Source organism: Anabrus simplex, chromosome X (genome assembly GCF_040414725.1).
Source record: "Anabrus simplex isolate iqAnaSimp1 chromosome X, ASM4041472v1, whole genome shotgun sequence".
NCBI lineage: Eukaryota > Metazoa > Arthropoda > Insecta > Orthoptera > Tettigoniidae > Anabrus > Anabrus simplex.
The window spans coordinates 221,126,359-221,335,603 of NC_090279.1; the positions used below are offsets into that span (position 1 = coordinate 221,126,359).

The 209,245-nt window shown below is 39.0% G+C and overlaps 1 protein-coding gene across 4 annotated transcripts; it reads right to left on the reverse strand.

The window, feature by feature from the left end:
- Positions 1 to 24,036: 24,036 nt before the first annotated feature.
- Osbp (oxysterol binding protein) lies at positions 24,037 to 209,007 on the reverse strand. 4 transcript variants are annotated; one of them, XM_067159124.2, is made up of 13 exons: positions 208,801 to 209,007; positions 208,359 to 208,421; positions 161,630 to 161,835; positions 149,910 to 150,163; positions 148,066 to 148,237; positions 137,307 to 137,455; positions 133,565 to 133,699; positions 124,262 to 124,510; positions 118,189 to 118,582; positions 64,618 to 64,787; positions 56,599 to 56,765; positions 44,011 to 44,231; positions 24,037 to 24,421 (listed from the first exon to the last, which is right to left on the reverse strand). In XM_067159124.2, exons 1-13 carry the CDS (start codon positions 208,926 to 208,928, stop codon positions 24,279 to 24,281), a joined length of 2,451 nt encoding a protein of 816 aa, XP_067015225.1. In that variant the 5' UTR covers positions 208,929 to 209,007; the 3' UTR covers positions 24,037 to 24,278. The 4 variants fall into 4 exon arrangements, with proteins under 4 accessions (XP_067015225.1, XP_067015224.1, XP_067015223.1 ...); XM_067159123.2 differs by having other exon boundaries at positions 124,262 to 124,504; positions 137,307 to 137,473; XM_067159122.2 differs by having other exon boundaries at positions 137,307 to 137,473.
- Positions 209,008 to 209,245: the final 238 nt, after the last annotated feature.

Sequence of the window (209,245 nt, forward strand, 5' to 3'; positions counted from 1 at the left end):
TGGTATATGAGGGTGAAGACAAAGTTCATTCTGAGAAAATAAAATTAAAGGAATACTGTTCTGTGTTTCAAGCCGAGCTCCTTGCAATATTGAAAGCAGTCGAGTGGTGCTTAAACAAAAATACGTGTGCAATTATACTCGGTGACTCACAAGCGGCTCTGAACTCCATAAAAGATAAATATAATTTACAGAATTTGGCAATACATGTGAGAGAGAATATTTCAAAGTACAATAATCATATATGTTTTGGGTAGGTGCGAGGTCATTCCTCCATAAAAGGGAACGAAAGAGCTAACCAATTGGCCAAAGAAGCTTGTAATTCTAACTTGTCAGAGAGTTGTACTAAATGCCCAATTTCTTTTGTCAAAAGAATCGTAATGGATGAAAAGCTCCCTCGTTGGAATGAACTGTGGTTAGCAAGCAAAAATGGCTCAGTAACCAAAAACTTGATTTTTACAAATGTATATAGTAGACTGGGATGTAAATATGTAGTGTGCAACTTTCATTCAACTCAAGTGCTATCAGGTCATGGTAAATTCAATGCTTACTTCGAGCGATTCAAAATTCCAACACAACATGGCTCACTGTGCTTCTGCACTGAAGATATTCAAACTGTACAACACATTCTGTTCAAATGTCCTGCTTTTGAGAGAGCACGTTTTGAACTTAAGATTCAGTTGCTATTTCAAAAAACCACTAAATTTCATATTTCACAAAAAATGCTGCTCTTTTCAATTTTCAGAATTTATTGATTATTTATTTAAACATATATAATTTGGTAGTGTGTGCTTATTAGCTGTTTAACATATGTATTGTATATATTACGATCTGGTATTTTAAATATTAGTACTCTTAGTATTAAGGATCGTACGTATCACACTTTTATCTTTCCATTTCAATTCATGTCTATTTTACTGTTTATGTATTGAATTTATCAGAGACATTGTATATATTGTATAAACTACAACCCTAACATACATTATGGTAAAATAGGGCTCACAGCACTTTGGAGATTAAATAATAATATGTAGTTTAATGTTATAATTATTCCTACAACTTTGTCTTTGTCTGGTATACAGATGTTTTAGTTATCACATAATTTCTCAGTCTAGAAAGCCAGGAATAATGGCTGAGAGGATTTGTTGTGCTGACCATACGAAACCTCACAATCTGCAGGCCTTCGGGCTGAGCAGTGGTCGCCGTTCAAGGGCTGTAATGCCATGGGGTTAGTTAGTTAATCAGATAACTAAGATGGCTGAAGATGGCCACTAAATGGTTGAAGACTTGTGTAGTATAATTTACTTGATATATTGTATTGAAAAGGTGGACCCTCTTGTCAATTTATTCTTATACTTTGTCTGGTATACTGATCAATGAGATACCTTGATAGTTGTTGCAATTGTTTATACACTGCTGTTTGTAGAAAGTGAAACACCAAGGCCGAGAGCTGTGATCAGAATGCAATTTATTCCACATATTAGGGACATGACAAGACACAAATGATTACAATTACAGAACTGTACATGCACGGTGACCGTGGAAAGTCAGTACGGCGTAGCGCCACCACGCGCTACAATCAGAGCCGTTAGACGTAGTGGCATGGAATCAAAAAGCCCTGAATATGCTCTACCACGCGGTTTGTAGGCGCGTCCATAAATCATTAACAGTGGCTGCAGGAGGACCTGAACGAACAAGGTGCCGACTGACCATATCCCAGACATGTTCTATGGATGACATATCCGGCGAACAGGCAGGCCAGTGAAGCAGTGGTATCCGTCGTTCTTCGAAGAAGGCTTGCACATTCCTCACCACATGCAGCCAGGCATTGTCCTGCTGGAATATGGCATCTGGAACGGCCTGCAGATGGGGCAGTGCCTAGGGTTCTAAAACCTCCCTGATGTAGCGATAGCTGTTCAGATTGCGCTCAAGACGTAGGAGGCGAGATCGCATGTTATAGGCAATTGCGCGCCAAACCATCATGCTTGGTGTTTGTCCGCTATGCTGCTCAACAATGCGGTCTGCCCGATTATGTTCACCACGGCGGCATCTAACGCTTATGTGGCTATCACTGTAGGACAAGTTGAAGCGGGACTCGTCCAAAAACACTACATTTTGCCACTCAGGACGCCAGAGTCGGTGTTCACGTACCCAATGCAGTCTACAGCGTTGGTGGTTGCTGGTCAATGCAAGCCGGTGCAATGACATGAGTTTCACCAGTCCGGCCGTCAGAAGACGGTGTCGAACCGTCGATGCAGACATTCCCACACCCATTACAGTGCTCCAACGTCGAGCCAACACAGTGGACAAAGCTGTTCTGTCCGTTATGGCCAAGCGGACATGGTGGCTGTCATCTCGCTCTGTGGTCACGTGTCATCCAGTGCGCTGTCGGTGCTGTGTACGGCTCTCTTCTCTCCACTGGTTCCACATATGCCTCACTGTTGAAGCAGCGTACCCTGTACAAGCCACACTGTCACGGAACGACAGACCCGTCTCCCGGAGCCCTATTATTCTGCCCCGTTCGAACGCACTCACATGCTGATATTCCCTCCTGTGATGTCAGCGAGGCATAGTGGCACTTAGGTACACATTTCCACTTCGTATGACGGCTCCGCATTCACTGCGCGTTGCGTAACACTGCCCTGGCCGGTCACACACAGAAGAGCACTGCTGAGCCTACGTGCATGCCATCTCTCTGCAATTTAAAACACTTATTATGATTCCAGTGTTCTACACGTCCTCTGATTTTGGCGTGTTTCAAACCATTGCTTCCGAGTGTTTCACTTTCTATAAACAGCAGTGTAGATAGGTGCAATTACTGCTTTTGTCCAATCAGAAGGTATCTTACTATCACTCCGTGCTAATCTTACTACTCTATGAAGCCATTTCATCCCTGCCTTCCCACTATACTTCACCATTTCAGGTCTAATTTCATCTATTCCTGCTGCTTTATGACAATGGGGTTTATTTACCATCCTTTCCACTTCCTCAAGCGTAATTTCACCAACATCATTTCCCTCCTCCCCATGAGCTCTGTTGTTCGCGACACCACCATGAATATTTCCTTTTACGTTGAGAAGATTTTCAAAATATTCCTTCTGGCTATCCGGTGATTCATCTATTATGAGTTCACCTGAATTACCCAAAACACTCTCCAGAAAGGTTTCCCTGCTGCTTGACCTAGCCTTTCCAGGTTATTACCAAAATCTGCCCACAATTTCTTCAACAACTGTTTCTTTGATCTACATACAATTCCCTGTTTGCACATCGGCCGTTGTTTACGTTTACAAGCTCTTCTCATTTACAGACAGTTGTTCCTAGGCATCCCCTTTAGTATTTCTACTACAGCATTCCTGTATGGCACCCATTCTCCTGCTTATTGTTTGGGACTTCTCACTAATAATATCCATCAACTTCTGTCTAATTTCCTCGTCTTGGAGATAATGTTCTTGAATTTCTGTCCTTAACAGCAGAAGTTCTCATCTCAAGTTCATTTTGAATCTCGGCTGAAATCTTTTTGAATAGTCAATTTGACTTCAATACTCTCGTGTAACAGATTCATTCTGAGCAAGGAAGTTTAAAAATTCTGAATAGTTGCCCGTGTTATTGGATTTGTCATCTTCTCAGTGACCCAAGAACCTGTCTATTTGATGCTACCTGTTTATTATGGTTTATTGCCTCAATATGTGCAGATTCTGAAAAAACATGCTCAATCTGATGTCTTCCGAAAGTTAAAATTTCTCCTTGTTTAACAAATGTACGATTACTGATATTTGATTACGTTTTAAAATAAAGTTACTTGAATCAGATGTACCTAACATGCAGCACTATAAAAATCATTTTTTTTCCCAAACTTACTGAAAACGTAGCAATACGTTTTGTTCCACTTCTACTCAATAGCGAGAAGAATCTCTCATAACATGAAGATTGAAATTGGGGAGTTTGCATTTTTTGTTTACCTCATTGATATTTAATTTTGAGTGCGTCATTTACTTTCAGCTCAGATCGTTTCTCATAAATATAATTGCATAGAGGGTTTGATTGTAAGATGTTCAACAAATTTAACGCTTCTTGTAAGTCGCTCATTGTTATGAAATAAATAACACACCCTTTGCTACATTTCACGAAGAAAATTCAAACTCGCGGAAACGCTAACATAATATCTCAACAGCTTGCCGGAGTGAGAACTCAGACTGCTCATAAATCACGCGAGTGGTTTACAGAAGCAAGGGGAGGCAGTAGGTGAGGGGTTTGAGGAAGTGATCAGGGAAGTCATCCTAGCATTATCATTCATTAATCAAATACGAACACTGGCTGACAAGACAGAAGAGATAAATAAGGAGCTAAAGCACAGGTTACAGTAAGGCAAGCATTCAGACATTTGACATGACGTGTGTTGTACTGTCAATTTGTATGTCTTAAAAATGCCATCAAACTTGTCCCAACACTATCCTGTCTCAGGCAGTCCCTCTGCTGCTCCTCCATCAAGAGCTCAAGACTAGAGATGAAAATCATAGGCACTAAAAACAGTTAAAATAGGCTCTTAAATTAGCCAAAATAGGCATGAAAAAATGACTTATAATTAAATAACACACTCAATTACTATAAAAGGAATTTACAACAATCAACTTTTCAATGTTTCCCGGCAACAGTCTCGTTCTCCCGTCATGCAGAATGTTTTTTTACTGAGAGAAAGATCTCTGAACATTACTTGAAGTGATCGGACTAAACTTCAATGTAGTTCTATTGTTTCATCTACCTCCTAGGACCCTGGCTACGTTTACCATTGCTTTCCACCCTGGATTCTGCTGCAGGACGCTATCGAATGTTTTGCTGACAGCGGCTACCTTCCCAGAGGTTCGGTCAAAACTTCCCCCGACTTCTTCCACAATCCACCAGTAGCATGCCACTCTTGCAGCTTGTTGAAGTTTGCCAAATCGGATGGAACAGATGGGTAGGACGTAGCCTCCATGGCCTGAATGGGCAACTGTCAGGGCAGTGAAATAAAATTGTCAAAATTTGAACAGTAGTGCAGCCACTTCTCACAGAATAGAACTTGATGTTTACTGCTATAAAATAACTTTAATCTTACTGATAAGTACGATGACTGCAGAATTGGGGGACATGGTATTACTTTGCTTGTGTATTTTCTATAAAGTTCTTTGGATGTTGGATGCTCCAATTTATGCAGGGGAATATTAGCTCCCACCATTGCAGTGCATAGGTCTGAAGAAAATTGTTGGTTTCTGTTCACAGTGGACTAGTAGAAAGGCTGCATTGTTACAGCTTTCTGAACTCGTATCAGATGCATCGCAGTATTTCTATGTTCACCTATATGGTACTTTTTTAACATTTAATCTGAAAAATAATAAAATTCACTTATCTTAAATTTCTACACTTGGGCTAATTGGCAATAATGCTGCTGGGTCAGCTATCACGAAGACTCTTTTCTGTTGCCTGGAACAGATCCTGCATCATTTGTGCCCATAAGGCTGCCACCCTTGTTAAAAATTAGAAAACCGCGTAATCTGAAATTGCTGTGGCATGCACCCATAACCTTACTTTTCGTCAAAATTTAGCAAGATTCTAGGGGATGCTAGAGGCTTGTTGGCCACTTCACGGCCCTAACCTGGGAGTTTACGCTCCCCAGCACAACCGTTACTAACCGGACCCCACCAATCTCTTCACTGGCCTGGTCTTGTAAAACATGCGGTGACATCATCTAAGCCGTACCATGTTGTATGTCTAGCATCTATGACATTGTCCTAGCCACACCACATTGGATCTGCAACCTATGTTTTGTGAAGGGGTTGAAGCGTAATAGAGTTCACTAGAACCTACACATAGCGCTGGCGAAAGTTACTATTTTTTAAAAATTGCATTTCAGTTGTAAATCTCTATTTTCACAGGAAATGAATCACAGTTCAAAATAACAATTTTAAATTTTCATCCACTCTGTGACAAGAGACCACCGGCGTTATAACTCCTCGTCCGGTAATTAAATGATTGTTTTTTTTTTTTTTTTTTTTTTTTTTTGCTAGTTGCTTTACATCGCGCCGACACAGATAGGTCTTATGGCGACGATGGGACAGGAAAAGGGCTAGGAGTGGGAGGGAAGCGGCCGTGGCCTTAATTAAGGTACAGCCCCAGCATTTGCCTGGTGTGAAAATGGAAAACCACGGAAAACCATTTTCAGGGCTGCCGACAGTGGGGTTCAAACCTACTATCTCCCGAATACTGGATACTGGCCGCATTTAAGCGACTGCAGCTATCGAGCTCGGTAATTAAATGATTATTTACAATTTAGCAATATAAATTATTGAAAGTTCAAAACTAATACAGCATTGCAACAAAACAACGTGCCACAATACATAAATTAATAGACCTATAAATGCTACAATGTGAAATGTGATCGTAGATAAAAGGAACAAACGAACTTACCTCCTTACAGCAAGCTTCCATCCATAGTGAAATTGGGATCCCCTGTGATCCACTGCTTCAGCCAGTAGGTCTTCTTTGGGCATTGCCGCGGACACACTTCTTCTTCACAATAAATCACAACACGCTCGGAAGAGGAAGTGTACGTGTACAACAGTTTGTATCGAGAGGGAAGTAGGGGGTATAAGTTGTGCAGCATAGTTCGACGTTTATTGGTTCTCGAATATGTCTTAGGAGGTTGGAGGGATTGAAGGCTTCAAGGTCAAATTGTTCCTTGTTTCTTCTGATGGAATTTTTCCAAGCACTGTTTCTGGTGACTTCCAAGAATTCCTGTTTTTGATCGTGAGGTAAACAGATATTAAGAATCGAGAAGATAATTCTGTGAAGCACATCAGCTACAATATAAAGCATTGGAAGAAAACTGGCTCCTTTAAAATACAGTCATCGAAGAGGCAATTATACTCCAGATAGGCAAAAACCTCTGAAATAGGCACTTATAGGCACAGTAAAACGAATTTATATCTCCAAAGCCTTTGTTTCCGCACACAGGAATAAAATAGGCAAATTCCCATCTCTACTCATGACATACATAGTTAAATCCCTACATATCTACTAGAGTAGAAAATTAAAGTTTGAATTCAAAGAAACTACAAATAACGGAAAGGAGCAAACAAGTATCAGGAGAGATGTTACAGGCAAGAAGACACGGATGTGCTCTCTCCTAGTTCCTGTACAAAGGAAGTCATGTTATGCAAGCAGCTGAGCCATGTTTAAGAAATGGGAACCTCTAGGATAAGTAGCCCAGAAGAACAATTGTGGGCCCTTGCTTGTACAGGCTAGGCAAAAGACTGGTCCATTACGGATATTCCTTCTCATCCTTCCCTCTCTGCCAAAAATCATCACAACTTCTACCAGAAATTTTCTAGAAAAAGATTTCCACACTTATACAGATGAGCTGTAATAATCTTTAATATGTACAGGTGTTTTCTAGAATTTAAGATGTTCATAGAACTTCACTGCAAATATTGAAAAACTAATCAGACAGACGTCTTGAAGCCACCCTTAACAAATGACAATTACAGAACAGATGTAAGGCTTTTCAGGCATTTGCTCTATTAACCAGCATTTCGTCTTCGGTCTGACACTACACTCATCAGAGTGGGATGTGTCAGACACTACCCACTGACGCTGGGGTGTATGCAGGTGAACTTATCAGAAGCCCATTATAAGAGGCAAAGTCTGATAACTGCACACAGGAGATAAATCTCCATAATGGAATTATTGCCCGCCTAGCAATTCCGAATGGAAAATTCTGCAAACGCCTGAAAAGGCTTTCCCATGGGAACTTAGAATTTTCCATTCAGAAATGATAATTACTCGGTATCTAAACTGGGCACCATTTTGCGTTCTTTTTATTCTTTTGGATAGTAACAGATCCAACCAACTTATTTAAAGCAATGTTTGTTATCCTCACCAAGTAAACTGTCATGATTTATAAACAGATTCTCTAGTGTTCTTTTTAAAATTATATTGCAGCTTGTGTTCACTGTAAGGTGCGAAGGCCCCACGCCACTCGCACACCAGCACAGTCACATAGCTCTTAGCTGAAGCTTGAGTAGCTCATTAACCTGCACAGGGTGGTGCTGTTCCAGGAACAGAAGGGAGAGGTTGTCCAACTCTCCTGCGTGCCCCACAGACTTGGTGTCGCATCTGAAATGCCCAGGTATGAACTGCGGCGGGCAGTACACCAGCGCTCTAACTGGTGGCACGTTCTTCGAAAAAGACCACCTACAGAACTCGGATAAAAAACTAGATTCTACATCCATGAACAGTTTTTGTACACCTAGAACACAGTGTGTACTTTGTTGACAAACAAACACCTTAGCACATCAAAGGAAGAAAAACAGTAATTCACTGTGGCTGGAACAGGAAGTGCATCCTCTGTCACAGGTAGAAATATTGTGTCTAAGCAAGGAACAAAATGAGATATACCAAAGTGCGTGGCATAAATCACCACATGGTGGAAATTTGTCAGTGTCTCTTCTGGTAAACACGAACAGTTCCTTGTGCTGCTGTTAGGTGGGAACACTAACGCTTGCTTTCAAGAGTAGCAAGCACGATTTCTGTGCATTTTGCTTCCACGCTCCTTTCAACAATAGCGTCACGGTGTCTTTATCGTGAGGTAACTTTTTTTTTCAGGTTGTTTTACGTTGCACAGATAGGTCTTATGGTGACGACAGGATAGGAAATGGCTATGAGTGGGAAGGAAGCGGCTGTGGCCTTACAGCCCCAGCATTTGTCTGGTATGAAAATGGGAAACCACGGAAAACCAACTTCAGTGGAGTTCGAACCCACAATCTCCCAAATGCAAGCTCACAGCTGCACGCCCGTAACTGCATGGCCAAAATTTTCTTAATGGGCACTGTAGAGAAAGGATTATCTTTACCATTCACATTTTTCTTTTAGATAACATGTTAATATTGCTGTAACAATGTTAGATGTGGATATATTGAATTCTTCAACAGATAAAAATAAACAGATCAAAAGCTGATAATTATATTTTACTACAAATATATAGTACAAAAACTGAATTTTCTTTTAACATGTCATTCTTTTTAATTATAATTACTAAGGTGTACACCTTATAAAAAACGACCACTGTTATATTAATGACTATCAGCTTATATATGTAAATATTATTTTAGTTTTAATATGTATATTTCCTAAATTACTATTATATTACTATAAGAGTCACAATTAATGTATTTTATTGTCTTTGTATAATTTGTCTTAGGCTGATGATGACAGTTTTGTCGAAACCGGTACCAAAAGTTCATAAACGTGATGATTTAACAGAAATGTAGAAATTTTCACGTAATATATAGTACTGAAAAGGTGGATCTCATCATTTTCTTTGTTTATTGTGAATCTTGATTCAATACGGAACCAGATACGAAGAACAATGACAGCAATAGGAGAGCTCTACCAGACAGTCACAATGAGCTTGAGAAATAAAACGATAACTGGAGAAACTAGAATGAAGAATAGAGAAACAGATCTCAGGAACCATTAAAAAGAAACATGGGAGCTGAGAGAAAATGACGAAGGTGGGCAAAGCAACGGACGTTATCAGGAAAACTTCAGTCATGTGTTCCGTACGTCTGACAGCACTCTGACGAAACAGATCCAAACACAAGATGGCACAAAGGAGTGGCCGATGGCTGAGCGGGATAATGGAACAAGATGTCCTCAATAGACGCATCTTTAAACAAAAAATCCAGGATTGGAGGGTACCTGAAGATAACTTCCCTGGTTGGAGGACGGAAGGATGTGGGCAAGGATATGTAAACAACATAGTCCAACGATGTTAAAAGATAAAATAACCAAACAAGTTCAATGCTGAGAGAAATAATTATAGTTTTGGATATAAAAAGAATAATTCATTTAGCTCAAAAGGAGTTGAAGTTATAAAGCCCTCAAAATATGACTGAAATACTTAGTACAGTAGTGTTGCGATAGGTCAGGGCTAGGATTGGGACGGAAGTGACCGTGAAAAACCATCTTCAAGGTTGCTGACACACCTATGTGAGCAACTTGCTTGGTCATCTGCTTCTCTGCAAGAAACAGGAATTACGTTGTGTATCGACAGCCTCATGCAGGTAGATTTACTCGCCTATAAAAGAAGTCCTGCACAACAAAATTCTGGCACCTTGGTACCTCCTACCTCCTAACATTGTTATTCAAAATGTTGTTAAACATTGATTGTTTCACGGATTAACTGATAAGAGGAATACCCAGCATCAGAGCCATTTTTGAATTATGTTTGGTTAAAGGACTGAAAATTATAGTCCGTTATTTACAATACGGTACCCAGAGTTGTGTAGTGATTGCGGATTGTTTCATGTACCAGGGTGGTGCAAGACAGTTTATACAAAAACATTGCAGAAACAAGATATCAAACTTCTAAAGCTGGGATGGTCTTGTAAAGCACATTCGGAAATGTGCATGTGGGGATCTATCTCAGCTGCTGATGCCTTCTTATGCTAAGCAAGGCGGCCTAAGATAATTTCAATACAGAGTACAGTTTCACTTAACCGGGACAGCCATTTAATAATAATATATGATACGTGATTGCAATTACAGAAAGCTCTGAAAAAGATGAATATGACCAGGATGAAGCCAACACCAAAACTTAATGAAATTAAAGACCATGTAACATAGTCATTAAATACACTGAAGATAAAAAACAAGAATGTTATTGGCTTTACTCTCACTAACTACTCTTATGGTTTTCGGAGACACAGAGGTGCAGGAATTTAGTCCCGCAGGAGTTCTTTTAATTGCCAGTAAATCTATCGATACGACGCTGTCATATTTGAGCACTTTCAAATACCATCAGACTGAGCCAGGATCGAACGTGCCAAGTTGAGGTGGTCAGAAGGCCAGCGCCTCAACCGCCTGAGCCATTCAGCCCAGCACGTTGAAGATAATGATGAAAACATATCTGACGTCTGCCTTCATTGCCATGTTCTAATTCTGTACTGCACTGGTCATTCTGTATTTTGTACGGCCTAATACTGTATTCCATTATATCTTGTATATTAAATAACCTTTGTACTTCTTAAATTTAAAAAAATGTACTGTACACATTCTTTTTACTGTACCTTGGCTGATTTTGTAAGTTATTTTGTTTAATTCGGACAACCTAGAGTCTCAATTTGTCCAGATTAATGAGGTTCTACTGTAGTAATAATAGTACTCATAATCATGAGAATGCTGAAGATACAGAAAAAATGAAAGGAAAATTCTAGGGAAAAGTAAGTTGCTGGAGATGGTTTCGCATTCTACTTGAGGTTAAATAAAGAACTTTAGGAAAAGTTTGAAGGGATATCAGTGAACATAAGAATAAGAATGGGAACTAACAGGCTAGCAAACTTAATTTAAATCTAAGAATTTCATTTTTGTCCGTATTGAACTGAGAATGGAAGATAGGAAACTTAAAAGGGTCCACCTTTTCAATACAAAATTGTTATAGTTTATTACAACATATATTTACATTTGGAACTAGTTTCAACGCTGTTTGGCGTCATCTTCAGCCAAAATGTGGGAAATAGGCTAGCATGTAGATACACACATACAATACGCCTTGTGTAATATAAATGTCTATACACACATACAATACGCCTTGTGTAATATAAATGTCTACATGCTAGCCTATTTCCCACATTTTGGCTGAAGATGACGCCAAACAGCGTCGAAACTAGTTCCAAATGTAAATATATGTTGTAATAAACTATAACAATTTTGTATTGAAAAGGTGGACCCTTTTAAGTTTCCTATCTTCCATTCTAGCAAACTTAACTCGCAGCCTGCAAGAGAAGTCACAAACAGTCTGGCTTGAAGGACAAGCAGAGGACAAAAGTTGTTCCCTGCCGAGAAAGGCCTACGATTTCTGCAGAGGAGCAGCTGCAAAGAAGTCTGAAGGAACAGAGGTTTGTGTGTTTGAGTTTCAGAGATAGTGGATCAGCAGCCCTGAATATCTACATTTCCATGGTTTCCCGTTTCCTTCCCACTGTCTGAGTTGCTGCGACGTTCAACGAGGAGGAAAAACAGCTGTTGTGCTTTTGTCAGCCATAGATGGCTCTATCGAACATGTTCTCTCGACACATCTCTATGGGATAGCAGACGTCATTATCCGTGTTGTTGGCCAGTTTGTGAGATCTTGGCTCAGAAGCATGGTGGGGGGAAGGAGGAAGAACATAGGGATTAACTACTAGTGTTTATTTCAGGCAGCATTTCGTGGGGGGTTATAAATTACCCCTCCCCCAGAATACGTTAATTTAAGATTTTTTTTTTTTAAATTGTTGTTATAACGAGAATGATAAGTGTTATTCCAATCAGCTGAGAAGTTTATGAGAAACTGACGTTTTCTTAAGAAAGGCCAGATGAGGCACGATTTGTCCTAATTTATTCCTTTATTAGTGGAACCTTCCTCTGTCAGGGCTAAGTTTTGACTGAACCTATTTGTCGGTTTGTACACTGCTTAAGTGAATATTGTCCTATTGGCTACCTATCAGAAACACACCCTCTCCAAGAAGTACAGGAGAAGTGTAAGCTCGAGCTACTTAGAGCAATGATAAAGGAGGGCTTCAAGTAATTTATATTTTTGCCCGGATTTCAGATGGATTTGTCAGCAGCCATTTGAATTATTGCTGATGTTTTTATGAAAATATGTACAGTAAAAATCATGAATTTCAGTAATAAATTGTATGTGTTATACACTTCCTCATTTTTTTATAATGAAAGAATCCCCCCGGGCAATTTTAGTGTGGGGGGGGGAACCTTTGAGATAAAATCGTCGGTTGGACCCTGCGATTTCGCACCCTGCTCAGAGGGAAATGTGCCCAACGGCACTGCGCTTGCCTTTTTATATCCTCAGAAAGACTGTCTCAGTGGTTTTTCCAACTGAATCAACATACGTCATTACAATGACGTCAGTAGGAATGTCACGATTAAAAGCAATGCCATCATATGAAATACTCGATCAAATGAAAAAACACGCATTTTCTCACTTTTAACGAACAGTACTGTGCTGCAGAGCTGTAATGACCAGGCTGCAGACAGACATCACATGACATAAGAGTGTCCACATTAACTTAACCATTGTGCTTTGATTTCATAATGCTCTGTATTGACTACTATCTCTACTCCAAGAAATATACGTTTAAATCAGCCTTGTCATTACTTAGAGTTGTTTAACTGACAGAGTTTCAGATTTGGGTGTCAAACAGAGGAGAGAGTGATCCTTACATCAGTGCTCTGCTGACAGGCATGTTACCCAATGCTTAGGTCAAAGTCAATTATGCTTGTGATTGATAACAGCATATACAATTTACGTTGGAGTGTAGAGTTACAACTCTAGGGAGTGTCCGAGGTCAGATGGAAATATCAGCAACATTTAACTGACATGATTTCTGAACTGGAAGATTTTAGTAAAAATGTTATGAGCCGCTAATTTTAATAAACTGGTTGTACTTTTAGGTTCAGACAAGGATGATGATTTAAGAAAATTGTAACTAGAATAGTGTAGTTTTAGTGTTCTTATATGACGTTTAGGATATACTAGGTGATGTGCCCGTGCTTCGCTACGGAATGCATACAGAATTCTAGGTGAGGTAGTGTACACGTAGCGAGTAAGACTGCATAACTCTTAGCGTTACCCCAGAAATGCAATGGGGAAGTCACCATACGTCTTTTCTCATGCGAAGACTGGGTTATGGAATTTTCATTGTAATGGTAGGCCCTCTTGCCTACCATCGGTCACAAGTTTGAGAGTTTTCATTATAACTGCAGACACTCACTCTCCGCTTGCATTTTTATATCCTCAGAAAGACTATCTCAGTGGTTTTCCCAACTGAAATCAACATACGTCATTACAATGACGTCAGTAGTAATGTCACGATTAAAAGCAATGCCATCATATGAAATACTCAAGCAAATGAAAAAAACGCACATTTATTCACTTTTAACGAACAGTATTATGCTGCAGAGCTGTAATGACCAGGCTGCAGACAGCCATTAAGTGTGCATACTGCTCATTTCAATCAGCATCTCAGAATAGGGATCAAATAGCCAGAATACTATGATGAACCAGTGTGTTATGTACCAACAGTATCACAAAATATAGGAACCAGAGGAATGGAATGCCGAAAAAGAAAGTCATCTAGTTCCCCAGCTATGTCCCGTCAATATTCAGGCAGGCTTTTATCCTCGGTACACAGCAGTAATACCATCTATTGGAGATGAGTGGCACCATAAGGGACAAAGAATGTCACAACAAACAATTGTCAATGTAATTGTTGATCAATTTTATGAACTTTCAATATTGCCGGCCTTCACATTTAGTTTCCTTCCGACTCTGAAATACCACTCTTATAATAATAATTTGTAATAATAATAATAATAATAATAATAATAATAATAATAATAATAATAATAATAATAAAAATAGTCGGTAGGCCTAAGGAAAAACTGAATAAAACATAAATGATCGGAAACTGTATTTTCTATAACTTTTGTTATGTAGTACAATTCAATAGAACCAGTAATATAGGTATTTAAAAATTAAATTTTAGGCGCCTTCCCCTAAACTACGATTTCATTCAGGGAAATTTTTTTTAAAGTTTAGACTGTAGTTTCTTATTCCCCAACATTATAAACCGATTTTCATTATATTCTGTTAATCCATTTTCTTGTGGCTCGGCACTAACATGGACTTGGCAACAAAAATATAAATTCATTAATATCTGTGTTATCATAGCCGATATGGTAAAAGTGTATAAGACATAAATGATCGGAAATTTAATTCTATATAACTTTAGTTATGCAGTATTTATCGATAGGACCACTAATAACATAAAATTTTGAGATTTAAAATTTAAGCCTTCCCCTAAACTACCAGTTCACAAGCGTGAATAAAATGATTTATAGACTAGATTGTAGTGGCTCATCCCCCGACTTTACATACCAATTTTCATTAAATTCTCTCCAGCCGTTTTCTCGTGATGCATGTACATACATACATACGGACAGACAGAAATTATGGAAAAGTAAAAAGTGCATTTCCTTGTTACTGTGAACGTGAGCAATACAGAAATACCATTCTTTTAAAATTCTGAGCAATGTACAGACACAACTCTTATTTTATATATTATATAGATTTTATTTTAATTAGGACACGCATTAGATTTCTATTAAGAGATGTCTAGAACTTGGGTGTTTGATGTGTAATATTAAGTAAAGCGGTCCAAGAGATAATTCGTAGTGAGAGAGAAAACCGCTGAGGTAGAGGACAGTAAGGTCCTTGAAACATGTACGGTGTATGAGGAGATAAACACATAATTGGTTAAACGTATTGACAAGGTTGATTGTTAATTATCTAAAGTATATTTATTGGATTACGGAGTGTTGAATGAAATTTTGTCCATACTTGCAACTACTTTTACTGGGTTTGATCTTTGAGACTCTACCGCTGGTCAACACAGGGAGCAGACGTCACATATTTCTTTGATAAGCCCCAAAAATAAGTGCCACTTGAGAGAAAAGAATATCCTTTATTTCAATGTACAGTTGTCTGGATATGTTTTAAACAATGAATAATAGCAACACAATAGGCCTCAGCTCAACAAGAGCAGTCATTCTGCAGCCATTCGCCAATAAACTTGAACTCCTTCACTTATCCGAGGACAGATTTTAAATGGTATCCTTACAAGGTCAGATTCCTTTCCCGTATCAAATCTTATTTACATTAAATCAACGAAAGTAAACTTCCACCTGTTTGATAAAGCAACTTAATTATTTTAGAGCATGTTTCATTCCTTAAGAACATCTTCAACTAGATAACGTTGCTTAGGTGAAATTACAGAGAATTTCCTTCTTCTCAAAAAAACCATCTTAAAATAGTACCTTGTTATGCTTAAAACAACACTCAAGATAAAAATAATTAAAATACGTGGGAAAGGAAGATGGACGTACTTATGTTCTAACCTCATTTAAAACAATTTCCAATTCACTTAAATAGATGTTGAAAATTGGTATACAGCACTTTTGTTCATATGTGATGTGTGTGTTTTTCCTGGTTATTCACTTTTTAAAACGTTTTCGAAGAGAAATTTTTCATGTCAATGTTTTATCTTAATTAAAAAACTGTTCTCTTCAGATGCTCTTCTTTTCTGAGGTGAAAAATGTCGTTTGATTTAATTTGGTGAAAATAGGTCTCTTGAATTTGTGTTCATTAATGGGTCCTCTGAAGTTGATTGGTGTCTTATTGTTGTTATGTCCAGCTCATTGGCTGAACGGTCAGCGTACTGGCCTTCGGTTCAGAGGGTCCCGGGTTCGATTCCCGGCCGGGTCGGGGATTTTAACCTTCATTGGTTAATTCCAATGGCCCGAGTGCTGGGTGTTTGTGCTGTCCCCAACTCACACCACACATAACACTATCCTCCACCACAATAACACGCAGTTACCTACACACGGCAGATGCCGCCCACCCTCATCGGAGGGTCTGCCTTACAAGGGCTGCACTCAGCTAGAAATAGCCACACGGAATTATTATTTATTACTGTTGTTAAGAGAAAACTTCCCCAAAGTCTTGTTATGTCAGCTGGCTACCGTGTCGTTGGAGAGGTCTAGCAGCAACTGATGTGGCTTCCAAGAAAAGTTGTTTTTAATTAAGATGGAAAATCACACACATCACATATGAACAAAAGTGCTGTATACAAATTTTTAACATCTAATTAAGTGAATAGGAAATTGTTTTAAATGAGGTTAGAACATAAGTAGATCCATCTTCCCTTCCCACTCAACTCTGTCCACATATTTTTATCTCTAGTGTTGTTTTAAGCACAACAAGGTACTATTTTAAGATTTTTTTGAGAATAAAATTCTCTGTAATTTCATCTAGGCAATGTTATGTAGCTGAAGATGTTCCTAAGGAATGAAGCATGTTAATTACTGTAATTTGCTTTATCAAACAGGTGGAAGTTTACTTTTATTGTAACACCAACTTATCTCAGAACAGGTTTTAAATAGTTTTCATCTGCAACCATATGCTCGTGGACTTCCTACCTAACAGAAACAGATCTTGTAAATGGTACATGCATAATCTAACTCTTCCTTATGTCATACAAGCTGTCAGTCGTCTACAATTTATCATTTTACCTACTACTTGAATTAATTAACTAGATATACAATAATTAAGAAGCTGTAGTTTGTAGCATCGGAGCAGAATAAATGATGAAATGAAAATGAGCCCTAGAGGAGCCCCTTCTACTGACTGCACACTAGTGGATCACTGTTTGTGGTAATGGATGAAAGGAGACAGGAAGTTGTGGGTAGTATCGATTATGCTTGTCAACTACATGGAGGGCAAACTGTTGACTGAGGCAGCCACTTCTGCACTTCATTTGGATCAAGCCTAGTTTTACGGTTGGAGGGATGTCGCAAAGTTAAAACCCTTGCCATTTCTTGACGATGCAGTCTAGTGTAATGCCATCTAAAACCAACCAGCCTCCTAACGGACAGACTAGTATGCTTCCATTTACAGTTCATATGATATTTCTACTTTGTACCATTTTGGAGCCAATAAAAATGACATCTCTTTCATTGCAACTTGTAACTTTTGTATCGGGTGCATTCATCTTTAAGTCCTCCTATACAGACAAGAAATGTCTCCCGTCCCTGCACTCTAGCACGTTCCGATCACTGAAGGACGGTGCGAGCTGACCTCACTCAACTGATGTGGAGCTGGAGGCTCGGTTTATCGACGAATAACTGCAGAAGTCGCTCACAATTGGTGTTATTCACACAGTCTCGAGTATTTACAGCAACAGACGTGAACAAAGCATCTCAACTATGTACAGCAAACACAGACTTTATACAACTCCATATATTACACTCTTCACAAAAACATCACATTACCTCCTTTTAACAACATAAAAAACACATGAGGAATTGCAAATTAATAAAAGTGAAAACCAGAACATTTTGCGTCAACTGTTTCAAAACACAGCATGAACTTACTCCAGTTTCCAAGCAGTGTGTGTGTCTGCTTTCAGGTGCTTGCCCCTACCTATACACCTGTCATGAAACAAAGGTGCTGCAATCTGAGACAAATCAAGTCGATGTACAAAACAGACTAATGGCAAATGTACACAAACTTGTGATCTGTGGTACAATGTAAACAGAACATGCCACAAAACATACACCAGCTAGGTATCTTTGTTACACCCTTGTTTATATTATGCAAGAGTTTCTGAACACAATTACTTGTTCCTATACAAAACCATTTACTGTTAAATTCCAAGTCATTTTCCAATCTTGAAACAAGATGTAATTTCCAAAATAAGAAAAACAGACCTCAGTACGACAGTTTAAAGAAAAACTAAGCTGATAGGCCTCCGCTTTTTAGCTTCTTAAAATTCAAGTTTGGACATGTAACCAACACATTCTGCTCCACGTCATTGAGCATGTTTCAACAATTTCATCTCATGTCAACTGGCCGTTGTAACGTGACATTAAACAATTTATTTACACACTACGACGACACACATGGACTCTTCTGACTAAGTTTCACTATTCGTCAGGTTAATTTCGCAAACATATGTTTTGTTGCATCTAGGTAACTCTGATAACGACTGTGCACCTGAAATCTGCACGGACCCTCACGCTGATATCTAAATTAACAAAATTTATCAATACCTTCTACAGCCTAACATGATGACATCCAAACAGACAACACCACGTTGCGAGTGGTTTTTAAATGTTATTAAGTCAAAATTCTCCCATGTCCCTGATCTCACCACATAGTCCAATTGTCGTCATACTCAAGAAAAACAAAAAATTATGTCAATAATGATTTAACAGCTCCAGCAAACTGCCGACACAACTTGAGCAGTTAAAATTGATTGACAGTGAAAGAAAACATCAAAATGAGAGATCAGACGTGTTTTGTCTTTATTATGCCGACTGATACGATAAAACAATGTACAATTTAACAAAGCACCATATATTTATACAGAACTAAACACTTATTGTCTTGGAGCAAGGAAATTTGAGTGCATGGCAATAAGAGATGAAACAACTTTTCTCGTGCTTGGTGGAAATCTAGTCAGGGTTGTATATACTACTCTCTCAAAGATCACAGCTCTCATCATTTATAAACAGAGTAAAGCTTGTTTAATTTGAACCACAATTGTACAATGTCACCCACTGTACTTACCTGCATCCCACTACAACAACAACAACAATAATAGAATATGGTGAAACAATAACAGATCATAAAACTGTACATGACCTACGTCAATCATTATTCATCCTTGCCACCTCATTTAAAAAGCTGTTAATTTTGGATTTATATGCATGATAAGTGCAAACTCCTCAACTGAAACAGACAACCACTTCCATTACGTTGTTACGGATACCCCCAAGTTTCAAGAGCCAGTGGAAACTGCTGTACTCGTGAGCAGACAGGCAGCCAAGCGCTCCAAAGCTACCCAGGCAATGGTCCACATAACTTTACGACTTTATCTTTACTCAAAATAAAAAATATATGTTGAGAGACCGCAAAAGAAGTTCCATTCATTTTTATAAATTCAAATTTAAAATGTTCCAATTAACCAAGTTCTAATGTGATACCAAATTTCTTCAGTTTTCAGAAGGGAGAAACCTACCACCATGCTTCACAACACGAAATTTCTCCCCCACCCAACAGCCTACGACCACGAGGTTCAGCTCTGTATTGGTTGGATGCGGGGCCACTTATGTCTTACCCTTTCTCCAACTTTTATTCATATGTTTTGTGATATTGTTTGTTTCTATTTCGATTAGAATCAGTTTGTGGTTAAATGAAGTTTGCAAGCAGTTGTCAAAACAGAAAGGACGCAAGAATGAGGTGAGTTTGCTACTGATCATCTTAGCAAATTTTGGACAATAATTTCTTCCGAGTCATATTTCCAAGTTTTTATGTCATTTTTTGGTACTTTTTAGAGTACAGGTGCAGCTGCACATTTCCAGAAGTATTAGATCATAGAAATACGTGACCTAATAACAACTTCATTGTTTTACACCTCATAGATCACTTTTTAAATTTTTTAGAGAAGCTAACATGCCAGACTTTTGTCCCGCAGCCAAGAATGAACCCACCAACTTAAGCGCACCTACTCGTCCCAAAGAAATTAGAACTCATCCCAAAAATTGTTCTCTTGCCAAACAAGTTGGAAACTTCAAGAGTTGATAAATTTAATATAAATATATCTCTAAAACTAAATTTTGGCTACAAATGACTCAAAAATAAGATTTAAATAGTTCATTAACACTTTTGCAGAGATGCCAACCTACAAAGTGGTTGTCAGTAGTTGCACTGTCTGCTTCAGATAAGGGAAGGTTATGTTCAACCAAGAAACACAAGAAATAATACTCAGCCTGTGTAACATTATTAATGTCACTTTTTGAAGCAGCTGCATCGCCCTTCGATGTATCCACATGCTTCACGATTTTTAGATTTCACATGGCACGGACAGTTCTCCATGTTTAACTGAGAAATGGTCTGTGTTAACATTAGTAGACAAATGTCGCTATCTAGTAATTTTTTCATTAACTGTTTCCAAACACCGAGTCTTCTCTTTACGGAAAGTTTTCTTTTTAAATATTCTGGGCGAAATGAAGAATTTATAGCAGCATTTTGATTTTGTGAAATCGTAACGATCAGCACTGCTTTCACACTGTCATAGTACAAGTGAGAAACTACAGAAAATCCATAGTAGTTGGCCCCTCTGCTCTTGCACCAGCACACGGCCAAAGAACTAGTTACAACACATCAGTCGTACAAAATATTTTAATTTTTTATAAGAAATCTACTGAACGTGAGTTTTAATGTTGTGAAGTTTCCATTGGGTGGATCTGTTTTATGGATATGTTAATTTGATCTTGTTACCAGTTTAGTTTAGAGATTAATTTGTTTTGTTGATATTTCGTGTGTTCATTTGTGTCAGTTTAAATTCAATTGTTAAAATTGTTGTCAAATTCTGAAAAAGTCTTCTAATGAATACATTAATGCCACCAGAGATCTACATGCTGACAAATTAGAACACTCATGGCACAGATGATGGAGACTCCACAACATCTAAAAAAAAATCTGTTCACATACATGGATATTTATGAAAATAGGAATTTAAAACTTGTCACCTATGAACTCTCAGTAAAGGCATCATTCTCTGTCCCTTAGGTAACAAGAACAGGCATCAGCAGTTCTCAGTGGAGAGATGCAAGAGTTATCCCGGTGGAAGCCTGCAGACACTACTTTAGCACAAGTTGTCCACAGTCAAATTAGGAGCATGATAGAAGCTTCTATTTAGGAAAAGAATCAAGTATTTGAGGAAGTCCACTGCACTGATGAAGTAGAGTGGTACTCACTGTATACCAACAAGAAAAACAATTGATCCAACCATATGATTTGAAACAGACTCTGAACAGCCCCAAGAAATTGACCATGAGAAGAACAAACAGCAGAAGACTTTAAAAACAAATATGCATTAAAGAATGTGTCCGTATGTAACCATGGAACCATTCCAAATACAATCTTAAATTTATGCAAAGTATTTTTGATTTCTATGCAATTAAGCCAAAATATGGCCGTTCTCGCACTAAAAAGTTTGGTACAAATTCTGCAGTGCCATTTATATTGTTTACGAAGAATAGCTGTAAGGGGATTCAGACTACTTCAATTTATCTAACAATTTAACGTGCATTATAGTACTACCTTATGGGAAACTAGTGACAAAGAAATTTAAAGAATAAGATATGCTGCATGCACTTGCACCACCTGAATGTTCCTGACCTACTTAGACTTTGCTGCCAAGTGCTTCCAGATGATCAAAGTGATGTATACAGTGGACAAGAACTTCATGCACAGATCACAAATCATACTGATATCACTTTATTCAGAATTACATGTTCTTATCAGGTTTAACAGTGAAAAAGGTCAGAAATAATGATGTGTGATATTTTTGTCACCGAAAAAATTTTTTTTTTGCTAGTGGCTTTACATCGCACCGACACAGATAGGTCTTAAGGCGAAAAACCTATTTTTATTTTTCAAAACTTACTTATAATAATACATCAAAGGGGTATTTATTTCTGAAATGCTATTGGTTTTACGTATTATTGAGATTTCTTACATTTTAATGTGAGTTACTCTCTACGTATTGATTTTGGTTGCAAAATCTCAAAAATTAATCCAAGCTCCTTCGAGGACACCTCCTGTAGATAGGCCCAGTGCAAGAAGTGTGTGAACAAGGCCAGATGTGACCATTTTACTTTAGACTACCATATCAGTGGCACATAAAAGAACACTTGTAACCTGCATATAGTCTGACTGTTTATCCTGTTGAAACGTGCCTTCACAGCTACCATCAACTTTACAGAGAAAATAATGTCTTACAATACAGAAAAATATTGCTGCTGGTAACAATGCCATTAAATTACAAAAAAACATACAAAATACACCTCTGCTTAACATTTCCAAGTGCATCAGTCTTTCACAAGTTCTTCTACATCAAATATACCATGGCTTTCTAGAGCCTAGTGGTGGATTTTGTCCCAAAAACATTTGTGTGATCCAGGGCTGAATAGGTGTTATAATTAAAAGAACAATGCAACAATCGTGCCGGCGCTCCTACTACCTCCAACCACTGGGATATTCAGAAAAAGTGCGAGAGATATACGCTTCCAATTGCAGCAGGCAATGGTAAATGTAAAGTATGTTTCTGGTGAAATTAAACAGCCTTCATAATCAAACATGCAGTGTATATCACCACGTGTTCGCAGCAAAACAGAGAACACTGTGACCTGACAAGTGTGAACAAGACTTATGTCCCATCGGCAGGGAAGAACACACGTAACACAGGTGGCCCGCTGTACTTGGAACAAGGGTTTGCAATACAGACAACCAAAGACCCTTAAACACGGATGCACTCATGCACGGAACTGAAGACTGTGCAACTGAAGAAGTACTTTATATAAACATATTGCAAATTTTGGGGTTGCAGAAATATGTCTTCGGGTTGGGTGCTGCAACAAGCAAGAAAGATCTGATGATAAAATCAAAGTCAAGCTGGTTAACCTTTCCCTCCTCCTCCTCTGCCCTGACTGTATGACCAACTACAGAAAAACTAGAAATGATCACTAAACACACTCATTTGCAAATTGCAATGACAGACATTCTCGGGTGGGGACAATGATGATAATCTATGAAGACAAACCACCTCCAATTTATCCTTACAGATTATTTGATGCAACAGGTGAATACATTCTACCAGAATGTAAGGAACCTAGTTTGGAAGGAGGAGGTATCAACGACATGACAGCTGGCAGTCACATGAAGAGAGCAGAGTAATATTCAACCCAGCAAAATTAAATTCTTAAGAAATGCGATAAGAACTAAGAACAACACTGGACATCTACAAGAATGGAGGATGTAGGCGAAGGCTATGGCCACACGAGCAACATTTACTGGTTGAAATCTGTGACAGTTGAAGCTCAAGAAATATGTACAATGGGGTCCACATGGACCAGTAAACAATGCTGGTTTCCTAGTGGAAAGAGCATTCTCAAGGTTGGGTCGAACAGTATGTTTTCACAAATTTGTTTGAGCACACGAGCTTCATTTAATACTCCAGTCTACTTTACATTCGGTAGTGAATCTCTAAGGAATTTACAGACAGCAAACTTCTAATTCTGCAGGATCAAATGCGACCTGGGTTGTTATTTCTAAGTCGCTCAATGTAGAAGACATACTGGTTCACTGTTCAGAAGCCTACTCACACATTGTGTGAACAGTGGAACAGGTTTTCGAAGCTCAATAAAGCGGACGAGGCAACGTTTGACGCTTCAAAGAGTAAGACTGACGACTTTCATTTGAGACAGTTTCAGCCGCTCCATTTATTGCAGATTTCCAGCAGTAAATGTTCTCCAGAACAAGATGGATGGACTAAAAGGAGAGGTTCCTGGCCACACCCGAGAGCAGATTAACAAAAGTCAATCAAGTTAACTCATTAAAACATTTAATTATACAAAAACAAAAATCTCTTTACAACATGTAATTATATATCTGTACAACATTCAGTGTCCATGTCACAATGTTGAAATGTTTCGCTCCTGAACCTGAACATCCCAGATCGCCATGCACCCCAATTCGTAAATTGGACAAATATATATGTAGTTATATATATTTCTTTATTTAGCAGCAGTGGGATAAAGAGGATCTATGTACACACTTTCTACTGTAACTAAAAGATATCAGGACATCGGGACCAGTCTTGCTTCTCCTTGCAAGGCCAATAGTCGCCCTGGTACATGTGGAATACATTGCCAGTGTACTGCTCCTTCTCCTTGCGGAACCACACGGGCTCGTACGGTGGGTAGGGTCGGCCTGCAACATCAAAAATTAAAAAAATAAACATTCAAGTCTTTTTTCCAAAAAAAAAAAAAAAAAGTAAGTAAGTTATCTTCTTTCTTATTCTAACGGATTGCCAGCACTTAAAGCAGGCGGCTCAGTGGCAAAAACAAATTCTGTTAAAGTGAAAGGCGAGCAGGTCCGTGACAATTGAAGTTGTATAAAGACAGGAACACACAATACTGCCGCCCTCAACTCCTCGGAAGTATGGGAACACGACTGCTATGATCAACTGCAACAGGTTCTGGGCGAAGTTAGTAAATGCTTCAAAGTTCACAAAGTAGCAACTAAAAATTCTACAAAGTACTAGTTTTTCCAGATAGTTGTTGCTACCCAGCATTAACATTTGTTTATTCAACGACTTCTGAGAAAGTGCTAAAAGTAGACAGTTGCTTGTTTTTAATCACTAGGCCAATATAGTAGAGGTGTTTTCACTTACTGCAGTGCATATTTCATGAAAAATATAGAAATGAAGGCAATACACTCAGAAGAGTGGTAAAATAGAAAACTGTCACAGATCCAGAATATAAGCATCCAAGAGGCAAATGGAGACAGCTCACATGTCTGGATCCACTACAGTAAACGCTGTATATTTTAAAATACAAATTAGAAATTAAGTTAAAGTTTTTTTTTTTCCTGATACTGAATCAACAACTTTCCTGCCTACACCACAATAGGCAGTGACTGATGATGTTTGCAAGTAATTATCTTATTAAAGTTTTGCTATACAGTATAATAGAGGTTTGTAATTGTTACATTAGTATATGAGATCAGAAGGAAATATTTGGATGACCCCTGTATTTTTGTAAGTAAGATAACTGACATTACATCCATGATCTTTGTGTGCAAAACTATACAGATAACCTAAAACCCTTCGTTGACCCACTCAAAATGGCCACCTCTGTTGACAGAGGTCAGCATCTATTGAATTAAATAAATGAAGAAATCACTAATACATTATCTCAACAGACACTAAGTAATTACAACACCGTAAATAACCTTCTACCATCAGATGACAACTAGTAACAAACGTAATTAAAGCTTAAGCTATTCTGCTGCAATACAGTCATACTCCTCCAAAGAATCAAATCGCACGATGGGATCAGTATCACGGAATATGTGCTAGCTATGGGGAAACTTACAACCCCTAGCAACATTTGGTTTGTTTCACGTATACTGAACGGAAAAATATGCATCTTCCTTTCTAGTAACAAAGCTATTGAAGATATGATATTGAAAAACCCTAAGATCTTAACAAACAATGTATCACTGCAAACACGACCCCTTCTAACCAAAACCAAGCGCATTATATTATCAAGCGTCTGTCCTGTGATCCCAAACTATGTTATCGAAGAGGAACTGTAAAACTCTGTGTGAAAATCATGTCCAGGATTACCCCAATTAGAGCAGGCTTGTCAATTCCAGGACTCTCCCACAATTTAAGCTTCCAAAGACAAACGTACATTCAAAATGAAGACTTTGATAAACTCCCCGAATCCCTCCATATCGAATACGATGGTACTAACTACTGGATTTACCTATCATCCGACTCATCCACTTGTTTTCTTTGCCATACTGAAGGACTTCTGGCCTCAGATTGTCCTAATAACGTTTCACTTCCAAAAGATGCAATCATTTTCCTCAGCTCCAAAAGAATTCACAGAAGTCAGAGATCGAAAACCTCAAAACTGTCATCAGTACTTCTAGCTCCCTCCCAAAAGATATTCAAGAAGCCACTTTACTGACCAACCCTGACTTAGCACTTAGCCAAGTCTGTATAGCTTCTGCCTTCTCTGGAATTCAAACAGAGAGAAATTGCTGCAACTATGGAAAAATACACCACCACTACAACAGTGAACTTTCCTGGATGTCAAAGGCCAACTTCACTACCTAGTAGTGAAACAACTAATCCAAATTCTCTTGATAGCAACAAATCCATACCAGCCTCTCCTGAACAAATCGAAAACTGTAAGATAAATCACACTTGCAAGAAACCCAAGACAGACATGCAAAAATCAACAATAAGTGATATGCTCCTGCCAGTAAAACAAGTTCTGGAAGCCGACCCATCACTATTCGCCCTCAGCCACCTACAGCTACGATCCTTCTTCGAAAATACAGTTGGTGCCAAGGAAGTATCAGCAATTGCTTCAATCAATCAATCAATCAATCAATCAATCAATCAATCAATCAATCAATCAATCAATCACTACTGATCTGCATTTAGAGCAGTCACCCAGGTTGCAGATTCCCTATCTGTTGTTTTCCTAGCCTTTTCTTAGATAATTGCAAAAAAATTGGAAATTTATTGAACATCTCCCTTGGTAAGTTATTCCAATCCCTAACTCCCCTTCCTATAAACGAATATTTACCCCAATATGTCCTCTTGAATTCCAACTTTATCTTCATATTTTGATCTTTCCTACTTTTAAAGACACCATCCAAACTTATTCATCTACTGATGTCCTCCCACGCCATCTCTCCACTGACAGCTCGGAACATACCACTTATTACAAGTTAATACCCTCATTATTGTTATTTGTTTTACGTCCCACTAACTACTTTTTAAGGTCTTCGGAGAACCTCATTATTGATCCGCATTGAAAATTGTTATAGTTAAAAAACAATGAAGGTATTTATTAAGCCTCCTGTTCAATACTTTACATCCACATGTAAGTGGTTACATAAATATATTAATACTTAATATTTTCAGGACATGTTTTGCCCCTAATTTAGGGCATCTTCAGCCTAAAATACAACCTTAAAAAGTTACACATAATATTAAAAGGAAAGCTAGAAATCACATTAGTCATTTTTTAGTAAATAATGAAAAGGAAAGAAAAAATAATAACACATTCCGTGCAAAATAAAAATGAAAGGAAAGAAATATTGTCTAGGAAAGTTCACAAAGATCACACAAGAATAAGGCATTTAACATAGGCCACTACTACACTACAATACTACTTAACTGTATGGTTTTTTTATTCCTAGCCTTGTAGCCTAATTACTAAAAATTGGTACACTTAATGTGAATAATACACTGATACATTAATAAAACATGTTTTGGAGCATTGTCTATGGTAATTCTAAAATTAACGAGTTCGAGACTAAAACTTCTTATAAAATTATGTTGTTCTAATAAAAACTGGCTGTTATTTCATCTAATGTGATATTGCATATATTGCCAACAAAATAAAGGCACCAGGCGAGTTGGCCGTGACACATACCGATTTCTCACAGACACTTGTCCTGAATTCTGATCCTGAATGGAGCCCTTAGCCTGGAAAACTCCTTCCCCTTAAAACCTTAGACCACCTGTCTTCTAGAATTCCCCCTTTCCTTCCCATCCCTCCTTTACACCTATGGTATCCTGTAAATTGTTTGAGGGAGGCCTACTTTCCTTCTTGTCCTCTGAGAGAATCCTAATTATCTCCCTCAAACTCTCCAACTCCTCCCTCATACTCCTTAATGCTAGGCTACACCCACAGTTCCTACACTCGCACTCCTTAGTCATTTTTTAGTAAATAATGAAAAGGAAAGAAAAAATAATAACACATTCCGTGCAAAATAAAAATGAAAGGAAAGAAATATTGTCTAGGAAAGTTCACAAAGATCACACAAGAATAAGGCATTTAACATAGGCCACTACTACACTACAATACTACTTAACTGTATGATTTTTTTATTCCTACAACACCCTAACATGATGAAAATTGCAGTTAATTACTGGAAACAGAGAATAATACACAAGAATTACACAATTCAAAACTGCAGTTAAGTCTACCCTAATTACTACAACAGAATTCTAGTAAGAAAGTTACTACAGATACCAAAGATACTATACTACACAACTATTTCACAGTAATAGAATAAACACACTATTTTCTAATAATATGCTACTGGGTATAATACACCACAATAATTTTAAACGTTCAGACTGGGTTCAGGTACTACAATAAACTACAATAATTTTGAACTACATTCAGTTGCTATAATACACTACAATAATTTTTAAACTACATTGAGACGTATCCTAATTGCAATAGGTTATTACTAAGCACACATAGAAATCAAAATTCCAATTAGGCCTAGAGTTAGATATTCGCAAGAACTACTGGTACCCAGGGATTACCAACAAAGTTAAAAACGTAGACAGATTAATTTTAGTACTACTTTATCCTACTATGCTGTAAGAGAAATGAAACCTGCCATTTGCACAAAAATACACACGAATATAACAGGCAAGATACTATCTAATATACCGTATCTACAATACAATTCTCAACTGAAATGTGGTTATGTGATTATTACAGATGGTGGATTACTATTATTTTCTCTACTCCGTGGGACGGAGAATAAAAGTGTACTTAAATGCTGAAAAATATGAGGTTGTTTACAATAATTTCTCAAAAGTATTTCTGTCTGAATTACGCCAGGGACTTGAATGGCAATTATTGGGATGTAGGAACTTGATTATTAACTAACCGCTCATAAATACTGAAAAATAGAGGGTGTGAAATAGAAATTACGGATGCTTTAAATGCCTACTCAGAACTAGAAATGATCAGAATACAAGAATCAGCTGATTTTTATTTATATTTTTTTTGATACACTACACCCTTTGTTCACAACTGTAACCAACAATGCCAATATTTGAATACGAAGAGCGACAATAATCAATAACAATACGACTGTTAAATATATCGCCAGTGAAATACTGTATATTCTGTTGAAATACTTTCTTTAAACAAAATTTACAACAGTATCGCGTTATTCGAAGAATTTGTTACCATTGTGATAGGTGGAACCGTTGAACTGCTATTTGAAATAACCGTACCCTGTCAAATGCCTGCACTAATAGACTATAATCACAGCCGAAGTTACAACTCTTTTTAATATCCCGTCTTTGTATGTACTGTATTTTATCAACAAACCTACTGATATTTTAATAATAATATTAAAAAGAAACAGATATTTCTTCTTTCACACAGTCCTAAATTAGAAGTTGTAATCTAGCAAACACCTACGGCACTACTCAGTGTGAAAATTGCAAATAAATACCACACCAATATTTGTAGAACTAAATGAATCACACACACAGACAATATTTGCTAAATTTGTACAACTATTAACCACTTTATCACTGAGATAATACAGAGCTCTTGGAACAGCCAACCACTCACTAAGGCATCCAACAATGGAAACTACACAAAAGACATAGAGGGTCTTGCTAAAGCCGTACAAAAACTCTATCCTTACTACACCGATAAAAGCACCAAAAACAAAACACTTGAATAGAAGAAAAAAAAAAAAAAAACACCCGCTACTGAAATCCACCAGTCAAAATGAAGACCCAACGCGCACATCAATGTAACGCCAGACTATTCCAGTGACAACATTTCCTTCCCAATATAATAATGGAGATAAATCTCATTCTGCTTTTGATCATTATTATGACAACATTACTCCAATGGAATCTTAACAATTATCGATCACAGAATATCTACAACTCCTAATAAATAAACACCAAGCATCCGTCATCTGTCTCCACGAAACAAACTTTCAGAACGATTTTGCTGCCTATCTAAGACCTACAGTGTCCACCACACAAATAGAACTAATGTGAATCATGCAGGTGGATGAGAAACTAGTTATATCAAAAACAATATCTATGCCAAAGAAATTACTGTTAACACTAATTTGCAAGCTGTAGCAATTTCAGTCCATCTACCACCTTATCTATGTATCTGCAATGTTTATATTCCAAACAGTTCTTTGTTTCAAGGTGATGATCTACAAAACCTTATCCGCCAACTACCTAAACCATTCATCCTAGTGGGTGACTTCAACAGCCAAGTCATAGTTCTGATGCAAGAGGAAAAGAGAAAGAAGAGATAGCTGATGAATTTGATATAATTACCTCTAGTGCTCCAACCCGCTCTGACATAGCCCGCGGCACCTGTAGTAGTATAGACCCAACCATCTGCACACCGGACATAGCAACCCTTTTCAACTGGTCTGTTTACTCAATACTCCAAGGAAATTGTGACCATTTTCCGATACTAACCAATAATGAAAATTCTTCCATCAACTTCTCATTTATCAAAAACCCTAAATGGAATTTAAATAAAGAATATTGGACAAAATTTAGGCAGTCAGTCTATAATCACTTAAATGACTTAACCCCTCCAAACGATTTCCCTTGTAAGCACATAAATACCATCGTTCAAGATTTCACAGAAGTTCTCGTTAAATCTGCGGACACGAGTGTTCCAAAAGTAACCTCAAATTCCTTTAAGAAAACAGTAGCTTGGTGGAATGACACTTTGAAGGAGGCTATTAAGAATAAGAATCTTGCTTTCTTCCTCTACAAAAGAAAACCCACACCTGAAAATAAAGCCCAATTTCAGAAATGTAGAGCAATCACTCGAAAAACTAAACCTCAGCAAAAATAATTCATGGAACAGAACCGCACGGGTTAGCTACAGAGCTGAAACTGAGCACAGTTGTTCCCGAGGCATGCCAGTACACGACGCACACGCTCGTTGCGATATGCACGCGAACTACTCGTGTCTACAACAAAACGGACCTTACTTAAAAAACACGCTTCGTAATATTGGAGACAAAACACTACCTTGGAGTAGGCCATTCCTGAGGTCCTTCCAGCAACTACGTTGCCCTTGGAAATCTACAAAGAATCTTCGATTTTCAAGAAGACATCGAAGAAATTTAGTCAGCTTGTTGTCCTTCGTGATCTTATAAAGTTTACTCAACAGAATTTGGTGACTGTGTCATAGGCCGGAGTCAGGTTGATGAAGACTGCACCAGTTATTTTCAGATTTTCAAAACCATCTTCAATATATTAGGTCAAATGGAGGATTTGTGATGTACAGTTCTTCCCTCTTCTAATACCAGCTTGTTCTGGGATCAAAAGTGGTTCAACTATTTTTGTAAGCCTTACCAGAATCATTCGTACTAAGATCTTAATGACAGAGCAAGGAAATTGGTCTGTAATTTTTAGGATCATGTGGATCTTTTCCTGGTTTATGGATTGCTATAATTCTAGGTTTCTTCCAAATTTTGGGTATTCTGCATGTTCAAATGCAATTGTTAAGAAGATTTAGTACCCATTCTCTAGTAACAGGTCCAAAATTCTTGATTTGTTGAATACAGATTTCATCTACACCAGGAGCCTTTCCATTTTTACTGATATTTACAGCCTCATTCAGTTCTGCCATGGTAAAGGGATTAGAAAGCATACTGGTCTCAAATGGAGGATTTGTGATGTACACTTCTTCCCTCTTCTAATACCAGCTTGTTCTGGGATCAAAAGTGGTTCAACTATTTTTGTACGCCTTACCAGAATAGTGAAAGCATAGTGACAATAGTGACCAGCATAGTGAAAGAATTATTGTTGTCAAGATACACACCAAACCAATGCCCACCACAATAGTGCAAGTCTATATGCCTACCAGTTCAGCGGATGATAAAGAAATCAGAATATATGAGGAGATAGAAGATTTAATACAATATGTAAAAGGTGACGAGAATTTAATTGTGATGGGAGACTGGAATGCAGTGGTAGGCCAAGGAAGAGAAGGTAGTACAATAGGAGAATTTGGATTGGGACAAAGGAACGAAAGAGGAAGTCGGTTGGTTGAATTCTGCACTGATCATAATTTAGTCCTTGCCAATACTTGGTTCAAACACCACAAATGACGGCTGTATATGTGAACGAGACCTGGAGACACTGGAAAGTATCAAATAGACTTCATTATGATTAGGCAGAGATTCAGAAACCAGGTGGTGGATTGCAAAACTTTCCCAGGAGCAGACATGGACTCTGACCACAACTTGTTGGTCATGAAATGCCATGTGAAGTTGAAGAAATTGAATAAAGGAAAGAATGCAAAAAGATGGGATCTAGACAAGCTGAAAGAAAAGAGTGTGAGGGATTGTTTCAAGGAACATGTTGCACAAGGACTAAATGAAAAGGCTGAAGGAAACATTATAGAGGAGGAGTGGAGAGTCAAGAGAAATGAAGTCAGTAGGGCTGCTGAAGAAATGTTAGGAAGGAAGAAAAGATCAATTAAGAATCAGTGGATAACTCAGGAGATACTAGACCTGATTGATGAACGACGAAAATACAAGAATGCTAGCAATGAAGAGGGCAGAAAAGAATACAGGTGATTAAAGAATCAAGTGGATAGAAAGTGCAAGGTAGCTAAGCAAGAATGGCTGAAGGAGAATTGCAAAGATGTCGAAGACTGTATGGTCCTGGAAAAGGTAGATGCTGCATACAGGAAAATCAAGGAAACCTTTGGAGAAAGGAAATCTAGGTGTATGAATATTAAGAGCTCAGATGGAAAGCCACTTCTAGGGAAAGAAGACAAAGCAGAAAGATGGCAGGAGCATATCCAACAGTTGTATCAAGGTAAAGATGTAGATAATTTGGTTCTGGAACATGAAGAGGCTGTTGATGCTGATGAAATGGGAGACCCAGTTTTGAAGTCAGAGTTTGACAGAGATGTGGGTGACCTCAGTAGGAACAAGGCACCTGGAATTGATGACATTCCCTCTGAATTACTGACTGCCTAGGAGAAACCAGCATGGCAAGGTTATTTCATTTAGTGTGCAAGATGTATGAGACAGGAGAAGTCCCATCCGATTTTCGGAAGAATGTTGTTATTACAATAGAGTAAAATAATATATTATTATTGGTCCACCTTTTCAATACAAAATGAAAATTACATAGGGACTAGTTTCGACCTAGTAATAGGTCATCATCAGCCTGAAGTAAATTAAGGCGTAAATATCGAAGAAAACATAAACAATGTAAACACAAGTACAGTCTTTTTAAAGGTACATACCATGTGGGAAGTTGAGTAGAGATATATTAAAAATAATAACTCTTCCAATTGACGAAGCACTGAGCGGAAGTTATGTAAAGTTCGGTGCGCCGTATATTATAAAAGACCACTGTGCACTAAATGATGTAATAAAGAAGAATAGTAGGTTGAATGCTGGCTTCTTCTTAGCTGTTGTATATTCGAAGAAGATTACGTCGTATTTTATAAGGTATTGATAGACGTCAAAATACATGGATGTTGGAAAGGCTCTTCAGTTTTTTGGAACAAGGCAATTGTTGCGCGAGGAGGCTTAGGAAACCAGAGAAGCGCTATATTATGTTAAAAAATAGAGATCCTTAAAAAAGTTCCGTGCGTCGTATAAATTGTGGAAATGGAAATCGAAAAAACTTGGTTCTTAAGCGATAATGTTGTTCATTCAGAGATCAATTGAAAATAAAGAATCGTAACATTGTCTTCTCAAGATGTTTATAAACTAGAATTAATAGACGATGCGAAGTATGATACTAGGAGAAAGCTCTTCTGCTTCTGGAATCTTGAAGGACGATGGATGTTTCACGAGGTGGAACAACATATATGGAGTTAAATAAAGGTGGATATAAATTCGCAGTTCAATGCGGACCATAAATTTGATTCTGAATAAAAGACAGTAAGTTGTTTTTTTTTTTAATGTGTCAAAAGGAAAAATTTAAGCGTGATGTGATGAGCTGAGGAGAGAAACGGAGGTAGGAAAAGATCAAAGGAAATTTTGAGGAGGTGAGGGAAGAAAAATGAAGGTAGGAGAAGAATATATATAATTTTTTTTTTTTTAGCTGAAGAGAGAAACGGAATGTTGTTATACCTATTCCCAAGAAAGCCGGTGCTGACAAGTGTGAAAACTATCACACCATTAGTTTAGTACCTCATGCCTGCAAAATTTTAACACGTATTATTTACAGAAGAATGGAAAAACAAGTTGAAGCTGAGTTGGGAGAAGATCAATTTGGCTTCAGAAGAAATGTAGGCACACGTGAAGCAATCCTAGCTTTACATCTGATCTTAGAGGATCGAATCAAGAAGGACAAGCCCACGTACATGGCATTCGTAGATCTAGAAAAGGCATTCGATAATGTTGACTGCACCAAGCTATTTATGATTCTGAAGATGATAGGGAACAGATACCGAGAACGAAGAATTATCTACAATCTGTATAAAAATCAGTCTGCAATGATAAGAATCGAGGGCTTTGAAAAAGAAGCAGCAATCCAGAAAAGAGTGAGGCAAGGCTGCAGTTTGTCCCCTCTCCTTTTCAATGTTTACATAGAACAGGCAGTAAAGGAAATCAAAGAGAAATTTGGAAAGGGAATCACAATCCAAGGAGAGGAAATCAAAACCTTGAGATTTGCCGATGATATTGTTATTTTATCTGAGACTGCAGAAGATCTCGAGAAGTTGCTGAATGGTATGGATGAAGTCTTGTGTAAGGAGTAGAAGATGAAAATAAATAAGTCCAAAACAAAAGTAATGGAGTGCAGTCGAACGAAGGCAGGTGATGTAGAAAATATTAGATTAGGAAATAAAGTCTTAAAGGAAGTAGATGAATATTGTTACTTGGGTACTAAAATAACTAACGATGGCAGAAGTAAAGAGGACATAAAATGCAGACTAGCACAATCAAGGAAGAGCTTTCTTAAGAAAAGAAATTTGCTCACTTCAAACATTGATATTGGAATTAGAAAGATGTTTTTGAAGACTTTTGTGTGGAGCGTGGCATTGTATGGAAGTGAAACATGGACGATAACTAGCTCAGAAAGAAAGAGAATAGAAGCTTTTGAAATGTGGTGTTACAGAAGAATGCTGAAGGTGAGATGGATAGATCGAATCACGAATGAAGAGATACTGAATCGAATTGGTGAGAGGAGATCGATTTGGCTAAATTTGACGAGAAGAAGAGATAGAATGATAGGACACATCTTAAGACACCCAGGACTTGTTCAGTTGGTTTTTGAAGGAAGTGTAGGTGGTAAGAACGGTAGGGGTAGACCAAGGTATGAATATGACAAGCAGATTAGAGCAGATGTAGGATGCAATAGTTACGTAGAAATGAAAAGGTTAGCACAGGATAGGGTGGCATGGAGAGCTGCATCAAACAAGTCTATGGACTGATGACTCAAACAACACAACTGGTCTCTGGTATGAATTTTGTCTTAGTAACATCCACTTTTGTTTTAGAACTGGAGTTTACATACTTGCCATTTGGGACAGTTGGTGTGATTCTGCCCAATACATAACAGCTTCTCCATTCTCATCATCATGTGGATAAACCCATATAATGCTCTGGCTGCTGAAATCACCCACGAAGATGGACACTTTCTGCAAATTCAGATTATCAGGTTGTCTGAATGAAAAGCTTACCTTTGGGGGTTTATAAATTGAAAAATGCATCAGTTCGCTTGCCAGCTGCCCTCTAGTCCACACCATTAACAATGATAGAGTTACTCAATTCTATCGCAATATTTTCGACGTCATTTTCATCCGTGATGGAGGTTGCAATAATCCTGATATCTGATTTAGTGAAGATGGCACTTCCATACTGGCCATGAGGACGTTTGACTGCCAATCTCATTCCAGGGATTTTAGGACATCACTGATTAACGTCCCTATGAGTTCTTGTATACATAAAACATCACAACTATGTTTTAGGCATATTTCATGTAAAAGATCTTCTTTACAAGAAGACAGTCCTTCACTGTTAAAAGAAATAATCGTTAAATTGGGCTCTGATAAGAGCCTTTCCCTACTAGAATGAATCACTTCAGATAGTACTTTAATGATGCTTCTGGAATGCTGACGTTCAGTTCAGTAACGGAAGTTCAATTCCGACTACCTATGCAGGGGCACCACGAGCAGGAATCAGCTTCACCCCCTTTTGCAGATGATCACAGTACAACACTCTGACAATTACTTCAGAGGCAAACGGTACACCAAGTGCTGTGTTTGAAGTTGTACTGTGTAATGTGCACAGAAGAGCACTGGCCTGGCATTCATAATGGGAGAAGTTGCGTCACCAGCAGGAGTTGTGTTCTTGCAGCAACTTTCATGCCTGTTATTCACAAATGAAGCAAAGTTCACAAGGGACGGTACCAATTTTCATAATCAGCATGTATGGGTAGAGGAGAAGACATATCTCATCACCAATGGGTCACTGGACCCCATGAACTTCCAAATAGAAACTTTCTGGAAAACACCAAACCAGATATATTTGAAGACACTCCACTAATCATCAACAGGTTCACTTAATGCATGATAGGTACCTCACACTTCAGTCATACTGCTTGCCGAACTTGCATTGAAGGTTTCGTGATCGATGGATAGGTAGATGTAGGCCTGGCCTCCATGCCCACCTGATCTGAACCCTATTGATTTCTACCTGTGTGGCTGTTGGAAATCAACAGTGTACTGTATTTGTCTTCAGTGCCTGATATGGAAACACTCCGGAAACAAACTTTATTAGGTTGCCAGGAAATACATAATACTCCTGGAATATGGGCCATAAGTTCTTTCCAACACAGTCTCTGTACCAGTACGTGGTCTCCTTGCGCATGCGCAATACGAAAAATCCTTTCCAACACAGTCAAAATTGCGTTCATGTACTCATCCGTGTACTACAGTCAGGCGTTCCAACTAACTCTTCGTATCAATCCCTGGCGGTCGGAACTAGTCCGCAGTCTAAAGCATGTAGTGAGCCGTACATTTCTGTGACATGCGCAGAAACACCCGTTGCTTCCTGCTGTATGCTGATTTCTTTGGAGTTCCTTAATCAGCTGTTTTTCATGCACATTGCGCGCTCTTCTCTCATTAATAAATTAATCAGCTGTTTGGTTACTGAGGTTAGGATGGATAGTGACGATGAATTTTTACAATCTTCATCCAGTGACGAAGAGGAGGTTCTATTTTTCGCAAAAAGGAAAAGAAATGAAAATTACTTAGGTAACGGCAATTAAATATATTTCTTTAGTTATTTATGTATAGTGTTACGTTAGGCCTATAGTTTATAAAGGCACAAAAGCTACCAGGTGAAACAAAATATAATTGAAATACGATGTATTTTTCAGAAGAAACTGTTCCTCAGTATAATGAAAATGAGTTTTTCAAGCATTTCCGCATTAGCCGAGGAGTTGCTCAAGATATTACAAATCGAAATGAAAGAAGTGAGCATCATAAAAGACATTATGGAAAGTATGAGAAAATTTCGGCATTCCACCAGGTTAGTACAGTAATCAGGTTTAATTCGCTAAAATTTGTAGAGACTTGTTTTAAAAGTTTCATGAATATGATATTTTCAAATTGTTTCAGATACTCATTTTCTTATGGTATATAAGCCATCAAACGTCAGGTTTCAATGATGTTGCTGACAGATTTAACATTGCTCTAAGTTCGCTACATAGAATTGTTAGGAGAGTGGCTATATTTCTGAGTAATTTATCACCCCAAATTATTACATGGCCCACTGAAAATGAAAAGGCAGTTAGTGCCCAATACTTCGGAGCTAATGGATTTCCTGGTGTCATTGGCGCCATAGATGGATGTCATATTAAAACTGACAAACCAGAAAACGATCCGGACTCGTATATAAATAGGAAAGGATATTATTCAATTCAGGTAAATTACTAATTTTTAAATTTGTAATTTATTATACCCTTGCAACCATTAATATTGTTATATGGAAGTGGGTATGAACAATATTTCTCTTTTCAGATGCAAGCTGTTGTGGATTGCACAAGAAAATTTATAGACGTATTAATTGGCTATCCAGGCTCGGTCTACGACAGCAGGCTTTTTAGAACTTCGCCTCTGGGGAATAACCTTGTGGAAAAGTGTGGCGGTTATCATGTACTTGGCGACAGCGGTTACCCACTTCAACAGAATTTGCTGACTCCTTACAAAGATAGAGGAAACCTGACTCCACAACTACAATGTGAAACTATCAAAAGATCGCTCTGTAGTGGAGCATGCTTTCGGACTTTTGAAACAGAAATTTAGACAGATGTACCATATCAAATTAAGAAGCATTTTTCTCATTACTAATGTCATAAGGGCAGCTTGTGTTTTGCACAACATTGCAATAAATGATGAATTCCTTGTACGCTTAGAAGAAAATGTTTTAGAAAATCCATTGCTTCCCTTATTGCAAGGTGAAGAGGAAGACGAGGATGATGCCAAACGGAACAGAGACAATGTAACAAATAATCTGTATTAAGCACAACTCTTTCCTTTTTCAAAATTGTTTCCAAATATTATATTAAGAGAAAATTTAAACTAATACATGTAATATTAAAGGTAATGGAAAAAAGGTACTAAAACAAAAATTTTCAAAGATTTAAAATGAAATGAAATTGAAATGAAATATAATGCAAAAAAAATAATTAACACAGCAACACAACTTTATGACAGTCACTGGTTACGTTCATATTGTTTTTCTAAAATGATAACTTTCCTCTCCAACAAAGCAATCTTTCTTTCTTCTTGTTCTAAACGTTTCTTTTGGTATTCCAGTCTATCCTGCCTTATCTGTTCCAAAACACTAACTTTTCTTCTCTTTTGCCTAATTGATTTTTTAGCACTGTCTTCTTTCGTGTTAACATTGGTCTCTGCTTCACTTGCAGTTGCCTGTACTTCGAAGCTTTCATGCATCGGAACTATAGTCTCTGACGCCAATAAAACTTCTGGATTCATATTTTTTTTGCACCATAGAGTTCCACCAACTCATTCGCATACTCGAACTACCTCCTGCCGCTCCCTGTTGAATCTTATAATTCCTATCGAGAACACGCCATCTGTTCTCACAATTGCTCTCCGTGACTTTCTTTTTCAGCATCACAGTAAGCTCTTCTGCTACTACCTTCCATATTTGTCTTATCGACCTACTTGATGTCGATATTTTTTGTACAAGTCAATCAAGGCCTTTGTACCATTTACATCCCACAACAAAACTTCGGGATTTGAATTGGATGTCCCTGCGCCTTCTTCATGGAATATGATGAATTTAGAGAAGTGTTCCCGTTCTCTTACTTTATTTCATATTTTGTGTTTACAGAAATAAAATGTAGGTTACCCGGTATGTCAACAGAAATCAAAACTTGTTTATGGGTCCAACATCAAAATTTCTCGCAATACAGTCAAAATTACAAACCTATAAATTGCATAATTGTAGAAATATTACGTCAGTTAATATTTAAATAAAATACTTACCTTCCATGTTTCTGATACATTTTTAACAGTTTTAAAACTTGTGGTAAGCTATTTGTTATTGCTAAGGTAATATCAAGGAAACTTTATGTGTGACAAATTTCAGCATTCATTGGATTGCGTTACTCCTATTCCTTGGAGTTCATGAACGAGAATCCATTCCAACACAACCCAATCGTGTATCAATCCCGGAACCGATACGAAGTCAGCGCATGCGTATAGAGCGGTACATGTACTGACAGCAAACTGTGTGTTGCAAAGAACCTCATGTAACACTGATGTAAGGCCTGTATTTATGCAGGAGGTGGACATTTTGAACATCATCTGTACTTGGTACGTGTCATATATACTCCTTCATAACATGGAAACCAAGCATTTGCAGATCACAGTTATATTGGACTTTTTTATTGCCTATATATGGGAAATGCATCCCTGAAGTAGCTGCCTCTGTAGATCAGTGGTAGGGTGTCTGTCTCTGGATCCCAAAATAGCAGGTTCAAACCCGCCAGAGGTAGACCATTCGACACTCCATGTTGTATGATGTCGGCATGTAAAAGATCTCAGGTGACACATTTGTTGTTTACCCGCCAAAATTCATTACATCTCAGGCATAGATGCCCAAGAGAGATCCGGTTTACTCTGTTGTCTAGTGGGCCTAGCGTAAAACGGAACATTGATGCCAGATGGCACCAAATTAATAATAATGTTATTTGCTTTACGTCCCACTAACTACTTTAACGGTCTTCGGAGACGCCGACGTGCCGGAATTTAGTCCCGCAGGAGTTCTTTTACGTGCCAGTAAATCTACCGACACGAGGCTGTCATATTTGAGCACCTTCAAATACCACCGGACTGAGCCTGGATCGAACCTGCCAAGTTGGGGTTAGAAGGCCAGCGCCTTAACCGTCTGAGCCACTCAGCCCGGCGGCACCAAATTAAAATGTCGGCACAAGGTAGCTGATTATTATTATTACTATCCCTGAAATAATGCTGCTCAGGTACAACTTCACCGAGACAGCTTTTTAACTCACACTGGTGTGGATGAGGAAAACACCATTGACAGCAAGAGAAGGACAATGACAGAGATATGCTCTTTCCTCAGTTCTTCTTCGTTTCTTCTCAGCTCTCAATGACTTTGTTTCTACTTCCCAGCTTCCACAACCTTCATGTAAAAGCATCCACAATAATACAATCAAAGAAATTAAATCTTGGCAGTTAAGGGATCTATTGCAATTTTACGACATCGCTTAGATACGACGTAACAATGTCTTCATCATCACCCATTCCCTCGTCCAGCTCCCACCAGGTTGGGATGTTTATAGCACCTTTCCACCTTCCTGTATCGAACTATCATTGTTCCTCCTTAACTGTGTTCCAATTCAGGCTAACTGTACTATTCTTACTTGCACTCTCTCTCTCTCTTGCCCTCCCTCCTAGTGTCTGGGTTTCTACCAACAGTCTTTCCTCTTCCATCCTCTTAATGTATCCAGACCATCTCCATTCCGTCGTAAGCTTTTCCACTTCTATTTCCTGCGCCGTCTTGTGTTTCCTCTTAAACATTTAATTTCACTGACCTGGATTTTATTCGGTTGTCTCCAGGTGTCTGCTCTTTACACCTAACACCACGTTTCTCACACTCTAGTAGAATGCATAAGTTCGCTTCCCAGCTGCCCTCTAGTCCACACCATTAACAATCTCACTCAACATGTCGAGTTACCCTTGTACTTCCTCTCTGTGTGCTTCCTTCAGCTGCTTGTCTCCTTCACAATTTTGTCCATAACTGTTATGAATAACACTTCCAGTCCAGTTTCATTCCTAAACCACTCTGTCCTCCCCTCATGTGTCTGGACACTGCTTGCACATTTTCTATCATTTGTTTCCCAAACCCTTTCCGTTGGATTACTTTGATACCTTTGCTCTGGGTAAGCCTGTTCTAAATCAAGAAATATGATCACCATGCCTAGAAAAGGCATATATTCCCAATATTTTTCCATCAACTGCTTCGTACTGAAGAAGGGGTCTAGTGTTGATCTTCCGTTTTGAAAGCTGTATTGTTTTTCTTGTAACTGTTCTTCCATCTTTTCTGGTACCCTTTCAAATGTTTTTTCCTACCAGAGAAATGAAAACATATCTTCTTAAATATAGGTATTCCTATTTCTTGCACCTTTACTCCAGTCACTTGGAACAAGCAGCCAACAGATCCTATTGCAGCTGCTGCTGCTTTCCCCACATTCTTTTGTTTGACAGCAGTTTCCACATCTTCTTCTGTCTTCTCACCCTCTACCTCTATCATCTCACATTCATGAATTCATCAAAGTAATCCTTCCATCTTTTCCACATCTCCTCAGGTTGTGTTGTTATCTCCCCTTTTCCTTTCACGTGCTTTGTGTAGACTTTCTTTTCTCTTCTTTCTTACAAGTCCATTTAGTTTCCTTTTACTGCTATACACATTTTCCAAATTATGTGTAAATTCATTCCAGCTTTTCTTCACCTGCTACTTTCTTCCACCATGGGGTCTCATTATCTTCTGTCACAAGTACTCTGCACAGCTTACAGATGTCTTACCCATTCCACTTCCACTTCAGTTCTGGGTATGTCTTCCTTCTGTTCAGTTGGAATTTTTCTTTTACTTCCATATCTTTAATTTCCATACTTTTATTTTCTTCTTCTTAATTTTCACTATTTTTCCTACTTTCGTAAATGCTAAGACTACTCTATGCTCTCTGTGAAGGCTGTTACCTCTAAAAGCTACCTATGATTTACTCTTTCCACCAAGCAATCAATTATTACCTTTGTCCTTCTGTTTCCTCACCCATATCTTTATTATTCTTCTGCCTGAAGCACATATTGCCAATACAATCCATTTCTCACACAAAAACCCATTAGTTTTCTTCCCCTTCATTCCACTTTCCATATCCAGAAGGTCCAATTACCTCCTCAACCCCCTTTTTAGTCACATCCCACTCTTGCATTAAAGTGATAACACTCTCCATTTCTTCTTTGTATCCAGTCTGGGGTGCACACACTCCTTAACTGTATCTTGAGTATTCTATCACTTATATAATCACTGATCTAAGATCTAGTTCTTTATTACCCCCACTCCAGCAGAGAGTGTATCTCTTCTTTCCTTTTCGTCTCCACTTAAACTCAACTCACAGCTATATTTCCCTTCTCCATGAAACGAATCACCTCTTCTGACTTTTCAGCCAGTGATACGAGGTTGATGATGCTCCCTGCTGGTTCCCGCAGCCTTTTTTGAGGCCAATTTAAAAATGGCTGTTATTACGATGGTGCCAACAGGTGATCAAGACTACTCCACAGGTGCACTGAGGAAACTCATTCACCTGAAGCCGCTGGTTGCCTTAGGGGATCACTGCCACCCGACACTCAGAGCTGGTCTACTCGTTACCGTGGTGAGATAACCGGCCAGACAATATCTTATTCTTCTTAATCTCATACAATTTCTCGTCTTTTGTCTGCAATTGTCTACACTCATTATTTATCGGTTATGCTTTCTCCTTGCGGCAGCCTTGATCATTTTCAGGAGCCTAATACAATAAAATAAGACACTCCAGTCTGATAGACAAAAAGGAAAAGAGAAGAGATAGGGTTGATGTCAACTCTCCTGACGACGCTGGCAAGTGGAAAAAAGCTGCGCTGATGAGGAGACAGCACATCTATTTAACGTTTTAATGTATGTCCTCTTTTTACACTGACGTATCATTGTGTTCATCTTCGCATCTCTCTATATTTGTCAAGATCCTCTCATTATGTTAAGATATGAACAGCCATGCACCAGAGGTGACAACTGTTGAAGTGGATTACAAGTAATCACCCTCCGCACCCCAGAGAATTTTCGAGACAAGTCCAAAGCATGCTCTTCCCTTCTCAATAATGACACCTCCTTTACCCTTCCCGACAGCAATCTGTTTTAAAGTATATCATATTACACAATAACAACTGCATACAACTTCTTAATTCAGGGATAAAACATTCCTTGTAATTCCTTGTAACTCGTTTCGCACCTAGCAGCTGCTTTTCAAGGTAGGTTTTCTTCAAGCATCCTTCACCCTCTGATCACATTTTCGTCTCCTGAACCATAAGCGATTCCAGTGTAGATGTCCTTAATGTAGGTCTCAATTCCTTCTATCAACTGTCCGGTACACTTAATATAGAAATACATATTTAAGGATTTATAGCAGAGGAGAGCGTATGGGTAGCAAAAGGAAGTGACGATCGAATAAGTATCGTTATCGTCTCACAAGCACTGAAACGACGAGAATTGAGCAGAAATGCTCAAAAGGATTGAACATTTTTTCCTTCTTTTCTTTTTTCCGTAGAAAATGATTTCGTGCAAATGTGAGCTTTTCCGTAATAATTTCCCCATTGACCGTAATGCTATAATCGTGAGGTGAAATTCGTAATAATTACGGACAATCCGTAATAGTTGGTACGTCTGCATGCACTCACCTTCCGCAGCTGCCTTCTCGGCGGCCGCTTCCCGCTCTCGGCGAGCAGCACGCTGCTTCTCTTCTAACCGCACCTTCTCCACATTCGCCTCGTCCCAGAGACCATCCTCCATGAGCCGCTGGTCGGGCCGATTGCGAGAGTCCGTGGGAGCAACTCCGTCCTCCTGTTCGTTCAGCTGACAAGCCAATTCCGTGAAGTTGTAGTACCTCTCTGACTCCTCCCTGCCGACAACAAAGAGACTTCTGGTCTTCACAAAGCAGAGAGCTGACTGCAAATAGGCGGAAAAATGAGCAAAACTAAAAGAAAGAGCCTTGCTCCATCAACATCAACAACACTAGCAAACTTCTTGTTCAAGAACAGTGCATATGTCAAGTCTTGAGTGGAAGAAGGGCAGCATAGTGACAGAGGAATACCAATAACATTTCATTAAATACCAAATATTTTTATTAGATATAAGTAGAGGCCAGACTTCTTGCCAAACAAAATGTTTGGAATGTTGTTCTTGTGGTGGCTGGTAATCCCACCCCAGCCTGTCTTCTCACGGCATTGTGCTTACCTGGAATCCCTAATGACGTCTACAAGCAGCACAATTGAATGGTGTATTTCGGCTTCGTGATCAGGTAAAATTAAGAAAGTGATCACAGACAGTAGCGAAGATGGGTCGCTCGATGAGTGTTACGGTGCACAGCGGAGCTAAACAGTTTACGTGTGAAGGTTTATACGTTTCGGAAAGCAATATTTTAATGTGCAGATTTTGTAATGTTCGTATCCAGTGGGAGAAAAAAGATACTGTCTCAAAACATTTTTTAAAAAAATAAGGAACGTTCAGAACCTGAATTTAGCACTCCAACAGTGTAACGGCAGGCAACAAGATAACTCTCATTAGATATCCAAAAGAAAGCTAAGAGAGAAAAAAATAGAATTTATTCACGAAACAATAGCGATGCTACTCAAAGCTAACATCCCGCTGGAGAAAGTAGCCGACCCTGCAGTCCGGAAATGTACCTGGTATGTACAGTCTATAAATTAAACCTCCACAATCAACGATCAGTGATAATAATGAAACCTTTAATGATTAATTTTAGAATTTTATTAAAGCGATACGGCAAAATCTACTTTGCGAAATAACGCAAAAATCTTTATCCTTCTCGCAAAATCGTTCAAAAATTAATGCGAAAAAATCATGCCTCTAGATATAAGGGACTAGTTTTGATCTTGTTTAGCGGGTCATCTTCAGCTGTATACAACACAATCACCAATATTCCACTGAAATACATATAAAACTTATTGACAAATATTGTTCATTTCTGTCCATGGTATTGTGGAGCTGGTCTCTGTCTCTCGTCTCAGGAGAGGAATTCATTATTTTCCTTGTTTTATCCACACCATCCTCCCTTGCAGTATATATAGGGTTATTCTAAATGATTGTCGGGGTTACAAAAATTCATAACTCACAGTGCAATTGACGTAGGAATATGAATCTTGTTTTATTGTATACTGTAACTCATAAAGTTATTTTGACATACATTACAAATCCTCGATATGTGTCACTCTACACACATCTACTTGATAGTCCGTCTCTTCCCACACACGAGTCAACATGGCAGCAGTGATGCTTTCGAAGGCGGCTTGGATGCGTTGCTTCACTTCCTGAATATCCACCGGTAGAGGAGGAACAAATACCTGATCTTTAACATATCCCCACAGGAAGAAATCTGGTGAACGTGGTGGAAAGGGTAAGAGCATCAGATCACCTTCCGTTCCGCGGCCCATCTGTCGTTGTGGTAGTTCTTGGTTTAAAAATGCTCTAACCTCCCTGTGGAAATGAGGTGGTGCACCATCCTGTTGCAGCACATAATCATCCCTCTCACTCAACTGCGGTAACAGCCATTCTGTGAGCATGTCCAGGTAAGTCAGTCCTGTTACTGTCTGTTCATTGAAGAAGAACGGGCCATAGACCTTCGTGTTTGAAACTGCACAGAACACATTCACTTTAGGAGAGTCTCGCACATGTTCCACATAACAATGGGGGTTCGCTGCACCCCAAATGGGAACGTTTTGTTTTGTTTACCTTTCCACTTACATGAAAAGTAGCTTCGTCACTGAAAAGTACTCTGTCAAGAAAACCATCATCTTCTTCAATCCATTCCTGCAGTGCCATGCAAAAGTTGAAACGTAGGGCTTTGTCATTACCTGTTAGGGCTTGACGCAACTGTAGGCGATATGGCTTCACCTTCAGGCGCCTTCGTAACACACGCCATACTGTGGTTTGAGGAACTTGCAGTTCCCTGCTACATCTCGTAGTTGATTTCTTAGGATTACGGAGATAAACGCCCCTAATCCGATTCACATCCGCTTCTGACACAGCGGGATGCCCACTGCTTTTCCCTTTGCACAAACAACCTGTATCCGCAAACTGTGCGTACCATCTGCGAATAGAGTTGTCGGAAGGAGGCTCCTTCCCGTATTTTGTCCGAAAATGGCGCTGGACTCTGGTAACGGATCGGTGTTGATGAAGTTCAAGAGTACAAAAAGCTCTCTCCGTATTGCTAACTGCCATTTTGTTAAACACTGCTATTACTGCCATCTGGTGGTAACTTATTTACTAGAGTTGATGCAAAACAAAACTTTGAGAGTTTGTCTAACCGTTACTGCAACAATAAAAATGGTACACTTTCCACGTTTTCAAAAAAAAAAAATTCACGAAACCCCGACAATCATTTACAATAACCCTGTACTTCATTTAATCTACGTATGGTCTGGAGAGAGCACTGCGATAATCGAGAAAGACAGAGTGGTGGTAGTGGTGGTGGTGATTTTTGTTTTATGAGGAAGTACAACGAGGTAATCATTCTCTGAACAAATTAGTGGATAAGAAATTTAAAATATAAAACAAAATTATTCATTCAACAAAGGAATTTGGAAACGCAGTACAAAATTTAAAAAAACTATTATAGAATTAGGCTGAAAACATTACTAACGAATCAAAAGGGAAGATACGTTCCCTGAGTAACAGTGCACTTGTAATTGTAATTACGAACTTTGGACTGGCTCTCAGTCTGTGTCACGACTGGACAACTATGCATGCCAGCTGTGCAGGAGGAGATATTGGTTACATCATTTGTGTTTGAATAGGCAGAGTGTCGACACAAAACTTCCTCACTGTTGCTGAAAGTATTTCAATGTGCAACTTTTCTGGCACGTTGTGGTAGCGGCAGGGCTGTGCATTGACTAATGAAAAGCAAGATACTGAGAGCATAAATGACATTTCACAGCATGAATCGGAGGGTGAGCCATTCGACGTTATGTCTGACCAAGAAATACATCAACTTTCAGATATTGCAACAGATACTCAAATTTTATATTCAGATGGTACGATGTCGTACAAGCATTACAATTCAACTTTAGCTGGCTGAAAATAGGTTTTTTTAAAGGAATTATTATTAAAAAAACAATTTGTATAAGCCTGCTGCCTTATCAGCTAATTCTTTCCTTTATATTCTTTAACTGTTAACAAAACCGTGGCTAATGGATACCTATAGTGCCACAGGAAGTGACACGCGCATTCGTCATTCTGGCAGTCTTTCTAGTGTCTTAGTTTCTTAGTGTGTAGTCAAATACTAAACGATTTTTAATTGTACATTCGCGCCGTTCTTCTACTTAATTGTAATGCATGTGTGTTTTAAAATTAAGAATTTCATGTGAGGTGCTACTGACTTTTTAATTTTCATTTTCATTTTCTGTTATACATGTGTAATATTGTTCTTCTGGTGAAAGTTTTATTGTATAGTATTGAATCAATATCTCAAAAAACTATTATTACCACACTTAAACTGTCAGCTTTTACCTGTCGGTGGAAATTCGCTCAGAGAGCATAAAAAACTGACAATATTTTAGTTTTTTTCAGTTTTGATGTACATTACGACAAACCCGGGTACTTTTTGTTGTCTGTAGTGAATGAGACTGGCATCAGTGCTTGTCGACTGCAACATATTGTGGCGTGCACTGTGCCACAGGAACGTATTGGCTATGGCCTTTTGTAAAGGCAACAATATCATTCAAGATCCAAAAGGATAAAGTAAGTTTTATTTGGTATAATTTCATTGCAAACTCACAATGTAGCTACATAACACTTTCCTGCAGATGTACACAGTTCATGGCCTCAAATACTTTCCCTTATCTTGGAAGAGATGACACTAGACTCAACGGTGACCGACTGATGCGAGCTTGCGTCTACAAACGAAGAAATGCCATATGCAACAGTTTCTTTACCTCCACATCCCTAGCTGAAACCTTGAAAACCAATACAGCTTGGTCAAAAAGAGGCAAACGAAGAGTTGTACAGTACAGCATTGCTTTGACCAATGATCTGAGTAGGTACTATGCATCCAGATGTTTAAATTGAGGGTGAGGTTAGTTCCACTTTTTATAATGGATCTAAATGTGCAGTTGATGTGGTTGATCAAATGTTGCGTATGTACTCAGCGAAACCACCATCATGGCAATGGCCAATTCACAGTTTGGACAAATCTGTAGGTGATGTACAAAGCACTGGCGTAGCCCAGGTGGAGGTCAAGGCGGGCCGGCCCCCCCAAAATGTTTCCTGAAACTAGAGCGAGGATCAGCTGTCGTTTTACGTACACTACGAACAACTTAAAAACTTACGCCGAAATGATTAATTAACGTAGCGACAGAGAATCTACTAGCAGCGGTCAATACGGCCATACATAATTCTCCATATTTGTACTGCTTGAATGAAACAAAAACACTTAGGATTGTGATGCGTGGGGATATTTCACTGTAGAGGCCTCAAAAGATGAGGAAAAGGGTAATTAGCCAGGGATTACTCAGTAGGGGGCCGGAACACAACCACCGAGATAACGGGCACCACGGCCAGAAACAGTTGCAAGCTTACATCATCATGCCAGCTTTTGCACATCGGTACCAGGAAACTGCGGTTGTACCATGGATGAATAATTTTTTTTGCTGTGTTTCAGGGGCAGTGTTGGGAAGACTGTGACAGGATTGTGAGCTGCACGTTAGTTCCTCATTTTGTGCCATATAAGTAACATTTTTTGAAGATGGACCGTTTTGTCATTAAGGGCAAAACTATGTGCATCCTCGGTAAGTTATGAAAAAGTTTTTTAATTCTAACAGTAGCAAGACAGATCACAGATGCGTGCCTTAGTTCTATAGGTAGGCCTACAGTAGAACCTCGATAATTCAAAATCGCGCCTAATTCGAAGCAGCTCTCGTACCCAGCAAACATGAGGTACGGTTTTGCATGTTATTTAAATAGTTTAATTCGAAACACGCATAATTCGTAATTCAAAGAACAATGTCCCGTTACCAAAATTCAGACTTTTAATTCAAAACTACAAATCTCTTTTACTGTAAAGCGGGGATAGAGAGTGCTCCCCTTCATTTGAAATTGAGGCGACTACGTTTTCATAACCGTTTCTTCTCTTCCTTAATGTATTAAAGTTTTCTCATACGAGTCACCTCCCTAGCTTGGGATTAGCCCCTGATGGCCAAGCAGGTAACAATTTTTGATAATGAGACAATGTCTCTCATAGTGCATTGGCACTGCCGGTGGCTACAATTAGCCTACGCAGTGGCCTCCACGGTATGCACTGTCCAACGTCTTAGTAGGTGTGCTAGGTACCAACTGATGAGCCTAGCCTAGCACACGGGGGCGAAACGCTGGCAACCAGGAATGAGTTAGCTGGAAAATTTATAATGTCCAATAATGGACCATTTATATTGGTATTATAAATTTACTCATTCGGAACAATTATTTCTGATTCCCTATGGGAATCAACATCTACATCATCTGATGGCCAAGCAGGCAACAATTTTTGATAATGAGACAATGTCTCTCATAGTGCATTGGCACTGCCGGTGGCTACAATTAGCCTACGCAGTGGCCTCCACGGTATGCACTAGCCAGCGTCGTGGTAGGTGTGCTAGGTACCAAGTGATGAGCCCAGCCTAGCACACGGGGGCGAAACGCTGGCAACCAGGAATGAGTTAGCTGGAAAATTTATAATGTCCAATAACGGACCATTTATATTGGTATTATAAATTTACTCATTCGGAACAATTATTTCTGATTCCCTATGGGAATCAACATCTACATCAGGAGTTAGATACGCCGACATCTTACGTGTCGCGAAAGAACCCCCTCCATCCTCTAGTAATTTTCGGCCTCCACCTCGCCGACCTGTCACACCCAGTAAATGTTACGCTTGCGGGTCGCCTGACCATCTTTGGAACAAGTGTCCATTAATTAAATCTAGCGGGACAAGGAATGGAGCAGGGTCATCCCAAGGCTGTTTTAGATGCGGCGCTTTCTCCCATATTGCCAAAAATTGCCCGAATTCGAATAGCACTCACTCTTGCTCAACTTCGTGTGCAAATTCCACCAACAATCAAAAATGACTAGTGGCTTCGGCTGAGTCCACTAACTTTTCTTTCCGAGGCTCAGCCCCAAGTAAACCTACCGAAATCTCAGGGAAAACTCAGTCTTCAAATTTATCTTTTGAAGGTCCCAAAGAATGTCTAAAGATTGCGGCGGATTCCCCCGCACCCGTTCCATTTCTCAAAATTGAATTGAATAATGAACCTGTAACTGCTCTATTAGATTCTGGCAGTGTGTGTTCCATTATTTCGGCCAAATGATATTCCAAATTAAAATCTGTGTGTAAACTTCCGGATTATTGTTCGTCTTTGGTTCAATGCGTTTCGGCAAACTCATCTCCATTAGAAATTTTAGGTTCTCTGTATGCCAAAATCCGCATTTCGAAATTCACTTGGAAAATAAAACTATTGGTGGCTAAGCACTTGTCTTGCCCCATTATATTGGGAGCGGACTTCATGTCTCACACTGGCCTAGTGCTCGACCTTCAGAGCAAGTCGTGCACTTTCAAACTTGTCAGCAATTTCAAAATCCCTTTATTAAAATGTAGTTCTGTATCATGTTCATCTATTTCGCCTACCCAGGATGACATGTTGTTAGATCTTGGACATCTACCTGAGGACCAGGCTGAGAGTATTCGCAAGTTGTGTCAGTCGTTTCCAGAGGTTTTTTCTGATACTCTTGGTGTCACTGACCTTATCGAATACAAGATTGAGGTTATGGATTCAATTCCAGTCCGTTTTCCACCTTATAGGCTATCTCCACCTAAAATGAAGGCGTTGAAGGAAATCATAGATCAGATGCTAAAAGATGGTATTATTCGTCCCTCTAAGTCGGCATGCTCTTCGCCTATCTTTCTAGTTCCGAAACCCCAAGGTGGCTTCAGGCCTGTGATTGATTATAGGGCTCTCAATCGGAAGGTGGTGTTACAATCTGTGCCCCTTCCCGACCTTCATTCTTGTTTTTCATGGTTTCGTAAAGCTAAGTTCTTCACCATCTTAGACCTCAATCAGGCTTATAACCAGATTCCTCTGGCTGAAGAATCTAAACATCTGACAGCATTTGCCACTGATTGGAACCTGTACGAATACAACCGCGTGCCTTTCGGGCTCCCCACGGGAGCAGCCGTGCTTACGAGACAGCTAGATAGGGTCTTCTCCGACATCAAATTTGAGTATTTATACCATTATCTTGATAATGTCGTCGTATTTTCTGAGACCCTTGAAGTACATCTAGATCATCTGAAAGAGGTCCTGAGTCGCCTTCGTAAGGCAGGGTTAACGGTGAAGTTGTCCAAGGTTGCCTTCGCTAAGCCTTCCATGCCATTTCTAGGGCATATTGTGTCGCCCGATGGTGTCGCTGTAGATCATTCTAGAACACAGGCCATCCGTGATTTCAAACCTCCCAAGGACATCAAGGGTATTGGCCAGGTTCATAGGCATGGTGAACTTCTTCAGGAAATTTATTCCCAACTTTGCTAATAGAGCGGCGCCATTGAACTTACTTCGTAGGAAAGGCGTCAAATTTGAGTGGGGGCCCTCTCAACAAGCCGCTTTCGAAGACCTCGAATTAGCCCTTTGTAATGCCTCTGTCCTCGCTATGCCCGATTTCTCTAAGAAATTCATCGTCCAAACCGACGCGTCGGTGGCGGCGGTAGCTGCAGTCCTTCTTCAAGAGACTGAACAAGGGAGGCGACCCATCGCCTATGCATCTAGGACATTATCGGCCCAAGAATCCAAGTATTCCATCTATGAACTTGAGGGTTTGGCTGTCTTGTTTGCTCTAGAAAAGTTCCGCCTCTCTCTGGAACATGTCAAGTTCAACTTGGAGACTTATAACCAAGCCTTAAGTTGGGTCTTAGGTACGCCGCGTCGTACAGGTCGCATAGCCCGCTGGGCTATCAGAATTTCTGCATTCCAATTTGATGTTAGGCATATAAGAGGAACGGAAAATGTTGTGGCAGATGGACTAAGCCGTATGTTTGCCAATGATGTAGAGACCCCTGAACAGGTTGATAGTTCTTCACCTCCCGAGTCCATACTATCTGAGGTTAATGCTCCCATGTTATTTAGGGATATCGAAAAATATCAACATGAAGATCCAGTGCTGGCTCCTATTATGGAAACCCTTTCTTCTGGGGAACATGTCGTCCCTTATGGATTGAGGAATGGTGTTTTATGTTGCCCGTCGGGGTATGATAAGAAGATGAAAGTTGTGGTTCCAGCTGTTCTTGTGTCTATGATCTTCAAGTACTATCATGAGACCCCATTAGGGGGGCATTTAGGCATCTTCAAAACTCGAGAAAAGATCCGAGAAATGTTCATCTGGAAAGGTATGGACGGCGAAATTCGTGAATTAGTAAAAGCTCGTAAATCTTGTTGGCTTAGTAAACCCACCATGTCCACTAAGCAAGGGCTCTTTGTCTTCTCATCAAGCGTCGCGCCCCATGGAACGTCTTTACATCGACTACGTAGGACCCTTCCCCCAGTCAAAGGGGAATGCCAACAAGTTCATCCTTGTGTGCGTAGATGGCTTCACTAGATTCTCATGGTTATTTCCGACTATGCTGGCTACCGCTCAGTCCACCATTTCTTGTTTAAATTCCATCTTCGCTTCTTTTGGTCCGTGTCAATATATTGTTTCTGATAATGCTAAAGCCTTCACCTCCAATCTCTTCCATAAATTCTGTTTTGATTTATCTATCTCACATATAACAACTTCTGCATACTATCCTCAACCATCTCTGGCTGAACGGGTCTATCGTAATCTGAGGTCGGCTCTGATTGCCTATCATCACGACGATCACTCCAGATGGGATACATCCCTGCATTGGTTAGCTTTCGCTTTGAATTCGGCAGTTCATGAATCCCGTAAGTTCACTCCAGCTTCTTTGATGTTTAAGTTTGTACCCAACACGCCGCTCTCTAACCTTTGGTCTCTTAGTGATATTCTACCTGAGACAATAGACCCAGATAATATTAAAGATCTGTGGAAGAAGACTAAGGCCAATCTTAAAATTTCTCATGAAAAGGTTAGGGAAAGATATGATCGTGGACGGAGGCGATCCAATTTAAAAGTAGGAGACCAAGTTATGGTCAAGAATTTTGTTCCCGCGGGCAAGCTTGCCCCCAGATTTCATGGGCCGTGCACCGTCTTGGATTTTCTTACGCCGGTCACATTGTTAGTGAGCAATCCAGCTACCGAGAGAATCTTTAGGGTTCACCTGTCTCAGGTGAAACCTGCGTAAATTACTTGCTCTGCTGTCCTCTCCGAACGGCCATTACCAAGCTCCCGTCTCCTGCTAAACCACACCAGTGGCAAATAAAATTAAGTTTCCACGCTGCTGGCCCCTCAGCCTCACCACAAAGACAGTACCCTAAAAACATTAATGTACAACACAAATTCTGCCGCCGAGATATTACTGTTTCAGTGCCCTCGCAGCCGTGCGGCGCCGTACCGCCACTGAGGTGGGGTACGGGCCCACTCCACTCCAGTGAGGTCAAGCAGTGTACAGCGAGCCGGAGCCCTCCTTCCGGCCAAGGCTGATGTGCAGCGCACCACCCGCAAGCAACTCATGGACTGTAAACAAACTTCGCATCTGCGGCGTGCTTCACCACGACTACCCCTCTCATAGTAGCGGGAGAAAGGTATCTCAGGGTACTTCAGGGGCCCGAGCGACCTCGACTGAACTTTGGCAGCAGCGACAGTTCTTGCCGTCAAAATTAATCGGCAGCTAATGTAATTCTTAAGCTACATGGACATTCCATATCCGCAATTACTACATTTTTGCTCCAATCAACCTTTGGTGGACTTAGAAAAATTTTACTTCCATGAAATCATGTTTTGTTTTGCAATTCTACAACAACAAAGAAATTCTAAAACTGGATTTAAACTAGTCCCACCCATCAATATCAAACAAATTAAGAGACCTCTGACTACTGAAAAATTGTATTTTCTCTGCTAAATTTTTCTTCAACCAATCAGCAACAAACTTGGACATTGTATTGAAAAAAAAATTTTTTTTTCTTTCTCTTCTGTGTCACCCCTTGCAAGGACTTTGGCGGGGGAGGTCTGTACCGGGCGGTACACCTCCACGCCGCTAGTTCAAATATTGCGCCAATTGAAACTCCTCTACAGGAGAAAGCCTGAACTTAAAAAAATTGTATTAACTCAACAGTTTCTCCGAAGATGGCTCTGTGAATTTTGATGTGTTTTTGTTTGTCATTGATCAAGAAGTGTGGACGTTCTCTACCAGATGTCTCTACAAAAAAAACTATGATCATGCACTCTGGTGCAAAGGAATGAACCTTCTTGAAGAAATTTTGTATTCAAAAGTTGTCTTTACTAAATTTTGTTCTTTTATTTTTGGGTTGACAATATTAATCCTTCCTTCCGCCAGGTTTGAACTTAGCCAATCCCAAATTTCTTTAATTCTCAGCCAATCATGTATGTCTTCTTCGATATGGATATGTAGCTCTAAGCTATTCAATAAAGTTAAGAGGGCGGGTCTTAATTACCCCTGAAAGGTCTCAAATTTTCCGCAAGGGTATAAAAACTGCTGATTTTCTTGTCTCCGCGCCACTCGTATAACATCTTACTCAGTGTGTGAATATGTAGCAGGGGGCGGGCAGCACCTCGTTCTTCAACAAGGTAATGGCCTTTTAACATCTTTATTTCTTGCTAGCTCAGCAGTCTAACTCTCGCGGAGGGTTCGAAACCTTTAATATGTAACCCATCTCTTTAAAATGTAAATTCCGTTTCAGTCTATGTAATAAACAACAAATCTCTTTTACTGTAAAGCGGGGATAGAGAGTGCTTTCCCCTCTCGAGCTCCCCTTCATTTGAAATTGAGGCGACTACGTTTTCATAACCGTTTCTTCTCTTCCTTAATGTATTAAAGTTTTCTCATATGAGTCACCTTCCTAGCTTGGGATTAGCCCCTGTGTATCGGCCTAGAGCCACTTAGGTTTTAAAATGTAGATTTAGGAGTGCAAATTCATGCCTCCATCCTTTTGTTTTGGGCCATTTATATTAACCTAGTTTTGCACACTAAGGCCCAGTAGGTTGGGTACATGATACCCCTGTTTCTTTGTAAGTGTGCCTTGAGGGCAGTTAGTGTAAAGTCCGTTTATGGCCTCTTAAATAGGCTTGAAAAACTGGGAGCGGGTCAGCTCTTTCTGGTGTGTGAAAGGTGCCTCTGGGAGGCTTCAGGTTAAATGTTGGGAGCAAGTGCTCCATGCAATTAGGGGTTTTCTGCCCTTTGATAATTTATGGTTGTGAGCTGAGAGCTCAGAAATGATACTTGGGGCTCGAAGCCCAAATCTTGTAACAAACTGTAATTTGTAATTTCTTAATTTGTTGATCTGCTACTTGGTACCTGTTATACTCTGTTATTTGTTGATTTTGAAAAGAAAATATAACCTTTGTTAAAGTTTTAAATTAACTTTAATTTTGTAGTTGAGACCTATTCCAGCCCACACCTTCTTTCACCTCCGCCTACCACGGATATCTCCGTTACAGTTACCGATATTGGTACACAGTGAGACAAATAATACAACCCTTACAATCTGATAAAAGCCATTAGATCGTTGTAATGCTTTTCCAATATTCTCATTTTATATAATTAGAAGACCTGCCAAGTATTTGAAACTACTCTTAACTTGTTCTTGTACTTCCCATATGACTGTGTACTGGTGCACGTCCACTGACAACGGAACACAAGTTATGATGTGATGCGGCACAGGGAACCAAGCCACTCATCACCAAAATCATTTTTCTTTTTATTTAGAATCTGCTTTACATCCTAGCGACACAGATACGTCTTATGGCGACGATGGGATAGAAAAGCCCTAGGAGTGGGAAGGAATCGACCGTAGTCTTAATTACGGTACAGCCCCAGCATTTGCCTGGTTTGAAAATGGGAAATTACAGAAAATCATTTTCAGGGCTGCTGACAGTGGGGTTTGAATCCACTATCTCCCAGATGCAAGCTCACATCTGTGTGCCCCTAACTGCACGGCCAACTCACAATTTTATTCATTTCACTAGGAAACTCAAAAAAATGTTTACCCCTCTAGCCGTAATTCAAGAGAAGAGAAAAATCTATACAAGTATATCTTCTGAAGGTGTTTAACAGGCTCTATATCGACTATATTGTAAGGCTCACTTACGGCGGGAATCTCCTCTTCCAAACAAGAGTGTATGGGCCTGTTGTGAAGATGGGGTTCTCGGGACTGCCTTGTGAGCTGATGACCGGTGCGATCTCAATCCTGTTGTCCCACGTGCCAGACACTACCCACTTCACGTTGCCGTCTGCATCCATGACGCACCCTTTTACCTGCAAACACACCTTCACAGGTCAAAAATTACATATAAATTATACTTTAGACTAAAACAAATCTGTTTTATTTAACAACCATTGGTCAGAAATTTTCATATCGTTAAACGTCATTCCACTTGACTCCTGGAACAGATGGCGGCAGGACCTATTTTCTCCTCCCCATTCTCCCTCTAATGGCCCCTCTCCTGTGCAACACTTGCCTCTTCTACCAGCAGTGACTCACTGATACTTCGCCTCCTGACTAGACCCCTTGGCCCTCAATTTCCTTTCCTTTAAAACATTAGCAAAACTTCTGCCCTTCCTTCTCGTCCTGCCCGTCCTGTATACTTCATTCCTGTTCTTGGTTAGAAGGAAACACTCCATCTTTTCCCTCATACTCCTTAATGCCTACTTACACCTATAATCTCTGCACCTGCATTCCTGAGCAATTATGTTATCTTCACAGAAATATGAAATATCATGAAAATATTTACATAAATAAACCAATATATTCTGTGAATTAAAGAAATACCAGGTACTGCACATGGATTACACAACAACAAAGCAAGCAATATCATCATCATCATCATCATCATCATCATCATCATCATCATTTCCAGCTTCCTGGGTCGGGTTGTGAATCGCCGCCTGTCTCTCCACCACTCTTTTCTTTTTTTAAGTACACCTCCCCTCTTCTCTATGCACTCCCACACTGAATCTGTCCACCTCTTTCAGGGTCTACCTCGTAGTCTCTTTCCTGTTAACTTCTCTGAAAAGACTTTTTTTGGTACTCTCTCTTCTCCTATTCTCATCATATGCCCATACCACTTTAGCTTTGTTTTTCTATTCTGTGTTGAAGTTTCAAGATTCCTGCCTTTTTCCTGATCTCTTCATTTCTAATTCTATCCTTTCTGGTCTTGCCCTCGATACCTCTTAGGAATTTCAACTCCGATACCTGTATTCTACTCTCCTTTCGTTTTGTTGTAGTCCACGATCCAGCTCCATAGGTGAGTACAGGTTCATATTAGGTTGAATATAATACTTTCTTACATTTCTTTGGAACATCTTGGTTCCACAAAACACCCCTTACACTCTGGTAGAAGCTGTTTACTTGTTGCATTCTTTTCCCAATTTCCTCGGTAATCTTTCCATCTTCTGTGATCACACTTCCTAAGTTATTGAAACTTTTAACCACTTCCAGAATTTTACCATTCAGTTTTATCTTTCCTCTTCCTTCCTTCCTCTTGTCATCACTATTGTTTTACTGTGTGCTTACTTTCATCCCAAATTTTTCTATCTCTTGATTCCATACATCTACTTGTTTTTGCACTTCCGTTTCATCTTCGCCCATTATCACTATATCAACTGCAAACAACATGGCTTTTGTTGTCGGTCTTCCCAATCTCTGTTTAATGTTCTAACGAATTTCATCCATGACTATGAAGAATAGTATGGGGGATAGTACAGACCAGTTTCAACCTTAAACCATTTTGTTTTTCCTATACTAGTCTTCACACTACTAACACAATTTTTGTACATAGCTTTTATCATTAATAATAATAATAATAATAATAATAATAATAATAATAATAATAATAATAATAATAATAATAATGTTACTTGCTTTACGTCCCATTAACTACTCTTTTACGGTTTTCGGAGATGCTGGAATTTAGTCCCGCAGAAGTTCTTTTACGTGCCATTAAATCTACCGACACGAGGCTGACGTATTTGAGTACCTTCAAATACCACCGGATTGAGCCAGGATCTAACCTGCCAAGTTGGGTCAGAAAGCCAGCGCCTCAACCGTCTGAGCCACTCAACCCGGCGCTTTCATCATATACACTTCCACTCTGTTAACTTGTTTTTTCCTTAATGTGTCCCATGCCAACTGTCTGGGCACACTGTCATAAGCCTTCTCAATGTCAATAAATGTCATCACTATGTCTTTTCCAAACTCCCATCTTTTCTCCATCATATATCTTAAAGTAAAGATCAGGTCAAACGTCGATCTGTCTTTCCTAAAACCATACTGTTCTTCTCCCATTTCTCCTTCTAGCTTCCTCATCAGTCTTCCTTCCAATACTCTATCTTAGCTACATGGGCAATAAGGGTGATCCCTCTGTAGTTATTACATTCCTTTTTATCACCTTTTTTTAAATATCGAGATAATTAAATCCTTTCCCCACTCTTCTGGGATATCTTTCTTCCTCCAGATTATTCTAAGTAATCTATACAGTCACTGTAGCCCTACTGGTCCTGCTTGTTTTATCATTTCTGTAGTTACCTCATCCACTCCTGCTGCTTTACCGCTTTTCATCTTTGGTATGGCTTCCTCTATTTCTAACATCGATATCCCCTTTTCTTGTTCTTCTCCTTTCCCCACTGTTTCTTCTTGCTCCTTCTCATATACCAGTTCACTGTATTTAATACTTAGCAATTCTGAGAATTATTCTTCCCATGTTTTTAGTATGTCATCTCTTTGTGTCAATATCTACAGGTTACAGCAGAGCTTTGATCTCAAGGGTTCTGAAATCAACACATAATCGGACGTTTGTTCAGGAAAAAGATGCAAAAGGAACTGCTTACCTACCTTACATACATAACACGACGGATCGTATTGCTAAAATCTTATGTAGGTACCACGTACAAACTGTTTTTGGAACATCAATTAAGATTAGGCAACTCCTGCGACCAACTAAGGATAATTTCCCTAAATTGCAACAACCTGGTATCTACAGAGTTCCCCGTACTTGTGGCAAGGTTTATATTGAGCAGACTTCGAGAACGGTGTGTATTCGCATCAAAGAACATACCAGATGTATCAGACTCAACCAAACTGCTGTTGTTGATCATGCCTTAACACCTGATCATGATGTCTTGTTCCAAGAAGTGGATGTTCTTGCCCGTATAAAGCAATATCGCCCAAGAATTATCAGGGAGGCGGTTAAAATACGTAAACACCCAAATAATTTCAACCGCAATACAGGTTACAACCTTAGTGAATCTCGGCTACCTATATCAGAACCATTAGAGAGTAATGCTTTTGCTGTTGCCATTCGTTGTCTCTAGCATGGAGCTAAAATGGCGTCCCTTTTACATCTCAGGGCACCATTTCAAGTTCCTTGTTGCTTTCTCCTAGCAACCATTAATTTGTCGTTTCATCTATTTCTCTGTTGTCTCCTGATGAAGAAAGGCAAGGTTCCTTTGCAAACGCGTTGAGTGTGTTTACAATTCATTACACGGCATAAACCCAAAATATACCTGAATGAATAATGTACAGATTATTCGAACTTTCAAATGAAATAACGTCAGAAATACTTATAAATTGAATTGTATGTCACGGGCGTGTTGTTATCTCTTTTAAAGAAGAGATTGAGTAAATACACCATCGTATAATCCAAATTCGCCATTATAGCCATCTTATCTTTCAACAATGTAACGTTGCCCCTCCACAACAATACAACATGAAATGTAAATAAACCAGCCATCCTACATTTAACTCTTTAACCGCCAACGTCCGATTGATCGGAGGTTCCGGAAAGAAATCTTTTCCAAGTTATTTGTTTTAATAATGTATAATACATGTTTTGGACTAGTATTGGATTAATAAGACTATATACAACAAGTTTAGTTGAGGAACTTGCTGCCGAGTGGCAATTCAGCTCCCGGGGGCGGGCAACGAATCCCCTACTCCTTTACCGGAAAAAAAAAAAAGAACGCAACTGTTCCGTATGCAGAAAGATAAATAGTAGTCACGGTGGCAAATGGAAAAAGTCCAGATACATTGGTAAACAGTGTAAGAAGGGTGAACACCCTTTGTGCCTCTTAAGCTAGAACACATCAAACGTGTAAATAGTTTCTTGTATCATCATTTTAAGATAAAAAGTTAATTTTTGAGAGTTAAGTTTGTGTGAAACAGACATAAGTTACTTAAAACAGAGCAGGAACTGCAGCATTTGCATATAATGTACACGTTAATGTGATGATGATGATAATAATAATAATAATAATAATAATAATAATAATAACATTGTAACTGTAATATTGTACATAAAGCTCTATTTTTTATATGTGGCGTAGGAAAGACCACCTCTCTAAAATAAAGGAGTTTTTGATAGTAAAATATTATTTTCTTAACGTTTTTGATCATGAAATATTTTTTTTCAAAGAAAGAAAATATTTACTTTAATTATCACTTCATAAAATAAAAATTTATAAAAGAAAGTTGCACTAAGTTACATCAATAAAAAAAGCCCAAAGCATTAGCTTCAAAACAGAACAAAACAAAAATGCCCGTCCTATTTACATAAACTGAACAGAAGTTCTTACAAATAATTTACTGCAAGGTAAAAAGTTCTCATCAGGCCTTGGCGGTATAGGACATGAGGCTGGCAGTCAAAGGGTTAAGTTTATTATTTATAGTTAGGAAATCCTTTCACATTCTTTCATTATGATAGTTAATTATTACCACTGCGCGAGACGCCTGTCTGCCTCAGGTATTCTTGTTACTACGACTATTCTGATTTAGTGGTGAACCTACTCCATGAGATATGAATCTCATGTTTTGCCAGAGCTAAGCTACAATACAATATAATATGAGAGGATATGATTCCAGATAATTTCTACAAGTATGCGTCAAACCCACATTATGATAGATTTATGACATTCTACCTTAATAATGATGCTCTTTTGATTACAATTAAATGATGTACATATTTGTTATTATCATAATAGGTTTAATATGATTGCTGTAGGATGAAAGATATTAGTTGTGCATATGAATAATTAATGGAACATTTAGGCCCCAATTTTACCACTGAATGTATGTCACACTTATTTGTCACCCAATTGTGGGGCATTGACACTGCATAATTAAGGGTATCACATAAAATTTGGTTGCCAATGGTGGGCAATGTATGTTTTCATAATACTTGCGCAGTAAACCTATTTTAGGTGACACTGTTTGAAATAAGAAAATGGAAATGTTTACCACAATCCTCTGAATTGATGCTATTCCAATTCTTAGGAATGAAACAGAATATGCATGTTCAGACTATTGGAATTAGGAAAAAACTGCTAACGAGTAAGCCGTTGCTTGGAAAACATCTGCAAAAATGTTTAAAGGAGAACACAACACAAAAATCAAGTTGCCTCAGAATCAAAGAGTGTATCGGACAGTGTTCAACTATATATTTGCTTTTGCTGTGCGCCGCTCCGTAGGCTGTTGAACTAAGGAAACACGAGTAGCTGTGACGTCACTGCGCTGTAAGCGCTGAGCAAGCCATCCAGTTGATTGTTGCAGTACGCGCTCAGCCGCTCTTCCGTTTACTTGAAGTGTTGTTTATTATAATAGTGCGGTGACTGTTTGACGAAATGCCTTCCTGTTGTGTATACGGCTGTAACAACACAACGAGTAGAAACCAAAAGTGTAGAGAGAAAGAAATACATTTCCATAGGTTTCCAAATCGAAGTAAGGCGCCTTGAAAGTTTAGCAGTTGGGTACAATTTTGCAAGAGGAAACACTTTTCTCCCGGTAAGGGAGCTACTGTGTGCTCAGTGCATTTCAAAAATACAGACTATGATGAAACGCAACTTTTGAAAATGAAGGTGATGCCTACGGAAAGGCTGCAAGGTCCAAAATTGAAGCCAGGTTCTGTTCCTTCAATAAGATGTCTGGCGTCGACAGATGGAGATACTTCTCAGGCAGGGATGCTAATTCATACGGAAGCCGCTTCACAAAATACCCTGTGGGAGAACTAAAGAGAGCAGGACGGAAAGGTATGAGGCTAAACGACGAAGGGAGTTTGTTGACACAGTATTACATGGAAGTGATACCGATAATGATGTACACGACGTTCAGAATGATATGAGACAGACACGAATGTAGTGTAGAAATACAGTGTGAGTTAGGAAGTGAAATAGCTAGAAAATACTTCGATGTTGCAACTTCTGGCACAGCCTTGAACAGTGACGTAATGGGAGAACAGTTGAATGACAGTTTCTATGAACCAGATGAAAGTGACAGTGAAAGTTATATTAGTGATACTGATAACGAACACACTCAGGACAATGTACATATTACAGGTTCATATTTCTTTGTAGCGGGGACAAATTTGCTCATACTCTTTGAAATTTGTTACATTTGTAAAAGTAAAGTGAAAAATATTTCACATTACATTAAAGGGATTATGTTGTGTGTAAAATCACTTTGCGATTGTGGTAATAAAGTCCGCTGGTATTCTCAACCTATGGAAGGAAAGAAACCGGAAGCAAATGTCCTAATATTATCAGCATTATTGTTGTCAGGCATTCTGTTTGAACCATTTCGGTCATTCTGCAAGTCCATTAACTTACATATGATGTCACGAACTGCATATGATAGAATTATTCATAGAGTAACTGGTCCGATAGTGGAGGGTGCTTGGGATCAAGAAAGGACTAATGTTATTGATTGTTTGAAAAGCAGTGCCAAACCCATTTGGTTAGCCGGAGATGGCCAGTATGATTCTCCCGGCTTTTCAGCCAAATATTTAGTGTATTCACTAATGGATATAAATATAGGCCGCATAGCTCATTTGGAACTTGTTCAGAGAGTGATGGTGAAAGGTGATCTTGAAAGGGCTGCGTGTGAAATCGCGATGAGGAATTCAGAAATGCCAACCCTCGCCGCATCACAAAATATTCTAAGACCCGTTACTGCATGCAATTAACCTTCGTTCACAGTTTTAACCTTACCAATGCCATGGAAAAAAATTATTTCCAAAATCTCCAACAAGGTGCATTTACATTATTCAAATAATGCAGTTGCACTGGCAAACATAACCTCACGCAACGAAAGAAAAAACATGCGATTCAAAGATGAGGACAAATTATGCTTGATCTCCTGTGCAAATGCTTTATTTTTGTATTACTGTACTGTTTGCATTTTATAGATACCTTGTACTTGCATGGAAGTGTCAAACTTTCCTATGACGAGGGGAGGGCGTCTCTCGCTTCCTCACACAGTACCATGACCCCCAACCTTGCACTTCTCTCCTTTAAAACCATCAACATTAAAGAAAGCAATGCAGTTTCATCGGCATTGACAATATTGTTTGGCGCATACAAATTGATTATAGGGGTTACGTTTTTTCGCGAACTGTCTGCATCACCAGTGTTCGCGGATTCTGCTTCTACGCACACTACCTGCTACGTGATATTGTGGCATTCCTTAAAACGCTGAATACAAAAGAATTACGATTTTACTCGAACTTAGCAAATTGAAGCGCACTGTACACATACCGATGTGAGTGAAAGTACTGAAAAGCTACCCCAGCACGTTCCGGAAGACACGTTCTATCATGACACGGATAAATTTTGAATTTATATCCCTCTGAAAAATACTTTTTTTTTTAAATGTAAAGGCAGTTTTGAATTAAAAGTCTGAATATTGGTAACGGGACTGACATTCTTCGAATTATGTATTATCTGTGTTTCGAATTAAACAATTTAAATAACTTGCTAAACCGCATCTCATGTTTCCGGGAATGGGGGCTTCTTCGAATTAGCCAGGATTTTGAATTATCAATTTTCTACAGTATTAAGGGGTTGTACTAAGGCTGTAATCAAAAGGGCATGTAAGTCTCTGGCAAGACCCCAATTAGAGTATGGTTCCTGTGTATTGGACTTACACCAGGACTTATAAGTATTCTACCAACAAAAACATTTTAAAATATAAGGGAGTAGTATTTCTGATTTCCCCCCATCCAATATTGAAACAAGGTAAACATGACCTACTAAACACCACACACTAATCAGCAAAAGCACAATATTTACTGCACTCTCGATCACTCACACATGAGGTGTAACAAAGGAACCAAGTTCTTACCTTCCTTTGCACGTCCCTGGTGAAGTAGCTGTACGGGATGTACTTGAGATGACACTTGTCTCCGTTCTTGTGGTTCACTATGTCCATGTCTCCGTGTTGATCGACCCAAAGTTTGCCGACGATGATGTTGTGGACTGTCGTCGTCACTTTGCGCCATGTATAGTGGTTGCCTGTTCACAAAAGAACAGTGTAGGGTAAAGTTCTCCAGTTTCAGTCACTCCTGCTACAGATACAACATCCAGAACCTTATCTGTTATTACCTTGTTACAGAGCAAGATACAACCATCCTATATTATAAAACTGAAAAAAAGCTGCTAATTTTTCAACAGAATCAAATAAAAATCTCTATGACTGCAAGAAAATATGTTGCTACATACACATCTATCTTTCTAAGAATGCTGGAGTTATTGAAGATTTTTTACGTCCATTAAAACTACACATCCATGTTTGTCATCGATACTGAGCCTGCCTTCAATATCTCCCGTACTCAAGGAAGGCTGAATACTGTACTGTAACATGTTACTAAAAGCATTATGGAAACTTTTTTTGCTAGGGGCTTTACGTCGCACCGACACAGATAGGTCTTATGGCGACGATGGGATAGGAAAGGTTTGGGAGTTGGAAGGAAGCGGCCGTGGCCTTAATTAAGGTACAGCCCCAGCATTTGCCTGGTGTGAAAATGGGAAACCACGGAAAACCATTTTCAGGCTGCCGATAGTGGGATTCGAACCTACTATCTCCCGGATGCAAATTATGGAAACTAAGGCATGTATTAATGATATACAGGGGCCTTAACAAGCCATTCTAGACTTAATTTTAAATGTCAGTATATCCTCAAGGAGGCTAAATGCAGACCTCACAGGCCCAGCAGCAACTTGCAACAACTGCAATTGAATTTCATAGCAAGTTTATTTTTACTATGTCTATATCCTCAACTATAGGACGCATAGCATAGTATGTGGACTTATTGTATTTACCCAACCACCCTCTACTTTTTTCTTGGTTCAAAAAAGGCCCCTCAGTTTGGAAATTGTATTGTTAACAGGGCCGGTCATTTAGAATTAAGCATGCTTGGGGTCAGTCTCACGTCATCTTGGAAAATATTTATTTATCAACACACTAGAGGAAAGTTCTGAAAAATAATACCAGAAGCTGCTACAAGTTTTCACCATCAAACATTTTTTAACAATGTGTTAAGTTTCTTGCATTTCCTGAGAAATAATAGCTAACACATTAACTCTTGAGGTAGCAGGTAGGGACCCTCTTCGGAGGCAGCCCTACCCAGGGAGTGGCGCCCTTGCCTATGTGAGTCCCAGAGCACACTGACCCGGTGTGTATGGGTCCCAGCTCAGGGTTACGAGTGAAGACCTCAACGGCATCTACAGCAGAGAAGGTGGACTTCGGTACGGCGGAGATGGCGGAAGGGACATACCCGTAGCGTCTGTACTCCAGAGGAGCGGCGAAAGGCGTCTGTCTCCATGTTAGGGGCGGCCTAATTTTGAACCTGGCAGTAGGTATAAAATGCCTTTGGGTGTGGCGAGCCCATCGTAACAATAGCCTATATGGACAAAACAGATATGGTGCCTCGGAAAAGGTTAGGGCGTCCCCTGCTAAAAGCGACGCGCAGCTCCTCAGGTGCTGGGGGAACTGTGAAAAATGGGCAACCAGCACCAAACTACATCAAAATTGCAACAGTAAATGTACTGACACTGACGGGAAAGACAGAAGAACTGGTTGACTTCATGATAGAAAAAGATATAGCCATACTTGGACTGTGCGAGACCAAGAAGAGGGGTACAGGGGAGATCCCTCTGAGAGAAGGATACAGGCTGTATTACAGCGGAGGACCTGAAGCAAAAAATGGAGTGGCCATCATACTTAGAAGAGAAATACAAGAATATGTGGAATATACAAAGTACGTCAGCGATAGGATGATGATGACGAGACTCCAGTTTGAAAATGGCGTGAAAGATCTATTTCAGTTGTATGCCCCACAAACTGGTTGCATAGATGAACATCTAGAGGACTTCTTAGAGGAAGTGGAGAGACAGAAGATAAGGAAGTACTATTGATGGGAGATCTAACTGCACAAGTTGGAATGGAAAGACAAGGAAACGAAGATGTTGTAGGGCCCTTTGGATATGGAAATGTAAATCCAGAAGGCGAGTTGTTGGAGGAATCAAATGATTGTTGGAAACACCTGGTTTAGGAAGAAGAACAGTCAGAAGATTACATGGTATGGTTGGGGAGACAGACGAACAAAGACCATGATTGATTATATAATCATAGAGAAAGAACACGGAAGAACCTTGTAGATGTAACAGCCATGCCTGAAGAAGCCTTTGGTGGAGATCATAGAGTTGTGATAGGAAAATTGAAAGTTGGAAAGATTGAAAAACCCCAATTAAGAAGAGAGAAAAGAATTAAAGTATGGAAGTTGAAGGAGAAAATCATACAAGAAGAATTTCAAAGGGAAATAATACCCTTGGTACCCAGGACAGAGGTGGGGAATGTTGAAGAGGAATGGAAAAGATTTAAGGAAGCACTGGTTGGATGTGCAGAAAAGGTGTGTGGTAGAACATCAGGAAATGTGAAAGACAAAGAAACACACTGGTGGAATGATAGGGTAAAGATTAAAGTGAAGGAAAAGAAAATGACATGGAAAGCATGGAAAACATCTAAGACTGAAGAAAGAAGAAGAAAATATGTGGAAGCAAAGAATTTGGCCAAGAAAGTAGTGGAGGAAGGAAAGAGGAAAAGCTGGGCCTTATTCGCACAGAAATTGAGAGATGATACGCAGGGCAGCAAGAAATTACTGTATGGTATCTTAAGAAACAAAAAGAGAGATCAAGTAAACACCAGATTTGTGAAGGATGGAGGTGGCATAATTTTAACAAAGCCAGAAGAAATAAGAAATAGACGGAGAGAGTATTTTCAGAAGCTGTTGAACATAAGAACGGATGACAGTCATTCAATGGATGACCAGGAAAGGCAATTAATTGATGAAGTAATGGATAAAGAAATTACAACGAATGAAATTGAAATGGCAGTAAGAAAGATGAAGAATGGAAAAACTGCTGGAATAGATGAAATTTTAGTGGAGATGATAAAGGCAGCTGGAGCTGTAGGCCTGCAGTGGACATATCGGGTTCTCAGGAATGCCTGGGAGAATAAGGAGGTCCCTGAGGATTGGCAAAAAGGAATAATCATCCCAATTTTCAAGAAAGGTGATAAGAAAGTTTTGAAGAACTACAGGGGAATTACTCTAATATCCCATGTTGCTAAGATAATGGAAAGGATACTGGAAAGTAGAATAAGGTTGGGGGTTGAGAATCAGATACAGGAAAATCAGTTTGGTTTCAGAAGTGGAAGGTCAACAATAGAGCCCAGTTTCATTATGAGACAACTAATGGAAAAGCATTGGGAGTACGGGAATGATGTGGTGATGACATTCATTGACATTGAAAAGGCATATGACAGTGTCCCCAGGACGAAAGTTTGGGACAGTCTGGTGCAAAAAGGAATTGGACAGGGATTAATAAAAATGATCATGGCATTGTATAAGGAATGTTGTAGTTGCGTGCAAACACAAGTTGGCAGGACAAGTTGGTTCAAAATAACTAGTGGGCTGAGACAGGGAAGTGTTCTATCACCAATCCTGCTTTCAATAGTAATGGATGACATCATTAGAACAGCAAAAGCATCATACGGAGGAAGAGAAATGAACATGATGTTATTTGCAGATGATACTGTGATTTGGGGAGAAGACGACAGGAAGGTTCAAGAACAGTTGAATGCGGTGAATGGGAAGATCGAAGAATGTGGATTGAAAACAAGTGTAGAAAAGAGTAAAACTCTTGTTATGACTAGAGGGGAGAAAGAAGGGAAAGGTCAGATTAGTCTTGCAGACAAGCCCCTAGTTAAGAGAATTTTGATTTCTATACTGTTATGTGTTTGTAGTGGTTGGTATCATGACATCCCCCCTTAAGTTTTGTTTCAAAACAGACGACAGTCATGAAGTGTGCAAGGCGTGTGTTTTTATGTTCCAGTGGAAGTTCTTTTGTCAATAATGGTGTTAGAAAATATTCCTGTGCAATAAATTATTTTCCTTGTAGATTAAGCTCCAAATGTATTATTACAGAACATTTTCTGGTGACCGTGACAGGATATAGTTAAGATGGAGGAGCTTGAACAGTATAATAAGGAAAGATCACAAATACGAAGACTATTTACGAGAGCACATGGCAAGTTTCAATCAAAAATATCGGAAACAGTTGTAGATGCGGAAGAAATGTTGACATACTTCTGTATTTTAGAAGATAAAGCAATGCGGATGTTATCTTTGGATGAAAAGGTTCAAGCACTTAGGGGTGTTAAAAAACGACAGAAGAAGACGACGCCAAGGAATTTGACACGGCAGAAACGTACCGGGAGAAGTGGCTACAAGCTAAGGTTAGGTTCGAAAATAATTTTCAAGTGAATTTATCTGTTGGTGGAGGTGAAGCCTTAGCGAGTGAGATCGAGACAACGAAGAAAAGAAATTTCAGTTTACCCAAGCTGCAGCTTAAACAGTTCGATGGAGATATAAAAAACTGGATTGGTTTTTGGGGACAGTTTAAGAAAATAAACGACGATAGTGATATCGACCCGGAAGACAAATTTCAGTATCTTCTACAGGCTACTGTTCCAGGTTCTGTGGCCAGGAAGCTAGTTGAGAGTTTCCCTCCATCCGGAGCGAACTATCAAAAAGCAATAGATCACCTGAAATCCAGGTATGCCAGGGAAGAATTACTTATAGAAGTATATGTCCGAGAACTTCTAAATCTTGTTCTGCTTCAAGCTACCGAAGGTAGTAGCCTTAGTATTGGAAGCCTCTATGATAAATTAGAAACACAACTGAGAGCTTTGGAATCTTTAGGAGTCACTAGTGATAAGTATGCAGCAACGCTGTATCCTCTGGAGGAGTCTGCATTACCAGAAGAGGTTATGAAGGCATGGGAGAGAGTTCGTGTATCTCATATATCAGAAAATGATCACGATCATCACCTAAACAAGTTGTTACTGTTTATAAAACAAGAAGTGGAGAGCGAAGAACGTTTGTCACTTGCTCGCTCTAGTATTATTGTGAAGAGGGATGACGTGTTATGCAAGCCAGGTAACCAAGAGAGACTTCCCACTGCTGCTGCTTTGTACTCAGGTGAGGGTTGTATCTGGTGTGACAAGAGTTCCCATAGATCTGCTGATTGTTTTAAAGTGAGGAATCTTCAGAATGGAGAGAAGAAGGATATTTTGAAGAAAAGGGGTGCTTGCTTTCGTTGTTTAAGGAAGGGGCATAACTCGAGCAAATGTAAAGCATTTGTGAAGTGTATGATTTGCTTAAAAAGAGATCATTGTGCTATCTTATGTCCTGATTTAGTTACTAAGAAAGAGGAGAGGGAAAGTTCAAAGGGAAAATATAATCAAAATAATCAAAACACTGAGATTTTAACTGCCTATCAAAATGCAGAGACGCTATTACAGACTCTTGTTGTGAAGGTTTCTGGTAGTGAAGGACCGGTCAAGCTTGCACGAATTTTATTAGCTTCTGGGTCACAAATGTCTTGCATAACCAAAGAAAGCGCTAGGAAGTTAGGACTACAAAAACTGGGAAAGGAAGTGATGTCTCATTGTTTCTTTGGGGGTGTAGAAACTAGCAAAGAGACCCATACGGTTTATGATGTAACACTACAAGCACTAAAAGGGGATGTCAAATGCACAGTCTCGGTGCTCGATAAGAAGAAAATATGTGGTTATGTTCCAAGGTTAGAAACTCAACATGTTTACCCTGTTCTTGCAACTAGAAACATTCACTTAACAGATGTTGGGGTCAATGTTCCAGAGGTGCATTTGTTGCTTGGAGCAGATGTTTTGGGGAAGCTGCTTACAGGAGTTCAGATTAAGCTGGATGAAAATATGTATGCACTGGAAACCAGGTTAGGTTGGACAGTGATGGGTCAGCGAGATCTGGTTAAGGGCAATCAGTCACTAGTCAGTCTCACTTGTGGTAAAGCAATGGATATATCAGACTTGTGGAAGTTAGAAACCATTGGCATAAAGGACCCTGCAGAGTTTCAGTCAAAGAAAGAGATGGAAGAGGAAGTCGTGAAACACTTCAATTAAACTGTAAGGATGAATGAAGAAGGGAGATACGAGGTTCGTCTCCCCTGGAAGGATGGCCATTCAGAACTGTTGGATAACAGGAAGTTAGCTGAGAAAAGGTTGGAAGCAGTCACTAGAAGACTGGTAAACTTGGACAAGCTTAAAGATTATGATGATGTGATTCAGGAGTGGATAGAATGTGGAATCGTGGAGACTGTAAATGAGAATGACGAGGCGTCAGGCCACTATTTACCGCACAGAGCAGTAATTAAGGAATCAAGTTTAACTACCAAAATTAGGCCTGTGTTTGATGCCTCGGCAAAGGACAGACATGGCAATTCGCTGAATAAATGCTTGGAGAAGGGACCAAATTTAATCGAGATTATTCCCAAACTTTTGTTGCAGTTTCGAAGGCATGCCGTAGGGGTCACGGCTAATATTAAAAAGGCGTTCCTGCAGATAAGCCTCTATGAGGATGACAGGGATTTTCTAAGATTTCTCTGGTGGAAAGATTATTCCAAAGGCGAGGTCATCACATTGCGGCATTGCAGAGTAGTGTTTGGGGTTACGTGCAGCCCATTCCTATTAGGAGCAACGATAGCGCATCACCTGAGTAAAGTTTCAGCTGAAGATCTGAAAATGGCCAAGAAGCTACAGAATTCTTTCTATGTGGACAATTGTGTCACTAGCTGTGAAACCAAAGAAGAGATGAGCGAGTTCATTGAAAAATCTACTAAAATGACGAATTCAGCACATTTTGAATTAAGAGGGTGGATAAGCAATTCACCAGAAAAATCAGAGTCAGAGAACATGTTTCAATACTTGGTCTTATGTGGGATGCTCGCCCGAGGTGTTCTGTATCATTAATACAGTTGAGCTAACCACACTTTCAACTTCTAAGAGAAGCTTACTGTCAATTGTACAACATATCTTTGATCCACTTGGTTTTCTGTGTCCAGTAACATTAATCCCTAAATTATTGATGCAGGAAGCCTGGAGAGAAAAATGTGGATGGGACGAGGAATTACCAGAACAAATCACAAACAAATTCCATTCTTGGGTGAAACACTTAGCTTTGTTGAAACATTGCAGGATTCCAAGAAGACTTGTACCATGGGAATTTGATAGCAGGGGATTAACTATTCATGTGTTTGCTGATGCCAGCAAGTTGTCATATGCTACGTGTATATTTCTAAGGGCAGAAAAGGACTCTATTGTGTCATTACAGTTGGTCCAAGCTAAAGCTAGGGTTGCACCTTTAGGACCGATAACTATACCCCGCCTGGAATTGTTTAGCTGCGGTCATAGCCACTCGATTATGCACACAAGTGAAGAGGGCATTAACCCTTACCCCTCGAATTAAAGTTCTCTGTGTTGCCTCTACTACTCGTATTTTAAATGTACATTTTTATCTTATATGACCTGTATTAATTTTTCACGATTTTGGAGATAGCACTTGCTTTTAAATGATGTAGTTAAGCTATACACGTTTACAGCAAGCTATACTGGAACAAATAAAACCAATATGTGGAATTTAAGACGAATTATTTTGCATTTTTATTATTATTATTACCGTTATCGCTTACCGATTGATTTCGTTAATAATTTAGTGTACAAATTACCTCTAAAAAGCAATTGAAAAACTCTATTCAGTCTCTGTTTTTATACCTCGCGGTAGTTTGTAGGCTGAAATCACTGTAAACGGCGATTTCTTGAAATATGGATCTGTTAATTTACAATATTGTGCCAGCCGTCAGCATCAGGTACATGTTGGGTTACGGTACACAAACCGACCATCGTCAGTTCACTTTTAGGCATCGTGAAATGCTATTAGATATATTCATTAGGAGCAGAGGTGCGAAAATACTGTGGATTCGTGTGATGCCTGACATATACAAAATATATATGACTAGAAGAGCACATGGCGACCATGTTTGTTTACTATCGCTCGAGCTTTCGTGTGCGTGAGTGGACAGCTTCCGGCTACACTGCCATCTAAATAATAGATTTTGACTGACTGTCAAATAGTATCTGGATTCTACAAAGTTCCACGCGGATCCAAAAGATGGCAATACAGTATATCATCGTGTATTTTGTCGGCTAAGAGACGGCAGACGAGTGGTGGGCGATAAAATGCCATGTCGGGTCTCCCCCGACATGCGACCGGAACGGGAATATCGTAATGTCGGGCCTCACCCGACAGACGAGTGGTAAAGGTTAAACCTCCAAGACTGTAAAAACATACTTCTGGAGTGACTCTACGGTGGTGCTCACCTGGATCAAGACGAAAGGAAACTGGAGTGTATTTATAGGAAATTGTTGTGAGGAAATACGCAAGTTCAGTAACCCGAAGGATTGGCATCATGTTTCAGGGTTTTTAAACCCTACTGACCTACTATCCAGAGGCATGAGAGCAAAGTTTCTGGTAGAAAGTAAGTGGTGGGAAGGTCCCACATGGCTCAAGGATGACACTAAACGATGGCCTAAATTGGACATTGTGGCTCCTGAGGATGAAGTCAACAAGGAGAAGAGAAAGATTCTTGTAACGAATGCAGTATTTGATAAGGAAGAGTTTACATCGAGACTCTGCTATTCTTCTAGTTACCATAGAACGTTATGCATGACTGGCTGGGCACTGAGATTTGTCTACAACCTGCGAAACCGAGATGCCAAAAGGAAGGGAGAACTATCTGTAGAAGAATTAGTCGAGGCAGAAAAGATGTGTTCAAACAGAGAACAGAGAGATCATAGAGCAAAAAATGAAAGAGAAAACTCAGATTTTTGAAGACAGTCAGGGAATTCTAAGCCTGCGAACAAAGTTAGCCTACGGTGATTATACAGAAAACTTCAAGTGCCCTATTGTGCTGCCTTCTGATAACATTGTCGTTGAGAGAATGGTGATGGAAAAACATTGCCTGTCTAAGCACGTTGGACTTCAAACTTTATTAACAATGCTTAGAGAAGATTTCTGGATCACAGGAGGAAGAAAGTTGGTTAGGCGAATCATAATGAGCTGTGTCAGATGTAAGAGGTATCGGTCCAAGTCAATGGAGACACAATCTGCCCCACTTCCCAAGGAGCGAGTTAACTGCACCGCAGTATTTCAAGTCACCGGGGTAGATCTTGCTGGACCATTGTATCTGAAGACTGGAGAAAAGGCGTGGCTCGTGTTATTCACCTGCGCCGTCTATCGAGCAGTTCATATTGAGCTTGTCAGGTCTCTGTCAACAAACGCATTCCTACAAGCCCTACGAAGATTCATTGCTCGCAGGGGCAGGGTGTCTGTTATCTACTCCGACACTGGCACAAACTTCACAGGGGCTAACCACGCTTTGCAAGGGTTAAACTGGGAAGAAATAGTTTCCAGTTGTGTTGTAGTAAGAATAACTTGGAAATTCAACCCTCCCACTGCTGCAGGGTGGTGGGAAAGGCTTATTGGAATGGTGAAAGAGCTGCTTTGTCGTAATTTGGGCAAGGCTTCGGTTACTTGCGAAGAGTTAAGCACGATACTGTGTGACTGTGAAGCTATTATAAATTCACGGCCATTGACATATGTACCCGATGAGTTACACGATCTGAAACCACTGAAACCAGCTGATTTTCTTCATGAGATACCCAGTACTGATGTGCCAGATTTGGATGCCATCGACAGAAAAGGAATAGAATTAAGATGGCGTTATCTACAGAAACTGCGGGATGATCTTGGGCAGAGGTTCGCAAAGAATATCTGGCTCTTCTTATTCAACAGGGAGGTAGGACATCCAACAAAGTGAACGTTGGAGACGTTGTGCTGATCGGATCTGATGACATTAAACGAGCCGATTGGCCACTAGGTTTACATAAAATCAGGAGGTGTACTCTGGTAAGGATGGCGTCGTCAGGGTTGTCAAACCGAGAACGGCTGCGGGCGAGAGGGTGCGGCCAGTTCAAAGGCTTTATCCCTTAGAAGTCGCCTCGTCAGATGAATCTGCAGTAGTGCAGAGCAATCGGCCAGATTCTATCCTGGAGATACATCCAGAGAAGGCTTCGCAAGGATCATCTGATGCAGTGGCAAATCCACAAGTGAAGTCTACAAGAAGTGGTAGAATAGTGAAAACACCAAAACGTTTGGACTTATAAATACTCCAGAAGAGACAAGCATTGTATGAAAATCAGTGTCAAATGAAAGATTGTAATGTTTTATTGTAGAATGCTGCTGTCTATTTTCATTGTGTTGCAATTTTATCTGTGGATTAGTGTAAACAAAACTGCAAGGTGGGGAGGATGTTAAGAGAATTTTGATTTCTATCCTGTTATGTGTTTGTAGTGGTTGGTATCATGACAGCCCTCCCTTAAGTTTTGTTTCAAAACAGATGACAGTCGTGAAGTGCGCAAGGCATGTGTTTTTATGTTCCAGTGGAAGTGCTTTTGTCAATAATGGTGTTAGGAAATATTCCTGTACAATAAATTATTTACCTTATAGTTTAAGCACCAAATTTATTATTACGGAACACCCCTGGAAGTAGGGGAAACGTTTAAATACCTGGGGAGTGAATTAATGGAGAATGCTCGACTGGATGCTGAGATTAGTAAAAGGATTCAAGCTGGAAGTTGTTTCTATCGTAGGGTAAGAAACATGTTATGGGACAAAGATGTGCCAACGGAAGCAAGGGATACTATGTACAAGATGTATTACGTACCCATAACAACTTACGGAGCAGAAACATGGACAATGACAAAGAAGGATGAGAGTCGAATACAGGCAGCCGAAATGAAGTTCTTGAGGAGTGTGATACAGAAGAGTAGAAGAGACAAAATAAGGAATGAGAAAATCCGGGAAGAAATTGGAGTGGAAAAAATGAATGATAGAATAGAGAAGAGCCAACTAAGATGGTTTGGGCACATAAAGCGAATGAGCGACGAAAGAATGCCAAAAAAGGTGATGGAAATGCAAATCCAAGGAAGGAGAGGCCGTGGACGACCACGATTGAGATGGAAGGATACCATCTAACGCAGCATTATAGAAAGAAACCTGGACTGGGACACAGTGTTGGAGGAGGAGTGGTGGAAAGATCGAAGAAAGTGGAGAGGAACCATATTTGCCCCTACCCGGCTACAGCTGGATAAAGGGAAATGATGATAATGATTAACTCTTGAACAGTGTGAATCTACAAAGCAGTGGCACAACCAAGCAATTTTTGGCTTTTTTTTTTTTTTTTTTTTTTTTAATATAGCAAATACATGGTGGTTTCAACATCCCCAGACCTCTATCATCATTTCAGACTTATTTTCAGGATGAAAATGTGGGGTTCAAACAAACTGTAATTTAGAGAATCTAGCCATCTAGAAAGTACATTCCTGTTTAGAAGTTAGGATCATTAATCACTTCAACATCAATAGAAAATGTACCCCTTTTGATATTTCAGCTGTGCTGCCTCCAGGTGCCTGACACCTAAAACAGCATATTTCATAGTAGTCACGGATAATCTGTTGACTTTCCCCACTTACATCTAAAAAGTGTTTAATCTTGCTTGAGGACACACAAGACAATGCTCTTGGAGTCAATCTGAATCAGGTTCTTCAGTCTGCCAAAACTAATTTTGAATAAATATATTTATAAACTACCCAAAAAGAAAACATAATGTAACAGAATAATACCTGAAAACCATACTTACTTTATTCCCTTAACCACAATTCCTAATGGCAACCCCGAATTCTTCAGATACATCAACAACTACATTTATGTTCCTCAGCATGTATCCAAAAAGCCAATATCTATTAACTTGACCATGATGGCCACAGTTAATTGTGTCCAGATTCTGCCGAGTCAATGCAATTCAAAATAAATTATTATTTAAACTTATATATACACTTTGCTGAGGTTCCTGCATATTTCCAGATTTCCACAAAGGTCTGATCTTCTCCTGGCGCTTTGTAGTTTTTTAATTTATTCAGAGCTTGGTAGACTTCCTTTATTGTGGGGGGATTGATGTTTTCTGGTGATGTTTTTATCGGGGTGTTGGTGTCCAAATGAAGGAGTTCTGTAGGTTCCTCACAATTTAAAAGCTTGTTGAAATGTTTAGCCAGAATTTCTGCATTGTCTTTATTGTTATGGGCCAGCTTACCATCTTCATCCTTCATCAGAAGGGTCGGGGTTCATATTTTTGGAGCTGCTTTCTGAAGGTTTTGTAGTAGTCCCTTGATTTAGTTTTACTGAACTGTTCAATTAACTGCAGGGTGTCCTTATGATGTTGTCTTTTTATTCTTCTTAAGACTTGGGTAGTTTCTTTTCTCTGTTTTACTAGCTTTTGATAGGATATTTCTGTCTTTTGGGACTGATGTAATAGCCATGCCTGATGTCTTTTCTCCACTGTTTCATCACATTCACTGTTCCACCATTGGTGTTTTTTATGTGGTTTAATTGGAGCTAGGTCTTCTGCAATTTGTTTAAGGTTGTGTACTAAGTTTTCAAGTTTGTCTGTGATTTTTATTTTTTCAGTTGCTTTCTGGTAATTTTTGTTGTTGATTAGCTGGGTAGGATCTATTTTTCTTTTAGTTTTAAGGGCTTGCTTTTGTTGTCTCCTCTGGGGAGTGAGTTTAATTTTAATTTTAACTACGTAGTGATCTGAACCTGTGTCTATTCCTCGGAGGACTTTGACGTTATAGATCTCTTTGTGGTGGTATTTGTCCATGCAGACGTGGTCCAGTTGCCATTCTCCTTTAGTGTAGTCAGGGTGTTTCCATGTTTTGAGTTTTTGAGGTTTCCTCTTAAAACATGTAGATTTTGAGATTAAATTATGGATTCTACACAGGTCAACTAGTCTCTCTCCATTTTTATTTGTTTTCTTGTATGCTGGCCATTTTCCGATGATGTCACGGTATTTTCTTTCTCTGCCTAGTTGAGCGTTGAAGTCGCCTATTAATAATTTTATATGGTGTTTGGGGATGTTATCTATGGTCTGGTCCAATAGGTCCCAAAATTCTCCTGTTTCCTCCTGGTCTTTTGAGGAGTTGTTTTTATCATTAGTGGGAGCATGGGCATTTATTATAGTATAGATTTTATTAGATGCCTTTAAGGTGAGCGTTGAGAGTCGTGGAGACTGTGATCTGAATTCTTGAACTGAGTTTATTATTTTAAGGCTGACCAAAAATCCTGTTCCAAATTGTGGGACATTCTTCATCACTCTCTTCCCGGGTATACCTTTATAAAGTCTGTACCCTTGAGATTCCAAGGCATCCTGGTCAGTGTTTCTAATTTCCTGTAATCCCATGATAAGAATTTTGTGTTGGTCCATTATGTCTGTGATCACTTTTAGTTTACCGGTTTGCATGAGTGAGTTTATGTTGTGTGTAGAGAAGTATGTTATCTGCTTTGGTTTGATTCTTGATTTTGTCTCATTCGTGTATGTAGTACTGGGGTATTTCCGTGCCTCCGACTTCACGGTATCTTTCAGGTGGCAGCCCACCGTATTCGAATGCTGCCTTCTCTGAACTCTTGGTTCAGCCGGTGGATTATTCCTTAAAAGACCTTCCATGGTTGACTGTCAAGGTGTCACCTGTGTGGGACTAGGTCCCGAATTACAACTCTGGATGTGATCCAGTGAGGTGATAATGAGGCCGCTCCTCTGGAGTACAGACGCCTTGTGCAGCCGCCCCTAACCTGGAGAACAGACGCTGCATAATGGATTCCAGTGGCATTTCCTCCACTGTGGGGACCATCACCCCACCCAAAGGGGCTCATTCGCCCGAAGCCGTTGGCCCCCTTAGGGAGTCAGGTTATTTCCCGCCACCCAACACTCGGCGTTGGCAATTTTACAGCTGGGTGCCAGACCAGCAAACCCTCCTCCTTTCTCATTCCGGACTTGGGACCGGACAATGGCGGAGTCATCTGGATTAAAGAAGAACTACCAGAACACTGGACAACAGCCCTCATTCATCCTCTGCACAAAAAAGGGGACAAAACCGACCCTAATAACTACAGGGGAATCTCTCTCCTAGACATAACATACAAAATATTTTCAATAATCATCCTTAATAGGATAAGTTTACAACTTGAGAAAGAACTAAGAGAATATCAAGGAGGTTTCAGACCCTGGAGGAGCTGTCCTGATCAGATCATGAGTCTTAAGTTGATAATGGACTATAACAGGAGAAGAAACAGAGATATGGTGATAACATTTGTAGATTTCAAGAAAGCTTATGATTGCATCCATAGAGAATCTCTGTTTAAAATTTTAAGACACCTTGGACTACACCCCAAATTAATAAATATGATAAAATTGACTCTCACCAATACCAAGTCAAAAGTGAAGTTTAGGGGTGAAACATCAGAGACATTTGAAATTAAAACTGGACTACGGCAGGGAGATGGGCTCTCACCACTATTATTTAACTGTGCTCTAGAAATGGTAATGAGGGAATGGTTTAGAAAATGTCCCCCCAAAATAAAGATTGGCCGAAAAATCAAAACAAATTGCCTGGGTTTTGCTGACGATTTAGCATTACTAGCAGTGGACATAAAAGCAAAAACCCAGATATCAGAACTTCAAAACATTGCAAATAAAATTGGCCTCAAAATATCATTTGAAAAAACAGAAATTATGCCCCAAAAACCAACACAGCTAAAAGAAGTCACCATAAATGGTAATAAAATCAAAATAGTAACTCAGTTTAAATATCTTGGAGAAGTAATAACACATAACTTAAATGAAAAAATCTCAATCCAAGTAAGAACAAATAGATTAGCTAAAGCACAAAAATTAACATGGGATATCTACAAAAAGAAATGTCTATCAATAAATACAAATAAAACACTACAACACAGTTATAAAACCGGAAGCTACATATGCAGCAGAAACACTCTTTTACCTGAATAAACAATCAAAGACTGACAGACTTCAGAAAATTGAAAGGAGGATTGGAAGAACCTGTATCAACAAAAAATATCAGAAAGATGGACAGTGGCGGTTAATACCTAACAAAGTCGTGTACAAAGAGCTAGAACCCATTACAGATACTATGCGTAAGAGGAGACTGGGATTCTTTGGACATATCATGAGGATGCAGGACTCGAGACTTCTGAAACAACTAGTACAACACAATCTCGTCTCAAAAAATACCACAACAGGATGTAAATGGATCAGAGAAGTAAGAGAGGATCTGAAGGAAATAGGCCTTACAACAGAAGACACCAAAAATAAGATAAAATTGAATACAAAACTCAAGAATACAAACCTCCGCTTTACCCTTACACAAAACCAACCAACAACACGCACATTTTCAACTGAGGAAAGGGCACGAAGATCGGAGAGTCTGAAGAAGTACTGGGAGGACCGCAAAGCCCGAACAATCCCTTCAAAGAGACCTGAACGACGGACTGACTAAAGTGATCCTATGTGGTCATAAAAGAAGAAGAAGAAGAAGAAGAAGAAGAAGAAGAAGAAGAAGAAGAAGAAGAAGAAGAAGAAGAATATACACTTATATACAAACACAAGTATGTTTTGAGAAAACAAATTCCCTTCTTCAGCTTGTTAGTAAAATCACACGTATCAAAGACCTTATTTATAATTAACTATGTGCCGACAGTTTGCAGGCAAAATGACAATACAACAACGTTAAAAATTCAAATATGAGAATCTTTCATTTTATGTCTCAAATTTATGAATATCTGTATATGATTTAATAAAATACAACTGGTTGACTGTTGATGGATTGTATTTAAATGTGGCATTAGTACGGTCAATCGTAGTCCCACACTTTGGTGTTGAGACCATCTGCTAACATTACAATATCTTAATGGAAAGTAAATCTGTTGATATGTAGATCAAGCCTGTCAGGTTAAAATGAACTTTTTCATTTGACTGTAAGAAAAAAGAAAAGAACTAAAATTTAATGGTATTAAAGGCAAACATGACAGGCTAAGAAACCAATGTTGAAATAACAAGCTAATTGTCAATTTCACCACGTGTGCTTACTTTGCCACCCAAACAGCTGTTATCTAATTCGTCATCTGAATCATCGAGATGAAGAATAGTTTCATCATCTAACCCAGCGTGCTTAGCCATTATATACGGAAGAAAAAGAAATGAAATATTGGCACACACTGTCACACAGCAAGTCTGGACTGGCATCTACAAGGCAATCCTACAACTACACTCAACAAGAGAGGAGATAACATGTCCCACCCAGCAGAAAACCATTTTCCAAGCCTCTAAACTCATCATTACCCGATTGAGTAACAACTATTGGTAGACTCATCACGTCCGGTTAAGAGGTTAAATGGGAATCACATCTTCAAAAATGTTCGCGCTGGGCTGCTATGGTGCATATGACGACATATGTCAACAGTAAAATTTTTTGCTTGTATCTCTTGGGGGTGATGGCATATTCCGTCGCCATGGAGTCTACTTTAAAGTTAAAAATTTCATTGTTCCGTATTTAAGAATATTACAGTTAAAATTGAAATAATTGATAAATAGATTCAACCTATTCAATACAAAAGAATAAGAAATGTAGTAAATTACATTCCCATTTAATAAAAAGTAGAAATGGTACTGGTTTCGACCCTAGTCCAGGTCATCGTCAGCCGATTCAAACATGAAAAACAATGCATAGGAAAAGGAAAAGTACACTCCGGATCAGTAGAAGAGGCGATATAAATGAACGGGGGTAGACACTGTAAAACTCAGAAGTAAAATGCAAGTCACTCAAAAGAAGACTGCGCAATTCTCTGAGCGGCAGCGTGGCACACGCAGCGCTAGGTAAAGTCCCACAATGTTTACAAATAGCGGAGAACGGTTAAATGAGCCACTTTTTAAACACTGTCAGGCACAAAGTCACATCACAATCAAACACATACGAAGATCCATAATCGTGCAGGAGATGAAGACGAGTAGATCCATTGAAGCAACTTGCCAGCTCCTGGTGATCAGCGCGACACATTCAATATCAGGCACTGTGGTTTCAAACGCTAAAGAAAAATGGAGAATAGCTTGAAGATCCAGTAAAGAAATTTTCCTCGGTCGCGGGAAAGTAAGTATATAGATAAATATAGTACAATTCAATATAATTGGATAAGTAATTGTGCTCCTATAGAATACTTAGAACAGTTGACGTGAAAAAACAATTCTGAAGAGAAAAAAATATAGTAAAAAGCGCAATACCAGAAACAAATGAAAACGTATATGCACAGTGCGCAATTTTTTAAAACTTAAAAAATCCAGGTCTTGATTGAAGTAGTCTAAATCGGCGCAAGGCAGGAGTTGAGTATGAATCAGAAGAACTGAAATGAAGGTGGGATTGATTTTTTTTTTAATATAAAGAAAAGATAGAATAAATTAATAGAGGAAGAGGAATAGTGGAATAAGATACTGTAAGAATAAAAGAAATTGAAATTAAATGGTGTTGAGGAAGGATAAGATAGGGAGATGAAGGAGGGGTAGTTTAGGGTGGGTTATTGGAGGTAGAAAATGTGGGTAGGAACTTTGTAAGGCATGGAAAATAGAATTGGGGTTTTGAAATTTAGAACTTTTGAGAAGAATTAGGAAGTCGAAAAGGGTGTTGGGTTTTTCAGAAATGTCGTTTAAACTGAAATTAGGGTTGAAGTATTGATCAAGGTGAATAAAGCAATTTTCAGTAGTGTTTAAGAGGTGGCCTTTGTTTATGATTTTAAGTATTTTCATGTCTTTTTCAATATTGGTAAAACTATGGTTGGAGTCTTGTATGTGTTGTCCTATGGCGGAGAATCTATTGTATTTAATGGAGTTGATATGTTTGGAGTACCTGATATTCTGTAGAAGGAGCTGTTTCAAAAATATGAAATTCCTAAGCCTGTTTCCAGTCGTTTGAGCAGGTCAGGAATGGAACGAATGACGCCCCCATCTAGTGGTGAGGATAAGAACTGTGCCGGCTGCCGAAGCCTGTCGCATTCCTCTGGGGCACTGATTAACCCCTAACTGGGTACTAAATTCTCCAGATGCGTAACCCGCCCCGAGTACTTTTACCCCACTTTGTGATATTTAAATATTTCCTTCATACATGTGTACACAATTAGTTTAATCTAATACGATAGTAATTATTATTATTCAATAATGGGGTACTAACTTTATGTACATTATTTACATTGTTTTTTGTTTTTTTTTTTGCTAGGGGCTTTACGTCGCACCGACACAGATAGGTCTTATGGCGACGATGGGATAGGAAAGACCTAGAAGTTGGAAGGAAGCGGCCGTGGCCTTAATTAGAGTACAGCCCCAGCATTTGCCTGGTGTGAAAATGCTGGGGCTGTACCTTAATTTACATTGTTATGAATCCAGATGATTATAGGATTTGTAGATTGCTATCTGTGTGATATAGGCAGAAACAAGGTGTTACACACAAAGCCTTCTCACAGTCAGGACACCAGTCCTTGGGACCAACACACAACACACCTTCGGCTAGGTTTTCTGTTTGACGCTGTGCTGGGAATACCTTCCGGGAAGCAGCGGCTGAGAAGACAAGATGGCCTTGGTGATTTAGAAGGTCCACCCATTGTTGGCTGCACCACCCCTCCAGACAATGACGAATATCTCACCATGTGTCAATTGGAAATCGAGTCTCTGAAGTTTATAATACCAATATAATGGTCCGTTATTGGACATTATAAATTATCCAGCTAACTCATTCTTGGTTGCCTGCGTTTCGCCCTCGTGTGCTAAGTTAGGCTCGTCAGTTGGGACTTAGCACACCACCCAAGACGCAAGGCTAGTGCATACCGTGGAAGCCACTGCATAGGCTATTTGCAGCCACCAGCAGTGCCAATGCACTACGAGAACTATGTCTCAATTTCCAAAAATAGATGTCTGCCTGGCCATCAAATGATGTAGATGTTGATTCCCATAGGGAACCTAAAATATTTGTCCTAAATGAGTAAATTTATAATACCAATATAATGGTCCGTTATTGGACATTATAAATTATCCAGCTAACTCATTCTTGGTTGCCTGCGTTTCGCCCTCGTGTGCTAAGTTAGGCTCGTCAGTTGGGACTTAGCACACCACCCAAGACGCAAGGCTAGTGCATACCGTGGAAGCCACTGCATAGGCTATTTGCAGCCACCAGCAGTGCCAATGCACTACGAGAACTATGTCTCAATTTCCAAAAATAGATGTCTGCCTGGCCATCAAATGATGCAGAGTTGGTATTATAAATTTACTCATTCCCTATGGGAATCAACATCTACATCATTTGATGGCCAGGCAGGCATCTATTTTTGGAAATTGAGACATAGTTCTCGTAGTGCATTGGCACTGCTGGTGGCTGCAAATAGCCTATGCAGTGGCTTCCACGGTATGCACTAGCCTTGCATCTTGGGTGGAGTGCTAAGTCCCAACTGACGAGCCTAACTTAGCACACGAGGGCGAAACGCAGGCAACCAAGAATGAGTTAGCTGGATAATTTATAACGTCCAATAACGGACCATTATATTGGTATTATAAATTTACTCATTCAGGACAAATATTTTAGGTTCCCTATGGGAATCAACATCTACATCATTTGATGGCCAGGCAGGCATCTATTTTTGGAAATTGAGACATAGCTCTCGTAGTGCATTGGCACTGCTGGTGGCTGCAAATAGCCAATGCAGTGGCTTCCACGGTATGCACTAGCCTTGCGTCTTGGGTGGTGTGCTAAGTCCCAACTGACGAGCCTAACTTAGCACACGAGGGCGAAACGCAGGCAACCAAGAATGAGTTAGCTGGATAATTTATAATGTCCAATAACGGACCATTATATTGGTATTATAAATTTACTCATTCAGGACAAATATTTTAGGTTCCCTATGGGAATCAACATCTACATCATTTGATGGCCAGGCAGGCATCTATTTTTGGAAATTGAGACATAGTTCTCGTAGTGCATTGGCACTGCTGGTGGCTGCAAATAGCCTATGCAGTGGCTTCCACGGTATGCACTAGCCTTGCGTCTTGGGTGGTGTGCTAAGTCCCAACTGACGAGCCTAACTTAGCACACGAGGGCGAAACGCAGGCAACCAAGAATGAGTTAGCTGGATAATTTATAATGTCCAATAACGGACCATTATATTGGTATTATAAATTTACTCATTCAGGACAAATATTTTAGGTTCCCTATGGGAATCAACATCTACATCATTTGATGGCCAGGCAGGCATCTATTTTTGGAAATTGAGACATAGCTCTCGTAGTGCATTGGCACTGCTGGTGGCTGCAAATAGCCTATGCAGTGGCTTCCACGGTATGCACTAGCCTTGCGTCTTGGGTGGTGTGCTAAGTCCCAACTGACGAGCCTAACTTAGCACACGAGGGCGAAACGCAGGCAACCAAGAATAAGTTAGCTGGATAATTTATAATGTCCAATAACGGACCATTATATTGGTATTATAAATTTACTCATTCAGGACAAATATTTTAGGTTCCCTATGGGAATCAACATCTACATCATTCTCTGAAGTTTCCCGCCTTGTTTCTAGTACAGGACGTAGGCATTTAGGCAAACCATATCGATCAAGTATCGGAACATCTTTTGGTAATACTTCTTGAGACGTTCCCGAGCACTTTTATAGCTGTGAAGGTAGTTATACTTTCACGTTTCATGAAGTAGAGACCGTTTTCTGGTTTGTGGACGACACCCCGTAGAAGGAGATGTCCAAGGAGAGTTTTCATTTCAGCAGCATTTGTGTCTTTCCAGCTTCTCGCTCGGGATCGTGGTTTTAGGTTAGCAGCTAAAAAGCATACAAGTTCGTCTGTTCAGCTAATAACTGGAATATATCATCACCTATGAACGCGTTGAAGTATTCTGTGACACTGTGCACATCACTAAAGTCTATATTTATCCTATTTACACCTGTAAAAACAAACTTTGGTCTTGGGAAACCATTCGCAACGAAGTGAGCCGGCTGAGTTACATTTTGAACGTCGCTCACATCACTTGGTTCGCCTGGAACAACTTCACTTTCACTTTTAGGATCACTTTCACTGTTCTCTTCATCAGTATGAATCCACTCATCATCAGATAAAGAAGATAACTCATCATCACTCTCCGCTTCTAAAACTGTCTAAATACCCCCACAATCAAGCCAATCTACTTTACGTCTGGAAGCCGCAACATAAATGGCTGCGCGGGAACTTCGTGCAAGGCGCCAAAACAAATACATTTCACGAAGTTGTGACAGCTCCAAAAAACAATACACAGCGTGATCTCAAGGAAAACATATCAACTAATGCGATAGATGCCATGGCAATGCCATATGTCTTCACCCTCGAGATAAATATGCGATAAATTGTACGATCAACAAATGCCGTCATACCCACTGTAGAATCCAGTGCAAAAACGTCTAAAGATGTCATACCCACTTAAGGGGTTAATGAAGTAATAATAAAAATAATGTTCTTTGCTTTACGTCCCACTAACTACTTTTACCGTTTTCGGAGACGCCGAGCCAGAATTCAGTCCTGCAGGAGTTCTTTTTTAAGTGCCAGTAAATCTACGGACATGAGGTAGTCGTATTTGAGCACCTTTAAATACCACCGGACTGAGATTGATGAAGTAAAATGATAATGGATAGTGTAGCTGGAATGAAAGATGACAGAGAAAACTGGAGGACCCGGAGAAAAACCTGTCCAGCCTACGCCTTGTCCAGCATAAATCTCGCATGAACCCAGCAGTGAGAGGCTGTTTATTAGTTTATAATCTGTTTGTAATTTACAAACACTTTCACTGTTTACTTTCTTTTTTAAACTTGGAAGAACAAATACATTATAACTGTACAGTGCCATGCCATTAAAAACACATACTCTGAATCACACTTTTGTCTCATGGATAAACATAAATACAAATATTGATTACAAGCAGAACCCCAACGATATGACCAGGGGTTTGGTCTGCGAGAGGAGATACCAAGTTCTGCTGCTTTACCTAATCACATGCCCATGAAACTCCAACTTCATCGGATCAGTTTTTGGCACAAAGACCTTTCCTGTCCGAACGACAGGTTATTATGCCACGCAAACCAAGTATCCCATCCGCAACTTGCGCTGAATATCGTGGGATTGCGCAATTTCCCGCGCTTTTGTTAGTAACACTGCAACTGCTGCTCCTCCGTATCTCTCTCAGCCACTTCCTCAATACCTGGAAACTTGCCCTGTTTTGGGTCACGAAATGCTATTTGCTGCTATCTCCAGGTCCTCACATGTTTTTCGAGAACAGAAAACTCACGGCCCGCTGCTCTGTTACGACTTTCTTCTGCGAATTTCACCCCCTTTAGCTTGAATGAAGCTGTATAACTGCATGAAGAGCATTTGCTAACAATGGTAGAGTTCAGACTGCATGGCAGTGATCCTTTCCGTTTCTTACTGCAGACATACATTTTTGCGATAAACCCACAAATCGGACGTGTGGCTCTTAATCGGCACAAAAATTTATGCCAGTATTCAGTGAAAAATTAGGGGTGCGGCTATTATGCAAGTAAATAAGGTGCTCGCGTACAATTCTGTTACTATACGTTTTCTTCTTCAGCAGTTTATAAATTTATTTATTCCAAATTAGGTTTGACAGACTGAAAAACCTGGAAACTAAAGACATGGCTTCGGGTAAATAAATCATCTGACTACACAGTTAAATGGCAGATAATTTATTCGTCATGCCTTGTGTGCTTCATTAACAAATTTCACTGTTTTGAATTTTCAATTACAATCAGTGTTGGCCTATAAGTCAATGGTAACTGGCTGACGAGGTACACAGGAAGTTGTGACGCAGAAACTCGCCAGGGTAAGGAAGAACAGAGTAACAACAGTCTCTCTCTGTATGGTCAAAAAACAGCACAAACAATACATCAATATATTCAACATAGGCTGCATATCAAACAACAAAACATGTCCGTATTTCTTTCTCTGTCAAAAAGAAAATCTTCCAGTTCTCAGAGCTCACTGCACCTTGATTCACTCTCACTCACTATACCACCATCCTGGGAGAACACGCATTCTGAATACTTGAAATTATCTACCTGTTCCAGCTAACATTCAGTTCTCTTGGATTTCTTACCTATTGACATCAATTTAGTCTTCGGGAGGCTAATTTTCATACCCTACTCTTTGCAGGTTCCAAGATATTAGACCCCCTGTGGGTGGGGGTGGTAGAATTACACCCACGGTATCCCCTGCCTGTTGTAAGAGGAGACTATAAGGGGCCTCAGGGGCTCTGAACTTTGGAGCATGGGTTACGACCACGGGGCCCTTAGCTTACTTGTGCCAGACTCCTCCTATCCGACCTCCCTTAGTAAACTTTTGTTCTTTTCCGACCCCGACGGTATTACGTATGGAGGCCTAGGGAGTCTTTCATTGTTACGCCCTTCGTGGCCCTTGTCTTACTTTGGCCGATACCTTCATTTTTCGAAGTGTCAGTTCCCTTCCTTTTTTCTCTCTGATTAGTGTTACACAGAGGATGGTTGCCTAGTTGTACTTCCTCTTTAAACAATCACCACCATCACCACCACCACCACCAAGATATTAGACAGCAGGCTGTCATTAAGACCAAGTCGTCAGCATAGGCCAGGCTACATTTCCACCTAACTGAATCCCTCCCTGCCATTTTATACCTTTCAGCAGATGACCCATATAAACTACAAACAACAAAGGTGAAGGATTACAGCCTTGTCTAACTCCTGTAAGTACCCTGAACCAGGAACTCACTCTACCATCAATTCTTACAGAAGCCCAATTGTCAACATAAATGCCTTTGATTGATTTTAATAATCTACCCATAATCCCATAGTCCTCCAGTATTGCAAACATTTCTTCTCTCGGTACTCTGTCATAGGTCTTCTCTAGATCTACGAAACATGAACACAACTGCCTATTCCTCTCGTAGTATTTTTCAATTACCTGCCGCATACTGAAAATCTGATCCTGACAGCCTCTCTGTGGTCTGAAACCACACTGCTTTTTATCCAACTTTCTCTCAACTGCTGATCGCACCCTCCCTTCCAAGATGCCAGTGAATACTTTGTCTGGTATACTAATCAATGAGATACCTCGATAGTTGTTGCAATCCTTCCTGTTCCCTTGCTTATAGATAGGTGCAATTACTGCTTTTGTCCAATCTGAAGGTACCTTACCAACACTCCATGCTAATTTTACTACTCTATGAAGCCATTTCATCCCTGCCTTCCCAATATACTCTACCATTTCAGGCCTAATTTCATCTATTCCTGCTGCTTCATGACAATGGGGTTTATTTACCATTCTTTCCACTTCCTCAAGCATAACTTTGCCAACATCAACAATGTTCTCCCCAGAAATTTTCGTTAGCTGGGTGGCTGGAATGAGTAGCCAGGCGGGGAATACTAAGTAAAAAATAAATATGATAAAATTTCAACTTAATCCCCTCAGGCCATTAACAATAATATTAGACAGGTAAACATTAACTGCAAAAATGAACTATTTTAGTGTCATCACGAAGAAGACGTAACGGAGTAGTTTGAACTTCTAATGTTCTACTACTCGTTCATAATCACTCGGTTACTGTGGAGAGCTAGACGGGTTTGTTACATCTCGCGGAATCGAGTGCTCGCATGCAATTCCACGCTAATCCAGACAACGCTCGCGCACGACACTACGTGATAAGCTGAACTCTGATGTAACTTGCGCAATTGTGCCGACAATGTAGATTTTTCATTTAAATAAACAATTTTACAGTGTTTACATTTTAATTTGGAACACGTAATGACTGAAATATGTGTAGCCTCCGTAGCTCAGGCAGTAGCGCGCTGGCCTCTCACCGCTGGATTACGTAGTTCAAATCCCGGTCACTCCATGTGAGATTTGTGCTGGACAGAGCAGAGACTGGACAGGTTTTTCTCCAGGTACTCCGGTTTTCCCTGTCATATTTCATTCCAGCAACACTCTCCAATATAATTTCATTTCATCTGTCATTCATTAAGCATTGCCCCAGAGGAGTGCGAGAGGCTTCGGCAGCCGGCACAATTTCTACCCTTGCTGCAAGATGGGGCTTCATTAATCCCATCTTTGACCTGGACACTGATTGGAAAACAGGCTGTAGGTTTTCAATGAATGAAACATGTATTAATATTTCGTAAACCAAGCAAATTCGGGAAATAGTGGGTTCCAACCCCACTGCTGGCAGCACTGAAGATGTGATTTCCGTGGTTTCCCATTTTCACACCACGTAAATGCTGGGGCTGTACCTTAATTAAGGCCACGGCACTCCTAGCACTTTCCTATCCCATCGTCGCCATAAGACCTATCTGTGTCGGTGCGACGTAACGCAACCTGAAATATTATGTAACTAGCAGATATCTAGTGAAAACGGCTGAGCGGTGTGCCCATTAGAAAGGTCCTAGGGAGAACACTGATTTTATTTCCCTCCTCCCCATGAGCTCAGTTGTTCGCAATGTCACAAGGAAGGTTTACTTTTATGTTCAGAAGATTTTCAAAGTATTCTTTCCACCTGTGCAGTGATTCCCCCGGATCTATTATGAGTTCACCTGAATTACCCAAGACACTGTTCATTTCCTTTTTCCCTCCCTCCCTAAGATTATTTATTACTGTCCAGAAAGGTTTCCCTGCTGCATGACCTAGCATTTCCAGGTTATTACCAAAATCTTCCCACGACTTCTTTTTGGATTCAACAACTATATGTTTCCTTCACCTACGTATAATTCCGTCTGCGCAAGTCCTTGTTTGGAGCCATTTCTGATATGCCTCCTTTTTAGGTTTACAAGCTGTTCTCACTTCATCATTCCACCAAGATGTTCGCCTTTTCCGATCTTTACACACAGTTGTTCCTAGGCATTCCCTTGCTGTTTTTACTACAGCATCCCTGTATGCCACCCACTCTCTTTCTATATCCTGAACCTGCTTACTGTGCACAGTTCAGAACTTTTCACTGATCATGTCCATCATCATCATCATCATCATCATTTCCCAACTCCAGTTTCCCGGGTGTGGTGTACAAGCGCTCGCCATCTCCTTCTGTCTTCATACATCTTCTGATCCAGTACATCCTCCCATTTGTATCCTCTCTCCTCCACATCTGATCTTACAGTCTCTATCCAACGTTTTCTTGGTCCTCTCTGTGGTCTTCTTCCTACGAGATTAAAGTCGAAATATTTTCTGGCAGGTCTTTCCCAGTTCATTCTCATTACGTGCCCATACCACTGAAGTCTGCGTTTCTTTATGACACTGATAATAGGAACCTCAATACCAGCTACTTTCCTATTCACTTCATTTCTGATCTTGTCCTTTCTGGTTGTTTGGTTCATGGTTCTAATGAATCTCATTTCAGTTGCTTGGATTCTGCTGAAGTCTTCGTTTAGTAGGGTACATGTCTCTAAACCGTACGTGAGGATTGGTACGAAGTAAGTGTGGTACATGATTGTTCTCGCTTTCTGTGGTATTTTGCAGTCCCAGACGAGATTTCTGACGACTGTAGAAGTTCGATGCTTTCTGTGTCCTGCTGAGTATTTCCTGCCTAACAATGTTGTCTTTCGATATTGTGCTTCCGAGGTACTTGAAGTGGGAAGCTGATTCGATTTTTTCTCCTTCCAGAAATATATTTGAGCTTGTTCCTTCCCTGTTGATGGTCATTTCTATTGTCTTTGTTTTGTTCATGTTCAGTCCAAAATTTTTGAATGTGTTGTTCCAATCATTAAGTTTTTTCTGAACTTCAGCTTCTGTCTCTCCCCATATAAGCACATCATCAGCAAATACCACGGTGTTTTGTTCACTGTCCATTTTCTTGATAGATTTGATGACCTTGTCCATTACTATTACGAACAGGAGTGGTGACAGGGCACTTCCTTGTACTTCTAATTCACTCGTTCTAGAGATTTTCTACCTCTATTCGTTTGCAGACAGATTTCACTGTCTCTAAATATGCCTAGAGATACTTAATTCACTCAAGATCACTATCAATGAAAAATCCCCAGAAAACCCAACATATTTTCTGAATTCAATGCCAGTTAAGACATAGTCTACCTTACCAGCACTGAACAGCCTTATGTTTGAGGAACGTATACATACTAGCACAGAAGTCTAGTCAATGCTTCCCATTCCATATCTTCCCCATATTGACCAATCACCCTTTCGTATCCTTCAGTTCTATTTCCAATCTCCAGTGGGATTAAGTCATAGATTGGTGATGGGCTGTTATTCTCTGTTGACCACATAGATAAAGTTTGCACTCAAACTACTGTAACTCACAGAGCGTGGAACATTTCCTCATTTGTGTATGGTAGTACCCTTTGTGAAGAGTTCTTACATTACCTAGGCTGACAGCTGCACTGGGGTCATTCCAAAATGGGATTGTTGTCCATTATTTGATGTAGAAAGTCCAAAATTACTTTTTCAATCACTAACACAATACCCAATTTACTGTAGCTCGGTACATCTGATAACCGATCTTCACAAGTAGCAGCTCAATACAAGAACACTCCACGTTACACTGCTTGAAACTTTCTTTTAGGCAGTATTGTATTGCAGGCCATTAGAGATAAAGGCATTGTTGCACATTAAGTTCTTCCCCTATAGACAGGTTTGTGTTAGCAACCCACAACCTGAAACAACTCCAGGCACAGATACTGGAAGTAAAGGACACGTGGAACCAGAGCGTTATTTGAGTAGATTATCTATTAAAGTGTCAATAACAGACTTCAACTTGTCACATTCACAATCTCTGACAAGTTGATGAAATGTAAACAATATTGTACATAAATGTTTACAAGTGATTTGATAGAATCTGAGGATGTTCTTGTAGAATAAAATATGTCATTCTGTTTTCAATGTGTTCTTTTACAGCTTACATTTCGTGCTTCGACAGACTGCAATACTTAACAAGTTACGTTACGTTTCATGACAACATAGCGAGCAAGCATCTCCAGGAGAAGACAAGACACTGCCAGCAAGTCCTTTATTTATAACATCACAGAGTTAATATATGTTAACCTTCTGTTATTCAGTCAAACAACAGACCCATTTAAAAAGTGGGATATCCCACTGAGACACCGTCGCCTGTAATAATTTGGAAGAAATCATTAACGGCCGGCCCCGTGGTGAAGGGGTAGCGTGCCTGCCTCTCGCCCGGAGGTCCCGGGTTCAATTTCCGGCCAGGTCAGGGATTTTTCTCTTGACCTGAGGGCTGGTTCGAGGTGAGAAGCTATCTGATGGTGAGATGGCGGCCCCGGTCTCGAAAGCCCAGAATAACGGCCGAGATGATGCGGCGTGCTGACCACACGGCCTCTCGTAATCTGCAGGCCTTCGGGCTGAGCAGCGGTCGCTGGGCAGGCCAAAGCCCTTTCAAGGGCGTTAAGTGCCAGGGGGGGGTCTTTTCCACTGTTGTAATCCTATTCGTGTGGGCACACCTCCAGTGCTGAATTATTTGAGCCAACAAACTCAGTCATATCATCAATATTGACCTAAAACAAAAGTTCTAACAAGAAAAGTTATTTGAAATTATAGTTTAACTCCCCAGAGGGTTTACAGGTAGCAGGGTGGAAATCCCCATGGTTCAACTCTTATTTCTAAATACAGTAGAACCTCGATAATTCGAAATCGGTTAATTCAAAATCTCGGCTAATTCAAAGCAGCTCTCGTTCCCGGAAATATGAGGTACGGTTTTGCATGTTATTTAAATCGTTTAATTCTAAATACAGATCATTCGTAATTCGAAGAACAATGGCGGTCCCGTCACCGAAATTCAGACTTTTAATTTGAAACTGCCTTTACATTTCGAAGAAAATAGTATTCTACAGAGTAATTTAAATTCAACATTTCTCCGCGTCATGAAACAACGCGTCTTCCGGAACGTGAAGGGTGCTGCGCACTTTCACCTACTTCGGCATGTCTACAGAGTGCTTCATATAAGTTATTGATGGTTATGAATTTCATGTTTTTGGTCCGTATTGAACAATATATAAGTAATAATAATAATAACTTAAATGTTTCCACCTTTTCAATACAATATATTCACAAAATTACAAAATTATACGGTACTAGTTTCGACCCATCTAGGGGTCATCATCAGCCGTATTGGAGCAAAGATCATTTGTGGCGAAATCCTAAGACAATATTATTTTAAAGAATAACAAGTGAAATGAGATGTTATGGTAATAGTTAATAATACAAGGAATATACATAATAAGAGGTTTTTAACAAAGAATAAAGTATAAATGGGGTGTTGTAAAAATTATAATCATGGAAATCAGTAAGTTCTTGTATTGAAATGAAATATGGCTTAGGAAGAGGGCTTAAGGTGGGGCTGAAGGGTGCGGGAGAAAGTGTAATTGTCTTGGAAAAGTACCTTTGATTAAATTTAGGATTGAGTTTAGGTTGGCTGCATTATTGTTTCTGAGGAAAGTGATAAATAGATCGAAGAGTATGTTGGGTTTCTCTGAGATTTCATTGAGATTGTGACTGGCATTAAAGTATTGGTCTAGGTGTATGTAGTAATTTTCCATTATGTTCAGTAAAGGGCCCTTGTTTGCTAATACGAGGATGTCCATGTCTTGTTCAATATTGGTGAAATTATGGTTATAATCTTGCATGTGTTGGCCGATGGCTGAAAACTTGTTGTATTTTATTGCGTTAGTGTGCTCGTGGTATCTGATAATGAAGTTTCTCCCGGTTTGCCCGATGTAGGTTTTTTTACAGGTGGTACATTTGATCCTATAAACTCCTGATTTTAAAAAACTGCTGGTCTTGTTGATGTGTGAAGTATTGTATAAAACATTCATGTTCTTATTGTTGGTTTTGAAGGCTATTTTAACGCCTTGTTTCTTAAAGATGTTGGTTAACTTGTAGATATCATTGTTGAACGTGAAGGTGGAAAATGTTAGAGGTTTGGTTATTTCTTTTTTGAGGGTAGTTTTTGGGCGATGTTTGTGTTTATTGATTATCCTTTCTATAAAATGATTGCTGAAGCCGTTGAATTTTGCGATTCCGCGGATTGTGTTGAGTTCGTTTTTTAGATCTTTATTGGACATAGGTATGCTGAAGGCTCGGTGAACTAGGCTGTTGTATGTGGCTCGTTTGTGGGACTGGGGGTGCACTGAATCTTGGCGAATGGTGGAGGCTGTTTGAGTGGGTTTTCTGAAAATTTTATAACTGAAAGAATCTGAGTTTCTAGTGATGGTTAAATCTAGAAAGTTGATTTTTTGATTTGATTCGGATTCTAGTGTGAATTTGATATGAGGATCAATATTGTTGAGTCTTAAGAGGGTGGTGGGTGCGTTAATTGATTTCTCATTCATTATTACAAAGACATCGTCGACATATCTGGCCCAAAAGAGAATGTTTTCGAATTCGTTGTCAATTTTGGTGTATTCGAGGAAGTCCAGGTATATTTCTGCTAAGATACCTGAGGCCGGTGACCCCATTGCCAAACCATTTTGTTGATATATGACATTGTCAAAAGTGAAGAAGTTATTGTCGATGATAAGTTTTAATATTGTGATAAAGTCTTGTATCTCTAGTTTGCTTAAGTGGCTGTTTTTGTTTAAATTGTTTATAATTATCGGAATTAATTTTGATACTTGTATGCTTGGGTACATGTTTACAATATCGAAAGAGTGGATGGAGTGATCCGGTTGCAAATTGAACTTGTTTAGTTTTTCTACTAGCTCAGATGTGTTTTTGATAGACTTTTTGGATAAGAATTGATAATTTTTTCTTAAGAAACATTGGATGAATTGTGATATTCTGTATAAGGGGCTCGGTCTATAGTTGATAATTGGCCGGATGGGAATTCCGGTTTTGTGAATTTTGGGAAGAGCTTTAGCAGTGGGGAGTCCTGGGTTCATATGTATGAGTTTGGATTTTTCCTGTTCGGTAAATAAAAATGAAGTGTTTTTAAGAGTTTGTTTAAGTAGTTTTTGAATTTTTTGGGTGGGGTCTTTTTTGATTATGGAAAATGAGCTGTCTGTGAAAAAGTTTTTTGTTTTTTCAATATATACTTTTTTATCCATGATAACTGTTGCATTGCCTTTGTCAGCTTTGGTTATGATGAGTTCGTTGTCTTTAATTTTCTTCTTGAGGGCGTATATGCGCTTTTGTTCAGCATTTTTTTCTTTATTATTGAGGTTATTTGCGGGGTTGGTTAAATTGTGGAGGATATCAGTCAGTTTCCTTTTAACATCGGTTCTAACCTCATTTTGCGTGTCTTCCGGTATTTTGCTGATGGCTAGCTCTGATTCTGTGATCATAGTAGCGGCTATGTTGAGGCTGTTCAAGTTTGGCCAGTTGTGTTTCGGTCCTTTGGATAAAGTTAAGTGTTCACTTTCACTTAAGGGCGTGTTAGATAGATTTACAACAGCTGGATGAAACTGCGTACGAACGAACGTGTTACTATTGGAGTTTCTAGTTTGTTGGTTATGTAGTTGGCAGTTTTTTAGCCTGTTGAGTTTATTCTCCAAATTTGACTGTTTTTTGGCTAGTTCGTAGAATAATTTGTTCTCTACTTCTTGATAGAATAGTGTCCATTGTGCGTTTGAAAGTAGTTTAGTCGCTGCGAGGTGAGTGTCGTATAATTTCTGATTCAAAAAACAAAACTCAAAACAAAACAAACAAAATATGGTTAAGAGACGAAATTAAATTCTTGTACAGGAAGAAATATTTTTTGAATCAGAAATTATACGACACTCACCTCGCAGCGACTAAACTACTTTCAAACGCACAATGGACACTATTCTATCAAGAAGTAGAGAACAAATTATTCTACGAACTAGCCAAAAAACAGTCAAATTTGGAGAATAAACTCAACAGGCTAAAAAACTGCCAACTACATAACCAACAAACTAGAAACTCCAATAGTAACACGTTCGTTCGTACGCAGTTTCATCCAGCTGTTGTAAATCTATCTAACACGCCCTTAAGTGAAAGTGAACACTTAACTTTATCCAAAGGACCGAAACACAACTGGCCAAACTTGAACAGCCTCAACATAGCCGCTACTATGATCACAGAATCAGAGCTAGCCATCAGCAAAATACCGGAAGACACGCAAAATGAGGTTAGAACCGATGTTAAAAGGAAACTGACTGATATCCTCCACAATTTAACCAACCCCGCAAATAACCTCAATAATAAAGAAAAAAATGCTGAACAAAAGCGCATATACGCCCTCAAGAAGAAAATTAAAGACAACGAACTCATCATAACCAAAGCTGACAAAGGCAATGCAACAGTTATCATGGATAAAAAAGTATATATTGAAAAAACAAAAAACTTTTTCACAGACAGCTCATTTTCCATAATCAAAAAAGACCCCACCCAAAAAATTCAAAAACTACTTAAACTCTTAAAAACACTTCATTTTTATTTACCGAACAGGAAAAATCCAAACTCATACATATGAACCCAGGACTCCCCACTGCTAAAGCTCTTCCCAAAATTCACAAAACCGGAATTCCCATCCGGCCAATTATCAACTATAGACCGAGCCCCTTATACAGAATATCACAATTCATCCAATGTTTCTTAAGAAAAAATTATCAATTCTTATCCAAAAAGTCTATTAAAAACACATCTGAGCTAGTAGAAAAACTAAACAAGTTCAATTTGCAACCGGATCACTCCATCCACTCTTTCGATATTGTAAACATGTACCCAAGCATACAAGTATCAAAATTAATTCCGATAATTATAAACAATTTAAACAAAAACAGCCACTTAAGCAAACTAGAGATACAAGACTTTATCACAATATTAAAACTTATCATCGACAATAACTTCTTCACTTTTGACAATGTCATATATCAACAAAATGGTTTGGCAATGGGGTCACCGGCCTCAGGTATCTTAGCAGAAATATACCTGGACTTCCTCGAATACACCAAAATTGACAACGAATTCGAAAACATTCTCTTTTGGGCCAGATATGTCGACGATGTCTTTGTAATAATGAATGAGAAATCAATTAACGCACCCACCACCCTCTTAAGACTCAACAATATTGATCCTCATATCAAATTCACACTAGAATCCGAATCAAATCAAAAAATCAACTTTCTAGATTTAACCATCACTAGAAACTCAGATTCTTTCAGTTATAAAATTTTCAGAAAACCCACTCAAACAGCCTCCACCATTCGCCAAGATTCAGTGCACCCCCAGTCCCACAAACGAGCCACATACAACAGCCTAGTTCACCGAGCCTTCAGCATACCTATGTCCAATAAAGATCTAAAAAACGAACTCAACACAATCCGCGGAATCGCAAAATTCAACGGCTTCAGCAATCATTTTATAGAAAGGATAATCAATAAACACAAACATCGCCCAAAAACTACCCTCAAAAAAGAAATAACCAAACCTCTAACATTTTCCACCTTCACGTTCAACAATGATATCTACAAGTTAACCAACATCTTTAAGAAACAAGGCGTTAAAATAGCCTTCAAAACCAACAATAAGAACATGAATGTTTTATACAATACTTCACACATCAACAAGACCAGCAGTTTTTTAAAATCAGGAGTTTATAGGATCAAATGTACCACCTGTAAAAAAACCTACATCGGGCAAACCGGGAGAAACTTCATTATCAGATACCACGAGCACACTAACGCAATAAAATACAACAAGTTTTCAGCCATCGGCCAACACATGCAAGATTATAACCATAATTTCACCAATATTGAACAAGACATGGACATCCTCGTATTAGCAAACAAGGGCCCTTTACTGAACATAATGGAAAATTACTACATACACCTAGACCAATACTTTAATGCCAGTCACAATCTCAATGAAATCTCAGAGAAACCCAACATACTCTTCGATCTATTTATCACTTTCCTCAGAAACAATAATGCAGCCAACCTAAACTCAATCCTAAATTTAATCAAAGGTACTTTTCCAAGACAATTACACTTTCTCCCGCACCCTTCAGCCCCACCTTAAGCCCTCTTCCTAAGCCATATTTCATTTCAATACAAGAACTTACTGATTTCCATGATTATAATTTTTACAACACCCCATTTATACTTTATTCTTTGTTAAAAACCTCTTATTATGTATATTCCTTGTATTATTAACTATTACCATAACATCTCATTTCACTTGTTATTCTTTAAAATAATATTGTCTTAGGATTTCGCCACAAATGATCTTTGCTCCAATACGGCTGATGATGACCCCTAGATGGGTCGAAACTAGTACCGTATAATTTTGTAATTTTGTGAATATATTGTATTGAAAAGGTGGAAACATTTAAGTTATTATTATTATTACTCATATAAGTTATGTCCGAGCAGAACCGTAATTATTTTGTACTCTGCATTTTAAGGAACGCCACAATATCACGTAGCAGACAGTGTGCAGAGAGGTAGAATCCGCGAACACTGGCGATGCCGACAGTCGGTGAAAAAGCGTGGCTTATAGCCTATAATCAATTAGTACGCACCAAACAATGTCAATGCCGATGAAACTGCATTGTTGGTTTTTTTTTTTTTAAATGCTGAGGCCAAACGGACTTATAGTTTTAAAGGAGAGAATTGCCAGCCGGGAAATGTACTGTGTTGTTATGTAGTGCACACGGAAGCCAGAGACTTTCTCCTGTCATAGGAAATTTCGAAAAGCCACAATGTTTTAAGGGCGCTGGGCATTTTCCATGCCAGTACAAGGCATCTAAAAATGAAGACAGAACAGTAATCCAAACGATGAAGCATTTGCACAGGAAAGCCAGCAAATTTTTCCTCATCACTGAATCCTGTTTTTCTTCGTTTCATTGCATGAGGATATGCTTGGCATTGTTTAATACAAGTGCATTATTTGAATAATGTAAATGCACCTTGTTGGATAAATTATGAAGTAGTGTTTGCCATGGCATTTGAAAAGTTTAAACTGAAAATCAAAGTGATTGCATGCATTAATGGGTCTTAGAAGTACCATGGCAGGAAATCGTGGAAGTATAGTCAGCGAACTGTTGTAATGTGGACGGAAGCGAGAGACTTCTCCCCTCGTCATAGGAAAGTTTGGTAGGTCACGATGTTTTAAGGGCATTGGGTACTTTCCGTGCAAGCAGAAGGCATCTAAAATGCATTCAGTACAGTAGTCCATTGAATAAAGCACTTGCACAGGGGAGCCAGTATAGATTTGAATCACATTTTCTTTCGATTTCATTGTGAGGTTATGTTTGCCGGTGAGTTATCCAAGTGGGCTACGCAGCACATACCTATCTACGAAATGTCACTGTAATATTTACAACAATCAACAATCAATACTGATCTGCATTTAGGGCAGTCGCCCAGGTGCCAGACCCTATCTGTAGCTTTCCTAGCCTTTTCCTAAATGATTTCAGAGAAATTGGAAATTTATTGAACATCTCCCTTCGTAAGTTATTCCAATCCCTAACTCCCCTTACTATAAATGAATATTTGGCCCAGTTTGTCCTCTCGAATTCCAACTTTATCTTCACACTGTGATCTTTCCTACTTTTATAAACGCCATTCAAACTTATTCGTCTACTAATGTCATTCCACGCCATCTCTCCGCTGACAGCTCAGAACATACCACTGATAATATTTTTTGTTTATTTCCACCTATTCAATACATTACAAGATGTTGGCATTTACTTTAAAACATCATTCAGATGAGACGTTTCGCCTCCTACTGTGAGGCATCCTCAGTCATTATCATAAACCTTATTATTTTACCAGGCATCTGGTTAAATATATTCAAAAATGTGTTTGATGATTATAAGAGAGGTAAGATTTACGTTTGTTATAAACATGTTCATGAAGTAACTAAAAATCTAATATATTGATAAAAACATATGTAGCTCTTTGTTGAATAGGACTTGTTTGATTGTACTATAGTAAAAGAAGGTGGCTTGAAGCCGTAGTCATTAATAGATGTCTAATACATAGTGGAAGGCATAAAATATCAGTTCTATGAGAATATACATTACATTCAATTGATACTAAAAACTAGTGGATTCATAGGTAGTACATATAAAATGTTCAATGAAATAACTAAAGATCTAATAAAATGATAAACACATATGTAGTTCTTTGTTGATTAGGACATCGTATGATTGTACGGCTTAAAGCCGTAGTCATTAATAGATGTCTAATACATAGTGGAAGGCATATGAAATCAGTTCAATAAGAATATATAATACAATCAATTGATACATAAAAACTGGTAGATTCATAAGCAGTACATTTAAAAATGAAGGCGTCATGTGACTATAAATGACAGTTGATGGCTTAAAGCCGTAGTCAAAGTTTAAAGTATAGGTCAATAACTGCTAATATATGGTAAAAAGATATAAGTCAAAATATAAAGCTTAGTATAAAAAATATGAAGGAAAAACATTCCAATTGCTTGACAAAAGTTACTTGACGTTGGCATGCGTTTGTCCGTGATATTTATTGGTCGACAGTTCGTAGGTTATTTTAGATTTATTCGGCAAGATTGCGTTGACAAGACGTTCACCAGATGTTTATAGTTGGCCTAATTTGTATTAAGTCATCAAGAAAGTTGCAGAGATGATGATGGGTGGAAATTCTCAACGTTGATTTGGTTTTTTGACGTGAAGGTTGGAGAGCTGTTGTGTTCTTCTTCGATGACAATATATTTTATAAAACGTTGATTTTAATAATTTATACTATTGAAGAGTATTATGGAAGTTTGATGAGGCTGTTGAATTATTGTTGTTATAGATTGGTTCTGAAATGAAGAAAAAACTGTAGTTAATTTTGACGAGAATGAAAGAAAACATGGGAAGGTTTTGTTTAAGTGTTGTTAGTGAGAAAATGTTGGTGCTTACCTATGGCGTTGTAGGCCCGTGTGACAAGCTGTGTGAGGCGCTATTAGGATAATAATGGTCACTAACGGTTTTTACTCCTTGTGTTGTACGTATGTCGCCTGGCCAGAGGGGGATGGGTAGGAGGGGGCGGAGTTGTAGGCTTGTGATTCGTGAACGGGAGGGAGTTGTGAATACTAGGGGAAGCGGAGGGGCGTGTATCATTTATTGGTTTATGAATGGCGCGTGGAGGGGAATTACGTAAGATGGGAGGGGGAGGGGGGTATGATGTATTTGTTGACGTAGGGGTGTTTGTTGATACTGTTTTGAAAATATTAAAAAACTTTTTGTCCTGAAGGTTTACATTATTGAATAATGTTACTATTTGGTCATATAAAGGGCTTCTATTGTCTATTGGATCATTTAAATTCTTATTAGCATTGAATTTTTGGTTCAAAAATATGTATAAATTTTCGAATTCGGTCATAAGTCCACCTTTTTTTATTGTTTTTAAAATTTGAAGGTCCTGTTCAATTGTGGTAAAGTTGTGTCCCGTTTCTTTCATGTGATTGCTCATTGCCATACCTGCCAACTTTTAGAAATCAAAAATAGGAAGATTTTTTAATTCTTGGATTTCATCAAGTGTATTGCGCCACGGTCTCGGTAAAAAGAGGACAAGATAAAAGGCATACATATCTACAGTTACAATGCGAATTAACCATTACATTTAAAATCTTAAACTAAGAAAACACAAACGATTGCAAGAAAACGTACCTAATCATCATTCTAATTTATGACACATACATACGAATAGTAACATTTAGACAGATAAGTCAAGAACTGACTACAACTTACCAAATGGTGAAGAATATACACATGTAGGTGATACAGAGACTGCTGTGTTTACTTGTTTAGCATTGATTCAACAATGCACTGTCATACTGCTGCTCATAACACTTTCCACTTAGACTTGATTTGACCACCAACAGTTTACTGAGATTTTCGTCATTCAGAGATGATCGGAAGTGTGTCCTCGTCTTTTTTACCTGGCTGAACAATCTTTCACACTCGGCATTGCTGTGTTGAATTGTCAATATTGAGAGCATTACTTTTGCGATTCTATCATATTTGAAACACCCATCTGCACCTCGTATATCCCCTATAGCAGACCAAGAACAATCTACTCTTTCTCCTTGCACAACAGACAATGGTAAATCCTCCACTTGGAGAGCACAAAACTGGCACTGTAATGCATCCATTGCTTCTTGTTCATCTTCACCATCTTTCACTGGCAATATAACAGGAAACTTTGAAATAAAATACTTTACAGCATTGAAGGAAGAAGCCTGCAAAGAATTTATCTGAGCTACTTAAGCATTAACAAAAACATCACTATTCAAATTAAATTTATGAATAATATAATCACAAACTGCAATAAAATAGTTCCTGACGTGCAAATAAAAGTTTTTCTTCTCCTCAGGTGCCAGATTTTCTACAAGACGAGATGTTGAACAGCCAATTACTAAATCATCATCCGCTTTCTGATTCTCTCTCATGTGATAGACCACTTCTAAAACTGTAGGATATTTTTTTATAACCACTGGTTTAACAAACCTACACAGAATGTCCCTCAACATATCCGTCAGCATTGATCTTATGACATGAATCTGAGGTGCTTGCGACTGAAGAACTTTATTAGTTTTCTCAAATGTAGGGATGATAAATGCCAGAAATGAGCAAAATGCTTTATTAAAGTTTGAAGACAGAAAAAGAAATAGTCTCTCCTCTCGTGAAATACTGGCAGTGCAACTAGACTCCTTTATTTTCTTCACAGATGAGGAACTACTCTCAGCCTTCCTTTTCCCAGAAATAACAGAAGCTTGGTCTTGTACTCTACTGACACAAGGACCACGTTCCATTTCGGTATCTTCATGTGCCTTTAGCTTGGGAATTTGGAAATACTTCAGAGATGTGTCTGTGCCATTGGACTGCTTTACTTCATCCTTAAAAAAACTCTGAAGTGGCTCCCACTCTGAAATCAATCTTTCCAAACATTTCCCCAAGGATAACCAGCGTGTACACACATGCTTTAATATTTTTCTAACATCAGTTTGGTACAAAGCTTGATACATTTTGAGATGATCTTTTCTCTTTGAGCTTTTGTCTAAATAATAATAAATATCAATTAGCATCTGATCAATTTTGACAGGAAGGGAGTCTGCACCCTTCATGGCAGCCAAATTAATTAAATGACATAGGCATCTCATAATAATAATGTTTTCGCACTGCTCTCTTAGTTTAGCAGCAACACCGTTTTTTCCTCCCATCATAACAGGAGCATTATCTGCGCTAAAAGCTATACAGTTTGCCATCGGAACGTCATATCTTTTCAGAACATCCAGGAGCAAATTAGCAATATTAATACCAGTAGAATTGCCTTCCAAATTTTCCATGGATAGCAAACGATTTTCAATCTTTTTCAATTCTTTGTTGAAAAACGAGACGACGATAGGATAGAGCTTACTATCTTTATCATTGCTACCATCAGTTGAAATCGCAAAAGGTTCAGACTTTAAAGTCTGAATCACTTTACTATCTGCATCACGGGACATTTCATTAATTATGGCAGATGTTTTTGTTCTAGCACACGCATATTTCTTCGCAATGTCTGAATCTGGGAACATCTTTCTGAACAATGGCCCTGCGTGGTCCGAACAAGACAATGCAAGGTTATGTTCGACAATGAACGCCGTGAACAAACATTCTGCTCGAGTGACTGCATCATCTTCCTTCCCACCTACAAAAAAATTACTTAATTTTTTGTTCCTTTCGAGACAGCTAGCACTATCTTTGTGTTTCTGTGTGACATTGTGGGCTACAATATCTGTTTTCCCTCCATGTGAGATATTAATATCACACCGACACACGGAACAAAATGCATAATAGTTCCTTTATTAGACTGTAAAATGAACGGAAATTCAGTTTTATAGGTATCCCTGAACACTTGGAGATAACGTTTGTTATGTTTTGTAGTCATCATGTGAAGAGAAAATACCACAAACTGTCACAGACAACTCTCTGAAATACATTGAAGTCATTAAAATTATGAACTGTGGTCAACACAAAAGCACTGAAATACGCGAAACTACCACATACAAAACAAATCAATATGTCTCGTACATTATTAACATATGATTTCCACAGGGGGAAAAGCACAGAACCGCAAGAAAAAACACGTTGTCTAAAACTCCAACGAAACTACGCACAGAAACAAGCGCGCGAACCACACAATAACAAACTCACTCTTTCATGCCGATCAACGGAGTCCCTAGTGGTCGCTAGTGCGCATGACCTTCTCTGACTCGTAAGACGATTGCCGTCCCGAATTCCCACCTGAAACAGCACATACGCTCCTGTAGTGAGCGGGAAATATGATACACGAAGCCGACGGATGATCCGCCCGCGAAATAAAGCATCAAATACCGGTAAATATGCTTAAAAATGAGGTTGCGGAAATTACACAAACACATAAGAATTCGTCCTAGGGGAAGAGTACTGACCATACTGGAGGTTATATTGATCAAAAATAGGAAGAAATAAAAATAAATCGGAAAACCGGAAGATGAGTTAAAAATCGGAAAGTTTCCGGGTAAATCGGAAGGGTTGGCAGGTATGTCATTGCTGAGTGTTTATTATGTTTCCGAGCATTGAAATGTTCTGTGTACCTAGTTATGAAGCTTCTTCCTGTTTGTCCGATGTATGAGCTGAGGCACTCATTACATTTTAATCTATAGATACCGGAGCCTGAGTATTTATTATTTTCTGAATTTATTGTATTATGGTTGAAGAACATTTTTTGGTTTGAATTTTGAGTTTTGAAAGCTATTTTGATCTCTTGATTCATGCCGATCAACGGAGTCCCTAGTGGTCGCTAGTGCGCATGACCTTCTCTGACTCGTAAGACTATTGCCGTCCCGAATTCCCACCTGAAACAGCACATACGCTCCTGTAGTGAGCGGGAAATATGATACACGATGATCCGCCCGCGAAATAAAGCATCAAATACCGGTAAATATGCTTAAAAAATCGTAAATTGACACACTTAAAAGAAGAAAAAGCAAAATCAATAAACCGGAACAGTAATATAAAAATATCCCCCTCTCCATGGAACAATATTCCAACTACAATTAATCTATCCAACGTCACCTTCACAGATAAAGAAACACGTTTATTCAACCAAGGCTTAAAACATAATTGGCCCAACCCACATAAAGCAGAAGATGTGATCACTACAATAGCCGAAGCTTAAACAAACATAAATAAACAAATTCCAACAGACAAACAAAACGACATAAAATACGAAATTAAAAAGAAATTACCTGCCCTTGTAAAAGAAATTTTTAACAAAAATAACTCGTCCTCACTAAAACAGATCCAAGAATTAAGAAGAAAAGTGGACACTAATAACATAATAATAACTAAAGCCGACAAAGGCAATACTGTAGTCTTAATGAAAAAACAAGATTACATTCATAAAACAGAGGAGTTCTTCTCTAATGAGACCTACACAATAATCTCAAAGGATCCCACTACAAAAACTCAACGTAATCTAAAAACACTTTTAAAAAACTCTTCATTTTTATTTAATGAACATGAATACCAAAGTCTCATTAATATGAACCCCAAACTACCCACCGTCAGATCACTACCGAAGGTACATAAAAAGGACGTTCCCATTCGACCAATCATAAACAGCCAAAATAGCCCGACATATAAAACCTCACAATTCCTCCAGAAATTTCTCAAAAAACATTTCGAATTCCATAACAAACACCCCAAAAATTCAATAGAACTATGTGAAACTCTCAAAAAATTTAACTTAAAACCTAATCACACGCTGTGCTCTTTCGACGTCATTAACATGTATTCAAACATTCCCGCTAAAAAAACTATAGAAATAATAAAAAACAATCTTTCCAAACATAGCAATTTAAGCAAAATAGAAATAGAAGAATTCTTAAAAGTACTAAACTTCGTCTTACAAAACAACTTTTTCACTTTCAACAATAAAATATACAAACAGGAAGGCCTAGCCATGGGAGACCCTTTATCCGGAATACTTGCTGAAATTTATATGGAAAACCTCGAAAACAGCAAAATAATAAATAACATCAATGGATTAAATCTCTGGCTACGTTATGTTGATGACACGCTAGTAATAATTGACAAAAATCTCAACAATAGTGAAAACATATTAACTTATTTAAATAATCTGGATAACAATATTAAATTCACTAAAGAGGACGAGAACCACAAATCAATTCATTTTCTTGACATCACAATAACAAGAACTTCCAATAAGTTTGATTTCCAAATTTACAGAAAACCCTCATTCACACCTTTAACTATTAAACAAAGTTCCCTTCATCCACAATCACACAAACAGTCCTCATTTTATAGTATGGTGTACAGAGCTCTAAAAATTCCCCTTTCAGCAACCAATTTAAAAAAAGAAATAAATACAATAAAAGAAATAGCCACTTTTAATGGATATAATCCCTCTATCATAGACAAACTAATTAATAAAGTTAAATTGAAACTATCCACAAACCTCTCCCCAATAAAAAATGAAAAATCAAAGTTCGCAACCTTTACATACACCAACCCAATCATACACCAAGTAACCAACACCTTAAAAAATCAAGAGATCAAAATAGCTTTCAAAACTCAAAATTCAAACCAAAAAATATTCTTCAACCATAATACAATAAATTCAGAATATAATAAATACTCAGGCTCCAGTATCTATAGATTAAAATGTAATGAGTGCCTCAGCTCATACATCGGACAAACAGGAAGAAGCTTCATAACTAGGTACACAGAACATTTCAATGCTCAGAAACATAATAAACACTCAGCAATGAGCAATCACATGAAAGAAACGGGGCACAACTTTACCACAATTGAACAGGACCTTCAAATTTTAAAAACAATAAAAAAAGGTAGACTTATGACCGAATTCGAAAATTTATACATATTTTTGGACCAAAAATTCAATGCTAATAAGAATTTAAATGATCCAATAGACAATAGAAGCCCTTTATATGACCAAATAGTAACATTTTTCAATAATGTAAACCTTCAGGACAAAAAGTTTTTTAATATTTTCAAAACAGTATCAACAAACACCCCTACGTCAACAAATACATCATACCCCCCTCCCCCTCCCATCTTACGTAATTCCCCTCCACGCGCCATTCATAAACCAATAAATGATACACGCCCCTCCGCTTCCCCTAGTGTTCACAACTCCCTCCCGTTCACGAATCACAAGCCTACAACTCCGCCCCCTCCTACCCATCCCCCTCTGGCCAGGCGACATACGTACAACACAAGGAGTAAAAACCGTTAGTGACCATTATTATCCTAATAGCGCCTCACACAGCTTGTCAAACGGGCCTACAATGCCATAGGTAAGCACCAACATTTTCTCACTAACAACACTTAAACAAAACCTTCCCATGTTTTCTTTCATTCTCGTCAAAATTAACTACAGTTTTTTCTTCATTTCAGAACCAATCTATAACAACAATAATTCAACAGCCTCATCAAACTTCCATAATACTCTTCAATAGTATAAATTATTAAAATCAACGTTTTATAAAATATATTGTCATCGAAGAAGAACACAACAGCTCTCCAACCTTCACGTCAAAAAACCAAATCAACGTTGAGAATTTCCACCCATCATCATCTCTGCAACTTTCTTGATGACTTAATACAAATTAGGCCAACTATAAACATCTGGTGAACGTCTTGTCAACGCAATCTTGCCGAATAAATCTAAAATAACCTACGAACTGTCGACCAATAAATATCACGGACAAACGCATGCCAACGTCAAGTAACTTTTGTCAAGCAATTGGAATGTTTTTCCTTCATATTTTTTATACTAAGCTTTATATTTTGACTTATATCTTTTTACCATATATTAGCAGTTATTGACCTATACTTTAAACTTTGACTACGGCTTTAAGCCATCAACTGTCATTTATAGTCACATGACGCCTTCATTTTTAAATGTACTGCTTATGAATCTACCAGTTTTTATGTATCAATTGAGGAGCTAGATGCAATAACAGCGTAAGTAGACTTACGCTGTTATTGCATGAATACTGTTTTCAGATTTCCTGGTCCCTTCGCTACAACCTAGTCCAGGTCTTAGTTCGCTAGGATGCCGCTAGATGTCAGGAGCTCACTAAAACTGGTACCATGCGCTACGCTGTTATTGCATGATGCATGCTTCACGAGTGGCACATTCAGTTGCCGCCAGTTCTCTGGCAGGAGAAGATGTCACCGAGTGGAAGAGAAGGTATTGTGGCGTCACATTTAATAAAAGACTGGGTATCAGCACTTTGACCTATGTTTCTAAGAATGCACTCTGCCAATAAAGAAACAGATTCATGATACAGAAGTTTGTGTGACTTTATTACCATAATGGTGTTGTATCAGAGTCATCGTCCTACACTCTTAACTATGTGCCATTTACCTTCTTAAAGAGGAATGATAGCTTTCTCAGTTTTAATGATCTGAGGCTACATGATGTAAGAAAGTGTGGCGTAAAGCAGACAAAAGGGTTGATGTTATTTCACTAATGAAATACTTAAAAACTGAAAATGTTGAGTGGTATGTGAAAGTCTTGTCTGTGTAATGATTCCCTAGAGTCTGCTAATGCAGCATGTGAAGATTAATCATCCTGATTTTGATCGGTGATGCATTTGAGTATTTCAAACAAGTAAGACACACATTGTCTAAATCCCAATTATATACTTTGTGATCTGGTTTTTGTTCCTTTTCTTTTAGGTTTAGAGAATCATTTTGTAAATAAAAATAGGAATAAAAGTTGTTCAGAAAGGAATGTTACTAATTTTATAACATTTCGACTAATTGGGGGGGGGGGGCTGCAATTACCGTAACCTAATACCATAGTTGGAGAGAGCACTAACAAAATTCTCTCGACCCAAAAAGAATGAAAATGAATGTTAAATAAAGAATAAACTTAATGGTTTTACTTTTCTTAATTGACAATTTTTTTGAAAGGAATTTGTTCTTAATTTTAGTAAGTATATACATTTTGGAGAACTGAGGTGGGATAAACTGCCACTTTTGTTCCTCTATAGTGGGCGATCATGCTTTCCTAACTCCCTGATCAATACTGGTGTATGGCAAAATATAATATTCCTGCTCTTCATGCAATAACAGCGTATAAAAGGAAATTTTAAATACAGTGAAACCTCGATTCTCTGTTTTCCTAGGGACCATGAAAATAAAACGTACAATACGGGAAAACGGAAAATCCGGGAATGAATGAAAACCATCAACAATTTGGCTAAACATCACAAAAATGAAATATGTATAATTATAATCTTACAAAAACTCCCAAACCAAACCAAACTACAGCCCCAGTGGGACATTCTGCCAAGCGACCGCTGCTCAGCCCGAAGGCCTGCAGATTACGAGGTGTGCATGGTCAGTGCGACGAATCCTCTCGGCCGATATTCCTGCCTTTGTAGATCGGGGTCGCCATCTCACCATTAGATAGCTCCACAATTAAAGGTAATCACATAGGCTGAGTGGACCTGGAACCAGACTTACATCCAGGTAAAATTGCCTGACCTGGTCGCAATCGAACCCGGGCCCTCTGGATGAGAGGCGGGCATGTTAGACCGCGAAAGTGCATTAATTACCGGTACGCGAGTTCAAAATCTCGATACTTTATATTCAATTTTACAGGAGAATCTTCGTCATTTTCCCGTGAAAACGTCTTTCAGTTCAGCAACTTTGATTACGCTAGCCAAACTCTTCGATAAATCTAACAACGCCAAGCCAAACGACAATCGACCAAAAGTAGTTTTTAATTCTCTCAGCTAATAAAATAAAGCACATTAGATACAAAAGCACCCAAAATGATGGCGAAATCCGTTCATTTCTTAATCTTTCATTGTAATTTGGTCTCCGGTATACTGTTCGTAGTCAGTTTCTGGAAATCTCGTACCGCGCAAATTAGGCCTACATCGACTTTTAAAGGTTATGTTGAACTCGAAAACATGGTTTCGAATGTATGTATCGATTCTTAAAAGTTCTCGAATGCATTAAATTCAATTATGCGCGTCACAAATCCAATCAAATTGGAAAGATAAAAGAAATATCAAAACTTCAGAAATTACGGTTATTCGTGACCTTGAGGTCATCTGGAAAGCGCGCTCACTGCTCATGTCAGTACGAGTTTGAAATGATACCAACCATTTAAAATGTAACGTGCGCAAATAAAACGACTGCGGTTTTGGGTATTTTAACGCGAAAACGTAAAATTCCCAGTCTTACATTAGAACCTAAACAGTAATAGGCAATCCCAAGACCTTCCATGGCTTTCTTTTTTTTTTTTAAATGTAAGGTGCAACGTCCGTTTTTGTCTCGCTAACAATTATGGACGATAATATCAAAAATACTGAATTTGTGTTAAGAAGGAGCAGTTTCGATTCCTGCCTGAAAGCTCAGTTACTCTGCAGTGCCCTGAGCAAAGTGCCGAAAGCCTCTTCGGCAGTACGATCGAAAAAATGTCAAAATATAAACATCTAACCCTGGACATAATATGGACGTTTTATAAGTGCGAACATTTGACGAAACTCGTTCTGTCTTCAAGCAGAGCTGTCGAAATGCGCCGCGTCTCCTTGCAATTGTTGTGGCCACTCTCTGCTTTATGATTTTCCGAGATTCTCTAAACAATACCACCCGAATGCGATGCTAAGATGGTCCCTTATGCAAGTTCACCGTCGACTGCTTTTCCAGTACCGGTACAGTAGGCCCTACTTGCTTTAATTATCGCAGTGATCCATAAATATTCCATAGCTGTCCTTTCGTGAGATACAGTTTATTGAAAAACGATTGATAGAGGATTTAGCATTGATGGGACTGGAATTTCTGGACGGTTGATCCGGGAAATCGTTTCTTCGAGGAACGGATAATGCGGGACTTTTGAAACGTGATTCAATTACGATGCTCGCGGGACCGCGTAATTTGAACGCATATTCCGGGAAAACGTATTTTCCGGGAACGGATAATCGAGGTTCCACTGTAACTCTGCCTTTCTTATTAGCTAACAGATCAACAAAATTCTTTGGGAAATACTTTTCCTGGCTCTTTTAAATGTCCTTAAATGAAATTCAGGTTGATTCCTAATATTACTTTTAACTCAGAACATTTATAAACTTTAAGCTTCTGTTTCTCAAAATAACGTAAGTCTACTTACGCTGTTATTGCATCCAAATCCTCAATTGATTGTATTATATATTCTTATTGAACTGATTTCATATGCCTTCCACTATGTATTAGGCATCTATTAATGACTACGGCTTTAAGCCGTACAATCATACGACGTCCTAATCAACAAAGAACTACATATGTGTTTATCATTTTATTAGATCTTTAGTTATTTCATTGAACATTTTATATGTACTACCTATGAATCCACTAGTTTTTAGTATCAATTGAATGTAATGTATATTCTCATAGAACTGATATTTTATGCCTTCCACTATGTATTAGACATCTATTAATGACTACGGCTTCAAGCCACCTTCTTTTACTATAGTACAATCAAACAAGTCCTATTCAACAAAGAACTACATATGCTTTTATCAATATATTAGATTTTTAGTTACTTCATGAACATGTTTATAACAAACATAAATTTTACCTCTCTTATAATCATCAAACACATTTTTGAATATCTTTAACCAGATGCCTGGTAAAATAATAAGGTTTATGATAATGACTGAGGATGCCTCACAGTAGGAGGCGAAACATGTCTCATCTGAATAATGTTTTAAAGTAAATGCCAACATCTTGTAATGTATTGAATAGGTGGAAATAAACAAAAAATATTATCCTATATACAGTTTATGAAACTTTCAATACGGACGAAAAATGATTTTCATCGCTTGTAAAAACATACCACTGAGTCGAGCAGCTCTTCTTCTTTCTCTCAAATCTTTGATGGTTATGAATTTCATGTTTTTGGTCCGTATTGAACAATATATAAGTAATAATAATAATAACTTAAATGTTTCCACCTTTTCAATACAATATATTCACAAAATTACAAAATTATACGGTACTAGTTTCGACCCATCTAGGGGTCATCATCAGCCGTATTGGAGCAAAGATCATTTGTGGCGAAATCCTAAGACAATATTATTTTAAAGAATAACAAGTGAAATGAGATGTTATGGTAATAGTTAATAATACAAGGAATATACATAATAAGAGGTTTTTAACAAAGAATAAAGTATAAATGGGGTGTTGTAAAAATTATAATCATGGAAATCAGTAAGTTCTTGTATTGAAATGAAATATGGCTTAGGAAGAGGGCTTAAGGTGGGGCTGAAGGGTGCGGGAGAAAGTGTAATTGTCTTGGAAAAGTACCTTTGATTAAATTTAGGATTGAGTTTAGGTTGGCTGCATTATTGTTTCTGAGGAAAGTGATAAATAGATCGAAGAGTATGTTGGGTTTCTCTGAGATTTCATTGAGATTGTGACTGGCATTAAAGTGTTGGTAAAAAAACCTACATCGGGCAAACCGGGAGAAACTTCATTATCAGATACCACGAGCACACTAACGCAATAAAACACAACAAGTTTTCAGCCATCGGCCAACATATGCAAGATTATAACCATAATTTCACCAATATTGAACAAGACATGGACATCCTCGTATTAGCAAACAAGGGCCCCTTACTGAACATAATGGAAAATTACTACATACACCTAGACCAATACTTTAATGCCAGTCACAATCTCAATGAAATCTCAGAGAAACCCAACATACTCTTCGATCTATTTATCACTTTCCTCAGAAACAATAATGCAGCCAACCTAAACTCAATCCTAAATTTAATCAAAGGTACTTTTCCAAGACAATTACACTTTCTCCCGCACCCTTCAGCCCCACCTTAAGCTCTCTTCCTAAGCCATATTTCATTTCAATACAAGAACTTACTGATTTCCATGATTATAATTTTTACAACACCCCATTTATACTTTATTCTTTGTTAAAAACCTCTTAGTATGTATATTCCTTGTATTATTAACTATTACCATAACATCTCATTTCACTTGTTATTCTTTAAAATAATATTGTCTTAGGATTTCGCCACAAATGATCTTTGCTCCAATACGGCTGATAATGACCCCTAGATGGGTCGAAACTAGTACCGTATAATTTTGTAATTTTGTGAATATATTGTAGTATTGAAAAGGTGGAAACATTTACGTTATTATTATTATTACTTATATATTATTCTCAAATCTTCCCAACCCAAACATTGCAACATTTTTGTAACGCTACTCTTTTGTCGGAAATCACCCTGAACAAATCGAGCTGCTTTTCTTTGGATTTTTTCCAGTTCTTGAATCAGGTAATCCTGGTGAGGGTCCCATACACTGGAACCATACTCTAGTTGGGGTCTTACCAGAGACTTATATGCCCTCTCCTTTACATCCTTACTACAACCCCTAAACACCCTCATAACCATGTGCAGAGATCTGTACCCTTTATTTACAATCCCATTTATGTGATTACCCCAATGAAGATCTTTCCTTATATTAACACCTAGGTACTTACAATGATCCCCCAAAGGAACTTTCACCCCATCAACGCAGTAATTAAAACTGAGAGGACTTTTCCTATTTGTGAAACTCACAACCTGACTTTTAACCCCGTTTATCAACATACCATTGCCTGCTGTCCATCTCACAACATTTTCGAGGTCACGTTGCAGTTGCTCACAATCTTGTAACTTATTTATCACTCTATAGAGAATAACATCATCCGCAAAAAGCCTTACCTCCGATTCCACTCCTTTACTCATATCATTTATATATATGAGAAAACATAAAGGTCCGATAATACTGCCTTGAGGAATTCCCCTCTTAATTATTACAGGGTCAGATAAAGCTTCACCTACTCTAATTCTCTGAGATCTATTTTCTAGAAATATAGCAACCCATTCAGTCACCCTTTTGTCTAGTCCAATTGCACTCATTTTTGCCAGTAGTCTCCCATGATCCACCCTATCAAATGCTTTAGACAGGTCAATCGCGATACAGTCCATTTGACCTCCAGAATCCAAGATATCTGCTATATCTTGCTAGAATCCTACAAGTTGAGCTTCAGTGGAATAACCTTTCCTAAAACCGAATTGCCTTCTATCGAACCAGTTATTAATTTCACAAACATGTCTAATATAATCAGAAAGAATGCCTTCCCAAAGCTTACATACAATGCATGTCAAACTTACTGGCCTGTAATTTTCAGCTTTATGTCTATCACCCTTTCCTTTATACACCGGGGCTACTATAGCAACTCTCCATTCATCTGGTATAGCTCCTCCGACCAAACAATAATCAAATAAGTACTTCAGATATGGTACTATATCCCAACCCATTGTCTTTAGTATATCCCCAGAAATCTAATCAATTCCAGCCGCTTTACTAGTTTTCAACTTTTGTATCTTATTGTAAATGTCATTGTTATCATATGTAAATTTTATTACTTCTTTGGCCTTAGTCTCCTCCTCTATCTTGACATTATCCTTGTAACCAACAATCTTTACATACTGCTGACTGAATACTTCTGCCTTTTGAAGATCCTCACATACACACTCCCCTTGTTCATTAATTATTCCTGGAATGTCCTTCTTGGAACCTGTTTTTGCCTTAAAATACCTATACATACCCTTCCATTTTTCACTAAAATTCGTATGACTGCCAATTATGCTTGCCATCATGTTATCCTTAGCTGCCTTCTTTGCTAGATTCAATTTTCTAGTAAGTTCCTTCAATTTCTCCTTACTTCCACAGCCATTTCTAACTCTATTTCTTTCCAGTCTGCACCTCCTTCTTAGTCTCTTTATTTCTCTATTATAATAAGGTGGGTCTTTACCATTCCTTACCACCCTTAATGGTACAAACCTGTTTTCGCATTTCTCAACAATTTCTTTAAACCCATCCCAGAGTCTGTTTACATTTTTATTTACAGTTTTCCATCGATCATAGTTACTTTTTAGAAACTGCCTCATGCATGCTTTATCAGCCATATGGTACTGCTTAACAGTCCTACTTTTAAGACCTTCCTTTCTATCACATTTATTTTTAACTACCACAAAAACAGCTTCATGATCACTAATACCATCTATTACTTCAGTTTCCCTATAGAGCTCATCTGGTTTCACCAGCACGACATCCAGGATATTTTTCCCTCTGGTTGGCTCCATCACTTTCTGAATCAGCTGTCCTGCCCATATTAACTTATTTGCCATTTGTTGGTCATGCTTCCTGTCGTTCGCATTTCCTTCCCAATTGACATCTGGCAAATTCAGATCTCCCGCTACAGTCACATTTCTTCCCATGTCGTTTCCCACATAGCTGACCATCCTATCAAATAATTCCGAATCCGCGTCAGTGCTACCCTTTCCCGATCTGTACACTCCAAATATATCAAGTTTCCTATTATCTTTAGAAATGAGCCTTACACCTAGAATTTCATGTGTATCATCTTTAACTTTTTCGTAGCTTACAAATTCTTCTTTCACCAGAATGAACACTCCCCCTCCCTCCCTTCCTATCCTGTCTCTACGATACACACTCCAATACCGTGAGAAAATTTCTGCATCCATTATATCATTTCTCAGCCATGATTCAACTCCTATTACAATATCTGGTAAATATATATCTATTAAATTACTTAATTCTATTTCTTTCCTTACAATACTTCTACAGTTCAACACTAACAATTTTATGTCATCCCTACTTGATTTCCAGTTCCCTGTTCCCTTATCACTGCTCGCTAGGCCATCCCGTTTCCCTGAATGTACCTCACTATTACCCTTCCAAACAAATTTCCTAATTGTCCCAAATGGAACATAATAATTGCTTTTGAACAAATAAAGTCAAAAATCTGCAGTAAATTAAGAAATAGTACAAAATATTGCTTTTGCACAAATAAAGTCGAAAATCTGCAGTAAATTAAGAAATAGTACAAACTATTTTACTTGCACAGAATGGTATGGATACATACTTTACTACCTTACAACTATTTTTTTTTTCTGCTATGTCCAAGCACTTCCGTATGTGTTTTGTTTATCTAACACTTTCGTGTGTGATGTCTTTGTTCACTGAAGTTTGTTTGCATTAATTAGGTGTCGTTTTCTTCATGTTGTTCATTCGTTTTGTGCCCTAACTCATTCATTAAATGATATATTTCTTGGTCCAGGGAAAAGGCTATTTTGCTGCTTGAACTGCCCGCGCTAGTCATATGGACAAAGATAATGAGAGTTCACAGCCATAGCACTCCCATTCGTCGGTGCTACCCCTGGCCCTCAAGCAAGAAACAAAAGACGGCACGAGCAGCGGAATACAACATAAGGGAGTCCTGTCTACAGCCCGTAAGTACATATATATATTTCTATAGTAACGACGGTATTTCTTAATTTACAGCAGATTTTTCTCTTCATGTGTAAAAAGAATTATGTTCCACTTGGGACAAATATTACAGTGACATTTCCTAGATAGGTGTGCGCTATATAACCATCCAAGTGCATTATTTGAATACTGTAAATGCATCTTGTTGGATACATTTTGGAAATATTTTTTTCCCAATGGCATTTGAGAGCTTTAAACTGTGAATCAAGGTTAAGTGCATACAGTAACGGGTCTTAGAATATACTGTGACGCCGCAAGGGTTGGCGTTTCCGAAGTACGCAATGGCGGTTAATTCGAAATCACATAATTCGAAGTCCGATTTTTGCATCCCAACGACTTCGAATTAACGAGGATTTACTGTACCAATATTTTTCAAGTAGTGTTAATAAAGTTACTTATTTTTCACTTTCTTCACTAAGCATGAATGAATGCACACACGCTAAATAAGTGCTTTAAATATTGAACAAAATACATTAATTTAATTTTGTAGAACAGGCCTATATGCAGAAGAAAGTTCTGAACACTAAATGCACAAAGTGAAAGACAAGCAATATTTAGAACAGTGTTTCATGAAAAACTTACTGAGCTCAATATTCATCTAGCTACTAAAATATAGACGGAAAAGAAACACCATTCTAACAAACATATGCCCACGTGAATGGTAATCTTAATTCTGGATTATTTTTCCTTCTCCATTTTCCCCACTATCACTATCTGAGGATTTACCAACATCTCCACTATCACCTCCAATACTATCAAAATCAACAGCAGACTCGATCCTCTGGGCAGCTGTTACGATCATAAGTGGTAGGCATACATGAGGTAACAGCAGAAAAACGTTTATTCTGCAGTGCGCAGAAAAGTAAGTTGTTCAAAGGGTAGCCAATAGATGGCAGATCAAATATATACAACCCCAGAAATGACGGCGCGCAGTTCAGATCAACCACAGCACTGGTGGACTATTTGGCGGAGCTTGAGTATACTCTACCGCAGCAGTGAAAGACTTAAACAGATAAGGTGGTTCCTGAGATTAACCAAATTTACAACAAACTTACAATTTTTCTCTATAATATTAGTATACATACTCCCACAGAGGGACACCATTATGCACCATCTCTACAGCAAAACAGTACACACCTGAGTTGTTGAACTCGAGGTGGGCAGTGCCGAGCGGGATCACCTGCAGGTACTTGCCCCGGAACTTGGATGCCATCGTGAACTCCTGCCAGCAGCGCCATTCTCTCCCTTCGCAGAACTGCGCTACCATGGGCGGATGATGAGACACTTGCTCCGACAGTGAACGCCATCCCAGATCGTCCATGCGATCGCACTCGTAGGTCTCGCCCAGGAGCGGGTTGAACGGCTTGCCCGTACGGTTGCTCGTGGTCGCGTAGCTCGACACCGTGAATGCCGCGACGTACGCCAACTGCTCGCACGGGTCCTGGCATCGAGCCGCCTTGTCCAAGATGTCTGCGTACTCGTAGTCCTCTGTCAACCGCTGGAGCATGGACAGGGGTTCGGAGAAATTCACCTGTCAAACAAGCAGGTGAAGCTCTAACTAGGAGTCAGGGTACTACAAGGAGAGAAGAAGCTGCAACTAGAGCAAGCCCAAAGTACGCTACAATGTGGGAGGAAGACAAGGCTGTTGACTAACAGAAATTTACATCTAACAAAATTAATTGTTTTGACCTCTTTGCTTGTTGGTGGACAGCTCAAACTGTAAAAACTCCTCTTTTTCAGTTCTCATTTCCATTTCTCTTCTGGGTCGGAACCTCTGTCATTGACTCTCTTTACCACACTTTTCCTGCTTCCAATATTTCCTCCATCTTTCCACCTCTCTTCTCTATACTGTCTTAGCGTGCTTCGTTGTCTCTTTCCCATTGGTTTTCCGTGAATGCTTTCTTTGGAACTCTGTCTTTTCTCATTCGTATCGTGTGTTTGTATCGCTTTGGCTTCCCGACCTGCAGTTCCGAAACTTCAATTCTGTTCCTAATCTCTTCATTTCTGATTCTTTCTTTTCTTGTCATCACTTCCATACCTCCCGGCCACTTGAACTCTACCTGGGCGGGGGCAGCATGAGTCAGGCTCGTCACTCTTATCTCTCCCATCTGACCTATGTTGGTCCCACCCGACGGCAGCAAGGCCTAGGGAGTGCGTTGCTATACCTTTACCTCTGCTTTACTTTTCAGTGTCGACTCCATCTGCTGAATGCTAATTATGACATAGCCGTTAAAAAGCACACTATTAAACAAAGAATGATGTTTCATCATCAGATTCTATCAAATCACACTTCATTTTTAAATTGATGAACATTGTTCAGAAAAGTAGAACCATTTATGTATAATGGTGTGCTCCTCTCTTCTTGCTACTCAAACAGCATAAATGTTTCGAAATTTCTAAACCATTTTCATCAATTTAAAACAATTTGAGAGTCTGAATGTGGTACGGTGGGCTATCAGAGGCCCGAACCGGGGACTCAGGCATGCAAATATTTTTATATTATGTCTTTGCGATGAGCGCGCACTATACAATTGAGGGATGCGCAGAATGAGAAGCAGTGGAAATTTTCCACTCAATGAACGAGTGAGACAGCCCGACTTTGCGCGAAAGCAACGGGAAATGTTATGAAGTTGTAGATGAACCAGGTAACTTTGTCGCAATGGGCGTTACTGCAATGAACCAACATCCCGAGCCTGTCATCCCTGTTAGCACCTACATCTACACATTAAATAGAGAAACAAAAGCCATACTATGAATCTACGTAAAATTGCCCAGAAGACATGTGCTAGATATTGCCGATTTGTGCGCAGTAGGAAACTAAGCCTACAAAGGAACCACATGTGTTGATGGGGGTTTATGCTGGAACTCACAGGATGCCAGGCCAATTATATGGAGAAAGTAACAATCAAATTCACTTCCACATTGGACCAAAAACCATCAAATCATACTAGCCACCTGCACAACGTACTGCCTCACTGATATCCGCTACCTACCAATGGAACGAGGTGTCGCGACCCAAACGGGGTTGAGCAACTAGCCATCTCGGATCCTCAACTCGTATAAGCTAGGCCTGCAACATTGTCAGGGCGATTTCAGTTAAAAAGTCGTGGCCATCTGACATGAGACGTGTTTTGCTGAATAACTACAAACTGCGAAAGTCATTTACTTCATGAATTGCGACATAAAATACTTTCTCTGTGTGTATTTTGAACTTGGGAGCACATTAATACATGGACAAATATGAGTTGTTTACTCTAGTAATAATAGGGCAATACTAGTTCCAACCAGTGTGCGAGTTTTTATACCGTACTCGTGACTGTATGCAGCATTTAACCATGGACTGGTATGCCAGGAGTCATACCTAAGACTCTGGAGATGACCTGTTCACTTCTAACAATGCGCAGCAGGCAGTTCGAGCCTCCGCACCATAAGCTAAGTAGTCCCGTAACTACATGGATTCTATGCATAAGCACTTAAATAATATGTAAATAATTTGTATAAATTTTAGAATTTAGTAATGACAGTTGATAAAAGGAACAAGTTAACCCATTTGTTCCCGCTGTTCCAAAAATGGAACATTTCTTAAAAGTTGTTGTATAGGTATATTGCATAATTTTGAGGGGATATTTTACTTCACATCATTTGAGTTAGCAAGATTGTGTTGCGCTGAGCGATAATCAGGTGTTTCTCAGCTGTTTTGTTTACAAATGAGTGCTTTTAAACATGGCCTCCACATTAGCAGCGTGCAGAGGGTAAGTTTTTGCTTGCTTCATAAACATGAAACACATTCTCGTCAATGTAGTTGTGGAAAGACTAGAGTTGTAGTTAACCGAACATAACATTAAAACTGTGTTACTCAAGTTGTTAATAACTTTCCTGAGCTGTAATAATGTCATGTTCCATTTTTGGAACAGCGGGCATGAATGACATGGGGTTTATGATTGCTAGCTTGTTCCACTGTTGGCACTAAGGACATGAGTACTGTTGATGTTTAGAGTTGTTATAAAATTCTTTCTAATTTAGTCAGCCAGAAATTTTCTGTTTCGCTCTAGACTGTCAGTTCATGAGATACAAGAATGTCTGAATGAAATGGAGACTGAACCTGTCATTTTGGACACAGATATGTTTATTGGGCCGCCAGAGAATTACTTAGGGTCAGATGAAGATAGTGGGAATAAAGCTGCTCAAGATATTGACAACTTATCGGGCAACCAAATCCGCTGTCATGCGGAGGCAACTGTACAGGGAATCATAGACCTAGAAGTTGTAGTTATACATTTAGGTTCAAATGAGTGTAACAGTGAACAGGCTAAATCTGATGAAAAGTGAGTCCATTCAGTTGACTTACGCAGTTCAAATCCATGTCAAGGAGCCAGTACAGGAAACACAAGACCTGATATTGGAGTTGGTATAGGTGGATCCGTAGTTCTGGACATTTCATCTCACTCAAACTTTTGGAGGAACTCCAGAAAAATGGACAATCCGGGCTGAGTGGCTGAGACAGTAGAGGTGCTGGCCTTCTGACCCCAACTTGGCAAGCTCGATCCTGGCTCAGTCCGGTGGTATTGAAGGTGCTCAAATACGCCAGCCTCGTGTAGGTAGATTTAGTGGCGCGTAAAAGAACTATTGCGGGACTAAATTCTGGCACCTCGGTGTCTTCGAAAATGGTGAAAGTAGTTAGTGGGACGTATAGCCAATAAGATTATTATTAGAAAAATGGACATAATTGTACGGGAACAGTTCGTCGAAACAGGTTAGGGGGAATTCAGCTGATGAATGCTAAAGAGTTATCCAAGAGGGGAAGAGGATCACATCATTAATTAACCAACGCTGAAGGTGGGATTCCTCTTATCCGGTACAATGACAACAAAATTGTTACCGTAGCCTCGACTCAGGCAGGAGTGTTAGTCCTCTTGGAACAGCAAAGAGGTGGAACAGGTCACTCAAGAGAAAAAGTGATGTTCCTCATCCGGCAGGAACAGTGAAAAACAACACGAACATGGGTGGCGTTGATCGCATCGACGAAAATGTTGGGGTCATTAGTCTCCACAAGGATGAAGAAATGGTACTGGCCCTTGTTTGCATTTCCTCTAAATGTGTCTGCGAATAATGCTTGGTTGATTTATCGCTCTTCCAGAAAGTAAAAAGACCAACCACTTGATTGCTGGCATTTACTAGGAGGATAGCTGTACCATATCTACAAAAATATAGTTTGAGAGCTTCCTTAGGCCGATCACCAAAACAGCTCTGCCCAGTAAACAAAAGAGTTTCAGATTAAGTGCGTTTTGACAAAAAGAAGACCATGCAGTTGCTTTCAGATGCGCACATTATAAGGAAAACACTACAAAAATGTGCACGAAATGTGACGTAGCACTTCATGTCAACTATTTTTCAGCATTTCATGGCATGTGAGACAAAGACTAGAAACAGAATGAAGAGAAAAGACTTCACGGCTGTAGTACGGTGCTTATCATGTGAACCTTCCTCACTAAAGACAGCAGAGCGTGTTTGTTTATTTCTTTCCAGCTGATTACAATATTTCCTGTAGCCTATTTAAGTTGTAGATAAAGTGTGTTTTTATTTTATTCTGTGTTCAATTGAGGGCCATAAATGCATGAAAACTCAAGTAAATGCAAAATTCGTTGTTGGAAAAACACCCTACCTGTTCATGCCCGCTGTTCCATTAATGGAACATGCAGAAAAGGGTACTTAGAAATTTCGTAAGATTATTTTAACACATTTACTGCAGTTTTGGGATCCTCTATGAGCAAAAGCATAATAAATTATTAAAAAGATATAATATAAAACAATTTGGGAACAAATGGGTTAAAATAGAGTCCACCTAGTCAATTGTCGGCGGCGGCAGCCGCAACTGAAACACATCCTTCAACAGTTTACATTTTCACACTCACATAACAAGAAACTGTTGGGGGACGGCGGAACTGAGAAAGTAACGATCAAATTCACTTCCATATTCGATCAAAAATCGTCAATTCATACCAGCCTCCTGTAGAAGGTAGCCCTTCTTTTACAACACAGTGCTTTATCGCTCCCTTGTTTTTCCTTTTCTTTTCCAGATATCATTTGTGGATTTAAATACAGGATCCATAGCGACAGTTCAAACAACAACAACAACAACAACAGGGCCATTGCATTCATTGGTTCAATTCATAGATATCCCCCTCTAAGTAGACTATTCACTGTCACGACAAGTTTAATATTAATCAAGGACAGAAATGATTCCACAACATATCACACGTTGTTACGAATGCAACGAAAGTTATATTTTTGACAGCTGAACATAATGCCCATCATCAAGGACTCATCTGGTGTTTTTTACTTTTTAGATGTGTTGCTTTACAATGTTTTTAATGTACCAATTTGACTATATTGGCTGAAGATAACCCAAAAGTCAACTAGTACCGTGAAGATAATGTTTAATGACAATATAACAGATTTTTATAAAATTTAGTTGTATGAGATATTAATGTACCAAAAGGTATCGCACCAACAGAGATAGCTCTTATGGTGATGATGGGATAGGGAAGGAAGTGGCCGTGGCCAACATTTGCCTGGTGTGAACATGGGAATTGGCTATAACGGTTCAAGGACAGACATGGTGGTGGCAGAGAAAGGGAGGTGATGCTTCTTTCTGCTGTTTGCTTCAGTTGAAGCTGTCTTCTTTTCCAAGTCTACGTCCCCACTGCTTCCTGTGATCAATCTTGCAACATCCCATGTGAAAGTCTTAAATTGTTTTCGTATTTCGATGCTGAGAGACAAGCAGATGTCTTTTCTCTTGAAATGCATTTCCTGTTACATCTGTTATGTTCTGATCTTGATAATAGCAGCTTGGGCCTGAAAATATTGTCTATAACATTTAGTTATTACAAATTAAGAGCAATTTGCCTACAGCCATGCAAGAGCAAAACAAAGGATGCATAGCTACAGAACAGAGAGGATGTTCCCACAGTGCACGAGAGGCAAACATCTTTCTTATTAATGAATCAATCCCGTTTCTCTAGTTTGGACGCTCTCAACACGTGAGACATCCCCGGAAGAAGAGGAGTCACCAAGTCACCTCCTTAGAGACAGGACGGACAAGAAAGTTACGGAGGGAAGGACTCGGGCAAATGTTACGAACGCCCGCTAGCGAGTGTTCTGGAACAAGAGAAAGACTGGGAGGGCAGGAGAGAGGCGTCTGCTGACTCACGGGCATAGGAATCTTGGACAGCTCCTTGCCGATGCAGTTTTTCATGATGCTCCAGAGGTTCAGAGGGTAGTTGGGCTTATCCGGCACCCTAGTGCGCCGCTGTCTCCTCGCTGCCGTGTTGTCAGCGCTGCTCCGTCGTGTCGCACTGCTCGCTCGTTTTGCGCTGCTCGACCGTGTTGTACCGCTCGCTCGCGTCGACGACTGACTGTTGTGCAGTGACTGCGCAGGCGTTTCGGAAGAGGACTGAAACTAAAACATCAAACATTACTCCAATACAGCAATCAGTGTTAGAGTGCTTTGAGATATAGTGTGGAAGGAAAACGCTTTCCAGTTTCAAATAAAGAAGTAGAGATAGATGTGTGCTCTCTTGTCATCAATTTCAGTTCTACATCCATTGCTACCAGAACAAAATTACACTACTGCACTTAAACTACTCTGACTCGAAAAGTATTCAAACGTTAGTTGCTCAGTAGTTCTGTATGGTGCAGTATCCTCTGTGAAGAGTTTACGGCTTCCCCAGCTGTATACGAGTCACTGATCTACTCGAATAAACTGCAATGTTGTCCTAGAAGGTCTAGCTATTTTGCTTAACGTCGCACCGACACATGTCTTCTGGCGACGATGGGATAGGAAAAGTCTAGGAAGTGGAAGGAAGCGGCCGAGGCATTAAGGTGCAGCCCCGGCATTTGCCTGGTGTGAAAATGGGAAACTATGGAAACTACAGGGCTGCCGACAGTGGGGCTCGAACCCACTATCGCCCGATTACTGGATACTGGCCGCACTTAAGCGACTGCAGCTATCGAGCTCGGTCTAGAAGGTCCAAAAACCACTTTCCGCATCACTAACATCCAATCACAGTAACTCAGTACATCACAAATATTGGTCACCATGTTCACACAGCAATAGTCCTACCCAATATTAAGCTTAGTACAGATGCAGCATTACACTCTATATTCCACGGCTACCCTGCTTGGCATTTATAATATTATTAACTTAACCTTTATTTTTATAATGGTCCGCATTGACTACAATCTCTACTCCAATACATATAGATTTGATAATTAACAATCAGCCTTGTCAATACATAGAGTTGTTTAACAGACAGAGTTTCAAATTTGGGTGTCAAAATAATCATCGTCCATTTTGCAAATAGATCAGAAAGATAGAGATCCTGATATCGATGTTCAGGCAAGTTACTTGATGCTAGGGTCAAAGCCAATTATGTTTATGAATAACTGCATATTCAATTTAGGTCGGAGTGAAGAGCTACCGCTCTGGGAACTTTCGAGGACAGATGGACATACCAGCAAAACTTAACTGACATGATCTCTGAATTAGAAGTTTTTAGTAAAAATGTTATGAATTGATTGCATTCTTAGGTAACAGACAAGGATGACATTTTAAGAAAATTGTAAATAGAATAGTGTTGTTTTAGAGTTCTTACATTATCATGTATATATATTTCATTCATGTATATATTTCATTTCAATTATGACACACATTCCTATTAAGAGTGATGTGTAATAATAAGTAAAGAGGTCGAAGAGATAATTGGTAGTGAGAGAACCGCTGAGCAAGAGGACAGTAAGGTCCTCGAAACATGTACGGTGTATGAAGTGATTAAAAAATTTCAACAACTCTTAAGTACTGCCAAGGCTGATTGTTCATTGTCAAAGGTATATTTAATGGAGTAGTGAGATTCATAATCTTGTCACCAGATTTAGCAGCAATCAAGGAAAAGTGATTTCTCAACACCCACCTCCCATCACTGTCCTCTCTCACAGTCGCCATAAGACATGTGGGCAAGCATGTTCCCGCAGTTCCTGAGCGCAGGGATCAGTCTTGATGTGGGAGGTTTAGGATAACAGGAATTCTGGATAAGTGCAGGAAAAGAAGGACACATGAAGTGGCTTGTCAGTGGCTGATGACAAGAGAGCACATTTTGTTCCAATATGACATGTTTATAACAAGTTAGACTACCTCAACAAAGATTTCCGTATGATAAGGCCGGTAAAAGCCAGTTTCCATCAATAGAGCCATCAATAGTAAGAGAGGCAAGAGGCCAGCGATCAGGAGAAGTACCCAGTTGTTAGCCTCGCATATATCAAGAGTAAACTGTGCAAAGAGATATCCATAGGGCAGTGATAGATATAACATGAGCCCATGGTACCTCTCTGTGCGCCTAATTCAAGGATAAAACACACGTAACCTTGCGAGAACATTCGTAATACAATGGCATGCTACTTGATGACCTGTAACTATGCAAACGGGACACACATTCTTCAAGTAACCATGGCCACACACAACAATACACACAGAACTGGATCTAAAAAGTCATCCTGCTACGGTAACCGGGTACGAGGGTCCACCCTCAAGATACCAACGGCATACGAGTGCTTACAAGACAACCTGCTGCCTTGCTCCAGAAATCCTTGCATGGAAAAATCTACAATGATCCCATTTATTAACAACAATGTAATACAGGGTTTTAATTAATAACAAACATAATATTGCAAATTATTCCTTGGACCTGCATCAGCTTAATAACAAATTTTCAAACGAAAAATGCTGTGCCTGGAGCATTTTGAAGACCATATTTACAGGAAACTAAGGAGCCATAATTCCAGAAGTATTTGTGAATTCTAACCAAATCTTGAGTTTCTTAATGTAAACTCTATTAACTGTATCATGAAATTTGTTGTAAATCAGGCTGAATTGAATAAACATAGATTTAACTATTTATTTATTTATTCTTATGCGGAGACTCCAGGATGGACTGATATGAGGCCCACTCAGCCTTACAGCTCCAGTCTATAAAGCCAAGAGGATTTGTTGCACTGACCATGCATCACCTTGTAATCTGAGCATTTATTGCTTGGTAGGCCGAGGGTCGTCAAGGCTGTAGCAAAATGTGGGCCATTTTAATCTAATATCACAGGTTATCAAATAATGTACAGCTAAAAGTGAGAAGTGGAAAGAAACGATCACCTAGACCAATAGATGATATAAAAAATACTGAAACCACAATAAAATCTTTTAGCATACAGACTATTACACTTACCAATTCTACATTATTGTTCAAGCAGAACACACAAACTTCTAAGCATTTTAGTCTGTTCAAACTAAAGCAAGATTAACAAAAGACTGGAGAATACATTATCAGTAGCATAATTTATTCTTCACGGAGAGTAAAAGGACAGGGTGTCTTCAATCAGAAGCTTTAGTTGTTGTCAAATCCTGGAAAAAATCTTGTAATGAAAGAAGTATAGATGACGGAGACTACACAACATCTGGCAAGCGGGGATATTTAAGAAGAGAGGTTGAAATAAGTACACGAACCAGCAGTTCTGAATGCAGAGTACAATCAAACTAGACGGCAATGTCGCGACAATTTATGCTGTAGACACACATCCTAGGCTCTTGTCTGCACAGTGAATGCAAGTCTCTTTCAGGAAGGAAGTTTACTGCATTGCCGACAACAGGACTACAAGAAGAATGCAATCAACAAGAGGAAAATAACAAGTAGTGTTTCATCATCGATCCAAAGATACAATTTCAAACAGACTCTCAACAGCCTAAAGAAGCTGACAGTGACAGCAGCTTATTTCAGAAAGTCTTAATGATCAGCAACAGTGGAACTATTCCAAGGATATTTCTCAATCTACGCAAGTTATTTTCTATTCTGAAGCAATTAAGCCAAGCAGTGGCTGTTCTCGCACTGAAAAATGAAGTACAAATTCTGTGAAATCATTTATATTGTTAATTATTAATAAATAGCAGTAGATGTAGATTTATCAAGCAATTTGACATATAAATTATAACTTTTTAAATTGAAAATTGTATTCTTTGCCATATGGCAAACTGCAGTGGCAGGAAGAAAGAACAAAAACTATACTAATATTATAAAGAGGAAAAATTTGTTTGTTTGTAACGAATAGGCTCAAAAACTACTGAACCGATTTTAAAAATTACTTCACCTATATAAAGCAACATTGCCAGTAACATGGGCTGTATTTTATTTTCGAAACAATTCGAGATGGTGGGCACGGGGGGGTAGATATAAAAATAATGGGCTAACATAGGCAAAATATCGAATTTGTCATATAAGGATGAGACAAAACTCAATTTAATCCTCTTGACGTAAAGAACAAAACTCGGTAAGCCCTATGGGCCCGAAAACCATGTTTTAAGGCCCTAAAACCAACCGTTACGGAGATATTGGCACCACACTACCCCTGCTCTAGGAATCGGATAAATTAATGAACTGCCGTAACCATGGCAATGTCAGCTCCAGGATTCTACAGCAGCTAGATTATGCATGTACGTTTGGGTATAGCTGCCAGCCAAAATTGATACACATATGACTTACTATCTGGAAAAAATAAACTGTTGTGTAAGACGCTCATAGCACTCCTTTGGGCGGGGATGGAAAGGGAGTGAAATATAAAAATAAGCCCCGGAGATCTCCGTAATACAGCGACCAGCGGTTGCCGACAGGCCTCCGTTTTTACGTACTGGCCTAGGTTTCAGCATTTTGCGGAGTCTGTTACCTATAGTTTAAAGTATTTTCTATCAAATCATGGCGTAGTAGGATCACTGATGTTATTAGTGCCGATATTTTGGTCCACTTTTACGATCACTGTAACCATGAAATCAACCTATATACTGTACACAATGACTTGAAAACATTTATCAACATTTATACTCAAGATTCATTATATGATGTGCGACACGAGTGACAAGCCCTGAGAATTATAATTCTCGATAATTTTAGCAGTTTCTTTTATGCATCGCGTATTTCCTTGATCATTTGTAATAGTTACGAAATGTCGGATCAAACAAATGCATTCAATAATATTTATAGTTGTGGTACTATCTAGCGGAAGTATACTTATACTAAACCTGCAGCTTTGTGAAGGAAGCAGGTATACCTAGGTGGGAATGAAGGAAAAACATGGTATCATAAGATCTTAGAGGTCGACGCTAATTACGAACTAATATTTAGAGGCCCCCATTAAGAAAAGAAGATACATTATAATTCCTAACATGACAAATAATTTCTACGTACTTAAGTAAATACACCAGTGATATAAATATCTAATGAAGCCGCTCACACCGATAGTATGAGTAACTAAAGGCAGTTTCTGATAACCCGTACGAAGAACGGGTACTTCTGCTAGTTAAAAATAAAATAATAATAATAATAATAATAATAATAATAATAATAACAACAACAACAACAACAACAACAACAGAAAATGCCTAGAAAAGGAAACATTTAATTAATAACAGAATAACATATTTCTTTCCTAAAAAATTCTATCAAATAACCCTTACTGTAAGTATATAACAACAATATTGGGTAAATGTAAGTGTTAAGGAATAAGTGATTAGTCTGAAAAAGTGCAAAACGATTATGTTCAAATTCAGTGAGAAGTAAAGTTTAAAAAGAGTGTGAAACAGGCTTTATCAATATACTGATTTAGTAAAAGTGAAGAACAAGGTGTGAGAGAGAGAATGTGTGTGAGAAATTAAGTTTTGTTTGGCCAACATATATGCAGCATTGTAACTTGGTTCTTGGCATTTGATTTCATATACCGCTCATTTCAAAAAATGGGATTTGTTATTTAGGATGCTCTTGTTTTATAGTTTTGTAATGTGTTCACAGTTCCCAATACTATTTCTAAAACTTGCTTTTTGAATATGTTGGTTATACTGAATGTGTTTTTGTTCATGAACTATATATTTATTGTTTTCAAGTCAGCTAGTGAGCTGCTACTTACCCCAGGATGCCAGTTGGACCAGCAGGCAGGAAGTCACAAGTGAAAGGGATTGAGGAAGGGAGCTGGGCAAGCCTGCACAGAACAAACACTGTCACGGTAAGTAGCAACTCACTACATTACACACACACTCATACAGTAGAAGACCGCTATAGTGCGTATGGCATATAGCGAAAACTCCGTTGTAACAACAGATTTTTCTATCCCTTGAAAATTCCTATATTAAACTGTGTATTATCCTATCAGTGATGAATTCGTTATTACAGTGTGCGTTATTATTTCCATTATCAAAAAGTAATACTCGTTGGCTGTTGTTTTCTAAACACAATTCGAAGATGAATGAGAACTTGTTTCTGTAATAAATATGTAAATAACCTGGTCGATAGCAATAGTTAACTTGCTTGAAGTAGAGGCTGAAGTAAACGATTGATTAATTTAATGTTATGTACTGAAATTAAGTAAGAATGCGATACAACTCAAAATTCGGCACGCCGGGCTGAGTGGCTCAGATGGTAGAGCACTGGCAGGTTCGATCCTGGCTCAGTCCGGTGGTATTTGAGGGTGCTCAAATACATCAGCTTTGTTTCGGTAGATTTACTGACACGTAAAAGAACTCCTGCCTGACTAAATTCCGGCACATCGGCGTCTCTGAAAACTGTAAAAGTAGTTATTAGGATGCGAAGTCAATAACACTTTTTTTAAATATGGGACAGTGGAAGACCGTTTAGTTTATTCGGCACAACCTCGTTTGGACGTTTCTGCAGGAAAAAAGGAAAGAGAAGTTGTTAAACACACAGTACTACTGAATACAGAACTATACAACAGGGATATGATTTTATCCCAACATGTGTACATTTTACGTCGTGTATGTACGGGTACACAGTGAATGATGTAGGCTATCTAGTTTTTCTAAAAATGAGAGTATTAAAAGGCATGAAAAAGACAAACCTTTTCCACTGTGGTGTTTAAATAACAACAATGTATTACGAGGTGTGTAAAACACCAGACAACTGGGGTCCAAAAAATTATCAGAGCATTATTTGCAGATCCCACTCTTTCTAAAACAAATCTCAGCTGAAGAGTTATATTTCGGACCAGTATGTTGTTTGCTGTCACATTCTTCAACCAAACTCAGCCATGTGTGAGAGGATTACTTTGACAGTTGTTTCGAATGCCACAACACTTCGATCGACTCAAGTTTCAATATACGCGACACTTCTTGGTTTCAGTATCCATTACTGGGCTGCACAATAAGATGACCACGCTAGTCACCTTCCGTGTTCCTCATCCGTACGTAGGCTACCACACAACAAATATTTGCTACCCTTCACTGTATCACTCAACCCCAGAAAAAATTTCTAACTTGTGAATGGAGTGCGAAATACAAGCACAAACAAGGTTTCTAGGTTATTCAGCAATACCAGTGAAAACTGGAGAGCAAAACTGAACTTTCCTGAGGCTAACGGCTTCATTCCCGAAGGTGTAATTTGCCCCGTAAACTTCAGAAATTCGAGGCCATTTCTCATTTTCGCGCAACATTCTCTAACCGGCCTCCTGTGGCGAGGGCTATAATCTGTGTTGGAAATCTGTTCCTTTTACAAGGGATGACAAAGAAAGGGCTACGAAAATGTGAACGCACTACACGGTAATAGTGAAAATCGGTGATGCGATAAGTGATATATTTTTCTAAATATAGATTTGATATGACGTGAATCGGGACTTCAAATACACAACGTGCTAAGCAAGAAATTGTTTTAATAAGGAAACCCCTAATGAGGTTTCACTGTATTTTCTCGCGTCCGGTTAAGGTTATCATTTTACTTTACTGCCGCTTTTACGATGCATACACGGTTAGGCCAGACTGTTTGACAAACACTTGCCACAGAAGCCACTGGAGATATACTACTCCAATTTTTCAGAATGAAATTTAACGTACGAATTCATGCTGTTTTGGAATTAGAAAAAGAACTAATGAGTATGTACAACATTTTTTAACAAACTGATTGCCATTGTAATGTGTGTGGGGTTTCTCCCTCCCAAAATTTTTTTTTTTTCGTTTTTTAAATCGGATATAACAACAATCCGTTATAGAGAATACATGTTTTGCCGTTATGAATTCTCGCTATAATGGGCTTCTACTGTGTGTGTGTGTGTATATATATCTGTAACAAAGAGTTTTGTCTGTACATTGCTCAGAATTGAAAGAAAATAGTATTTCTATATCGATCGTGTCCACATTAACAAGGAAATGCACTTTAATGACTGAAGAGGATTCAATGAAAATAGGTATGTAAACTCTAGGAATAAGGTGCTACAATCTAGGCTATAAATCATTTTATTCATGCTGAGTAAAATGGTAGTTTAGGAGAAAGCCTAAAATTTAATTCTCAAATATTAATGTTTCCAAGGAGTCCCTTGCCTGTCAAATGGGAGTGGGACTCAACAGATCGACTGGGATCAGATGGTAAATTGAAATGTGAAATTGTGGCAACTGGTACGGGAGAGAAGTATGCATCGCACACTGAACAACTGTTACCTGAGGTGTCTGAAGCCTTTTTGGGTTTCAGTCCAGAAAACTGCAAGTGAAAAAATGAACTTCATTAATGGCTTGAATAACTATGACAAAGAGATAATGAATCAAAGAATGCAACCTCACAAAATCGTCTCAAAGACTTGATGCCGAATTCTGTGACTGGCAGGACAAGTTGTCACATACTTGAGCACATTATTACTAGCGGTCTAGTTAATTTTGGTGTTACAACTGTCACTATTTCGGTGGGTATTTTGTGAAGTACACTATCCACTGCCGATTATTTTTGTCATGATTGTTCTAAAGTGTAAGACCGTGACGATTATAAACAGGAGAAAATATTTGTAATGGAACGTTTGCTTGAAGAATAAGAGAAGAGGAAGTCATGAAAGAAGGAAGAAGGGCTCACCACAGAGTGGGAAGAAAACTAAACGTGAAGGCCTACAATAACACCGTCTCTTCTGCTACCACTCATCTCTGACAGATGGGATAACTGCTGCGAACCAAGCGGGAAGTAGCTGGGAAGTTCGGTAACTTTCTTCTTTAGAATGCCATTGCACTGGCTCATAAATTTTCTGATACTATTAGCTACTCTGAGGCGCTGATTGGAATGAGAAGTGTGCACTGTGCCTAGATAGTTGTAAGAACTGACTTGCTCCAGTTGATGCCTCCTGTAGATCTGGCTTCAGATATCACAAATAATTTTACTGCACATACTTTGTTTTAGCTTCTGCAGAATCCCCTTGCTGCTGCTCGTTCTATTCTAGTAACTACATTTTTTTTATGTGTGATTTATTTTTTTATAAATAAAATACGTATATAAGCTTATGTATTTTAGGAATTAGGGCACATGCACTATTCGTATACACGTAACTTATTTTGACTTGTGCAGACAGGAGATGGATCAAGCAGCCTTTAGTGGTAAGCTCATAATAACTTCAAAATGTCTGCCACAATAAAATAGGACATGGCTTACAATATTATGTTACTTACATTATGTTCCGTGCTATCTGCTGGCTTGGACGAACTAATCACTAAGACCTTGGTCTCCGTAGAGTCGTCTACTTCACTGCTCGAGCCCGAGGCCTCGTCGGGGCCATCCTGGTGCGAAATCCGGTTGTCCGACACCTGCACAACCGTTTCAACACATTGAAATCAGTAGTAAAAATGAACCACAGTAATGATGTTTCATGTGTTCTTGCTTTGCATTCTCTACTGACCTCCAAGCTGTCAAATATGCAGTCAGCATGTACCGAGTGTTTTTTTCCTACTTTCACAAGGCAAGAACTTTCAATGACAGATTCAAACCTCCAAGACATTCAATGAGCATTTTACATCAATTTCAAGCCAAAACACAACGTACCTCTACACAACCAACAGTGAACTATTTTCACTATTACACAAAATAACATAGGCTATGGCAAATGATTTGAAATAAGAACAAATCAAGAAAAAATGATCAAATTTCACAAATTAAAAAAAGCCTAAACAGCTTTAATATTTTAAGAAAATTATAGTTTTCAGCTCCCTCTTTAAACTTAAACAAATCATTGGCATAATAATTTCCCATCCCTGTAATTGTTTATTTTTCTCACTACCCAAAGAAATTTCATCACAAATAATGGAGATGACACAGGATTTGAAGATGTAATTCTCTCCGTTTACTGTCTGGCTCCATGGATAAATGATTAGCGTGCTGGTCTTTGGTCACAGAGTACCCGGGTTTGATTCCCAGCAGGGTCGGGAATTTTAACCATCATTGTTTAATTTCACTGACAAGAGGCCTGTGCGTATCTGTCATCGACATCATTTCATTCCCATCACGACGTGCAGGTCACCTCTGGGCGTCAAATTAAAAGACCTGCATCTGACAAGCTGAACATGTCCTCGGACACTCCCCGCGCTAAAAGCCATGTGCCACTTCATTTATGAAAGATGACTGGGTATATTATTCATGGCCAGCTACAAAAAACACAACCCAAAATTAAGCTAGAAAATACAATTCTGCACCTACCACTTTTGTCATACCCTGATAGGCTGCCCATGTGTATAGGGAAAAACACCCAGTCCCCAAGTCGGAGGACCATCTGAATCAAAAGCAACAATGGTGACCATTTCTCCCCAGGAGAAAGACATAAATTACAATAATCCATATAAAAATTAAATTATAATGAACATAATTTTTCCTAAGTGTTACGCATTATTTGGCTGGCAGTACAAAATATATTCAGGACTAGTTCTTCATCTTCACAGACATTTTGTGATTTCAACCACAACTCATTATTTGAGAAGAGTTCGTGACCTCGCTCCAAGAATCCATCAGGATGCAATGCACTATCACAATTCTCGTGCTTCCTTAATCGCTGTTACAGTCTGGTGGCATAATCATGGAATAAAAAGTAGCTATTGCTGCATATTTCTTTCCTTAATTATTCTTCATGTAGTTATAGCGGAATACAGAGCCGTGGCTGTCAACATGGCCCAGCGTGATGAGGTACAGTGAATTCAGAAAAGTGATCTTGGTCCTTCTATATCCAACCATGGGCAACAAAATCACATGTCTGAATACAGTTGAAGACAGACAGAAATACTTAGCAACCTGGTGATCAAAGTTTGATGTCAATATCTTTTACTTTCCGAGTTACAGCAGTGTAATTTTGTTCCTGCAGAGGATAGCAACCTCCACATAACGGCCAGTTTTCTAAAACCAGTGCCCATTCTTCACCCCACGAAGCATTAAAGGTAGCATATATTAATTACAACTCTTAACTCTTCTAGTTGGTCAAAAAATGAATTAACTAAGCTGACACTGAAAAATAATGGTTTCCTTCTTAATAAATCACAAACCCACATCAGGAACTGCCTGGACGTGTAACATGACATCTTCTGAACTGAACTTCTGGTACTAAATACCATTGGTTATGTCTTTCACTGCCTGGAAGTCACTGGAAGATGGATATCAGCTACACACACGGCCAAAAGCCCAAACTCACTTGCAACAGACATACTGTACTTGTGGCATATGCCTTTTGCCTTTAAAACAAACAAAAAATTACTTCCATGTCATCAAACAAGACAAATTACAGCAAATTGACAACAAAGGACGACCTTTTGTTTCCTATTAAGGTACAATGTAGTAGTCATCGCTATGAAAAGAGTGTGATAAGAAGAGAGCTATTCAAATAGCCAGTGCTGAGACAATGTCATCTTCACATTAACCTCGTCACTTACATGGAAAGTTAAATCATGAACGTAATGTAAGCCTTAAACTAAACATGAGGACAAAATAAAATATTGTGACCTTTCCTTGGTTTTATTATGTAACGCTAACACGCAGCCAACATAGTACAACACTGTAACCACACTTGTCTACTTCTCATTCACTCTCATTTGTCCCAGGTGAACTCAGTTTTCTTGGCCTTCTGAATGATTTTTGTTGTCTTTTCACCAACATCATTCCTACATTCCACCCACAGCCTGCACATTATTACAATAGAACCTCGATAATTCGAAATCAGTTCATTCAAAATCCTGCCTAATTTGAAGCAGCTCTCGTTCCCAGAAATATGAGGTACGGTTTTACTGTTATTTAAATTATTTAATTCAAAATACAGATAACTCGTAATTCGAAGAACAATGTTGGTCCCATTACCATAATTCAGACGTTTAATTAAAAACTGCCTGTACACTTTAAATTTAACTTCAAAATGTACGTGCGTCATGATAGAATGAATCTTCTGGAACGTGCAGGGGTAGCTTTCTGTACTTTCACTTCGGTGTGCCTACAGTGTGCTTCATATTTGCTAAGTTCGAGTAAAATCGTGATTCTTTTGTATTCAGCGTTTTAAGGAATGCCACAATATCATGTAGCAGGCAGTGTGCGGAAAAGCAGAATCCACGAACAATGGCGATGCCGACAGTTGGCGAAAAAGCGTGGCTCACATAATCAATTCATACGCACCAAACCATATTGTCAATGCCCAGCCCAAATGGACTTATGGTTTTAAAAGAGAGTATGGCCAGAAGAGAAAACGTACAAGAGTGAGGGTCATTGTACTGTGTTGCAATGCACGCGGAAACAAGGGACTTGTCCCCTCCTCATAGTAAAATTCAATAAGCCACAAAGTTTTACGGGCGTCGGACACTTTCCATGACAGTACCAGGCATCTAAAAAATGCAAACAGTGCAGTAATCAAAAAAGTAAAGCATTTGCACTAAGGGAGCCAGAATAATTTGTTCTTGTCTTTGAATCGTATTTTTCTTTCATTAAGTGAGGTTATGTTTTACAGTGATTTATCCAAGTGCATTATTTGAATACTGTAAATGCACCTTGTTGGATACATTTTGGAAATAGCTTTTCCATGGCCTGTGAAAGGTTTAAACTGTGAATCAAGGTTAACTGCATGCAGTAACGGGTCTGAGAATATTTTTTTCCTGAACTATGAGTTGGCGGTTAGTTAGAAATCATTTTTGCGCCCCAACGATTTTGAATTAACAAGGTTTTACTGTAGTTCTTCTTCATGTTAAAACTACAATTTGAAGTTTTCTCTTTAACTGAAGTGACAAACACCATGACTGCAATAGCTACGTAATGATGCCAACAAGCCAACATATTGGGAAATTTCATTTTACTTCTAACCTTGACATTAGCTGCGTGTAACTGGCGTTGTACAAGGGAAAGATAAAATGAGTGTTAGGCTGTGCTACAATACTGTATGTTCTAACATGTGCTCACCTGTGACCCCAGGCTCATGCCGGACGATGTTCGCCTGTGTCCCAGGGGTATTTTGAGGATGAAATTTGATTCAGTGTCAGCGCTGCTTTCCTGGGCATCGTAGAACTCGTTCTCGTCGTCATCGTCCGAGGGGGACGAGTGGATCGCATCTGGAATGTCCAAGCAGACTACACTCCAACGTAGGAAAGTAAAAGCAGCAATGTTAGAATGGTGGCCTCCAATGGGAGGTTAGCAAGGAAAAGGCTGTAGCAACTAACTAGTGAGCACATTATGACAAGTGGAAGGGAAAATAAACATAGAACAATTAACTGGTGATCTCGAGCACCTCTCTGAATGATACATGGCAACAATCATCAAAGAGGATTTGTTCTGGGAAGATTCCACCGAGTACAGGCTGTCACCTGTGCTACATACATCTGTATGTTGGATGTGTGTGAGAAGTTCTTTCCTCAATCATACATGTTCTACTGCACACCGTCATTAGCATGCATTGAGGGTCGTCGTCAGTGTTGGATAGATGCAGGAAAAGGAAACGGTCAATCTTTCAAATTTTTGGTTTGTTCAAGATATAAGCTTTTGTGACTTAACAGACTTTCCACACAAGCAAACAGGCTCCTTGTTTTATTACTGGATTCAGCTGCTCAGCTCTGACAACACTAACAAGTTTGTAACTTCACTGTCCACAGCTATGAGCTCTACGCTAGCCACCAGCAGAGGTCCCTGTCAGGTTACTGTCTTCATGGTGAGATTATCTGCAGGCCTGTAAAGCCATGGGATCTGATTGGTGCAGCTGGTTCTTGTTCATATCCTCTCACAATACCAGTCTGCAGCCATTATTCCAGGAAATAAAGCTCAAGGACACAAGCCCCATTAGTTCAGAGTAGCAGCCATACAAGAGTCAAAACCACATGTGTTCCTCCCATCTAGTGCTATGAAGGCCACCAGGTTAGTAAGCATGCAGCACAGTAACCAGGGAGATACGGGCAGGACATTGTTATAACTTACCACGGCAACAGTCTTGTCACTGTTGGACTTTCCGTTCAAATAAGGACATCCTCAACTCAAAACGTACACACCAAATTTTGAAGTGCCCTCCTTAGTCATTGAATTTAAAAGATTTTTTAACAATTTCAATGTATGAGCTAAGAACATAACGCAGACGACTACAATTTAAATGTTGAAACTCTATTATAACGGAATGCATCAAGTCTCTATACCAGTTCAAAACACTTAACCCATTGAGCCCTGCATATTTGTTGGATTGAAACTGCATTGGTGCTGGGATTATTTTGGAGGAAATATAGTGTCGCTTCATATCACGAGAAATTTCTTAGTTACAAGACCATTAAAGATTTAAATATACATGAACACAAAAGGCTTCCATACCACAAACTGCGGAACAAGGAATACAGTAAAACACTTTATTTTATTAGCATCACGGGACCGTAGGCCTACTCAGTCCGCTTGCTGAGCTGTAACCCAGTTTTCTCTTTGCACTTTCTCTTCGATTTCCACATCTATTTGTTATTCAGGAGCATTGCTCACACTAGTACTAATATTACTACTAATTTCACTGAAAAAATTACATTCCTAATCATCATTACTTCCTAAAAGGGGTTATATATCTGTAAATATCGGTTCTATACTGGCAGCCATCTTGTTTACAAGCGAATCTCAAAGGTAGAGATAGCCCACTTCAAACTAATATTACCAAGCACACTATCGATATATATTACCAAAGAGCATATAACATTGCAAAGAAAGAGTCCCTACACAAATCACAAATGCAACTCACTCTGCCATCTCTTGAGGAAAAGTAGAATTACATAGTAAAATGAGACAACGGAACAGTTCCGTGGTCCGGCGTTTGGTCCACCGAGACGAAGCACGGAACGGTTCCGTGGCTTGGGCCCAATGAGTTAAGGTTGTGTTTATTATATCAATGAAAAATCCCTACTAATTTAATAAAAGAGAAAATGGAACTATAACGTCTGAATGACTGGTTCAATGTACAGTGAGTGTTCAGCATAATGCGAGGTTTGAACCTTTCTAACTCTTTCACCAGTAATTCCAAATATGCTTTTTTGTTTTTTTAATCATTTCCATTACGTGCACAGATACAGACAGGTCTTAGGGCGATGAAGGGATAGAAAGCGCACGCAGCATCTGTCTGGTTTGAAAATGGGAAATCATGGAAAGCTATCTTCAGGGTTGCCAACAGCAGGGTTGGAACCCACTATCTCTCGCATGCAAGCTTAGAGCTGTGCGCCCCTAACCACACGGCAACTCACTCGGTATTTACTACTGTCCTAGATTCACTCTCTCCATCCCTTATCATAACTGCAGCGGTTGTTATAGAAATAACAGATTTGCCAAGCCAAGCTCATTCCCTCAAAGAAAAAACAGATGAAAGGAAAACTTTGAAGATACGCACACAGAAGTCAGGAACGCTGTGCTAAAGAATTGTCAACATGTATCCAGGCTGTAAAAGAACCATTTCCTTGTTAAATAAGCTTCTTGTCAAGGATGATTTCTCTCTGCAATAAGGAACCTGAGGATGAGCTTTCATGCAGAAGTAATGAAAGTATTAGTCAACGAAGGCTTTCTGTTATCTTCTGATGACAAGGTTGTAGCATGCGACATGAACAGATACACAAGGAAAATAATCAATGTTCTGTTCTAGATGTTAGGCCCTTTTAAACAACAAGCATCATTGAATATTGAATTTTCACGACCGCATTGTAATCGAAACCGACTTTCAACCTATTAGGTCGTGTTACGTACATTTAGTACGTGTTGAAGAGATGTTACGTACAGAACAAAAATGGCCAACCAGACACCAGTGGGATCCGAACCCACAACCTCCCGATTTCGCGTCGGTACGAGACCTGTAGCTCAGATCCTTTCCAACAGAACAAAGATGGCTTAGGCTACCATAGTTCAATTGGCAGAGCAACCGACGCGAAATCGGGAGGTTGTGGGTTCGGATCCCACTGGTGTCTGGTTGGCCACTTAAGTTCTGTACTTCAACACGTACTAAATGTACGTAACACGACCTAATAGGTTGAAAGTCGGTTTCGATAACAAGTATCATCCTCCTCAATGTTCTGTTCTGAAACCACAGTCCCACAATAAACGGGAGGAAATTTGTGTGTTTCCGGATCTTGTAATGTTGCTTCATTCTTTACTCACGAGGTTTCTCTAGAACCTTCCTTTGCTTCAAGGAAATCCATAAGAAAGTATTTTCATGAGACTGTGCATCCTTCCATATCATTTTACACAGAACAAGAATTATCGCAATGAACGTAATCATTTTCATTATTTTAATTATTATAAAGTCCAAGCTTTATGTGGTTATTGTCCACCCTACATACACTACAGGTAACGTATGTACGTGCAAGTGCAAAGTGTACCCAAACTGCTCATCATAACCATCATCATCAATTTTAGCCAGGTGTGGATATTTACGAGCCTTCTCCAGTTTTCCCTGTAAGTTATACATTTTACTAATTTGCAAGGTCTTTGAAAAATTGATTTTCTCAACTGCACTTCTTACCAACAACAGCCCTTCCAATCAAACTTGCTGTTTCCCGTCCGTACATCAGAACTGCTACAAGATACGTTTTGTCCAGTGCCATATTTGAATGTCATCCCAAGGTAGTAACAGGGTGAAAAAATTTTTTAGAAACATTTATACCAATACCACAAAAAAATGGATACCTTCTAGTATACCGCATCATACCATGGCCTTAAGTCTTGTTACGTCCTGAAAAATGTATTCAATTATGTGTCTCAGTGTCTTGAGTTCCATGCAATAATTTAATTACTGCCTATTGAGTGATCAGTGCAGCATTTTAAAACCAGCTTGAAGGGTTAAATACCACACACAATTAGAATATAAAATCAACACCACACTGTGTCATAAGATGCAATGCAGGAAAAGAAATGTGAAGTTCACCAGAGATCCTTTAAAGTGAATCATCATCATCATCATCATCATCATCATCATTTTCCAGCTCCAATTAACCAGGTGTGGTGTATAAGCACTTCTTCCTATCAAAGTATAGTTTCTGTTCCCACTTGGCATTCCTCTTGCTGACCTCCAATTTCACCCTGTCTGTCCATCTTTTTTCTTCTTTTTTTTTTTTTACGTCGCACCGTCACAGATAGGTCTTATGGCGACGATGGGACGGTAGAGGGCTAGAAGTGGGAAGGAAGCGGCCGTGGCCTTAATTAAGGTACAGCCCCAGCATTTGCCTGGTGTGAAAATGGGAAACCACGGAAAAACATCTTCAGGGCTGCCGACAGTGGGGTTTGAACCCATTATCTCCCGAATACTGGATACTGGCCGCACTTAAGCGACTGCAGCTATCGAGCTCGGTGTCTGTCCATCCTCACAACACGTCCAAACCATTGTAGCCTGCGTCCTCCTAAACGCTCTGCAACAGGTATTTTGATGCCAGCCTCCTTCCTGTTTACTTAATTTCTAATCTTGTACTTCCTGGTCTTTTGGTTCATTGTTCTGATGAATTTCATTTCTGTTGACTGGATTTTACCATTTGTCTTATTATGCAGCGTACATTGTTTCGAGGCCATATGTGAGAACCGGAATGAAGTAAATATGAAACATGGTCAATTTTGCTTTCTGGGGTATTTTGTAATCCCAAGAGTAGATTTCTCACTTGAAAATAAAATTGAGAAGCCTTCTGAGTCCTGTTAAGTATTTCTTGGTTTACTGTGTTATCTTTTGAAATAATTCTTCCAAGGTATTTGAAGTTAGAAACAGACTGTAACAGTGTTTGAATCTGTCTCTTTCCTGTTGATAGTCATTTCAAGTTTTTGTTTTACTGATGTTTAGTCCATATTCTTTAAATTTGCCAATCCAGAGATTTAGATTCTTCTGCTTCATTTTCTCCCCAGATTAGCAGATCGTCTGCAAATATTAGAGTGTTAGGCTCTCTGCAATGTTCTTTGATGGATTTTATACCCAATCCATAACAATGAACAGGAGTGACAAGACAGGACACTTCCCTGCTGGACTGCTCTTCCAGCCCCTACTTCGACACACCTTAAGCACTTGTGAAAGAGAATCTTTACTTTACTGATCAGGAAGTTTGGCACACCTATACCATCTAGGCATTCCCAGATTATCTCTCTAGGCACACTGTCGTAGGCCTTCTCGATGTCGACAAAAACCATCACTAAGTTCTTACCATATTCCCAGTGCTTCTCTGTTAGTATTCTGACGGCAAATATTGGGTTTGTAGCAAAAGCAGCATATGGAGGAAGAGAAATGAACATGATGTTATTTGCAGATGATATTGTGATTTGGGGGGAAGACGACAGGAAGGTTCAAGAACAGTTGAATGTGGTGAATGGGAAGATCGAAGAATGTGGATTGAAAATAAGTGGAGAAAAGAGTAAAACTCTTGTTATGACTAGAGGGGAGAAAGAAGGGAAAGGTCAGATTAGACTTGCTGACAAGGCCCTGGAAGTAGTGGAAACGTTTAAATACCTGGGGAGTGAATTAATGGAGAATGCTCGACTGGATGCTGAGATTAGTAAAAGGATTCAAGCTGGAAGTTGTTTCTATCATAGTGTAAAAAACATGTTATGGGACAAAGATGTGCCAACGGAAGCAAGGGATACTATGTACAAGATGTATTACGTACCCATAACAACTTACGGAGCAAAAACTTGGACAATGACAAAGAAGGATGAGAGTCGAATACAGGCAGCCGAAATGAAGTTCTTGAGGAGTGTGATACAGAAGAGTAGAAGAGACAAAATAAGGAATGAGAAAATCTGGGAAGAGATTGGAGTGGAAAAAATGAATGATAGAATAGAGAAGAGCCAACTTAAATGGTTTGGGCACATAAAGCAAATGAGCGACGAAAGAATGCCAAAAAAGGAGATGGAAACGCAAATCCAAGGAAGGAGAGGCCGTAGACGACCACGACTGAGATGGAAGGATACCATCCAACGCAGCATTATAGAAAGAAACCTGGACTGGGACACAGTGTTGGAGGAGGAGTGGTGGAAAGACCGAAGAAAGTGGAGAGGAACCATATTTGCCCCTACCCGGCTACAGCTGGATAAAGGGAAAGGATGATGATGATGAGTGCTTCGGTTCTTCCTGAACCCATGTTGCCTCTCCTGCAATACCGGTTCAACTATATTCCTGAATAAGCTGCTTAATCTATTAAAAAATGAAGTCTACTGAATTTACTTGAAATTCTATCTTCTACAATAATGAGCATTTTCTTCTAAACTCAGATTTCCAGCAAAATTTGCTTTCATGCATTTGGCAAGCTTTACGTATTATAATAATAATAATAATAATAATAATAATAATAATAATAATAATAATAATAATAATAATAATAATAATAACAACAACAACAACAACAACAATAATAATAATAATAATAATAATTGGGGGGCCTCAACCCCGACACGGCGCGTCCCATATGGCTGATAGGGGAAGCTCCTGTAGATATGCAGGACAGGTGTGAATAAGGCTTAGCCAAATATGCACCCGCGGATCAACTGAGGTAAACAGAAAAATGGTCAATGGCCTCGACGGCAGAAGAGGACATACCCCAATGGCAGAGAGGGCGGAAGAACCGAATCAAATCCACTTCGCGTCTGACTTGTAGCAAGCGGCAAGTGGTCAGTGTCTGATCACCAGAGGTGCGGCTGTAAATATGCTCCAGGAACTAACAATCCCTGGTTCTACACCACTAGCGAAAGCTAGAAGATTGCTTACAAGCAGACATGACGCGTACAAGTAAAGACAAAATTACCCCAGGTGGACAATCCACCCACTCTAAAGTGGCAACCAAGCATTCGGATTCTGGGGAGCTTGGGCGAATACGAGAGAGCAAGTCGGAGTGCTCTGATAAACTTCCACGAAAGACTCGCACTTTCATTGGCACATTCAACATTCAGACACTGATTCAAACAGGAAAACTGCACAATCTCACAACAGAACTTACAAAGCAGAAAATCCAAATTCTGGCCCTACAAGAAACACGCTTCACCGATTCAGAAAATGGATTACAATAATTATAGGATCTTCAAAAGTGGAACAAACAAGAAAATTGGTAAAGGAGCAGCATTGTTAGGAATGGCCTTCTGTGTAGACAAAAAAGTTTTGGATTCAGTATTAGAGGTGAAACCCATCAACAATAGGCTTATGACCTTAAGAATCAGGCATACAAACAAAAAATACACCTTTATTAATGAACATGCACCAACAAATGGAGACAATAAAAAGAAGCCTGACAAAACAGAAAGATTCTGGGAAGAACTTGAAACAGAAATGGCCAAAATCCCTAAAAATGATGTGAAAATTCTACTCGGTGATTTCAATGCACAGCTTAGCAGGGAATACAAATACAGGAGGACAGTGGGAGACTATCCAGCCCACAGATTCACCAATAAAAATGGCACACGCCTCATTGAGTTATGCCAACAAAATAACCTCAAAATTATGTCAACATCACTCCGGAAGAATCCCAAAAAGCAAAAAGCTTGGCGATCACCCATCCATCATTTAGGAGAATTTCAGATTGATCATGTGGCAATATCATATGATTACCAAAAGGAAATTCATGATGTGCAAGTGCGCAGAGGTGCTAACATCGATTCGGATCATTATTTAAGCAGAATCAGAATTAAATTCACACCCAAAGGAAAATTCAACAGGAAAACATCGGTGATTCCAAAATTTGATCTACACAAAATCAAGGACTCCAAAATTTCAGAAGAATGGGAAAAACGACCTGCAGAGAGGTGGGAGAATTTCCAGACTAAAATCATCGAAACGGCGAAGGACCTAATCCCTCTTCGCAAGAAACCAAAACATCCTTGGTGGAATCAAGAATGTGAGACCGCACTAGAAGAAAGGAAAAGAAGCATTTCAAAACTACAATTGTAACAAATCAGAAGAAACACAGAAGAAATTCTTCGTAGTTCGCAAGCATGTATCCAAGATTTTAAGACAAAATAAACGGAAATACGTCAATGTCCAACTGAAGTCAATTTAAGACAACTTCAAAAATTACAACACACACGATTTCTACAAGACCTTTGCGAACCAAATTAAAGGATATTCCCCACAGAACCTTTGCTTTCGGAAGCAAGATGGTAAACTAGACTTGACAAATAAGGAAAACTGCCAAGAATTAGCTACATATTTTTCACACCTTTTAAATTGTCCAGAACCCAAAAAGAGATTCCCGAAAGTACAGCCAGAAATCATACCGGAAAATTCGTCACCACCTCAACTCAAGAAGAAATTTATTCACATATCAAGAAACTTAAAGACAACAAAGCATCAGGGGAAGACGGAATTGTAGCTGAACTTCTGAAAAAAATTTTTTTTTTTTTGCTAGTTGTTTTACGTCGCACCGACACAGATAGGTCTTACGGCGACGATGGGGCACGAAAGGGCTAGGAGTGGGAAGGAAGCGGCCGTGGCCTGAATTAAGGTACAGCCCAAATTCACTCAGAGAAATTACACAAATAATCCAAAACATTTGGCAAACCGAAAAGCTCCCGGATGACTGGAAGATTGCTCTAATCCATCCACTACATAAAAAAGGCAGCAAGTTAGACGTAAACAATTACAGAGGAATCTCACTTGTATCAGTCACATACAAAATACTATCAGCCTGTGTCCTGCATAGAACACAACAACAATTAGAACCCAAATTATCAGAATTTCAAGCAGCATTCAGACCAAACAGGTCATGCCCAGAACAAATTTTCAACCTCAAAACCATACTTAAACTACGAGCCCTCAGACAAAAGCATACAGTATGCACATTTGTAGATTTCAAAAAGGCATATGATTCGATAGACAGACCCTCACTATTCCAAATTCTAGAAGAGAGAGGACTAGATCCCAAAACCCTAGAACTCATAAAACAAACACTAACGGGCACAAAATCTAAAGTGAAATTTATGGGAGAAATTTCAGAACCCTTCGACATTGAAACAGGTGTTAGACAAGGTGATGGACTCTCTCCTATTCTGTTCAACGTCGTCCTAGACAAGGTTATGGAAGAATGGGAGAAGGAACTCAAGAAACGTGAATGTTGGAAACCGATCCGATTGGGCTTTCCCAAAAAAAAACTCTACGTACCATACCTCGCATTTGCGGACGATCTGGCGATTTTAACAGAGGATGAGGAGACTGCCATCAAGCAGATTGAGATACTTAAGGAATCTGCAGAAAAAGTGGGACTACAGATTGCATTTGAGAAAACTAAATTCTTCTGTTCAAAGACAGATATCACGAGCCTGAGAACAAAATACGGTAAAATCGACCGGGTCTCGTACTTTAAATACCTCGGAGAATTCATCGAACCGACAGGCCTTGAGAAGATCTCACAGCAAAACCGTCTCCAAAAAGTCAAGAAGGCATTAGGGTTAGTTCAAGACATCTACAACAAAAAATGCATGTCAAGACAGACAAAAATTCGACATTACAACACAGTCATAAAACCAATAGTCCTTTACGCAAGTGAAACATTGTCACTTAACAGTAAACAAGAATTAGAAGAAATAAAAAAGCAAGAGAGGAAGATCATCAGGAAAATCCTAGGAGCAAGATATACCCAAGATGGTTACAGGCTACAATCAATCAAAACAACAGAAAAAGTTTCAAACATTGAAATTGACATTAAGAAAAGACGAATGAAATTCTTTGGACACCTCACAAGATTACCAGAAAATCGACTGTCAAAAAGAATATTAAATTATGTTAGCTCACTTAAGAATTCAACACCTTGGCTGGACGAACTTCGAAAGGACCTCAAAAACGCAAATATATGTGCAACAGACATTTTTGAAAGAGACACCTTCAGACACAAAGTCAACAAGTGGGAAGTTACATCAGAGCAACCAAAGCAAAAACAGTGCAGACCGAAATGGTCGGAAGAATGTAAACAAGCCTTCTCAGAGAGAATGAAAGCCTATTGGAAGAACAAGAAGAACCCAAAGAAAGCTTGATTGAGTTGTTTGCTTAACGTCTTCCATTATTGGGAGAATACGCTAATAATAATAATAATAATAATAATAATAATAATAATAATAATAATAATAATAATAATAATAATAATAATAATAATAATCATCATCATCATCATCATCATCATCATAAGCAAATTTTTAGTTTAATTGTGAAAAAAGAGAATAATTAGAGGATACAGAGTTAACTTTACTATAAAAATGCTCTCACGCATGTTCCTTGTAACAATAAACAGAACTGAACTTACGGTCATATTCATTTACCAGAAGTTAGTGAAACTCTGCCACACGTTCTGGTTTTATGAGTTACAACAGGTGCAAGGTGTGCAGTGCTTAGTGGGGCTGTACGGTGGTGAAACTCCAGTGTTGGAGGCACAAGCTTAAGATTTCCCAGGTAAAACAAATTGCAAATACAGAGGTACTGAAGTGCATAAAAGAGAACTTGCCAGGATTGGACACTTGGCGACACGGAGGCTTGCTACACAGCAAACTGGAAGATACAGGAGTGGCGCAATGAAAGAAAAAGACTCCGTCGTGAAAGTTGGAGAGGAACAAACCAGCCAGATGATCCGATGTTGGTCTTTAATTAAATAATTGGGATTTAGCATTTAAATCATAAATACACAAAAGGAAAAAAAGTAGTACTCCCTGGCTGAATACAAAAAAAAAAAAAAAAATTGAATGTCTGCCCCTGTATGAGTAGATAAAATGAGGGACTCACTGGATCCACGAGGAATCTGGTGCTCTTTGGCCGCCTGTTCCAAATGCGAGTGCTGTCGAGCCAGCTGCTCCACCATGTCCTCTAGCCTCAACCTCTGATCTCGCTCGTGCTGAAGCATGCGCTGCCACTTACGACCCTGCGACTGTGCCAGGTCCAAGTACTCCGAGCAGGTCTGCGACACAAATTAAAATATCAATACGACAGGCAGCTATTTAACCCTCTTAGTGCCACAGTTGCTGTTCTTACAAGTGAAAACTGTCAAAGTAACCACACGCTGCCAACATTCTTTTATTTTCCACATACACTCCCTGTACATTGCTCTTTATTCAGTTTTCACTCACCACAGGAGCAGGCACCCTACTTCCAGTACACATTTTTATTATTATTTTGGCTGTCAGGTTTCAAAATTCTTGTTGTCATAATTTAGAATTAGTAATTAGTTCTTAGATTTAAGAAGAAAAAGAATATTGTTGTAAAAACTTAATTAAATTCTTCACTTTAAGTTTGACACATCTAAAAACAAAGGAATCACAACTTCCTTCCTGAAAGCCTCAATTCCTCATATGAACTGCTTGGCATGTTTCATTACTGCTTGGCACGAAGAGGGTTACGATGTGTCTCAGAACGTTTGCAAACTAATAGCAAAAATCAAATACGCCTACTATTGAAAAAATTTTGAATGGATATAATATACTTTTTCTTCACAGATTAAAAAAAAAAGTATCTCTGATTTCTTCTTCCCCCAATTATGCCTTCCAGCTTCGATCCACAAACCCACTTCCTGTGATACCTTGCAGATCCTTTGTTTAGTCATATGAAGAAAGATAGGAATATTATATGGGAAGAGGACAATCTCCAGTTCCAGTTTGCCCCTCTAATGAGCTTGTTGAGGGCGGCCATCAACATTCAGTGAAACTGAGTAACGAGAGGAAAAGGGAAGAAATTATAAGGGACTTGGAATACAAGAGAACACAAACAAGTGTCATGTATAGAAGGACAGGAACATAAGCACAAAGGCTTATCTCTTCTTCCCCTGATCTCTTCTTGTTTCATTCAGAATCTTTCACATCTGTATGTTAAAACTAGGGCAAATAGTTTTTACTAAGCTGCCGCCTTGATTCTGTTCATCCACTGTGAAGATCTAACAGCTTACTTGTACACTCCCGCCTGACGTCCGAGGGACCCAACTCATCCTGTAGGATTCTCCCTGTTCTTCCTGATGAGATGTCCATACTACCAGTGGGGGCAGTATTCCCTGTCTAGTGTACGAAGCAATTGCACGGGGAATCCCCTCTCTCCTTGGGAAAGTGGGTTCCACATATTAGTGCCATCTCTTCTGACACTGATGGTACTGGAATTAAAAGGCTAGGCTTTCATTTTCATGCTTATCATGGCACTTCCCTTTCTTCTTTCTTTGAGGTGCATTCAAGTCCCCAGGTCTTCTAATTTTTTTTCTTCAAAACTGTACAAGACAGACAAGCATACTTCCACCTCACAGAACACATGCAGTAGCAGACTTTCATACCCAGCACCAGCACTCCACTTGCACGGCGAGAGATAAGGCATGGATGTCAAAACCAAAAGTACAACACAGATATAATATGTGCCAACAAACGAGTGTACGAGTGGAGGACTGTCGCTTGACCACCTCGTAGATTTGGTGCACTCTAACCTTCATGAAGAACTGATCATGCTGAAAAATTCAAGGCAATTCCACAGGTTGCTTACTCACCTAACCTTTTTTCAGCTTTTATGTGGTGAAACGAGAGAAGTACTTTCTGGAGGAAAATAGGAGACTTAAGAAAATGAGTGCACAAATGAACACTGAAACAGCAAACACTCACATTGATCATGGCGTTAGAGGTGATGCGGAAGAGAGTGGCACGCTCGTTCACCGACTTGAGCTTCGTCGACACATCCTGGGTCGAGTCTAGAGACTCCAGTTCCGAGAGAGACCTTTGGAGGGCAGCGCCGTGCTTTACGATCAGATCGCTGCACGTCTGGAGGTCCTCCAGGCGAGCTGACAGAGTCTTGATCACGTTCTGAAGCTCGTTCTTCTGCGAGGCGACTGACTCGTCGAATTCTTCCTCTTCGTCCTCTGCAATACAATAACAGTCGACACTCACATGACTGTGGAGACAATATTTAAATTAACATTCTCATCTCAAGGCAACTTCAAAATGACAAATGTGAAAGTAAAACAGCTCGTACTGCACATGGGTCTCTCGCTGTGATTTGCAGTGGATGGTCAAATGTAAGGAACGAGACAAAAATGGAACCCTTACATTTGCTGTTCAACAGAGTGATGAAGTATTCAACCAAGAGTCCAAATTCAACTAAAATAATTGATACTGCTGTCTGCAATGTCATTTATTTTGCCAAACTTTGATATGTTTATCTGTTTTAGGTTAATCCGAGATCATACAAGTAGTTTTTAGCTTTCGTGTTTGTTTGTTCCACCATCACGGATAAATGGCTGAATAGATCTCAACCGAACTTCATGTTTACAGTCTACTCATCCAGGAGCTGGTTTCAATATGCATATAAACTCAAAATCACTGAAGAGACTGGGGGTTTGTAGGAAGACCACAAGTGTTTCTAAAAGTGGTGGACCTATTTCAACCAAATCTCCTCACTCTGACTGTGTATGATGTCATGGTAACCACACAGTTGGTATTTATAGGAAGACTAGCTGATGTACCCGTGCTTCGCTACGGGATTCTCAGAAAGACTGTCTTTGTGGTTTTCCTACATGAAGTCGTCAGAAGGAATGTAGTGATTAAAAGCAATGTTATATAAAATACTCGATCAAATTAATAAACCGCACATTTTCTCACTTTTAACGAACAGTACTACGGTGCGATCTAACAATCCAAAGTTCCAGTGCTGCAATGACCAGACCGCAGACAGCCGTGAACACTTCTCTGACATTATTCCGTTAAATATGCACACTGCTCATTCCAATCAGTGCATCAGAGTAGGAATCGAATAGCTCTAATGCTATGATGAACCAGTTTATTACGTATCAGTAGTATCAGAAGTTTATCTAACTACCCAGCTACTTCCCGCCAAATTTCAGGCAGGCTGTTATACTCGGTACGACCGGATGAGTTGGCTGTGCGGTTAGGGGCGCATAGCTGTGAGCTTGGATCCGGGAGGTAGTGGGTTCAAACTCCACTGTCGACAGCCCTGAAGATAGTTTTCCGTGGACTCCAATTTTCACACCAGGAAAATGCTGGGGCTGTAACGTAATTAACGTAGGGGCTCCTTCCTTCCCACTCCTAGCCCTTTCGTATCCCATCGTCGCCATGAGTCCTATCTGTGTCAGCGCGACGTAGAGCAAATTTTTTAAAACTCGGATACAGCAGTAGTCCCATCTATCGGAGATGAATGGCAACAGAGACCCAAAGCAAATCACAACAAACAATGGTCAATGTAATGTAATTGTTGATCAATGATATGAGCTTTCTGTATTGTAGTTCTTCACATTCAGTTTTCTTTCGACTCTGTAATATAAGGCCGTCTTATAAAATTAATTATAGCGTAGACAGTAGTTCCTTAAGCCCCGACTTTACATACCGATTTTCATTAAATTCTGTTTACCCATTTTCTCGTGACGGCGCTGATATGATCTTAGCAACAAAAATCCATATTCATGAATATCTCCGTATCATAGCCGATACGGTCAAAATATATAAGACATAAATGATCGGAAATTTAATACTATGTAACTTTATGTATATAGTAATTGTCCATAAGACCACTAATAACACAAATATTCGAGAATTAAATTTTGGGCCTTCCTCTAAACTACCATTTCGCTCAGCGTGAATAAAGTTATTTATCGCCTAGATTGTAGCGACTTATTCCCCGACCTTGCGTACCGATTTTATTTACGATGGGACAACTAATAACAAATATTTGAGAATTAAATTTTAGGCCTTCCCCTAAACTACCATTTTCTTAACGTGAATAAAATTACTTATGGCGTAGATTGTAGCGACTTATTCAACGACTTTGCATACCGATTTTCATTAAGATAGGACCACTAATAACAAATATTTGCAAATAAAATTTTAGGCCTTCCCCTAAACTACCATTTCTTTCAGAGTGAATAAGATTATTTATAGTTCATATTGTAGCAACTTATTTTAGAACTTTACATACCGGTTTTCATTAAGATAGAACCACTAATAATATAAATATTTGAGAATTAAATTTTAGGCCTCCCCCTAAACTACCATTTCTCTCAGCGTGAAAAAGATTAGTTATGGCCTAGATTGTAGCGACTTATTCCCGGACTTTACATACTGATTTTCATTAAATTCTCTTCAGCTGTTTTCTCGTGATCCTTGTACATACATATATACAGACAGACAGACAGACAGACAGACAGACAGACAGACAGACAGACAGACAGACAGACAGACAGACAGACAGACAGACAGACAGACAGACAGACAGACAGACAGAAATTACGGGAAATTAAAAAATGCATTTCCTTGTTACTATGGACATGACTGATACAGAAATACCATTATTTTCAAATTTTGAGCAATGTACAGACAAATATATAGATTATTCTCAAATACTTTTGTTGACATTAGGTCTACATAACAAACGTTTAAGTATATGTTATTTCCGTTCCTTTATGCCATGTACATATTTATCGTATGACGAATAATAACGCTGATTATTACAAAAAAATTGGATTTTTAGTCCAAGACCTGTGGGGCATATCGTGAATGTCACGACGTGGGTAATGGGAAAAACTAAAGAACAATTTTTACTCTTTTCGGTAGGGCAGATATTAAGGGAGGTTTCATCAATGTCAGAGCGCCACGCAAGTGGTCAGAGGTACAATATACAATCTCAGATGCACAGAGAATTTCGCACAACTTCGGACCAGCAACTGTACCTTACAATAAATTCGGAAATCATCCTCATTCTCTCTCGAATTTGTTGAGCTTCAGCATATTTTTGTTACTGCCCCATTCTGTTGCATTAAACGTGTGAATAGAAGGAAACATGTAATCCACTGCAAAAACCCATGTGAAGACGGGTACAAATGCTAGTTCTTGATAAGAATTTTGAACACTCTTCAGCATTATTTCAATTATACTTCACTCTGTTGTGGTCGGTTGTGAATTTTGGCAACTTCTTTATTCTATCTGTGATATATCAATGATAGTGTTTCATGCAAAGATTAATTATATGTATTTACTCATTGTGCATAGTGAACTATTCAAAATGAATTGCATAATATTTGTGTAATATACCAGGGGGGTACAGGTCTGGAAAATTTTTAGACCATAATACACATTTTGAATATAATAGCTGTCATTGGCTTGCCAAGGTCTGAATTTTAACTACATTTATGATCAAACTGAGAAATGTCACTTGAAATATGGTGCTATCTTTTCATGTATTGATAAACTATCCCCTTTGCCAGTTTTCTAAATTCAAGCATAGGATTTTAACGGCAGCAAGCATTTGCACATTAATATTATTAAATGTTAACAAACAACCACCTAATTATTTTGAGATGCAGCAACATGTTGGTTCGACCCTTACTAGACCACGAGCTTTGCAGGCCAACAGGGGAGGATGAGGGAGAGCCACTAATGCTTACTCTGGCCACTGCTGTGGCATGACTAACAGAGCCGTCCTTGACTGTATCAGACCGACAATATTAACTAGAACACAAAATTGAATGTGTGATGGTTCTTTAGGACATTTGATTATGTCTCAGAGAGTAGGTGGTAAGCCCTCCAAGAATCCATTGATTTGACACAAAGAAAGTTCATGCCATAAGCCTCTGTCTCCTATCTTCTTCAACTTCTTCTTAAGATGCCGTTTGGCGATCCATGTAGCCAGCTCTGATGTTAACAATGCTTCTTCTGATGTACGTCTGTGTGAGTGTGGTGCCTGCCTCTTGTCCGGGGGCCCCGGCCAGGTCAAGGATAATTAGCTGATTCGAGGTCCACTCAGCCTACGTGATTACAACTGAGGAGATAGCGTCCTCGGTCTAGAAGGCACCCCCGGCAGAGAAGCGGTCGCTTGGTGAGCCCTATGGGGCTGTTGCGCCATGGGGTACATCTGTGCCATCTTCAAATGATTTTTAGGAGTAAATTTCTCCTTCTGCCAACGGACCTTCTTCCTTGTACAGCTGTAATAACTGACACCTTGTTGGTATTGTGGTCTCCTTTTTTAAGAGCTTTTCCATCCGATGAAGGATCCAACGTATGTAAAAGAGATGACAATACAGATACATTTCAAAAGCATCGATATCTTTTCCAATGTGTAAGTCCAGGTTCTCACTTCCACAATGATATGGCAACGGATATGCAGCTGCAGACTGAGATCAGACCTCACAAAGAATTTCTTCGTGATAATAAATTTGTTTCCTGGCTTGTTCAATTCTAGATTTTATCTATGGTTTGGAGTCACATTTAAGCCTCCGTGGCTCAGGCGGTAGCGCACCAGCCTCTCACCGCTGGTTCCGTGGTTCAAATCACTCCATGTGAGATTTGTGCTGGACAAAGCAGAGGGAGGACAGGTTTTTCTCCAGGTACTTGGGTTTTCCTTGCCATAATTCATTCCAGCAAACACTCTTCAATATCATTTCTTTTCATCTATCATTCATTAATAATTGCCTCAGAGGAGTGCGACAGGCTTTGGCAGCTGGCACAGTTCCTATCCTCACTGCTAGATGGGGGCTTCATTCATTCTATTCCTGACGCGGTCGAATGACTGGAAACAGGCTGTGGATTTGCATTTTTTGGAGTCACATTTGGTCGTTGAAACATGGCGCCCAAGTATTTGAAGGAAGACATTTGCTCAACTACATTACCTTTCATTATTAGATATGCTCATATTGTCTTTTTAGAGAAGATCAACATTTTTGTTCTGGAAGGGTTAGACAAAAGCCAAACTCTTCAGTACGCTGAACCAGATGATTCATGACACACACACACACACACACACATCTGCTACAAAAACAGCGTCATCCACATACCTGATGTCATGACAGTACTTCCTCTCCTGAATGGATAAACGCTGCCCCATGTAAACCAGCTCTAAGATATCTACTGTTACTCTTGTACATTACAACAAGAACAGCCAGTTCGCGACCTCTAATCTATAAAAAGTTATTTTTAGGTCATTTAAAAAAAATATTTAAAGAGATGCCAAAATAAATAGGCCTAAATGAAAATCAGAAATACCCAGTACCTGTTACTCAGGCACTCAAGAACAATCACTTGTTGATAGCAAACTTGGAAGCAACGACATGATCATAATCGTGTATTCAGTCTTACAATTCTCCGAAGACCTTAAAAAGTAGTTAGTGGGACGTAAAAGAAGTCTTACAATTGATCTATCTTGGGCTGAAGAAGCTTCACGGCCTCCCATGGTGTTTGCCCCGCCAGCCTTATTGATTAGCTATCGCTTCTCGTTAACTCACTTGGGTACATCTACTCTACCCAGCACCACTTTACGTCACCTTCTTTCAAAGTTCAAGTTTCTCTACAATCTATCAAAACTGGCACATGTAGGTCTTGTATCGCAATGACAAAGTAAAAACAAATCTGAAAACAGCAAGGGTAATATTTTCAATTCTGCCAGGACTTCAAAGACAGTAAAAACAAACTCGGCATTTTTTTTTAAATCAACTGATTCCTCAGCTAGACAGACAATACAAGTGTAGCCCACCATCAGTCATGTAGGAATGGAGTTTGTATGCTTCATGTTAGCGGTAACACCAAGTGATCTTGTTCTGCTCACGATCAATTGTTGCTAACAGCTGTTGCAGTAATACCTGCATGTGTCCGCTGGGCCTCCTGATGCCGTTCACAGCACATTTCTCCTTATTCATCGTATACAGTTTCTGATTGTGATACAGCTAAGCGACATGGACGATCTCAGTTGTATGATGACCATGTTCTTTTTTTTTTTTTTTTAAGAAATGTGAGCAATATTTCAAGAGTACGCATTTCTGCCAGTCACTATGTAGATCACAGCACATTTGAACTGAACTGTGAGTGCAACCAACAAGGCCGATGACCCAACAAGCATCATCATCATCAAAACTTCTATTAGTTAAGATCAGGAAGTGCTGGACACATACACCCTCAGATTCAACAACCATCATCTTCAAAACGCATACATTTTGCAGGTTTCCACTGAATTCTTGACAAAATCAAATTATATTTAGTGAGCATAATGCCACATAACAAATGTATACGGCTTTAATCTGATCTCCAGGAGCTTCAAAGTACCAGTCGTGTTCCAAACCTACAATGATGCTCATTAAAGGTTTTACCGAAATCTCAATCATTCCAATGTTTATCCGAGGCACAATCTCTCCTCATTCAGCTCCAACACGTTGCAACATTGTACGTGTCAGTGTTCTTTCTTCTTATACCGGTCTTGATCAAGACCGTCTATCTTCTTAGCCTCAATCATTTCTTTCAGTATCCTTCCTTCCTCCATTTACTTGACATGACCAAACCATTCTTCCCTATTCTGTAATTCTAATTTTCTACTCCACCTTCATTGCCTTGCATTTCAATTGTGGCTCATGTGGTGGGTCTACTTCAGTAGTGTTTATTGTTGGCAGATGAGCGGGACAAAGGTTTCCAATAATATATCTTTCTTCTTGTTGATTTCATTTAGGTTGTGTGAGGAATTGTTATATTGGTCAATATCGATATAAATATTCTCCAGTATATTGAGTAAGGGACTGTTGTAAAATCCTCAAATCCTCATCAATTGTTGTGCATGTTCCTTACAATGAGTATCGTTATACTTCAAGGCGTTACGATATTCGGTGTATGTTATAATGGAACTACAGCCTGTTTGTCCTACGTACATTCAAAAACAAGACTGGCACTTTAATTTGTATACCCCACAGTTTGTAAATTTGCTCTGGCCATTAATGGTATGGGAATTAGAAACTATTTTTGCAGTGGTGTGAGTGGTCTTGAAAGCTATTTTTAACTTTAGGTTTTTTTTTTTAAATATTAGAAATTGGATATACCTTGTTATTGTTAAAGGTATATTAAAAATTTTGTTCACGAAGGCTTTATTGAAACCATTACATTCAGCTATTGTAGAAATGGTGTTTATTTCTTTCCTAAAATTCTTACGGGATAAAGGAACAGTAACAGCTCTGAAAATCATGCTATTAAAAGCTGCTATCTTCTGCATCCTCGGGTGTAGAGAAGTCTGGTGAATTGTGTTAACTGTGCGAGTCAGCTTCCTGAATATCAAAGGAAAGGGTTTTATTATGATTGCGAGTGATAGATAGGATTTTTTCACCTCAATATGTTTTTACTTTGTCAATCATGATCATTCTATTTCTTCATCAGTATTTTTACTTTGTTTGTACAATGTAACAATTTAACTTCTGCTGAGGATGGCCTTTAGATTAGACCGAAACATGTATAGATATCGTCCTATCTAATATAGACGGTTGTTTTGTATTGAAAAGGAGGATCACATAAATACTTTTTATTTGTAAAGTGATAACCGTCAATATGGAATGAGATTTATAACATGCAATGCTAGGTAGGTCTGAATTATGATATAATTACACAAAAACCCTGCATGATAGAAAAACTGCTCTCTGATGGGCACTCTGCAGCTTTCCTGAAAGAAAAAGCTTGTAGGAGGAGAACTTTAAATGGCCTAGCTTAGGGACAAATTCTTGCCCCATTTCGCTAAATCTTTACGTTCGCGACATGCCACATACCACGTACAACTGACATATCAAAACAACACTGCAACAATACAATGACAAATGACTTCAGCCAAATCTGCAGAGGACTGAGGTCACAGCATTTCATATGCAACATATGAAAGCACACAGGAAGCTGAAAGTGATGGTGTGATGGGATTGAAGTTCCCCATAACTACTTCTCAAAAAATCTAGTCATTTAAAAAACACTGCACCAACCTGGCACATGAATGAATCTCCTCAATAAAGTAGCAGGAAGGAGTTGCAGATTGCTGCACTATGCTTCAGTCAATCAATCAATCAATCAATCAATCAATACTGATCTGCATTTAGGGCAGTCGCCCAGGTGGCAGATTCCCTATCTGTTGCTTTCCTAGCCTTTTCCTAAATGATTTCAAAGAAATTGGAAATTTATTGAACATCTCCCTTGGTAAGTTATTCCAATCCCTAACTCCCCTTCCTATAAATGAATATTTGCCCCAGTTTGTCCTCTTGAATTCCAACTTTATCTTCATATCGTGATCTTTCCTACTTTTATAAACGCCATTCAAACCTATTCGTCTACTAATGTCATTCCACGCCATCTCTCCGCTGACAGCTCGGAACATACCACTTATCAGATCAAAAATTAGATGGATGGCTTTTCCGGCGTTTGCTCTATTAACCAGCGTTTCGTCTTAGGTCTGACACTAGACTCTTCAGAGTGGGATGTGTCAGACCCTACCCACTGACGCTGGGGTGTATGCAGGTGAAACGCCGGAAAAGCCATCCATCTAATTTTTGATCTGATTTTTGATATGCTCTATTGGTGGAAAAGAATCTAATTCCCTCCATGGGAACTTAGAATTTCCACATACCACTTAGTCGAGCAGCTCTTCTTCTTTCTCTCAATTCTTCCCAACACAAACATTGCAACATTTTTGTAACGCTACTCTTTTGTCGGAAATCACCCAGAACAAATCGAGCTGCTTTTCTTTGGATTTTTTCCAGTTCTTGAATCAGGTAATCCTGGTGAGGGTCCCATACACTGGAACCATACTCCAGTTGGGGTCTTACCAGAGACTTATATGCACTCTCCTTTACATCCTTACTACAACCCCTAAACACCCTCATAACCAGGTGTAGAGATCGGTACCCTTTATTTACAATCCCATTTATGTGATTACCCCAGTGAAAATCTTTCCTTATATTAACACCTAGATACTTACAATGATCCCCAAAAGGAACTTTCACCCCATCAACGCAGTAATTAAAACTGAGAGGACTTTTCCTATTTGTGAAACTCACAACCTGACTTTTAGCCCCGTTTATCAACATACCATTGCCTGCTGTCCATCTCACAACATTTTCGAGGTCACGTTGCAGTTGCTCACAATCTTGTAACTTATTTATCACTCTATAGAGAATAACATCATCCGCAAAAAGCCTTACCTCCGATTCCACTCCTTTACTCATATCATTTATATATATAAGAAAACATAAAGGTCCGATAACACTGCCCTGAGGAACTCCCCTCTCAACTATTACAGGGTCAGACAAAGCTTCACCTACTCTAACTCTCTGAGATCTATTTTCTAGAAATATAGCAACCCATTCAGTCACTCTTTTGTCTAGTCCAATTGCACTCATTTTTGCCAGTAGTCTCCCATGATCCACCCTATCAAATGCTTTAGACATGTCAATCGCGATACAGTCCATTTGACCTCCAGAATCCAAGATATCTGCTATATCTTGCTGGAATCCTACAAGTTGAGCTTCAGTGGAATAACCTTTCCTAAAACCGAATTGCCTTCTATCGAACCAGTTATTAATTTCACAAACATGTCTAATATAATCAGAAAGAATGCCTTCCCAAAGCTTACATACAATGCATGTCAAACTTACTGGCCTGTGAGAACAATGTCCATCCAAGGAATGTTGACATCCCATGGTTCCATCAAGTCCAATCCCATTCAATGGTTGCCTGTTTTAGCAAATATAGCTCCTGACATCAGAATATCTTGTACAGTACTTTGGAGCATCTACCATGGACAGATCTTAACTGCATCGGTAACTTCAATCGAGAGATCGTTGGAATAACAATCCACTACATAACACTGTTGTAGGACATCCAATACAAATGGCTGAAACCAAAGTGTATTCAAATAGAACTGGAGAGATGCAAGTACGCATGGAAAAAGCGAGTGCTGCGTGAGGCGTACGATGATGCACACCGAGTGTCAAACGAGATCAAGATGCCCAGCAATGAGCAGAACTACTCTCTGTTTGGTGAATACCAGAGACCCGGCTATAACAACCACCACCTAATTCTATCCCATCATTATAATGTGCTCACTTTTTTCACATTACAGCTTAGTGCACTTTTTATTTCTTGTGTAAACATAAAGTGTATAGTCAGCTATACAACACAAAGGTGTTACTGTGTAATTTCGTAGCTGATCAATACCCTGCAAGCTTGAACAGGGCGAGGCATGTTTGGGGCGGATTACCCAATTCTTCAGTCAGATGCATTTAAGGAAGTGACACACTCCATTATAATGCAGTAGACTGAAACCCTGCAAACCCTCCGTGTGTGCTGCTGTTATTTCGGTGCAAGTTTATAGAACGCTTCCACTGATCTGTGGGCTATGAGCTGCTTATGGTGTGCTTAAAGAAGAGCTCTTGCCACAGGCCGTGCAGAATTAGGTGGTACTAGTCAATACTAATACTCCCTGAGAGTTGTTTAACATAGCCATTCTGTTTGCTGTCAATCAGCAGAACTTACTCACTCCAAAACATCCATTTGTCGCCATACTTCTTGTAGCAGTGCCACAATTCAAACGCGGTCAGCAGCAGAAACGGGTACTCTTGCCGCATTTACCTCAGTCCCACACCAATCTTATAAGTGATGAAATATCGGACCTCATCTGGGTTTAGTGTGTCTCAGACATTGAGTAGTTATGACTTATACTGTGAGAATCGTAAGATAAAGGACTTTTTTTTTTAGCAGTCTCTGTCCAATAAACACTGTAGTTTCTCTTCGATGTCCTCACATTCTCTTTGTTAGAAGCAGATGACCCAAGTTCAGTTCAGTTCCTGTGGCTTCGCTTGCAGACCTAATGAGGTAACAATAACACTCTGCCTTCACCACAACAATCTTCCCCTCACACAGTATAACAATTGTTGGACTTGCACCACCACCTTAACAGCCGTAAGCTGCATGCTCAATGTGTATAAGTGCAATTTTCTAGCAAACAGTTTTTTAAAAAAAGAGCCTTTTTTTATAGCAAATGTTATTCTAAATGTTGTATGTATGCTCTTTTTTTTTAAATACAACTAAAGTTTACTTGTTACATTGCACAAAACAAAGAAGTAGTGGCCCTGTGGGTAAAACAGAAGCATGGTCGTTGACACAGGTTGCAATGTTAAACAATGTTTGGACACCTGAGAGACTAAGGAGGTTGGATGGGATGGAAGTGCTACAAACCAAGGAACTTGGAGAAGGCTCTCATCAGCAGCACACTCAAGAGATAACAGGTCATGATGCTACTACTTCCCTCGGGTACAAGATAACTGGAGAAACCAGCCTTATCTTATCTGCTGACAGGAGTAAACAATGAGGACCTCTAAGTCAGCTGCTCAGCATGACATCACAAGGTAAAACAGGTCAGTGTGACCCCACCTGCCACCACTTTCAGTCGACTAGTTCTAATTTATGAATCCTGAGCTTTCACATTCACTTTCAGTACTAAACACAGTTTTGTGTCTTATTCTCTACATGACTTTAGTCTTGGAAATGTTTCAAGCTCAACATATTACACTCCAAGCAGTCCCAGGTTAACTCACCCGACTCCATGGCACGGATCGCTTTTGCCTTGGCCAGTTCGAGGGCCGTCACCCAACGCTGCCTCTCCACCTCGTTAGCTGCCTTTATGTGGAAAGTCTGCGTGCCACCGTTGGAAATTACGAAGGTACAAGAGTCCTCCGTGTGGATGAGAGCGCCGTGAAGACTGATGGTGCCCCGGCAAGTGTGCGCCATCTCTGCCTGATTCCTGGAAGGCAAACATATTGATCACGCTGAGCTTCTACATACCAACTGTTACCTTTCTTGCAATGCCACTACTTTCAAAATATCTAATCTTTAAAAGAACCTTTTAAATCTTGAATAAACTTAACATTCAATCAACACTATTTCTTAAATATTCATTATGCACACTTCTCTTTTTTTTTTTTTTTTTTTTTTTTTTTTTTTTTTTTTTTTTTTTTTTTTTTTTTTTTTTTTTTGCTAGTGGTTGCAGTAGCACACTGAAGGCTTTGAGTGATGGGGAGAGGTAGCACAAGCCCAGCATTTGCCTGGTGTGAAATGGGGAAACTACAGAAAACCATCTTCAGGGCTGTTAACAGTGAGATTCAAACCCACCATCTCCTGAATGTAAGCTCACAGCTACACAGAGCCAACTCATTCGGTCACACATGTTGGAACAACATTATATAAATATGATTATGAGGTGTTATTCAAATATTTTCAGTAATCAAACTATTCAATGTCAAGGACTAAGAGTGTAGTGATCGTAGGTTCAATTCCTGGCAGCGTCCACAACATCCATGCAACTCATGCATTGCACACAACGCTATCCTCCGCTACAGTCACACACAGTTTCCCGCACACGACAGACGTCAGGGCCTGCCTTACAAGGCTAGCAATAACCACACAAAATACAGCACGAGACCCAGAAAATGTTAACCAAATGGATGGTATTAGAAATTCCACAAACTCTTCAACATAATATTCACTGGCTGTTTTCTTCCATAACCTCAAAAGGAATGGTCAGTGTATGTTGTTCATGTCTGTGCTAGGGGACCGAGTGTTTGTCTCAACACACTCCCACCGTGTCAGGGGGCATAATCGGTTGCAAAACAAGCCAAAGTTCCCCAAAGAAGAGGAATAGAGATAATTGCTAGGGTTACTGAATATTAGTTGTCACTGAGGAATTTCTCTCAAATAACAGAGAAAAAGTGATGTCAAATTTCCCTACGGAAAAATAAAATGATCATAAAAATTTATCTCCGTAATGACCTTGCATCAACAGTTGTTAATTTCAGATGAGCACCAGCTACACAAGACACAGCCTGCACAGTTGCTAGGTAACACTCATCATCATCATCATGAATTCCTTCCAGCGAGCCGGGTAGGATGTTTAAGAACGGTGTGCTTCTTTTCTCTCCAGATGATCCCATGTTTCTCCTCTCTTATCTGGTCTAACCACTTTCTTCCAGGGTGTCTTCATCCCAGAACAAACTTTTCAAAATACTTCCTTGGTATTTGAGTCTCCTGCATCTGCTTCGGGTGTCCTAGCCACTTCAGCCTTTCTTCCATGGTCAGGCCGACCGGCAAAAACAAATGCATTGAAATCTTCCTTATCTATTTCTTCGGGGAAAGAGAACTCCGTTGTTGGACACCTCTTCTTGTTTTAAACCGCTCAGATCTTCCATCTCCTACTTGCACACTACTTTCACAACCATCATACAACATCTGGACTTTTCAAATTAGTGCTTCTGGGATGTTATGTTTTTTTTTCTAAACATTCCCATAAGTTTCCTCTCTCCACACTGTCATATGCTTTTTCCAAATTCAAAAACACTATACCAAGTCCTTCCCTTTTTCCCAAAATTCTTCAATTAGCTGCCCGAGTGAAAAAGTTAGGCCTGCGGTTCATCTTCTTCTTCTTTTCCTACCGCTTTTCCGACACCTGTGGGGTCGCGGGTGCGAACTACGTTGTACATGTGCATTTGGCTCTGTGCCCTATATGGAGGGATGTAATCACTACTGCGTGGTGGTTGGTAGTGTGGTGTGTTGTCTGAATATGAAGAGGAGAGTGTTGGGACGGACACAAACACCCAGTTCCCGAACCAGAAGAATTAATCAGAAGCGATTAAAATCCCCGAGCCAGGCGGGAATCGAACCCGGGACCCTCTGAACCGAAGACCAGTGCGCTGACCATTCAGCCAACGAGTCGGACCGGGCCTGCGGTTCCTCTATTTCTTCTAAATCTATGTTGTTCCTCTTCAAACTGATGTTCCATTATTTCTCTCAGACTCTGTTCTATAATCTTGTCCATCATCTTAAGGGAATGTGACAAAAGGGCAGAGCATCTATAACTGGTGCACTTCCTTCTACTTCCTTTTTTCCAGTCATTTGGCAACTTGCTCTCTTTCCATATAACTGCCAGTGTTCAATGTAGCCACTGTATTCCAGCTGCCTTAATCATGTCCGCCTGTCTCTTTCCAAGTAATTTGAGATTGTTCCTTCCGTAACATTCATTAGTGACTTGTTCCCATCTCTTGTGTGTCGCCCTAGGAAGGTATGGAAGGACCACAATGGGCAAGAGCTAACCAGGGTGGAAAGTGCCCTGCCCATCGTTCCTCCGTTCTCATGCCGCAATCAGGCTCCGTATTTGATCTTGGATGATAAAGAAACAGCCCAAGGAAAGTGTTCTCATTATATTGAAACACACACACTACGCTACTACCATTAAAGAACTTTCCCTATTGATTCGTTCTATGGAGAAAATGTACTCCAATACCTCGAGGAGGAGTCAGACACAAAACATGCATTACGTTTGAAAACTGACGCTCAAATATAAATGTATGTTAGTACAGAGTGAAAATGAGTATGGCCGACTCATAGCAACTTTGTATTCATCAGCTTTGCTCCTATATTACCATAGCAGTTCACAATTTCCACTATCACTTGAACATTATCATACTATTCTTTTAGACTTTCAACAAGACCTTCAGGTAGAGAAGCAAGACAAGAAATCTGAGCCCTCTGGTTGTTACAGACTCTTTGAGGCTCGTAGGTGCACACGTGCCTGTCAGTAGCTCGCGCTGATGTATTCCCTTCCAGGTTCTCTGTGGCCCTATGCATTTCATCCTTATTCCTCCACTTGATTTGCTCTCTTCCTTCCGTAACAGCATCCAAGTATCAGATTAATATTCAAAAAGTGCAATACAGACAGATGTACAAACCCAGGACAATTTCTGAAGCAACTCAGAGCTCCTCAAAGGCTCTTGGACCACATTCACGCTCTAGTATTTCCCACATTTTTCAAAGTAGAGAAGAAAATTTTCTTGTAAAAGCAACGATACGAGAGATACATCAGTTTTATGTTTTAGGGCTCCTCCGATTTTTTCAACAAATTACAGCCAAGACCCTACTCAACCTTATCTTCAAGTTAAATGCCCAGCATCACATAAATTCACCAATTCCTTCTCCTGGGATGATGTAAACTGAACCCACCACAGAACATTTATTTATCCCGACTGGTATAAAAACCAAGTATCAGGTTAATACTTTAAAAAAAACACACACAAGAAGGGAATTTCATATAAATATAGATAAGAATATTTGTATTTAACAAAATTGGGAATTTGTTTTTAATTTTTTCATATCAAAGGAGAAATTAAATGCTAATATGTCAAACATTTCATGTTGTGAAATTATCATTTCCCTAAATTCCTAACTGAATCTCGACTAAGTGGTGTGTTATAGATGTTGATTCCCATAGGGAACATGAAATATTTGTCCTGAATGAGTAAATTTATAATACCAATATAATGGTCCATTATTGGACATTATAAATTTTCCAGCTAACTCATTCTTGATTTGATCTCTTCCTTCCATAACAGCATCCACATTCTTGGTTAGAATGAGTTAGCTGGAAAATTTATAATGTCCAATAATGGAGCATTATATTGGTATTAAGAGTGGTATGTTCCAAGCTGTCAGCGGACAGATGGCATGGAATGCCATTAGTAGACTAATAAGTTTGAATGGTGTTTATAAAAGTAGGAAAGATCACAATATGAAGATAAAGTTGGAATTTAAGAGGACAAACTGGGACAAATATTTAGGAAGGGGAGTTAGGGATTGGAATAACTTACCAAGGGAGATGTTCAATAAATTTCCAATTTATTTGAAATCATTTAGGAAAAGGCAGACAGGGAATCTGCCACCTGAGCGACTGCCCTAAATGCAGATCAGTAGTGATTGATTGATTGATTATTTTTTATTACAAGCTGGAAATAAATTGCAATATATCAACATTGCTGGTGTGCGACAAGGTTGCATTCTTTCCCCCCTTTTATTTAATGAATACAGTGAGTATATTATGAGGGAGATTCTCGAGGACTGGAGTGACGGCATCATAGTTGGTGGCAGGAAAATTAACAACCTCAGATATGCAGATGACACCGTGATTATTGCAACAGATGATCATGAATTAGAAACCATCATGCGGAGGCTAGACGAGCGAAGCAGAGAATATGGTCTTGAAATCAACAATAAAAAGACCAAAGTGATGATTGTAGACCGTTTTAATAACAACAGACCTGCCATAACAAGAATTGTGGATTATGAGGTTGTCAGTCGCTTCCAGTATCTAGGATCTATTGTCACAAATACTGGAGACTGTGAACCTGAGATCCGCAAGCGCATTGCAATTGCGAGAAATTCAACAGCAAAACTTACTCGCATCTGGAAGGACACCTCCATCACTTCCAAGACAAAGCTTATCCTCATGCGAACTCTGATCTTCCCTATCGCGACCTATGCAGCAGAAACTTGGACGATGAAGACGGCGGATCGCTGCAGGATTGATGCTCTAGAAATGTGGTGCTATAGGAGATTACTGCGAATACCATGGACAGCACACCATACTAATGAATCGATCCTGCAACAGCTCGGCATCAGAACAAGACTGTTGACCCATATCAACCAAAAACAACTCGGATATTTTGGTCATATTGCCAGAAGACAGGAGGCAATGGAAATACTTATCATAGAGGGAAAAGTCGAAGGCCGAAGACCTAGAGGACGTGCGCCGTTACGATGGTTCGACCAGATCAAGAACTTAACCAGTATGAGCTTACAGCAAGCAAGTCACCATGCCCAAAGCAGAGACTCCTGGAGGAAGATCACCAAAAGGACTGTCGCGTGATGCCACTACATCCTTACGAAGGGTTGGACTAAGAGAGATATCAACATTATTGTTTATGTCATTACTTCAGGATTTAATTTTTGCTTAGACATGGAAATACACAAAGATGTTTTATTCCCTACCTGAAGTTTTTCATTCATGTTCTCAACCTTTGAACCATTATGAATTATTATACACATCAGAAAGGAAAAATAAAAATGTTAAAAAGCACCCACCAGGACTCAACCGAGTGCTCACTTGCCACTTTGTTAAAGTTCCAATGATATAAGGCACTTGGAATTTTTCAAAGCCATTTTTTTCACGAATGCCTGAATATCTGGCCCAATGGCTTAGGGAGATTCACGACGGCATCATGCAGCTACCCGACAAATGCTGACATTGAGAAAAGCTTCATTAAAACAACTGCTAAATCTCTTCTGTTGGCCCTACTTGAGTTTCAAAAACAAATCAACTCTATTTTCTATCCACTGTTGACACTTGTTTTGTTGAAAATAGAAAATACTCCACACGGTTGATCTATTAGCTTTTGTCGCCTACATACTCTTATCTTATTTGCCGGTTTTGTTACGGATAAAACTGCTAAGTGCCATTTTTGGCGCATAGCTTCTTCTTACATTATTTTATCAAACATGACAATTATGCATAAAACTTCAAAGCACCCACTTTCTTGTGTAGCTTATTTTTGGGTAAAATTAATAATAATAATAATAATAATAATAATAATAATAATAATAATAATAATAATAATAATAATAATGTTATTTGCTTTACGTCCCACTAACTACTCTTTTACGGTTTTCGGAGACGCCGAGGTGCCGGAATTTAGTCCAATGTAGCAAAGGCTTTTCAGTCTATCAAACACATAGCAAATACAATGTAAATTAAAACACTAAAAGCATATCTGTAAAACACACACTAACATACAAAGAATGACATGTTTCGTTCTACAAGAACATCCTCAGATTCTATCAAATCACTTAAAATAAGCTTATATATGTACAGTATTGTTTACGTAGCGTAAACTTGTCAAAGATAGAGAGATAAGTGATAACATGAAACAGTAATGACAAAAAATAAATTATGTACAATTATAATATAGTGAAAAACTTACGTATTTATCTAGACTGCCGATGTTAAGTCTGTTGTCACCAAACACTATTTCAGGACTGTGGTCATGGAAAGTTTGTGGTGAGCCACGCTGTGCGTGGAGAGGGGAGGGCAGGACAGGGAGGGGCCTAGTAGAACGATGTGGATCTCTCCTATTGGATGATAAAATCGGGTAGACTATAGAGTGGAGAGGGGGGGAGAGATGTAGGGCGGAGCGGCTGGAGCGCTGTGGAACTTTCCATCAACATTGGAGGGGGGGGGGGGGGAGAGATGTTATTGACCTATTTCATGTTAATTGTACCTGTATGTAATATGGATGAATGTAATTATTATAATTTTTTATTATTTATAATAGGTGAATGAAGTACGGAACGGTATTATTATTATTATTATTATTATTATTATTATTATTATTATTATTATTATTATAATGAAAAAAGCAATCCACCTTCCGTCAACATTGGAGAGGGGAGAGAAGTTATTGACCTTTTCCATGCGAATGTACCTTTATGTGATATGGATGAATGCAAATTAATAATTTTTAGTTGAATAAAGTAAGGGACGTTATTATTATTATTATTATTATTATTATTATTATTATTATTATTTACGATAGAAGCAATTTAAGGAGTAGGTGTTGTCAGATATTATGCGAGTAGAGCAAATAGGGGGGAATTATTTAAATGTGTATTATTATTATTATTACTATTATTATTATTATTATTATTATTATTATTATTATTATTATTATTATTTACGATAGAAGCAATTTAAGGAGTAGGTGTTGTTAGATATTATGTGAGTAGAGCGAATAGGGGGGAATTATTTAAATGTGTATGCTCATTCAGGTTATTGGCATTAGTATTTTTTGCGACGTAAATTTCTATTGCTTCTTTTATATTCAAAGATTTACTTTTATTTTCGAAGTGTAAAATTTTTAGATCAGTGTTGATGTCTGTGAAATGGTGTGAACAGTCGTAGATGTGCTCCCCGAAGGCTGAATGCCGATTATATCTGATCGCGTTTTTGTGTTCTTTGTATCTTGTATGGAAATTACGTTTTGTTTGACCTATGTATGTGGCGTTGCAGTTAGGTTCTTGGCACTTGAGTTCATACACTCCTGACTTTGAGAAAGGGTCCTTTTTGTTTAAGTTGCACCTGCTGAAGTGTCTCTGTAGTGTGTTATTCGTTCGAAAAGCTACTTTTAAACCTTGTTTCTTGAAAATGTTAGCTACTTTGTATGTGTTATTGTTAACATAGTTGAGAACCACATAGTTTTCTTTGTCGTGTGTGGTGCTTTCCCGGCGACTTTTCTTATGTTTATTTAAAAGTTTATCCACTGTGCCTGGAGGATGGTTGTTTTCTTTCGCGATTTGTTTAATTATTTGCATTTCTTCATTGAAATCTGTTGTGCTCATTGGTATGGAAATAGCTCTATGTATCATTGTATTCAGTCCTGCTATTTTGTGTGTGTATGGGTGGTTCGAGTTGTTGTCAATAGTGTGTGACGTCTGAGTGGGCTTTCTGTATACCTTGTAAAATAGGTTGTCATTATTCCTGTTGATTGTGATGTCTAAATAGTTTATTTTCTTGTTATTTTCTGGTTCCATTGTGAAGCTGATGGATTTGTGTAAAGAATTTAGAGTGTTTAATAACTGGTCTGCATTAGTGACGTCATTATCATATATGCATATGACGTCATCCACAAATCTGCTCCAATGCAAGATTCCTTTTGAAAGCTGGCCCATTAAGAACATGTTTTCGAAGTTATTGAGAAAAATGTTTGCTATTATACCTGATAACGGTGAGCCCATGGCTAGCCCTTCTGATTGGCAATAGATTTTGTCGTTAAATGCAAAGCAATTTTGGTGTAGTGTTGTTCTAAGAAGGTTAATAATTTCTTTGGTTTCTTGTAGAGAGGTGTTTTCCTTAAGAAGGTTTTCGATAATTTTAATGGATTCATCTATTGGTATGTTGGTGTACATGTTAGTGATGTCAAAGGATATCATACGTGTGCTCTCTGTTATTTTAAGTTTATTTAATTCTTTAATTAGTTCTAGGCTGTTTTTAATTGATCTGTCTCCTTTAAGTGAAATTTTCTCTTTTAGAATGATGTTCAGTTGTTTGCTTAAATTGTAACTTGGCGCATCTTTAAAATTTACTATTGGTCTAATGGGACAAAGCTCTTTGTGTATTTTGGGCAGGGCTCTTAGTGTGGGGAGTTTAGGATTTTTGATTATGAGGCTTTCTTTTTCTTGTTTTGTGAAAATTAAGTCTGTTTCCTTGATAGCTTGCTTTATTTGGTTTTGAAATTTATTTGTAGGGTCGCGTTGCAATTCTTGAATACCGTTGTTGTTGATGAATTCTATTGTTTTTTCTATGTATTCGTCTTTCTTCATTATGACTGTTGTGTTACCTTTATCCGCTTTCGTGATGATAAGGTTGTCGTTTTTAATTTTGTTCTTAACTGTTTTCATTGCCGAGTATTGAGTGGCGTAATTCGGTTGCTTAGTGGAATTTTCATGTGCGATTATTTTTAGGGCTTCGTTGGTGGCTACGTTTTTTATTATTTCTCTTTGTGGAGAGGGTATTTTGTCGCAGGCAATTTCTACTCATCACTGACGTAGAAATTGCCTGCGACAAAATACCCTCTCCACAAAGAGAAATAATAAAAAACGTAGCCACCAACGAAGCCCTAAAAATAATCGCACATGAAAATTCCACTAAGCAACCGAATTACGCCACTCAATACTCGGCAATGAAAACAGTTAAGAACAAAATTAAAAACGACAACCTTATCATCACGAAAGCGGATAAAGGTAACACAACAGTCATAATGAAGAAAGACGAATACATAGAAAAAACAATAGAATTCATCAACAACAACGGTATTCAAGAATTGCAACGCGACCCTACAAATAAATTTCAAAACCAAATAAAGCAAGCTATCAAGGAAACAGACTTAATTTTCACAAAACAAGAAAAAGAAAGCCTCATAATCAAAAATCCTAAACTCCCCACACTAAGAGCCCTGCCCAAAATACACAAAGAGCTTTGTCCCATTAGACCAATAGTAAATTTTAAAGATGCGCCAAGTTACAATTTAAGCAAACAACTGAACATCATTCTAAAAGAGAAAATTTCACTTAAAGGAGACAGATCAATTAAAAACAGCCTAGAACTAATTAAAGAATTAAATAAACTTAAAATAACAGAGAGCACACGTATGATATCCTTTGACATCACTAACATGTACACCAACATACCAATAGATGAATCCATTAAAATTATCGAAAACCTTCTTAAGGAAAACACCTCTCTACAAGAAACCAAAGAAATTATTAACCTTCTTAGAACAACACTACACCAAAATTGCTTTGCATTTAACGACAAAATCTATTGCCAATCAGAAGGGCTAGCCATGGGCTCACCGTTATCAGGTATAATAGCAAACATTTTTCTCAATAACTTCGAAAACATGTTCTTAATGGGCCAGCTTTCAAAAGGAATCTCGCATTGGAGCAGATTTGTGGATGACGTCATATGCATATATGATAATGACGTCACTAATGCAGACCAGTTATTAAACACTCTAAATTCTTTACACAAATCCATCAGCTTCACAATGGAACCAGAAAATAACAAGAAAATAAACTATTTAGACATCACAATCAACAGGAATAATGACAACCTATTTTACAAGGTATACAGAAAGCCCACTCAGACGTCACACACTATTGACAACAACTCGAACCACCCATACACACACAAAATAGCAGGACTGAATACAATGATACATAGAGCTATTTCCATACCAATGAGCACAACAGATTTCAATGAAGAAATGCAAATAATTAAACAAATCGCGAAAGAAAACAACCATCCTCCAGGCACAGTGGATAAACTTTTAAATAAACATAAGAAAAGTCGCCGGGAAAGCACCACACACGACAAAGAAAACTATGTGGTTCTCAACTATGTTAACAATAACACATACAAAGTAGCTAACATTTTCAAGAAACAAGGTTTAAAAGTAGCTTTTCGAACGAATAACACACTACAGAGACACTTCAGCAGGTGCAACTTAAACAAAAAGGACCCTTTCTCAAAGTCAGGAGTGTATGAACTCAAGTGCCAAGAACCTAACTGCAACGCCACATACATAGGTCAAACAAAACGTAATTTCCATACAAGATACAAAGAACACAAAAACGCGATCAGATATAATCGGCATTCAGCCTTCGGGGAGCACATCTACGACTGTTCACACCATTTCACAGACATCAACACTGATCTAAAAATTTTACACTTCGAAAATAAAAGTAAATCTTTGAATATAAAAGAAGCAATAGAAATTTACGTCGCAAAAAATACTAATGCCAATAACCTGAATGAGCATACACATTTAAATAATTCCCCCCTATTCGCTCTACTCACATAATATCTAACAACACCTACTCCTTAAATTGCTTCTATCGTAAATAATAATAATAATAATAATAATAATAATAATAATAATAATAATAATAGTAATAATAATAATAATACACATTTAAATAATTCCCCCCTATTTGCTCTACTCGCATAATATCTGACAACACCTACTCCTTAAATTGCTTCTATCGTAAATAATAATAATAATAATAATAATAATAATAATAATAATAACGTCCCTTACTTTATTCAACTAAAAATTATTAATTTGCATTCATCCATATCACATAAAGGTACATTCGCATGGAAAAGGTCAATAACTTCTCTCCCCTCTCCAATGTTGACGGAAGGTGGATTGCTTTTTTCATTATAATAATAATAATAATAATAATAATAATAATAATAATAATAATAATAATAATAATAATAATAATACCGTTCCGTACTTCATTCACCTATTATAAATAATAAAAAATTATAATAATTACATTCATCCATATTACATACAGGTACAATTAACATGAAATAGGTCAATAACATCTCTCCCCCCCCCCCCTCCAATGTTGATGGAAAGTTCCACAGCGCTCCAGCCGCTCCGCCCTACATCTCTCCCCCCCTCTCCACTCTATAGTCTACCCGATTTTATCATCCAATAGGAGAGATCCACATCGTTCTACTAGGCCCCTCCCTGTCCTGCCCTCCCCTCTCCACGCACAGCGTGGCTCACCACAAACTTTCCATGACCACAGTCCTGAAATAGTGTTTGGTGACAACAGACTTAACATCGGCAGTCTAGATAAATACGTAAGTTTTTCACTATATTATAATTGTACATAATTTATTTTTTGTCATTACTGTTTCATGTTATCACTTATCTCTCTATCTTTGACAAGTTTACGCTACGTAAACAATACTGTACATATATAAGCTTATTTTAAGTGATTTGATAGAATCTGAGGATGTTCTTGTAGAACGAAACATGTCATTCTTTGTATGTTAGTGTGTGTTTTACAGATATGCTTTTAGTGTTTTAATTTACATTGTATTTGCTATGTGTTTGATAGACTGAAAAGCCTTTGCTACATTTAACTAAGTCAACACTGGAAAACATGGCTTCATTTTTAACAAAGGAATTTAGTCCTGCAGGAGTTCTTTTACGTGCCAGTAAATCTACCGACACGAGGCCGACGTATTTGAGCACCTTCAAATACCACCGGTCTGAGCCAGGATCGAACCTGCCAAGTTGGGGCCAGAAGGCCAGTGCCTTAACCGTCTGAGCCACTCAGCCCGGCTTGGGTAAAATTATGGCAGGATTCTGGACAAGTTGAGATGTACTATGAGAACTCTTTTCTTTAATTATAGCAATATTATTTTTAATATCTTAGTGGAAACACACATACTTTGTTTGAATAATCCTGTTTAAAGCAATACCTAATATCACAAAACTGATACTGTTCCTAAACAATGCTACTTGTATATTCCATTTTACGATGGAAACTTGTTACACATAATAAATTTCATATTAGAGCCTGTATTGTCAAAGTAATAACTTGTGAAAATTTAAATTTATAATTCCACTTTTACAATACTGTAATTGTCTTTATTGAAAAGACTACATTAGACTATATTCGTGATACATGTTTCGTCCTCTTATGGGACATCTTCAGTCACACACACACAAACATTGAAAATAAGGTGAGGACACGTTAAAATAAATTAATGAAAAGTCTGTAAATCTTGTGACACGGCGTGTTGGCGTCTTTTCAATCTTGAATCTTAAAATGGTGCAGCACGAACATAATATGAACCATTAAGTCCAGTTAAAATGCAGATTAACATGTTGTTATATGCACAGTATTGTCCAATTATAAAACAACATGAGTGGCTATGCATATAACAACATTTTAATCTTCGTTTCAACTGGACTTCATGGTTCATATCATGTTCATGCTGCACCATTTTAAGATTCAAGATTGACAAGACGCCAACAGGCTGCATCACAAGATTTAAAGATTTTTCATTAACTTATTTTAACGTGGCCTCACCTTATTTTCAATGCTTGTATGTGTGACTGAAGATGTCCCATAAGAGGACGAAACATGAATCACGAATATAGTCTAATGTAGTCTTTTCAATAAATACAATTACAGTATTGTAAAGGTGGAATTATAAATTTAAATTTTCACAAGTTGATGAAAACTTGTATCACAGAACAAGCACAAATTGACACCGTCTTACATTTCATCTTTTATCGAGAAATCGAGTTCAGAACCAAAAACTCTGTTGTCTTTAAAACTCCTTGGCATCAGATGAATTTCTACTGTGTTAACTCAGCTTTTCCCTTTGCCACGAGCATTAAGAGTGAAACTGACGAGCACTATTTCTCCCTTCAAATTAATTTCTTGGCCTTCTTTGTTGAAGCTTTCAATGTCCCCAAAATCGTAAACATTGCACAAAATAGCTGTACTCAGAAACCAGAAAACACATTTTTATTGTGTTCAATGCTGAATGTGATTCCATGGCGGACTTCAAGATTACGACCATTTTTATGTTCTGATTCTGCCCTCCGCACAAATCGGACCAAAGCATTAAGTTTGATTTCTAAATGTTGAATGCCCAACCTGTTCCCATATTGGGCGCGTCCTAGGTGGCGGGTAGGGGAGCTTGCCGGGCTAGTTGGGAGCGTCTAAGGGAAATAAAATACCTCTTGTGGACCAAAAACGGGTACAGCCCGAAAACATCTTGAGCCAATATGATTGTCACTGGCCCAAGCCTCACCCACATGTGCCACAGAGGCACACGGGTAATACGGTGGTTCAGTGAAAGCTCTCTGCGGGGTCCTGGAAGCAACACATCGCTTTCCTGGATGAGCTGCGGGTTGGGAAACTCAGGGCCATGAGAATGCCAAGTGGGAACCACATGCAGGTGGAACAAACTTGGCTAGGTTTGGGCGAGGAGCCTGCTATGGAGAACAAGCGTCTGGCTGATGCCTCATCACAGACGGTAAGAATGCCGCTTACGAGCCTAGATAGGGGTAAAAACCCTAATTTAAATGAAACATGGAACCTCCGAAAGAAACATTTTCAATTACATCAAGAGAAGCTGTGGAAGCTTAAACAAGAGCAACCCCAAGATGACTTAATGGAGACAGAAGTCCCAGAAGAACAGGCTGTCACCAAAAACAAACAAGACAGGGCAACACCAGAAGACCAGACTGCTGGTACAAGCACAACAGAAAAGTTCTTAGAGAAAGACCTGAAAATCTCTGCATCCAAAATTAATTAGGATGCACACTGACAGACAACCTCGCAACAGTACCCACTACAAGGAGAGAAAAAAAGCGGGGAAAGAAGCAAAAATAGCTGCTAGTACTCGGATGGAGAAGAAGCTAAAGAACAGAGATAAGCGAGACGCTAGACCCCCGACAACGCCCAAAAAGCCAAGGTCAGAGGATGGCATGCCATCAAGTTCGCCTCTCAAACAACCCAACAAGAGGCAGAAAGAAGAGCAAGTCATGTCCTCTTCGGAAAGACTAACTGCAACGAAGGTAGCTATAATACTCCAATCATATCCAGATGGAAAACTAAAGGAGAAAGACGTGTCAGAACTATCATCTGTTCTGATTGCGCAAATGAAATCGCTATCAGACGGGTGTCTTCCAGGCTTCCTCGAGTCTCCCAAGGCTTGAAAATGGTGCAATGGTGCTGATCTGCGCAAATTCAGAAACTAGAAGTTGGCTGGCACAGACAGTGGCCAATTGTATCCCTTAGAAAAGGGGAAATTTTGAGGTTGTGGAAGCAAAAACGGTGTTGAGTACAGCAAAAGTTTCCACTTCCATTTGCAGAAGTACTTGTCAGAATCCATCAGCACAATACCAAAATTAAGACGAAAGAGAGGGAGGTCAACAACTGATACCACAGGAAGGACAGTTGTTTTATCACTTTGAAGAACTCAAAAGAGAGGCCAAGGCCAAGCTCAGACTTCGGCAAATCAAGTTTCAAGTCATTAAGGGAAAGTCAAAACCTAATGTTTATAAATATGTTGAAAGTTCAAGCCAACTTACAACATAAAAAAAAAAAAAGTAGCCAATTCCGTCTGGAGCCACCGACACAGCTCTTGTCCACGATACGCGAGTGGTTACGGGCAGAGTAGCACGATTGGCAGAATCTGGAGGTAAGCTAACGTACCATACGACATCAGAAATGCCTAGAACATGTCTAAATTGTCTACTGCTTAAGGGACTTAGTGGCAGTCAAGATAAAACTTGGAAACTGGGAAGGACCTAGAGCAGACCAGCGTGTCACTAGTTATGAAACCCCCTCGTTTGACTCCGTATCATAACATATGAGTATAAATCCATTCGACTCAACGTTTCACGATTTTATTTTGCAACATCACTGAAAATTATGTTGAAAAAATATGCGAGTATGTTGTGTGGCGTGCAATAGAAGTTGTGTTAGCGTGTCATATGTTCGCCATCCCTGACCTAGAGAAATTATTATAGGCTCGGCGTACCTTATCTACCATCATCGGAAGAAGTTGAGTAATCCTAATCCTTGGAGCAGATGCAAATTCTCAGCACACGGCGTGGGGCAGTACGAACTGCAGAGTTGATAGTAATAAACCTAAGAAACGTAGTAGGCAAACAGACCTGCATTATTGGGGTGGGCATTGCTTTGGCGTCTATCTCTACAACAATAATTCTTTTGCTATGCTGGTCATAGTAGCTTCCCCGCTGCCCTATTTTCTTATTCATTATTAAGCAAACTCCTGCATTTCCCATGTTTGATTTTGTGTTGTTATTTCTATAGTCACCAGACCAAAAGTCCAACTCATCCTGCCAATGTACTTCACTTACAGCAACCACATCTAACTTTAATCTATCATCTAGTTCTACATGCAATCAGATTGTAAACATTTGTGAGTAGATAACAGACACCAGACGGTACTGAATGATATTAACACGTCTCCACATTTATAAATTCTCTGGTGATAATTTAAGTGTAAAATTTCCAAGACTGGGATGACAAGGTATTTTGGACAGAGTGTAAGCCCTCGATGGAGTATTGAGGGTCATCATTCCACTGTGGAACTGTTAAGAGAATTACGCGTAAATTTGTTTTTTACAAGCACAAGCTAGGATCGTCTCCATGTGCAGTTTTTGCTGTAGGGTAAATCAAAGTTCTTGTTGAGATCATACCGCAGAGGTAATGTCATTTCCGTTAGATACTGTCGTGGGAAGAAGTATCATTTAGGGTAAGTGGATCTTCACACCGTTGTGTTCAGTACATCTGAGCCATCAGATAAAGGGTAGTGAGTTGTGATTAAAGCCTTTGTAGTTGGTTTACAAATTAGCAGATCACTGTATTAAAGTAGCCCAGCCCACCCGGTGGCCACGATCTGACACCGTGGTTAGCCGGTTCGAGTCCCGTCAGAACGTTGGTCAACAAGGTAGAGAGGTGGTGGTATACCATTTCTAATCCCTAGATTGCATGCCAAAAGCCTGGATTAAACTCCAAACCTCTCTGCATTGCTCACGTGGAGTGAGGGCATATGATGCTGTTGAAGGCGATTTGCCCGTCGGAAAGCCTTCAGCAGAACCCTTGGTGCTATTCGACAGTAGGCTATGTTACAAGTTATAAATCTCATCGTTTGGTCCGTACTGAACAACATATATATCTTTCTGAAAGTGTTTCTTAAGGGACCACCTTTTCAATACATTCTATATTTATTATTCATTTATATAAATAATGTTTTAACCTTTGAAGTGGATTATCAGTAATCGCCCTCCGCCCCCGAGAAAATTGTCAAGTCCAAAGCATGTTCCTTCCTTCTTGATAATGACACTCCTATTTGAAAGTATATCACATTACACAATAACATTTGCACACAACATTCCTTGTAGTTTGTCTCTCATGCAGCAGCTGTTTTTCCTTAAAGCATCCTTCCCACTGTCTTCTGAACAGTGCAGGTGTGCTTAATGTAGGCCTCACTTCTTTCTGTCAACTGTCACGTACACTTGACACAGCAAATACAACATTACTGAAGGATAATTCACAATGAACTACAATGCTTATGGGTAGCAAGAGGAAGTCACGATCGAATAAGTATAGTTGCCAACTCGCAAGCATTAATTTAGGAGAAAGGCTCGAAAGGATTTAACATTTTTCTTTCTTTTCTTTTTTTCCGTAGAAAATTACTTTTCCGTGATAATGTCAGCCTTTTCGTAATCATTTCCCCTTTGACCGCAATTCCGTAATTGTGAGGTGAAATCCGTAATAATTATAGACAATCCGTAATAGTTGGCACCTCGGCTATGTCTTAAGCAGGACATGTTTTGCCTATTCTTTAGGCATCTTCTGCCGCTGTTTCTAATATCTAAGATCAAAATTGCTAGGATCCTACACTTTGTTTACGATAAAATGCTTAAAATAGTTAGGCACTATGTATATTCTTTAGATGACATCAGAGGGTGTGTTAACGTCCAGATGACCTACGTTCATCTTTTGCTATTTGACGTCAAGATCCTAGTCTTTTTTGGGATATGATTGTGACAGGAATTCATGTTAGCTTAAAAGCATTTCATTGTAAACAAAGCCTAGGATCCCAGCAACTTTGATCTTAGATATTAGGAACAGCAACTGAAGGTGCCTAAAAAATAGGAAAACATTTCCCCTTAAGGCACAGTAATGATGTAACATTAATAAAAAAAACATTATTTCAGAAAGTAGGCAATGTGCCACCCTCTCCCTTCCTATCATATATAACGTCATTCATTTCATCTCATTAAGTCCTCTGATGAGGGTGACGTCAGGAAGGGAAACTGCCACGACATTCATCTCACCTCATATCCGACCCCGTAGAGAAACGGGACAAGGGTTGGACAAACAAACGGTATTAAAGCAGCCCCAGCATTGCATTAGGACCTAGAGTTGTAGAGGCAAGTGTTTTATTTCTATGTTGGCTTTGGATTTATGGAGGAGAACTTTCTCTGTCCAGGTATTTCCCAATATGTCAGATATTGTGAACTGCTGCCAAGGAGTGTCTTATGTCATAAAGTAGCAGGCCTGTGTTATCATAATTATCCATGTAGGTCCACTGTCATCTTAAAAGAATTCATACTGCAGTGGAGTGAATATGTTCTTGTTCACGTGACATTTGCTTGAAGTCCAGTGTGTTATTTCCATACGAGGGAGAAATAGTGTAATTTTGGATTTTGTTATTTTGTTATCTGGATCATGATCACAACATTGGTAGAATTTGCAGATCCTAGAAGATTCAATTTTAGAAGACTTGAAATATAGTAAGTGTGTTATATATTTTCTTTAAATGTCATCAGAGTGCGTTATAACATCCAGATGACTTACGTTTGTCTTTAGGTATTTGATGTCTAGATCCTATTCTTTGTTGCAAGATGATTGTGACAGCTATCAGCTGTTCTGATGTCCAAGAAGTGTACATATTTGGTTACAAGTTCCAGCAATTTGAAAGTATGTTTTTCAGATGTGTATTTAATTGAAGCGTAAAGTAAATGGTTCAAATCCATCAATGTTATACTGTATATGAGATTGAGTAATATAATCATGTGTGATCAAGTAAATTATCAACCCACTCAACTGGATATTAATCTTACGAATAGCTAATCCTACTTTGAAGATTGAGTCAATGTTCCACCTTTACAATACCAAGATTCTTTATTAACTAATTATTTACAAATCATTTTTTAAAATATGACGGGACATGTTTCGTCTAACTTGTAGACATCATCAGCCGCAAGAGTCTTTAAGAGAAAGCAACAAGGACAAGGACAAAGCAACACATTAAAATAATTCGGGTAGCCGAATACGTCAATTAAAATGGTGAAGAGTGTTCAGGATTGTTCAGAGCACAACACTTAAAAATATACTGTTGGCATTAAAATTAAAATTGTCCGTATGGGATGATTCAGTAAAACTTGGCGTTAAAATAATTCTTTTTGAAGGTGCTGTGTTGACGTACAATATTCTGTTGTGTCGGTGAAAGTTTGATAATGTGGTGCACAATGTTAAATCCAGTAGCATAAAAACGATGTATAACAAATCCAGTGAGCGGATGTTAAGGTCATCTTATTGGGATGATGTTGACTTTTTTTTTTTTGCTAGGGGTTTTACGTCGCACCGACACAGATAGGTCTTATGGCGACGATGGGATAGGGAAGGCCTAGGAGTGGGAAGGAAGCGGCCGTGGCCTTAAGTTGACATTTCTCGCTGAGAAGTTAGGTGGAATATTTGAACATGATAACGTGTGTGGAATATGCAGTAAAGGGCCCTAGAACGAGAATGATAGCTGTTTTTAGTGTTAAAATAGGCAAGATTTTGTATCTTGTGATATAAAGCAATAAATAAAAAAATATAAAGAGTGCGGCACATCTGATTACTTACGTTCTCGCCTATTTGAGAGAGACTAGTTCAGCGTGGATGATTGTGGCTGACTGGGGGCGAACTATGGAGGTCGAGTGTGATGGGAGCTGGTATGAGGGGAAAGTAGGGAAGGTTGGAATCAATAGGCAGGGAGCTATCACGAGGAAACTTGTTTGTAAGTTTGTCAAAGTAGGAACTTTTAAGCAATGCCTCGAAAATTACGTTCGCAGTTTCTGAATTTTCATTCAAATTGTGAATGGGATTACGTTTTTGATCTATATTAATATAGATGTTTTCTAGAACGTTAAGTAAAGTGGCCTTATTATGAAAACAAAGAATTTTTAACTCCTATTCTATGGAAGTAAAGAAATGATTGGAGTCATGAGTGCTCATGACGGAGTATCTTCTGTGTATCTTCCGCTTCGGAAGTAAACTTGATCCATGGATCGATTGCATTCAACTGTTCAAGAACGATATCACCACTGGAGATGTTGTGGTCTATTATGGCAAATGTATCATCAACATAGCACGACCAGAATACAATACCTCTAATTTTATTAAGAATTTTGGAATTTTCCAAGTGATCTAAATAAATTTCTGCCATTATTCCTGAAGCCGGGGAGCCCATAGGAAGACTGTCCTGCTTATAAATTTTTTAATTAAAAGTGAAGTAGTTGTTGGAAGTTACAAATTCTAAAATAGCTAATCCTATAGATGTGCAAACAAGCATGGTTACGATCCCACCATGATGTTAAGGAAATATACTCATGCAACATAACTCAGAATAACAACCACTTGCCAGTTATCTAAATAATGTACCAATAGCAAACTTCTCTCTTATCGTTTAGTGTAACTGACGTGTGTGTGTGTGTTAAACCTACTTGCCCCACTTTATTTGCATTTTCTAATTTTAATTTCTACCTGTCAAACAAGGGGGCTAATATCTTATAGGAAGGTTTGGGTTGGGGGGCTGGGGCCACGTGACTGTAGCTGTTATTTTTAACCTGTAATTTCATTAGTTATACGTTCCTCATTTTTGCTTACTTTTTTTCCACAGTATGAACTGAGCACGCCTGAGTTCAGAGTTAGACTGGGGATCAGTGACATACGAGGACAGTACAAATTAAACGAAAGGCATAAGATGCTCTGAACATAGTTTAATTAATGTCTGATTCACTGGCTGAATGGTCAGTATAGGAGCCTTTATTTCAGTTCTCAACTCACAACACACAACAGTGAATACCTGGCATCAGAAGCGACACATCTGGACGGCTGTCACAAAAGAACTCTAATTTGTAAGCATGTATCAGAGGAATATGGAAACGAGCCACAGCTTTGGTTAAGTCCTCAAAGCCGACCCTTTATTATAAGACTCCTTAACTGAATGATTAGTGCAGTGAGCTTTTTTTCAGAAGGCCCCAGGCTCGATTCCAGGAGAGGTCGGTTGGTTAATTCCTTTGTGTCGGGGACAGGGTGTTAGTTCTGCCCACACACCCCCTTACAAGAGCTGCATCACACTGGTAATAGCCCCACAAAATTCTGATTCTTACTGTATATGCATAATACATTCTCTCTACCATTCAGCATTGTTGCGAGGTGTATGTAAAATCCCTGCATTAGATACACAAATAAGACAGAGAGGACTGCCCTGACACAGATGACAAGGACAATGTTGTGTATTGAATGGCTGAGAAATGGTTCTTTACCAACATGATAATCTTTCCTGAATACAACACGGATATATCCGGAGCCAATTTTCACTGTAGTAGTTAATGCACACACAGGTTTGATAGAGACCTCCGTGACTTCACAAATATCTGCAGCCAGCTGTTGATACAGATGTGGGCATGTGATAATTCGTAGGCGTTAGTGTGTTAGTTTTTCTGGTATTTGATGATTATCACATAATGTTGCAGAAAAGACTATGAACTGATGAGGAAATAGTATCTGCTTTGGATATGAGTGATGATATTAATCTTTGAGACAGTGATAGCGACGGCAGCAGTCATTCAGAGTGAAGAGATGTGCCTATGGTCATACGGTTCCCTAGGGAGTTCTTCCGTCAAGTTTTGATAGTAATACAAAGCCTATAGAGCATTTTGAGCTATTTTTCGATGTCAACTCGACAAACATAATTTGTGAAGAAACCTGTCTATGGTGACAGAAAGAACTCTACCCTCACACAGAAGTCAAGGCTAAACGAATGAAAACATCCTCTAAACTCAAACATAAAAGTACTCTTAGCAGTTGTTATAAACATGGGGCTTCATCCCTTCACGGATATTACTGACTAACTCTGGGTTAATAAGGTACCATTCTTTACGGACGTATTTCCCCGTGATGAACTTTTATTCCTGTTTTAGAATCTACATTTTGCGCACCATCCACAAAATCAAAATCGTCTCAGAAAAATTCAATATGTAGAGGCTTTCATTAATAAAAGCAGAGAAAAGTGTATGCTTCATTACACCCGCGGTATTGACTAGCGTACGATATCCTTCAAGGGGAGGCCACTCAAAATGTTTGTTCTGTCCGACAGCAGTAATTGGTATACGTACTATTTCAAACCTAAAAACCACTCAAATTGTTAGTGCTCTCATTGCTTCTCCTTTTGGCTATCACGTATTATACGTCACCACAATTAGCGGACCAACTCCTATCCATGCCACATCAGCTCCAAAAGAAAAACTGAGCAAAATGAAACACTTGCTGTGGCATGGAAAGATGAAAGGACAATTTTCATGTTGAGCACAAACCCGGTGGTGTGGATCATAGCGATCACCACTTCATGCGCAGGACAATAAAGTGGCTCCTTGAGACAAGCATTGTCAACTCATATCTGCTGTATGTCAACGACTTGTTGAGTCCCTGGTCCTCAAACGGGTGACCTCCAAGCAAAAAGAGGGGTGTTCTGAATGCCTGAATGGACTACCTCACTTTATGGCTAGGAGGGAGAAACATTCCATAGCTTGCGTTGTGCAAGGAAACAATTTATTACTGCAAAACCTGCAGCCAGAAGCCTTTTCTGCATCCCGATAGATGCTTTGAGGTGTACCACACTTCACGACATTTGTAAAAAGCCGTGAAAGTGTTGTGTATATTGTACAGTATATATGTGACTTGTGCCGTTAATGCACTAAATGTAGGGACATAAAATAAGAAAACTCAACTTTACAATCAACAGATGCTGTTCAACCTTCCAGTACCAACAGGTAAGTGTAATACAGCTGTGGTCTAATTAAATTTAGTGCATGAAAGATATATTCCACATATTTTAAAATTTAGAAAAAATATTCTGCTCATAACCACTAAAGTATCTGCTTGGGAAGGGTTAAATACCAAACACAACAAAGATTCAATCTCACAATCTGGAACACAGAAGAAAAGTGTATTCAATGTTATCATATACTGTAGCTTTCCTTTTAAGAGATGCTGGAAGCATTCTGGCTGGTAAACACAAAACTGGACGCCAGCATGAAACCCTTACGTGCTATTCTGCCTTCAGAAAACAAGGCAGGAATATGTCAGATTAACAGGAAAAAAAAAAGAACAGCACGAGCTTTTGAAGAAACTAACATAATAAAAAATATCCCTAGTTTTCTCTGTAACCTAGAAACAACCTGGCAAGCAAATCAGTGTAGAGCATCGTTATCAGGACCCCAAGATCACAGGTTCAAATCCTGTAGATGTAAACCACCTCCTACAATATTGGCATGTGGAAGATCTCTGACATCTGGCAGAGTAAAGCGGAACATTGGCAGCCATGATCATAGCTGTCCAGAATACAAGAACTCCTCTTCGTTTGAAGCAGTACTTACACTAGCAACTTCAGGCAGCAAGACAAAGTAAAAAAAAAACTTTTTATCTTTTATGTGTTTAGAAAGAAAATAATTTCAACTGGTAATAGAGTATCGTGTACAGAGACATGTCAAAGCGAGAAGTCTCAGTTCCGGTAAAGGAGTGTTCTCCCCAAAACGACTAGCTGCGTGGAACAAATATAACACTCCCCTCAGGACATTGAGACACTGAAACATTAACTGCAAAATTGAACTATTGTGGTTGTGCTTGATGCAGGAATAGACAGAAATCCATCGTAGCTTATAGCAAAGTAATGTAATGGTATTGTGCACGGCATGTGCCCGTTTTCAATAATAATAATCACGATCAAGACATAACAGACTATCTTGAACTTTTAGTGTTCTACTATTCCTTCATAATTATGTAACACCGGGACTCACCACTCGGTTCCTCTGGAGTGTCAAACGGGCTTGTGACGGCATGCAGAACCGACTCCTCGCATCAGATTCCATTCTAATCCAGACACCGCAGGACACTACGTGATAGTCAAGATAAACATTTAAACTCTGATGTAATTGATGCAATTATGCTAATAATAATAATGAAGATATTTAAATTAACAGTTTTACAGTATTTCCATTTTAATTTGGAGCACCCAATAACTCAATTATGTATTAATATCCATGTTATGTCAGCCGGGCAGTGCGTCCTGTGAAGAACAGCGAGTCAAACACAGGTGGCTATACTCGCAGGGAATGAGGCACATTCTTGATGGGAGAAATGTCTCAAACAACCTGGCCTTTCGTTGCGTAAGTTTCTCCTAAGCTCACCAGTTCACACGCACATCTGGTGACTTTTTTTAACGTCTACAAACCACGAGCATGGTATCCGGCCAAGTGTTAAGGAAAGTCGCACCACCACCTCCTGAGGAATATAACAACAACTTTTGACAAGGATATTCGGAGATGTCCTTCAACGCCGACCTGCCCCGAGGCTTGGAAAACTAACTGAACACTATCACCTGCAAGTTAGCAATGGTGCGAACTTTGTCGTATGAGAAGCGGGATTGTTTTCTTCCGACACAGACTCTATTAGGTTCGCAAGGCCCTTCGCTTTCTTTTGCTGATTGTTTATTGTATGAAAGATGGACCTCTTTCATTTCAACCTAGAGAATGATTTCTCCATTAATTACAAGCTGTCTTTTGGATAGAAAACTTGGACACCGGGTTTTTCCTTCCATGTGTGTATTTGTCATTACTCTAACTCACATTGTCAAAAAAACATATAAATATATAAAATATATAATTATTTTGTAAAAAAAGTTATGCGTTACTTTTCAATTCATCCTAATAATGTGCAGACGTTTTAAATTTGAAGCCATCTGGATTTTGATGTTCCATTTTACTCTAAGCCTGCTAGATGGCAGAGAAAACCAGATCTCCCTTGGGCATCTGTGGCTGGGATTTTAATAAATTTTGTCGGGTAAACACCACAGATCTTTCAAAGGCTGACATCATATGGGTTTGCAAACATTATCTTGGGATCCAGAGACCGACATAGTACAACAAACTTGCCTGCAAACAATTAAAAGAGCATTAGGGTTAGTCCAAAACTTCTACAACAGAGTCCTTTACGCAAGTGAAACACTGGCACTCAACAGAAAGCAAGAGAGGAAGATCGTTAGGAGCAAGACGGTTACAATCAATCAAAACAACAGAAAAGTTCTCAAACATCAAACCTGACATCAGGAAATGGCCATCTCACTAGATTGACAAAAAGGATAATAGATTATGTAAACTAGCTAAGGAACTCAACACCCTGGAGTAACGAACTTTGAAAGGCTCTCTAAAACGCTAACATAAGTTCAAGAGACGTTCTAGAAAGAGATATCTTTAGGTACAAAGTAAACAATTGGGAAGCTACATCACCAAAGTGATAAATAAGCCTTCTCGGAAAGAACAAGAAGAAATGACTAAGTCTTAACGTCTTCCAATATTGGGAGAATTCGCTAATAATAATAATAATAATAATAATAATAATAATAATAATAATAATAATAATAATAATAATAATAATAATATTTATAATTTATAATTATATTTATAATTATAATTTTTATTATTATTATTATTATTATTATTACTACCATGTTTTAGTGGATCAGCAGAGGTGAAAGAAGGTGCGGGCTGGAATAGGTCTCAACTACAAAATTAAAGTTAATTTAAAACTTTAACAAAGGTTATATTTTCTTTTCAAATTCAACAAATAACAGAGTATAACAGGTACCAAGTAGCAGATCAACAAATTAACAAATTACAGTTTGTTACAAGATTTGGGCTTCGAGCCCCAAGATTCATTTCTGAGCTCTCAGCTCACCACCACAATTGCTAAAGGGCAGAAAACCCCTAAATGCAAGTAGCCCTTGCTCCCAACTTTTAACTCAAGCCTCCCAGAGGCACCTTACACACACAAGAAAGAGCAGATGCGCTCTCAAAGTCTTCAAGCCTATTTAAGAGGCCATAAACTGACTTTACACTAACTGCCCTCAAGGCACACATATAATGGCACAGGGGTACCTCGTACCCAATCTACTGGACCTTCACAAGAAGAAAACAAAATATCAGGTTAAGTTTCTGGCCCAAAGTACAGAAGGGATTGGAGGCGTGAACTTGCACTCCTAAATACACTTTTAAAACCGAGCCGAAACACAGGGCCTAATCCCAAGCTAAGGACCCGTATGAGAAAACTTTAATATTTTAAGGAAGAGAAGAAACGGTTATGAAAACGTAGTCACCTCAATTTCAAAATGAAGGGGAGTTCGAGAGGGTAAAGCACTCTCTATCCCCGCTTTACAGTAAAAGAAATTTATAGATTTTACATAGACAGAAAAAGAATTTACATTTTAAAAAGGTAGGCTACATACTAAAGGTTTCGAACCCTCCCCGAGAGCTAAACTGCTGAGCTAGCAAGAAATAAAGATGTTAAAAGGCCATTACCTTGTAGAAGAACTGCTGCTTGAAGAAAGAGGCGCTTCTCGCCCCCTGCTACATATTCACACACTGAGTTAGATGTTATACTAGTGGCACCGAGACAAGAAAATCAGCAGTTTTTATACCCTCGTGGAAAATTCGAGACCTTTCAGGAATGAGTAGACACACCCCCTCAACTTTATTGGATAGCTTAGAGCAACATATCTATGTCGAAGAAGACATACATGATTGGTTGGAAATAAATTAAAGAAATTTGGGATTGGCTAAATTCAAAACAGGCGGAGAGAAAGAATTAATGTTGCCAACCCAAAGATAACAGAACAAAATATAGTAAAAACAAAACTTATGAATACTAAATTTCTTCAAGAAAGTTCATTCCTTCGCACCAGAGTGCATAATCATAGTTTTTAGTAGAGACATCTGGTAGAGAACGTCCACACTTCTTGATCAATTACAAACAAAAACACATCAAAATTCACACAGGCCATCTTCTGAAAAACTGTTGAGTTAATACAGTTTGTTAAAGTTCGGGCTATCTCCTGTAGAGGAGTTTCAACTGGCGCAATATTTGAACTAGCGGCATGGAGGTGTACCGCCCGGTACAATTATTATTATTATTATTATTATTGTTGTTGTTGTTATTTTAAAATTAGCCATGACATATTACAGGAAACAAACCAAGCCTCTTGCAATAACGTTTGTGGTCTGTATCCATAGACCTTCAATATTGAAAATCTTAAGAAATTTTGGACTCCACCCAAAATTAATCAAATTGATGGAACTCCCCTTAACCAACACAAAATCTAAAGTAAAGTTCAGAGGGGAATTTTTTGAGCCATTCCTCATAAAAACAGGGACTGCCTGTCACCACTGCTGTTCAGATGTGCCTTGGAATATATAACAAGAGAATGATACAAGGTCAGTCTGAAGAACATCAAAACTGAAAGACAACGTAAGTTTAAAATGCCTAGAATTCGCTGATGGCCTGGCTCTCCTGTACAATAGTCCGACAACAAGTTAAAGCACTAAAGGAAATAGCGCAGAAAATCTGCCTCAAAATATCCTTCAAAAAGATAGAAACCATGTTAACCGAGCACCACTTGTAAATAAAATTACAACAGGTGAACAGAAAATCAAAATAACTGACAAATTTAAATATCTAGGAGAAATAATAACATATAATCCCACAAAAAACAGACATGCCATAATACAATAAACTGAAGAGAGCACATATCACCAAGAAAACACAGTAAAAAAGGCCTCTCAATAGCCACAATTTTTTTTTTTTTGCTATTTGCTTTACGTCGCATCGACACAGATAGGTCTTATGGCGATGATGGGATGGGAAAGGGCTAGGAGTGGGAAGGAAGCAGCCGCGGCCTTAATTAAGGTACAGCCCCAGCATTTGCCTGGTGTGAAAATGGGACACCACGGAAAACCACCTTCAGGGCTGCCGACAGTGGGGTTCGAACCCACTATCTCCCAGATGCAAGCTCGTAGCTGCGTGCTCCTAACCACACATAGCCACAAATTTAAAACACTATAAAAAAACAGTTGCACAACCAGAAATAACATACACAAGTGAAACCATTTTCAAAACCACCAACAAATAGAAAGTTTACTCAAGACTGAAGGAAAAATAATCATAACGTGCACAAACAAAATCAGTTGTAATAAAATCTACCAAGGTAATGGATACTGGAGTTTAGCTTCTAATAAAACAGTCTACAAGGAAATGGAACCGGTAACGAGCAAAACAACAAAGAAACAAATCTAATTCTTTTAACACTTTGCCAAGACACCAGAAAACAGGATCATCATGAGTATTATGGAACAGTAAGAGCAACATTGATGTATTACAGAAATCAAGGAAGGTATGAGGGAACTACAAATTACAATACAAGATTTTAAAAACAAAGCAGACAAAATCATGAAACTCACAAACAAACCAAGAATAGGATGGGTGATTTCAGATGAAGAAAGAAAGGTAAGATCCTAGAGAATGAAGAAGTACTGTGTTGACAGAAAACTGAAAATTCCTTTTCATAAAATTGAATAATAATATCAAAATGCAAAAATAGAATTTGCGTGAAAAGGAAAACACAGGAAATCTCTCAAGTCTTGGAAGGAAAGAAATCACACATTCATAAAAGTTGATTAAAATATTAAGGTCACATACACAGAACGAATAACAATAGGCTATAAAAAGGACATTGGAAACAGAGCACTAAAACCATAACTGGCTACCAGAAACGAACAAAGACCTACACGAAACTGGTATTACTAAAGAAAGCATTCACAAAATTCAGAACCTTAACAAATGCAAATTTGCTGAAAAACCTAAATGATAAGATAGAGGGAAGAGATGAGAAAAGAAGAAATAAAGGGCTACATTCAATTTGGGCATAATGGAAGATGATGTTGCTTTGCAGAAATCAATATGGGTATAATGGCCATTGGCAAATGGTCTAGTCTTAGCTGGCAAGAGAACAACTTTCCTTTTAATTATAGTATTGCGCAGTAGCCAGCCTCTTGTTCACAGCTCCTTGCCAAACACAATTAACACCTCAATATACACATCTCTGGTGAGGAGTGATGCCAATACTATCTCCCTTCTTAGCATAACAACATGATCACAGTCATTTGCTGTTGAAGAGAACTTCACTATCATGTTTGTTCATTAAGATCTAATCATCAGTATAAAATATGCCTTTTATTTATCCGGCAACACTCATGTTTATCGGACAACAAGAAATACCGTGAAGTACACGGACAGTAGTTCCTCATTCCCATTAGTGATTGTGAGTCCCATCTACACGTCCACCTTGGCCTGAAGTTTCAATGTATTAGTTTATTGTGAACATGCAGTTAGTTTTTGTTCATCATCATTTTCCAACTCCAGCGCAGTGTGTTTTTGTTACCATCATAAAATACTAAATATTGCAATTAATAAAGTGATAAGAAATAATTAAAACATAATTTACTAATATATATCCCATAGCCTAAGTTTGGACAACCTTAGCCTTCTGAGATATTTCCTGGACTTCAACTAACCACAACTCCTTATTTTCTCTGTTTTTTCCTCCTTTAGATTTCTTTTCCCACATTCCTCAGATGATTTTGCTGTTCTTCCTGGTTTCTTCCATTTTCTGCTTAATAGCTTAGCAAGTGTGTTATGTCCATTTTCAGCATCTCTCTGAATGTTCTTGTTTCTTACATTTATTGCACTCCCACCAACCACAAAATTATCCCTCTCATTTCCCTTTTTATCAACAAGTGAGTTCTTATTGCCATATTTCAATTCATTTTACAAAATTTTACTAGTGCTCTCTTGCTATTACATTCTACATCTTTTTGAACCTTCTTACAAAATGCCCTTTATAATTTCAACCAATACTTAACCATTCGTTTCATAATATCTACCTGCATACTCATTCACAATCATTCTCACTCCATTTGCAGTACATCCCATAATTATTTAGGCAAATGAACTTACGACTACATCTAATTCTAAAATTGCATCATCTACTCCCCAGATTTCTGCTCCATACACAAACTTTGCTCTAACTACTGAATTAAATAGGTTTTTTTTTGTTTTGTTTGTTTTTCCCCTGAACTTTGAATGTTTGGCATCTTTCTACACAGCATTTTACTAGACAAAGCACACACTCCCTTTATCTGTTTTACCCATCTGTCACTGCTGTTTTTTATCATCCCTAGGTATTAAATCATTTTAATAACCCCTAGCTTTGTCTTACCTATCCACCACTGTTCGCTCTTTGAAAGACTGTCACATCTTTCACAAACCTCGACTCTGGTTTTCCATCTTGACAGGTGTTAACACGAACAGAAGGCTGATGAAGGTGAAGATCAGGTCTGCAGTATATTGGTTCTCAAGAAAAGGGGGAGCTCCTTTCTCAAAGCCTTTCGAACAGAATATAAAAATAATATTGGTGACAGTTTCCAACCCTCTGATCATCAATTCTGAAAATATCTCCCAACTATATGATTTTTCACGAGAGTTTAATCCTGATGTAAACAAATAGGCGGAGCACCTTGGCTTTGCACGTGGACATAGACGTAGTTGATTGGAGAAGCAACCGTCGCACTCACTCGACTGTATGAGAGCTCGAAGAAAATTATTACGTCACATTAATTTAATTTTATCTTAGTTTATTACATTTAGATAGTCTGAAAGGGTACGTAATCAAATTAAAATATGGTTGTCATATATACCGGTATATATCTATATGTTTTTTTCAATAAAACAGTGATTAAAGAACGAGATATGAAGGCAGAAGGCGTGGTATAATACAGGAAGTCTTCTCATAGTGAGGGGAAGTCCCAAGCTGTACAGTGTGGAGATAAGGTGTTGCATCTTGCAGCAGCTGTCAGTGTCAGTATTCATAGTGAGAGAAATGGAGCAAGAGGTAGGATCATCCCGTGTAGTGAAGCACAAAAGAGGAAAACCGCTCAGAAGTGACCATAGGCAGTGCGTTGTGAATGTTTTTAATAAAATAGGTGAACAGAATCCAGGTTTAGCCGTAAAAGAGGTAGAGAAACTAAGTGCACAGTTGTGTGGTGTGTCGGCTAGTTCGGTTCATAACATGCGGACAGAGTTTAGAAAGACAGGGAAATTAACAACGCCGGGAAAGGAACGTAAACGACCTCAAAGAATCGAGAAGTATGACGATATTGTCAAAAGTGGTATTCGAAGGGAAAATCATGATTTTTTTTTTCGGAATGAACCACCTACTTTACGCAAAGTATTAGGTAGTGTAAATAAAGATAAAACTTTACCCACCTTCAGTTTAACTACATTGTACAGACTTTTAAAGGACATAGGGTTCCAGTTTGTTAAAAAAGAACGTAAACCTGTGTTAATGGATAAGAAGGACATTGTATTGTCTTTTTTGAGTTGTTTCTTTTCGATAGATGTTGTTACAGATTTATCAACAGTTCCGTCTGACATGTCCAATCGTGCTATATGCTCTATCATGATAGGAACTCTACAAGATAAGAGATATACATTTCAATTCGAAAGCTGGTATTCTATTAGGTTACAGTCTACCGGGCGGTCATTTCAAACAGCTGTCCTAAGATAAACCTTCCTACGTGTGTAATTTTGTGCTCTATCCTACGATAGGTTTCTTTAATATTCAGAAATAAATAAATAAATAAATAAATAAATAAATAAATAAATAAATAAATAAATAAATAAATAACGTAGGTCCTAATCATCAGCAGTAGATGTCCCTTCAAACCCCTCCGTTTAGTTTCACACAGCTCAGAAACTGTTCCTCGTCTATTTTAGGTCATATGCGTAGCACTGTATGTCTGAACACGAGACGTTGACGGGGCGGAGGTCGATACTACACGCTCAGCGAATCACAACTCTTTCTTTGACTAAGGCGTGGACATGCCTTGTTTACATCAGGATTAAACTCTCGTGAAAAATCATATACTACACCATCTCTCACTTTCATAGAACATTTCAATTCCAAATAATTCTTTTCAATGCTCTTATCATTTCACCAATATTACGACCTGCCTCAACTTGTTCGTCTACCAAACGCTTTCTCTAAATCAATTGCTGCAATGTACAACTTGCATCTTTTCATCGACATGCCATTATCCATTATATTATCACTTGTCCTCATTTGTTTCTCGAGTCTCAACAGGATCGAGCACTCCTCTATCCAATTCATTACTCATTTTTGCCAACATCCCTGTATATATCTTGCTTAGTGAATCTAAAAACGTTATCCCTCTGTAGTTAGTTGAATTTGATCTTTCACCATGTTTCTTATATATGAGGCAGAGGATTCCTTTCTTGCCATGTTTTTGAGAATCTCGCTCCATAAGAAATCCTGTTAAATATTTTAACTGTGCTTTCAAGGATATAGTTATTGTCATCAACATCCTTCCAAAATTCCCTGTTAATACCTGAAATTGCTCCTGATTTTCTGTTCTGCCCTTTTGTAATAATACTTCAATTTCACTGAAATTTCCTTTTCTAGATTTGGCAGAATGCACTCCAGTCCCCTTAAGTTTCCTACATCCTATTCCCAACTCTCCTCACCACTTAACAGCTTTATGAAGTGTTTGATCCATTCAAAATGACATATTTACCTGTGTTAAACTTTTTCTTTCCCTACACATTTGCTTTATTCTATATCACACATTCTTAATATATTCTTGCAGTCACCATCTCAGACTACCGGATTGTTTCTTCTGACAAGTCTTTTGTGTTTACCAAAAGGTTCCATATGAAACTGTCATCTTTTCTTTTACTACAAAATGTAATTCCAGTTTCAAGCACTCCTATATGGTTTGTTTGGGTGTTTTTTTTTTATGTTGCACTGACACAGGTAGGTCTTATGGCGACGAAAGGATAGGAAAGGGCTAGGAGTGGAAAGGAAGCGGCCAAGGCCTTAATTAAGGTACAGTCCAATCATTTGTCCAGTGTGAAAATGGGAAACCATGGAAAAGCATCTTCAGGGCTGCCGACAGTGGGGTTCAAACCTACTATCTACCCGAATGCAAGCTCACAACTGTGCAATCCTAACCGGACCTATGCGTTTTAATGCCTCGTTACTTCCACTGTTTTCTCTCTGTATTGTTCATTGTACCACCCACTGCATATGCACCTTCTATCCTGCTATCAACATTGGTTTACTTGCCTCACCTACTTGGTTATTTTTGACCACTAGCCCTAAACCTATCTTAATAATTTTGAAAGTTCTCCCTTTAAAATATTCTTTGAGCCACTACAATCTAGGCCATAAATAATTTTACTCACACTGAGTAAATTGGTAGTTTACAGGAGGGCCTAAAATTTAATTGCAAATATGTATATTATTAGTGGTCCTCTTGATAAATACTACACAACGAAAGTTATATAGAATTAAATTTCCCATCATTCATGTCATACATTGTTACCGTACCAGCTTTGATAACACAGATATTCATTAAATTGTATTTTTGTTGCCAAGTGCATGCCAGCGCCGAGCCACGAGAAAATGGGTTAACAGAATTTAACGAAAGTCGGTATATAGAGTCGGGGAATTTTTTTGCTAGGGGCTTTACGTCGCACCAACACAGATAGGTCTTATGGCGACGATGGGACAGGAAAGGTCTAGGAGTGGGAAAGAAGCGGCCGTGGCCTTAATTAAGGTGTGAAAATGGGAAACCACAGAAAACCATTTTCAGGGCTGCCGACAGTGGGGTTCGAACCTACTATCTCCCGAATACTGGACGCACTTAAGTGACTGCAGCTATCGAGCTCGGTGAGTTGGGGAATAAGAAACTACAGTCTAAGTTATAAACAATTTTATTCACCTTGGACAAAATTGTAGTTTAGGGGAAGGCGCCTAAAATTTTATTTTTAAATACCTATGTTATTGGTCCTATCGAAAAGTACTCATAACAAAAGTAATAGAGAATACAATTTCCGACCATTAATGTTTTATTCAGTTTTACCGTACCGACTATGATAAGAGTGGTATTTCAGAGTCAGAAGAAAACTAAATGTGAAGGCCTACAATACTGAAAGCGCATAACATTGTGTTTATGTAAATATGTATTATATATGATTGTGTTTGTGTTCTTTGTAAATATTTATATATCTTTCATTTTAGATTCATATCTATTGTACATAGCTCGGATCTTTGTAATTCGGCGTTATGCTGTTGCTGATTCTGAATAAATAAATAAATAAATAAATATTAACATTACATTGACCCTTGTATCTGGTGATGTTCTTTGTCTCTTATGCTGCCGCTCAACTCAGATAGATGGGATAACTGCTGCGTACCGAGTATAACAACCTGACTGAATATTGGCGGGAAATTGCTGGGGAGTTAGAAAACTTTCTTCTTTAGCACGTCATTCCTCTGGTTCATACATTTTCTGATACTGCCGGTACATAAGAGACTGGTTCATATAGTATTCCAGCTATTCGATCCCTACTCTGACGCGCTGTTTTGAATGAGCAGTGTGCACACTTAAGGCAAAGGCTCAGTAGTAATAGTAGTAATAATAATGTTAATGAATATTGAATTTTCACGACCGCATAGTAATCGAAACGTATTATGTCGTGTTGAAGAGCAACCGACGCGAAATCGGGAGGTTGTGGGTTCGGATCCCACTGGTGTCCAGCTGGCCATTTTTGTTCTGTACTTAACATCTCTTCAACACGTAACACAACCTAATACGTTGAAAGTCTGTTTCGATAATAATAATGTTATTTGTTTAACGTCCCACCAACTACTTTTTAAGGTCTTCGGAGACGCCGAGGTGTCAGAATTTAGTCCCGCAGGAGTTCTTTTACGTGCCAGTAAATCTACCAACATGGGGCTGTCGTATTTGAGCACCTTCAAATACCACCGGACTGAGCCAGGATCGAACCTACCAAGTTGGGGTTAGAAGGCCAGCGCCTTAACCGTCTGAGCCACTCAGCCCGGCAGCAGCAGCAGTAGTAGTAGTAGTAGTAGTAGTAGTAGTAGTAGTATGACCTGGTCTAGAATTACAATTCAGGCCTATTCCAAATTATAGCATTACAATTCAATAAATAACTCAAAATTCAATACTGAAAAAAAAGCCGTTTCTTAAGAAAAGCTTCTTCCTCTTCACTTTTATTGAATTCTATTCATTCATTTTATTCCAAATTAGCCGTGAAGTCAGATAGAATTTTCCACCGCCTCTGTAGTCAACTGAGATTTTCCAACTCATCGGGCACTCCTAGGAAACAGATTAGTACAAGGGCATAGTTTTTGCCCTGGGACTCTCCACTATTCGACTCCACCCCCCCACCACCACCGAAAAAGACTATGTGTATTCATGGATCACGGCTGTCTGCAGCTTGATCATTCCAGCTCTGGAACTTTGGACTGTTAGATCAACAGCGTAGTACTGCTCGTTAAAAGTGAGAAAATGTGTGGTTTTTCATTTGATTGAGTATTTCATATAAAAGCATTGCTTTTTTTTTTTTTTTTTTTGCTAGTTCTTTTACGTTGCACCGACAGGTCTAATGGCGACGATGGGACAGGGAAGGGCTAGGAGTGGTAAGGAAGCGGCCGTGGCCTTAATTAAGGTACAGCCCCAGCATTTGCCTGGTGTGAAAATGGGAAACCACGGAAAACCATTTTCAGGACTGCCGACAGTGGGGTTCGAACCTACTATCTCCCGGATACTGGACACTGGCCGCACTTAAGCGACTACAGCTATCGAGCTCGGTAGCATTGCTTTTAACCGCACCATTCCTACTGACGTCATTGTAATGACCTATGTTCATTTCAGTTGGGAAAGGTACTAAGACGGTCTTTCTGAGGATGTAAAAAGGCAGGTGGAGAGTGAATGTCTGCCATTATAATGAAAACTCCCCAACCTGATTGTGACTGATGGTAGGCAAGCGGGTCTACCATTACAATGAAAATTCCCTAACCCAGTCTTCATATGAGAAAAGACATTTCGTTGACTTCCCCATCGCGTTTCTAGGGTATAACCTTAAGTGCTATGCAATTTAATACAATCTTGCTCACAACATGTACACTACCTAACCTAGAATACTGTATACAATGTAGAATTCCTTAGCAAAAGCACGGGCACATCAGCTAGTATATTATTAGCAAAAGAACGGATGAAAAGAGGCACAAGATGAATACAACACTAATAACGAAAATAAAAAATTATTCGGCATAATGAAGACTCGATTCTGCATAACCTCATATTATGAAGCGGACGCGTTGGCCATTATGCTACGAAAACGCTTTGGATAATTGAGATACATATCCTAACTTATACCTGGCGTCTGAAAACTGAAAAATTAAAATTAGAAAATTAAAGCCCATTTGAAATGATTTCCAAATAGGTTTGGTGGGAGTTTCTTTGCAAAAGCTTGATGTATAGAACGTGTTCCCTACGCTACCGATGCGAGAGGCTGGGGTGACCGTTACAACTCAAGGGAAGCATTAATGTTCAAAATCCTGCAATACAATGTCGATCACTGTTACAGTATCATGCTTTTATCAGATATACTAAGCTAATTTAAGTTGTATGTCACCAGAAATACATCTAATAATGTTCAGCTCTCAAAACTTGCCCGGCAGGTAAAGTCTTATCAGGCCCTCGAAGTGGCCGATAAATTATGCGCCGGGTAACTACGACTTATGCTGCTGATAGCGATACCTGGGAGTGGTCCAGCGGAAATATCTTTTTACGTGGAAGACACGTTACACGCTACTTTACCCATAGGTGGTAGAACCGGCCCTAAAGTATGTCTATGCAGACATGAGAACTGTGATCTCAACATTTTTTTTAAACATGTTCAGTGGGCTGGGCACGTGGCACTAGATTATAAGCATGTGCAGAGCACGCAACTCGCACCATGGGACGGTGCTAGGAAACTTGAATTACAGTTTTCCCGCACAGGAAAGAAGACTCTCCTTGACATCCAAAACATTATGTAAGTCCAATCTACTAGCAAGTTAATCCGTAGCCAGATTTACGGATGCACATTTTGTTTCCCGCGTATTTCCTCTCCTCAGTTTTCGTCATACATCTTCATTCTTTTTGGGATCTTTGAGCAGCAGGACATCTTCAATGCGAGGTAAGACACTGAATTTTCTGTATATTATTACTTCAAGAGAATTAAGAGTGATTCCGCTTTTGAAATAAATTTCACTACCGTACTGCAGTAAGTTCAGTGAAAGGACTGAACATGTAATTGTCATTTATTCTTGCATCATGAGCAACATCAAAGAACTTGTAATAATCATTTTTGGCTGAGTCATGATGCTTATGTTCTTCTTCTTCTTCTTCTTCTTCTTTCTAAACGCCCGTACTTTAGTTCAGTGGAGAGCCTGGATTGACGCCAGTGCGTGTACGGTCCATGCTCAGAGAGTAAGAGAGAGATGGATAGTATGATAAGTTCTTATTAAGTCGAAACTTGTGTTTATTTAAAAATCGACAAATTATATCACCTTTTACAGATGAACAGTTAAGAGTTTGAATGTCCAGGTAGAAGTAGGGAGACACGTCGTCCCTCGGCGTCGGTGATGTCCCACGTTGTTGAACTCCTTCCCCCTCACCATAGAACTCCTCTCAGCACCATGGCACCACGTTATCCGACGGCAGTTGGCGACCTTCAAAGTTCGGCTGAGACTCGAACCTGGGAATCTGACATCCAGTGATGTCCGTGTGCAGCGTGGAATATTTAATTAGCTTTTATTCCACCAAAATCCCATGAAGGGAGCAGAGAAATATGTGGACTTGGCAAAGAATATCAACAGAATCTGATACGACACTTCTCTACCGCGCTGCACTCAAGACTGTGACACGACACTTCGTAAAATTCACCAAGTTCTGCGGTTAATAGGGTTGGACGCAAACACTTCGAATAAATTCAAATAAATTCAGTACCACAGTTTGAGACGACGAGGAAAATTAGCACATTTCAAAATATGAAAATAATTATCGTCTGATACACTCGTCGACGAACTCAAATGAATGGGGTAACACAATGATCTGGAACCTTCTATGACTAAGGTCAGTCTTACGAAATGAAATGAACCATTACTTTGGTACAGTCCAATGAAGAGATATAAATTAAGTCGCTAAGACACAGTCTCACGTAATGCTTGAACACGATAAAATGCATACACAGTTCTACGAATGCAAGCTAGAGCACACGTAATCTTATGAACAAAAATTACGTTCTTTCACGATGGCGCAGCCGTACTTGAGCACAGACTTATGGAAAGAAACTAAGCTTTCACTGAGGCACAGTCTTATGAAATGAGTTAAGCCCAGTCTCTCGAAAAGAAACTAAGTTTTTACTGAGGTACAGTCTTTATGAATTGGGATACACAGTCTTACGAAATACACAGACATTTGAGAAAAGTCCAGGCGGAACAGTCCCGTAAAATAAATTAAGATAGTCTTTGCAAACTGAAATGAAATTCACAAGTCACTTCGTGACTGTTTAAAATATCAATCATCTAAGCCCTTTCAGTTCGACACATTACGAAACCAACTCTATCACTCTTGTATTACTGTTTGTACAAATTCTCCACTATCAATAACTTGAGATGATTAGCCTCCTTCAATCTCCCATGATGTTAAAAGTCCTAAGACCGCAATTGTAACACTTAGAAAATTTAACTTATCACTCACGTTCTGTTATCGGCGCTCAGCTGGACAGAGTAACGACCTCAATTACTATTTCCACAGCTGGCCCGCATGACGTGGCAGCTGGGATATGAAGACACGCACCGAATTCTACTGAGCCAGCACGCTTCTTTTATACGCATGGGTCGGACTGCGAGGTTTCAAATACAAGATTCTTCAATCTTTAAAAAATCTGCTATTCTTCCGCCGATTTTCTTGAAATTTGGTACATTATCATCTGTTATAAGGATCTACATGATGACGTGGTTAAAATTTTGATCGGACATCCCACTCTGGAGATAATGAAATGGAAGCAATGGAATATTCGACCGTGACGTCACTTGGCCTTGGCTGGCTCCCTGCAGCGAACGATCACCTGCCTCGCTGTCACATCCGCTGCCGGTGTTAGCGCAAGTCACGTAAAAAATACTTTGGCGGCGAATGTCGACAGGGCATTCCCGTTTCACTAATGACTTGTTTACCGCTGCAATGAGTCTTCTCCATTTTATTTATATTATGTTCAGATGACCAACAATGCAGTTCCTTCAACATCATGAGGTCCACCCAATAAATGACGAGCTTTGACAGAAGGAATACCGCCTCGGCAGTTGGCAGTTTTGCAATGATAAAGACATTGTGACATAAAACTGTACAACAGAGAAGTAAATATGAATGTATTTATGTTTATAATCATACAAATGCATTTCTATGTTATCCGTGGTAAATAATGCACAGTAATCTATCAACGTGCCTGGCGCATGATTCGCACGATGACCAGTATGTGTCTCTTGATTTCACCCACCGTGTGGGTCACGCACCAGGCGTGAGTGGGATAAGTCCACGAGTTCGATAGAACGTTCAAAACTCTAATTATTACGATAGAACGTTCAAACAGTGGTGGTTTCTGGTACAGTGCAATGGAACAATGAACCTCCAGTTTATATCAAATTGTACTCAACTATATAATTTTCATAACTCCCTTGTCAATCTCGAAGCTCTTGCTAAGTCCATCTATCCGTAATATACTCGTACTGGCTTTCAATCCATGTGAGCTGCACAAGGTCCGTGGCTGGATACTCGCCTGGAATGAATCCCCTTGCAAGGTGATCTCTCCGTCCGTACATAGGCCAACGGAGTAGCGAGGTGCGGAGGGACATCGGTCAGCACTATGGGAAGACCAGGATATCGCAGAAACGGATATCTGTGCTTTACGCATGCGCAATCTGCCACTGTCTCAAGTCTCTCGCAAGTCGTGTTGTCCTTACGGGAATTTAACTAGGCAGCAGAGAATAGTGCACGTAACTAGCGCTAGTGTTGAAAAGCATCATTACTACCAAAAGTCACATTAAACTGACAAATTCCAATTGATATCTTGTCCCAAATATATCAATACCTACTAAACATCTATTCATTAGCCCTCTTTAGAATAATTATTGTGTGGAGAGAAACTTAACTTAAAAATCATTGAGGCAAAGAATAGCCGCAAGGTAATACCAATAAAAACTTCTAAATATAGTTATTACTATTCCCACTGCAACATCGTAAGCAGAAATGTGCTTCTCAACCCTGAAGAGAATAAAGGCTTACTTGCGCAGCTCAATGACCGAGGATAGACCTAATGCTCTTGCTATGTTGACAACTGAAAGGGATCTGGTTCGAGACTCTGGGGATTTCGATGAAACAGTTACAGATACATTTGCGTCCTTCAAGGAGCGCAGGATGGATTTTTTGTATAAGCTGTCTGCATAGGGTAAGTTGATTGTGAAATATTTCTTTTGCATGTGGTAAATTTCGGCATGTATTGTCTACTTCTCTCGTATTTGATCACATTTCTAAAACTTCTGCCATCTTATTTTAGGAGGTTACGGCCCACAACGGAAGAGGTGGAGAGGAGAGGTTGAGGGAGGGGGGTGCAATTTTTTTCTTCTGTTGAACCCGCAGTGATGAAAGTCACGCGTCGCCACTGCGTTCAAAACTCTTAATTATTACAACTTTTAAAGAGTTCCACGCACATATCTTGCTCAGGTTGGTGGGTATGTCATGCTCTACAAATATGCAGTGAACGTGTTAAATCGAACAAACTGGTTTATTTGTGACAGATGAAATGGACCGATTGTGTGGTTTACAATTCAGTTTCAATCACTATTTATTGTTATTTTTAAAGTTGCTATGAGATGTTGTAACTTTAGAAGACACCCGTGTGCAGACCAGTAGTGAACACCTTCTCTCTTCCCCCGAGAATGAGAAGGAAAGATCGGACTTTTACAGTTAACGGCAGCAGTACCTAGCGCGAAATTCCACACTTCTGTATTTTGTAAACTAAGAGAAATACAGCCCTCATTCAATTTCCTTAGCAAAAATAATTCTAATGGAACACTACTGAGTGCCAACAATCCTCACAGGCACATCCAGTGCACGCTAACTTCCGCTGTTTACATTTAATGAGATTTGCGAATGACCCTGCAGTATGGCTCTCTCTTATTCCACAATGTTACAGAAAGATCATCAACGAATGGAGAATGGCTTCAATGACAAAAGAAGCCTACTTCTACTACCTACCTTCCGTTTAACACCACAAACCACACACACACACACACACACACACAGAGGAAAGAAATCAAATCTTCTCCAAAGACGGAGAAATGATGCACACAATGCAAAAATCTACTCATGGTTGAAATGAAACAGCGTCTCTTCTACTAGACACAAAACGCATGCATCACCAGAAAACAAACACGCCCAAGATTACGTAGGTGGCCCCAATAATTCCCAGACTGTACTTCATGTGCTGTTAGCCGTCAACAGCAGTACGAGTCAGTGGGCTGTAACCCAGTGACCCTGCGTGCTCTCAGCTATTAGTGAAACTGTGAATTCAAGCAAAGAGCAGATTTTGCTTCAGATGTTGCAAAACGCCAATGACGGATTTTACGGGACATTCTCACATGTTGGACTGGTTTTCGCATGTTAACGAGGACAGAACATCGATCGATGATGTGCGCGAGTGTAAACCAGAGTCTATTTCATCGCCAGATACGATCCCAAAAATTTGTGCTGATCATTCAATAATGGGATAAATGAAAGATTCAAGTTGCTAAAACAAACGCTACCAGGAGCATCACAAGGATGTGAGAGGAATACACATCCATGTAGGAAACTCTCAAACTGCAGGAAGATGCTAAGAAAATCAGCAGTGGTGGTGGCGATTGTGGTTTTAAAAGACAACCATCCTCTATTAAACAGAACTAACATTTTCAATAATTTATTTAAGGAATTCTGTAAAGGAAGGAAAAAATAAAACAGGAATGATTTTAACAAGCCAAAATGGACAGAAACAAATCAAAAGAGAACTGCACTGCAAAACACTTTAAATTTAAACATCCCAACTTGGTCTATTCTCACACAGAGCAAATGACAATATCAGCAACATTTCCTGCATGCCACCACAGTTCCATCTTAAATCTCACAGAGATTGTAACACTGAGCGACGAACTGGGTCACGTAAGAAAATGAATGAGTAACTTATGCCCCAGGAGAGCTTTGATTAGTGAGAGGTGTCAAAGTTGGGTTCCCCCCCCCCCCCCCCCCCCTTTTGTGCAAATACTATCAGGACAGATTTTGAAAACTGTTATGTTTATGACTGTTTCAACCATATTCTTCCATGACAATGCTGATTATCACAGCATCATGCTTTGAACTGAAATGAACCACACTCAGATCACCAGGAGTAAAATTAGTATTTCTATACTTTATTTTCTGAATTTTTCCAAATTAATTCACAATGAAACATGGAAGAAAGAGGTTTAACAGTTGCCGATATAAATAACTGAGGTTTAATTTGCAGATGGAGTTTTAAAACACTGGGGTTTTTTTTTTTTTGTTTACGTCGCACCAACACAGAAGGGTCTTATGGTGATGATGGGACAGGAAAAGGCTAGGACTGGAAAGGACTTGCCATCTTCAGGGCTGCCGACATTGGGGTTCGAACGCGCTGTCTCCCAAATACTGGATACTGGCTGCACTGCAGCTATCGAGCTCGGTCACACTTTTTAAATAAAAGCTTAAAAATCCTTATAAACATGGGACATACAAGAGAAATGGTAATGATAAATTTCAAAAATCAGATAAAAATCATTATGAACGGAATTCTTAACAATTAGAGTAAGCTGCACGTGTACGAGCTCTCCGAGGACAGCAACTGACCGTTACACTATAGAGGTGGACCTCCACTACAGTGCGCACACTTTTAGAATTGATGCCGTTTAGTCTGCTTGTAGATCTGGAACTTTACACAACAGTACCTTCGTGAGAAAATTATAATAATATTATAGTTATTATGTCCCACCAACTATTTTCTGACAATTTTCGCAGACGCTGAGGTGCCAGAATTTTATCCCACAAGAGTTATTTTACGTGCCAGTAAATCTACCGAAACAAGGCTGACGTATTTGAGCACCTTCAAATACCACAGGACTGAGCCAGGATCGAACCTGCCAAGTTGGGTTCAGAATAGCGCTGTAAAGAGGAGGCGGTCCTCCTGTTGATTGAATCGGATAATACGATTACAGCGCTCCTCCCGTGATCTCCGGTACTACCGACGGAGGCAAAGCAGTTACGGAGCTCCAGAGGTTAACCGGAAGGCCGCCTCCTATTCGCAACAGTAGCTCCGAGTGTAAGGATGTAGTAGGCTGTAATTTCAAACTTACGTCCATGAATGTAGGCGCCCTATAAAAATCGTTACGTACATACACGAACATTGATCTATATCACCGACATTCCATACAATACCCCTTAACAAAGAACGTATAGACATTCAGAATAATTAATGCATCCTCTCATTTCTTATCAAGAAAATGTATTTATATCGACATATAATACATATCCTATATACCTGTAGGTATAAACCCTGTAGATGCAGCAAACAATAAATCTAAATAGGTTCAGTTGTTTCTCAGAAAAGTGTAGGCCCTAACTGTGCAGAACTTACACAGTACACTTCGTTCATTATTATTATTATTATTATTATTATTATTATTATGGAAATATTTCCATTATATTGGCGCTAGAATACAATAGTTTCAAGTTAAATTTGAATTAGCTTTTAATTTCTAGACATATGTAAAAAAAACGCGAAAGACGTGCAGAAGTATGGGATGATTATTTACGAGCGGACGGAGGAGTTCAAGCGGTTCAAGCCTGTAAGTGCTGCGCTGTAAAACATGGCACAAATGACTCGTAAACTCCGGCCCCGCGGGTTAGGTGGCAATGCGTCAGCCTGTCACCCGGCGGCCCCGGGTTCGATTCCCGGCCGTGTCAGGTTTTTTTAATTGTAAATTATTAATATCCCTGGCCTGGGATCTGGGTGTTTGTGTCATCCTTAACGTTCCTTTCCTCACATTCAACACTTTACCCTACCGCCATTTACATAATACACGCAGCTTTCCTCGTATATGGTGCAAGTAGGGGCAAAAGATCTTCATAGGTCGACGCCCCAAACAAATAGCCTTAAAAAAGTTAAAGAAGGAGTGTAGTTTCGCACAATAACAGCGACAAGTTATAAATTCCTGTGAAAATGCTCGTTCATTTCTCCCGTACCAAGTTCACACTACACGCTTGATATTCAATCGGACGTTCTGATACATAATTACGTTTGTACGTAAGAATGCTATCTGTAAAATCGCCAAATAATTAAAGTATTAACTGAGGGGCCTAGTTTCGCACAATAGTAGCGACAAATTATAAGTTCCTGAGAAAATGCTAGTTCATTTCTCCCTACCAAGTTTAAACTACGCGCTTGTAATTCAATCGGAGGTTCTCCGGAGGCACCGATTGAAAGCGCCCGGAGCCTCCACTCCGTAAACAACCGCTCCGTTAACAGAGCTAGTTCAGAAGGCCAGCGCCACTCAGCCCGTCTCATAAGAAAACATCGGCAAGGTTTTACAGTACAGAGCATGCCCGTCAATAAGAAGGGAGATTCGTTTGCCACATTTGGCAGTCATGCCTACCTGGAAATGAATTTCATCCAACTGTAGTGGCTGCTGATGTCAGTGGAACAATGTTTTCTTCTGAAGATGATTGTCTAGACGAAGGGAGTGTCGCTAACACAACAGACTGATCATCAACAGTTGATACCAACAAAAGACCATCGCAGCTGGCAGGCCTATACTCAAATTCTACCAATGATATAGAAATATAAGCTACGTTCTATAAAGTTACATAGAATTGTTTATAGCCTACTGAAAATGGGGTTGACACCATGAACAGAATTTCACGCTTAAACTTATTTTACTAACATGAATGTATCATAATATTAGGGTTTTAATGCTTCTATACCATTTATAATGAAAGATAAAGTATTATGTAGTATGAAATCTTGGTCATGTCTTTTATTAGCACAAACTGACGGATTCCTGTTCAGAACCACCCATTCTGTCGTCCTGTGGACAGCATTGTCTTGATGTCATAACTGACCAAGTTTCATTGCAATTGGTCTGGTCCAACCTGACCCAAACGGTTCCCTTGCGAGATACACCGATACTGGAACAATGGCTGGGTGGACATCAAGACAGCACCATCCACAGGACGACAGAATGAGCGGTTCTGAAGAGGAATCCATCAGTTTGTGCTAATAAAGGACATCACCAAGCCATAATATTTTATCTTCCATTATATCCCACTGTGGGTGGGAGTGTTAGGATAACACCTACGGTATCCCCTGCCTGTCGTAAGAGGTGACTAAAAGGGGCCTCAGGGGTTCTGAACTTTGGAGCGGGGGTTGGCGACCACAGGGCCCTTAGCTGAGTCCTGGCATTGCTTCCACTTACTTGTGCCAGGCTCCTCAATTTCATCTATCCTATCCGACCTCCTTTGGTCAACTCTTCTTCTTTTCAGACCCCAGTGGCATTACGTATGGAGACCTAGGGAGTTTTTCATTTTCACGCCATTTGTGGCCCTTGTCTTCCCTTGGTCGATACCTTCATTTTTTGAAATGTCGGACCCCTTCCATTTTTTTTTTCTCTGATAAGTGCTATACAGAGGATGGCTGCCTAGTTGTACTTCCTCTTAAAACAATAATCACCACCACCACCACTCTTCCATTATAAATGACTCAGAAGTTTAAAACCCTAATATTTTGACACATTCATGTTAGTAAAACAAGTTTGTAGAGCATGAAATTCTGCTCATGTTGTCAAAACCCCATTTTCGGTATGAAGTATTCTATGTAACTTTATACAACTAGCCATATATTTCTATATCCGCTAGCTGTTCCAAGCTGCACAGCTATCTTTTTCAGAAATTAATTATAAAATTAAGTTACCAACAATTTCATGAAAAATCATTATTAAATTAGCATTACCTACATTTTGAATTACATTAAACGATTATTTACCCAAGTTGAATGGAAATCTGTGAGGTCAAACCCAAATGGCGTCAGGTAGGGCTTTTGGCATTAAACCCCTGACCAAAACAAAAATGAACCAGACAGGTTCCAGCAACCCCCAAAATACCTGGGCTGGAGCTAGCAAAGTTTTAACTGTACCAGTCCAATTTTTTCCCAGACAATTTTTCATTCTCTGACTATTCAGTTCAACAAAGCTTCTGAAGCAAAGTAACTTATGCCTTTATTGTCTTGCCTTACCATACCATTATCTGAAGATTTGTCCGGCTCCACGGTTAAATGGTTAGTGTGCTGGCCTTTGGTCACAGGGGTCACGGGCTCGATTCCCGGCAGGGTCGGGAATTTTAAACATCATTGGTTAATTTCACTGGCACGGGGGCTACGGGTGTCAAATCAAAAGACCTGCACCTGGCGAGCCGAACATGTCTTCGGACACTCCCAGCACTAAAAGCCATACGCCATTTCATTTCATCTGAAGATCTGATAACTCTGACAACTCCATTTGTAGAACAAATGACCAAAAAGCAAGATCTGATAACTCTGACAACTCCATTTGTAGAACAAATGACCAAAAAGCTAAGCTTCTTAAACTACAAAAGGTCGAATTCATATCAGAGAGCACCTGTCACGTCCAACGAACTGGATGGCAAAGAGAACCACAATAAATCACACAGCACATTCAAATCACAAGAACTGAACATCAGACAAAACAGGGAAATAGCTTCTACAAACTACACCAGGTCTTCACAGCTACCCCACTTCAAAAATAATGAATGATATGTTGTTCAACTTGCGCATTTTTAACTACTGCAGCTTTAGCTTAGAACTTCAAGCACTGAAAGGAAGAAAATCAAATTTTGGTCTTGCATAATTTTCTTGAGAGGCCAATCAAAACTGGATCATGCAAAATACAAACGTGTTTATAAAATCCTTCAGGGCTTATTCTACGTGACTCATCCAACGACTGCAGAATCAGTGACATTCTAAACTAAAATGTACAAGACAAATCTTAAAGTTGGCCCCTACTAGCTCTAGCTACTAACAGTATTTTCATACTAACATGACACCCTTTTAAAAAGAAAGGTTTTTAATATTGTGGATCAGGTAGAAAACAGGGCTGGAAAGACCATGCAAGCCTAATAAAAGCCGTTTCTAAAGAGCAGCTGTGGTGGACGGAGGGGGGAAGCCAAAAATGTCTTATTTGGACGGCTGGGGATCGAGCAATGAGTTAGTTATTTCTTTAAACGAATGTGAGCACAAATTTCATGCGACCACAGTACTTACTCGGTCCGACCAGCCCGCCTGCGCCGGCGGATAGACAGTTTGGAACCCCCCGAATTTTCGGCCCTAGAATAAACCCTGATTTGTACCGAGTATGACATAGTAAGAAATTATATCGGTGCAATTTCTAAATTAACTTTTAGTCTACGCTATAACAGAAAATATCATCAAGATATTAAAGTATAGGATCGTCTCTTATAGATACAAATCATGCACATCTGTGAAAAGCTAGAGAACAGCTGAGGGGAGGAAATGTCAAAAACGAATGTTCATCAATTCAATAGATTACTAACAAATCTAGTGCAACATTATCTTCAACTAATGAACTATATTACTATATTCATTATCTTAATGAATTATTCATATGACAACAAAGCTTAGTGTTATGTGCTTATGTCATAGTCTATCAACCTATTTTCTCTTATTATACAAGCAAGTCTCCTACCTGTAATATGACAAAAGTCCATTCGACAGCACAAACCATCGACGCTGATAACCTTTTAAATAGTTTGTCCACTTGAATAACCATCCTTTCATCTCTGCCTCGCCGTGTGTTGATTTTATTTCCGCCATTTCTTAATAATCTAGTAAAACTATTACAGACACATAACACTCCTCCACGTACCACAAACCACCATTTTCAAGATGGATGCAACATTACAACTCGACATATGACGTGTGTATCCGCGAGGAAAAAAACAGACGAAAATTATGATAATATAATCTCCTGATTAGCTCAAAGTTTGTGTCAAATTCACTTTACTTTAGCATTCGTTTAGAATGTACCTTATTTACTGGATATATTTGCGCTATTTTATCATTCTCAGCGATATGATACAGGCGGCGGTTACTGAATATAGTCCCACGAGGCTTTTAAATCGGATTGTCTC

Excerpts from the sequence above, each read along its gene's own strand:
- Osbp (XM_067159122.2), bottom strand. The coding sequence starts at position 208,928 with ATGGCGGAAATAAAATCAACACACGGCGAGGCAGAGATGAAAGGATGG. Across the intron at positions 161,836-208,358 it reads AGGCGGGCTGGTCGGACCGA|GAATCAGGCAGAGATGGCGC; the intron begins GTAAGTACTGTG and ends TTTGCCTTCCAG. Across the intron at positions 124,511-133,564 it reads CAGATAGCACGGAACATAAT|TTTCAGTCCTCTTCCGAAAC; the intron begins GTAAGTAACATA and ends TTGATGTTTTAG.